Source organism: Chlorocebus sabaeus, chromosome 5 (assembly GCF_047675955.1).
Source record: "Chlorocebus sabaeus isolate Y175 chromosome 5, mChlSab1.0.hap1, whole genome shotgun sequence".
In the NCBI taxonomy this organism is placed as follows: domain Eukaryota; kingdom Metazoa; phylum Chordata; class Mammalia; order Primates; family Cercopithecidae; genus Chlorocebus; species Chlorocebus sabaeus.
The window spans coordinates 55466362-55722526 of NC_132908.1; the positions used below are offsets into that span (position 1 = coordinate 55466362).

General features: G+C 45.7%; 4 protein-coding genes and 3 non-coding genes across 32 annotated transcripts; 4 read left to right on the forward strand and 3 right to left on the reverse strand.

Moving 5' to 3' along the window:
- Window positions 1-5624: 5624 nt before the first annotated feature.
- GINS3 (GINS complex subunit 3) lies at window positions 5625-16365 on the forward strand. The gene is made up of 3 exons (XM_007993518.3): window positions 5625-5973; window positions 13321-13554; window positions 14725-16365. The coding sequence occupies exons 1-3, from the start codon at window positions 5788-5790 to the stop codon at window positions 14953-14955; spliced, it is 651 nt and encodes a 216-aa protein (XP_007991709.1). The 5' UTR covers window positions 5625-5787; the 3' UTR covers window positions 14956-16365.
- Window positions 16366-75301: 58936 nt separating this feature from the next.
- NDRG4 (NDRG family member 4) lies at window positions 75302-126082 on the forward strand. Of its 14 annotated transcripts, none has more exons than XM_038008398.2 (19): window positions 75302-75448; window positions 100923-101017; window positions 107938-107982; window positions 113285-113329; window positions 114044-114133; window positions 116833-116938; window positions 117182-117302; window positions 117387-117449; window positions 117600-117660; window positions 119071-119157; window positions 119242-119298; window positions 119610-119713; window positions 120497-120553; window positions 120637-120688; window positions 121653-121700; window positions 121844-121879; window positions 121991-122042; window positions 123293-123331; window positions 124054-126082. In XM_038008398.2, exons 2-19 carry the CDS (start codon window positions 100946-100948, stop codon window positions 124206-124208), a joined length of 1290 nt encoding a protein of 429 aa, XP_037864326.1. In that variant the 5' UTR covers window positions 75302-75448; window positions 100923-100945; the 3' UTR covers window positions 124209-126082. The 14 variants fall into 14 exon arrangements, with proteins under 14 accessions (XP_037864326.1, XP_037864329.1, XP_037864330.1 ...); XM_038008396.2 differs by lacking the exon at window positions 75302-75448 and adding an exon at window positions 75922-76098; XM_007993519.3 differs by lacking the exons at window positions 75302-75448; window positions 113285-113329 and adding an exon at window positions 75912-76098.
- Window positions 109997-110103, forward strand: LOC119627814 (U6 spliceosomal RNA). The gene has a single exon (XR_005244038.1). It is a non-coding gene; the product is annotated as a U6 spliceosomal RNA (small nuclear RNA).
- A 660-nt stretch (window positions 126083-126742) lies between the features above and the next one.
- Window positions 126743-133115, forward strand: SETD6 (SET domain containing 6, protein lysine methyltransferase). 7 transcript variants are annotated; one of them, XM_007993540.3, is made up of 9 exons: window positions 128070-128208; window positions 128436-128525; window positions 128601-128745; window positions 128835-128976; window positions 129118-129312; window positions 129446-129566; window positions 130692-130872; window positions 131040-131182; window positions 131360-133115. In XM_007993540.3, exons 1-9 carry the CDS (start codon window positions 128182-128184, stop codon window positions 131684-131686), a joined length of 1371 nt encoding a protein of 456 aa, XP_007991731.1. In that variant the 5' UTR covers window positions 128070-128181; the 3' UTR covers window positions 131687-133115. The 7 variants fall into 7 exon arrangements, 6 of the variants coding, with proteins under 6 accessions (XP_072871524.1, XP_072871523.1, XP_072871525.1 ...); XM_073015423.1 differs by having other exon boundaries at window positions 126743-128525; XM_007993539.3 differs by having other exon boundaries at window positions 128436-128745.
- Window positions 133116-133278: 163 nt separating this feature from the next.
- CNOT1 (CCR4-NOT transcription complex subunit 1) lies at window positions 133279-241435 on the reverse strand. Of its 7 annotated transcripts, XM_038008391.2 has the most exons (50): window positions 241312-241419; window positions 215448-215562; window positions 214017-214292; window positions 202133-202240; window positions 200806-200904; window positions 200380-200448; window positions 200236-200290; window positions 199285-199488; window positions 198224-198392; window positions 195929-196055; window positions 195669-195779; window positions 194226-194396; window positions 193277-193404; window positions 190932-191172; window positions 188724-188843; window positions 187272-187394; window positions 186873-187024; window positions 172389-172539; window positions 170649-170850; window positions 169044-169190; window positions 167965-168089; window positions 167432-167718; window positions 165965-166043; window positions 163782-164012; window positions 163333-163473; window positions 161950-162129; window positions 159814-159930; window positions 159434-159544; window positions 158924-159001; window positions 158573-158750; window positions 157629-157759; window positions 155864-156160; window positions 154669-154809; window positions 154472-154576; window positions 153738-153857; window positions 152049-152240; window positions 151045-151187; window positions 150430-150538; window positions 150163-150332; window positions 149237-149489; window positions 146766-147014; window positions 144824-144987; window positions 144550-144667; window positions 142870-142971; window positions 141104-141277; window positions 138647-138796; window positions 137833-138013; window positions 136039-136171; window positions 133785-133919; window positions 133279-133626 (listed from the first exon to the last, which is right to left on the reverse strand). In XM_038008391.2, the coding sequence occupies exons 3-50, from the start codon at window positions 214116-214118 to the stop codon at window positions 133548-133550; spliced, it is 7152 nt and encodes a 2383-aa protein (XP_037864319.1). In that variant the 5' UTR covers window positions 214119-214292; window positions 215448-215562; window positions 241312-241419; the 3' UTR covers window positions 133279-133547. The 7 variants fall into 7 exon arrangements, with proteins under 7 accessions (XP_037864319.1, XP_007991727.1, XP_037864321.1 ...); XM_007993536.3 differs by lacking the exon at window positions 215448-215562 and having other exon boundaries at window positions 149258-149489; window positions 169044-169187; window positions 241312-241435; XM_038008393.2 differs by lacking the exon at window positions 215448-215562 and having other exon boundaries at window positions 169044-169187; window positions 241312-241435.
- LOC119627766 (small nucleolar RNA SNORA46) lies at window positions 160737-160871 on the reverse strand. The gene has a single exon (XR_005243999.1). It is a non-coding gene; the product is annotated as a small nucleolar RNA SNORA46 (small nucleolar RNA).
- LOC119627767 (small nucleolar RNA SNORA50) lies at window positions 171973-172108 on the reverse strand. The gene has a single exon (XR_005244000.1). It is a non-coding gene; the product is annotated as a small nucleolar RNA SNORA50 (small nucleolar RNA).
- Window positions 241436-256165: the final 14730 nt, after the last annotated feature.

Consider the following 256165-nt stretch of genomic DNA (forward strand, 5'->3'; position numbering starts at 1 on the left):
TATTTGGCTTACTTTATTATAAGAATACAGTATATTATACATATAATACACAAAATATCTGTTAACTGTTCAATAAGGCTTCTGTATATAATACATATAACATATAAAATATCTGTTATCAACTGTTATCAATAAGGCTTCTGGTCAACAGCAGACTAGTAGTAGCTAAGTTTTTGGGAAGTCAAAAGTTATATGTAAGCCAGTGGCTCACACCTATAATCCCAGCACTTTGGGAGGCTAAGGTAGGAGGATTGTTTGAGGCCAGGAGTTCAAGACCAGCCTGGGCAACATAGCAAGATCCCACCTCAATAAAAATTTTAAAAATAATTTTTTAAATTTAAAATGTTATATGTAGATTTTTGACTGTGTAGGGGTCAGTGCCCTGACCTTCTCATTGTTCAAGGGCCAACTGGGTATTAGCTTATTTGTCCTACCACCCCACAACTCTGTGAGCTACTATCATTACCTCCATTTTACAGATACAGAAGCTTCTGAGAGGTAACTCACCCACGGTTACAAAGTCAATTAAAGTGGTAAAAATTGGACCCTACTCAGGCCTGTTGGCTTCCTGAAGTAACACAGCAATTGACTAGAAACAGCTGCTGGAAATGCTTCATAGGTAGGGAACTAGGCCATTTAAAATTGTATTTGCTTAAGCATTCCTTTTTTACAGTTGATATAAAGGTAAAATTCAGTACAGTTCTACCAAAACTCAACAAAATCTACATTACTGGAGCCCAATCAATGAACTTTCATCATGATATTAATGACTTAAGCTCATGGATCTACAGAATTATATTGTGACTAGCATGTACCTTGACAAACAATTTTTTTTTTTTTTTTTTTTTTTTTTTGAGACAGAGTCTCCCTCTGTGCCCCCAGCTGGAGTGCAGTGGCACAATCTCAGCTCACTGCAACCTCCACCTGCCAGGTTCTAGCAATTCTCCTGCCTCAGCCTCCCAAGTAGCTGGGACTACAGGTGTGCACCACCATGCCTGGCTAAGTTTTTGTATTTTCAGTAGAGATGGGGTTTCACCAGCCTGGCCAGGCTGATCTCGAACTCCTGACCTCATGATCCTCCCGCCTCGGCCTCCCAAAGTGCTGTAATTACAGGCATGAGCCACCGCGCCCGGCCCGGCAAATTATTTTTTAACCACTTTAACTTAGTGTTTTCAGTGTTTTACTGCTACATTTTGTAACCAGTGTAATATCTACATATCATCTGTACTATTATTTACTTAAAGCTTTTACTTGATGTTTTAAAGGAAATTTAATATTACTGCTCTAAATAAAGAGACACTAAATCACTCAATAAGTATTTACAAAGTGCCCAATACACACTAGGCAGCAGTGATATAGCACTGAAAAAGAAACTAAAAAATATCCCCACCCTCATGGAGTTAATGTTCTAGTAGGGGTGACAGACAATAAACTAGATAAATGGCCGGGCAAGGTGACTCATGCCTGTAGTGCCAACACTTTGAGAGGCCTAGGCAGGCAGATCATTTGAGGTCAGGAGTTCAAGACCAGCCTGGTCAACATGTGAAACCCGTCTCTACTGAAAATACGGAAGTTAGCTGGGTGTGGTGGCAGATGCCTGTAATCCCAGCTACTCAGGAGGCTGAGGCAGGAGAATCACTTGAACCTGGGAGGTAGAGGTTGCAGTGAGCAGAGATTGTGCCGTTGCACTCCAGCCTGGGAAACAAGAGCAAAACTCCTTCTCAAAAGAAAAATAATAAAGTAAAACAAACAAGATAAGTAAAATATATCAAGTTAGAAACTGATCAGTGCTGAAGGGAAAGGGGGGTATCAGTCCATTCTGTGCTGCTGTAACAGAATAGCTGAGACTGGGTAATTTCTAAATAACAGAAATTTATTCTCTCATAATTCTGGAGGCTGGGAAGTCCAAGATCAAGGCACCAGCATCTGATGAGGGCTTTCTTGCTGTCCTCACATGGTGGAAATCAGAAGGGCCAACAGAGGGACAAATTCTGTGTTCTCACATGGCATGTGTAGAGAGAGAACCCACTCCCCCAAGCCCTTTTTATAATGGCATTAATCCATTCTTGAGAGTAGAACCCTCATGATGTAAACACTTCCAATTAGGCCTCACATCCCAACATCATTGTTTCAGGGATTACGTTTCCAATGCATGAATTTTAGGGGATACTGTCAAACCACAGCAGGAGATATCAAGTGTGTGAGTTAAAACTGTTGTTAAATCGTTAAAATTTTAGAAAGGGTGGCCAGGGAAGACCTCATCAAGACAGTGACTTTTGAGTAAAGACCTGAAAGGGACAAGCCATGTGAAAATCCAAGAGAAACACAATTCAGGTAGTGGAACAGACAATGCGAAGCACTGAGGACCAAATGTGTCTGGGATGCTTAAGGAACAACAGGGAGGTCATGGGCAGAAGCAAGGAGACTAGAGAGCTAATGCAAAAATCCAAGAAAGAGGTGATAGTGACTTAAACCGGAATGATGAGAAATGGTCAGATTCTAGAAATATGAATGTTAAGTCAACACTTGCTGATAGGCCAGTTAGCTGATGGGCCACTACAAAGTGTAAGGGTTAGGAGAGGAGATCAAGGAAAACCCCAAAATTTTGGCCTGAGCAGGCAACTGGAAGGATGGTGCCCAATACATTTCTTTTTTCTTTCTTTTTCTTTCAATGAACCATATGTACAGTTTTTCATATTTCTCCTTTTTCTCCCCACCCCCAGATTTGCATTTCTGTCACTTGCACCACAACCTCCTCACTCAAGAAAGAAATTTAGAAAGCACTGGGATTCAAAAGAACAGATGTAAAAGCTGCTTGAGGTTTTGCTCATCTAAAGCCTGTGTGTTCTTTGGAGGCTGTGACTTTTAAGGGCAAGTCATAAAAGCTAAAGTGGTCCCTGCCCTGTTCACCAAAACACTTATTCTAAGTTATAAAACACTGCAGTTCTATGATTCTGAAATCTTGAAAGGATTATAATGAAAAAAAAATACTCTATTTTCAAGGATCCAGCAGACACTTTTCAGAATACTGATATTTTGTATATTGTAAATATACCAAATATACTCTGAATATTATCAGTATCAGCTTTCTCAGAAGAGAAATACTACTGGCTCTTAGGATTTAAGCTATTAACACATATCTGTGCTTGAAAACCACATGCCACTTTTGTCAAATGAATTGATGCAGTTCAGCATCATAAGCTCAAACATTCACTAATTTCACCTTTTTCTGATTTATTCACTTGTTTATTAGTTCAACAAAAGGACAGTTTAAATAAAGTAACAATATATACACAATGATAGTTTCATGATGAGCCAAGACATTAAATAAGACAAATAAGGCAATCTGATTTTATGTTAAACATTGGCCTGTTCCTTTATTATTAAAATAATAGTGGTATTTGAGTTTGGAGCCAGTATTCTAGTCTTTGTACAAAGATAATGCCTTTCTTTGGCATCAATAAATCAGTATGCATCTGTCTTAATTATATCAGCATAAAAAATAGCTTACTGTCCTTGGCAGTAAATAACATTGCCTTCAATTAGCCAAATTATATTTCTATCTCAAACTACATCCAGTACCATATAGCCATGTCATCAGAGAAATTTTAATTATCACTGAAGATTGTGTTTATTTTTACATTGGACTGTATCACAAACCGAACATTTAAAATATGAAAAAGGAAAAAACCTTCATATAACTGCCTCTCAACGTGCCTCCTCTCTAAAACTTCTAGGCTGCTTTCTCCATTGGGCTGCAGACCTTCCTGTCTAGTAGCTCCTGGACACCATGTGTCCCAAACTGAACTCATCCTTTCCCTCCAACTGCCCCTGTTCCTGTGTTCTGTGTATCTATTCATGACATGTCCATCCACCTGGTCAACCAGGTTCAAAACTTGAATCTCTGACTACTCTCTATACTTCACTTCCTATATCCAATTGGTTGCCAAATACTGCCCACTGAACAGCTTCCAAGCATCTAATCTCTCTCTTCTTTATCTACTGCTGGAATTATCTTCCTGAAGCTCAGATTTATGTTATTATTTGCCCCCAAACCTTGCATTTTCCTCCCATTTTCTATGGAATGGCCTAACTCCTTAGAATGGTACCAAGACTTTCCACAGTTTGGCCATGCCTTTCCACCCCACTGTACCTTGTTTTCATTGTCCTCTGAATTTCATTTATAAAGGTGTCTGGGTGATGACAATCAACGAATTAGTGGCCAATGCCTTTGAAAGTTTTATTATTAAAAAAATAATAAAAAAGAAAGAAAGTTTTATTACAGTTCTCAAGAGAAGGGGCTGTGCCTATGACCACACAAGAAAGTATTAGGGTCAATGAGGAAGTAGAGGGAGCAAGGAGAAAGCCCAGAGCTTTTATTACCGTGGGAAGCAATGGGCGAGGCAGGGAAAGGAAGTCTGAGCAAGCTTAGGATTGAATAGTTTGAATAATGTTGGCGAGGTCTGGGATATAGGGGTGAATTTTAGTTGTCTGGTACTTGGCCATGGGGTGATTTATTACAGTGACTTGGGGCAGGGAAAATATTGGTGTGTGAGATGGATAAAGGTGGTGTGGGGATATAGGCTTGGGTTGGTTGGTTTGTATATGAAAGGGATGTTCACAAGCAAGTTGTTTGCTATCTCTAGGAATTAGCTAACTCTGGAGGGGCAATTCTTCCCCAGGTCCCCAAGGCCCCAAGATGTCAACGCATCATAAAATACAGAAAACAGAAACTAAAATCCACGATTAATACACACCTCCCTTCCCACACACCCTTTACTCCTGACTCCAATAGCCGCAGAAATGCTCTTCTAGACGAAGTAAGTTCTGTAGCGCATCTCTCAACAATTTGCTACCACCCATAGCCCTGGCTGAGGACAGCCATCAAACCTGATACTATGCGACCATGGTCCTTCCCCTGGTCACTGGATAGTGATCGCACCCAACACAGGCACCCCCATCTATAGGGTGGCTGGCGATCTGTGGCCATGTGGCCTGCCTGGACCAATCAATAAACTGGACCAATCGGATTTCCATTTTTAGGGATTTAAATTCAGAGCCACAAAAAGAGATTGTCAGTTGATGATGAGCTAGGACACCCTGAAGTACACTCACAACCTTTGCAAGCCATGTGCAGTCTAGTGCTCCACCCCTCTACCCACCCCGTCCAACCCCCACCAAAATACTAACCAAATACAACACACTAGTTCATCATCTAGACTATAATAACTCGCTGGGGATAGTGCTGGAAGTTTTTGTCTCACATTTCTTTCAAATATCAAGATTAACGGAGTTGCATAGTGAAAAAAAACTGTAGGAAAGAGCTGGACTTAGGCCTGGAGCGACGGGCACAAGATGCCTTTATTTTAAACCCCTAAAAGTGTTGCAAAGTGTTTTTAACTTCATATAAATATTTAAGGATCACATGAACACAATCCAGTACAAATGGGTCCAGGAGCTTCAACAACCGTTCCAGCTTCTTCCTAATGTTCCCCTACTGGGCAACAAGCGGAGGGAAGAGAACTTCCGGCGCCCCCACCTACCGCTCCCGTGCTGTGTCCCACTGCTCTAAATCTGCAGACTTGGTCGATTGCTTCTGCCTGGGCGGTACCGCCCGAATCGACTGCTCCTGTCTGACGCGTCCCCGGGCGCGGGAAACGAGTTTCAATCCACTTTCCTGACCCCAACCATCCTGCCCAGTGTCCGCCTCCCCGTCTTGTACACCCCTAACTCCCTGAGGCTCCCCCGAATCACGCGAGTGGAAGCGGAGAAGCTCAAGTGGCCGCCATGTCGGAGGCTTATTTCCGAGTGGAGTCGGGTGCCCTGGGGCCTGAGGAGAACTTTCTTTCTTTGGACGACATCCTGATGTCCCACGAGAAGCTGCCGGTGCGCACGGAGACCGCCATGCCTCGCCTTGGCGCTTTCTTCCTGGAGCGGAGCGCAGGCGCCGAGACTGACAACGCCGTCCCACAGGTGAGCCTTTGGGTGCGGGGTCCCACCCGGAAAGACTTCAGCTCCCGGCGGGCCTCGCGGCCCTGGGACGCCGCGTCGGGGCGCGCTGCCCCCTGGGATTTGTAGTTTTCATGGAGCCAGGGCCGAAGGCGCTAACGACTTCTACCTGGAAACTCGGCGGGGGTCTCGTCGCGCTCAGGGTGGTCTCCAGACTTGTTGTTCGACATCTGTGGTGAAACTACTTATCCTAGGTCGCCAAGCGCCTCCAACATTGATTTCATTTTTGAAACTGTCCAAATTCGTTAGTGTCTTCCCCTAACCCCTGCAACGTGTGTTGAATGCTTGAAGATTGACTCCAGCTGAATACTTCAGAATTAGAGTTCTGATTATGTTTGCCTTAAAACAGCTTTGGGCTCTGTAAGAGCATGTGATAAGTGGGAACCCCAAGTTCCTAGATTCATGCCTGCATAATGATGACAGGATCAGCACCCACTTACTGAGGGCTTACTTAGTGCCAGCATGGATGGGTGTGGGGAGTAAGCTTTTCCCTTTAATCCTTCAACAGCCAGAAACGTTGGGTCACTTGGCCAGGAGCTTCAGTTAGTGGTGAGCTGGGATTCGGAACCAAAGGTCGTATGGCTTCAAATATAAAACTGTCCCAGGAACAGGGCTTGTGATGATTATGTTGGATTTCCTGTTTCACCTGTTTTGTTTATAACGGTGTTTTTTGTTTGGTCTGTTTGTTTCAAGTTAATTTTTATCAAAGTAATACATAACCAACGTTTTAAAAGTCAAATAGGCCGGGCGCGGTGGCTCACTCCTGTAATCCCAGCACTTTGGGAGGCCGAGGCTGGCGGATCACGAGGTCAAGAGATCAAGACCATGCTGGCCAACGTGGTGAAACCCCATCTCTACTAAAAATACAAAACTTAGCTGACTGTGGTGGCGGGCGCCTGTAGTCCCAGCTACTCGGAGGCTGAGGCAGGAGAATTGCTTGAACCCAGGAGGCGGAGTTTTCAGTGAGCTGAAATTGTGCCACTGCACTCCAGCCTGGCTACAGAGCGAGACTCCTCCTCGAGTCAAATAGTACCAAAAGATTTATAAGAAAAAATAACAGGCCCTGCCTTGCTTTTCCCACTTCCCCCTCCAAGTTCACAGGGCTCATGTACCTTTTTTAGTGGTGTCTTAAGATTCATCTCCGTATTTCTAAATAATATTCTTAAACTTACCTTGTTGGGTTGTTGTTTGTTGTTGTTGTTGTTTGGATGTAGACATTATCTGTTGACTTTGTATCCTAGCAAATGAGGATTTCGTTCCCATACACACTGGTAAACATGGCTCTATGCTGCCCATCCTTTATTCATATTTCCTTAGTTTCTAGTTAATGTCCTTTTTCTGTTTCAGGATTCCACCTAGGATACCACATTGCATTTAGTAGACATGTTTCCTTAGCCTCCTGACAGTTCATCAGACCTCCTTGTTCTGATGACCTTGACGGTTTTGTGGAGTGGTGGTCAGGTATTTTGTAAAATGTTCCTCAATTGGAAATCTTTGGTTTTGGGGTAGTTGTGTTTTGGTTTTGGTTTTTTGTTTTTTTGACAGAGTTGCCCTGTCATCCAGGCTGGAGTGCAGTGGCATAATCTCAGCTCACTGCAGCCTCTTCCACCTCCTGGGTTCAAGCGATTCTCCTGCCTCAGCCTCCCAAGTAGCTGGGATTACAGGTGCCCACCATCACACCCAGCTAATTTTTGTATTTTTAGTAGAGCCAAGGTTTCACCAGGTTGCCCAAGCTGGTCTGGAACTCCTGACTTCAAGTGATCCACCCACCTCAGCCTCCCCAAGTGCTGGGATTACAGGTGTGCGCCACCTCGCCCAGCCTCCTTTGTTTTTGTTTTTATTCTTTTTTCTCAGGATTAGACTTGGTTATCAGCTTTAGGGAGGAAGACCACAGAGGCAGGCAAAGTGCCATTTTCATCACATATTAAGGGTGCCTACTATCAACAGGACTTTTTACTGTTCATTTGAACCTTGGCAGAGGTAATGTTCATGAGGTTGCTCCACGTTTTCATACTGTACTCTTTGGACGGAAGTCATTATCACTCACTGAAGGAGGAGGGAGTCATGTTCCACTTCTTTGAGTGCAGAGTGTCTCCATTAATACTTTAGAATCCTTCTGCTTGGGAGATTTATGTAGGAAGGTTCGTATGACATTTAATTTCATTTATAGGATTATTCAGACTTTATTTCTTCTTGTGTTCATTTTGGTATATTGGTTTTTAACTAAAAATTTGACCATTTTACTTTTTTTTTTTTTTTTTTTTTTGAGACAGGGTCTTGCTCTTGCCCAGGCTGGAGTGCAGTGGTGTGATATGACTCAGTGCAGCCTTGACCTCCCAGGCTCAAGTGATCGTCACACCTCAGCCACCTATGTGGCTGGGATTGCAGGCGCATGCCACCATGCCCAGCTAGTTTTTTTTTTTTTTTTTTTTTTGAGATGGAGTCTCACTGTGTCACCCAGGCTGAAGTGCAGTGACTGGATCTCAGCTCACTGCAAGCTCCGCCTCCCAGGTTTACGCCATTCTCCTGCCTCAGCCTCCTGAGTAGCTGGGTCGTTTTTTATATTTTTTAGTAGAGACAGGGTTTCACCGTGTTAGCCAGGATGGTCTCGATCTCCTGACCTCGTGATCCGCCCATCTCAGCCTCCCAAAGTGCTGGGATTACAGGCTTGAGCCACCACGCCCAGCCGCCCAGCTAATTTTTGTATCTTTTTTTTTTTTTTGGTCTAAATTTTCAATGGTATCAGTACAATGTTCAGAATTTCCTTTACTATCTTTTTAATGTCAGTAGGATTACAGTGGTGCCCTTATTTTTATTTTTAATATCAATAAGTTGTGTTCTCCCTTTCTTGATTACCCTTGCCAGGAGTCTTATCAATTTTTTTATTCTTTTAAAAGAACTAACTTAGGACTCTGTTAGTTTTCTCTTTTGTACCTTATTTTAGGTCATTAAGTTCTAATTAGTTCTTTCCTTCTACTTTATTTGGGTTTAATTTTCTATTATTCCCCCCCCCCACACACACACCCACATTTTGAGGTGGAAACTTAGGTCATTAATTTTTCAATCTTCTTTTATACATTCATAGCGATACATTTCTTTTAAGTACAACTTTAATTGCATTTCATAAGTTTTGATGTGTTATATTTTCATTATCAATGAACTAAAAATACTTTTTAGGCCAGGCACGGTGGCTCGCACCTATAAACCCAACACTGGGAGGTGGAGAGGGGAGGATCACTTGAGCCCAGAAGTTCCAGACCAGCCTGGGCAACATAGTGAGTCCCCAACTCTACAAAAAATAGAAATAAAAAAAGCCAGGCATGGTAGCACACACCTGTGGTCCCAGCTACTCAGGAGGCTGAGGCAAGAGGACCATTTAAGCCTTGGAGGGTCAGTACTGCAGTGAGCCATGATCACACCACTGCACTCCAGCCTAGGTGACAGAGCAAGATAATGTCTCAAAAAAATAAATAAAAATTTTAAAAAACTGTTTAATTTCTATTGTGATTTCTTTTTTGACCCATAGGTATTTAGAAGACTAGTGCTTAATTTCAAACATTTTGAGATTTGGCCATTTACCATTTTTTTTATTTCTAGCTTGATTCCACTGTGGCCAGAAAACATAGTCTGCATGATTTCAGTCTTTCGAAAGTTGCTGAGACTTGCTCTATGGCAAAGCATAAGACCAATTTAACCATTCTGTGTGGACTTGAAAAGATGTCTATGTGAAGTCATGGTGTCCAATAAATAATCTGTATGTGTGAATTAGCTCATTTGTTAATTGTTTTGTTGAGATATTCTCTATCCTTGCGATTTTTTTTTCTACTTTTTTTTAAATCCTGAAAAACATGTGGACCAGGCATAGTGGCTCCTGCCTGTAACCCTAGCACTTTGGGAGGTGGAGGTGGGAGGATCACTTGAGGCCAGGAATTTGAGATCAGCCTAGGCAACATAGCAAGACCCTCTCTCTAGGAAAAATTAAAAAATTGCAAAATTAGCTGAGTGTGGTGGCACATGCCGATAGTCCCACCTACTCAGGAGACTGAGGCAGGAGGATTACTTGAGCCTAGAAGACCATTGCATTCCAGCCTGGGTGACAGAACAAGACCCCATCTCTAAAAAAAAAAAAAAATTATTGAAAAAATGTTAAAGTCTCTCACTATGATTATGGATTTGTCTGTTTATCCTTTTACTTCTGTTAATTTAGACAAATATTAATTTTCTGGTAGATATAATGACCCTTTTATTGTTGTCACATGTCCCTCTTTATCTCTAGTAATGTTCCTGTCTTTTGATTAGTGTTTACATGACATTTTTTCATCCTATTTTTAATTTTTCTGTGTCTTCATATTTAAGGTATGTCTCTTTTTAAGCAGCATGTAGGTGGGTTTTGTTTTTTATTCAGTGTGCTGATTTTTAATTAGTATATTTAATCCATTTACATTTAATTTAATATTGACATATTTATGTTCATTTTTACCTTCCTACTTTTTTCTTATGTCCCATCTGTTTTAGCTTTCTTTTTCTATCCTTTCTTGACTTCTTTTGCATTAATCAAATTTATTTTGCTATTCATTTACCTTTTTATTAGTTTATTTAGTTATTTATTCTTCTTTTATTTTAGTGGCTACCTTAAATATATTACACAATCATTTTTGACTAAAAAGAATGTTATGTAAGTTACTACTTTCACCACTTCACAGAAATGACTAGAATCTTAGAACACTTAAACCCATTTTGTCACTTGTGTTAATCATGATGTATTCTAATTTGACTCATTGAAAACCCTATAAAACATTATTATTATATATCCACTTACATATTCTTTTCATTACTCTTTTTTTCTTTTTGCATTTCCATAGTTCTTTCTGGAATCATTTTCATTCTCTCTTCAGAATTCCCTTACTCTGGATCTTCTTTCTGGTGATAATTCTCAGTTTCTGTCAGTGTCACAGATCCCCAGAACCAACCCAGATTTCATGATTCACTAAGGAGACTCAAAGGACTCAGCATATAGTCACACTCATGGTTAAGATTTATTACATCAAAAGGATATAAAGCAAAATCAGCAGAGGGAAAGGTTGCATGGAGTAAAGTCTGGAGGAGACCAGGCACAAGCTTCCAAGAGTCCTCTCCTAGTGGAGTCACACAGGACACACTTAAATTCTCCAGTAATTTGAATTCTGATAAAATGTGTGAAATACTGTCTACCAGGGAAGCTTGTTACAGACTCAGTCCCCAGGGTTTTATTGGAGGCTGTTCATGTGGCACTTTCTGTCCAGCACAGACCAAAATTCAGACTTCCAGAGGCAAAGCAGTTGTTCAACATGAATCGCATTGTTTCCACAAACAGTTCAGGCACACTCTCATTGGTTCTGGGATGGATGAGAATCCCTCTTCTGAAATCCAAGTTCCCAGATGCCAACCAAGGGCCAACCTTACAAGCAGGCCTTGCTAAGATAGCAGTCTCAGGCCTACTGTATTAACTCTTTTCTGCATACTTTCTCTATGGAAATGCCTTTATTTCACCTTTACTTTTAAAGAATATTTTCACTGGGTATAAGATTTTACACTCGCAGTTATTTTCTTTTAGCACATTAAAAAAATCCATTTCCATTGTTTTGTGGCTTCCATAGTTTCCGTTAAGAAGTTGGCTTTTTTTCTTTTTTTTTGAGATGGAGTCTGTGTCGCCCAGACTGGAGTGGAATGGTATGATCTTGGCTCACTGCAACCTCCACCTCCCAGGTTCAAGTGAGCCTCCTGCCTCAGCCTCCCAAGTAGCTAGGATTACAGGCGCCCACCACTATGCCTGGCTAATTTTTGTATTTTTAGTAGAAACAGGGTTTCACCATGTTGGTCAGGCATGAACTCCTGAGCTCAGGTGATTTGCCTGCCTCGGCCTCCCAAAGTGTTGGGATTACAGGCATGAGCCGCCGCGCCCGGCTAAGAAGTTGGCTTTAACTCTTAATGTTCCTTCTTTAAAGGCAATGTATTCCTCACTCCCATCTACAGCTGTTTTTAAGATTTTCTCTGTCTTTGGTCTCACAATTCAGGTAATATATGCCTAGTTGTGATTTTATTAGTATTTATTCTATTAATACTTGTTATTTATAATGTTCCTTGAATCTGTGGTTTGGTATCTTTTTTTAATTTTGAATAATGTATAGCTTTTATCTCTTCAGACATTTATTTTGCCTAAGCCTATCCCTCCTCCCCATTAAAATACATGCATGTTGAAGTTTTTCTTTGTTTTACACCTTATTTCATACATCTCTTAGGCTAGGCTCTTCTCTGTTTTTTCTCTAGATGCTTTAGTCTGAATATTTTCTCTTGACCTTTTCTCCCATTTACAGTCCTCTCTTCATCCATATCCAGTCCAGTAAACATGTTAAATTTGATTTAATCTTTTGACTTCTTAGGTTCAATTATTATATTTTTCAGTTCTGGAATTTCCATTTGATTTTTAAATTTATCTTAAAGTTGGCGCCTAATTTCTCTGCTATTCGGTGTCAAATAGAGGGCTTACATCTGTCCCTTCTTTCTCAGATCTTAGGCCCTTATGTCCTGGTGGTGCTGGCAGCCTTGAACTCAATGTTGATCTGTCTAGTCCTGTGCAGTTTGCCAAAAGCTCTGCTTCCACTCCTACAAAGCTATTCCCATCTTTTTGCAACAGTTCTCCCTTGTGAGAGTGTTTGGCTTTTACTGCTTCACTCAATCCAGTTGTTTGCCTTTGATTTTTTGGAGATTTATGACTCTTAATTTCTGGTCTGTCATGACCACCTCATCTTGTTTTCTAATTCTGTTGAGGCTTTAAAAACTAGAGACATGTGTTCTGTCATCTCTGAAGCTGTGATGTGGGATGGGAAGGGGCTGCCACCCCAGCTCAGGTTGTTCCTATTTTTCTTTCTGACCCCTAGCACCCAATAGGGTGCTTAGCACATAGCAGGCACTCAGCAAGTGGATATTTAGAATAAATATTCAGTATTCAAAGAAAAAGGAAATGTTTACTGTAGTTCTGAAGTGTCTACAATTGGACAGTTTTTATTTGTGTTAGTTAGAAGACTCTCTCTTATCCTACATTTTTGTTCTCCACCATGTTTTTGTTGTATAAGTCCATTTTCTCTCTCCATTCCATCATCATATAACCACGCACTTCATTGCTTCAAGTCACAACCAGGTCTTCTGTGCTTGACGGCCACTCCCCCAGAGAGAAAAGGCAGTATTGCTCAGGTGATGTATATTTCCTTTTCGTCACACACATTTCCTATGTTATTTGTCTGTTTTTAAAATCTACATTCATGCATGCTGCAGGGTTCCAAGCTCGAACTCCCCTTGTGGCTGGCAAAAGGACTTTTTGACAACAAGCGACGGATCCTTTCTGTGGAACTCCCCAAGATCTACCAGGAGGGCTGGAGAACGGTGTTCAGTGCGGATGCCAATGTGGTGGACCTCCACAAAATGGGGCCCCATTTCTACGGGTTTGGCTCCCAACTCCTGCATTTTGACAGTCCCGAGAATGCAGACATTTCCCAGTCTCTGCTGCAGGCAAGTAATGGGTGTGAAAACCTGTGGTGCCGCACCTATCTCAGGAGCCAGCCCCAGATACTACTTTTACCCAGGACAGTGTATGACTTGTAAATTTAGTTTGTTATTATTCCAGGTCAGCCTACAGTTACACTGTCTTCCCATTATATATTATAGATATACACATACACACACACTTTGTTTTAATATGACTTGTCTGCTACTACTCATATTTGCTTGCTACAAGTTGAGGCCAGCAGGAACTCTAGGAAATGAGAAAAGGGTGATGATGGCCAGGTGTGGTGGCTCACACCTGTAATCCCAGCACTTTGGGAGGCCAAGGCAGGAGGATCACTGAGCCCAGGAGTTCAAGACCAACCTGGGCAATATAGTGAGATCCCATCTCTATTAAAAAGAAAAAAGACAAAAAAAGGGTGATGGTGCATTACAGATGACAGGCACTTAGATACACAGTTTCAGGCCTGGCCTGAGGGTTCCTGTTGGAAATACAAGAGTTATTGGGTTATTTGTTTCCTTCTTTTGTTCTGGGGTTATGGCTTGGCCCTGCCATGAACTAGTAATATGACTTGGTCAAGCTACTTGACCTCTCTAGACATCCATTCACCTGTAAGAATTGATGGAGATGATAATAGTGCCAAAATTATAGAGTTGTGGTAAAACTATGTAACACCGTGTAATAAACAATAACTCATATTGTTATTACTTTTCCAGGACAAAACAATGTTATACATCTGTTCCCATCCTTTATGGTATAACCTTATTTTAATTTTTCATAATTATTTTTTATTCTGTTACTGTTAGAAGAAACCATCATTTCTGTCTCTTGGGACAGAAGCATTTGCTACTAATGACTAATGACAATGCTAATAATGGCAAAAGTTTCTCAGGAAGCTGGCTGTGTGCTAGCCATTTGCTAGGTGCATTACATGTATTCATTGATTTTCTTAACAACTTACTGGATTTTCATAACAATCCACTTCACAGATGAGGAAATCGAGGCTTGGCAATGTGCAGTAACTTACTTGGGTGCTAGAGGGAATTCAGACCTCCTTCTGAGTCCTACACATCATTCTTTCTTTTCATGCCATTTAAATGTTCTGAGATAAAAATGGATATGACTTTGTGGAGTGTGAGGTCAACCCTGACTTCTCATACTCCCTTGTTTTCCAGACGTTTATTGGACGTTTTCGCCGCATCATGGACTCCTCACAGAATGCTTACAACGAAGACACTTCAGCCCTGGTAGCCAGGCTAGACGAGATGGAGAGGGGCTTATTTCAAACAGGGCAGAAAGGACTGAATGACTTTCAGTGTTGGGAGAAGGGGCAGGCTTCTCAGATCACAGCTTCCAACCTCGTTCAGAATTACAAGAAGAGAAAATTCACTGATATGGAAGACTGAAGGCCGGAAGAACACAGAATGGCTCCTTGTAGACTTATCCCTCCATGTGTCCTTGATAGGAGCTGGCTGACCTTGTACAGAACCAGAATCTTGTCCCATTTCATGGCTTATTTCCTGTGACCATAGGGAATTATAGGAAACTGGACATGCTGGAGGATGTGGGTGTCCCTGGCTCTGTGCGTCTTCTGGGACTGTCCTACCCTGCTGACCCACAGCCCAGGCCCTTTAACCCAAAAGCCCACGGCCAAGGAGAAATCAAAGTCCTTCCTAAATAAGAATCACTGCCATATAATATATCACAGTAGAGTTGAGATTGGGATTCCTTGTGTCTGGGAGTTTGGACAGCTCCAGATGTACAGTTTCGCTAGCCACAAAGCACAGGTACAAACTGGGTCATCTTCGCCTGGTCACAAAATGTTCTCTCGATCTTATTTGCCTCATCTTCCTCATGGTTGTACAGAGGAGAGCACCCCACCATGCTGGCCTGACTATCTCCTGCTGCCTGCCTGCAGGGAGTTACCCCAGTTTCCAAAAACAGTCGCCCAGATAAAGGAGGAAAAGAGAAAGGCAGACAAATAGCATGGCTTTTACTAAAGAAAAGATATTGGCCTCATACTCTATACTCAGGGCTTAATGAACTGGAATCTGCATAACTCAGCAGTCAGCCCAGAAGGGAAATGGTTAAACAGCTCATTTTTTGCCTCAGAGAGCCTAAGAGCACCCGCACACTTCTTCCACTCCCTGTCTAGAAAAGCTGTCAGGGAGTCGTTTGGAATTGCAAAGTGGTTATTAAGGGGTGTTAACCAGCCTGCATTACATCCAGAAGTCAGGACTTGGTTGCTGACTGCGAAGGGCCCTGTTTTCGAAACCTAATAAGAGAGCAAGAAGGCTCCATTGTGCTTTTTTTTCCTCTTCAGTAAATTTTGCAACCTTATTGCATAGAAGATTCCTGACCATTTACTGGAACCTGTTTAAGCAAGCACAAATCTCTTTTCCTGAAGATCAAGGATGCAACCTCAGGTTGAGAAAGAAACAGCATTACCTGGACCCATTAGACCGTTCGCAGGGCTTCACTGCTTCCCCTCTGACACTCCACAACTAGCAAAAATTGTCTTTGTCATTGGAAATTATAGAGGGATTTGGGTATCCAGATTGTGCAGGTACAAACTTAGATTGTCTTGAGGCAAACTTAGAACCACAGAAATGCTTTTAAAATGCCTATTTTAAGATGGAATTGATGTTTTTATAATTTGATTTTAGTGCTAAATAAATGATGGACTTTGTACATGAATATGTTCTGTACAAGTACTCTTTCTGTCACTAGTACTACAGATAATCATCAAAGCTATCAGAATTTTGTCTTTGATCATATTTGACAGTAATGCACAAATAAATCCATGTTTTAGCAGATGCTCTTTTGCTTGTGTGGTACACATAAATAGGAGGTACATTCTCTGTAGGAGGGTGCTGTGTCCTAGGAAGATGAGATTTCCATTACTACCGCAGCATTTATATATAGCCAGGGCCCCAGAAACCATTCATAGAGCGAGAAAAGCATATTATTTAACTTTTGGCATCATTCTTTTCACACATAGTTTTATATTTAAAGTCAACCCTAAGTCTGCTACCATTTTTTCCTACTTCCTAAAAAAAAGAAATTCCTCGGGGGCCTTGTGTCAGGAATATGTAGGTATTCGTTTCCAAAATTTAGCCCCTGTTTTACTTTTCGAACAGATTATATTACACATAGCTTTTGAACCCATTTTCAATTACAGATCTGCCTTCAGGCCTGTTGGACTACCCCTCTTCCCAGCAGCCCTCCAGTCAGTCATTTGGATTTTTATTTGTTCTCTTCAAGAGGTTAATTTAAAAACAACAACAACAACAACAAATTGACTCAAATACCAAATTGCTCTCAAACTCCAGGGAGTAAATGTGTGCCCTTTCCCCTGAAGCACTCTGTTCCCACATAACTGTGGCCTTATAGATAGAAGACCTCAGTGTATGCAGGTTTTTCCCAGGGACAATGTGGGCTGCCAGGAGGAGTGGGGCAAGGCTCTGTCTCCTGCTGTTTGTGACTTCTGGATTTGGGTGGCTCTGGGCTATCCATGGCTCTCCATCTCCACACTGATGGCTCCCAAATTCCTATCTCCATCTCGGATCGCTCCCTCCAGCTCCAGACTTGGATCCAATCCCCTGCTTGATGTTCCTACTTCCCTGCGGCCTGCTCCTCCTCTGATCTTTCCCATCTCCATTTTTTACAACTCCATCCTTCCCTATTGCTCAGAACAAAAACGCTATGTCCGCCCTGACCTTCCTTCTCTCACTCTCCATATCTTTTGGGTCTATCATCAAATCATTTGCAGCATCCGGCCACCTCCCCATCACCTCGGGTGCTGTCATTTGGGCCAGGCCCCTACCATTTCTTTCCTGGAGTTTTGGGGTCACCCCCTAACTGCGTCCCTGCATTCACCCTCCACTCCACCTTCAGACTCTTCTTACCATAGCAGTCAGAGTGCTCTTGTTAAAAAGTAAATCCAATCTTGTCGATTCTCTGCTCAAGACCCTCCCATCTTAGAGATAAAGGCTACCCAGTTATCCCAGCACACTTTGTTAAAAACTCATCTTTGAGCCGGGTGCGGTGGCTCATGCCTGTAATCCCAGCACTTTGGGAGGCCGAGGCAGGTGGATAACTTGAGGTCAGGAGTTTGAGACCAGCCTGGCCAACACAGTGAAACCTGTCTCTCAAAAAAAAAAAAAAAAAAAAAAAAAAGTCATCTTTACTCTGCTAATCTGATGTTGAATTTCTTTATTGCTTGCATGGCAGAAATAATTTGTTTCTTATTTTAAATAAAAAGTCCACCTTCTCCCTAAGAATTCTGAGCATCTTACAGAGCTTCTCACTAATCTCTCAGCACCTCTGAACCCGAGGTTTCTGGAATACTGTGTCTAAACTAGTGAAACTGGCATGCAGAAGCACTGAGTGACTCAAGTTCAAACAGCAGTCAGTTCCACGCTGCGTCTGTCTGTTCTGTCCTCCAATCCTTCAAGAAACCCCAAGGGAGCTTTTGATCTTTGTGCTTGAAACTATTGTGTCTATGTGAAAATGTAATATTTTAAACTGACCTTGGCAAAAGAAAATAACCGCAGAGGCCGTGTATATATTTCTCAAAGCAGATATTTTTGTGTTCAGGAGAAAAATCTATAAAATGTAAGGTAGATGCTTAACTATAAGAATTTTTTTTTTTTTTTTGAGACAGAGTCTTGCTCTGTCACCAAGGCTGGAGTGCAGTGGCGCGATCTCAGCTCACTGCAACCTCTGCCTCCCGGGTTCAAGCGATTCTCCTGCCTCAGCCTCCTGAAAAGCTGTGCCACCATGCTCAGCTAATTTTTGTATTTTTAGTAGAGACGAGGTTTCACCATGTTAGCCAGGATGGTCTCGATCTCCTGACCTAGTGTTCCATCCACCTCGGCCTCCCAAAGTGCTGGGATTACAGGCATGAGCCACCGCACCAGGCCAACTATAAGAACTAGTCTAAGAAATATAATTTCAACATTCCTTATCTAGTAAAAGCAACTTTTTAGGTCATTTTATTTTATTTTTGAGACAAGGTCTCCCTTTGCTACCCAAGCTGGAGTGCTTGGCCCAATCACAGCTCACTGCAACTGTGATTTACGCCTTGACCTCCCAGGCTTAAACAACCCTCCCACCTCAGCCCCCCAAGTAGCTGAGGTTACAGGCACGCGCCACCACGCCAGGCTAATTTTTGTATTTTTTGTAGAGACGAGGTCTCAGTATGTGGTACAGGCTGGTCTCAAACTCCTGAGCTCAATCAGTCCACCTGCCTTGTCGTCCCAGAATGCTTGGATTACAGGTGTGAGCCACCGTGCCAGGCCGATAAATTTCTAATATTGAATACACATAGAAACATTTGTTTAAAAGATAATTAAGTAAATGTTCTAAACCTAAGGAAAGGTATCTGAAAGCTGGAATTCCGTTGCTATATCTGTTTCTGTGTATGTGTGTGCGTGTGTGTGTGCGTGTTTCTGTTTTCCTAACTCTTGATATTATCCTTTTGAATGATAATATCCTTTTGAATTATCTGAAAGCTGGAATTCTGTTGCTAATTCTGTGTGTGTGTGTGTGTGTGTGTGTGTGTGTGTGTGTGTGTGTGTGTTGCTCTTGATATTATCCTTTTGAATGAGCAGGAGTAAATCTCTCATCCTTAATGGTAACAAATAAAATGTACAGTGAATCAAGGACAAGTCTGGAAAAATGTAGAGTCACTCTTTTCCGGAGAGCAAATGACTAATATAGGTGACAGGCCCAGCCTGCTTTTGTCTGAGCTCGTTCTGTTTTTTTAGGCTTCTGCTTTTCTGCCTAGTTAATCAAAGGAGACATAGTGCAGCCAGAAACAACTTGCTTGCCAAGCCACCTTACTTTAGCATAGCAGCGTTCTCCTCCCGGGCTACGCTGTCCCGTTGCCAGCCTTGTGGTCTAGGGAAAGCTGCAAATGAGGACACACCCAGAAACGGAGATCTCCTTTCTGTATCTGCTTTTTCAAGATCAAGTCAAATCAACAAAGTAGGCATCATTTCATTCAACTTTTTTTTTTTTTTTCTCAAGGCAGGGTCTCGCTCTGTCACCCAGGCTGGAGTGCAGTGGTGCGATTTCAGCTCACTTTGACCTCTAACTCCCAGACTCAAGCGATTCTCCCACCTCAGCCTCTGGAGTAGCTGGAATTACAGGCATGCACCACCATACCGGCTTTTTTTTTTTTTTTTTTTTTTTTTTAGTAGAGACAGGGTCTCGCTATGTTGCCCAGGCTGGTCTCAGACTCCTGAGCTCAAGCGATCCATCCACCTCGGTCTCCCAAAGTGCTAGAATTATGGGTATGAGCCACTGCCCGCAGCCAAACTTTTTATTTTAAAAATAATTTTAGATTTATAGAGCAGTTGTAAAGGTAAGACAGAGAGTTCCCATATATCCTTCACCCAACTTTCCCTAATGTGTTACATAATCATGGTACACTTATCACCACTAAGAAGTTAACACTGCTACACTTTTAACTAAACCATGGGCTTTAAGCAGATTTCACCAAATTTCCCATAAATGTCTTTTTCCTGTTTCAGAATCCAATCCAAAGTCCCACATTGCACTTAGAGGGCAATCATTTTTCAAAGCAAAACTGTATTAGACTCTTTGCTACATTAATTCAGTAGTTCAGCTTATTGGAAAGGTTTCATTGCATTGAGGCAGGTGCACTGGGGCCAGTTGGAGCTTACATAGGATTAAACTACCGGTAAGCACATCAAGAAGAGAGAGAGTATTTGCTTTTCTTTCTTTTTAATTTAATTTTATTTATTTTTATTTATTTTTTTGAGATGGAGTCTTGCTCTGTTGCCCAGGCTGGAGTTGCAATGGCACAATCTCAGCTCACTGCAACCTCCGCCTCCCAGGTTCAAGTGATTCTCCTGCCTCAGACTCCTGAGTAGCTGGGATTACAGGTGCCCGCCACCACACCTGGCTAATTTTAGCGTTTTTAGTAGAGATGGGGTTTTGCCATCTTGGCCAGGCTGGTCTTGAACTCCTGGACTCAGGTGATCCACCTACCTCAGCCTCCCAAAATGCTGGGATTACAGGCATGAGCCACTGTGCCTGGTCGAATATTTGCCTTTCATTGAAATTTTTACTTTTCGTCTAGTACTTGCAACTGACAGAAAAAGGCCTCTGATTTTACTTAGAACTTTTAGCATTCTTTCTCTTTGATAGCAATAACTTGATTTCCTCCCCCTTTCTCTTCTGGCACTCTCTAGCTAATTTTCTCTGTGTCTAAATGAGTTTAAAACAAGCATGGCTTTCTATACCAACATGATTAAGTGTCAGCATAGCTCTGAAGATAGTGCCTGGGAACTGCCAGTGTTCAGAATTCATAATGGAGCACATGGAATCAGTTCATCCTGCAAACATCTCCCACCCGTGGCCCAGGACAAAGAAAAAATCAGGCCGAGCAAGGTGGCTCTCGCCTATAATCCCAGCACCTTGGGAAGCTGCAGCAGGAGGATAGCTTGAACCTGGGTGTTTGAGACCAGCCTGGCCAACATGGTAAGACCTTGCCTCTATAAAAACTAAAAAATTAGCTGAGTATGGTGGCTCATGCCTGTGGTTCCAGCTACTCAGAAGGCTAAGGTGGGAGGACTGCTTGAGCCTGGGGAAGTTGAGACTACAGTGAGCAGTGTTAGTGCCACTAAACTCCAGCCTGAGTGAAGAGAGTAAGATCCTGTCTCAAAAAAAAAAAATAGAAAGAAAAGGAAAGAAGAAAGAAAGAAGAAAAGAAAGAAAAGAGAAAGAAAGAGAGAAAGAAGAAAAAGAAAGGAAAGAAAAAGAGAAGGGAGGGAGGGAGGGAAAAGAGAAAGAAAGAGAAAAAGAAAGAAAGAAAGAGAGAAAGAAAGAGGGAGGGAGGGAGGAAGGAAGGAAGGAAGGAAGGAAGGAAGGAAGGAAGGAAGGAAGGAAGGAAGGAAGGGGAAGGGAGGAAGGAAGGAAGAGAGAAAGAAAGAAAGAAGAAAGACCCCAGAGTTTCAAGCCTTTACAACGCTTTCTGCTCCTGTATCACCCTTGAGAGAGAAGTTTATTTCCAGGTTTAAAAAAAAAAAAGTGTATTTGATTCTCACATGACTTGTATGTCTCCTTTTGTACAACAAAAATTCTTCCTTGAGGACATTTTCTTTTCTTTGGATACAGGAAAGCAAACAGGTAGCTAAGGAGAATAGATTCAAGTGCAGCAAATGAGGCACATACAAGAAAGTGTCATTCATTGAAGGGAAAGTAGCCGGGTGCAGTGACTCACACCTGTAATCTCAGCACTTTGGGAGGCTGAAGTGGGCAGATCACTTGATGTCAGGAGTTTGAGACCAACCTGGCCAACATGGTGAAACCCTGTGTCCACTAAAAATACAAAAATTAGCCAGGTGTGGTGGCGTGTGCCTGTAGTTCCAGCTACTTGGGAGTCTGGGTCACGAGAATTGCTTGAACCCGAAAGGCGGAGGTTGCAGTGAACAGAGATCACACCACTGCACTCCAGCCTGGGCCGCAGAGTGAGGAAGAGTTCGTCTCAAAATAAAAAAATTTAAAAAAAAAAAGGAGAAGAAGAAGAAAGGAAAGTCTGCTTGAGATTTGTTTTGAGGCTGGTTAGACTGGAGGCGGACACTGGTATTAAAAGCCAGCATTGCCAGTCATGGAGGAGAGAGATGACAGTGGTTGTTCCCAGAGAGCGGCCTTATCTTAATGGGACGGAGAGGACTCGGCACTCAGCTATCTCTCTGGTTTAGGAGCAGAACATTTTAAAAACTGTTTCAAAGGACACTTGTTTTCTAATTTAGCATTTCATGTTCACTCTGATTTCTTTATCTGAGATGCTAGGTAAACATGAAGTAATGTGCTTCTTTTTATGTATTTATTTATTTATTTTGATTTATTTACTTTTTTTTTTTTTTTTTTTTTTGAGATGGAGTCTCACTCTGTTTCCCAGGCTGGAGTGCAGTGGCACGATCTCGGTGCACTGTAACCTCCGCCTCCCAGGTTCAAGCGATTCTCCCGCCTCAGCCTCCTGAGTAGCTGAGACCACAGGCATGAACCACCATGCCAGCATGCTTCTTTTTAAATAGTTCAGCAGTCCAAGAAGTATTTTCCCAGGTTTTCAGCCAGCTCAGACCTTGATCAACATTTCAGAGGATCCTACAGCCTGAATTCCTAGATCATTTCAAAGATTTTTAGGGAAGGGGGGAGCCATATAACACATCACGTTTGTGTATGGCCAGGATTGAAACTCCAGAAGGCATTTTTTCAAAAGAAATCGATAAAAACTAAAACCTCATTCCATTTTCAAAGACTCTAATTTTCATAGACAAAGCAATCCTCCCACCTCAGCCTCCCAGCTAGCTGGGACTACAGGTGCATGCCGCCACGCCTGGCTTATTTTATTTTTTTAGAAACAGGGTCTTACTATATTACCCAGGCTGGTCTTGAACTCCTGACCTCAAGAGATCTTCCTGCCTCAACCTCCAGGAGTCACTGGGATTACAGGCATGTGTCACTGTGCCTGGCTAATTGGAAAAAAAAAAAAAAATTAAAGAGCCTTTGTGATTTTGAAGAGCTCCTCTGTCACTTCAAATTAAAAAAAAAAAAAAGAACAATATGTCACAGGTTATTGTATTCATATCTGTAGAAAGAACAAAGTGTTCAGCTGAGTTAAATGGAGATGAAACTATTGCTTTGCTTAATTACAGCTCATGCACACCCACCTCCTCATGGCATCCATATGATGTGGCACAGTCCCTCAGGGACTCACGTCTCAGAGCAAACCTCACAGGAAAGAGGTTACGTCTTCAAGCCCCTGACAGTCATTCACTGCAAAATCAAATAAACGAATACAAGGGTAGCCACATGGTGGAGGCTGTGGCGATGTTATCAAATCTCCCTAAACTGGGAGCTGCTATGCAGCGGCTCAGAAATCATAGCCTAGAGTCGAAGGGGCCCAGAAGGATGAACTATTCCAGGGCTGTTAAAAATATGTATACTTTTTGGCCAGGCACGGTGCCTCATGCCTGTAATCCCAACACTTTGGGAGGCCAAGGCAGATGGATCACCTGAGGTCAGGAGTTCGAGACTAGCCTGGCCAACCCTGTCTCTACTAAAAATACAAAAATTAGCTGGGTGTGGTGGCGTGCACCTGTAGTCCCAGCTACTTGGGGGGCTTAGGCATGAGAATTGCTTGAACCTGGCTGGCAGAGGTTGCAGTGAGCCAAGACCGCACCACTGCACGCCAGCCTGGGTGACAGAGTGAGACTCGGTCTTAAAAAATATATATATAAATATATATATATACACACACACACACATATATATACAGACACACACACACACATATATACACATGCATATATACACTTTTTATTATTTTATATTTGATACATGCCAAAGAATATACGTAATATATCTGTGTGTTATGAAGTGGTGTAATACAATGAACACCCACCAACTTCCACTAATTTAAGTTGAGAACATGATCATTGCTTCCTGCACAGTTTCTCTGCCACCCTCTATCCCCAGAGTAATCACTATCCTGGATTTTATGTTTATTACTTCCTTAGTTTTTATATCTAGTGAATATATTATTTTGGTGTTTTTGTTTTGTTTTGTTTTGAAATGGAGTCTTGCTCCATCACACAGACTGGTATACAGTGGCATGACTGCAAGTTCTGCCTCCCGGGTTCAAGTGATTCTCCTGCCTCAGCCTCCCAAGTAGCTGGGATTACAGGCATATGCCACAATGCCCAGCTAATTTTTGTATTTTTCGCAGAGACGGGATTTCACCATGTTGGCCAGGCTGGTCTCAAACTCCTGATCTCGGATGATCCACCTGCCTCGGCCTCCCAAAGTGCTGTGATTACAGGCATGTGCCACTGTGCCCGGCCTGATTTTTGGTTTTTGGTTGGTTGGTTTGTTTTTGAGACAGATTTTTACTCTTGTTGCCCAGGCTGTAGTGCAATGATGCAGTCTCGGCTCACTGCAATCTCTGCCTCCTGAGTTCAAGCGATTCTCCTGTCTCAGCCTCCCAAGTAGCTGGGATTATAGGTGTGTGTCACCATGCCTGGCTCATTTTTGTATTCTTTTAGTAGAGACGGGGTTTCACCATGTTAGCCAGGATGGTCTCAATCTCCTGACCTCGTGATCCACCCACCTTGACCTCCCAAAGTGCTGGATTACAGGCATGAGCCACCACGCCACACCTGGTTTGTTTTCGAACTTTGTAAAACTAAATTCCTGTTGCATGCAGTCAGCTGCATCTTGCTTCTTTCACTCAATTTTAATTTTCAATCACGTCATCGCAGCTCATTTTTACTGCTGAATATTATTCTATTGTGGGAACATGTCACAACTTCTGAAAGTGTTCTCTTATCAGCAGACATTTGGTCCATTTCCAGGCTTTTTTTCTATTACAAACATTGTCACTGTGCAGATTCTTACATAGCACACATTTCTCTGGGATGAACACCCAAGTGAAAGTGCTGGCTTATAGGGTCTGCCAGTGCTCTACTTCACACGCTACTGCCAAATCACATGACTTTATCCACCCATCAACAGTGTACAAGAGTTTCCGGCCGGGCACGGTGGCTTACGCCTGTAATTCCAACACTTTGGGAGGCCGAGGCGGGTGGATCACGAGGTCAGGAGATGGAGACCATCCTGGCTAACACGGTGAAACCGTCTCTACTAAAAAAATACAAAAAATTAGCCAGGTGTGGTGGCAGGTGCCTGTAGTCCCAGCTACTCAGAGGCTGAGGCAGGAGAATGGCGTGAACCGGGGAGGCAGAGCTTGCAATGAGCCGAGATCGCGCCACTGCACTCCAGCCTGGGCGACAGAGTGAGACTCTGTCTCAAAAAAAAAAAAAAAAAAAAAAAAAAAAAAAAATCCATTATTAGAATTTTTTTTTTTTTTTTTTTTTTTTTGCCAATTTAATGGGTATAAAAAATATCTCATTGCGGCCAAGCACAGTGGCTCACACCTATAAATTCTCACTACTTTGAGAAGCCAAATTGGGAGGATTTCTTGAGACCAGCCTAGGAAATATAGCAAGACCCCCATCTTTACTTAAAAAAAAAAATTAGCTGGGCATAGTGGATGCGCCTGTGGTCCCAGCTACATGGGAAGCTGAGGCAGGCGGACTGCTTGAGCGTAGGTCAAGGCTAAAGTGAGTCTTAATCATACTACTGCACTGCAGCCTGGGTGACAGAATGAGACTTTATCTCAAAAAAAATTATATATATATAAATTTGTATATATAAATGTGATTCTGATTTTCATTTTTCTAAGTACTAATGAGTTGCACATTTTAAAATACATTCATTGGCCATTTATGCTTCCTCTTTTGTGAAATGCCTGTTTACATGTTGTGTCCATTGTTCTACTGGTTTACAGGTGTTCTTTTTTTTTTTTTTTTGGAGACAGAGTCTCGCTCTGTCACCCAGGCTGGAGTGCAGTGGCCCCATCTCAGCTCACTGCAACCTACACCTTCCAGGTTCTAGCGATTTTCCTGCCTCAACCTCCTGAGTAGCTGGGATGACAGGTGCCTGCCACAACACCCGGCTAATTTTATACATATTATCTCATTTAATTTCCACAAAAACCCTAAGAGATAAATTATTGTTATCCCTATTTTACAGAGAAAGAACTAGACACAGTGAGGTTAAGTGTGTGCCCAAGGTCACACAGTAACCAGTGCTGGGCCCAGGGCTGGAACCCAGGTCGGGCTGATCCTGAGATCCAGCTCTTCCCTGCTCTGCTCCACTGTGCACTGAGCAACAGAGCAGGCCAGGGCAGCCCTCTTCCCACTGCACTATCAGGCGTCTCTCTCTTCAGTCCTGGTCCTCCCAACACCGTTTCTGTAGGTCTCGCCATCCCCTCTTCCCACTGCACTATCAGGCGTCTCTCTCTCTTCAGTCCTGGTCCTCCCAACACCATTTCTGTAGGTCTCGCCATTCCCTCTTCCCACCACACTATCAGGCGTCTCTCTCTTCAGTCCTGGTCCTCCCAACACTGTTTCTATAGGTCTCACCATCCCTTCTAAGTGTCTCCTTTGGAAAAATTGACCCAACTATGCCTATGTCATATAACCATTATCTGCAGTAAAAACAGGACTCCTCTTTCTGTTTCAAAACACCGTTCATGTCATTGACAACCCGTGCTCATTCCCGAGATTGCAAGCTGCTATTTTTGAAAAGTTATTTTGCATGGCATTTTGCCTCAGGGGCCCTTGGTCTGTTTAATCTGGGTATCTCAGTTGGCAGAACACCGCGTGGCTCTGCGGATTGATTACATGTGTCTAATCACACAGCAGCTCTGGCTGTTGCAAAAACTCCCTTGCCTCCTTCTCTCTGCCTCACCCCCAACTGCCTTGCTCAAAACAGGTGATGGGTGGCTCATGGTTGGTCCGGAGGAAGGGAGATTAAGAGACAGCAGAGGCTACACAGTTCAACCAGTCCCTGTAAGGCAGGCTTGGCTGTTTTCTGGCTTCTTCTGCTGTGAATTTCACTGACAGCAGAAATTAATCCCACTCATTCACTCATTCATTCGCCCCTCCAGTGAGGGTCTGAAGTCAGGAGCGGAATGGTCAACCCTCCCTGCCCTGTGGAGTTTACACTGTAAAGGGCAAGGCAGACTATAAACAGGATTGCAATAAGATCTGTGAGGTGAATTAAAGGGCATGTGTAAATAAAGACAGAGTCTCGCTCTGTCACTCAGGCTTGAGTGCAGTGGCACAACCCTAGCTCACTGTAGCTTTGAACCCCTGGGCTCAAGTGATCTCCACGCCCCAGCCTCCTAAGCAGCTAGTACTACAGGTGTGTGCCACCATATCTGGCTAATTTTTCTTATTCTTAATTTTTATAGAGACGAAGTCTCACTACATTGCCCAGGCTGGTCTGGAAATCCTGGCTTCAAGCAATCATCCCACATCAGCCTCCCAAAGTGTTGGGATTACAGGTGTGAGCCACTTTGCCCAGTTTTCGGGGCAACGTACTTATGTAAATAGTAAGTCCAAAGAGGGGCTGTCTGAGGAAAGATGCAGAGCTGGCTGGGTGAAGAGCCCAGAGGAGGTCATCATTCCAGTCAGTGAGAGGAGGTCCTAGGTCAGGAAAAGATGAGAGGTGTGTGACTTGGGTGGCCTGTCTTAAAGAACAAAAGCAGGCCTGGGTGGCAGAGGTGTGGATGAGAGTGACAGGAGATGAGGGAGTGGGGAGGAGGCAGAGAGCAGATCCTTTGAGGAGCGAATATGATAGAGCTGGCCCTAGGAGTAGAATTGACGGTCAGGGAGTGGGAGGACATTATTAGATCATCACAAGCATGAGCCCAGGACAGGCCATACAGATTGCCTTGAGAGCTGTTGGCAGGGCCACCTTCCAAGTCAGGTTGTGTGTGACTGGAGGGCCTCCGGGGAAAGTAACATTTAAGCAAAAGTCCCTAATAGGAACTGGCCACAGTGACTCATGCCTGTAATCCCAGCACTTTGGGAGGCCAAGATGGGTGTATCACTTGAGGTCAGGAGTTCGAGACCAGCCTGGCCAACATGGCGAAAACCCATCTACACTGAAAATACAAAAAAATAGGCATGGTCTGTAGTCCCAGCTACTGGGGAGGCTGAAGCAGGAGACTCGCTTGAACCCAGGAGGTGGAAGTTGCAGTAAGCCCAGATCATGCCACTGCACTCCAGCCTGGATGACAGAGCAAGACTCCATCTCAAAAATAAATAAATAAATAAACCCCATAACAGTGGTTCTCAAAGGTGTGGTCCCCAGACCAGCTGCATCAGCACCATCTGTGAATTTGCTAGAACTACAGATTCCAGCGCCCACCCCAGACCTACTGAGTCCTCCAGAGCACAGAGCATGGAGCCTAACACGCACTCCATTCGTGGCCTCCGAAGTGCAAGCTGTCAAGTTCCAGAGTGTGCTGGCGTGTTAAGATGCACAGAGTCGTGTCGTGGGGACACACCCTAGCCAGCGGGTTGTACCCACCCTGGCGTGGAACGAGGACAGGGCCCTGCTCCAGTGGGTTTAGCTGATTTCAGGGTGCCAGGGTAGAAACAGAAACGTGTCTGCACAGCTGTGCTGGGTGAAATTTCACACTTGGCAAGGTGTGAACAGAATTAACATTTGCTGGAGCAGGTTAGAAGCCTTTAGACTGACTGTGAGTTACAAAATCAGGCAAAGAAAGAAAAAAAAAGGAAGGGGGAAAATTAGGTGACCTTCAACCTCATTAACTCAAGCCCAGCTGCAGAGGATGTTACCAAATTATCCGCTAAGAAAACCTACCCGGGGCTGAGAATAAGCCTAGACTTCAGCCCCCAGGGGTCCTTTTGAAAAAAGAAAGTTCTCCGCCTGAGAACAGCTGCTCACAAGAAAGTACCTCCTCCACAGTGCCTGCAGAGCATCAGGCCTCGACACCTTAATTGCTCCGATAGAAACAAGCTAATGGAGTTTTAATAAAAATAGAACCCAAATAGGCGTTGATCCCCTATTTTTTGCAACCAGAGGCACTGCCACTGTTTCAATGCCATCGGTGCTAGCTACAGGGGGGTCTCCTTCATGCCACCGAACCCTGGTGAGAATTAAATAAAGAAAACAAGCTTATGGATTCGATATTTTGAGAGCTTCAACAAAAAGCAGAGCTCTGTCAACAACAGCCTGGTTTATCCTAGGTCCAGAGAAAAACAGGTCAAGACACATGCTCCAAATTACTAAAGGCAATAAAAGCTTGGTGCGGGTGGGGGTGCCGGGGGTCCTGCTCCCCAGCACGGGAGTGAACAGGACATTGGCTGCTCCTCAAGACAACTTGAATCTTCAAAAAGTAAGATGCCTGTTTTCTTGTCCAGGCATGGTGGTTCACGCCTGTAATCCCAGCACTTTGGAAGGAGGGTGGATCACCTGATGTCACGAGTTCAAGACCAGCCTGGCCGACATGGCATAATCCTGTCTCTACTAAAAATACAAAAATCAGGCGGGCATGGTGGCTCACACCTGTAATCCCAACTACTCAGGAGGCTGAGGCACAAGGATGGCTTAAACCCAGGAGGCAGAGTGAGCCAAGGTTATGCCACTGCACCCCTGTCTGGGCGACAGAGCAAGACGCTGTCTCAAAAAAAAAGTCAGTTTTTAGCAAACCAGTAGTTTCAGGTAGGATCATTTAGTAATTAGGGGTTCAGGCTCTGCGCTGGGAGCCCCTGGGTTCAAACCCCGGCTTTGCCATTTTGGAGCCACGTGACATGGGAGTACAGTGGTTAGCTCGGTACCCCATTTTCCTCATCTGTAAACTGGAAACTGTGATTATACTCACCTGGTAGGATTTTGAGGCGCACTAAATGGGTTCTATGTAAAGTACTTACAGCAGTGTCCTGCACGTGGTAATCCCTTGAGTAATGCTGGCTAGTGGGGGAGATCGGGAATCAACAAGTAACAGTGAGGATTTCAGACAGGGATAGAACCATGAGGAAGACAAGCAGGCTGAGGTGGTAAATAATGGGGGCAAGAGGGGTGGCCACACTGTAAGAAGGGCCCTCTGGGTAGTCTGTGGAGCCACCGGACATACAGAGACCTGGAGCGTTCCGGCAGGGGAGCTGGGAAGTCAAATCTTTAAGTGAGGAACAGTGTAGGCGTTCTAGAATGGAGAAGGATGGTAATACGGTTTGACTGTGTCTCCACCCAAATCTCATCTTGAATTGTAGTTCCCATAATCCCCACGTGTCGTGGGAGGGGCCCCGTGGGAGGTAATTTAATCATGGGGGCGATTTTCCCCATGCTGTTCTCGTGATAGTGAGTGAGTTCTCACAGATCTGACGGGTTTATAAGGGGCTTTCCCCCTTTTGCTTGGCACTTCTCTTTCCTGCTGCCATGTGAAGAAGGATGTGTTTGCTTCTCCTTCTGCCATGATTATAAGCTTCCTGAGGCCTCCCCAGCCCTGTTGAAATGTGAGTCAATTAAACCGCTTTCCTTTGTAAATTACCTAGTCTCGGTTATGTCCTTATAGCAGTGTGAGAACGGCCTAATACAGATGGCCTTGGGAAACCGGGACACCCCTTGGGAGGCTTCTGTGATAAAGGAGGTGAGAGATGAAGGTGCCCGGGGCCAGAGGGAGAGCTGTGGGGATGTCAAGAAGTGAAGGGAGCCAAGAGAATGTGGTGACGATAGGAATCCAGATGACTTGCAGGCTTGTGGCTTCAGAGCTGGGATGAGAAAGCCCCGGGAGAAACAGCTTTGGACTAAGATGCCATAACCCCACCTGGCTGTGTGCTGCAGCCCTCCTACCTCTATCCGGGGCACACGTCATCCCGCCTGGCTGTAAGCCCAGCAGCTCTTGCACAATTTCCCATTTGACTTTTGTCCCTTACTTTCCACATTGCTCCAAGATATTCACAACTAGTGTTCTTGCTTAGGACATAAGAGTGTGCCCCAGGCCAGGCACAGCAGCTCATGCCAGTAATCCCAGCACTTTGGGAGGCTGAGGCGGGAGGCTCACTTGAGGCCAGGAATTTGAGACAAGCCCGGGCAACATAGTGAGACCACATCTCTACAAATAATTTAAAACGTTAGCCAGGTGTGGTGGCAGCACCTGTGGTCCCAACCATTCAGAAAGGCTGAGGTAGGAGAATTGCTTGATCCCGGGCAGTCAAGGCCGCAGTGAGCTGTGATGGTGCCACTGCACTCCAACCTGGGCAACAGAGCAAGACCTTATCTCAAAAAAAAAAAAAAAAAAAAGGTGCCCCTTATGGCTGCATCACTGTTTACATAACCATTTGTTCTTTGCTGGAGACACAACCTGTTTGTTTTTTACAGTTGTTGTTGTTTTGAAACGGACTCTTTGTCACCCAGGCTGGAATGCAGTGGTGCCATCTCAGCTCACTGCAACCTCTGCCTCCCAGGTTCAAGCGAGTCTCCTGCCTCAGCCCCCTGAGTACCTGGGGTTACAGGCTGTACCAGCACGCCTGGCTGATTTTTGTATTTTTAGTAGAGATGGGGTTTCACCATGTTGGCCAGGCTGCTCTCAAACTCCTGACCTCAAGTGATCTGCCTGCCTTGGCCTCCCAAAGTGCTGGGATTGCAGGCGTCAGCCACCAATCCCAGCCTGTTTGTTTTTTAAATAGAGACAGTGTCTTGCTATGTTGCCCAGGCTGGTCTCAAACTCCTGGCCTCAAATGATCCTCCTACCTTGGCCTGCCAAAGTGCTGGAATTACAGATGTGAGCCACTGTGCCCGGCCCAGTGATGGAGCCCGTTTCTATCTAGACGGTAACCAAAACCCACGGCCATTTCCTAAGACTTTCTATCAGTTTGCAAATGGAGTCCTTGAGCAGTTCAGTGAGGGGAGAACGTTTTAGAGTTTGGGGGATTTTATTTTAAAACTTTCATATTTTTACCGTGTTAAATTGATGACATATATAGTACATGGTCATGCATGTACAGACTTCTGAAAGATTCAAGTAACCAGAACAAAATATCAAGTCCCCTCCACCATCACCCTGCCACACCCACACCCAGCTCCAGGTGCCTCCCTTGGAGGTAACAACATCAACAAACTGATGGCTTCCCTCCAGACCCTTTCAACGCCTTCATGCTCACATGTAGTCCTTTATGTAGGTTGGATCTTATTATACATTCTGTTCTGTGCCCTCCCTTTTTTACCTAACAATATCTCAGATCTATCTACCTTATTCTTGTTTAACAACCACAGAGGTTTTCGGAGTAGGGAAATACCATATTCTATTTAACCACTCACCTTCTCTGAAGGATTTGGGCTGTTTATAAATTTTCACAACGTTACAGTGAATGTCCCAGGACTTACATGCAGCCACATGTGCAAGGATTTCTGTAGTACAGACTTCTGGGAAGATGGAATTGATGGAGCACAGAGTAAGTACATTTAAAATTCTGATGGGGGCCAGGCGCGGTGGCTCATGCCTATAATGCTAGCACTTTGGGAGGCCGAGATGGAGGAACTGCTAGAGTTCGAGACCAGTCTGGGCAACACAGCAAGACCCCAATCTCTTAAAATTCTGACAGGGACTACCAAATTGTCTGCCCAAAGTCTGCCTTTTTCTAAAAACAAAAAGTTTCTTTAATGACAAAAGTAGCATTCCTGTAAACATGTAATGAATACAAACAAGACCAGAAAATAAGTTTTAGAACTCCTAGGATTTCATCACCTAGAAGTGGCAATATTAACATACATGGTCAATTTGAGTCCTTTTACCATGAATATAGGTGGAGATACATTTTTAATGAAAATGTGGTCAGAATGTAGACTCTCTTTAGTAACCTGCCTTTTGCAGTTAACTGTGTATAACAAAGCTCTTTCCAAGTCATTAAAGATGCTTGGATTTTGTTTTTATTTTTGTTTTGTTTCGTAAAGATGGGCTATCACTAGGCTGACCAGGTTGGTCTTGAACTCCTGGCCTCAAGCAATCTTCCCACCTCAGCCTCCAAAAAAGCTGGGTTACAGGCATGAGCCACTGCACCTGGCCTAAAGATACATCTGTGGTGACATTCCAGATTCTTAACATGGTTTAGGGGCAAGAAAAGGGAAGCTTACGTGGAAGGAATGAAGGTTAAAAAAAATTTTTTTTAAGACTATGCTAAAAGCAGCATTGACAATTCATAACTTTGTTTATGTAGGAAAATTATTCTACAACCCTGGTTCCCGGAGGTCTTTGAGAATCTGATAAAGCTGAGGCGGGTGGATCACGTGAGGCCAGGAGTTTGAGACCAGTCTGGCCAATATGGTGAAACATCGTCTGTACTAAAAATACAAAAATTAGCCTGGCGTGGTGGCAGGCGCCTGTAATCCCAGCTACTCAGGAGGCTGAGGCAGGAAAATTGCTTGAACCCGGGAGGTAGAAGTTGCAGTGAGCTGAGATTACGCCCGTGCACTCCAGCCTGGGCAGCAGAGCAAGACTCTCTCTCAAAAAAAAAAATATGGGCTCTTGAGTTAGACACAAGATGCACAACTTTGAATCCTGGCTTTCCTACATACTCTTCAAACCCTCTGCCTGTTTCTTCACTTGTAAAATACATACAATAATCAGCAGGTTCTAGGGTTGTTGTGAAGTTTAAATAAGTTCATACACATAAAATGTTTGCAACAGCGCCTACACACAGTAAGTGGTAATTAAATGCCAGCTCTCATTATTTCCAGTGTTTTGCTCTTGTGACATTTCTAACCATATCTTTGTGCACATCTGTGATTACTTCCAAGGGATAAATTCCTAGATATAGAATAGCTGGGTGGAATCATGAGCATGTTTATAAGATTTGGTTTTGTTTTTGTTTGTTTGAGATAGAGTCTCACTCTGTTGCCCAGGCTAGAGGGCAGTGGCACGATCTCAGCTCACTGCAACCTCTGCCTCCTGCGTTCAAGTGATTCTCCTGCCTCAGCCTTCCGAGTAGCTGGGATTACAGGCATGCGCCACCATGCCCCACTATCTTTTTTTTTTTTTTTTTAGTAGAGATGGGGTTTCACCATGTTAGCCAGGCTGGTCTCAAACTCCTGAACTCAGATGACCCACCTGCCTCAGCCTCCCAGAGTTCTGGGATTATAGGCGTGAGCCACTGCACCTGGCCATGTTTATAAGATTTTGGACACATGATGCAAAACTCTTCTCTAAACACTCAGATTCAATGATGGTTCTAGGACTGGTTAACAATGGTAAAGAAAATGGACAAAAATCCTTGCCCTGAATAAGTGATCTATTGGGAGGTGACAAGTGCTATAGAGGAAAATAAAGCAGGGCTGGGCTTAGGAGGGCTGAGACAGGGTGGGGGCTGCAGTTCTACAGAGGGTGGTCGGGGGGCTTCCCTGAGGAGGTGACATTGGAGCACAAAGACTTGAAGGAGGGAGGGAAACATGCAGACGCCTGAGGGGAGAGTGTTCCAGGCAGAGGGAATAGCATGTGCAAAGGTCCCGGGGCAGGAACTTGCCTGAGTGGAGTGGGGAGGACGGGAGGAGAAGAGGATAGAGCAGTGAAGGGGTGGTGACATGTCACAGAGGGCCTGGCAGGTTGAATCAAGCTACACTTTTTTTGTTTGTTTGAGACAGAGTGTTGCTGTGTTGCCCAGGCTGGAGTGTACTGGCACAATCTTGGCTCACTGTAACCTCCACCTTCCAGGTTCAAGCATTTCTCGTGCCTCAGCCTCCCAAGTAGCTGGGACTTAAAGGCATGCACCACTATACACGGCTAATTTTTGTATTTTGGGTAAAGACAGGGTTTCACCATGTTGGCCAGGCTGGTCTCGAACTCCTGACCTCAAATGATCCACCCGCCTTGGCCTCCCAAAGTGCTGGGAGGGAGCAGTGTTAATTTCATACCACTGTAGCTCTAGGAAGGGTGAAGTAGGCATTCAAAGAGACAATGAGAACTAATCGAAATTGTGTTGTCCTTGTTTCAACTTGTGCTTAAGAGCACTAAAAGGAAATGACAACTCTCATTGTTTCCCAAGAAAATCAGAGGTTCCTTGTTTTCTCAGTAAAACATGTGAATATTTCAGATACTCAAGTCCAGACACATTTTTTCCTAAAACGCTAAGAACCAAGAGTAAAATGAAAAGACAGATGCCTGCTTTGTTTGTTACTGGGTGGCGTTCTCAGAAAAACCATCTGCCAGGCATGCAACCTGAGGCAGTGTCTGTCAGGGGAACGTAGGGCTGAGATCACAGTGCCCAGGATAGAGAGCCCCCATGCCTAAGGCCTCATCCCTCCTCTTCCTCCCACACGTCTCACCACAAAGCCTCAGTCTCAGAGACACACGCAGCGGGCAGAAAGGCCAGCTCAGAGATGACAGTTCAGGGTGAGGAAGCAGCAAACCACAGATTCATCTTGGGGACCACTGTGGCCGAAATAAGTGAGCTAGAATTTCCACCCACGTCCCCAAACAGCAGAATCTGTGCCTTGAAGAAAGTAGGAAGTTCCAGGGGCTTGGGAAGGACCAGAGTTTGACCTGAAATGGTTATAAATGAGGGGAGGGCCAGGCAAGGTGGCTCACGCCTGTAATTCCAGCACTTTGGGAGGCTGAGGCGGGTAGATCACTTGAGGTCAGGAGTTGGAGACCAGCTTGGCCAACATGGCAAAACCCCGTTTCTACTAAAAACATAAAATTTAGCCAGGTGTGGTGGCAGGTGCCTGTAATCCCAGCTACTTGGGAGGCTGAAGCAGGAGAATTGCTTGAACCTGAGAGCTGGAGGTTTCAGTGAGCCAAGACCACACCACTGCACTCCAGCCTGGGCAACAGAGCGAGACTCTCAAAAAAAAAAAAAAGGAAGCGAATCTTGGTATAGTATTAAGGCTGGTGCTGTGGTCCCAGCTACTCCAGATGCTGAGGTGGGAGGATCGCTTGAGCCTGGGAGGATGAGGCTACAGTGAGCTATGATGGCACCACTGCTGTCCAGCCTGGATAACAGAACGAGACCCTTTCTCAAAAAAAAGAAAAAAAAATTGAGGCTGGTGAATGTGCCTGATGGCTCAGGGGGTCAAAGATGCGCCCTGGCTTGATGAAGTGGCTTCTCCACCTTTACCAGCGCTTCCATTTGTTGCTTTGCTTGTCGACAATATGTCACTGATCACCCACTGTGCACAGGCAGAGGGCCAGGTGCCCAAAGAGAGGATAGAAGGAAATATATCTGGAGAAGCTGCCAGTTCCTGCAGGAGAGAGAGGGACACTTTGAACCACAAAAGCCTTGGCAAAGGGCCCCTCAAGCCTTCCCTTCTCCAAGTGAACACTTATCAGCTTGTTCTTTTTCTCTTCCTTTCCTTTCCCCTTTTGTTTCCATTCTCTCTCCTTCCTTCCCTCTCTTCTTCTTTCCTTCGTTCTTTCTCTTTTGCAGATGGTACAGCTTTGTCGTCAAGAAGTTAGAGTTCACATAATAATTTGTCTTGATGACTCTACCTTAGTTCATTTTCATTTTTAGCAGAAATTACAAGTGCTTGTTGAAAAGATAAAACCATATGAAAACATCAAAATAAACCCGGCAAATCCTCACCATCTCCATGCCCCACTCTTCCTCTCCTGAGAATCACTATTAACAACTTAGCATGTACTTTCCAGGTAAGACTTTTTTTTCCCCCATACATACACATATTTCTGTATATACAGTTTTTAGAAAATGAATATGAATTCTGCCTGTTTAACTTACTGCTGTGTTCTCAGCTCCTGGCACATAGTAAGCGTTGAAAGTATTTCTTAAATAAATTATGAATTTCTGAAAATTATCTCTTATTCAAAAATACATCATGGGCTGGACACAGTGGCTCATGCCTGTAATCCCAGCACTTTGGGAGGCTGAGGCAGGTGAATCACTTGAGGTTAGGAGTTCGAGATCAGCCTGGCCAACATGGTGAAACCCCGTCTCTTTCAAAAAATACAAAAATTAGCCAGGTGTGGTGGCATGAGTCTGTAATCCCAGCTGCCCGGGAGGCTGAGGTGGGAGAATCACTTGAACCTGGGAGGCGGAGGTTGCAGTGAGCCGAGATCGCGCCACTGCAGTCCAGCCTGGGCAACAGAGTAAGACCCTGTCTCAAAAATAATAATAATAATAATAATAATACATCGTGGACATCCTTCCATGTCATCTACCTCCATCTTTTTATGGCTGTGTGATATTCCATAGAATGGCTGCATCATTGTCCAACCAGAACCCTGTTGTTAGATGTTAGGCTGTCTCTGTGTTTTTATTATTTGAGAACATTGTTCCTACACCCTTGCACACCTGTGTATTCTGTAGGCAAGTGTAGAGGACAGAGTAATGGCCTCTCAAAGATGCCCACATGCTAATGCTCAGAACCTGTGAATTTGTTACCTTGCATGACAAGAGACTTGCAGATGTGATTAAATTAAGGCTCTTGCAGTAGGTGGGGGGAGGTGATCCTGGATTGTGGGGTAAGCCCCTTATAATCATAAGGGTCCTTGTAAGAGAGAGGCAAGAGAGTCACAGAGCAGGCCATGTGGCGCAGAAGCAGAGGGGAAGAAGGAGACGCAATGACAGAAGCAGAGGCCAGAGTGACGTCATTGTTGAAGGGACCACAAACCAAAGGAGGCCTCTAGAAGCTGGAAAAGGTGAGGAAATGAAGTCTCACCTGTAGCCTCCAGGAGGATTGTGGCCTTGCCAACCCATTGGACTTCTGTCCTCCCTAGCTGTGAGGTTATGAATTTGTGCTCCTCAGGCTGCCCAGTTCGTTATTGTGATTTGTTATAGCCACAATAAGATGCAAACTCAGCCAGAGACTTAGAAATGAAATCGCTGGCATCTTAGTCCATTCAGGCTGCTCTAAAAAACACCATACCCTGGGTGGCTTATAAAGAACAGAAATTTATATTTGACAGTTCTGGAGGCTGGGAAGTCCAAGATCAAGACTCCAGTAATTCCTTGTCTGGTGAGGGCCCATTTCCTAGTTCACAGATGGCACCTTCTTGCTGTGTCTTCCCATGGTGGAAGTGGTTAGTTAGCTCTCTGTGACCTCCTTCGTGAGGGCTCTGCCTCATCACCTCCCAAAGCACCCCGCTTCCTAATACCATTGCTTTGGTGATACGAATTTGTCACAGGAGCTGGGGGAGACATAAACCTGCAGACTAAAGCACTGGCTCAAAGACGAAATTCATTGTCTAAATTCATGCACCATCACTCATACACACATGGTTTCCATCCCGATCACTGCCCTCCAGTTGCTGTCTAATATTTCTATGACCTTCTCAAAATGTCAATCCCAGAATGACCTGCCTGTCCACACCCTGCTGACCCGTGCATAGTAAGCATTCTGCTGTGTTTCATCAGCATCCTTGGAACCCTACATTAAGCTGTGCTCATTCAGCTAGAAATGACCTGAGTGCTTCAGTCTTCAGTCACACCTCTGCTGTCCTGTTCTCGTGCCATTGGTTTGTTTTTGACATTGGGGCAGGACTTTACTTTTATCCCTCCTAAATTTCACATTGTCTAAGATGAGGAGAGGTAAGAATCTCCAGCATCAAATTACTGACGAGTTTAATGTTGCCATTTCATTTCCATGAGTTTTTTGGAGAATGGAAAAAGCAGGTGGATTTGGCCCTTAAATCTCATAGAGAGAAAGAAAGTGGATAGAAATAACATCATAAATAAATAATAGGGTAAAAGCCTCCATATCAGAAATTGCTCAACCTCAGGGATTTTAACGCCTAAGAAGTGATATTTATTTTTTATTTTTTTAATTTTTTTTGAAATGGGGTATCACTCTGTCGCCCAGGCTGGAATGCAGTGGCGCAATCTTGGCTCACCGTATTTTCGGCCTCCTGGAATCAAGTGATCCTCCCACCTTAGCCTCAAGTAGCTGGGATTACAGGCACACACCACCACACACAGCTAATTTTTGTTGTCGTCATTGTTGTTGTTGTTGAGACCGTTTCACCATGTTGCCCAGGCTGGTCTCAAACTCCTGACCTAAAACAATCCGCCTGCCTCGGCCTCCCAAAGTGCTGGGATTACAGGTGTGAGCCACTGCACCTTGATCAGAAGTGGTATTTATACAGGAAAGCTTCACAGGACAGTCCAGCTCAGAGCAGGGACTGGTTTGATGTTGGGAATTTTATTTTGTCATTAGTTCCAGAGCAGCCAAGTCACCAAAATATCACTTGGATGCTGCCAGCTTCCTCTAGTGCAGGCAGAGGAGGTGTCCTGAGAGCCCATAGGCTGCATCCCCATGGGACAGACGCCTCCATCAGTCCCCTAGGACCCTGCCCAGTATAGGGCAAGCAAGCTCTCAATGGTTGACAGTCCCTTGGGTCTTTATGTTCTGACTAGGAATAGGAGGGCTTACAAAACTGAAACAAGTTAGAATTTGGAGAGGGCTAATTCCATTCCGGTCCCTCCTTTTACAGACAGGAACCAAGGCTAGGTCATAGGCTCCAGAGTTCGCCAAGCTGTGCATTGTAGAACCTCCTCACAGATGGGCTCTGTGCTCAGGTTTTACTCTGGCCGATGGAAGGTGTGTTACCAGACGAACGCTTCTGGACAAGGCTCCCCCACTCTTGTGTCAGAAGCACTGGATTCCTTTCCTGTGGCTGTAGTGAAAAAACACCACAAACTAGATGGCTTAAAACAACAGAGATTTATTCTCTCACAGTTCTGGGGGCTAGATATCCAAAATCAAAGTGTCAGCAGGGCCGTGCTCCCTCTGAAGGCTCTAGGGGAGAATCCTTCCTTACCTCTTCCTAATTTCTGGTGATTTCCTTGGCCACAGCTGCGTCAGTCTGATCTCTGCTTCCATCATCACACAGTCTTCTGCTGTGTCACTGTGTTCTCTTCATTCTGTGCCTGTCTGTCTCTGTGGCCAAATTTTCCCTTTTATAAACACCCGTCATAGTGGATTACAGCCCACCCTAATGATCTCTTCTTAAATTGATGACATCTGCAAAATTCCTATTCCCAAAATAAAGCACATTCACTTGTATGGGGGTGAGGACATCAACATTTATTTATTTATGTATGTATTTATTTATTTATTTATTGAGATGGATTCTCATTCTGTCACCCAGGCTGGAGTGCAGTGGTGTGATCTCAGCTCACCACAACCTCCACCTCCCGGGTTCAAGTGATTCTCCAGCCTCAGCCTCCCAAGTAGCTGGGGCTATAGGCGTATGCTGTTGTGCCTGGCTAATTTTTGTATTTTTAGTAGAGAGACGGGGTTTCACCATGTTGGCCAGGCTGGTCTCGAACTCCTGACCTCAGGTGATCTGCCCACCTCAGCCTCCCGAAGTGCTGGGATTACAGGCAGGAGCCACCACACCAGGACGTCAACATATATTTTAGGGATGCAGTTCAACCCATAACAAGCACCTTCTACCAGGAGACAGAATGAAGCTGGTAATAAAAGGCCCAGAGACACTGGTTCCTTTAGCCAGAGCCTGGTGATAATCCGGGGCACCTTGACAGGCAACCCCAAAACTAGTATCCCTGGGCCAGATGTTCGATGTGCGTGTAAGAGGAGAGGCTGTCCCTGAGTCGGAGCTTTCAGAAGGAGGGGCTGGTACAAGGTCTAGCCTCTCCTCAACTGTCCTGAACCCCTAACTCGGCAAAACAGAAGCCCTGGAGTTCTTCAGCCACCTGCACTAGGGTCCAGCAAGCAATTGTCATGATTACTTACTCACACTCCTTGCCATCTTTCCTCCCTCACTCTAGGAGGCTCACCAAAGCTCCCCTACCTGCCCCACGCACAGCTTTCCCTGAGAAGAGCTCTGATTAAGTCATATGGTCGCCTCCTTCTCATGGCATTTCCAGTATGTCATGGTGCCCCTTACTGACTGGCCTCCCAGGCAGCTCCTGGGCCCCCCACGCCGCCACCTTCCTTGCAGCTCTCAGCCTTGGAGAAGGAGGCTGCACCACGTCCAAGGCCTTGCTGCCTGGTTGCTTTCTGGTTTCAAAACATTGCCACTAGGCTGCTTGTCCTGATCCTTCCTCTGACTTAGTTCAGTCAAGGTTTGCAGATGTACCCTAATCTGTCACCTGGAAAACATCAAGACACAGCCTGTCCTATTTGTGTGTAACCACTCAGGCTAATCAATTTCACAGGGGCAGGGAAGGCAGCCCAGACTGCTTCCTTCCAAGTTCTTTCATCTTTGACTGGATGCATTTCCCAAGCCCACTCTTAGCCTAGACAGAAAATTACAGCAGAGCTTTTACGTTAGGCAGTTCTAAAAATGCCGCCTAAGAGCTTGCACCTGTGCTGAGTGCATCCCCTGTGTAACAGAAGCACAGGTATGAAGGTGGGAATGTTCCTAGCTGTCCCAGGCCCGACAGAGAGGGCTCTGGCATTGCCTACTGTTTGCTTCCATGCCTTCCCTAAAGCATGTTGCCACTGCCAGACAAGTTCTGAGAGACAGAAAGGGAAAGAACTGTCCCGAGGGAAGCAAGGTCAAAGGCAGTACACCTCATAGCAGGTGGCAACAGCACTACTGTGCAGACTCGCCCGTTGAACATGCTGTGAGTGCCGCCTTCTGGAATTGGGCCCCTGGCTGCAGGGCCGAGGCCTGGCAGGGTGGCAAGTGTGGAGCAGGCATACATGAAAGAAGGGGAGATTTTCTGTAGAGGAGGATGAGCATCCTATGGGAGTTGCATGGTGTTACAGAGGACGGTGATGAGGCCAGAGTGGGCTGTGGCATATATGCCTAGACCCACATCATGTTCTTCAGGAGACATGAGCACTCACTGGAATTCCAATGGGCTGTGGTTCTTTTAGACTCTACCCGAGGACGGGACCACATGGGTCTCAAAACCTCCATACAGTCCCACTTGCATTGTCCTATGTCATCCTCACAACCACCTGGAGACATTGGTCTTATTATTATCCCCATTTTACAGATGAGAAAATCAAGGGCTAGGCAGGCCAAGTGACTGGCTAAAGATCTCCCACAGCCGATATGTGCAGAGCTGGTGTTCCGTGAAAGAGCCTATATTAGTTAACGTTCTCTAGACGGACAGAACTAATAGTTCATAATAATATAATTATATATATTATGTATATATATTATATATATATACGAGTTTATTAAGAATTAACTCACATGATCACAAGGTCCCACAATAGGCTGTCTGCAAGCTGAGGTGCAAGAGCAAGGAGGGTCAGTCCAAGTCCCAAAACTGAAGAACTTGGAGTCTGATACTTGAGGGCAGGAAGCATCCAGCATGAGAGAAAGATGTAGGCTGGGAGGCTAGGACAGTCTAGTCTTTTCACATTTTTTTTTTTTTTCTGCCTACTTTATATTCTAGCCTCACTGGCAGCTGATTAGATGGTGCCCACCCAGATTGAGGGTGGGTCTGCCTTTCCCAGCCCAGTGACTCAAATGTTAATCTCCTTTGGCAACACCCTCACAGGCACACCCAGGATCAATACTTTGCATCCTTCAATCAAGTTGACACTCAGTATTAACTATCACAGAGCCATATGTGCAAAGCAATCCCCAAATGCCAAAGGAGCTGAGAAACCAAAGGAGGCAGACAAATCGTTTGTCAGTATTGGGTGATTTATTAGGGGAACTCACAGACAGAAGTGTGGTCTTAGGTGGCCGTAATGCAGGTAGTTCTCCGCTGTTACTCCTAAGACCTCAGAATTGTATACCATAGAGAAAGGGTACGTGTATTCCAGCAAGAAAATTACAGGCAGCCCTCTAGAACAGGCAAGAATGCTGCGTGCGTCACAGCCCACAGTTTGTGCGATAACATCAAGGTTGACATGTTCTTACGCTAGGGACAGGAAATAAAGTGAAAACAAGGAGGCATTCACGGGACTAAGCTAATCAGAAGTCAAAACCGCGGATGCATCCAAGATGGAGTTGCTTTTGTCTCTACAGCTAGGATTTAGAACCTGGACCTGGATGCCTCACTGCTTCCTGCTTCCTGCTTCCTTAGTGCTTTGTGGCCTGGAGTCAGAATAATCTAGCTCAAATTTGGGAGTCAAATGCTCCAGGGTCTTGAACTGGCCAGAGCTCTCAATGCCATAAGTACCTAAAACCCCCTTGGGATGTGCTGTCGGGGGACCATCAGGTGTCTCTGCAGCCCAGGAAAGGCATTCACAATGCCCTCGGGGAGAGTCTGCGAGGGCTGGCCAGAGGCGCTGCCCACGAGGAAAGCCGGCCTAATGTGCTCTGGTTTCCTGTCTTTCTCCATTTGGCCTGAGAACAGAGAACACCCTCATCCCCCACCCCCACCCCCACCACACTCCCAGGACTCCCCGGGCTGCAAGGGTCACATGGCCGGGAGGAGGTGAGTCTGAGTGGGTTCCCTCCCAGCAGGCTGTCAGTGTGAGATTACAAATAAGTGGCAGTTCCCATAATTATTGTGCTGTCCAGAAGCCCGGGCCATCTATTCTGAAGTAAGGGTGACTAAAGGTCAGGGCTCCACAATCAGCCCTGGCTCAGGTCCTGGTTCTTCCATGGTATTGGTCTCATGACCTCAGGCAAGTGAGCCAGGTAGGCAAGACTGGGGCTGGCACACAGCTCACCCTCACTGCTGCTTTCAGTCCATTCCAGCACCCATCCACCAATCAGCACCCATTCCCCTGGCCAGCACCCAACCCCCTGATCAGCACCCATTCCTCCTGACCAGGACCCATCCCCCTGACCAGCACCCACCCCCCTGACCAGCACCCCATTCTCCCTGACCAGCACCCACCCCCCTGACCAGTACAGAGTGGTACCAAGAGAGCAGGTGTGTGGACTGGACTTCACACCTTTCTTAGGGAGACATGCCCAGGGTCTGGGGCTCAAGCAGCCCAACTTGGGAGGGAGGGAGAAAGGGCATCCAGAGCCTGGGCTCCTGGCACTTTATGAGGGTGGCCAAGAAAGGGCTACACCAACCCACAGGGCTCCCCTACTCCATCCCAGTGATTCCCTGCTGTGCTGAGGGCAGACCCTTCATGCTCACTCACCCAGAGCATGGCAATTGGGAGGCAGATTGTGTGGACCAGGCCCTGCTCTGGGGTATGGTGTGGAGAGCACAGGTGCTCCTTACCCTCTTGTGGTTTTCCATGCCCTCAGCTTTGCAGCCTGCCTGGCCAGAACGAGCAAACAAGTCCCTAATCCTCAGGCTCCATCTCTCATCTGTCAGGGTCACAACAGTCCCCGTCTCCCATGTGGTCATGAGGGTCCCTAGGAGGTGATAGAGGCTGGGGCTTCGCTCAGCACTTGGAATCAGATAAGCATCTGGTAAATGGTAGTTATTGTATCAGTATCCTTGTTATTGTATAATAATTACCTTGTCCTAGCATATAAACTTCTTCAGGACAGGGCAGAAGACTCTAGAATCTTCTATTCATTTTCTTCCAGAATGTAAGAAGGTGAAAGAGCACTGAATTAGGAGTCAGAAGACCTGAGTTCAAGTTCTGACTTTGCCATTTATTTGCTCAGTCATCCAATTACTACGGATGGAGCTCCTCCTATGAGGTCAGCATTTGGTGCAGGAGATTCAGGACTGAACATAACAGACAAGGCCCCTGACCTCATGGAGCACACAGGCCAGTGGAGAGACAGGCACGGAAAAAGTAAGCACACAAGTTCATTTCCAACAGTGATCACTGCCACGAAGAAAATAAGATAACAGCACAGGCAACCACAAGGATGGGTACTTAGCACGGAGTGTTAGGTACACCCAGAGATGGCCCACTCAGAGGTGTGATTGGAGGGGATTTCTGTATGAAAGGCTGTATATGGAGGTGTGGGCACAGTTCAGGGAGCCATCAAGGTATGGCCAGAGCCATCAGCGCCCCAGCTCTGGCACCATCAGGAAGCCGTTAGCTGTCGCAGCTCTGGAAGGGCAAAGAGAAGGAGGCACCGCCAGAATCTAGCAAGGCCTTCAGGAGACGGCCACCGCATAGGAGCTGTGACCTTCTGCTATGGGCTGAATGTTTTTTCATCCAACCCTGACAAAATTCAAATGTTGAAACCTAGGCCGGGTGAGGTGGCTCACACCTGTAATCCCAGCACTTTGGGAGGCCGAGGCAGGCGGATCACCTGAGGTCAGGAGTTCAAGACCAGCCTGGCCAACATGGTGAAACCCCATCTCCACTAAAAATACAAAAATAAGCCGGGCATGGTGATGGACGCCTGTAATCCCAGCTACTTGGGGGAAGCTGAGGCAGGAGAATCACTTGAACCCAGGAGGTGGAGGTTGCAGTGAGCCAAGATCACATCACTGCACTCCAGCCTCGGTGACAGAGTGAGACTCCGTCTCAAAAATAAATAAGTAAATAACAAATGTTGCAGCCTGTCTTAGTGGATTTGTGCTGCTATCACAAAATACCTGAGTTGGAGTGATTTATAAAGAATAGAATCTTTTCTCCAGTTCTGGAGGCTAGAAAATCCAAAATCAAGGTGCCGTGGGTTTGATTGTCTCGTGAGGGCTGCGTTGTCCGGAGGGGAGGAACGCTATGTCCTCAAGTGGCTAGAAGGTGGAAGCATGAGCCAACTGAATGCTGTGCTGTGTGAAGCTTCCTTTATGAAGGCCTTAGTCCCATTAGGGAGGGAGGAGCCCTCATAGCCTCATCACCTCTTTTTTTTTTTTTTTTCTGAGATGGAGTTTCACTCTTGTTGCCCAAGCTGGAGTGCAATGGCGTAATCCCAGCTCACCACAACCTCTGCCTCCTGGGTTCAAGCAATTCTCCTGCCTTAGCCTCCGGAGTAGCTGGGATTACAGGCACGCTTCACCATGCCTGGCTAATTTTGTATTTTTAGTAGAGACGGGGTTTTTCCGTGTTGGTCAAGCTGGTTTCAAACTTCCAACCTCAGGTGATCCACCCACCTCAGCCTCCCAAAGTGCTGGGATTACAGACATGAGCCACTGTGCCCCGCTGCCTCATCACCTCTTAAAGGCCCCACCTCTTAATACCATCATATGGCCATTAAGTTTCAACACCTGGGCCAGACATGGTGGCTCAGGCCTGTAATCCCAGCACTTTAGGAGGGTGAGGCAGGAGGATCACTTGAGGCCAGAAGTTCAAGACCAGCCTAGGTAACATAGCAAGATCCCATCTCTACAAAATAAAAATTTAAAAAATTAGGTGTGGTGTCATGCCTGTTGTCTCGGCTACTCCAGAGACTGTGTCAGGAGGATTGCTTGAGCCCAGGAGGTTGAGGCTATAGTGAGCCATGTTCATGCCACTGCACTCCAGCCTGGGCAACAGACTGAGACCTTGTCTCTAAAATAAAGAGTTTCAACACCTGGATTCTGGAGAGTTTCAACACCTGGATTTTGGAGAGGAAACTTTCAAATCATAGCAAAACCTAGTCTCCAATAGGATGGTAACTAGGAAGTGGGCCTTTGAGGGGTGAGACGTAAGGGTGGGGCCTCAGGAATGGGATTAGTGCTCATTGTAAATGAGGCCCACGGGAGTTCATAGGACACAGCTAGGAGGCACCATCCATGAATCGGAAAGTAGGCCCTCACTAGACACTGAATCTGCTGATGCTTTGATCTTGGACTTCCCTGTCTCCAGACTGTGAGCAACACATTTCTGTTGTGTATAAGCCACTCAGTCTATGCTGTTTCATTATTGCACCCCCAACAGGCAAAGACACTTTCAGAAGAGGAATGAAGGCCTGGAAGGAAAAGCATCAAGGGAACGACCTTTGCATCTCTCCTCCTCCCTCCAGTCTCCCACCAGTGTTTCCATTGGCTGAAGCCAACCAGAAGCCACAGGGTAAGGGAGCCCAGGTCATAGGGCACCCCCAGGTCAGCCATCCAGGGTTCGGAGCAAGCTGAAGGGAAGATGGTGGGTGGAGAGGGGCAAATGGAGAACAGTCAAGTCTGGGCAGATGGCACTGTGCATGTAAAACCCAGCTAGAAGAGCCACCAGGGGCCTGGTGAGCAGCCAGAACCCGGCTCTTCAAATCTCCAGGCCACAGTGTCTTCACCTGTAAAACGAGGATTTGAACCCAAAGAATGCCAAGATCCCCTCTCATACTAGAATTCCAGCTGATCACCCCGGCCTGGGCCTGGGCTCTGCTCTTTGTCCCTGCTGCCCCCAGCAGAGAGGTGGTCCAGCAAGTGTTTCTGAAGGTGATGAAATGCTGCCTTGGCAGTTTGCAAGGTGTACTAACGAAAGGCAAGATGCTCTTGGCAGCTATTGTATCTTCAAACATGGAGCATATATGTGTCTACCTATGTTAAAATTATAGACAAAAATAATGAATTGAGGCATTTAAAAAAGACTGGAAGGAAAAACAACCACAGATTTTGACAGCTATGGTCTGTGGGTGTTTTTTGCTTTTTATAGTTTTCTGTGTTTGCAGTTTTTCTAAGTTGAGCACGGCGGGGTGGGGGAAGTAAGGAAAAATAGTGTGAAACAAAACTCCTTGGACCTCAAGCATGAATTGGAGTTTAAGAAAATTAGGCTACGGGCCAGGCATGATGGCTCACATTTGGAATCTCAGCATTTTGGGATGCCAAGGCAGGAGGATTGCTTGAGGCCAGGAGTTCCAGACCAGCCTGAGCAACATAGTGAGACCTCACCTCTACAAAAAATTAAAAACTTAGCCAGTGTGGTGGCACATGTCTGTAGTTCCAGCTACTCAGGAGACTGAGGCAGGGGGATAGCTTGAGCCCAGGAGTTGGAGGCTGCAGTGAGCTATGGTCACATCACTCTATTCCAGCCTAGACAACAGAGCAAGTCTCTATCTCAGAAAAAAGGGGAGAAAAGAAAATTTGGCTCTGGCCCAGGAGCACATGGTACAAGATCCTCCTGATTCCCTCCCTCTTCCGTCCATCCCTCCTTTTCTCCATATTGACCAAGCACTAAGTACATCCTGCACCAGTGAGAGGCGTCAGAAATGCAATGATAGCAAGGTAGGACCTGCCCCATCAGTACCAAAGGAGAGCATATAAGCATTTTGCTTCATGGCTTTATTTTTCTTTGAAATAACTGCCCCATGGTTTTCTGTCTCAAACAAATCAGCTTACCTAATTAGTAATATCCTATGAGTGGCGATTGTCTGTAATCTATTGCATCCTCGTTGTTTGGCTTTCAGAAGCCCACTGTCTGTCCAGATTTTTGGCCCTTGGAAAACTGCAGAGCTCAATGATTAAATGAATGGACTTTGGAGCCAGGTGACCCTGGATTCTAATCCTGCCTCTGCCACTCCCAGGCTCTGAGACCTGGGTCAGTCACTCTGCCCTTCAGGCTTTAGCTTCTCCATCTGTAAAACAGCACAGAGTGCCAGGCAGGTCAGATCGAATGACAGATGGAAGGGACTTAGCATCTTCTATGCACTGGATTATGTCCCCCTAAAATTCATATATGGAAGCTGTAACCCCCAATGTGATGGGATTTGGAGATGGGGCCTTTGGAAGGTGATTATAGCTATGTGAGGGCATGAGGGTGGGGCCCTCATAATGGGATTAGTGCCCTTAGAAGAAGAGACACCAAAGAGCTTGCACGCATGTGCGCTCTCTCTCTCTCTGTCACACACACATAATCTCTCTCTCTCTCCCCCATGCACAAAGAAGAGGTCATGTTGGCCAGGTACAGTGGCTCATGCCTGCAATCCCAGCACTTTAGGAGGCTGAGGCAGGAGGATCGCTTGAGCCCAGGAGTTCAAGACCAGCCTGGGCAACATAATGAGACCTTGTCTCTAAAAAAATTTTTTACAAAATTAGCTGGGCATTGTGGTGCATACCTGTAGTACCAGCTATTTGCAAAGCTGGGGTGGGAGGATCACTTGAACTCAGGAGGTCAAGGCTGCAGCAAGCTGTGACCATGCCATTGCACTCCAGCCTGAGTGGCAGAGTGTGACTCTGTCTCAAAAAGATAAAAAATAAAAACAAAAAAAGAAGAAGTGATGTGAGCACACAACAAGATGGCAACCACATGTAAGCCAAAAGAAGAGGTTTCAGAATGAAACCTACCTTGCCAGCACCTTAAATCTTGGACACCCCATCCTCCATAATTGTGAGAAATTCTTCCTGGGTTAAGCCACCCAGTCTATGGTGTTTCATTATGGCAGCCTGAGCTAGGGCAGCGTAGCTGCAGGAGCAGTGATGGCATGCACTTCTGAAGCCTCTGGTTCATATCCATCATTAGGTTCAGTCAGGCACCAACCAGCCAGGGAGCTGCAACCACACCTGTCTGCACTTCTCCAAGGAGTGACTGACCCTCCAGGGCCCATCTGCTCCCAGCTCCTCCACCTCATCTGCCAATTGTTACCAGACTCCTTGTGCACAGCCCTGAGCTGACGAGGGATCTTGAACCCAGGTTTGTTCCCATGTACCCTGATCTAGGGGAAGCATCCAATGAAAGCTGCTGCTTGGCCTCCAGGCCCCAAAGATATGACACAGACGCCTGCAGCCTCGCCCACAACTACCACTCATCTAAGGAATGTGTCCAGAACCTACAGGCTCTGTGTATGTGTCTATGAAACAAAAGGCTGAATTATTTCCTGATGTTTCACTTCAGACTGAGGTTTGCTGCAAAAGACGAAGGGAGACAGGGAAAGATTCACCCACAGGGATGAGACCTCATTTCTGGAGGCCACAGGCCATGGGAGCTTAGTGGTCCACAACCCCAGGTGCTACCCCAGCCCCTCCACTTAGCATCTGTTCGAGGCCAAGAACACCTGCTGTTATTTCTGCCCGCAGCCATTTTCTCCCCCTCTGGGAACTATACCCCTGTTGTCCTCTGGGGATCCATCCCATTGTTTCACATGTTCCCAGAGAAGCTGATCGGTTCCAGGGGAGGAGTCCATGATGCCTCTCACCCCAAACCAATCAATAATTCCAACGCCCCCAGCCATGGTGGGTGCAGGCATGTGACCAATTCAGAACACTGGTCACATTCCTGACACGTGCAAATTCGCTGGACCTGAAACCAGACAGGAGGTAGGAACTAGAATACGTATCTCCATCTGGCCACAAAATAGAGCCTGAAACTGAAGTGAACACAACAGAAGCAAGAGCCAGAGATGAGAAACCAAGGCTTCCCTGGGTCAGCGGTGCCTGAAACAGATGCATCCCCAGACCTCTCAATTCACCTCATAAATGACCTTTTTTTTTTGAGACAGAGTCTTGCTCTGTCGCCCAGGCTGGAGCGCAGTGGCAGCAATCTTGGCTCACTGCAAGCTCCGCCTCCCGGGTTCACGCCATTTTCCTGCCTCAGCCTCCCGCGTAGCTGGGACTACAGGCACCCACCACCACGCCTGCCTAATTATTTTGTGTTTTTTTTAGTAGAGACGGGGTTTCACCATGTTAGCCAGGATGGTCTCGATCTCCTGACCTTGTGATCCACCCACCTCGGCTTCCCAAAGTGCTGGGATTACAGGCATGAGCCACCGTGCCTGGCTGTAAATGACCTTTGTTTAAAAAAAAAAAAAAAGAAAAACTATTTTCTGTATAAGCAGTTTAAATTTTTATCACATATAACAGTTGTAATATATGTTCATACACAAACCAAGTGCAGATTTCTAAAAAAATAGGGTGTGAACAAAAGACAATGGCATTTCTAGGTTGCACTTGGTTACTTGTGATAGGTGAGGGACTTGTTGATCAGGAGTAGATTTGTGATTACTGTTGGAGCTTCTCCAATGCAGACAGAAGAGCTTCTCATCTAAGTAGTTTTCTGGATACCAGATAGAGCGTGACCTTTTCCCCTTCCTTTTTGAGGGTGCTGCACAAACTGGCAGATTGGTCCTTGGGAACCCCAAGAGGACCCCATGCACCTCCCAAGGGACCTTTGAAGTTAGAGACTTTCAATTGCCCCCCATCCCCCCCTAGACAGCTGCAGCTGTCTAGGATGGCCATAGGTCCAGGCAGGCACACTTGCCCAGCATTAACACACCAAACCCACCCGGGAATGGGATTCTTAGATCAAGAGAGGGGCAAAAAAAGAAGAGAAGGTTGGCACAGCGACAGAAAGAATTTCGTGTCCAGATGGGGAGTGGCAGGAAGCAGCTAGATCTGTTCTTAGTCAAGTAACAGAACTTGGCACCCATAGGTGCTCAAGAGACTGGTGCTCTCATACATACAAAAGAATGAACGAAGGAACGAGTAGACCTCTCAGAAGAGCAGCATCGAGATGGCTATGATCCAGGAGTTTCTCAAGACCTTGGGATGCCATTTGGCAGAGTGTACCCCAAGTTTGTCATTCAGATTTTTGCCACATTTCCATGCCACTTCACTGTCACTAACAATATATGTAAATATATAAATATAAATATTATATATGTAGAGAGAGAGAGAGACTTGCTCCGTTGCCCAGGCCAGAGTGCAGTGGTGCAATCTTGACTCACTGCAACCTCCACCTCCTGGACTCAAGCCATTCTCCTGCCTCAGCCTCCTGAGTAGCTGGGACTACAGGCCCACACCGCCACACAGGCTAATTTTTGTATTTTTAGTAGTGACGGGGTTTCACCATGTTGGCCAGGATGATCTCGAACTCCTGACCTCAAATGATCTGCCCATGTTGGCCTCCCAAAGTGCTGGGATTACAGGCATGAGCCACCGTGCCCGGCCCAATTTTGTTTTTAATGGATGAATGGTCAAATGCATGAATTTTGTGCCTATTTCCTCTAGGAAACTTGATATGTTTGGAGGACATGGTGTCTGCCTTCTTCCTGGCTGTAATCTCTGCTCTTCCTTTACATCTACGGACTTCCTTCTTCCTTCTTTCTTCCTTCTCCTCCTTCCTTCTTCTTCTTCTTCTCCTTCTCCTTCTTCTCCTTCTTCCTCTTCCTCTTTTTTTTTTTTTTTTTTTGGACAGAGTCTTGCTCTTTTGCCCAGGCTGGAGCACAGTGGTATGATCTCAGCTCACTGCAACTTCTGCCTCCTGTCTCAGCCTCCCAAGTAGCTGGGACTACAGGCACGCACTACCATACCTGGCTAATTTTTGTATTTTTAGTAGAGATGGGGTTTGGCCATGTTGGCCAAGCTGGTCTTGAACTCCTCACCTCAGGTGATTCGCCTGCCTCGGCCTCCCAAAGTGCTGGATTACAGGCGTGAGCCACCACACCCAGCCTATTTTATGTTTATTTATTTGTTTATTCATTTTAATTTTGAGACAGGGTCTTGCTCTGTCACTCAGGCTGGAGTGCAGTGGCACAAACATGGCTTACTGCAACTTTGACCTGCTGGGCTCAAATGATCCTCCCACTTCAGCCTCCCTAAGTAGCTGGGATTAGAGGCATGCACCACCACACCCAGCTAATTTTTTATTTTTTGTAAAGATGGGGTACCCCTATGTTTCCCAGGCTGGTCTTGAACTCCTGGGCTCAAGCAATCCTCCCATCTCAGCCTCCCAAATTGCTGGAATTACAGACATGAGCCACCACACCAGGCTGATTTATGGTTTCTAATGAAGCAAAGACACTAATGACAGAACAGGAGCACTGTTATCTCGGACAAACACTGCCACTTTAAGCTCCAGCTCCCTTTTTAGCCTTATGCATTTTAAGGAAATCACTTCCCTTCTAACTACAAGCAGCCAGAAAGAGCAAACAGTAAAACACAGATAAAACAACTCAGGCACAGAGGGAGGTGGGAGGAAAGTCTCTTCGGTAAGTGCTAAACTTCACCCTCATACAATGGGCCCCAGTAAAACAGTGGGCCTTAATAAGTACATTTCCTTCCCTTCAGCACTAAAATAGGGAAGCTAAAAGCAGACTCGGGATGTGCCTGCAGCTGCAGAAAGATGTATGCGAACAGACACACAACTCTGTCTCCTGAATAAGCACAACCAAAAAACACAAAAGCAGTCCAAGCTCTAATAAACTCTCCCACCCTGAATCCTTAAAAATTCTTAGATTGTAAAACAGTGTGCCTCTAACCTAACTTGGCCACACGCCCCTCTCAGGTTTGTTTTCTCTAAAATAAACTTGTGTTAACTGCCAAGTCACCTTTCATGTTTATTTCCTCTGTCTTTAATTCTTATAACTGACACTGTTAATACTACTGTGGTTTGTTGCTACAGTGATAACTGAAGGAAACACCCAGTTGCAGTTAGAGTTAGTGAAAAGAAAGATGGACATTTTTCTGTCCATTGCTTTAAACATAGGTTTTATTATCATTTAGCTATGGTGACACCAACAGATCAGGAACTTACTGCTGTTGAAGTGATAGCTTGCTACTCACAGATTATTGGGGGAACCAGCCCCCAATATTTCAATGTAGGTTCTTTCTATTTTCCCTAAGTGTCAGCCGGTCTGAGAAATAAAGAGAAAGAGTACAAAGAGAGAAGTTTTACAGCTGGGCCTCTGGGGGTGTCATCACATATTGGTAGAACATGATGGTGACCTCAAGCCACAAAACCAGCAAGTTTTTATTAGGGATTTCGAAAGGGGAGGGGTGTATGAATAGGGAGTAGGTCACAGAGATCACATGCTTCAAAGGCAATAAAAGATCACAAGGCAAAGGGTAGAGTTAGAATTACTGATGAGGGTCCGTGTCCCGCTGTGCATGCATTGTCTTGATAAACATCTTAATAGGAAACAGGGTTCAAGAGCAGACAACCAGTCTGACTAGAATTTACCAGGCTGGAATTTCCCAATCCTAGTAAGCCTGAGAGCACTGCAGGAGACCAGAGTGTATTTCATCCCTTATCTCAACCACATAAGACAGACACTCCCAGAACAGCTGTTCATAGACCTCCCCCCAGGAATGCATTCCTTCCCCAGGGTTATTCCTTGCTGGGAAAAGAAGTCAGTAATATTTCTCCTACTCGCTTCCTGCAAGAAGAAAAATATGGCTGTATTCTGCCTGACCCCGCAGGCTGTCAGACCTTATGGTTATCTTTCCTTGTTCCCTGAAAATTGCTGTTATTCTTTTCTTTTTCAGGGTGCACTGATTTCATATTGTTCAAACACACATGTTTTACAGTTTGTACAGTTAACACAATCATCACATGGTCCTGAGGTGACATACGTCCTCAGCTTACAAAGATAACAGGATTAAGAGATTAAAGACAGGCATAAGAAATTATAAGAGTATTAATTGGGGAAGTGATAAATGTCTATGAAATCTTCACAATTTATGTTCAGAGACTACAGTAAAGACAGGCATAAGAAATTATAAAAGTATTAATTTTGGGAATTGATAAATGTCCATGAAATCTTCACAATTTATGTTCTTCTGCCACGGCTTCAGCCAGTCCCTCCATTTGGGGTCCCTGACTTCCCGCAACAACAGGTCCCAGAGGAGGAGGCACACCATGCCATGCAGGACAACATGGGGTTGGTCAGGAAGCAAAGCAAGGAGGAAAACTGGGCCAGGGCCTTTATTGTGGTTTTTGCAGGAAGGAATGGGTGAGACAGGGTACACAGGCTTAGAATTTGCCAGTTTGAATAATTTCAGGAGTTATTAGGGCATAGGGGCCATCTCTAGTTGTCTGGAGGTGATTAGGGCAGGAGAAGAGTGGCCCACTGTGTAAAAACCCGATGCAGGAGGTGGCTGTGGTGTTCAGGCTTTGGAGGTTAAGAAAGTCATTTACTATCACTAGGAATTGGCTGGCCCTGCAAGGAGGAGTCTCCCTAGGGCCAGCAAACTCTCAGATATCAAAACATCAGAAACACATGATTAGTACACCCATCCAAATTCACACCCTCCTTCACTTTTTGTCTGTGGCCACCAGGGTAAGAACCCTATCTGAGAAAGCCCCCAGCTGAGAATAGCAGCACTGAAACCTGAGAGTCAGAGGTCCAAACCCAGTGCCTTCCAGGGCCAGGTGGATGACATCAGTGAGTCAGGTGTAAAGGACAGCAAGGGGTGGGGACTGTGGGGACCCAGGTGTTCATGCCTCATAAAGCCAGCTGCAGCCAGTGGCTACCCAGTGTTGCCAAATCTTCTGAGCTTTCAGGAGAAGCCAGATATCTAGATTTTGTGTGTGCGTGTGCATGTGATGTACATGAGAGACAAAAATCCTGATTGTTTAATGTTTGCGATTCTTAAAAAAAAAATAAAAAAAACTTTGAGTAAAGCAGATTAATATATTAATAGTAAAAAATAAATTTTAAGTTGTATAAATAAGTAAATGCATCCCTGGATTACAGCAGACTTGGGGCCACCAGCTGGCAGCCTCTGCCTTGGTTTGTCCCCACCCAGACTGTCTGGCTCCCCCATGGTGCTTCTCATCCCCAGAGCATCCCTCATCCTGCTGTGGGAGAGAGTAGCTCCTCTGATTCTGGGTTTGTTTCTTTTGCCTGTGAAATTAAACCTTAAATATTCTTCTAGGCTTAATTTTCAGTTGGCTATGGTATTCTAAGGAGTGAGGGGAGGATGTGAGCTAATACAGCACAGCTTTCTTCAATGATTTCTTTTCCCCAAGAGCTTCGCAACCTTTGAAGTTCAATGCCAGCTTTGCCACTTTTAAGACTTAGGACTTTGGATAAGTCCCTAATGTTCTCAACCTTGGATTTTCTCACTTGTACAATGAGGCCAATGAGAGTTCTGACCACCCAGGGCTGTTGTGTTCATTCTAGGGACATGCTGCAGGCAAGAGAACCAGCTAGAAACTGTTGAGTGCTGTGAGCCAGAGCTATATGAGTCTTATTTCTGAAGTTGGCCCTGTCGTTAACCCCACTTTGCTGATGGGGAAACCAAAGCACAAAGATGGGTTCATTTGCACTGGGTGCAGAGACAGAGCAGGATTTGAACCAGGCAGGAAGTCTGAACCCACAGCCTCACGATTAATCGATTCATCACTTCATGTTCGACATGCCTCATGCCGAAGATCTCTCCTTTTACAGATCAGGGAGCTCAGATAAGGGCTGAGACTTTCTCAAGGTCTAATAAGGACCAGGACAAAAGCTAGTTTTTTACCAGACCTGGAAGCCAGAAACTGGGTTTGATGGTCAATGGTGAGCAGACTGATTCTCTGTCCCTTCAGAGTGGACATGTAACTGCAGCTTGATGACTCAGGTGAATGCTCGTGTCTCTCCAGCATGAGGACATCCTGACACAGCCACCTGTGTAGCTCTGAGGCTCAGCGGGGGTGAGGGGAGGATGGATGCCTCCTGCTGTGGTTTGGATGTATCCCCCGAAAGTTCATGTGTTGGAAACTTAATTGCCAATGTAATAATATTAAGAGGTGGGGCCTTTGGAAGGGGATTGGGTCATGAGGGTGGAGCCCACATGAATCATGAATAGATTAATGCCTTTATTGCAGGAGTGAGTTAATTCTCCCAAGAGTGGATTGTTGTAAAATGAGCCTGGCTAGCTCTTGTGAGTTCTTTCACACATGCTTTCTTGCCCTTCGCTTTTCTGCCATGTTATGATGCAGTACCAAAGCCCTCACCAGAAGCTGCCATCATGCCCTTGGATTTCCCAACCTCCAGAACCATGAGCTAAATTAAACTCTATTCTTTATCAGTTACCCAGTCTGTGGTATTTAGTTATAGCAACAGAAAATTGGCTAAGACACCACCTAAATGCCTGACCCAGAAGCCCCTATGCTCTTGGATCTGGCTCAAACCAAGAGGGACATAGAAAGTGGAATATATGGGCCAGGCACTGTGTCTCACGTGTCATCCCAACACTTTGGGAGGCTGAAGTGGGAGAATCATTTAAGCCCAGGAGTTTAAGACCAGCCTGGGCAATATAGTGAGCCCATATCTCTACGAAAAAATTTAAAAATTAGTTGGTATGTGGCACATACCTGTAGTCCCAGCTACTCAGGAAGCTGAGATGGGAGGATTGCTTGAGCTTAGGAGGTTGAGGTTGCACTGAGCCATGATTGCACCATTGCACTCCAGCCTGGGCAATAAAGAGAGACCCTGTTTAGGAAAAAAAAAAAAAAGTGGAATGTATGGATCAAAGGCTTAATCATAAAATGTAAAAGGCTTTAAAAACTTAAAAGGCTCTTTATTCAGCACAGTGGCTCACGCCTGTAATCCTAGCACTTTGGAAGGCCAAGGCAGGCAGATCACTTGAGACCAGGAGTTCAAGACCAGCCTGGCCAACATAGTGAAACCCTGTTTCTGCCAAAAAATACAAAAATTGGCGAGGCGTGGTGGTGTGTGCCTGTAGTCCCAGCTACGAAGGAGGCTGAGGTGGGAGAATCGCTTGATCCCAGGAGACAGGCTGCAGTGAGCTGAGTTCATACCACTGCACTCCAGCCTAGATGACAGAGTGAGACCCTGTCTCAAGAAATCCAGTAAAAAATAAGGAAAAGATTTGAACAAAGGACTCACAAAGGAAGATCTATGAATGGCAAATAGAGAAAAGAGTTCAACATCATTACTCATCAGGGAAAGGCACATTTAAACCACAATAAAAAACTATGTTACTTTCACCAGAAAAGCTAAATTAAAAAGACTGACAGGCCGGGCGCGGTGGCTCACGCCTGTAATCCCAGCACTTTGGGAGGCTGAGGCGGGTGGATCACAAGGTCAGGAGACTGAAAACATCCTGGCTAACACGGTGAAACCCTGTCTCTACTAAAAACTACAAAAAAAAAAATTAGCTGGGCGTGGTGGTGGGCACCTGTAGTCACAGCTACTCAGGAGGCTGAGGCAGGAGAATGGCATGAACCCAGCAGGTGGAACTTGCAGTGAGCCGAGTTCGCGCCACTGCACTCCAGCCTGGGCGACAGAGCCAGACTCCATCTCAAAAAAAAAAGAAAGGAACAACCAGCGATACACAAAACAACATGGAAGAATCTCATCAACATTACGTTAAGTGAAAAAAGCCAAACAAAAAAGTTTGGCTTCCATTTGTATGAAGTTCTAGGAAGGCTAAATAACATACAGGACAATGCCCAACAACCAATAATTATTTGGGCCACAATGTCAGCAGTGCTGAGGCTGAGAAACCTCAACTAAACCACTTTATGGTGGAAAAAACTAGAATCGTGGTTGTGGTCTCTGTGAAAGCAGGGATTGCCTGTGAATGGGCATGAAGGATCTTTTTCAGGTGATGGTAATGTCTCATATTTCAATAAAAAGTTCAGACAGGTGTATGCATCTGTCAAAACTTAGCAAATGTATATTTAAGATTTTTGCATTCATTTGTAAAGTTCATATTAAACAAAAAAATGGGTACAATAACTGGTACATTATTCGAGTGATGAATACACTAAAAGCCAAGACGTCACCACTGTACAAACTATATATGTAAGAAAATTGCAATTGTACCCTTAAATTTATAAAAGTGAAAAAAGAACTGAAAAAATAGTGAGCTTTAATGAATGACATGTGATAGATGGGGGAATGGATGGATAGATAGATTGACCTAGTTCATAATTCTTTACATTAAATTCCCTCTGTCCAAATAAATGATGTGATTTCTGTCTCCCAGGTGGACCTTCATTGATGTATCCATTGAGCAGCCATTCTAGAAGGCAAATCTGATCATGCCATTCCCCTGCTTAAAACCTTTTAATAGCTCCCTATCTTCAAGTTAACCTCTTAGTCCATCATTCAAGGTTCCTAAACATCCAACCAACATCTACAAATGCATAGCTATATACTCTAAATTGTAGTCACAACCAGCAACTTGCTATTTCATGGACACAGCTTTTCCTATCACCATCATCCCCAGGTAATTTTACATAGCTTCTTCCCTTTGCCCAGAATGTCTTCCCCACCTTCTCTGCCTGGAAAACTCCTATTCTAAGTGTGAGTCACCTCCTCTGTGAAGCCTTCCTTGAGTTCTTCAGGCAGAGCAAAGATCGCCTCTTTTGGGCTTCCCCATTGCACTCCTAGAGCACTTGTCAAATTGTGTAACTGTTTGCATAACTGTCTCCCGCTAGACTAGGAGGTGCTCAATCCTGAGGCTCCGTCCTCATTCCTTCTCGAATCCTTTAAGCCTAGAATACTGACTTGTATAGGGCGAAGCTCAATCCATGTTTGTCGAATGAAAAACACACAAACAGATCCACCCTACAGTCTACTTGCAAAGTTATGTAAGTCATGCCTGAGGGTAAACAAAAGTAACATCTAAGATTTAACAAACGATAAAGTCTACATTTTAAAAACTCAAGTTTCATTCTGTTTTTAGAAATATGTGAACATAATTAATAGCCTTGGTCTTGTTTTCTCTTTTTGCATTGAGTTCTGCTCATTTCAGAGGGGTCTGCTTCTGGGAGCAGCTTTAACAAGTTCATAAAAGCCAGACTCAGCTGAGGCTTTGCCTAGAGGATCACATTTATCTTTTTGAATTAACTTTATTTTTAATCACAATAAATGTTTTTTTGGTGTGTGTGGTGGTGGTGGTGTTTGAGACGAAGTCTCTCTCTCTCACCCAGGCTGAAGTGCAGTGGCGCGATCTAGGCTCACTATAACCTCCGCCTCCCGGGTTCAAGTGATTCTCCTGCCTCAGCCTCCTGAGTAGCTTGAATTACAGGTGCTCACCACAATACCAGGCTAATTTTTTTTTTGTATTTTTAGTTGAGACAGGGTTTCACCATTTTGGCCAGGCTGGTGTCAAACTCCTGACCTCAAGTAATCTGCCTGCCTTGACCTCCCAAAGTGCTGGGATTACAGGCATGAGCTACTACGCCCGCCTTAATCACAATAAATGTATTCTTATTTTGTCATTAAAATTATACACACTTTGTAAACTAAAAACAGTGGAAAATAAAACAGATTAAGTATAAAGAAGAAACTAAAAATTCCCTTAAAATCCACCACCCGGATATAATCACTCTTAGCATTTGGTGAACCAAATGCACCAGTAGGAGCTCAAGCTGCTTCTTTCTGCCATGATTTGGTAGGTTATATTTTTCAGGGTTTCAGGCTGGCCCTTTTATGTCCTGGCTGATTGCTGAGCCTCAGCATACAGAGAGCCAAGGCCTTGCCCTTGGTGAATAGACACCCCGGTCATAAATCACAGGTCTCCACTCTGAAATCCATCGGGCTTGTATGAGCATGAGTTCAAAGAAGAAAACAACGATCAGATAATATCTGCTGAGTAATCAGTCCAATGACAAGTTTAAAAAACACACTCATATTTGAAAAACAGGATTATTGAATTAGCAAAAGGGAACACATTAGACTCAGCAGGGCTGAGTTTCCAAATGTCTTTTTGAGATAATTAACTCCAGGCAGTAGGGATGGAGTACATTCACTGCAAGTGGGAATGGCTGCAGGACTGCTAGATAGAAGGCGGCCCTGGGGAAGGGGTGTACAGAAGAGGGCTTGGGTGAGGGGCTATCCTATGAAACCAGGCGTTTCTACCAATATGAAAAGGCTCTTTGGCAGAGTAGTTAAAGGTGTGGGCTTGGAGATCCAGGCTCAAGTCTTTGCTCCACCACTGACCAGCTGTAAGACTGTCAGCAAGTTAAATCTTAACTTCCTTAAGCCTTGGTTTTCTCATCTGTAAAATGGGGATAATCTAAATTCCTACTTGATGGGATTGTAGTTGCAACTATATAGAACCTTTCAGATGGATTTGCAGTCCATGGTGAGCCTTTGAGGCTTGCTGATGATTGTGCTTGTTCCTATGAAGAATGAGATGGAGGAAGGGCAGGTGTGTGTTCACAAGGGGCACAGTTGATTCTGGATTAAGAGGGCATTGAATGTGGTAAAGGTCACTGAAATCACTTAAGACCTTAGACTCTTGCTGATTCACATAGGAAAGAAATCATACAACAAGATTTTTTTTTTTTTAAGGCGGAGTCTCGCTCAGTCACCCAGGCTGGAGTTCAGTGGTGCCATCTCGGCTCACTGCAAGCTCCACCTCCTGGGTTCAGGCCATTCTGCTGCCTCAGCCTCCCGAGTAGCTGGGACTACAGGCACCCGCCACCACACCCGGCTCATTTTTTGTATTTTTAGTAGAGACGGGGTTTTACCGTGTTAGCCAGGATGGTCTCTATCTCCTGACCTCGTGATCCGCCTGCCTCGGCCTCCCAAAGTGCTGAGATTATAGGCATGAGCCACCGTGCCCGGCCATACAATGAGATTTAAAGCAGACAAAGCCGTCCTCCAGAATCTATTAAGAAAAAATAAAAGGTGGGGGGTTGCTCCTGGTAAACCAGTTAGCTGTTGCTGCAGTACTATTTCCCTCCTCTGCCTCCTATTTACCAGGCACCCACTAGCCCAACCAGGCACAGGATGCAATGAGGAAATACTGGCACTTGGGGCTTGTGGCTTCCTGGACACTGATCACACTGTTATCTCAGTTGTCTCATCGCCCGAACAGCAGACTTTTCAAGTTGTTCTCACTAGTCTGGGGAAGACTTTGATGTAGATCCAGCTTCACTTACCTGTGCCTCCAGGGTGAGGCATCTGCAGAACCAACGTCAATTGACATGGATCCAAGAACAGTTATGGTGATTGGAAATTGATCAAAATACAGAGATCAACAATGCTCAATAGGAGGAAGTGAGAGATGGTGAGGTCTGGGAAAACTCGTTCCTTTAATTCTCAGGGTCTTAGGATGGGGGAGAAGGAGCCTGGAGACAGGACTCTGGAAGTCCAGGACTCTTCCTAGGGGCCCCTGGACAATCCCCAACAGAGCACTTGTTCTCTAGTTTCTCACAGTGGCCACCTGCTTTGGACTCACTCGGGAAACTTATTAAGGACACAGATGCTTTGGTGCCCTCGTCCCCAACCAATCAGGGTCCCAGGGTCAGGACTCAGGGGCTTTGTGAGTCACAAGGTCTCCAGATGATTCTGAGACCTTCAACCAGGGGCTTTAAAGTAGGGAGGAGAAACCAAGATGCCTGTCCTTCGGCTTTATGTGCTAACACTTGCCAAATGCCTTCAAATCTGAGGAAAAGGGAGGAAAGTATTCAATTCAAGAAGGGGAAACTTTGGCGATGACCTGGGGTTTTCACTTTTATTTTCTAGAATTCCATAATGTTAGCCATGGTTTTAAGCAACTGCTCAACTCAACTATTGCCCATTTTATAGACATGGAAACTGAGGTGAAGATGACCCAACTCCTGCCTAAAACCCAATGAGTTCTGCCTGTGGAACCCTGGGCTTCTCCTCTCCTCCTCGTGCTCTTTCTTCCAGGAGTTTGTGATCCAAACGCATGCACCATCAAAAGCTCATTTTCGGCCGGGTGCGGTGGCTCACGCCTGTAATCCCAGCACTTTGGGAGGCCGAGACGGGTGGATCATGAGGTCAGGAGATCGAGACCATCCTGGCTAACACGGTGAAACCCCGTCTCTACTAAAAATACATTTAAAAAAATGAGCCGGGGCGTGGTGGCGGGCGCCTGTAGTCCCAGCTACACGGGAGGCTGAGGCAGGAGAACGGTGTGAACCCGGGAAGCGGAGCTTGCAGTGAGTGGAGATCGCGCCACTGCACTCCAGCCTGGGTGACAAAGCAAGACTCCGTCCCAGGAAAAAAAAAAAAAAAAAAGCTCATTTTCAGTGTTTGCTCTCCCTCAGACTCTGTGCTCACTGTTTTCTGTGCACTCTTATTTAATCTTCATCATGATTCAATGATGTAGTTAAAGAGAAGGAAAATAATGCTCAGAGAGATTCAGCAATTTGCACAACGTCACACAGCTCCAAAGCTATGGGATCCCAGGGTCCTCAGGGGCCCTGCTCCCAACCTTAACTCTAGATCTAAGCACCTCTTCCCACCCCCCTGGGTGACAGGGAAGAAGAAAATGACCCTTGCTGGTTACACTTTCAGTTACAAGACCCAGAAGAGGCAACGCAAATAGGTTCAACCATGAGTGCTTAAACTTCCTCCCACATACAACACACACACACACACACACCCTCCTCTCAAGACACACACCCACATGCACACACACACCATCCACACCCCCTATGCCACCCCTGCAGGTGTCAGGGTGAGGGCCTGGCAAGCTTGGAATTCGCCACTACCCTTGCTTTGCTCAGCAAGTCGGGAGCCTGCTGAATACGTCAGCTGGCTTGGCAAAGAGGAAGCTGTGCTCACAAGGTGGTTCTGGCAGGTGGGACAGGGGACAGGCTGTGCCACACACCAGGAGCCTGCAGAGACCCAAAGAGGCAGCGGCCGGAGGGAAGAGCAGAGAGTAGGGCTGGCAGGGGGTTGGGGGGCGGCCATTGATCTTCTCCAGGGGACACTGAGGTCACAGCTCTGGCAGGCAGCATCTGGACGCCTGCAGGAGGTGGGTAATGGCCCATAAATAATGCACCAGGAGAAGACAGGGGCAGCCAGTGGGAGTGGGCGACTCTGGACTTGGAGGCAGGAGACCCCAGAAGGAATCCCACCCTCATCTCGGACAGTAGATGGGTGGGTGTCTCCCTTTCTGGACTCTGTTTCCCAAAATGTGAGCCAAGGGCACTCATGATCATAACCAGCCACTGTGAGGATGACAAGAGAAAACAGGAGAATGTGTCATCAACAGAAAGGCTTGATCCAAATGGGAGGTGGTATTGTAGGGGAGGGAAAAAAGATTCTTTCTCCTTCCATCCTCCTAGATTTTCTGGCTGGAGTCCTGTAAACAAGGCTGACAAAAGACAGATTAACAAGAAAAAAAAAACAAGCAGAAGTTGATTAACATGTGTGCATCATGGACACACATGGAAATACTCAGGGACGAGTAACTCAAAGGAGTGGCTAGAACTTGGGCTTATGCAGCATCTTGACAAAAGAACAATAAATTATTAGAGAAGTGACAAGACAAAGTGAAAGGACTTAGAGCTCCTAGGGAGGCAAGTTGTGGGAGGGTAAATATATGGAGAAACTAAGGGAAGATAGGGTGGGCGAGTCAGGTTTGTTTTGTAGATTCGTCTGTTGCCCTCTCTGGGCTAAGGGTCCAAAGTTGTCTATGTTGGTTAACTTCTGTTCTTCCTGGCAGAGAGTGAAGAAGAGCTACCTTTACACATTTATATCCTGCTTTTAGGCAAATAGGGGGTGGCCAGAGAGTTTTTCTTGTATCTGCTTCTTCTCAGTTGACTTCGGTTCAAAATAACCAATGTGCTAAAATGCCATATTTTGGTACTATAATTATTAAATTGTTATACCATTATACTTTTGTATTAATAGATACATAATTATGATATAATTATTATTCCATCTAGAGAGGCAGTAAAGCATAGTAGTTAAGAAAAGAGACCCACAGCTGAGCGTGGTGGCTCAGGCTGGTAATCTCAGCACTCTCGGAGGCTGAGGTGGGAGGATCGCTTAAGCCCAGAGGTTAAGGCTGCAGTATGATTGCGCCATTGCACTCCGACCTGGGTGAAAGTAGGACAGCCTGTGTCAAAAAAGAAAAAGAAAAAGAACAGAGACCCTGGGCCCACACTGCCTTAGTTCAGACCCAATTCTGGCTATGTGAGTGGGAAAGTAACTTCCTTTCTAAGCCTCAGTTTCCTAATCTGTAAACTGGGGACAATGATGGAAGTCATCACATGGGGCTGTTATGAGGACTGAATGGGTTAAGGCTGTGCCACTCTTGGAACAGTGTCCGGCACAGTGGAGGAGTACACGCGGGCTGGCTGTTCTTTCCTCTGGCAGGCAGGCAGCATCATGTTGCCTATACAATGGGCTGTTGGGCTGATGTTATGGGGGGCTTAGGATCCTGTCTGGCAGAGGGTCTAGACTCAATGCATGGTGGCTCTAATGATTATGCAGGGACCCCAGACCTGAGGCCATAGGTGGTCCCAGGATGCTGACATCTACTCGTCCAGCATCACTGCTCACTCACCGGCCTATGACTCCCTTCCCTAGAAGGCCCCTGGTGTCACTCTCTGTGATCCATCCAGCCCAACCTGCTGAGCTAATGGTTCTGTCTCAGGACCAAATTCTGACCCACCTTGAGACCTCCCAGTTAGACCCCAATATATAAACTTTTTTAAAATCACTTTTTTAATGTATCTTTCCTGATAGTAAGTGCAATACTCCAATGCAATTCAACCATCATGTCATAAGTGACCACTAAGGGTCAGATGTGATTCTTGGCATCAGGGATAGGGCATTATATTCATTTTTTTATGGTAACTGTCAAAAATCACATTTGTGGGCCGGGTGTGGTGGCTCATGCCTGTAGTCCCAGCACATTGGGAGGTGAAGGCAGGTGGATTACAAGGTCATGAGATGGAGACCAGCCTGACTAACATGGTGAAACCCCGTCTCTACTAAATACAAAAAAAAAAATTAGGGCCGGGTGCGGTGGCTCAAGCCTGTAATCCCAGCACTTTGGGAGGCCGAGACGGGCGGATCACGAGGTCAGGAGATCGAGGCCATCCTGGCTAACACGGTGAAATGCCGTCTCTACTAAAAATACAAAAAACTAGTCGGGCGAGGTGGCGGGCGCCTGTAGTCCCAGCTACGTGGGAGGCTGAGGCAGGAGAATGGCGTGAACCTGGGAGGCAGAGCTTGCAGTGATCTGAGATCCGGCCACTGCACTCTAGTCTGGGTGACAAAGCGAGACTCCGTCTCAAAAAAAAAAAAAAAAAATTAGCAGAGCATGGTGGTGCATGCCTGAAATCCCAGCTACTTGTGAGGCCGAGGCAGGAGAATCGCTTGATCCTAGGAGGAGGAGGTTGCAGTGAACCAAGATTGCCCCATTGCACTCTAGCCTGGGCAACAGAGCAAAACTCTGTTAAAAAAAAAAAAAAAAATCACATCTATGGCTTACAACAACACAAATATATTTGCCTACAGTTCTGGAGGTCCTCAGTCTGAAATGGGTCTCTCTGTGGGCTGAAATCAAGATGTCAGCAGGGCTGTCCTTTTTTGGCAGCTGTAGGGAAGAATCCCCTTTTGTCCCTTTTCCAGTTTCTAGAGGCTACATGCTTTCCTTGGCTTTGTGGCCCTTTCTCTATCTTCAAATCCAGCAACATTGTCAAGCCACATCCTTTTCACACTGCCATTTCTTTTGTTCCCTCCTGCCTCCCTCTTCCACTTTTGATGACCCCCGTGATTACTTTGGACCCACCTAGATAATCCGGGATCATGTCCCTATTTAAAGTCAGCTGATTAGCAACTTTCATTCCATCTGCAACCTTCCTTTCCCTCTGCCAAGTAACATAACATATTTATAGGTTCCAGGGATTAATATTTGGGGTGGTGGGGATTATTCTGCCCATCACAGGTACGAATATTTGTTTATTGTCCATGGTCCATGGTATCCCAAGCTTGCATTGCCACTTTACAAACATTCATCTACTTATTCATTCATTCAGCAAGGACTGGTGGAGGCCTCCCATCTACTGAGCCCGTACTAAGTATCCGGTGAACAAGCTTCCTTGCTCTCAGGAAGTTCATCGTTCAGGGCACAGATGAAATTGCACACAGACAACCACTGTACAGAGTGAGGGAGGGTGGTTGAGCCACTTGCTTCACTTCTGTGTGTCTGTTTCTTCTTCTGTAAAATCAGAAAAATAAAGCCACAGCTAACTCTCTAAATATTGAGAGAGTCAAAGGAGATAACATATGTAGGTAATGCCTTCTGCATTATCCCTGGTGCAATAAATGGCAGATTATTATTACAACTAAGCATGGGGCTCAAAGGGGGCTCAGAGGCGGGGAGTCAGGGAATGAAGGGGTTAGTTGAGGTCTAAATGGACAATCCAGAGATAAATGGGATTAGCCAGGGGAGGTGTAGAAAATGGAAGGAAGAGGTCTCCGGACAGAGAGAATGTACATGCAAAGACCCCATGGTGAACAAGCCCCTCAGTCCTCACGACCCCAAAGCCCCACCAGCTCTCTTCTTGTCATGTGCATGAGTTGTGCCCCCTCCCCAGAAGTCTTGAAGCCCCAGAACCCCCCTGACTTCTCAGCACCCAGTTCCAAGGCAGCTGGATGTGTCACAGCACCTACTGCACTCATCACAAGGATTCTGTTTGCCCCCACGCTTTGCACCTGAAATTACATGATTCATCATCCTCACAGCCTCTAATCAATGGAATCAAACAGGGCACCAGGCCCTGGGCTGTTACCCACTCACTAATTCCCCAAAGCTTTATCATTAGACCCACTTGAGAAACAGGGAAATCTGCAAGGTTAGGTTATTTGCTCAAGGTCACCCAGGTAGTGGATGGTGGAACCCAGGGCTGTCTGTCTCCAAGCCTTGAAGCCTGCATAGGCCAGCAACCTAGGCCTTTAATGCTCAGCTCCATGCATGGAGGATATATGGTGAGGAAAGCAGGATGAGTTGGGACCTTAGAAGGATAGCTGTTCTGGCCAGGCGCAGAGGTTCATGCCTGTAATCCCAGCACTTTGGGAGGCTGAGGTAGGAGAATCGCTTGAGTCCAAGAGTTTGAGACCAGCCTGAGCAACATGGGGAAACCCTAGCTCCACAAAAAATACAAAAACTAGCCAGGCATGGTGACATGCATCTGTAGTCCCAGCAACTCAGGAGGCTGAGGTGGGAAGATCGATTGAACCTAGGAGGTTGAGACTACAGTGAGCTATGATCACACAACTGCACTCCGGCCTGAGCAACAGAACCAGACCCTGTCTCAAAAAGAAAAAAAAAAAAAAAAAAGAATAGCTCTTCTATCCTAGAGTCATAGAGTCAGCCTAGTAGGGACCAGAGCCTGGGGCACTGGGCAGGGCAGAGGCCAGAGTACTTGCTAAAAAAGAACAGACTCCCTTCTTTGACAGAATAAGTTGTAACAGTAACAAGTTCCAAAAAAAGAAAGGACAAATGGCTTAGATGCTTAAGGGAGGAGGGTGCCACACCATGCCCCCCATTCCCAGCAGGGCCTGGTCCTGCCCAAGAGTAGGGACATCTGACTCAGAGCCAGCACAGGAGCAGAGGCAGGGCTGAGCCTCTCAGCTCATCCCTTCCTTGACTGGAGACAAAGCTGTGCAGACGAACAAGAAAAAAAGCCCATGTCGGGTTCACGGTGTACACTTGTGGCTTCTGGTCCCTTCATTTTCATAGTCAGCAACATCAAGCCAACTGTTTTCTCTTGGAGAGCACAGACCTCCACCCACACTGTCGTGACGTCCAACCCACCTTCTTGGCATTAAATCTTTCTTTTATGAAATCATGGTGATAACAGATGATTTGTGTGTGTATTAGATAAAATAAATGATTGACATCTGACCAGTAAAGAGTTAGCTCAGAAGGCTAGTATTGCTCAAACCCTGCACATTCCAAAAAGGAGCTGGTCCTTGACTCCTTCTGGGAGATAAACCTTAGCCCTTGTAGCATCCTGTTTGATAACAATGTTTTTGTATGTCTGAGGCCTTGGGCCACACTGTATCAGTTTGGCCAGAGTTTATACTAACAATGTAACTTGTGATGAATGCCTGTTTTTATTTGTCTGAGGCCACTGTATCAGTTTGATCTCTGGGGGCCTGGAGACTGGTGGCTAAGGTTGGTCATATGGGTGATGCATACTTACATGACTGACCTCAATAAAAACCCTGGATACTAAGGCTCAGGTGAGCTTCCCTGGTTGTTAACACCTTGCATGTGTTGTCATACATTGTTGCTGGAAGAATTAGTGTGTTCCCATGTGAATCCACTAGGAAGGGACACTTGTAAGCATGCACCTGATATCCCTGGGACTTTGCTTTTGTACCTTTTCTTTTTACTGATTTTGATGTGTATCCTTACACCACAATACATGATAAACACGAATACAATGGGTTTTCTGAGTTCTGTGAGTCCTAGCAAGTCATGAAGCCTGAGGATGATCTTGGAGACTCTCAAGCCAGCATTCTAAGTTGGCTCCCCAGTTTCTGTTATGTGGAAACTTGCTTGAAACCTCTGATTCAACCCAACCCTGTCGTCATGGTGCTCAGGACACTGGGGAAACTGCAGCCCTTGAGAACGGAGAGTGCCCCTGGGTGGTGAGTCATAGAACTGAGTCCGCCCAGGTCTGGGGAGTGGCCCATGCCCAGCTCTGTAGATGGCTTTAGCTCAGGCCCAAGATGAGGCTGGGCCAATGACACCCCAAGAAGGCTGAGCCTGCCAAAAGGGGACCCCTATCCAGCACTTCAGGACAGAGGTTTCTCTGGACATATGGGTTTTCCTAAGGAAAGAGAAGGTTTTGCTCAGCTCCAAAGAGCAAATCTCATCTTTTTGTCTGCTTTCTACCAGATTCCTACCTGTCCTAGAAACTCCCTGGAGCCCACAAGGGAAACCGTGCCTCCCCCTTTTCCCGTCCAGGTTCTCCCCTCCGGCAGAGAGCAGGGTAGGTCAGCCCCTCAAGCACACACTTGGGCTGCAGGAGCACTATGATGGAGGAGAGCCTGGATGGTCACCCGCCACTCCCCATGAGGGGTGCTTTTCCCTAGACCAAGTCCCACCCTTCAAGGGAAACTGAGACGAGGAAACCTTAGCTCTGGTGACAAAGTGTAGAGTTTAAAACAGAAGCTTCTGAAACTGAGGTCAAATAGTTCATTCCCAGGCCTACCTCAATTTTTGTTGTTGTTATTTTAAAATGATTGGTAGATTTACAGGAAGTTGCAAAAAAAATAGTACAGAGAGGTCCAGTGTATGCTTCACTCAGTTTCTTCCAATGATAGCATCTTACATAACCATAACAAAGATCAGGCTGGGCATGGTGGCTCACGCCTGTAATCCCAGCACTTTGGGAGGCCAAGGTGGGTGGATTGCTTGAGGTCAGGAGTTTCATGACCAGCCTGGCCAACATGGTGAAACCCTGTATCAACTAAAAATACAAAAATTAGCTGGATGTGGTGGCGTACAACTGTAGTCCTGGCTACTCCGGAGGCTGAGGCAGGAGAATCACTTGAACCTGGGAGGCAGAGGTTGTAGTGAGCCAAAATCAAGCCACTTGTACTCCAGGGTAGGCAACAGAAGGAGACTCCATCTCAAAAAAAAAAAAACCACCACCACCAAAAAAGCAAAAAGAACAAACAATAAAACCACACACACACATACACACACACACACACACCCCATAATACAAGATCAAAACAAAACCTCAGCCTTTGAAATGAGGCGGAGGTTGTAGTGAGCCGAGATCACGCCACTGCACTCCAGCCTGGGCAACAAGAGTGAAACTCATCTGAAAAGAAAAAACTAATACAATGTAAATGCTGTGTAAATAGTTGTTATGCTGTATTGTTTTTATTTGCATTATTTCATAGTTATATTATTTTATTGGTTTTTTAAATATTTTTGATTTGTGGTTGGTTGAATTCATGGATGTGGAACCCATGGACACAGAGGGCCACTGTATGTATGTATGTGTGTGTGTGTGTGCGCGCATATATAAAGTGTTGAAGGTCAAACCCCCAAAATGTTAGCACTGGCTATTGTTAGGCAGTGGAATTATTAGTGATTTTTATTTTCCCCCTGCATAAGGTTTATGCATTGAATATATTTAACTATTACAATTTGTAAAAAAATATTATCAGTTCCACTTCTTGCCTTGACTCAGCACCAACCGGGTTTCCATGAGTCTGCTAAAGTTTCCAGGGCAGGTGGAGGGATATTTGCAAAGGGCACTGGAGGGGGTTCTACTGTCCTCAGGAACAGAGGAGATAGTGGGGTGTCCAGAGTCACCACATAGCAAAGGGCTGGCCCTGCAGGGACGAGGGCCCTTACATATCATGGGAGAAAGGGGATTGCAATATAACTAGTGAGTCGTCCACGGTGGACCAGGAGCAGGGAGCAGATAATCTGGTAACTGGTGAAATTCCAGAGCCAGGCTGAGGCCGGGCACTCTCCCCCACCACTTCCTTATTCCAGCTTCTGCACCATCTGCTCATGCATACCTAGGCTTCTGCACCTCAATTCAGGGGCTCCTGTTGAGGGGCAGGACTGCACTGTGCTTAGCTCTGTGCCTCCCTGAACTCAGCACAGAGCCTGGCTGACCCATTGTAGGATGGATGGATGGATGGATGGATGGATGGATGGATGGATGGATGGATGGATGAACAGATGGATGAATGGATGTTCTCTCCCTTTCACCCGCCTCCCATCTCCATCTGCTGATATTCCACCTCTAGGGGGCTCAGGTGCCTCTTCCTCCAGGAAGCCCTTGCTGAGTCCTCCAGGCCTCCACTGCACTCCATGGTAACATCAATTACTCATCTTAGCAGAGTCTGCCTGGTACTGAGGTTACGGGACTCTGAGCTGGTTTCCATCAGTGCATGAACCTTGAAGGCAAGGTCAATGTCCTGATCAGCTCTGTTCTCCATTGAACCCCACAGCACCAAAGAGACACTCAATCAATAGTATGAAAGGAAAGAAAGGAGCCTCTCTTCTCTCCCTGAGGCCATGTGGCTCAAGATTCCAGAGTAGGGAGTGTTAGTGGGGAGGGGGAGACAGTTTCTGCTTCCCTCACCCCTGCTGAGGGATGAAGATTCAATAACCCCAGGTTCATCGTCTGCACCTCTGACTCCATCAGCTGGTTCTTTTTACTTGCTCCCAGTCATGGTCACGAGGGGATGATGACTCAGCCCAATTCATCACCACAATGGAAAAACCCAGTCACCTGTCCTCCTGGCAGCAGGACCGGAGCTGCCTCTATCTGTGGAAGGGCAGCAAGCCATACTGTTTTCAAGGTCCTTTTGTCTTTCATCTGCTGAAAAATCAAAAATTTAAAGAATGGAGGAGTATCCCTGGTTTACATTTGCAGTGTGGTATGAATCTCAACGACAGGGATTCCACGCCAGGCTCCAAGTCAAATGTTCATGTGCATCATCTCACAACAGTTTCACAAGACCATTGTTATCTGAAGTGGTCACTGGTCACTCTTGGCCCCCAGCAGCTGACACACCCTTTCTACAAGGCAGAGCCCACCTCCCACTAGAGAAACTGAAAACATCTTTCCCCAACTTTGCTTACTGCTTTGCCAAAGTATATGACCTGGGCTCCTCCAGTCAGACATTCCATTCTTTTTATTGATTGATTGATTAATTGAGACAGAGTCTCGCTCTGTTGCACAGGCTGAAGTGTAGTGGTGCAATCTTGTCTCACTGCAAACTCCGTCTCCCAGGTTCATGCAAGTCTCCTGCCTCAACTTCCCAAGTAGGTAGGACCACAGGCATGTACCACCATGATTCACTACTTTTTGTATTTTTTGTAGAGATGGGGTTTCGCCATGTTGCCCAGGTTGGTCTTGAACTCCTGGGCTCAAGCAATCCTCTTGCCTCAGCCTCCCAAAGGTCTGGGATTACAGGTGTGAGCCGCTGCACCTGGGCATGTTCTGTTCTTGGTTAATTAGAAACTAGTGGCTCGAGGAAGCCAAGACCACGCAGAATCCACTGTGGTGAGGATTGGGGAAGCAGCAGCGGAGATCCTGATGTCAGTGCCCAGTGACCATGTGCAGGGGTGGCACTGGCTGCAGTTTATGTGCCGGGGGATGGCAGTGGTGGTTTTAACATCAGGGCAACACTGCAGTGTCAGGCCTGGCACCCGATATTCCAAGAGCTGCCCACCCTCCTTTTTTTTTCTTTTTCTTTTTTGAGATGGAATCTTACTCTTTTGCCCAGGCTGGAGTGCAGTGGCAGGATCTCAGTTCACTGCAACCTCTGCCTCCTTGGTTCAGTCAATTCTCCTGCCTCAGCCTCCCGAGCAGCTGGGATTACGTGTGTGGTGGCGCTTGTCACCACAACCGGCTAATTTTTGTATTTTCAGTGAAGATGGAGCTTCACCATGTTGGCCAGACTGGTCTCGAACTCCTGACCTCAAGAAAGCTGCCCGCCTCAGCCCCCCAGAGTGCTGGGATTACAGGCGTAAGCCACCATGCCCAGCCTATCCTTCTTTTAACAAAGTCTTTTTCTGCTTCAATTAGCCAGAGTAGGTCTCTATTTCTTGCAATTAAACACCCTGACTGATATATCAGCCCGAGTTTACAGATGAGAAACTGAAGGCTCATTTGAGATCTTCAGAAAGGTTATCTCAACTCCAACCTGGGTGCAGGCCAGTGATCTTCTGCCCATTTTACAAGGCAGTGTAAAAGGAAGCATGTTTCAAGTAATTAGGAGCAAGGCTGGGGGGACACTTTGTTAGAGGCCTCCTGTCCCAGGCAACAGCTCGGCCTTCTGCACTGTTCTACTTTCCACTGTTAATCCAACCTGCTCCCAAACATCACGCCTCCTCCCCAGGGTGCTGAAGATGAAGAGAGCCCAGCGGCACAGGGGACCCAGAGCTTGCCCTTCTGCTGACTCGGCAGTGACTCCTCTGCCTGGCATGACTGACGTTTCCAGAAGGGTCAGGGCCTCCTCCACCTGCCTATTCCCTAAGCATCTTTGCTTGACGCAATAGCCCTGGGAACCCTCACAATTACATTTCTTCATCATCTATTGTCTCCACTTTTTTTTTTTTTAAACTCTGTCACCCAGGCCAGAGTGCAGTGGCGCAATCTTGGCTCACTGCAACCTCCGCCTCCTGGGTTCAAGTGATTCTCCTGCCTCAGCCTCCCGAGGAGCTGGGATTACAGGTATGTGCCACCACGCCCAGCTAATTTTTGTATTTTTAGTAGAGATGGGGTTTCACCATGTTGGCCAGGCTGGTCTTGAACTCCTGACCTCAGGTGATCCACCTGCCTTGGCCTCCCAAAGTGCTGGGATTACAGGCATGAGCCACCATGCCCGGCCCTATTATCTCCACTTTTAGGAGTTCAAATCCACAATCTGACTCACTGGAATGCTCACAGGAGTTCATGAACTATCTGAGCTACATGGATAGTCTGCATGAGTTCAAGGTCACTGCAGACACCGTGTCTCATACAGACATGTGTGTCATAGTGTCAAAGCTCCTGCTAGGAAGTCTGCAGAACAGCCTAGGCCCCGCGAACTACGTCATTAGAACATCAACAATTTTGTCCAATGACAAAGTCTTTAATGACTGAAAAGGGTAGGACTCAGGTAAGCCTGAAAGAATCTCTTGTGCGATAATAACAATTTCATCACGGATAATAATAATGACCATTTATTGAACACTTAAACTTAAGTCATGTATCTGGCACTATATTAAGCATTTTCTTTATATTCTGTTATTTAATCTTTACAGGAATCCTGAGGTCAGCATCATCCCAATTTCACAGAGTATGACATGAAGGCTCAGAGAGGGTAAGCAGCTTGCCAGACATCCCACAGCCAGGAAGCAATAGGACCAGCCTGTGCTCCTAAGGACTGGCTCCTGGCTGCTATATATAGAACTAAGCCTGGTGGAGGTGTCAGAAATAGAGGTTCACTTCTGTCATCACCGACCTCCCTCCACCCCTTTGCAAAGGAGGAAACTGAGAGGCAGGAATTTCCGCAAAGCAAGGAACCCAAATTGCTGCCTCCTGTGATTTATACACTGCACCCCAAGCTGTAGGGGTAACCCAAGGACAAAGCTGTAACCCAAGTGGGAACATGTGCCCCATCTGGGGCCACCAAAATCTTACCAGCTTTCTCAGTTGGTGGATGGGTTAATTCACGGCCACAGCCCCCTGGAGATGGAGGAAAGGAAAGCCAGGGCCTCTCCGCAAACCAGCCCAGAGAGAGGTCCGCGGAAGGGCCTGGAAGCCTGAAGGCCCCTCTGCACCCTCAACCCCACCGCCATTCAGGACCTCCAAGATGACCTGCATGGAAAAGGCTGGAACCCAGGGAGGAGCAGAGCCCCGCCCAAGGTCACAGGCCGAACCTGAACAGAACCCGGGTCTCCAGGAGTCCTGTCTTGAGCTGTCTTGCCCAAATAAAATTTTTCAGGCCATCAGATTTCCATACTCCCCAGAGTGGGACTTCATCTGGGACCAAAGGCGGGGTGGTGAGGGGTGTGGCAGGAGGGAGGAGTGCCCCGGGGTCCCGAGCAGGATGAGCCTGAGGAAGACACGGGTCCCCATGTTCCCTTTCCCGCTCAGGTAATGGAGGTGAATTGAGGGGAGCAGGGACCTCCCCATCTTCAGGGTGGGACCCTGAGGGCCCAGGACACCTTTGCTAGGGGATGTCCCTCCCCACTCCTGCACAAATTCCCCAAGGGCACCCTCGGGTTCCGAAAACGGGGGGAGGGGGACGACGCCCCAAGGGCCCCTGAGCCCCTTGTTCTTCCCGACCCCTACGGCTTTTCTCCCTCGGTTCCCAGGCGGCGACGGCCGGTGGCGCGGGGCAGCAGGCGCAGGGGCGGTGGGGTAGGGATGTCTCTGCAGGGCTGAGGTTCCCCTCGGGAGTCTAAACAAAGACTAAGGCAGCGCCGTCCCCTCTCCCGGGAACCCGACGCCGCGCGGCCACAGGGAGCCTGGAGGGGCGGGCAGGGCCTCGCAGCGCACCCAGCACAGTCCGCGCGGCGGAGCGGGTGAGAAGTGGGCAGGGGCGCGGATCCATCAGGGTGTGCCCCCAGGCTCCGCGTCGCGGTCCCCGCTCGCCCTCCCGCCCGCCCACCGGGCGCACCAGCCGCGCAGGAGGCGGAAACCACGCGCGAGGTACCGTGGTCCGTCCGGGACCAGCCCCAGGTCGGGCGCCGCCCAGCTGGCCGAGCTCCCACACCCGCCAAACCCACGCGGGCACGCCCCCCACGGCGCACCGCCCCCAGCCCGGCCTCCGCCCCGGCAGCCGCGGGCACGCGGAGGGGCTCCCGGCTGCCCGCACCTGCACCCGCGCGTCGGCGGCGCCGAGGCCCCGCTACCCGCCTGCGCGTCTGTCTCGCCCGCATCTCCGCGGTGAGTTGGCGGCGCCCTAGACCCTGCGCCCAGGTCCCGCTCCTCTCGCCGCCGCGGCTGCTGCGCGCGTCCCCGCCCAACCCAGCACAGTCCCGCGCACGACCCCAGCCCCGCAAGCCCCGCACCCACTGGCTCCCGCCACATTTCGCCTCCGCGGGGACGGCGCCCCCTCCTCCCCGCGGCCCCCGCTCTCCCTCTTCGCCTTCCCAGCTGCGCTGGGGACACCCAGCCGCCGTCTGCGCGCCCCCAACCGCGACGCCCGGAGGCGGCGGGTCTCTTTGTTCGGGCGGCGGGCTCGGGGGACCCCTCCCGCGGTGTCACCGCACGCACCCCGCGCCCTCCCTCCGCCTCCTGGAGTTCACCCGGACCAGGTGGCGGCGGGTGCCTTTTGGGGGTGCGCGGCCATGCAATTGGTGGATTTTTTTAAACCGTTTTGGAGGGGGGAGCGCGGCGTTGGGGGCGGGAGAGCGCTCCTTGCTGTGAGCTGCTCCTCCCGCTTTGCTCCGCGTTTTCCAGCCGCTCCGTTCCGGGTCTCCGGCGCTCCTCTCCCCGGCTCGGCGGAGCGCGCTGCCCCGACGCCGCCACCCAGAGCCGGGCCGCGCCAGGCGCCGAGATGAAGGTGCTGGGACACCGGCTGGAGCTGCTCACAGGTACCGCCCGCCTGCCCCGCAGCCGCCCGCCACTTTCCGAGTCGGAGCGGGCTCCGGGCGCGGCGGCCGGGGACTGGGGCGGCTCGGGTCCGAGCAGGAAGGGGTGCGGACCCCCACTAATTCCTAGTTTTGTGCTACCTGTTTCTGTGCGGAGCCCGGCCCCAGGAGAGGACTTGAGGCTGTGGCGAGTCCCTGGCGCCGGCGTCCGGGCTGCAGGGGCACCGGTGAGGGGGTGGCCCCTTGGGGTCTCTGACCAGCAGAGCTCGGGTCAGGACCCTGAAAGCTAGCTCAGGGCTCCTGCCCTCCAATCAGTGTCGCTTGTCCTCTAAGAGGACCCGTGGGCTCCTGGCAGGACCCGCGCCATGGACCTCTTATTTCTGCCCCCTGTAACAATCTGGGCCGTCTTTCTCTGGGGGGAGAAGTTTCTTGCTGGGAGCGGAGGCCAAGTGGCCTGGGAAGTGGGAAGCCAGATTGGACCCTACTAACTGGGGAGCCTCAGCCTTGGAGTCCTTCTGGAGAAGTGATCAGTTGCCCTGCTGGAAACTCACATCCAAGGGGCAGTGGCTGGAGAGCAAGAGAGAACGGTCAGGAAAAGGAGGTGGAAAAGGTATCAGGGACAGGGGAGGATTCGAGGAGTGTTCTCCCCGGAGTGGAGAGACCCAGACAGGAGGAAAGGAAAGCAGCCCAGCTTCCTCCAGGCCTGGGACTTGTGGGTGCTCCATCCATGTGTGTCAGATGAGCACAGATTCCAGTAAGTGTCCTCCGATACCTGCGGGAGGGGGCTGATCACTGTCTTTGAGGACCTTAATGTCCGATGAGGGAGCAGAGCCCAGGAGCCCTGTTACAAGGCTGTGGGTGCACTCAAGAAACAGGGCGGAATCTGAGTCGGGGGCAGCTTTCGAAGACCTCGAAAAACAATTTCTGTTAATGAAGAGGGAGGTGGCATTATGGGTTCAGGATCAAGGGACTGGCCCATGCTCTGGGCTGTGAAAGAGGCTTGATCCGGGAGAGGTATGGAGGCTGAATGGCCTGGAATGTGCGTGTGTGTTGGGGGGAGGGGGCTAAAAGGTGGGGGTGGGGATGAGGTTTTATTAAATCACCAGGCGCAGTGCTCATGCCTGTAATCCCAACACTTTGGGAGGCCGAGGCCAGAGGATCGCTTAAGGCCAGGAGTTCAAGACCAGCCTGGGTAATAGGGAGACCCCCATCTTTACAAAAAAATAAATAAAGCAGCAATAGCTCGTGACAGACTTGTAGAGAAGGGAAGGTGCAGGCTGTTCCTGGGACACTGGAAACTGGCTGGGTGCTCAGAAGTGCCAGCGCTGTGCCCAGTTAGCCACGGGGCTGGCACCCCCTCGCCAACTTTTTCTTTGTGGAGCCCACTTAAGGCAGGCCCAGCTCACCCAACTTGGAAGGGAACAGCACAGGCCGCTGAACTTGTTAACCCCCTTGGAAGGCTTACAGTTCCATGGGTTGTTTGTTTGTTTTGTTTTGTTTTGAGATGGCGTCCCACTCTGTCGCCCAGGCTGGAGTGCAGTGGCACAGTCTCGGCTCCCTGCAACCTCCATCTCCCAGGATCAAGGGATTCTCCTGCCTCAGCTTCCCGAGTAGCTGGGATTACAGGCACTCGACCATGCATGGCTAATTTTTGTGTTCTTGGTAGAGATGAGTTTCACCGTGTTGGCCAGGCTGGTCTTGAACTTCTGATCTCAAGTGATCCCTGCTCCCAAAGTGCTGGGATTACAGGCATGAGCCACCGCACCTGGCCCCCACCATGGGTTTTTAGAGCCCTGCATGGTGAACGGATCTCCTGGTTCCTCTCTCCTCCCCTCTTCCTGCCCCCAAAAGGCCTGGATGAGAAATGCTCACGGGAGACATGTGTAGGGGGCTCAAAGAGGGGTCTAGGCTTTGGAGACCCCATGCACTGCTCCCTCATCTCCTGGTAGAGGAGTCAGGACCCTTCTTCCCTCACCAGATGGGCTCACCGGATTCTGGTGGACTTTCTAAGTCCCTGGCCAGGGTGGATGAGGCCCCTCTCAGTCACTGTCACCAGTCACAGGCTCCCATTGCACCTGCAACCCGGCCCTGGGAGACAGCCCATCCTCTCTGTTGCTGTTTTGTGGTCTTCACAGCCTTTCCTCTCTGTCCTCTTCCTTTTCTCACAGATCGGGATTCTAAATCCAACCCCATCAGTAGCCAGCTGTGTGATTTCAGACATTTTCCTTAACCTCTCTGACTTCAGCCCTCTCATCTTAAAGATGGAACTGTTGGCCCCTGTCTCTAAGAGGTGGTGTGAGGCTTGCTCAGATAGTGTAGGCGACACACGTGGTTGGGAGCTAGACCCTGGTGGGCACCTCTTGGGCCCCAGCTGTTCTGGCAGGTTGGCCCCTAGAGCATTTGGATCTGTCCCCACCCTCCTTTATCCCTGCTCTCCTGCGTCTATGAGATTTGACCCATCACCCCCCCCCCCCCATTGGATGACAAGCAGGTCACAGTCCGGGAGGTGGCCACTTTATTGTGGTGGCACACAGCAAATGCTCAAGGGTTGCTGACTGAGGCTAGGCTCACACAGCCCGCTCAGCATCTATGTCTCTAGGATAATTCTGTAGAGGCCTCTAACTCCCTGCCCCAACATCAGCCTTCAGAAATTGTTTCACTGAATTTTAAAAACTCATATTGAAGACTGGGCGCAGTGGCTCACACCTGTAATCCCAGCACTTTGGGAGGCCGAGGCGGGCAGATCACCTGAGGTCAGGAATTCAAGACCAGCCTGGCCAACATGATGAAACCCCATCTCTACTAAAAATACAAAATCAGCTGGGCGTAGTGGCGCATGCCTGTAGTCCCAGCTACTTGGGAGGCTGAGGCAGGAGAATCACTTGAACCCAGGAGAGGGAGGTTGCAGTGAGCCGAGATTGCACCACTGCACTCCAGCCTGGACAACAGAGCAAGACTCCGTCTCAAAAACAACAACAACAACAACAACAACAACAAAAACTCATACTGATTTAGTTCTGTATACTTTTCACATTTTCCTATTTTGTTATCTTGCCTGTCTTGCCAGTGAAGTCAGTGACTTCCTCACGTTCCTATTTCTCAGAAGAGGCAGCGCTGGATTCAGAACCGAGCCCTGAGCCGGGAGTTGTCCCATGGCATTCTAACTGCCTGGCTTTAGGATAGTCTAATAGCTGTTCCACACTTCACTTTCCTCATCTGTAAAATGGGATCGTCGTGGTGCCCAGCTGGCTGGGGCCTTTGGAGATTAGGTGTGAGTGTGTGCAAGATGCCAAGTGCAGCTTCTGGCAGGTGGCCAGTAGATGAGAGTCGCAGAGCTGGCGTCTTCAGGCTGCCTCCCCAGTGCACTCCATCACTGTGCTGGGGGCCCCTTCTCCTCCCACTGTGCTCCAGTTTCCAGATTCCCTCCCCCCAGGGTGTTCCAGTTCCTTCACTGGGTTCTCGCAACAGTCCAGGCCTCTCTGAGATGTGTCTCTGGGGGACCCTACTTAGGTGTCAGGTTCCTGTGAGAGGGGCATGGCCTCGGGGTGGGGCCCTTCCAGCCAGACACCTACAGCTCTGACATCGTGGGGAAGGCCAGGTACCCCCTCACATATGGGACTAGAAGGAGACCCGTGGGTTGTCGTGCCCAGACCCAGCATGTCTCTTTGTTCTGGGGAGAAGAGGAGGCTGTTGGGGTCCATCTGGAGGCTTCATAAATCACGAATGCTTATCGAGGCCATTTCCAGGCCCCTCAGGGGGGTCTTGCTGCAACAAGGACAAGGCAGGCAGGGGTTTTGGAGTCGGAGGATGTGAATTTCAGGGTCTCCTCTCTGCTTCTCAGCTCCCGGGCAATTCTTACCTTCTTTCAGCCTCAGTCTTATCAGTAAAATGGGAATAATAGCCCTCATTAACAGTGTGAGGCCAAAGCAGTTGGCTCATGCCTGTAATCCCAGCACTTTGGGGGGCCCAGATGGGTGGATCACCTGAGGTCAGGAGTTCTAGACCAGCCTGGTCAAGATGGCAAAACCCTTTCTCTACCAAAAATACAAAAATGAACCAGGTTTGGTCGTGTGTGCCTGTAGTCCCAGCTACTGGGGAGGCTGAGGCAGGAGAATTGCTTGAACCTGAGAGGTAGAGGTTGCAGTGAGCTAAGATTGCATCACTGCCCTCCAGCCTGGGCAACAGAGTGAGTCTCAAAAATATATATATTGTGGGGAGCCAAGATGATACTTGTAAGGGAGCCCAGGACACGGTCACACCTGCACACGAGCTCATTACAATTCTCAGAGGGCAGATTCCTGGTGCCTTCGGTAGCCGGGTGATTTTTTTGTTTTTTAGTGTGATATGTGAAAGTGGGACACTGGTCTTTTCGCAAGTAGGAAGGCAATTGTTTCTGCACGTCGGCACTCGAGCAGTATGTTTCCAAAATGGTTCAGAGTCAGAGCTCTAAAATGGCAGATCTGGGCTCTGAAATGGTCCCTGGGGAGCCTCAGTAGTGGATCTTGGAAATTTTTAAAAATATACTTGATGTGTGATTAAGAAACAAAAGTTTTACCTGTTGTTTAGAATTTTGGTTTCATTTGAATCCATGGAATATCTAGCCCCAGTCAATTTGATAGACAATTTTAGTGTTTGTTGGCAGATGTGTTGACTCACATTTTACATATGTGGAAACTGAGGCATAGGTTTACCCTAGGAGGCTGAAAGCAGGACCCTGAATCCTCATTTCCAGTTCGTCTGCTTCTCTGCTTCACTGAGGTGCTGTGATGTTGATGTGGGGGCACATATATGGTTGAGTAAGGAAATGTGGTCCCTTGGAGGAGAGGGGAGACATGAGGGTCATTGGGTGTGCCCAGGGAGGGTGGGTGTGGGGAGAGGGGCATGCTGTTCCACTGGGTAGAGGATTATAAAGGTCAAGTTGGCAATGATGTATCAATAGCTTTAAAATATGTGTGATCTCTGACTCAGCAGTTGAGTTTTTAGGAACAAATAAAGATGTGTGCAAAGGTGTTTGTTCAAGGATGGTTATCCCTTCATTGTTTATAGAAGCAAAAAAGAAAAAAATAAACTGGAAACAACCTAAATGCCTAACAGTAGAGCAGCAGTGCATTCATACCAGAGAACCCCAGGTAGCTACGAATTATACTGCCAAAGGTTATTTATCCATCTGAACAGATGTCCCCTTAAATAGTGTAATACTAATGGTGATGACAGCTCACACGTATATGGCATTTGCTGTGTGCCAGGCACAGTCTTAACCACATGCTGTATGTTAACTCATCATCATAACAACCCTAGGAGGTATGTGCTATCATTTCTTCTTTTTTACAGATAGGTAAAGTGAGGCACAGATAGGTTAAGTAACTTGCCAAAGAGCACACAGATGGTGAGTGGCTGGCTGGAATTTGAACCAGAATATCTTGACTCCAGAGTCCAACAGATGTTTCGAAACATATTTTCTGTTGGTTTGTATTAGAGGCATTCTCTTTCAGTGTCTAGATGAGCATTGGAAAATGAATAAAAGGGTATACACAACACATTAATAGTGGCTTCTTCTATTAACAGGATTGCATGCGGTTTTTACTTTCTTCTTTTTGGTCTTCTGTTTTTCTCATTTTTCTCAGTGAATGTGTGTTACAAGAAACTCAAATTCTGTTTTTAAAAACGAAAAAATTCTCATCTGGAGGCTAATATTTAAAAAAACTAAAAATTAATGCAAAGCACTAGATGCTGATAAGAACCATTCCCGTGGGAATTCTGAAGACGAGCTGGAGTCCAGTGGACAGAGAGGAAAAGGACAGGAGGAGGAATGGTTCAAGGCGGATGCGAAGTTGGCTTTCCTTAAAGTCTAAGGAGGAGGAACCAGCAAAGTGAAAAACAGGCAAAGGTGGAACCATGGGAACTTTGGAGGGAGGGTGTGCTGGGCTGAATAATAGCCCCCAAAGATATCCTAATCGCTAGAACTTGTAAATCTTACCTGATGTGGCAAAAGAGGCTTTGCAGGCATGATTGAGGATCTTGAGTTGGAGCTGTTTTGCAGAATTATTCAGGCGGGCTCTAAGTGAAACCACATGTGTCTTTATAAGATCGAAGCAGGGCCAGGTGTGGTGGCTAACGCCTGTAATCCCAGCACTTTGGGAGGCCGAGGTGGGTGGATCACCTGAGGTCAGGAGTTCAAGATTGGCCTCGCCAATCATGGCAAAACCCTATCTCTGCTAAAAATACAAAAACTAGCCAGGCATGGTGGCATGTGCCTGTAATCCCAGCTATTAAGGGGGCTGAGGCAGGAGGATCGCTTGAACCTGGGAGGCAGAGGTTGCAGTGAGCCAAGATCGTGCCACTGCACTCCAGCCTGGGCAACAGAGCAAGACTCCATCTCAAAACAAAAAAAAAAAAAAGAGGGAAGCAAAGGATATTCAAAAACAGAAAAAGAGGAGATATGATTGCTTCAGCAAGAAGCTCTGCTGTTGAACTTGAAGGTGAAGGAAGGGGCTGCCAGCCAAGGAATGCAGCTCTGGAAGCTGGAAAAGGCAGGGGAACAGATTCTTCCCAGAACCTCCGGAGGGAGACAGCTTGCCAACATGTTAATTTCAACCCAGAGAAATTGATTTTGGACTTCTGACCTCCAGAACTATAAGAGAATGAATGTGTGTTGCTTTTTTTTTTTCTTTGGATACAGGGTCTTACTCTGTTGCCCAGGCTGGAGGGCAGTGTGGCACGATCTCGGCTTGAATGTGTGCTGCTTTAAGCCACCAATTTTGTGGTGATTTATTATAGCAGTCACAGGAAAGCAGCAGGGGTGTGTGCAGATCAGACTTATGCCTCGGCCTGCACTGAGGGCAGCACCGTGGGTTGGAGTCTGCAAGCCTCGTTCTGATCTCTCTGACTGTGTTACCTTGACCTGAGCCTGGCTTTGCCCCCAGGGTAGTCAAGGGATCAGCTGGGAGAGCACCATGACACTGTTATGTAAACTGAAGAGCATCACACAAACCTAAGTGGGATGAGCACTTCCACCCAGCCTAGCATAAACCTGGTCTCCTCACAGAGCCAGGAAAGCTCTCATCATACACCACCCCCTCCCCGCCTCTTAATCCTCAGTGCTTTAGATTCCAAACCACAGGTGGAATGTATCTGCCAGCCAGAGTGATTGGGTGTCTTAATCCCCATAACAAATACCCCTGGGGCCCTAGATGCTGCTTCAGTTCACCTGTTGGCAGGGGTGGCAGGGCAGGTGCTGTGTGTCTGCTGATAGGACCCATCCTAGGCAGTGAGATGGGGAAGGTGGGGACCCAGCCTCTTTGGAGGGGACAGAGGGAATATTTCTGGGGTGTCTTCTCCCGAGAGAGAGAGAGAGAGTGTGTGTGTGAGTGTGTGAGAGAGAGCAGGGAGTGGAAGAGTCCCATAATCAAGTCCAGTGTTTGCAATCCCTAGGATCATACTCTGTGCACCCCAAATTGTTTCCTGACAGCTCTAGGGATGCCAGAAGTGACTTTTAACAATGTTGGCCACTTGGTGTTCTGGAGGATAAATGTGCTGTTGGGGCCTGGGCTCTAGGGTAGGGAGAGGGAAGCCAGCAGGCTCCCCTTCAGGTTTTTGGAAGAGCTCTCGCACCAGCCTTTGCCTCTTCCATAAAGGAAGTGCGCTCAGCCCACTGCTCCCAAAGTCCTTACCAGCTGCAGAGTATTCACACTGTGCTTGGCCCATGCGGACAGAGCAGAGGAGCAGTTGTCAGGGATGACCCAGAGGTCCCCGGCAACCCACAACCCAAGGTGAGCACCCAGGAGGATGACCAGGATGGCCTGGGGGTGCTTTTCCCCATCACAGCTTAGTGAAAGTGCCTGGGTTGGGAAAGGCCTGAACTACCCTGGAGTGGAGCATGGTGTTGCCATTCGAGCGTGGTGGGAAAGGCCTGCCATCAAGCACGTAGGGCCCTCTGACCCTGCACTGGGGCCCAGCTGCCTGTGTGTGATTGCCAAAGGGAGAGGCGGGATGCTGGCTTCACCCGGCCCCCCAGGACCACGCAGGAGAAAATAACTTAGAAGTTACGTGAGGTGTCTTGGGCGCAAGTGACAGAAACCGAACTTAGAGTGATACAAAGAGAGGAACATGGGCTGTCCCCGGCCAGCACAGTGGACACGGCCATCGGGCTCTGTCTCTCTCTCCCTTATTCCTATTAGTTTGGTTCTCTGGATTTGTTGAGCTCTAAGTCAGGCCCTTCCTCGCAAGGGCAGTGTGGTTGCTGGCTCACAGACTATCCTCCTGAAAACCCCATTGCTGGGGAAGAGCTTCCCCTCTCCAAGGATTCCAGCAAAGGCCTTTGGGATGGGGCCCAGGGCTCAGTCCACTTGGTTTCCAGGCCACTCCACCCCTCGGTGGTGTCTGCTGCCTCAGTGGCTTCTCACTGGCTTTGCTGCTTTCTCCTCATTGCCTTCTGGGGCTCAGTGCTGGGACACCTTCTTCCCTGTCCTCGTTCACTCCCTAGATGACCTCCTCTATTCTCTCTATGGTATCTTTGAAGTGGTTCCTCCCAAGGTTCTGAAGTACAAATTGTTTTTTTAAAACTGTATTATGTATTCTCCTTCCCTCCTCTCCCCTCCATTCCTCCTCCTCCTCCTCCTTCCTCCCTTTCTCTTCCCTTCATTTCTTTCTTTAGGAAGACAGGGTCTTACTTTGTTGCCCAGGCTGGTGTGCAGTGGCATGATCACAGCTCACTGCAGCCTCGATCTCCTGGGCTCAAGTGATCCTCACACCTCAGCCCCCACCCCAAGTAGCCGAGACTACAGACATGCATCACCACGTCCAGCTAATTTTTAAATTTTTGTAGAGACAGGGTCCCACTGTGTTGCCCAGGCTGGTCTTGAACTCCTGGGCTCAAGTAATCCTCCCACCTTGGCCTCCCAAAGTGCTGGGATTACAGTCCTGAGCCACTGTGCCAACCTGAAGCACAAACTCTTACGTCCACCTGCCCATGGGCAGCTCCACCTGCCTCAGGTCTAAAACCACACCGCTCATCTTTCCCCCAAACCTCTTCTTCACAAGTTCTTCCCTAAATCATAAATGGTAGCTCTACCTCTCCGTGGCTCCACCAAGTCACCCTAACTCCTCTTCCTCTCCCACCCACGTCCGATGGATCCATGAGTCCCTCTAGCTTTACCTTCAGAACATACCAGAAGCTGAGGACTTCAGCCACCTCCTGCACTACCGCTGTGTGGCAAGCCAGCAGCGCCTCAATAACTGGTCTCCCCATTTCCGCCCTAACCCCCCAGGTCTATTCTGCACATTGCAGGAGGGGGAGTCCTGCATGATGAAAATTGTATCACATCACCCGTGTGCTCAAAACCCTCCAGCGCATGTTTATACTCTGAGTGAAAGCCAAAGTCTCCCTAACAACCTTCAGGGCTGAACGGGACGAGCACCCCAACCCTTACCACCCCTGTCCTCATCTCCTCGCCTCCTGGCTCACTCTGCTCCAGCCACCCTGGCTTTGTTACTTTTCTTTTCTTTCTATTTTTTGAGAGAGACAGAGAGTCTTTCTCTGTTACCCAGGCAGGAGTCCAGTGGTGCAATCTCGGCTCACTGCAACCTCTGCCTCCCAGGTTCAAGTGATTCTCCTGCCTCAGCCTCCCAAGTAGCTGGGATTACAGGTGTGCACCACACACCACACGCCCGGCTAACTTTTGTATTTTTAGTAGACACGGGGTTTCACCATGTTGGCCAGGCTGGTCTTGAACTCCTGGCCTCAAGCCATCTGCCTGCCTCAGCCTCCCAAAGTGCTGGGATTACAGGCATGAGCCACTGCACCTGGCCGGCTTCCTTTCATTTGCTCAAACATGCAGGTGCCTGCCTCCTGGCGTTTGTGCTTGCTGTTCCCCCTGCCCTGAGTGCCCTTCCCGGACATCCCAAGGCTCACTCCCGGATCTTCTTCAAGTCTTGCTCGCATCCCCTTCTCAGCAGGTGGCTTCTCACCCTGTTCCACATCCCTCCCTCTCCCCTCCTGTGAAGCTGCTTCCTGCTTTGCTCTTAGGTCATCTGACATGCCTTGAATTTACCTAGGTTTGGTGATTGTTTGCCTCCCCACCAGCACCCAGAAAGCTCCTGAAGGTAGATATGTTTGTCTATAATGGTCAGTATTTTATCTCCAGTCCTAGAATGCAGTAGGTGCCAAATCAGTATCTGGTGAATGAATGAACGCCTTAGGCCTGGGCCACTCCTGGGGTATGGTCATTCAGGCCCGAAACACATGTACTGAGAATGGGGAAGGGAGGTTTCCCAAAAGGAAACCCAGGTGCTGTTAGAAGAAAGGACCTCGGTGTCAGGTGGGGACCAGTGCAGGGAGCCCCCTCTGCAGACACTGCATTTGAGGCAGGAAAGCTCTGGGAGTTGCTTGGAAGAGTCCCTCTCTGCCAGATGAATGTCATTCCTCAAATGCTAATAAATTAGGCATTTCAGAGAAGTATGGGGCTTTCCGTGACAAAAATGCCCAGTAAGAAAGATGCCCCTCAGGCTGTCTCTTTACTGGAGACTGTATTGCAGACTCCTGTGCCAAAGAAGATTCATTGCCTCAGTTTACGTGTTTGAATCTTGCACAAAAATCCAGGATACGTGTATCTGGGAAATTTGCCAGATTAGGCGAAGATACACAGCTGAATTGCGTGAGGCACCCGTGTAAAAGAAATGTGAGAATTTGTGACAAAAAGCGCCAATTGCTTTTAACCTTTTAATGTAGGTCATGGTTACCCATGTCAGTACAATTATTGTGAGCTTGTGAGGTGTGGGTTATGAGGGGCTGCTCGCTGGTTTAAACTGCCGGGAGAGAATGGCATCATGGATTATGCTGCCTGCTGGAGAGAAGTTGTAGGTTCACTCTAGCATTTCCCTGTTTTTCTTTGGGAAAGCCCCACCCTTTCCTTTTTCCTTGACTTCCTTTAGGACGATAGGGTGGGTCTCCAAGAAAAATATCCCAAGTTCAGATTAGCTTCAATTGTGTGTAACAGAAAACCCATGATAATAATAAGCAAGATAAAAGTATATTTTTCTCTTTCATAACCAGGATCTCAAAATAGAGGATTCATGATTCTCAGGTACCTTGACTCTTTATTCTATATCGCTACTTTGCCACCTTTAGAATCCTGCCTTTGAGCCTAAAATGGCAGTTCAAGCTCCTGCCATCACATCTGTATTCCAGCCAGGAGGCAGGAGGAGGAGTCCAAGAATGGCATGTCTCCCCCCCTTTTTTTTTTTAGATTTTGTCTCACTCTGTTGCCTAGGCTGGAGTGCAGTGGCACAATCTTGGCACACTGCAACTTCTGCCTCCCAGGTTCAAGTGATTCTCCTGCCTCAGCCTCCCGAATAGCTGAGATTACAAGTGCCGGCCACCATACCCAGCTCATTTTTGTATTTTTAACAGAGATAGGGTTTTGCCATGTTGGCCAGGCTGGTCGTCTTGAACTCCTGACCTCAAGTGATCCACCTGCCTTGGCCTCCCAAAGTGCTGGGATTACAGGCATGAGCCAGCGCGCCCGGCCGTGTCTCCCCCACTTTTTTTTTTTGAGACAGAGTCTTCTGCCACCCAGGCTGGAGTGCAGTGGCATGATCTCAGTTCACTGCACCTCCATCCCCCAGGTTCAAGCAATTCTCCTGCCTCAGCCTCCCGAGTAGCTGGGATTACAGGCACGTGCCACCATGCTTGGCTACTTTTTGTATTTTCAGTAGAGATGGGGTTTCGCCATGTTGCCCAGGCTGGTCTCAAACTCCTGACCTCAGGTGATCCGCCCACCTCAGCCTCCCAAAGTGCTGGGATTATAAGCATAAGCCACCACGCCCTTTTAAGAACACTGCCTGAAAGTCACATGCTTCCATTTACCTCTCATTGGCAGCACATCACGGCATCATAAACACACTTTATTCCCATCGTCCACCTACTCATCTAAAATATGGGGATTGTTATTCAGGAAGAAGGGGAGAACAGATATGGGGGGACAATTAGCAGTCTCTGCTGTAGGAGGACTCTTTCACTAGTTCCTTATAGCAGCTGCCCAAATGGAATGTGTTACTGGAATTCTAATTCCATCTCCCTTGCCCTTGGTCTTAGAATTAGAGGCCTGTTGTGTCTGTTGTAATGTCTGTGCGTAACACCTGGAGTCATGTTGTGTAGAGAAACAGAGTTTACACGTTGGTGCTGTATATCACCTTCTTACTTTATGAAAGAGCTATGTTATGTCCTTTCTAAGATGCACCTTTTTTTTTTTGTACTTTAACATCTATAAGATTGGGATGCATCATACAGTCTCTGTTGGCAAGGGGGGCATCATGCTGTTATTGCCATCACACGAACATCAGAATTTGTGAGTGGATGTCGGCAGCTCAGAATGAAATCCCAGAGATAGTAGTAGAGCATTCTTGATGCTGGAGAAGCCCAGGCTGTGTGGAATAGCACAGCATCAAAAACTCCAAGATAGAGAGATTAAGAGACATTGGACTCGAAATGTGAAAAGGAATCCCTTAAACAATTTATTTCAATTATATTTGCCTTTTTAAAAATTTACAAGAGTGATAGATGCTTTTTAAAAATCTGGATCTAACATATTCTAAAAGAGTTCTTTCAGTAAGTACAAAAAACCCTGAATGACAGGGAACTCATCATAGAAGGAGCAGTTCTGACACTATTTTGAATGTATCCCAGGAATGAACAAATAAGCAGAAATATTATAGGTGAGAGCCAGGTTTCTCACCACTGGAGAAAAAAAAAATTGCAATCAAAGTGGGGAAGCTAGAATGCACTCTGTGGTGTTGAAGTAGAGTTAAAGGTATCAGTACAAATTCCAGATTCCAGATATATATATATCTGATATATATGGAGAGAGAGATATATATATTTAGAAGTAAATTGTGTGTGTTAGTATCTTGCATACATTTCATAGCTCTGCCTGCTGAGAGGGCCTAGACCAATGACACCACAGTTGCAATGAGCACACCTGGTGTCCAGATCTTGGTTTCTAAACATCATTCTCCAATAAAGGGAACTAGGGCTCCTTGGAGAAATGGTTGATTTCATGGTTGAGGCAGAGAAAGTACAAGATGAGTTTAGAACATGTAATGCAGCTAGAATATTTGAAACTCAAAAAATAATGGGTACATGTTGAAAGCATTCAAGAGCCACCTTAAGGGAACTCCCAGTGGCCAAACCTGGCCCAGTTTGAACAATGAAATAATGATAGCAATGGCTTTTAACCCACAGGGTAAAATAAATATCCATGAATCCATATTGATGTAAATAAGTAATTGAATAAAGGAGGAGAAAGGACAACTCTTTTTTTTTTTTCCTTTTGAGACAGAGTCTCGCTCTGTCACCCAGGCTGGAATGCACTGGCACTATCTTGGCTCACTGCAAGCTCCGCCTCCTGGGTTCAGGCTATTCTCCTGCCTCAGCCTCCCGAGTAGCTGGGACTACAGGCACCCGCCACAATGCCTGGCTAATTTTTTGTATTTTTTAGGAGAGACAAGGTTTCACCGTGTTAGCCAGAATGGTCTCAATCTCCTGACCTCATGATCTGTCGGGGGAAACCCCACCCCCGATATTTATTGTGGGTTCTTTTCTGTTTCCTAGGCATCTCAGCTGGTTTGAGAAATAAAGGGAAAGAGCACAAGAGAGAGAAATTTAAAGCTGGATGTCCAGGGGAGACATCACATGTCAGCAGGTTTTGTGATGCTCCCTGAGCTGTAAAACCAGCAAGTTTTTTTGTTTTGGTTTGTTTGTTTTTTTTTGAGATGGAGTCTCGCTCTGTCACCCAGGCTGGAGTGCGTTTTTTTTGAGATGGAGTCTCGCTCTGTCACCCAGGCTGGAGTGCAGTGGCGCGATCTCAGCTCACTGCAAGCTCCACCTCCCAGGTTCACACCATTCTCCTGCCTCAGCCTCCTACGCACCTGGGACCACAGGTGCCCGCCACCACGCCTGGCTAATTTTTTGTATTTTTAGTACAGATGGGGTTTCACCATGCTAGCCAGGATGGTCTCAAACTCCTGACCTCGTGATCCGCCTGCCTCGGCCTGCCAAAGTGCTGGGATTACAGACGTGAGCCACCGCGCCTGGCCAACCAACAAGTTTTTATTAGCGATTTTCAAAAGGGGAGGGAGTGCACGAATAGGGTATGGGTCACAGAGATCACATACTTCACAAGGTAATACAATATCAGAAAGCAAATGGAGGCAGGGCGAGATCACAGGACCACAGGATGGGGCGAAATTAAAATTGCTAATGAAGTTTCAGGCACACATTGTCATTGATAACGATAATATCTTATCAGGAGATAGGGTTTGAGAGCAGACAACCTGTCTGACCAAAATTTATTAGGCAGGAATTTCCTTGTCCTAATAAGCCTGGGAGCACTACAGGAGACCAGGGCTTATTTCATTCCTTTGGCTTCGACTGTAAAAGGCGGCCACCTCAAGAGGGCCGTCTATAGACCTACCTTCAGTGTGCATTCTCTTTCTCAGGGATGTTCCTTGCTGAGAAAAAGAATTCAGCGATATTTCTCCTATTTGCTTTTGAAAGAAGAGAAATATGGCTCTGTTCCACCTGGCTCACCGGCAGTCAGAGTCCAAGGCCATCTCCCTTGTTCCCTGAACATTGCTGTTATCCTGTAACAGATTTTTTTTTCAAGGCACCCAGATTTCATATTGTTCAAGCACACATGCTCTACAAACAATTTGTGCAGTTAACACAGTCATCACAGGGTCCTTAGGCGACATACATCCTCCTCATCTTACGAAGATGACGGGATTAAGAGATTAAAGACAGGCATAGAAAATCACAAGGGTATTGACTGGGGAAGTGATAAGTGTCCATGAAATCTTCACAATTTATGTTCAGAGATTGCAGTAAAGACAGGTGTAAGAAATTATAAAAGTATTAATTTGGGGAACTAATAAATGTTCATGAAATCTTCACAATTTATGTTCTTCTGCCGCGGCTTCAGCCGGTCCCTCCGTTCGGGGTCCCTGACTTCCTGCAACAGTGATCCACCCACCTTGGCCTCCCAAAGTGCTGGGATTACCGGCATGAGCCACCGCGCCTGGTCAGGATGACTCTTTCTTACAGGATAATTCTAATAAGCGTAGAAGAGATTATGGAAATAGAAAATTATGTTCTTCCTTTTCCTCAGCAGGAAAAAAAAGAAAATTATCATTAGGCAACCATCAAAGTAATAATTGCTGTAGGCAAGAATCAATAGTTGTTAAAATTAGCAGGGGTAAGGGGGTGGAGGGGGTGAGGAAGTATGATGAGACATAGGATGTTTACGTAGTGTCAAAGTATCTTCCCACACTGCTTACAAAGGGAAAAATAGTAACATTTCAGTGGAGAAACTTGGCAGAGAGCTCCTTATCAAGGAATCAAGGTTAACATCCTCTGTAACAATACAGATTGACATCATGTGCCTGCTGATATAAACTGAGAAGAGCACCTCATTCTCTCGTATTCTTGGCAAAAATTTATAACCTCAGTCTAATCATGAGAAAACAACAGACAAACCCAAAGTGAGGACATTCTACTGATTAACTGGCCAGTACTTTTCAAAAGTGTCAAGGTCGGCCGGGCTGGTGGCTCACGCCTGTAATCCCAGCACTTTGGGAGGCCAAGGTGGCTGGATCACGAGGTCAGGAGTTTGAGACCAGCCTGGCCAATACGGTGAAACCCTGTTTCTACTAAAAATTCAAAAATTAGCTGGGCGTGGTGGTGGGCACCTGTAATCCCAGCTACTCAGGAGATTGAGGCAGGAGAATCACTTGAATGCAGGAGGGAGAGGTTGCATTGAGCCGAGATCATGCCATTGCACTCCAGCCCAGGCGACAGTACAAGACTCCATCTTAAAAAAAAAAAAATAATAAGTGTCAAGGTTATAAAAGATGGACTGATAAACTATCCAGGGAGACATACCAACTAAATATGATGTGGCATCCTGGGTTGGGTCCGAGACCCAAAAAAGGCATTATTGGGAAAACTGGTAAAATATATGTAAGTTCTGTATATTACTTAACAGTATGTATCAGTGTTTAATTTCCTGGTTTCTCAATTGTATTATGGTTCTGTATCATGATAACATTGGAGGAAGCTGAGTGAAGGCTATGTGGGAAATTTCTGTGTTTCTGTGCTTTTTTGGTTTTGTTTTTTGTTTTGTTGTGATTTTTTTGCAAGCCTAATGTTTTTCAAAATAACTTAAAAGGGGGAAGGGCATTATGTCTTAATTTAACTGGTGGTGGGTTTTTTTTTTTCTTATTATTGATTCATAAAAATTAGTGTCACTTGTAATCGGTGATATCTTAGATTTGATAAAATCTGGTGGATAGGATTAAAAAAAGAATCTCCCTTTTATACCCTTCCCCATATCCTTCCCCAGAGATAAGCATTGTTACAGTTTACCCTGAGTCTTTTGAGGATTTTTTTTGGAAGTTGCCAATATATATACCTGTTCAATGCATATAATTTTTATATAAATGAGATTATTTTGAGACAGAATCTCACTCTGTTGCCCAGGCTGGAGTACAATGGCATGATCTCGGCTCACTGCAACCTTCGCCTCCCAGGTTCAAGCAACTCTCCTGCCTTGGCCTCCCAAAGTGCTGGGATTACAGGTGTGAGCCTGCACCCAGCCATAAATGGGATTATTTTTACACATTATTTGGTGACATGCCTTTTTTTCTTAATTGCATATTTTAGAATGCTTTCCCGCTCTGTTTGAGGGGAGCTGCCTTGTTTATTTAATGGCTGCATGGTCCTCCAGCATGTAGATGTTCCATAATTTATTTCACCATCCTCCTGGTGCTCACTGAGGTGATTTCCAGATTGCACTGCTCCACTCAGCTATGCAGTGAGCACCCTTGTGTGCTGCCTGTTAGTGTACACGTGGGTGTTTTTCTTTAGGATAAATACCTAGACACAGAATTGCAGAGTTGACAGATACTTGCATTTAACAGACTACCAAGTTGTTCTCCAAATAAAGCTGAACCCACTGCCATCCAGCCAGCAGCATGAGTGTGTGCCCATCTTCCCAGAACCTCACCAACCTTGCATATTATCACTCTTTTAGTAATTTGTCGTCTGTATGAAGAATGGTTCATTCGTTCATTTACTTATTTCATTGAACAGAAATGTTGAGTGTCTGCCCTGTGCCCAGCACTGTCATAGACACGGGACATCCCAGTGAACAAAACAGATATAGTGCTTGTCCTCTAGGAGTGTCTGAGAAGCTGCGGTCTGAGCAGGTCATATTGCTCATTGTTTCACATGCATTTCTCTGACGGCCAGTGAGGCAGGGCAGATGCTTTGCCCTTGTTGTTTCTCCTCTGAATTCCCATCCCAGACCTTTGCCCACTTTTCCATTGAGTGCATAGTATTTTCTTTCTCCTTATTGAGCCCTAGAATGGGAGTGCTACTAAGTCTGTCCGCTTTAAGGGATTTTGGCAAATGCCGTGGGGAGACTGGAGACACGGTAGGATTTGAGAGGAAGGAGAAAGCCCAGACCAACCTGCAGGAGGTGGGGAATGTGCTGAGGCTGCATCTGCCCCTCCAAGTTTTCTTTTGTTTATTTGTTTGTTTTTGAGATGGAGTCTTGCTCTGTCACCCAGGCTGGAGTACAGTGGCAGGATCTCGGCTCACTGCAACCTCCGCCTCCCGGGTTCGAGTGATTCTCCTGCTTCAGCCTCCTGAGTAGCTGGGATTACAGGTGCCTGCCACCACACCCGGCTAATTCTTGAATTTTTAGTAGAAACAGGGTGTCACTGTGTTGGCCAGGCTGGTCTCGAACTCCTGACCTCAAGTGATCTGCCTGCCTTTGTCTCCCAAAGTGCTGGGATTACAGGCATGAGCTACCGCGCCCAGCCCTGCCCGCTCCAAGTTTTGTGGCCAAACTTACTGCCCTGGAAGCCTCTTGACAGCTAGCCCCATCAAACAGCCTCGTATCAGAGTGGCCTCACCCTTGGTGGTGTGCATTTGAATACTGTTTTATGCCTATAACTGACATTGGAACAGTGACAATTGAGCAACAAAAATGTTTATCCTGTGCTTTCCTATAGCTTCTGTGGGCGGGTCAGCCATGGAGATTTCTGGCCTGTCCTACATCTACTTTACCAGTTATTAAGCCTGTGTGTGTTTGGTCTCTGATGGGGTTGGACAGATGAACAAGATCAGGTCGCTGTCCTCTGGGAGGTGACAGTAGGGAAATTAAACCACTCATCCATGCATCAGTGGGTTAGCAAGACGATAGAGTCCCAGCCTGGCCAACATGGCGAAACCCCATCACTACTAAAAGTACAAAAGTTAGCTGGACCTGGTGGCAGAATTCTGTAATCCCAGCTATGTTGGGAGGCTGAGGGATGAGAATTAACTTGAACTCAGAAGGCGGAGGTTGCAATGAGCTGAGATCGCACCACTGCACTCCATCCTGGGCAACAGAGTGAGACTCTGTCTTAAAAAAGAAGAAAAAAAAAGATGATAGAGTCCACACATGAGCATATGAGCTCCAGACCCAGACATCATGGGTTCAAATTCAGGTTCCATCACTTACCGGTCATAATACCTTGGGCTGGTTGTCACCTCTGTATGCCTCACTTCCTCAGCTACAAAATGAGGACAGTAATAGTACCTACCTCTATGAGGAGTCAGGAGGAGTAAACGAGCTTGTACATGTAAAATGCCTGGAACACGGCATTCAGTAATATTAAGGACTGTTTTCCATATTGCTCCCCTTGTGGGGATATGGTGGGGAAAGGCACTCCAGCCAGAGGGAACAGCATGAACAAAGGCATGTGCTTCCCGTGGGGAGGATGCGCCTACTGAGTCAGCCCGGGGCTTTAGCCAGGAGTGCCAGAATCCAAATACGGCTGCCTAAGGCGGTGGAATGTGCTGGGTGTGTGTGTGTGTGTGCGCGCACGCGCGTGTATGCAGGGTGGTGATGTGGTTGGTGGGGGCATAGGGATTCATAGGCTCAACCCAAGGAAAAAGCAGAACTGGCCAAGTTCAAGTTTGGCATAAATTAAGGAGCCGTACCTAGAGACGGAAACAGAGCCTGGGCTGGAGAAAGCAATGTCGCCCGCATCCTCCCATCCTGCCACCCAGCCAGCGAGGCAGAATGCACGTAGGCGGGTGGGAGCATGCACTCTGGATCCCCAGCCTGGGTTGGCCACAGGAGAACTTGCATCGGTCAGTCGCCCCTTCCTGTACCTCTTATTTCTCACCTGTGAACTGGGAATCCTGAGGAAAGACCAAGTCCCCATCCCTGTCCCACCCTCAGTGCTGTCCCAGGCCTAGGAGATCAGGATAAGGACAGGGAGAGTAATAAGAGGGTCCAGCTCCCTGGACAGTTCCAGATCCCCTATATAGTGCAGTTGGAAAGTGATTCCCCAATTTCCGGGGTCCCAGATTTCTGGGGCTGCTTTTCCAACCAGGCACTGGTGTAGCATCGGGTAGGGATGGTGGCCCGTGTATCACTGAGCACCAACTCTGATCCAAGCAGTAGGGATATACCAGGTCCGCGGTGCCTGGGTGCACAGGCCTGGACATGAGTCACACGCTCCCACTCGGCCACATCCGGGGGAGGTACGGACCCCTCCCCCAGGGTGGAGCTGGCCAGACCTGGGTGTGGCTCATTTCATTTGCCTGTGGCATTTCTCATAATAATGGGACCTTTTAACTCAGGAGTGTGGCATACTCAAGGCAGCGTGGACTGGACCTTGCCCCTGACCTGTGGGTCCCCTTCACCCCTGTGGTTGAAAGAACACCAGCCATTCCACAGTCCTCTCTTCTTATTTGGTCTCTTCCTGTCCCACAGGCCTGGTTCCTCTGTCTGGCTTCTCCTGTATCCTCTAACTTCACTCCATTTATGTCTTACTCTCTTCTCTTTCAGTTCTAGCGTTTCTCACTGTGAAGCTATGGGGCTGGGGTGGGGAGTGATCCTTCATGTGTAGCACTGTCCCCACATTGCATGACCCTTCTCACCCGTGGTCCCTGGGCACTGAATGTAGGACCCTCAGTCACTGAGACCACCCAAATTCTTCAATGTATTTTCATTTTTTTCTCTTCTCTCTTTCCTTCCTCCCTCCCTCCCTCCCTTCCTTCCTTCCCTCATCTTTCTTTCCTTCTTTTCTTTTTTTTTCCTTCCTTTCTTTTCTTTTCTTTCTTTTCTTTTCTTCTTTCTTCCTCAGAGTCTTGCTTTGTCACCCAGGCTAGAGTACAGTGATGCAATCTCAGCTCACTGCAACCTCCACCTCCCGGCTCAAGTAATTCTCCTGCCTCAGCCTCCCAAGTAGCTGGGATTACAGGCACCCACCATCACGCCCAGCTAATTTTTGAATTTTTAGTAGAGACAGGGTTTTGCCATGTTGGCCGGGCTGGTCTCGAACTCCTGGCTTCAAGTGATCTGCCTGCCTTGGCCCCCCAAAGTGCCAGGATTACAGGTGTGAGCCACCATGCCCGGCCCCCCAGTGTATTTTCAAACACCCCCACCATCTCCTAGGACTACTGCACTTGTTCTCCCGATTCAGCAATTGCTTTTTTCTGTAGGATGTGTAACTACTGCTGATCAATTTAAGCATTTATGGGATAGTTCCAGGAATGACCACAGTCATTGCTTCTATTTTTAACCCTAATAAATCAGAGGATTCACCTGGCTGGGGTCTTAGCATGGAATCACAGTTACAGAAGCATAGCGGGAGGGGCCTGCTGGCTGCCTGGTAGGAGCCGAGTGCTCCTGTTTGCCTTGAAAAAAGAAGAAAAGGAGAAAAAACACAAATCAGCAACCAGAAGTGATTAAACCGAAATGCAATTCCTCTTAAGGAATCCACCCACACTTACACAGCGCAGGAGCCCATTTCCACAGTCCCCGGTGCTCTTTTGCCCTTGAGGGGCCTCTGACATGTCACTGTCCCCTAGCCAAAGGGGCTGTTTCCTCTCCCTCATCCCTTGTACCATCCCTCCCCTATGTACATCAGCTTCACCCCTCTGCGTGCAGCTGTGAATCTAACAGAAACAAGAGGGAAAAAACAAAAAATGAAACTCCAGAGTTACCTTAAATTGGCAGGGAAAGGCAAGGAACACCCTGATCACCTATGTGATTTTTTGTTCCATTCAAATATGTACAAAAATCTTTCATTTAAAAGGCATTTTAGGCTGGGCATGGTGGCTCACACCAGTAATCCCAGTGCTTTGGGAGGCTGAGGTAGGAGGATTGCTTGAGCCCAGGAATTTGAGACCAGTCTGGCCAACATAGTGAGACCCCATCTCTACAAAAAATGAAAAAAAAAAATAGTGGGGCTCTGGTGGCACACACGTGTGGTCCCAGCTACTTGGGAGGCTGAGGTGGGAGGATCACTTAAGCCTAGGAGTTTGAGGCTGCTGTGAGCGATGATTGTATCACTGCACTCCAGCCTGGAGTTTCCTTAGAGCAGAGCCAGGGTTTGTTTTGACCAAGACCCTCTGAGCAAACAAAAAAGGTCATTTTTACACTTTAGGAGGCTGAGGCAGATGGATCACCTGAGGTCAAGAGTTCAAGACCAACCTGGCCAACATGGCAAAAACTCATTTTACTAAAAATACAAAAAAAAACAAAAACAAAAATTGCTGGGCGTGGTGGCAGGTGCCTGTAATCCCAACTACTTGGGAGGATGGAGCAGGAGAATCACTTGAACTCAGGAGGCAGAGGCTGCAGTGAGCCGAGATCATGCCACTGCACGCCAGCCTGGATGACAGAGTAAGAATCCGTCTAAAAAAAAGTTATTTATATATTTATTGTTTCTATTGCACCTCAGACTTTTCTGAGGTGGGCAACATGCTCTCATATTGCAAATAAGTGAGGCTTTGAGTGATTTGCCCAAAATAAAGCTAGCCATTGAATGATAGGGTAGAAATGATGGCCTGGTTTCAGTGGCTCCAGATCTTACCCCTAAGAAGTAGAAGCGTTGGGACTTATCCCAGGCCCATTCCGTGTTTACAGCTTCTGTCTGCCCAGCAGGTCCCTGCACACACGCCTCCTGGGAGAGCTCTTGTCTTTGCACTGGGGGCTGGACAGGGCAGCTCCCGTCCCTTTAAGGAATAAGAGATCAAGAAGGGAAAAAGCATGGCGGAGTGGAAAGAGCCATTGTTGGCCGCTTCATAGACCCTGGCGTCTTCCCACTTCTGTGCTACTTAACTCCTTGGGGACCTTAGCCAGGCTTCATTAGTAGGACTCTCATTTTCTTATAACTTATCACATAGCTTCTTAAAAAAAAAAAAAAAATCCTAACTTTCTTTAGAAGAAAATTCTCTGCCACCCTGCTGTGGAAATGTCTACTCTGGCCTCTTTGTCCTGGAGCCCCGCAACTCCAGCCAGACCCTGGACTGTCTGTTTTTCATGGGCTGAGCCATTCCCAGTTCTCTGGATGATGAGGTCTCTCTCTGCCCCCTTCCCCGCCACCACCTCCGTCACAGGCCATCTGTCCCTGCACTGCCCACTCTCAGCCCTTTTAATAGCATGGTCCTTGGGGAGGATGGTGTCCAGGGTGGTTTCATAACAGGCTGGGGGTGGGGGGCCACAGGGACACCCCAGGGCTACCAAGGACTTTAATTGAGATGGGTGTTCAGGAAAGCAGGTGGCTAAGATGTCCTGATGCAGAAGAGTTTTCCAAGGAGGGGACCTTTCTTTCAGCTCTCCCAGCCCCCATGCCCTGGATGGATGGGTGAGCGTGCACACATCAGAAAGGATGGAAATGGGAGCGGGAGAGCCTCAAGGATGCCTTTCTAAAAATACAGCCCATCTGCATTGTGTTAGCTGTTTCCTCGGAAACCACTGGGAGCTGGGACTCCGGCATGGCACGTGCGCAGGGACCCAGGCCTGCTTTTCTATTTATTGTAACAGGAATTTTCTTATTATATTAAATCATCTTTTATTATTGACACACAGTTTATCTTGTACCCTATTGATGGACTTTTTTTTTTTTTAATTTTTTTCTCTATTGCAAATGGCACTGTGCTGAGAATTCTTATAGATAAATTATTTGTTGCCATCTCTGGTTTCTTTAGGCGATTTCTCCACGGGAGAGGATTGCTGAGTCTGAGAGTATGAACCTTTTAAATGATTTTAATTCATTTGCAAAACTGCCCTCCAAAAAGATATGTCCATTTATATACTTACAAGCCATATAAGAAGTGTCTGTTTTAGTACACCTTTGCTAGCCATGTAAACTTTGCCAATGCCATTGGCAAAAAAAGAAAGAGCTATCCATTCATTCATTCGAGACAGGGTCTTGCTCTGTCACTCAGGCTGGAGTGGAGTGGTGTAATCATAGCTCCCTGTAACCTTGAACTCCTGGTCTCAAGTGATCCTCCCACCTCAGCCTCCTGAGTAGCTGGGACCATAGGCTGTCACCACCACACCCAGCTACTTTAGTTTTTTCGTAGAGATGGGGTCTTGCTATGTTGTCCAGGTTGGTCCTGCACCTCTGGGCTCAAGTGCTCCTTCAGCCTTAGCTGCCCAAAATGCTGGGATTATAGGCATGAGCCACGGTGCCTGGCCAAAATAAAAAAAGTATCTTAATTTAAATTTCTTTGACTTCTAGTGAGCTTGAATATTTTTCCATGTAGGTACTGGCCATTTTTAATTCTTTTATGAATTTCTAGATCATGTTCTTGGCTAGTTTTTCTCTTGGTGCATTCTGACCTCTGCCATCCTGAAATTAAGGGATGATGGTGCCGTTCCTAGAGGAATTATGGGGTCCTGGGACCCTCTGTCTTCCTTCCTCTACCACTGGCTGCTGCATACACACACACAGGCACAGAGACACACACACACACATGCCTGCGTGTATGACCCATTCTTCTTCTGAGGTTCAGAAACCCCTGGGATTTCCCAGGCCCACCCTCTGGCAGCTGAGCAGCCCCTGTGTGTCACCCCCTCCCTGCTGGTGGCCTGAATTGAGGCCTGCATCCCCGCTTTCAACATCACTCAACCTGTGACACCACCAGAGCCTCTACTCCCACCCCTCCCTGGCCCATCTTCACACAGGCTCATCTTGGGAGCCCTCCGGGGAGCTCTCAGCTCTGTTCCTCTCCAGTCTCTCTGTCCTCCAGAGCCCCACTGTCCGCTTCAGACACCAGAGGCCCTCGGCAGGGGACTCTGTCTGCGTCTGACCCTGGGTTTGGCCTCCCTGCACGTGCCCTTCTGCTTCTCAATAAAGGCAGAATTTTGCTTGTAATTGTTCTAGGAATCATGACGTTGCTTTTCTCTTTTATTTGGAAACATGTTTTAATTTTTAAGAGCAAATAATAGGCTGGGTGTGGTATCTCACACCTGAAATCTTAACACTTTGGGAGACCGAGGCGGGTGGATCACTTGAGGTCAGGAGTTCGAGACCAGGGTGACCAACATGGTGAAACCCCGACTCTACTAAAAACACAAAAGTTAGCAAGGTGGTGGTGCACACCCGTAATCTCAGCTCCTTGGGAGGCTGAGGCGGGAGAATCGCTTGAACCCAGGAGGCGAAGGTTGCAGTGAGCCGAGATTGCGCCACTGCACTCCAGCCTGGGCCACAGAGCGAGACTCAGTGTTTAAAAAAAAAACAAAAAACAAAAAAAACGAGAAAACAAATACTATAATGGTATCCCCCCATTATCCCCCAAGCCAGACAGGCCGAGCTTGCAGACGGAGGCCTGGGGGCCCTGAGTGCCTGGGTGGGCTGCGCTTGGGGGCCAGGGGGACAATGCGTCTGGTCCCCGCGCTTCTGCCCCAGCCCTGGCTTGCGCTGTCCTTCTCCGCCCGGGCGTCCCCGCTGCAGCAGACCTCAACCCTGCCCTCCCTCCCTAGGCCTCCTGCTCCACGACGTGACCATGGCCGGGCTGCAGGAGCTGCGATTCCCTGAGGAGAAGCCGCTGCTCCGGGGCCAGGACGCCACCGAGCTGGTGAGTTGGAGTCGCGCCTTTGAGGTATTAGGGCCGAGTGCGCCACCTCGTGGCCAAGAGGGAGACCGCGCGCCTTCCCTGCAGCTGACCCTCCCCAGGGCCGGCCACCCCAAGAAGCCCTGTCCTTGCCTCGGCGAGGAGTTCCGGGAGGCCTGAGTGCCACCCAGACCCACCCAGCCTCAAGGTGGCTTCAGCCGTCTTTGAGGCTAAAGGTGCTACAGGAGAGTTATTCCCGCTTTAATGGCAAGAAAACGGATGCACAGAGAGGTGAACCCAGTTGGCCAAGGTCACACAGCTAGTGGGGGAATGAGGCCGTATCAACCCGTTTGTGGACAGCCCAGGAGCCCCAAGAGGTAACTACCGGGCAGTGCTGGCTCCAGCAGGGCACGCTGCTCCCCCATCTGTGCGCTCTTCCTTATCAGCCTCCCAAGCCTCTGTGGTGCCTGGGCAGGTCTAACAGTGCCGCCCAGGGCAGTGGGACAGAGGCACCACAGGTTATGATTTTGTCCCCAAGACCCCCCTGTCATGGGACAAGGCGTTAGAGGCCAGAGTGACTTTCATGCCACCCTTTTTTGTTGCGACAACACCCTGTCCACCTTCCCTTTCCCTCCCTCCCAGTGCCATCATACTGGTGACTGTGACACAAACCACTTTGCAAAAAGTGTGGGTTCCCTGCTTGTTGGATTCTGAGGCATCAGGGCTGGAGTTCCTGCAAGTTATGCTGCCTGGACCCCCTCCTTTTACAGATGGGGAGGCCAGGAGCCCAGCCCCTCAAATCTACAGGGTGCTGTCCTCTGCCCTGCCCTGCCTCCCCAGCCTTCCATCACAAGGAGAGGAGCCCAGGAGCTGCTGAGCAGCCAGGATCCAGGGATCCAACCACATGAGGTGGCAGCCCTGCCCCCAAGAAGAGTACAGTGTTACCTTACAGACAGAACCTCGAGTTAACTGACAAGACGTGGCTTATCCGAGAGCAGCCACAGATAAGCTGCCCTGGTGGGGTGGTGACTGCACATTTTTCAAGTCCTTTATTCTAACTTTACTTGCTCCCTGGTCTAAGCCTCCATCGGCTGTTGCCCCAGGATGCTTGCAGGATCCTCCTTGCTAGTCTTTTTGCCTCTGTCTTTGCTCTTTACCCTTTAAAAATAAGCCATGAGCTGGGCATGGTGGCTCACACCTATAATCCCAGCACTTTGGGAGGCCAAGGTGGGCAGATCACATGAGGTCAGGAGTTTGAGACCAGCCTGGCCAACATGGTGAAACCCTGTCTCCATTAAAAATACAAAAATTAGCCGGGCGTGGTGGTGGACACCTGTAGTCCCAGCTACTCAGGAGGCTGAATCACTTGAACCCAGGAGGTTCAACCCCAAGACTGCACTGCTGCACTCCAGCCTGGGCAACAGAGTAAGACTCTGTCTCAGAACATAAATAAATAAAAAACAAGCCATGTCACTTCTCTGCTTAACAAGCCATCTCAGTCAGAGCTGGAACCCAGGATGCAATCTGCACCAGCTCCCCAGCCTGTCTCCCAAGCCTGTCCCCAGCTTCTCTCTAGCCTCCTTGAACATGCCCATCACATTCCCGGTGTATCTGCCTGGGATACACTAGCCCAGAAATTTGCAGGGCTGGCTCCACTTCTTGTTTTATTCAGGCCTCTGCTCAAATGCTCCCTCCTCAGAGAGTCCCTCTCTAACCCCTGGGTCTAATATTGAAACCCCAACACGCTCTGGCCCTGGCCGTGTCACTCAGCCTGGTTTGTGTGTGCCCCACCCCACAGGTTCCCAGGACAGAGATCTATTCTGTTTTGCACCCCCAGGTCTCCCCAGTGCCCCACACAGCACACAGTGGGTTCTCAGTAAAAACATGGGCTGGGTGGAAGCCACAGATGGTAATACAGCTCAGAAGGAAGAAGGTTCTCAGAACTTTCTAAAAAGTCCCTCCTCGCCACTCCTGCCTGTGTCTTTCTTTCTGACTTTTCTTTTCCTTTCTTTCTTTCTTTTTTTTTTTTTTTTCTTCTGAAACAGGGTCTCACTCTGTCACCCAGGCTGGCGTGCAGTGGTGCCATCATAGCCCACTGCAGCCTCAGCTTTCTGGGCTCAAGTGATCCTCCTGCCTCAGCCTCCCGAGTAGCCAGGATCATAGGCATGTGCCACCACACCTGGCTAATTTTTCCATTTTGTAGAGATGAGTCTTGCTCTGTTGCCCAGACTGGTCTTGAACTTCTGGGTGCAAGTGATCCTCCCACCTCAGCCTTCCTACGTGCTAGGATGACAGGCCTGAGCCTCTGTGCCTGCCTACCAGCCTGTCTTTTGAGGCATGAAAGCAGAGTTCTCCTGTGAGGGGCCCTCGGGGACCCCTGCATCCCATCACAAGTGCTGAAGTGTGCAGGTTGCGGGACAGCTGCACGGAGGTGCTGCCTGCCGGTATGGGGTGTGCCTCTGTGGCCCAGCGGGGCCCCCTAGCACAATGGGGAGAGCTGAGGGCATCTTGGCCTGATAACTTCCATGCCTGTCTCTTCCACTGCCCACCTCAGCTGGGCACCCTTCTCTGCCTTATTCTGGCCCAGCCCTCACCGCCCCTCCCTCCCTGACTCAGCAGGCATACTCCTGCCTGTTCATGCCCACTGAGCAGCCTGGCACCACTGCAGGTAGTGTCTCTCTATCCACCCATCACCAGGACCAGAGTTTGCCACCATGACATCCTCACCCCTGCATGAGGGTCTCCGTTTCAGATCCTGTGGAGGCTTCTTCCCTCCTTCATGAGTCAGCACAGGCCCCAAGCTGTGGGCCTGGGCACATCTGCTTTTTCCAAAGGCACCTTAAAAGCCCCATTCCTGCCAGACATGTTGGCTCATGCCTGTAATCCCAGCACTTTGGGAGCCCAAGGTGGGTGGGTCACCTGAGATCCGGAGTTCAAGACCAGCCTGGCCAACATGATGAAACCCCATCTCTACTAAAATTACAAAAATTAGCTGGGCGTAGTGCTGTAATCCCTGCTATTCAGGAGGCTGAGGCAGGAGAATCACTTGACCCTGGGAGGTGGAGGTTGCAGTGAGCCGAGATTGCACCACTACACTCTAGCCTGGGCGACAGAGCGAGACTGTGTCTTAAAAACAAAACAAAACAAAAGCCGACCGGGCATGGTGGCTCATACCTATAATCCCAGCACTTTGGGAGGCTGAGGTGGGTGTCAGGAGTTCGAGACCAGCCTGACCAACATGGTGAAACCCTGTCTCTACTAAAAATACAAAATTAGCCAGATGTGGTGATGAGCTCCTATAATCCCAGCTACTCGGGAGGCTGAGGCAGGACAATCACTTGAACCCGGGAGGCGGAGGTTGCAGTGAGCCCAGATATCGCCACTGCACTCCAATCTGGGCGACAGATAAGACTCTGTCTAAAACAAAGCCCCACCACACCCGACACGGCCTCCTGGATGCTGCAGCATGGCACGCCGTGCAGTCCTACCCCCTCTCTCTGTCTTCAAGAGCTAGTCTGGCGCTCTCAGGCTGTGGCTCTCACAGACAGATTCTCCTTTTTCAGCTGTAGTGCTGAAAGCATCCAGCCTTTTCGCTTTTTTTTTTTTTTTTTTTTTTTTTTTGAGATGGAGTTTTGCTCTTGTTGCCTAGGCTGGAGTGCCATGGCGCGATCTTGGCTCACCGCAACCTCCACCTCCCGGATTCAAGCGATTCTCCTGCCTCAGCCTCCTGAGTAGCTGGGATTACAGGCGTGTGCCACCACCCCAGCTAATTTTGTAGTTTTAGTAGAGATGGAGTTTCTCCATGTTGATCAGGCTGGCCTCAAACTCCCAACCTCAGGTGATTCACTCACCTCGGCCTCCCAAAGTGCTGGGATTACAGGCGTGATCCACTGTGCCCAGCCCCATCCTTTTCACTTTCTATTTATTTTTTATTTTTGTGTGGAGATAAGTCTGGCTCTGGCACCCAGGCTAGAGTGCAGTGGTGTCACCATAACAGCCTCCTCCTTCTTCAAGGACGCTAGAGAGGGCTTAAGCGATCCTCCTACTTCAGCCTCCTGAGTAGCTGGAACTACAGGCATGCACCACCATGCCTGGCTCATTTTTCTACTTTGTAGAGACAAGTGATCTTGCTATGTTGCCCAGGCTGGTCTCGAACTCCTGGCCCACCTCAGCCTCCCAAGCAGCTGGGATTACAATCATGAGCCACTTCATCTGGCACCCTGTTCACTTTTTAAACGTTCTGCCATTTGCCAGGTATAAATTCTCTCAGTCCAGTGGGAGGTGAGGATTCCCACACATTTACTCACAGCCTGCCTGCCCGCCACTGGAGCCTGGCTTTTGCCTTTGGAGACTCCAGTGCCTGGCCTGTCTGTGGATCCCTCTGCGCCTGTGTCCCCATCCCGCCTCCCACACACCACTCCTCCACCTCCCTCAGCACACCCTGCATTTTCTTGGCCTTTGGATCCTTCCCTTCCCACACCCTTCATCTCCTGGGGCCCCCAGACCCAGAGAGCATACAGCACACCCTGCCGTTATCTGCTCAACCGTGTGTGTGTGTGAGAGAGAGAGAGAGAGACAGACAGACAGACAGACAGACAGTCAGGGTCTCACCCTGTCACCCAGTCTGGAGTATAGTGCCACAATCCTAGCTCACTGCAGCCTGGACCTCCTGGGCTCAAGTGATCCTCCTGCCTAGGCCTCCCAGAGTGCTGGGATTACAGATATGAGTGACCACACCTGGCCTTCTTTTTTGTTAGCTTTTGCTTGTAACAAAACTGCCTCCTCTGTCCTTCTCTGAGATAATCGCCCTCTTAAGGTCCCGAGTATAGACATCTCCCCTGTCTTCTCTTCAGCCCCCTTGTGCAAGGTCTTTGAGTGAGAGGATCCATTCATCATCAGCCCCAGGCCCTTGTCCTCCCCCTCCAGCCCCATCCCTTCCCTCCTCTCCTCCCCTCCTCCCTGCAGAGTCCCCACGGGCCTGGAAGGAATCTGCAGAAGCCTGAGTGGGTGCGGCCATTCTCTATGTGACAGTCACAGGCAGCCCAAAGCCTGGCTTTCCTCTTTGGGTATGGGAACCCCCAGTTCCTTCTGATTTTCTCCACCACCTGGCCTGCTGGAAAGCAGGTGGCTGAACTCTTCCTTGTTTGGGGAAAAATGGCAGAAATACTGGTTTCATTCTTCTCCCTCCCACTCCTGTGATTTGGGGTCATTTTCCTCCTTGTACTTTCCTAGCTGACTGCTTCCCTCTTCCTCCTGTGGCACCCTGTTTCTCATGTGACTATCTCGGTCATCCATGGTTTTTTTGTTTGTTTGTTTTTGATTCAGAGTCTCACTCTATCACCCAGGCTGGAGTGCAGTGGCACAATCTCAGCTCACTGCAACCTCTGCCTCCCAGGTTCAAGTGATTCTCCTGCCTCAGCCTCCCTAGCAGCTGGGATTACAGGCACGTACCACCACACCCGGCTAATTTTTGTATTTTTAGTAGAGACAGGGTTTTGACATGTTGGCCAGGCTGATCTCGAACTCCTGACCTCAGGTGATCTGCCTGCCTCAGCTTCCTAAAGTGCTGGGATTATAGGCATGTGCCACCATGCCTGGTCAATCCATGTATTTATTCCTTAAAAGAATCTGTAGCAGGCACAGTCCAGCGCTGGGATACAAAGGGCAGAATGATGGGCAACACCAAGCTTCTCCTGTAATCCTCACAACACTGAGGCTTGGAGGCGGAGTGACCTGCCCGTGAGTTCACAGCCTCGCAGAGCAGGGCACAGAGGTTTCTAGGCAGACGCAGGGGAAGGCAAGGCAGGACCTGTGAGTTTTCCTTTACCCGGACGTGTGCCGGTCCCTGATTAGTTTCCCTCCCCAGGCCCGAAAGTGGCCCAAGTTTGAGCTGGCCAGCTGCCTTGTCATACAGATAGGGAGACGGACCCAGAGCGGGTGAGTCGCACAGCCACCCTCCCCTTGGCTTCAGGGAGAGCCTGGCAACTCAGACGTGGGGTTCCAGCCCCCACTCCTCCCCTGGCCATCTGTGCAGCCTCGTAACCTGTGGGCGCATTTTGAGCCTCTCTCCCCTCATTGGTGAAGCCTGATTGTTCATCCAGATCTGTTTGTGTCTGATGAGCCCCTTCCATGCCAGCTTCATACTGAGAGCACAGCCAGACGTGGTCCCGCCCTTGTGACACCAGCGGTCCAGTGGGCAGAACAGGTACTAGCCAGACTCAAACGGTTCACTGTGAAGTAAGCTCCAGTGATCTGAGGCGCAAAGCGACCAGGTCTGGAGAGGTGGGAGCAGCTGCCACTGTACCTTTGTGTGGATTGGAAAAGTCCCCTCACTGTGTGGGCCTCAGCTTCCCCATCCCTACACATGGGCATGTTAGTCACGCCCACCTCTCCCCTTCCCTCCCTTTCTTCCACCCTTGTGCCCTGATGGTCAGAAAAACATCTACGGTAGCAGGAGGGCAGAGTGACCAACAGCAAGGATTTGCAGTGGGAGATTCCAGCACTTTCTAGCCTGTGACTCAGCCTCTCTAAGCCTCACCCTCGTGGCCTATAAGATGGAATACTCATATCCTTAATGAGGACGCTCACAGGCTCCTCCACCAAGTACTTGGTGGCCAATACCTGGCACCTTGGTGAGCCGTTGGTCAGTTTTGTTAACACTGAGACAGACTGGTGGGCTGGGCACGATGTTTCATGTCTGTAATCCCAGCGCTTCAGGAGGCCAAGGCAGGAGGATCATTTGAACCTAGGAGTTTGAGGATGCAGTGAGCTGTGATTGTGCCACTACACTCCAGCCTGGGTGATAGAGTGAGACCCTGTCTCTAAAAAAAAAAAGAAAGAAAGAAAATACAGACTGGGACAGAAATTGAGTCTGCTAAGGCCCCATGGTCTCCCCAGACCAGCTAGGGCCTAACTTGCCACCCCCTCTGTTTGCCTTCCCCTAGGAGAGCTCTGATGCCTTCCTCTTGGCTGCAGACACAGACTGGAAGGTAGGTCAAGGCTCAGACCCCCGAGATGTGGGACTGACAGCTGGCCAGCCCCTTGCCTCACTTGGCCAGGTCCCAAAGGAGGGTCACAGCCCTTCTGTGTGCCCCCAGCCTGTAGCAGTTGCCAGGACCACCCCCAGAGCTCATAGCGGCCCTGCCTGCCCCCTGCCTAACAGAGAGATGCTGGGGTGGGGGATGAACTGGCCCTGCTTCTGTGAATAGCAGGGAAGAGACGGGGTCTCCAGGGGGACTGAGGATGGAAAAGAGAGTGAGGGATGTTGTCATCTGAATCAGCATTTTCTTCCAATGAAAGGCAGGTTGACTCTAAAATAGCTCCTGTTTCCATGACAGCTGTTGCCAGGACAACCCTGTCCTCTTTAGTTGATGCCAGGTTCTCTGTGAAAACTGAAAACGCCCTTTGTTTTTATTCCTCCGGGTGATGATGTTGCTCACTCGGCCAGTCATGTCTCTCCTCTGAGTCCCACAGTGACCGTTGATTTCCGAGTTTGGGAAAATGCCTGACAGCAGACACAAGGGAACCCTGCTGGGTTCTGGGGCCCCGCTGGCCACCCCAACATGCTGAACCAATTCCACAAGGGAGCCTGTTGGGTTCTGGGACCCCACCGGCAATCCCAACATGCCAAACCAATTCAGACCCTTCCTCCTGTAAGGTGGAGCCAGCCCCCGGGTCACTGTCCTTGTCTGGGCCTGACCTGGTTTGGGTCAGCCTCCAAGCCTCGTGACAGCACCAGCCACATGGTCTGGACGCAGGGGTGACACGGAGGCGGGGCTGCCTGTTGGCTCCTCCCCCAGTGGGAGCAACGTGAGGATCAGTGTGAGAATCTGGGCCTGTGTGCTGGTCCCTCGGTCACGTGCCACTTCAAGGACGAGAGGGGAGACTTCAGGGCAGCCAGTGTACATGTGCTCAGATCCCCTGGGAATGCCATCTCCAAGCACAAAGGGCTCTGGAGCTGGAAGGAGAGGCTGGGGTTCCAGCAGTGGGGAGTGAACGGGAGCCCAGGAGGAGGGATGGGAGGGAAGTGGTCGGGAGCCGGCCCAGGCTGGTGGCAAGGGACAACTGGAGATCAGGGCAGGCTCACCAGGGGATTTTCTTTGTCCTCCATGCTGCACATGAGGATGGGCTGTGCAGGCAAATGGGCCCTGGAGGAAGGAGTTGGCCAAGTAAAATCCTAGAGCACCCAGCCAGTGCCTCAACACACTGATCCCACAGCGTGGGAGGCTGACAGCAACAGTGCTGATGCCAGCCCCAGCACACAGGCCTACAGTGTGGGGGACAGGCAGAGGGCATTCCTGGAGTTGTGGAGGAGACGCCGCCACACCTCTGGGTGCCCAACTGCTGCTGTGAAGCTGACTCTGCCCACCGAGCCCTCTGAGCTGCAGCCCTGGAGTTGCGGGGCCCGGGGTATGTGGGACCCCGGTTCTCAGGACTTTTGCTTGGTAAAAGACAGGTTGCGTTAAAAGGCACCTTCCTGTCCCCTCCTGTCACACCACATGGAGGCGGCATTGTTTTCATTTTTTGTTTCAGAAAAGCAGCCACAAGAATGGATGGTTGTTATCTGGGCCAAAGCCTGGCAGGGATTTTATCTCCTGCTCACCATGGCAGGCGTTGTCACTGTCCCCTGCCTCTGTGGGGGCAGCCAGTGGGGGAGGTAGTATAGCAGAGGGACTAACATGAGCCAGACAGACCTAGGTTCTGGCCCCGCCACTTCCAAGCATGTGACCTCCTGCCCAAGTCACTTCACTCATCCACCGCATTTTCACGGAGACAGACGGCACGGACTTCCCGAGTGTTTCTAAGGCGGTGGTGTCCACGGGCCCCTCATATGGACACTCAGCTGACCGTGACGAATGACCACTAGAGTGTAGAGTTAGCACCAAACTGCCTGGGTGTGGTTCCTGGCTCTGTGCCCACTAGCTGTGTGACGTTAGGCAGATTCCCAAACCTCTCTGTCCTTATCTGCCTCATTTGTAAAGAGGGTATTAGGAGATAAAATGAGTGCTTGCCCCAGCAGCACATATACCAGAATTGGAGTGATACAGAGAAGACGAGCATGACCCCTGTACAAGAATGACCCACATATTTGTGAAGCCTTCCATACTTAAAATAAAATATATTTTCCAAAAAGAGGATACAGGCTGGGTGCGGTGACTCATACCCGTAATCTCAGCACTTTGGGAGCTGAGGCAGGTAGATCACTTGAGGTCAGGAGTTTGAGGCCAGCCTGGCCAATATGATGAAACCCCGTCTCTACTAAAAATACAATAATTAGCCAGGTGTGGTGGCAGGCCCTGGTAGTCCCAGCTACTTGGGAGGCTGAAGCAGGAGAATGGTTTGAACCCGGGAGGCGGAGGTTGCAGTGAGCAGAGATTGCACCATTGCACTCCAGCCTGGGCAACAGAGCAAGACCGTGTCTCAAAAAAAAAAAAAAAAAAGAGGGATAAAGATGGGTAAAGTGCTCAAAGAAAGCCTGTCACCTATAGGACATTTGAACATAGTGTTTACCACTCTTGATTCTGAGACCTCAGGCCCACCCAGAGTGCTGAGGTACTAGTAGCTGCCGCTGCTTACTAGCCAAGTGACAAAATTACCTAACGTCTCCATCTCTGTTTCCTCATCCTTTCTCTAGGTCCATGAGGATTATATGAATCATCCTTGCAACTGCCTGTGCAGTAGGCACTGCTGTTTCTCCCATTTACATATGGAGACTCAGAGAGGTTGACTGACTTCCCCAAGGTCACACAGCAAAAAAGTGGCAGAGCTATGAGTGGCATCAGGGTTTGGCTGGCAAGACCTGAGGCTACCTTGTCTGGCCACTATAACTGCACAACCGCCAGAAAAAAGGGCCAACAATTTGGAGAGGCACACAAACTGCCCCATTTCTCCCTTACCAGGGCCTGGGCAGGGGTGGGGTCAGATCTGGAGTGATTTGTGCAGTTTTTTCTGATTCTCACAGCAGGCTGGTGAGAAAGGCACACAGTCCCTGCTTTACAGTTAGAAGCCTGAGGCACAGAGAGGTTAAAAAAAAAGTCTTGCCCAAGGTCACCCAGCTAATAGGGGGCCAGGAGGGACTTAAATCCAGGTCTGTGGGTTTGCAGGCAGTGAGCTGAGCAGTCATGGAGGCTGTGGCTTGGAGTGGGCAGTGTCGCAGTTCAGCTTGTCACCTGGGTCCAAAGGTGGGGAGAGGCCACTCAGGGATTGGAGGTTGGAGTGGGCATAGGATTGGGTGGGGCTTTGGGGGACATGGGAGGGCTTTGTGGGCAGAGCAGAGGGCAGGGCTGTGCCTGTTTTGCAAGCCTCTTCCTGTGCCACAGTGGCTGCAGGAATGGGGAGCATAGCCAGGAGGTGATGGGCCAGGGGGACTCCCCATTGTACTTCCCTGCTGCCCTGGGGAACACAGGGCCTATCAGTCTGCCCTAGGTCTCCAGAGTGAGGGGTGAGAGATGGACTAGGTGCCCCCAGGCAGAGGACATGGCCAGCAATAGTGTACATAACAGGTATCGACCGGGTCACCAGGTACCCAGAGATGAGGAGATGACCACCTTCTCTGAGGGCAGTCGGCTAGCATGCAGGGCTGTCAGCATGGGCTGGGGTGAGTGGTGTGTTCCTTCTTCAGCAAGACAGGGAGAGGAAGCCGGATAGGAGGCAGCTACTGACGTTGATACGCCCACCTCCTGTAGACCCACCTGGCCCTCGTTCCTGGAGGCAACCAGTTTGGGGCTTGACTCTCGGGTCTCTGGGGAGCAGGACACTAGGGCCATCTTAGGCTCTGTGCCCTAATCCCACCCCTGCCCAGGCCCTGGCAGGAGAGAAATGGGGCAGTCTGTGTGCCTCTCCAAACCGTTGGCCCTTTTCTGGCGGTTGTGCAGTTATAGTGGCCAGACAAGGCAGGGTCAGGTCTTGCCAGCCAAACCCTGATGCCACTCATAGCTCTGCCACTTCTTTGCTGTGTGACCTTGGGGAAGTCAGTCAACCTCTCTGAACCTCCATATGTAAATGGAAGAAACAGCAGTGCCTACTGCACAGGGAGTTGCAACGATAATACATATAATCCTCATGGAGTATATTTGGGAGCACAGGCACGCAGCATCTCCCTTCTCTCTGTGGCTCCTGCTCTCCCAGCCTTGGGCCCCCTCCTCTGCTCCTCTCCCTGGCCTATTTCCTCTCCTCCCATGCACTTCTTGGCCTTTATTCTCCTCTGCTCACTCCACCTGCAGACCTCGGGTGAGCTCCCCACCCAGATCCTTGCTTCCCAGGAGGATAGGGCACGGAACCTGAGATAGCCCTAGTGTTCTGCTCCCCAGAGACCCGAGAGCCAAGCCCCAAACTGGTTGCCTCTGGGAACGAGGGCCTGGTGGGTCTACAGGAGGTGGGCATGTCAATGTCAAGAAGCTGCCTCCTAGGCCCGCTTCATCTCCCTGGTGGCCTGGAGCCCCTGTCAGCAGGGTGAGGGTGGGGAGGACAGAGCTGGTGTGTGCCTGACCATACCCTTGGCCCTGCTATCTGCCCAGGGCCCCTGGCCCCCAAACTCCACTTTCAGTGTGTGGGGAAGCCCCCTGCATCTGCGTGGGCAAGGTGGGAGAAAACCCTGGTGGGTGGAGGAGCAGCTCTCTGAAGCAGGGTGATAACCCAAGTTGCCCCAGAAAGCAGCAGCTCCCTAGGCCTCCTCAAGGTTAAGCAATGCAACCTTCCTGATGGGGAGGCTGGGCCTGGGGATCTGGTCCCCAAGATCCTGGGCTTGGGGCCCTCTCGGGCCCTCTATACTCCCCAAGGTGTGGGTCAAGGGCTGTAGCTGTCTGGGCAGTGCCCATGCACCCTGCCCTGCCCCGCGTTGGTGAGCTGTGCATGTCCGTGAGGACCCTGTGTGTACCTGACATGGGTGAGTCTGTACGTGTGACCTCGGCTCCTGTATTTGGAGGATCCTATATGAGCTGCAGCTGTTGGCATGTGCCTGTGTGCTGGGGACGGATGCAGGGGCTGGGGACCATCAAGGATGATATGTGGCTGGGGTGGGAGGAGCAGTGACAGGGCTGGGGCAAGGAGGACTTCAGAAGCCAATTGGAGCCAGGCTTGTCTCCCAGCAGCCAATCTGGGAGCCGGGGCTCCGGGCAAGCGAGTGGCTGCTCGGAAACCCTTCGGGGAGGAGGGGCCAGCTAGGCTGGGCCAGGATCCCTGTATAAATGGCCCAGGAGCTGTGCCCCATCACAGAGCCGACCATCTCCCACTCAAGCTGTCCCCGCCCTCTGGACCCGAGTGACTCAGGCCTTTGTTTGTCCTTCCTGGTAGAGGCGGGTTCCCTCCCTCGGCAAGATGCCGGAGTGCTGGGATGGGGTGAGTGAGAGCGCTACGGGCAGCGAGGTGGGCCGGGAGGATGGTGCATCCTTATGACCCACTGTAGGGAGGAAGTGCCCCCCTCAGCCCACATCTGGTGGCAGCCCTGCCTTCAATAGCCTCACCCTGGGGTCCCTGAGACACAGCCAGAGGGCTCCAGGCTCCCTGGTGATCCTGTTTGCAGGAGTGGCTGGGGGCAGCTGCTAGTCAGAGCCCATAGCAGGGGCTAGGGGGAGTGGGTGGGTGGGGGGTGGGTGACATATCTGCAGGAAATGGAACACAGAAGGCACAGTCTGATTTAGCTGCATTGCCGTGTGGACCCGGGCGCCAGTGCCTGCACGTCCCACTGACCGTGTGCCCTCTGGTGTGCGCTTGGATGGTGTCTGCCTTGGTGGTGCCTGGGGCCATCAGGCCAGGGGGCGGGGGGGTCCTTGGTCAGCCCCCGAGGCTGTGTACCCAGTGTGCGTGCAGGGTCTGTGCGTGCAGGGGCTGCCGTCCGAGTGGGCGGCCATCTAGCTTGTTTGGATGGGTGTGCCAGTGTGATGGGAAGGACGGGCAGCCTTTTCCTTAGGAGTTGCCTCACAGTTCCCAGGGCTCTGCTGTGCCAGCCGGGCAGAGGCAAGGAGGTCTGGGCCACACAGGAATGATAGCCTCAGGCAGGGGTCCCTGCTGGGGAGGAACGAGGAGGGGTTGCCTGCGTGCCTTATTTTGTAGGTGGGGGAAGGCAACGCTGGAGCCGTGAAGCTGGCAGGGCTAGGGGACCCCAGGTGGAACCCAGGGCACCTCCTCTCGCCGGGGCATCAGGTACCCCGGCTCCTTTCTTCCTCAGGAGGGAGAGGCAGGGGCAGACTCACCCCCACCCCCGGGCCCCACACGCCTGCCCTGCCGGTTCCGCAGACCATAGGTCACCCCGCACGCCCCGAGGCGACGACGTCAGCACCTGCCTGCCCATGCAGACCCTGTCCCCTGAATTATTGATGCGGCTGACAGGCCGAACCACAGCAGCACCACCACCAACTCCCACACCGGCGCAAAGCCCAGCTCAAAGCACCCCCCGTCCCCTGCAGTGTTCAAGGTCACAGGCGAGGGGAGACGAACAGGCCGAGAGGAGCCGCCACAGCCCCCTTCCCTGCTGCCGCAGTGCTTCCCGCCTGCGCCCACCTGGAGGCGGGGCCGGCTCTGACGTCACCCAGAGCCAATGGGAGTGCTGGGCCCTGAGGGTTGGGGGCCTCAGAGTGCACCGCACTGTGGCCCTCGGGGCGCTGCCCTTGCGCAGTGCTCCAAGGGACGGGGATGCTTGGCTTCGATTGGGCTGAACTGAGTCCTGGGCTCCCCGCAGAGGGTCAGAGAAGGCGTTAGGGAGGTGGGCAGCAGGGTTCAGCGAAGGTCACTGGGCTTTGTAGGACAGGCAGCCCGGCGACGCCCAGGCCCAGCCCCAGCCCTTCCCATCCTGGAAGATGAGCCCTAGTAGGGTCTGACCATGTCACCTCAGAGGGATGGGGACGGGGCGGCCACACCAGGGGTGGGAGGAGACAGTCGGGACCTGCTCAGCAGCGGAGGGCAGACACCCCTCGCAGCCCTCACGTTGACCCGCAGGCTGCGGATCTGGGTTTGGAAGACACCGCCCTGGGCTCTTGACGTCTGAACCCGGGAGGATAACTGTCCTTTATGCAGCCGGAGGCGCATTGCAGCTGTTCTGCAGTCCCACCCTCCAGAGCTGAGAGAACTCACAGGTTGCTGTGAAGGGGCTGCCTGGTCAGGAGCTGCCTCGAGTGGAACCTGATCTCCTGTGAACATGCAGCCTTCAGTGCACCACCCTGGCCCCTGAGACTGGCACCTGGCAGGGCCACCCTCCCTACTCTGGGATTGACCTTGGGCAAGTCGTTCCTCTTTCCCAGCCTCAATTTCCTTCTCTATGGCTTGGATGTATGTGGGAAGTAAATGAGAAAAGTGTGGGTCAGTGGTCAGTGACTGGGAAGTGTTCCTGGATTTGATGGCCCGGAGAAAGGACAGGCCTGGGATGGGAGGGACTGTGTGGCCTGTCCCCTCTCAGCCCTGGTGTGGCCTCCTCATCCCCTGAGCCACATGGCTCACCCTAAGGCTCATTACCAGGGCCCTCCTGGAGGACAACAGGGAAATAAACAGGACCTGCAAGCCAAAACGTGGCCCCCAGGGTAGAGCCTTTGGCCACCAGGTTGGTGCCAGCTTGTCACTCCATACTGGAGACATAGGCCTGGACAGTTGTCCTCTGAGACCAGACCCACTAATGCCGGCCCCTAAGCAGCTGTCTCCCGCTGTCTAAATCTCCTTTCCCATTCGGAGGCAGCAACTCAGGTTCTTTCTAAACCAAAGTATCCTCATCTGCAAAACAGGGACTAGGGTTCCTGTCTCTTGGGTAACGTGCAGGAAGCCTGGCACACAGTAGGTGCTCAGTCACTTGATGTTTCTTTCATGTCCTTGTCCCCAGCCTTATCTCCAACTCACTGAGCCACTCACATGGTTCCCAGGGCTCACGATGATGCAGAGAGGATCTGTTTATTCAGTTCAGACGGCCCCTCTTGAAGGTTGCCCATCCAAGTGTCTAAGAATGCCCAGTTTGCAAAGGGACCAATGAGGAGGGCATCTCCCCAAGGCCCAGGGATGCCCTAGCATAATAGCCCCCTTTCCGGGGCTTTCTCCAAGTGCTAAATGCTCCACAGACGTTGGCTTGTCTAGTTCTTGCAAAGTGCCTGTGAGGTGGTTCTGGATGGAGAGGCTGAGGCACAGCAGAGAAGTAACGTGACATGCTCAAGTAAGGGGTCGAGCCAGGTCTTCCTGAGGAAGTAATGACCTTGAGCAGCAAAACCAAAGGTGTGAACTCAAGAGGATCCCAGAGCAGGCTCTGCAGAAGGCCTCTAGAGGAGATGGGGACGGGGGTCTGACTGGGCCTGCCTGAAGGGAGCCCTTGGGGATGCTGGGCTCACAGAGAAGGGCGTTCAAGGTGGAAGCAACCGCATGCGCAAGAGCCTTCGAGTGGGAGCCAGGGGCAGTGTGGGGGTCTGGGCTAGGCTTGGCTGGCATGGGGTGTTTACTGAGGATTCCAGGCAGGACCACTGAGGCCGTTCCCCTGCAGCAGCAGGAAGCGCCTGAGATCTCTGAGTGTGAGAGGGGCTTGGGCTGGGGAGGCAGAGCTGTCCAGGAGGGGCTGCTGCAAGATGGAGAAAAACAGCCTCCTTGGACCCTCAAGGGCTGAGGACAGTGGCGGCACAAACTGCTGGTTGGTTGCAGAGAGGACCAGAACTTCCCCACGCAGACCAGTTCATGTCATCTCTGTGCTGAACAGCCCTGAGAAGGGGTGTTCCATCCATTCAGTCCTCTCTGGGGGCTTCTTGGGGTGATGAGAACAGGATGCCCCAAGTAGGGGTTCTACCACATGCCTGACAGGCACCAGGCTGCACCACCTCATTCCCCAGAGGAGCCAGGAGCGGGGCTGCCCGGTGTCCAGCGCGGTCTCTCCCCTCCAGGAACATGACATCGAGACGCCCTACGGCCTTCTGCACGTGGTGATCCGGGGCTCCCCCAAGGGGAACCGCCCAGCCATCCTCACCTACCACGATGTGGGCCTCAACCGTAAGTGCAGCCCAGCCTCAGTCAGCCCTCCTCTGCCTCCCATCAGCAGTGAGGCCACCGCCCTCCCCACAGGGCCCTGTCAGTCCCACTCGCACTTAGCTCTGTTGCCTTCGCCCTCCGGGCCTCCATTTCCCCGATGGACCTGAGGCTGACACTTCTGCCTTGTGAGCCCTCTGGGGGCCTGGCCTCCCTTCCAGTCCCCCAGCCCCTCTGCTCAGCCATAGTGGAGGTGTGTCTTTACAGACAAACTATGCTTCAACACCTTCTTCAACTTCGAGGACATGCAGGAGATCACCAAGCACTTTGTAGTGTGTCATGTGGATGCCCCTGGACAACAGGTGGGGGCGTCGCAGTTTCCTCAGGGGTAGGTACCCAGAGCCCCCTCCGCCTGTCTCCAGCTCTGCACCCCAGGCCACACCTGGGCCCTGACCTCCTGCTCTGCCTGCAGGTACCAGTTCCCTTCCATGGAGCAGCTGGCTGCCATGCTTCCTAGCGTGGTGCAGCATTTCGGGTGAGTGCTAGGGCCCAGGGGTGCCTACCCCGACTGCAGAGCCACCCGGCTTCAGCTGAGGGCTTCAGGCTGTGGGCAGGGCCTGCTCTGGGTGACATGTATGGGAAATGGCACCCCTAGCCCTAGAGTGACCAGCCTGTTCTGCACCAGGTTCAAGTACGTGATTGGCATTGGAGTGGGTGCCGGAGCCTATGTGCTGGCCAAGTTTGCAGTGAGTGTCCCCATGCCCCCATTACCCCAAACACCCGGGCAAGCCAGGGATCTTCCTGTGGTGGGGACTAGGGAACCCTTCAGCCTTGAGGAACTGTCTCTGCTCTTGCTTCTCCTCCTCCCACCTCTTCTTTATGTAGAAAACCTCTTTTTTCTTTTTTCCTCCAGGGAAATTAACTTTTTTTTAAAAAGAGGTTCCTTTCTCCATATGGTTTTCTCAAGAGACTACAAACTATAACTTGCTTAAACTATTATCCAAAGCCAGAATTTCTAGTAGCAACAAACTATACAACTAACTGCTGCTCTAGCCACTAAATAAGGATCGTCCTTCACTAATTGCCATGGTATTTCAACATGAATAATTTTTTCAGCAAAAAATTTTATTGTGGTTGGGAGGTTTAAAGAAGCACGTTTCAAAAACATCATTATTGGATAGAAATTCACAAACTTTTCATCTCTAAAAACAAGCAAAAAAAAAAAAAAAAAAAAAAAAACCTAATTTTTCAGGATCTAAGACATTTCCTACTTCAAAAGAAATGACCAAGAATTTTCAATCCAGTTTCAATGTCAGCACTTAATCATTTTGTTAACTGGAGGCCATTCCCTGCCACCCTAGACAAGCTTGATGTGGCTATGCTATTTTTCTTTAAACATGGTGTAACAGTTGAAGAGAAAATACCTCTTTTGCAATGCCTAAGGCAAAATAGGCTTTGAAAAGATTGATTTTTTTCTTAATTTATATCATGAGGGCTTCATTTTTTTTTTTTTTTTTTTTGAGATGGAGTCTCACTCTGTTGCCCAGGCTGGAGTGCAGTGGCACAATCTCGGCTCACTGCAACCTCCACCACCCTGGTTCAAGTAATTCTGCCTCAGCCTCCTGAGTAGCTGGGACTACAGGCGCATGCCACCACGCCTGGCTAATTTTTGTATTTTAGTGGAGATGGGGTTTCACCATATTGGCCAGGTTCGTCTTGAATGCCTGACCTCAGGTGATCAACCCACCTTCGCCTCCCAAAGTGCTGGGATTACAGGCATGAGCCATGGCACCTGGCCAGGGCTTCATTTTCTATAAAAGCAATAAAACAACATGCTTAAGATTTTAAGATGTTTAATACTCAATTTTGCAATAGCACCATCTTCAAAAATATATTAAGAGCTGATTCTGTTGAAAGAGCATGTGTGTGTGTGTATGTGGAGGGACGGAAACAATGATAGAGATTCTAAATAAATCCAAGAACTGTGAAGGGTTGGGTGAGAGGAGGACAGGCAGGGCATCTGGAAATGGGTATGCGCGCACGGACCCAGCTGCAGCCGGGCGGCTGATTAGCCGCACCTTGAAGACTTCACAGAGCATTTCCACCGTCTGCACCCATCCTGGCCTTGCCCAGTCCTGTTTCCCCTCTTACTGCAGCTCATCTTCCCCGACCTGGTGGAGGGGCTGGTGCTGGTGAACATCGACCCCAACGGCAAAGGCTGGATAGACTGGGCTGCCACCAAGGTGTGTGTGGTGACCAGGGATGGGGTGGGTGTACCTAGGGTGGGGTGAGGGGTGGCACTCACGCTGGCGCCCTGCTCCCTGCAGCTCTCCGGCCTAACTAGCACTTTACCCGACACGGTGCTCTCCCACCTCTTCAGCCAGGTAAGGGGGCGGGGGCTTCTGCAGATCTGGGGCACGCTGGGATTTGCCCCTCCCAGCTTGGCAGGAGGCAGGCGGGTGTACTTGGCATCTGACGTGGCTCACTCCAGATCGCATCTCCATGATGCTGAGGCATCTGAAAGACAGACATCCCCTCCCAAGGCCCCACCTCCTACTTGCCCACACTCTCTCTCCCCTGCCTGCCGAGTGGGGCAAGGGCCACTCTGGCAGTGACATCTGCCGGCCCCCTCTGAGCCTGCGTCCCTCTGTCTGTCTGCTCCTCTGCATGCCCCCATCCATCCCTCTGGGCCTAGGAGGAGCTAGTGAACAACACAGAGTTGGTGCAGAGCTACCGGCAGCAGATTGGGAACGTGGTGAACCAGGCCAACCTGCAGCTCTTCTGGAACATGTACAACAGGTGCGGGTGGGGTCAGCAGCCCTGGGACCCAGCATACCCCAGTGGGGGCCCTTGCACACTGCCCCCTGAGGGAGGCAGGCAGGCAACACCCTTGCCCTGGTTTGTAGATGGGCACCATATTGGGCTTCAGAGGAGGTCATTTCCTGCACAAGGTCACACCCTGTGAGGGGCAGAGGGGAACAGGTCTTCAGACTCCGGGCCTTGGGTTCTTCCACTTTTCCTCCTCCCCTGGGGGCTTCCTGCGTGGGAGTGTTGGGGGTGTTGGTGACATCCCTGACTGCAGTAACCCAGCCTTGATATTGACGTCTGCAAAATGGGGACGAGGTCGGATGAGCCTGTAGTTTGCAAGCTATGCTCCTTGGAGCCCCCTTTAGGGGCTGCCCTGCCCTGCAGGGAGGTGGCCAGGCCCCCTCACTCACCTGCCCTCCTTCTCATTCTTCTACAAATACTAAGCACCTGCTGTGTGCATGGTGCTAGGAAAACAATAGAGAATAAAGAGACCCAGGGCCTGCCATCCCATATGGTCCAGGAGACAGACCAGTAGCAGAAACTCCCACAGCACAGGTGGCGGTACCCCTGGCTCTGAGGGGGATAGCAAAATTTGAGACCCCACCTGGTATGTGCTGGGGAGTCCAAAAAGCCATGCATAGGGGGCCTCCAGTTCATTTATGCAGAGCAGGTCCATGCCTCCCTGCTTTACCAGTTGGCAGTGTTGGGCTTGGGATGCCCCTCATCCTGTTCTGGGGTGCCCACCTCTGCCCCTCCCCTCCCCCTCCCCCACAGCCGCAGAGACCTGGACATTAACCGGCCTGGAACAGTGCTGAATGCCAAGACGCTCCGGTGAGTGCCTCCTGGCCCTCTGGCCTGCCCCAGCCTTTGCCCCCGTGACCCAGCCAGACAGCCCTTTTCCTCTGTATCTGCAGCTGCCCCGTGATGCTGGTGGTCGGGGATAATGCACCTGCTGAGGACGGGGTGGTGAGTGAGGGGCTGTGGGCTCACTGGGGGTGTGAGGTAGGGGTGAGGGGCTCATGGCCTCTGTCCAGCAGGGGCAATTCTTGACCCAGCCCGGGGAGCCTCCAGGGCCGGCAGTGGATGGTGGGCTTCTCGTCCACTTTCCCACAGTCTTGCCAAGCCTCACATCTGGCATAGCCCCCTTCCTTCTGGCGGGGGAGGCCTGGAAATGGGGAGGGCTGGGGCCAGGGCCGGGCCATCAGAAGGTCCCCTCTTCCCTGCCCAGCAGCACAGCCCCAACTTGGTCCCTACCCACCTCAGGCCCAGGGCCTACGATCTCTCTTTTTTCTGAAATGTGATTGAGTCATTATAAATCATTAATGCATACAGCGGCACAGTCTCCCTTTCCCCATCACCTGCACCTGTTATGTTTGGGGACCACGTGTCACCCCTCCTGCTGGAACTCTGGAAGCAGGTGGCCTGGGGCTGTGAGGCCCCATCAGTACAGAGCTGCTGGGAAGCTGCAGGGTCCAGAAGTGCCCGAGCAGCCCCGTGCGCCCTGGAAATACCAGGCTTTCCTATGCCCACCGGGAGGTCCTGGAAGAGTGCGGTGGTGGGCTGTGCCAGCCCCCTCCACCCAGTCTCTCTCAGACCCTCGGCACCCGTCACCTCACTGCTGAGGGCCCCAGGACTTTTTCCCAGGCCAGTCCCACCACGGCAGCCCAGTCTTTGCCTGACTCCCACTCCTAGCAGTTGTGAGTGGGCTCCAAGGGTCCCAGGACCTTCAGGGGGGCTGCTAAACTGGTCTCCAAGAACGTGGGGAGCCCTAGGAGGAGAAAGCCTGGGAGAAGCAGCCTGTTACAGGTGCTGGGTCTCCCTCCGCCTCCCTGCACCTCCTTTCCTCCCCAGCTTGGGGCATCAAACCTGCCTTAGCAACAGGGGTGGGGAGGGGCAGGGGCTGCTGCTGAAGCTGGCTCCTTGTCCCCAGGTGGAGTGCAACTCCAAACTGGACCCGACCACCACGACCTTCCTGAAGGTGAGGCTTTCTTCCCCAGCCCTAGGCCAGCTTCCCTAGCATGGGCCCAACCTCAGGGAGGGGCTTGCCTGGGGTCCCAGCCAGGTGGGAGCTTGTCCTGGAGTGAGGGCCCTGCTCAAGTCACCCCACTCTCTCCCTTGCAGATGGCAGACTCCGGAGGGCTGCCCCAGGTCACACAGGTGAGACTTTTGGCCCTCCTGCCCTTCCATCTATGGGGTGGGGGAAGCCTCTGCCCTCCCCGCTAATCCTAGGCAGCCAATGAAAGCATGTGCTTGTCCTGCCCTCTGCAGCCAGGGAAGCTGACTGAAGCCTTCAAATACTTCCTGCAAGGCATGGGCTACAGTGAGTACATTTCCACCCCACCACACCTACAGACCAGCGGGCAGGCAGTGCTGGGGTGGGGGGTCCTGTTTGCAGGGCTGGCACGTGGTGTCAGGTGGTACTGGGGAGCCCACAGGCATAGTTTTGTGTGACCTGGGCCCCGGATGCTGGGCCCCACAGATGCCAACTGAGTTGCAAGTTGGGCATCCCAGGCTGTGCCCAGCTCCCGTTTGCCCTTAGGGAGGACTTGGCGCACTGTTCTGATGGCAGTGATGGGCATACTGGGGGAAGGGACCCTTCTCTCTGTGCTGAGGATCCAGGTCCAGGGGCCACGTCCTGCCAGGGAAGCCTGTCTGGGGGTGAGGCACATTCCCCTCATCTGCCCCAGGGCTTGGGGTCAGAGCTGGGCCTACGGCACCTGAGAAGGCCTTTTGAAACAACTGGTGGCTGCACCCAGGGCGTCATAGGAGTGGGCTTGGAGCCTGGGGCCAGGGAAGGCAATTGGGGCCGCCTGGGCATTCAGAGAGCTGAAAGCAGCTGAACCTGAGTTGGCAGATCTGAAAATCTGGGTCTGGGGTAGAACCAGGTACACACACACAGACACACACACCCCTTGGGTGTCTCCTCGACTTCCGCTTCCCTCTAAGACTTACCTGTTTCCAGCTCCCCACTGCCAGGAGGCAAACTTCCTCTCCTCAGTTTGTTTTTTATTGCCCTCCAGACTTTAGCCTCTGGAGCTGGTATCTCCAGGGCAAACGGAGTGGCCTGTGGGAAGGCTGGGGAGGACACCCAGGAATAGAGTGCTCTCTGGAGCAGGGCAGAGCCCTGGGGCCCACAGGGGGGCTCTGCAGGAGCGCAGAGACTGGGATTGGGGCACAGCAAGCATTTGTGAGGTGAATGGAGGAACCTTGTCAGGCGCTGAGATGCGTTCTCAGGGTCCTGGGAAGAAACTCCACCAGGCAGCCCCGAGCTGGGAGAGGCACAGAGGGGGCAGGCCTCCCCAATTCTGTACGCAGGAGACTGAGGCCCAGCAGAATGGTGAGGGGATAAGCACCCCACCGGCTCTCAGGGCTTCCTTGGGCCAGAGATCCTTCTGGGGACCACTGCTGGGTGGGCTTCCAGAGCCTCTGACCCTGCCCCCAGCCTCTCTGTGCCTGTCCTTTGTCCCATCTCTCCGGCTCGTCTCAATGCCCTGGCCTCAGTGGACCACGCTGTTCACTGTGTTGTGTCTCCCCCACCCCGCCCCTCTCTGGCTCTGTCTTCTCTCTTAGTTGCGTACTTGAAGGACCGAAGGCTGAGTGGAGGAGCAGGTAGCCCCACAGCCCTCCCCCTGATGCATGGACACCCAGCCTCCCCCTCCCCCGCTCCTGCTGCAGCCAGGCCGCATCTTGCTGTGGTTTGGAACCTTCTTGTGTCCTGTTCCACTCAGAAACCCCACAGATTCTTGTGTTTCTGCAGACTTGGCCTCTAGGTTGGCTGGGCTGCAGAGCAGTCTTGCTTCTAGGTTGTCATGAGCTACGTGGCTTCCAGAGCTCTGGGGATTGGAAACAGACCCTCCTTAGAGGTAGAGCCCAGGTCTGGCCCTGCCTGAGCCAGAGGTGGCCAGGAGCGTTCAGGAGGGTAGAGTTTGCTGCCCGCAAGTCTTGCTTGTGAAACTCCGAACAAGGGCAGAGTCTGAATTGAGGGTGACCACCGCTCCGTGTCCTCCTTTACAGAAGCAGTCCTACTTCTCCACCGGCATCCTCGAGGGAGGCACAGCTGGAAACCCAGCACCTCCCTGCACCAGCTGCTCAGGGCTGCCTGGTCAGCTACTTGACAGGGCCCTGCTGGCCACAGCCCCCTAGGCCCACTCACTGTCGCTGGCCCTGCATGCCCCCGGCCCGACAGCTGTCGCCAGCCTCCTGGCTCGGGAGGGGCCCTTTGTGCCTTCGAGGAACGGTTCGCTAGCCGCTTTGCTTGCAGCCTACTTTTCCCACCAGAGGCGCCTGGCCCTGCCCGCCAGTCCTCAGGCCCACCCTGTCTCTGTCCACAGTGCCCTCGGCCAGCATGACCCGCCTGGCACGCTCCCGCACTGCATCCCTCACCAGTGCCAGCTCGGTGGATGGCAGCCGCCCACAGGCCTGCACCCACTCGGAGAGCAGCGAGGGGCTGGGCCAGGTCAACCACACCATGGAGGTGTCCTGTTGAAGCCCTCGATCCCGCTGACGACACCCACCTGTCCGCCCACGTCGAGGCCCCACCGCCATCCTTGCGCCGGCTCATGTTCCCTTTAGTTTATTTTTGTGAGGGCAAAGGGGAGGAAATGGGGTTCTGCTTGAAAAAAATGAGGGGATCTATCTTAGATCCTTCAGCGGAACAGTCTCCAGGTGTCTCGAGGGGCTCACTCCTCCCCACCCCATCTCACTCTCTGTGGTAACTTGGCTGACTTGACCCCTCTCATCTCACTCCCTGCGGCCCAGGCACAGGAGGGCAGGGCCATAGGGAGGGAGGTTCTCTAAGGATCCAGGCCATTCCTGGGTGAGCCCTTGGGCAGGCATGTTTGCAGATGGGAGAGGCTTCGAGAGGGTGGTTACTGGGCCCACAGGGGTACAGGGTCAGCTCAGGCACTGGAGTGGGAGCCCTGGGAGACCCCTTCCCCCACTCTCCACCAAGCACACCCGTTTCTGTCTCATAGCACATGTGACAATCATCTGGACAATAGCCACAAGGGGGCGCTCGGACCAGGCAGCCACTTTCCTGGTGCTCTCTGGGCCCAGCTGGTGCTGTAGGGCCAGGCAGGCAGGGGCGTCAGGGGGTTTCTCTGCCGAAGGAAGACAGAACATGGAGAACCGTGAGGGCAGGAACCCCACAGACTGTCCCTTCCAGCCCACACTCTGCCACCTCCTGGCCCTCTCCCATTTCTGAGCCAAGGCCTCCCCGAGGCAGAAGTTGCCTGGTCATCTGTCCCCACAGTGACCTGACTGGGGGTGAGGGAGAAGGAAGAGAGAGCCCATGTATGGCATGTGTGCCCTGGGAACATTGTGGTGACTGCCTTTGGGAGCCCGCAGGTGGCCAGAAGCAGGGGTAGCTGAGTTCCTGGAGACCCCTTTTTTGCCCCCAGGTTCCCCAGAGGGCAACGCCATCAGTAGCAGTGTGGTGGTTCAGGCAGAGCTCTGGCCAGGCTGTGCCAGCGTGCCCCGGAAGCATCACTAAGGAAGAGAGAGTTTATCCAGTCAACTGGCCCAAGGCAGCGAGACTTCTACAGTCCCATACCCCATAGCCCCCTGGGCTGGGGCTTACTGGGGGCTGATGATTCTGGACACGAACAAGAGCCAGGTAGAGGAGAAAGGCTTCCCCCACACCCCAGCCCCCTGCTGTCCCCTGAAGCCCAGGACTGTGTTGTATGCTTTCCATCCACCCACCTTACCCTATAGCATCTTGCGGCCCAGAAACCAGAGCCATTTGTCTCAGACCCTAAATCAATGGTCACAAACCTCAAAACAGAGAGGGGAGAGAGCAATGAAAACATGAAGGGCTGTGGAGGGGGGAGGGTCGTGGCGGGTGTTCTGAGGCTGAGAGGACACCTGTATGCGTATTTCCTCTATACACATCACCCCCCTTCTGTAATCTTAAGCCATGACTAGCCTGGTGATGTGTTAGTTTGTGCCGAGTTCTACCCCCTCATGTGCTTCTTCTGAATACTGAATGTGACTGGTTGAAAGCTGGTAGAATTCATCCCTCTTACTATAGATAGCACTGCAAATCTTGGAATTTTTTTTGTTTTTTGCTGTGTTTCCAGATGAAATATCTATAAATATCTATACATTATATATATAGATGTGTGTGTGTGTGTGTGTGTGTGTGTGTACATTGGGTCCTCCCATGTGTGGTGGTCCTCCGGAGGCTGTCTCTTTGGTCAAGGTGAACTTTTAATGTTTATTATTTTCTTCTCCGCACAAAGAGCCTAATTCTGTGTATTCTGGTGGCTGCTGTCATGAGATGACAAAATGTAAAACAAAACTCTAGTCAACGTAGAAAGAGTTAACTGTGCTGAAAAACTAATAAAGAACCTAAGAATTCCAGTGTGGTGATGCCATGCCCATCGTGGGAAGCTTTTGGAGTGACAGAATGTTTGGGCAGGGGCTGCTAGTGCTGCTTGGTTTGGGGTGAGGGTGCTAGGAGGGGATGGTCTCCACCCATCTTTCTATTTGCAGTACATGTCACATTATTTTACCAGTGAGAGGAGAGTGTGACAAACATTAAAAGCCTTATGTGCTAATTTCTGCTTAAACCCCTGACTCTGTGACAAAATACAGCTCTCCTCAGCCAGGCGCGGTTGCTCAAGCCTGTAATCCCAGCACTTTGGGAGGCTGAGGCAGGCAGATCACTTGAGGCCAGCAGTTAAAGACCAGCCTGGGCAACACAGTGAAACCCTCTCTACTAAAAATACAAAAATTAGCTGGGCGTGGTGGCACGTGCCTGTAATCCCAGCGACTCGGGAGGCTGAAGCAGAAGAATCTCTTGAACACGGGAGGCAGAGGTGGTAGTGAGCGGAGATCATGCCACTGCACTCCAGCCTGGGTGACAGAGTGAGACTCTGTCTCAAAATAAAAAACAAAATACAGCTCTCCAGAAAAAAAATGCCTTAAAAACAAAACAAAACACCCCTGCTCTCCAAATCTCTTGCCTGAGTCACTACATTCCTTCAAAGATAAATGACCTGTTCTTTGCCTTCTCCTAAACATACGATCATGTCTGACAGGGTTAATGATTATACTTCTGCAATCTATAACCAGATCTACTTATCCCTAAACGTTGATATGATTTTACACATACTAAATCTTCAACTACATATAATCTAAACTAAAATACCCTGTTACAGCAGCCTCACAAGATTACTCCTGGGCTACAGGCCTTAGTCTATAGTCCTCAGTAAGGCTTCTAAATAAAACTAATTTTAATTATTTAAAAGCTTAATATTTTTTCTTTAGTCAACATACCAATTCTTACATTAATCCTACAGGGTAGGTATTATCTTAGTTTCGCAGGTGAGGAGATTAAGCTTCAGGAAAAAGGATCTGCCTTAATAATAGACCAGGCTGGGCGCGATGCCTCACGCCTGTAATCCTAGCATTTTGGGAAGCCAAGGCGGGCGGATTGCCTGAGCTCAGGAGTTCGAGACCAGCCTGGGCAACGCGGTGAAACCCCGACCCTACTAAAAATAAATACAAAAAATGAGCTGGGCGTGGCAGCGTACGCCTGTAGTCCCAGCTACTCGGGAGGCTGAGGCAGAATTGCTTGAACCCGGGAGGTGGAGGTTGTAGTGAGCCGAGATTGCACCACGCACTCCAGCCTGGGCAACAGAGCGAGACTCCGTCTCCCCACCTCCCCAAAAAAGAGAAAAAAACAAAAACAAAAACTGAGTGTTGAGCTCCGGCGTTGCTTGGTTTCAAAACCCATTCCTGTAACCTCATTCATTTATTCACAGTCTCGTTTTCTTAAATTTAACAGCATGCTGCTTCCCCAGGTTTAACCACCATTTGTTTTATTCATTTATTTACCCAATAGGTAGATATTGAGTCCTTACTATGTCAGGTAATAAAACCCACCACGTGCTATGCAGTAGATTAAAAAACGAGGATGTACTGGCAAATAAGGGCAGAAAGGATCTATTCTAGATCCAGGAGCCCTCTAGGCCACGCTGTTCCGAAACACACACGAAAACTGCTCTGAACGCATACCACCAGTAAAACGATTCCATGGCCATCGGTAACAAGGAGTCGAGATCAGGAGGTCGCTGGCCACCCAGATGCGTCGCTCACCACCGGCCGGCCGCCAGACCCTCGGCTTCCGATCCAGAAACCGTATTTTGTTCCTACACCCAGACCGCAAGAAGCCTCAGCCCTCGGGGACAGACCAAAGGCCAGGGTTGTACCTGGCTCAGAACCAGGCTCCAAGCGGCACGGGACGCTCCTTCTGCACTCGGACCGCGCGAGTGCAATTGGAGATCCTAGACTCAAGATGTTATCAGTAGGAACGATTCCAGCCAGCGCTAACACCGGCCGGTCTGCAGCGTGGACGCCAAAACAGGCACCACGTGGTTCCGGCGCCGGGGCGGGGCCAGAGACGCCGGAAGTGGCCGCGCGCTCCACGGGCCCACCGGGCGGCGCGCTTTCAGACCATGGCGACCCAGACGAAGCGCCCACGGGTGAGTGGCGGTTGCGGGGTCCAGCCTTCTCCTTCGCGCCTCACCCCTCCTCCGCCCGCAGGGCCATGAGCCTGCGCCCCCTCCGCTCCCTCCCGCGGGTCCCGCGCCCCTCTCCGCTCGTCCCCACCTCCACCCAAAGCCCGTTCTGCGCGCACGCGTCGCGGTCTCCTGCCGTTCCCAGCGGGCTCTCTGGGGCCGGGCCTGGTCACTGCGCGCACTTATCTCAGGTGGCGGGGCCTGTGGACGGCGGCGACCCGGATCCTGTGGCCGGCTTCCTGAACTGGTGCCGGCGGGTGGGGCTGGAGCTGAGTCCCAAGGTGAGCGAGCGAGCCGGCGGGCGGAGGACCCGCGGCGGGGCGCGGGCTGCCCTGACCAGCCCTCCTCCTGCTCAGGTGGCGGTCAGCCGGCAGGGCACGGTGGCCGGCTACGGCATGGTGGCCCGGGAGAGCGTGCAGGCCGGAGAGCTGCTGTTCGTGGTACCGCGGGCCGCCCTCCTGTCGCAGCACACCTGCTCCATTGGCGGCCTGCTGGAGCGAGGTGGGCACGGCGGCGGGCTAGGGCTCTGGGGCTGGGCGGGACGGGCCCGCGAGGCCGCGCCGGGGCGCTCACACCTGTGTCTCCCTCAGAGCAAGGCGCGCTGCAGAGCCAGTCGGGCTGGGTGCCACTGCTGCTGGCGCTCCTCCACGAGCTGCAGGCCCCGGCCTCACGCTGGAGGCCGTACTTTGCGCTCTGGCCCGAGCTGGGCCGCTTGGAGCACCCGATGTTCTGGTGAGAACTTTGGGAGGGGTTGGGGAACGCCTGCACCGTAGCCTGCTGCAGGAAGTTTCCCCGCCACCCGCCCCTGCACCAGTCCTGCCCAGTAAAGTGTGTGAACGGATGAAGGGAACCTGGGTGTGGGTGTCCCTGCAGGCCAGAGGAGGAGCGCCGGTGCCTGCTGCAGGGCACAGGCGTACCTGAGGCCGTGGAGAAGGATTTGGCCAACATCCGCAGCGAGTACCACTCCATCGTGCTGCCCTTCATGGAAGCCCACCCCAATCTCTTCAGCCTCAGGGTTCGCTCCCTAGAACTCTACCATCAGCTCGTGGCCCTTGTGATGGCCTATAGGTCAGTGGGTGGGGCCTCTGAGGACGGAACCCTTTTCTTTAGAACTGTAGAGGGACAAAAGGGGAAAAACAATGAAATCCACCCCCAATCCCTCACCCAAGACAGGACCTTAGCCAGGTTCTGTCAATGGCAGCTTTCAGGAACCACTGGAAGAAGAGGAGGATGAAAAGGAGCCCAACTCCCCAGTGATGGTGCCTGCTGCAGACATACTAAACCACTTAGCCAATCACAATGCCAATTTAGAATATTCTGCGGTGAGTGGAGTTCTTATTGGTGCACTGAGCATGATTCAAGCCATTGTGTCTTAGGCTCCATTCTCTTACTAATGCTACAAAATGAGTAGGTGAAATCAACTCCTCCTGTATGTACTTTTAGTGTGCTTATTACTGTAGAATCATTTGAATGCAAAACATTTTAAAGTCCTCAAAGTTGGGGTTAACCCTCTGATAAACTATACTACCATCATTTATTTAGTGCTAGAGATTGGGTGGTCTGCATAGCCATGTTTCATTCCCTGCTGGCTGATCACATCAGTGAGCCCAGACTGTGTGTGGCTCTGTGGATAGCAGCCTGAAACAGTGATAATCTCCGTGTTTTGTAGGGATGAGGACATTCACAGGCCAGAGGTCTAAGATGATCCTAGAACTGGTATAAAGCTGTGTTTTTACCAGCTCTGTTCTATACGGAAAAGTTGCCTGAAAAGATGACACATTTATAGGATTGAAAATTAGTTAAGTATGGTTATTTCTTAATCCTTGCCTCCATTTTCCTTTCCCACTTTGATCTGCGAAAGTTTCATTCCCCCGCCCCACCCCGCGCCGAGAAGGAGTCTTGCTGTGTCACCCAGGCTGGAGTGCAGTGGCGTGATCTCAGCTCACTACAACTTCCGCCTCCCGGGTTCAAGCAATTCTCCCTGCCTCAACCTCCCAAGTAGCTGGGATTACAGGCTCCCGCCACCATACCCGGCTAATTTTTGTATTTTTTAGTAGTGACAGGGTTTCGCCATGTTGGCCAGGCTGGTCTTGGAACTCCTGACCTCAGGTGATCCACCCACCTTGGCCTCCCAAAGCGCTGGGATTACAGGTGTGAGCCACCGCGCCCAGCCAAAAATTTCATTTTTAAAGCTAGCAACTTTTTAAGTGCTGAAGAGGACTGTGCAGAAATCCACCCACTTAAACATGAAGCTGGCCTTTGAAAGTTAGCCTAACCCTTTTTTGTTTCACAGTTCAGGGTCTAACAGGAACTAAAGGTAGAACTTTGGTAGCTAACAGCATCAGTCCCATGGCTGAACTACACCTGCTAAAGGCTCTTAAGTGGAAGTAATCTTCATGGGGCTGGCCCGTGAAAGGCATGGCCCCAGCTTCTCCCTTTCACCTCAGAATTGTCTTCGGATGGTAGCCACTCAGCCCATTCCTAAAGGCCATGAGATTTTCAACACTTATGGGCAAATGGCTAACTGGCAACTGATTCATATGTACGGTTTTGTTGAACCATATCCTGACAACACAGATGACACAGCTGACATTCAGATGGTGACAGTTCGTGAAGCAGCTTTACAGGGTGAGTGTATCGTTAACTCAATATTTGACACTTATGGTGTGTCTATACCCACCTCAGGTTAAACAGCTTTGCTAAATAGCAGTTGGCTTTGTAGACTGGGTGGCAGACTAAAGAAAAAATGAGCCATTGGGTGTACTGAGCCTTTCACATTGCTATTTCATCTATAGGAACAAAAACTGAAGCTGAAAGGCTCCTAGTGTATGAGCGCTGGGATTTTCTATGCAAACTGGAGATGGTAGGGGAAGAAGGAGCCTTTGTGATAGGGAGGGAGGAGGTGCTAACTGAAGAGGAGCTGATCACCACACTAAAGGTAAAGGGCTGAAAATGGCCATTTAATCCTGATAATCTAAGTATTTAAAGCAAAACAGCTAGAAGATGAGGAAATGTGGGGTTTTTAATACATGCTAAGATGGGTTTAATCTCCTGAATCATTTTGGAAGTACAAAAGTAGTACATCCTAATTAAAGGGCTCTGTGGTTGTTTCTAGGTACTGTGCATGCCTGCTGAGGAGTTCAGAGAGCTTAAAGACCAGGATGGAGGGGGAGATAATAAAAGGGAAGAGGGCAGCCTGACGATCACAAATATTCCCAAGCTCAAAGCATCGTGGAGACAGCTGCTTCGAAACAGTGTTCTATTGACCTTACAGACTTATGCCACAGACTTAAAAACTGACCAAGATTTACTCAGTAATAAGGAAGTCTATGCCCAACTCAGCTGGAGGGAACAGCAAGCCTTACAGGTTCGCTATGGTCAGAAGATGATCTTACATCAGTTGTTGGAACTGACACAAGTTGGCAGTTTCCCTGTTCCCTGAAGGAACAGCAGTAAGAACTTTTATTCTAAGCTAGTACTCATTGATGTTTGAAAAAGAGGAAAATTTGGATCTTTTTCTTATTAAACACCAAGAGGAAAAGTAGCAAAGGTGGTGTGCTAGGATAAACTGAGGTAAGGGTGATGTGTTTTAGGATTGAGAACAGCAGACTTGGGAATCACTGCTAATTGTTAAAGCATGTTACAGCTATTTTGTTCTCAGTTTTAACCAAAGCCAGTGGAAATATGGTAGTAATAGGTCTTCTTGTTGTGTTTCAGCATTTAATAATAGACTTTGGACGTAGACCCTGGTTTAAATCTAAGTCTAGTTTGAGGAAATCACTTAACCTTTATTTAAAAGACTGGATTTAATAAGCTGTGTAACTGGCACTCAATGATCAGTTACCCGAAGTTCACTCTAGATGGCACAAACCACCCCTCAGGGAATAAACCCTAAGACATCACTCATGGAGGACTTCAATTATTTAATGTTGAACTATTTTGTCCTCTCTGGCTGTAAAACTTGACAGTCATGAAAGGTAAGGCAAATTTTAAGTGGGTTAAGTTTTAAAATACACATCTACTCATTTTCTTTAAAAAGAAAAAATACCAAAATACCTGGGGGGTATTAAAACTGGGCATTTTAAATTCTGTTTAACCAGAGAAACCTGCTCCAGCAATTTTCCAGTGTTGAAATAGGAAGAAAAATAGTTTCCTTAAACATGCCAGTTTAGTGGGAATGACCTATCATTCAGCAAGTAGTTGATGGTCCCCGATGGCCCCAAGGTCTGCAAGGCTGGACTGTCCACTTTTCCTCCTCACTACCAGCACTGGCTGCTGCTACTGAGAAAGGCACAGTGGACTCATGTGTGTCATGACTTTAATGGTTAGCTACAGTATGCATACACATACAAGAAGTAGGGGAGCTGAAGCCCGGGAAAAGGCTACAAAATACAACACAGGGACCAATACATTTGCAAAACATTCAAAACCCTTTTATAAAAGGGCTGTATTGGTCCTTTCAACTTTGTCATTATTCAGCTTAGCCTGTATGGCCATTCAGTGGGGTAATGGGGAGAACAATTAATGAGATTTAGTTCCCTTTCCTATATTCCCACTGTTTTTAAGTTTCAGAAGAGGGATGTAGGGGTGAGGGTAGGGGGTGGGCTTTAGGCCTGGTCTGGTTTCCCTTTATATAAAGAGCTGACCCCCATCTCATGCGGCTGAGGTGTGTAATCCCCAAAATAAGTAAGATGGTACAAATGCAGTCAGCTTTGGAATGGGTTTGGGTAGAGAAAAACAGAAACTCATGGGATTCCAATTGTGAGCCCTTCCCATGTTCCCAGACATCAAATTCTAGCACATCCACATTTTTAATAACTTAGTGATTTTTAAGGTCCCCTGTCCACATTAAAAAAATAAGTTACATAATATTCAAACTGGCTTTTTGCTATTCTTTGGGACACCAGGAATGTCAGAGGACATGGAGCTGTGCCCTCAGACAAGTGCATGGCATCAGCTGCCTCTTTATTACAAGGTACCAGTTTATGTACTTGCCTTGGACACAGCTTGCACAAAGCCAAGAAGTTCCAGACAAAGGTTTTCTCTTTCATGTATTTACACAAGTTCAAAATGATATTCACAGCATCTTCTAAATTTTGGCCAAGAGTCAAAAAAATGCATTTAAACTTTGGAACGTGCCCACATAAGACAGGAGGCTGATCCCAACAGTAGTTGGGGCAGATACCCGCAAACCAAAGGGCTGGGAAAGTCAGGAAGAGCTGAAAGGATTCTTCAGTCAGTTTGTGAACTCGGTGCAGTGAGACCTCTAGGCTGACACACGTACAACGGAGATGCAGTTTCATCTAACTGGCACCTGTCCCTTCCATTACTTGCTGGGCCTGCTTCTGTCCCATGCAGCACTGTGCAACCGACTGGAATAACCTGAAGGATGAAGACAGTTACAAATCTGTGATTAAAGAGTAGGCCTAACAATACCCTGCATCTCATTCAACTACTAATCACTGACCCAACCTAGAGACAAATAAGGTTTTCAGTCTCCAGTCTCATTCCTAGACAATTAAAAATTACTTTGAACTCACTTTTCGATTTCTGGGGCACAGTGTACAAATTCATGGTTCCAGAACTTAAACGCTGGGTTTTTAATCAGCTCAATGAAGGTAATAAGAAGACCCCAAGGATGTGGCCTATTTACAATCAACCGTTCCAAGAGAACTCTGGGAAAGGGGAGAAAAGAGCTAGTTAATGCACCGAAGCATACAAATTCATGATGATTCTTCCATTACCCTTTTTTCTAACTTCTCCCTGATTATTAAACCACAGGCAAAAGTTTTCACCTTTAGTAGTAAAGACAAGTGGATTAATCAATATACTCCAAATGGCATGGGATGGAATACCTGGGTTTGAACCTTGCTCTTAGCCCTAGAAGACTAAGTATTAATGTAAAGTACAGATAATGGTATCTACCTCAGAACTGTTCAGAATAAGGGGTCATGGGGGAGAGGAAGCCACATAAAGCCCAGAGTACATGGCACACAAAGTTAGTACAAAAAGTAGTAATTTCCAGAATAAGCTCCCAGGCCAGGCATAGTGGCTCATGCCTGTAATCCCAGCACTTTGGGAGGCTGAGGCAGGTGGATCACCTGAGGTCAGGAGTTCAAGACCAACCTGGCCAACATAGTGAAACCACGTCTCTGCTACAAATACAAAAATTAGGCATGGTGGCACATGCCTGTAATCCCAGCAGTCGGAGGCTGAGGCAGGAAAATCACTTGAACCTGGTAGGTGGGAGGCTGTGGTGGGCCGAGATCATGCCACTATACTCCAGCCTGGGCGACAGAGACTGTCTCAAATAAATAAATAAGCAAGCAAGCTCACTCTCAATGAAAAGTAAGGAAATAGAAAATAAGAATTCTAACACTGCAGGCTGGACTCGGTGGCTCACACCTGTAATCCCAGTACTCTGGGAGGCTGAGACGGGTGGATCACAAGGTCAGGAGTTCAAGACGAGTCTGGCCAAGATGGTGAAACCCCATCTCTACTAAAAATGCAACAAATTAACCAGGTGTGGTGGCAGGTGCCTATAATCCCAGCTACTCAGGAGGCTGAGGCAGAGAATTGCTTGAACCCAGGAGGAAGAGGTTGTACAGAGCCAACATTGAGGCATTGCACTCCAGCCTGGGCGACAAAGCGAGACTCTGTCTCAAAAGAATTCTAACATTGCTAGTGCACGTGTAAATTGGTAAAATTTTTCTGAATGCCAGTATTGGCTTTTATATCCTTTCATGTACCAACTGTACATGAAGCATAACAAAGATTACAAGCCCAAGGAGACTTACTGCAGCTTTATATAAACAAAATGGATCATCATCATCTAAGCATCCAATAAGATATTAAATTTTAGTACACAAATCAAAGGAATACCATATTTAGCATCATAGGTATTATTAGGCAAATGAGCAAGTTTTAAGAGTCTAGCCCAATTTTTAAAGTGTTTGTGTGTGTGTATATATATATATCACAATCTCTCTAATGCTATATATAGTCTAGGCAATCCGGCAACAGATTCCTAACTATTGTTATTTCCTGTTATTGCTACTGCTTTCAACCCAGAGGTAATGAGGAAAAGTCCAGGGTCCTTAACACAGTCTTCCATAGGCATGCATGATTTACGACTGGTTATCACCACCAACTCAGAGAAACTCCTGACCTTTAATCAAAATGTGCCTTGTGGTGTAAACTACTTTTCATTTAAGCCATGATTACGATTTATAATTCTCTACTTGTGATTCATGTTCATCAGAATGAGTATTAGGAGGGCAGCAACCATCCCCATTTTGCTCACAATTGTATCCCACATTTAACACATTATTGGACATGTAAAAGATTTTCACTGAAGGCCAGGTGCACTGGCTCACACCTGTAATGCCAGCATTTTGGGAGGCTGAGGTGGGCGGATCACTTGAGGTCAGAAGTTCAAGACCAGCCTGGCCAACATGGTGAAACCCCGTCTCTACTAAAATACAAAAATTAGCTGGGCATGGTGGCAGATGCCTGGAATCCCAGCTACTTGAGAGGCTAAGACACGAGAAAGGTTGAACCTGGGAGGTGGAGGTTGCAGTGAGCCAAGATCGCACCACTGCATTCCAGACTCAGTGATAGAGCAACACTCCATCTCCCAAAAAAAAAAACACCCAAACCAACCAAACAATAGATTTTCACTGAACACTGAAAGCATAGAGAATTTAAAAAAAAAAAAAAAAAAAAAAAAAAGAATTTAAGATGAAAGGAAGGAAACCCTTTTGAAGCATTTAAAAAAATAAGCTGCTTTCTTACCTTGTGATCTGTTCTTGGATGGCTTCCGTATTGGCCTCTGCAAAAAGGTACAGCATGGTGCAACTGAAGTAGTGTGTGTGGCTATTTGGGTACCGGAGCTGATTTGCAATTGCATTCAAAAAGAGATAGCGACCTAGAAATTAAGAAACCTTGACTTAGGACTTAGTCTGAAAGGCCAACATGGGAAAACAGTTCTAACTGGCTAGGGTTTGGGTTTCTGACAGAGGCTTTCAAATTAATCTTTGGTTTAAAGCAGTGGTTCTCGGGACCCCGAAGAGTTCTCATTTCTGTGAGTTTAATTTCAGTATTTTCCACATTAGAAATTAGGTTTTTTTAAATATTCATTTTTAAAAACAGACCCACTATATGCTAATATAAGTAACATGAACTATTTTCTGGTGACACTCATCACTATGTTTTTCTACATTTTGCAGATCTCTAAGTCTTGCTTAATAAAAGACAACTGGATTTTCATTTCTGCTTCTGTGTTCAACTTGTTACAGTATATTTCATGTAACCTCTGAGAAATTCAACTGTACACATGACAAAATAGACCCAAAAATGTAAATGTTGTTTTATGATGAAAACAGTTTTGGGCCGGGCGGGGTGGCTCACGCCTGTAATCCCAGCACTTTGGGAGGCTGAGCCAAGTGGATCACTTGAGGTGAGGGGCTCAAGAACAGCCTGGTCAAGATGGTGAAACCCCCTCTCTACTAAAAATACAGAAAAATAAGCTGGGCGTGGTGGCATGTGCCTGTACTCCCAGCTCCTCGGGGCTGAGGCGGAAGTTGTGGTGAGCTGATATTTAGCCACTGCCTTCCAGCCTGGGTAAGAGAGCAAGACTCTATTGCTTTTAAAAAAAAAAAAAAACGGTTTTGACACCCTTTTTTTTTTTTTGTCACAGCCCTCCTAAAAAGGTCTTGACACCCTAAGGGTACCCAGCCCACATTTTGAGAACCATTAATCTAAACTACATTGGAGTAAGTATTATCTTAATTTGGTTTGGTTGTCTGCCTCTGCTTGACATTACTCGTGTTTGTGAGTCTATCACAGTGACATGTTTCTCTAAAGGCTTCCGTCCTTTTATTGCCGAGCTCTGGACGTGATGGTATTCAATTTTGTTTTATCTTGAATTTAAGCTGTGTTAAATCCATCCCACATACAGGCATGCAGCATATATGCAACAATAATGTATCTCTCAAGTTAAAGAGTAGTGTCCCCCTAAAATATATGTATGCAAAAACTGGACAGGACTGCACAACTAGTTAGCACCTAACTGGGGTCTCTATTATATAAGATACACATAGAGGACCAAAATAAATGTAGCTCAAGTGGAAAAGCTGCAACCTGCAACAGGAGTTATACTGTGAGCTTTTTGCAGAACAGGAGAGTCCTATTCATTAATCTTCATATATGAACATTTAACAAGATACCTGCCAAACGGGCACCAATAAAAATGCTATTATATAAGGCAGCCTAACAAAACAACGTAACAAGAGCCTATGTTTAAAGGAACTTTAAGTTTATTTTCACACTGAAAAACTTCAGTCACATACACCAAAATTGATAACTGCATGATTCTGGATAATTCTTTCCTTTATGCTTTTTTGTATTTTCTGCACTGAGCAGATAATGTCCAATTAAAGATAAAATAATCAGCCAGACCTGTGAATAAATATACTGACAGAACATGACTTCAACTATTGTGGCTTGAAGCATTTTTACATTTTTGTGATCAGACTGTAGCAAAAAGCACAGAGAACTCTACTCTGAAAACTGGCAGGCTTCACTCACCCTCAGTGTCCAAGTCCACAGCCAAATTCTGGAAGATATCCATGTGTGCTGAGTGAGTGATGGTGCTCATTGAAGGCGTGCTGCCCTTGTTGTGGATGTGTGCAATGGCCTGAGTCCCGACATAGAGCACCAGTGCATTGATGAGCTGGAGGTTGTAGCGATTCCCAGGTTCATTGGATACCTTAACATGAGCAAAAGAGAACTCTTTATGCTTACTCCTGCAGAGGACCAATTCTAGCACCAGTATTTCTAAACCCTTCTTACACCTTCATGGAAAGGCTAAACATTTATGGTGATTCACTTGCTTCAATTTTTGAGATTATTTAACAAATACACAGATGCTCCAAAGGTGGTTGTATCAGTAAGAGAAATGTGATTTCCCTCAGAAAGCCAAAGCTTCTATCACTGTACTCAAGGCACAACTCTAAAGTTTATAAAATCAAAATATGCACTGTGTCAATTAAAGATTTGGAGAGAAAGTTGTAGTTGCATGGCATATACAGATTGTAAATATATAACTTTCAAAATACCCTACAGAGAAATGTAAATCAGCATCCACATATTCAGAAAAACCCTGGAAGTACCAACAGCTAATGACTGTTTGTGGTCTACTCTTATAGGGCTGTCTTGTCCAAAGCTGTAGCAAAATATCACTGATGAAATGAACTAGTAAAATACATAAATCCAGTGAACCTCACCCAACTGATGGAAATGACAATAAAAGACTAACTCCCAAATGGACCACACACAGAACCATACATAGAAAGTGCTTTCTATGGAAGACATAGCTGAGTTTTAAGCCAAACCAATTAACCTGTAGGTTGCTGCGCAGATCAGACAGAAAAGTGACTGGTGATCGAGTTTTAAGATAGGAATCCAAATCCTTTTTGAACTGAGGTGGCATTACTCCGGTGAAATTGGTGAGAATCCGGGGAGCAATGTTAATTTCACTCAACATGTCCACCTGCCACAGATAAAATGCAAGAATCACAAGCAGAGTCATTTTTATTAGTAAATTACATCTATGCTAAAAAGTGATGGGACTGGTTTTCTAAAACTATATACACTATAAACGCCTTGAAGGGCACAGCTGCCACATTTTACTACTTTAATCAGTCTTTCTTTCTTTAGAAGAATCTTGGTACAAAATGATAAGAATTTCTCACTCCATAATGTTTTTCCTTTCCAGAAGCAAGATACCTTTTGGGCAAAGGTCTAATTTGCACAACTGACTGACTTTTCCTGGACTTAGATTTCAAAATAATAATCCAGAATAACATTCCTCACCAAGAGTCTTTGAAAAGAAGCCCCAGCAAGACAAGACATCACACTTACTCCTTTTAAAAAAAAAAAAAAAAAATGAAGCCGGGCGTGGTGGCTTACGCCTGTAATCCCAGCACTTTGGGAGGCTGAGGCGGATGGATCACCTGAGGTTCAGAGTTCGAGACCACCCTGACCAACATGGAGAAACCCCGTCTCTACTAAAAATACAAAATTAGCTGGGTGTGGTGCCTGTAATCCCAGCTGCTTGGGAGGCTGAGGCAGGAGAATCGCTTGAACCCAGGAGGCAGAGGTTGCAGTGAGCCGGAGATCGTGCCATTGCACTCCAGCCTGGGCAACGAGCAAAACTCTGTCTCAAAACAAAAACAAAAAAATGCATGTGACAGAGACTACATTTAAACTATAGCTGGGCTCTTCTAGTGGCGTGCACCTCTAGTCCCAGCTACTCTGGAGGCTGAGGCAGGAGGACAGCTTGAGGACAGGAGCCTGAGGCTGAAGTGCACTATGTTCGCACCTGTGAATAGTCACTGCCCTTCAGTCTGGGCAACACAGCGAGAACCCCCTCTCTTAAACAAACAAACTATAGTAGCCATGTCAGACTGTTGAGATTTTAAGTGGTCCTCTCTCTCCTTTATTCCAATGACTTAAAAAAATACAGTGGGTTCTCCATACCCTTAGGTTCCATATCCAATTAACCTCAAATAGAAAATATGGAGGATGAAGGTAGAGGCAGATGATGGGGTCAATAAAAAATAATGCAACAATAAAGGCCAGGTATGGTGGCTCATGCCTGTAATCCCAGCACTCTGGGAGGTCAGGGCAGGCAGATCATGAGGGCAGGAGTTTGAGACCAGCCTAGACAACTAGTGAAACCCCGTCACTACTAAAAATACAAAAAAAAATTAGCCAGGCATGGTGGTGGGCACCTATAGTACCAGCTGCTTGGGAAGCTGAGGCAGGAAAATCACTGGACCCCAGGAGGCAGAGGTTGCAGTGAGCCGAGATTGCGCCACTGCACTTCAGCCTGGGCAAAAGGGCAAGACTCCATCTCAAAACAAACAAATAAATAATAAAATAATACAATTAAAAACCACAAATTTTAGTAAGTTACTAATATAGTTTAAAATAGTTACTTCCATAATAGCATTACACTACATTAGGTATCATAAGCAATACAGATGTCATTTAAGGGGATACGCAAAGGTTATATGCCACTTTACATAAGAGACTTAAGCTTACTTAAAATTCGGTGTCCCAGTGGGTCGTAGAACCAATCCTCCAAGAATAGCAAGGGACCAAGGAACAACTCGCACAAGCACACAGATACACAAAACTGTGAAATATGGAGACTATGGCAGGGAGTGGTGGCTCATGCCTGTAATCCCAGCACTTTAGGAGGCCAAGGCAGGCAGATCACTTGAGGTCAGGAGCTTGAAACCAACCTGGCTAACAAGGCGAAACCCCATATCTACTAAACACATACAAAAATTAGCCAGGTGTGGTGGCGCGTGCCTGTAATCCCAGCTACTTGGGAGGCTGAGGCGGGAGAATAGCTTGAACCAGCGAAGGGGAGGTTGCAGTGAGCCAAGATTGTACCACTGCACTCCAGCCTGGGTCACAGAGTAAGACTGCCTCAAAAAAAAGAAAAAGATTACAAAGGTCTGTTTGTTCTGCAATTCTTTGCCATGGGGGGCACACCCAGCAAATGACTGCCCCAACACCTAAGCTGGGGTTCTGTAAATAGAGCTAAATTTAATATCAAAATTAATATGAAAACTAGCAATTAGAAAAAGGCTGTGAATCAATATTCACCAGCAACAGCAACAATATCATACCCTGTATCAGGCTTAATAACATGATTATTTCCTTTAAAGGGTACCCTTAACAGTATGCATGTTATATGGGTAGGGAAGTACGGAACAGTCTACTTATCAGAGAAAGGACTGAAATACTAAGACACAAGTTTTCCTTTAACTAGTTAGAACCTTACCTTTAGATTAGGAGTGAATGGGTCGGGGAGCCTCATGTTTCTTGGAAAGGCACTCAGGATCAAATTTCTTAACTGGATACAATTAGGTGGGATCACATCACAGAACCCATAATGGTAATCACAAAGGAACTCTGGGAAATCATGCAAAAGAACCAGCAGCACTCTTAAAGTGCCCTATTTTTAAAAAACAAGAAAAATATTTCCACACTAAGTAAGGAAAATGGAGTAACATTTTCCTATTATAACGTTAAGCCCCCCCCCACACACAAAAAGAATAAAGTATACTTTAGTAACATTTCTTAAAAAGTTTTAGGCTTTAATTAACATTATCACAGACGATTTATCAAATATTTCCATTTACGTATGACGAAAAACTAGGCATCAGTAGTTTACAGGCTGAAATGAATATGCTAGAAGAGGAGGCTGGACGAAAAACAAAGATACAATGATGTAATAAGCATCTATCTTCAGAAGCTTTCAAAAAAAAAAAAAAAAAAAAAAAAACTAACGAAAATCAAAGCAGAGTAAAAGCGTATAATAAATTTTTTAAAGTACCAAAAGGGGGAAAATCAAAGCCCAAGATAGTTATTAGAAAAAATAAATTGATAAACCCTAACCAAGACAGAGAAAACACAAAAATCATTAATGTGAGGACACATTACAGATCCTACAGTCATAAAAAATAGTTTCAGAACATTAAATGATTTTATGCTCATAAATCTGACAATTCAGATAGGTGGAAAATAGAACATCTTAGCATGTTGAGACACGCAAAGATTTCCTACACGTCACAAAAAGCAACTTTTAATAAAAGTTTAAAAATCTGCAATTTTGACTACAATAAATTTTAAAGCTTCCGATCCTCAAAAGACACCTCCCCTTTAAGGGAGTAAAAGGGCAAGCTGTGAGAATGGGAGATGTCTGAATATACAGTAACAAAGGGCTTGCATTTAAAACATATAAAGAATTATTTAATAAATAAAAATACAAACAAGAGCCAAGACTGGAAGAGGAGCACCACAAAAAGGTGATATCCATGGCTGATCTACACATGAAAACCTCATTAAGGAATCATCAAGGAGGCTGGGTGCAGTGGCTCAGGTCTGTAATCCCAGCGCTTCAGGAGGCTGAGGCGGACCGATCACTTAAGGTCAGGAGTTTGAGACGAGCGTAGCCAACATGATGAGACCCCATGTCTACTAAAAATACAAAAAGTTAGCCAGGCGTGGTGGCACATGCCTGTAGTCTCCGCTACTAGGGAGGCTGAGGAACAAGAATCACTTGAACCTGGGAGGCGGAGGTTGCAGTAAGCCGAGATCACGCCACTGCACTCCAGCCTGGGTTTCGGAGTAAGACTGTCTCCCCCCCGCAAAAAAAAAAAAAAAAAAAAAAAAAAAAAAGGAGATAAATCACCAAGGAAATTAAATCCACAATGCGATCTCACAATACAACTGCCAAAATGGCTAAAATGAAAAACAGACAATACCAGGTATGGCAAGATGTGGGGAAAAAGAGTAACTCCTCTGTGCTGTGTAAAAGTGTAAACTGATACAAACACTTTGTAAAACTGTAGTATCTTCTAAAGTTGAACATACAAACACTGTACAATCTGGGTGCTGATTATGCAAGTACACTTGGTTTTTACACTTTTCTGAATGTATGTCTTGCCTTAAAGGCTTAATAAAAAGAAAATAAGGCCTCAGATTCCTGAAGTGTATTTTTAAGATCTCAGTTATTTTAATTTGTAATAAATACAAGTTAATTACCTTGTAGAGGATTTGCATAGGTTTGGTGAGTTCCACATTTCTAAGGAAAGGCGCTAAATATTTGAATAAATCAATCAGTAGCTGTGCATACATAGGCCACCCCTGAAAGAAAGAAATGTATGAGTCATAATTATACTCAGCTGTTTTTCAGCCACTACAAGTTGCCCAAGCAGCTACACTGACTTAACTTCTTAACAGAGGAAGTATCTCTACTAAAGATCAGCATTTAAGGCCAGGCACAATGGCTCACGCCTGTAATCCCAGCATTCTGGGAGGCTGAGTGCCGCTGGATCACCTGAAGTAAGGAGTTTGCGACCAGCCTGGCCAACATGTTGAAACCCCGTTTCTACTGAAATACAAAAAATTAGCCAGGCGTGGTGGTGGTCACCTGTAATCCCAGCTACTCCAGAGGCTAAGGCATGAGAATTACTTCAACCTGGGAGGCAGAGGTTGCAGTGAGCCGAGGTCGCGGCACTGCACTCCAGCCTGGACAACAAGAGCAAAACTCCGTCTCAAAAAAAAAGAAAAGAAAAGAAAAAAGATTGGCATTAAAAAGATTAAAAAGGACCAAGTTATTACAGAGATAGTGGGAAATAATATTTGAAACAAACTGGCTCCAGAGATTTCAAGACATAATGGTCCCTGTGTACCTGCAGCAAAATTTAAAAATTTAGAGAGGAAACTTCTGATAGAACACAAAACAGTCAACTGCAGAAACTGACAACTAGAAATGTGTTTTCTTAATTCCTTATTAAGTCTCGGCCATTTCTTTTCCCTCTTTCAACTCCTCAACTCTTCGCGAATAACCTTGTTGAGTCCACATGAATTCTCTATTTTCAGCCAAAGTCGGCCTGCTCACCCTCCCCCAACTATACCAATTATGTTCAATTAATTCTTCGATAACTGTATTTCATATGTTGTGTTTCTTCCTCCTAGAATACCCTTCTCCACCAAACAAAACCAATTTCATTTAAGAGCTATTTCACCTTCTGTCAAGTTCACTCCATTACATAGCAGTCACATTTCTTCTGATCTGAGGGGCCAAAAAATGGTACTTTCTGCAGTACTCATTTGCCAATTTAATTTCAAGATGGGAGGAAAAGAACTTCTCATGTTAACTGTGTTGTATTACCAATTAGATAAAGAACTTTTAAATAGAACTGGATCATAATCCTTCAAAATAACATAGCCCAGTAGTCCTCAACCTTAGTTTGAGCCTTCCGCATTTAAAGTGAGAGTCTGTAAAATCAACAAGTTCCAGAGCCCTATTACCCAGAGATTTATTCAGATATTTATGAGGGCACACATGGATTTCAACTTTAAAAACAACACCCCTACCACCCCAAAAAACCCCTTAACTGACAAATATGTAAAATAAATCATTCCTGTGTATAAAGAAGCAAAACATTTTAAAAGAAAGGAAAAAACAATTTTAAAAAACCTGAGAGACTGACACAGGGGGCCCACAACCTTGAAGCAGCAACACCTAATCACTGAAGAATGGCTTTCAGGCAGAGGCAGTCAAGTACTTGACTTGAGTGAACACTAAATAGAATTCCCAACTAAGTTTGGAAGAAGTACAATTACTACTAAATGACTAACAGAAATCTATAGGCAATGCTAATAAATAAGCCCAGGTAGTCATAGTCTTCATCTACAGGAGATAAACTGCAGCCACACCTTCTGCTGTGGCGTATGTGCCAGCATTCTTGCAATAAATATCCGATGAGAAATCAGTTCAAGCCAGGCATATACAAAGCCAGGAGCTTTGGTAGGCCTCAAGATGTGGAATGTATTGCTGAAAGAAGAAAAACCTTAGTCAGAAGCACAGTCCAACTTAAATACAGTGAACAGCACATGAATGTAGGCTCAAAATGCTCAAGGGTTCTACTCCCCAAATTTTACTACATTAATCCAGCAAACCTTAACACAAAATTTCAAATGCAATTCTCACCAGAAAGCTGTAAGTGTCTGGAAATTAATGGTTTCCAACACATGCTCAGGTGCATTGAGTTCCAAGAGAAGCATGATAAAAATTCGATGGTAGGGAAGCTGCTGAAATTCACTCTGACGAACATCATGATCCTGAAGGAGAACTCCCACTACTATACCAAGGACCTATGTAAAACACAAATTAGAGCTTGTAAATCATTCAGATAATTCACTCACCACTTTGATGTCATGCTTTTTAAAGTCTGCATTCTTAAACCCAACATTAAAAGAAAGCATATATACAATTTGAATACAAAATTACATGCTGGCAGCCGATGGGGCCATAAATTGGTCTGACTCCGCCTTCAGTGTTTTGTATGTTTCTTTGAGTTTCAACATCCTTGGACCATACCTGAATACTCTCTACAAACGCCCAATGGTTTTTCTTCAGCTCTAGAAATCAGCAAGGCCCCCTTACATTTCACCATGTTAACACAATATAACAATCTAATTTGTCTGGTCTGACATGAAGTTGGCATGTGGCAATGATTTACACTTATCTTGGCATTTAGTAGGCAGGGGCCAGGAAAGCTGTTAGGCTGCAGAGATCTCATTCCACTTGACTTGCCCACTGAACAGTGAGGGGCTTGAAGAACACATCTCTAATTTCCCAAATCCAAAATCAAAGTCCATTTTTACATGTATTTTTGCACTGCTTTAATATTCAGGTTTCCAAGAACTCCACTGTGTAAATAAGCCAATGACTAATGTCACTCACGTACTTGAGTTGCCAATCTATCAGCAGGGGGCACTTCTAGCCACCCACTCACAGTGATTCTGTGTATGGGGCAAATTCATACTGTAGTCACTACCAAGCATTAACATACTGAAATACATTATGATCTCTTTTTGTGTTTCTATTAAGGCACTATATTCTGTTTCTAAGACAGAGCGGATATGTTTACATATCTACAAATTTAATTTCAGGACAGAAAAGAGGCGTTAACAAAATGTTTTGGGGAAGGGTTGGCCTCAATAGGGTTAAGAACCACTGATGTGGCCAGGCATGGTGGCTCATGCCTGTAATCCCAGCACTTTGGGAAGCTGAGGCAGGCAGATCACTTGAGGGACTCAAATAGGGTTAAGAACCACTGATGTGACTCGGCTTGGTGGTTCATGCCTGTAATCCCAGCACTTTGGGAGGCCGAGGCTGGCGGATCACGAGGTCGGGAGATCAAGATCATCCTGGCTAATACGGTGAAACCCCGTCTCTACTAAAAATACAGAAAATTAGCAGGGCGCAGTGGTGGACGCCTGTAATCCCAGCTGCTCAGGAGGCTGAGGCAGGAGAATGGTGTGAACCTGGGAGGAAGAGTTTGCAGTGAGCCGAGATTGCACCACTGCACTGCAACCTGGGTGACAGAATGAGACTCCGTCTCAAAAAACATAAAACAAACAAAACAAAAAATTAGCCGGGCGTGGTGGTGAGTGCCTGTAGTCCCAGCTACTCACGAGGCTGAGGCAGGAGAATGGTGTAGAGAGGAGGTAGATACAAATCTAGGAGGCAGAGTTTGCAGTGAGCCGAGATCGCACCACTGCACTCCAGCCTGGGCGACAGAGTGAGACTCCATCTCAAAAAAAAAGAAAAAAAGAAACCACTGACGTGGCCGGGCATGGTGGTTCATGCCCATAATCCTAGCACTCTGGGAAGCCAAGGCAGGTGGCTCACTCGAGGCCAAGAGTTTGAGACCCGCTTGGGCAACATGGTGAGACCCTGTCTCTACTAAAAATAGAAAAGCTCCAGGCATCGTGGCTCATGCCTGTATTCCCAGCTACTTGGGAGGTACTCCAGCCTGGGTGACAGAGTGAGACTCTCTTAAAAAATAAAAAAATAAAAAAATAAAAAAATAAAAAAAATACCCCACTGATATAGACCAAGACTAAGGCAAGAAAGGATTTCAGACCTTGTTCAGCAGATTAATCTTTGTGACAGTGTTGGTGGCCTCCCCTGAGTGTTTCACGAGCAGTGCAATGAGTCGAACAAAGGCATCCAGGTTGTGATAGCACTTGGCTCGGATCATGGTGGGATTAGCAGCAGGATTGTGCTGCTGCTCAGCCTGAGCACGGTAACTGATTTCAACACACATTTCAGTACACAGACGAAAGAACCTTGTTATGAGATCATCAGTCTTCAGTATTCCTTGCTGGTGCATCTACCACAGGAACAAAAAATAAAGACACAATGAGGTAACACACACAAATAAACTTGATATACCTTTAATTTTCATGCTTAAGAGATATTCTCATTTGTTCCTACTGTCATATTTCTAATTCTTACATTGTAATAAACGTATTATCAGAATTATTTTCCCATTAAGGTGCCATGACACAATTCCTCCAGTTTTAAGTTTAATGTAGAACAGGGAAGATGGAAACTGACAGACAGATTATCATGGCAATTTTGAACAGTAGGTCCCCACTAAATAATGTGGGAAATTAACCATGCAAATAAAACCAACTGTTCGTAACTTTAAGTCATATTAAGACATTGTGGACTCCAAAGAGGAGACTAAATTGCATGTATTTTACTTTCTCACAGAATTTAAGGTAATTTACTTCTCAAGGATTTGAAGATAATTTCCTCAAACTGACTTAATAACAAAGCTTTTAAAACTCCAACAAGCTACCCCCAGAAAAATCAATAATTTGTACAATAGGTAAGTACCAAATGGAAATATACGCAAATCTGATCTAGGTATTTTAATGTAATAAAATGTTATACTAAGTTAAAATAATGTGGGAAACACAAGTTTATTTAAAAGAAAGGAAAAATTAGAAACTATATGACATATGAACTAGAAGTGAAGCACAGCAGGAATGTTATTTGGCTAGTTCCCCTCACTCCTTTAAAACAAACAAACAAAAAAGACAACAGTGAAATACGCATTAAGAGGAAGAACAGGTCAGTACTTACTAAACAGAGAAACCAAGTTCAGAAAAAAAACTTCAAGGTTACCTTGAAATTTCTGAAACAACTTAACTGTCCCTGATAAGCAATAAAGACAACTGAATTGGTTAGACTATGATAATACTGTACCCTACTAGGACAGAATGCCAGCATGGCAAAGGGATTTTGTCTACACTGGTATCTGTAAAACTAAAAGTGACTGAGGAATAAGGACAGAGTACTATGGTCAAGTAGGAGCACAAGAAGGAAAGAATTTTCAGAAGGATACAAAACAGCACAGAAAAGTATAATACACTATCGTTTTCAAGAGACAGATGAAATGAGAGCAAATAAGCCAGCAGGAAGGGCTGAGACAGGTGCCACATCCATACCCATGAAATAGTAATGATCGGAAAGACCAATGGATTCCAAATTTTTCCATTCAAATTACAAATCAGACTATAAACATGCAGTAATAACTTTTCAGTAGGGTATGCTTTGTAATTCCCTGGATTCTTTTAGGGGAGAAGTATACTCAGTATGATTTACTGAGTAACATTCATTTTGAAAAATAAACCTAATTTCAAATAACTTCTAGAACTGAAGTCAGCTCTTCCACATTCAATTGTCATTAATTTGAAAAGAGACCTAATTTGTAATCTTTCTTTAGCAATATACCTAAAAGTTTTGGGTTCAGTCTGAAGAAATATAATGGTCAATCTGCAGAAATAAGCAGACAACTCACCCTGAAAAAGAATTACAACAGTTCTAATAAAGGAAATTCCAAGGTCAATTCAGGAAAAGTACCACTCTTGCCAAGTTATATTATAATTAGGACACATGAACTTATTGTGTGATTCCCTCACAGTCACTGAAAGCAACCAGTGACGATCAAAAACAGAATGCTAAATGGTACTATGGCTCGGTTCTGACATTTTTCCTGTTCATCCTATTTACAAACATTCCTGCCAAATCTGATTTTCAGCTAGGAGCTTTGTTCCTAACACTTTTAAGTCAAAGTCCAATTTGTATCAAATCTAATGAAAATACTGGAAATTATTTTCCAAAGAAACATGTCACTATGTTTAGGTAGATATTTAAATTAGAAAATACAATAAAACATTCTACCATTTAAATAAGCATTGTTTTGTCATTTTTTTTAATGTGGGCTATTGTGAGAATTTCACATATTTATTAGCCCACAGTCCTATCAGTGCTAGTAAAAATATACTTTGTAGTTTCATTATTCATTATCAGACCCATTGTACTTTGTAGCTGTGACAACTGAAATGGAATATAGAATCAACGGTGAGAGGGAATGTTGCCTTTATTGCTTAGTGATCAACCATGAGAAAACAGGCTGTAATTTAACCATACAATGATGACTGGGTTTGCATGAGTATGGAGGTAACTGTCTGACCACAGGTACGTAATACTGAGCTTTAATATTGGAGGCATCACACCCTACTTATGTTGAATAAAAAGCACCTTTCTTTCCAAAAGCTCTACCTGTCCAACAAACGCAGAGAAAGCTTTGGTACTGTCGCGGCCAGCTGCTGCTGAATGGTAGAGATTCACCCATTCCCTCAGAAGATACTCTGCCTTCTCCCTCAGGCCTGGAGGGTCATCATACTCTGAGGCTTGAGAGATCCCAGAATGCATCATAAAGTTTGGGCCTCCGTGAGCACGATCAATCATTGCTTCATAGTTGGATCGCACTACTTCCATCAGCTGGGGCAATCTAGTACAATAAATCCAGGGTGAAAATCAGTCTACCCATAGCTGTGATTTTACAGACATACAGATGTATAGTTTACTTATTTAACAGCAACCACAAGAGTGGTGGTTTACCACTTTGCTTTACCACTTCCACGCTGAAACAAAACTATCCTTAGTCTCTCATCCGCTTGCTCATGAGCACATAACATGCAAATGACTGCCCTCAGTTAAGCTACTTCTTGCCCAAAAAACGTGTTCATTTAAATGAAGCTGATGTTCAGAGTCAACAAATATTCACTGCTTGCCTAGTATGTACCATGCTTTCTTTACGTTACTTCTCTTGATTTCCAATAGTTCTTTGAGAAATTATTCCTGTTTTCTATAAAGAATAGTTTTAAGGAGGGTGAGTCAATTTGCCTAAAATCAGAAATCTTTTAAGTGGCATGACCAGGGTTTAAACACAGGACTCTGACACTAAGTCTGGTACCGTATGTACTGCTCTGTGCCAAGAAGACTTGGCAGTCAATTAAGCGTTCATACTTCAAGTGACAATATTAGCCCTTACCAAAGCTATCCACCCATATGTGGTTGGTAAAACAGTTGTAACAAGTAATGTTAGTAAGTCTGCACATTCATTGCTAAAGATATTAGGAGACTACTACATGCACAGGGATCTCAAAGTGTTTAATCCTCACCCTTCTGGAGCATTGCCTCTGGAATGAGCGTTAATCCTCATGAGGGTTTCAATGGTGTGGAACAGATCTGCCTCAGTAACATGAGCAACACTCCTTTCATCCACCAGCAGGATTTTTACCAATTGCATAGCGAATGCCACAGCCATGTAGTTTAAGCCATTCTCCATTGACTGGCAACACAGAAAACACAACGTAAGAGGGAAAACACTTAAGAGCAAACATACTTCCCTGAGTCCTTTTGTCCTTGCAAGTAAATTCCTTCCATACCTGCGCTAGGTGAAGATCATACTGCTGCATATTAACCAAATGATTGCGAATTAGCAGCTCCACAGCCTCCACATTATATTTATATTCATCCCGACATTCAATTAGGCACCTAGAAAAAATTCAGTATCTTTACTCATATAGGCTTAACCAAACTGTATAAAGTGCCCATTGTACTCAATGGAAATGTGCTCCAAATTAAGAATGCCTTGAGATTCAACTGTGAATCAGTGTCCAAATTGAAAAACAGCCAGTAATGAAATAGAACAGATAGCCCAGGCTTTGCTTTCAAAACCTAGGATACAGAGGATTCCATTTAAGACATTAAAATACTTATACATGAATACCACTTCTGAGAAATCACTGAAACCTTTTAAAACAATGACCTACAATTTATTGCCCAAAATAAGGTACTGGTTTTCTATATCCAACATGGGGAGAAGGTAGAGACCAGATGGAAAACAACTACTTAACAATTCTCACCTCTCAGAAGTAGGAAGTCCAAGTGTCCCACCTACCTACTAGAAAAAAGGGAAACCCCTGGACATAAACAGTACTATCTATGTCAAAAGGCAGTCGCAATCCAATACTCACTACTTTTCGAAGATGGCTACTGACCTTGTGATCTGTTTGTTGCACCATGGAGACCCATATGCCCGGCCATCCTGCAGAGCTTTTAGTACCAAGAGGTGGCATTCCCTGTAGCGCAGCAGCAGGTCAGCATCAGCACCACTGGTGGCATCTAGTAAGCCTTCTACAGCCTATGGGAGAAAGAAAGTGTTCAGACCCATGGAAAATATGGTGCTTGGCCCAACTATCATAGCCAGAAACCAAATCTCAATGCCAAGTACCAAATACCTTCCAAAGCCTCCCTGTCCTTTCCACTCTCCAAACATCCCCTTCAGTTACCTATCACACACACTCTAAATTCTATCTGGTTTAAGTTCATTCTGTGCTCTTCATTGTCATAAAAGGCTCTGCTGTGTTAAAATCCAGGGCTCCCTACTGACCCTGATCCAAATTCTTGGATCAACTTGTCCCTCAAAATCTAAAGGGCAGCTGGGCTCAGTGGCTCCTGCCTATAATGCCAATGCTTTGGGAGGCTCAGGAGGGAAGGCCACTTGAGCCCAGGAGATTGAGAACAACCTGGGCAATAAAGCAAGACCTGTCTCTACAAAAAAAATTAAAAATTAGCTTGGCTTGGCAGTGCGCACCTGTAATCCCAGCTACTCGAGAGGGTAAAGTGGGAGGCTCACTTGAGTCCATGATCACGTCACTGCACTCAAGCCTGGGTGACAGAGACAGACCCTGTCTCTTACACACACACACACACACACACACACACACACACACACACACACACACACACACAATTGAAGGGCTTTTAAAGTTTCTTCAAATCACATCTCAGGAATATCTTTAAGAAAAAAATAAAGATTTCCAATTTTACCATTCAAAACTTCTATGACTACATTCTACATTGGAAAACAAAAATCACCTACTTATAGAACTTGATTTATATTATGAAATCTTAAGCTTAACTGTATAAATATGACGGTGGCACAGGTCAATAAATGTTTACACACCTAGCATTTTCTAAAAGTAATAGCTTAAGAACCAACCTTTTGGAGCAATCCAAGAGCAGCTATGGCATCCCGAGAGTTTCGAGATAAAACTACAACCTCCAAGAGACTTCGAAGAGCCTGAGCTTGAGGGTTCATGGCCAAAGTTGGTGGGATGGCATGTAGATGCTGTTCCAGTTCTGTAATACACTTATCATAAATCTGAGCTACATCATCTGTTGCCCAAGCTTGCTGTTTTAGAGAAGGAAACAACCAACAAGAGACAAAAGAATGTTAAGGTTTTTTTATTGACACATGTATCAAATAGAGGTCTATTAGTATGTTTACTCCCTTTTTCTTCTTTTTACATTCAAACATGGAGGGTCTCTTCTTTTCCTTCTTCCTGAGCTATTCAGAATTAATACTATCAAGTGGGGTGGTACAAGGTGGCACAAAGGAAGAGGTGTTTCATTTGAGAGAGGAAAACCTGGCAGACAGCAGCATAATCAAGTGATAAAAGAGAGCATTAGTAATAACGGGACAGACTGAGGGCAGCATCACTTGCACCATCTACTAAGCCCTCTACATCCTAAGAAAGTGTTTCAAACCATGAAAAGTAGAGTACTCAGTCCAACTGTCAAAGCCTGATAGGACAGAATAAGAATACAGCATTACTTCTGAGCTATTTCTATTTTTTAAAATGCATTATCTGAATCTAGCCATGAGAATACACTGGACAAATAAATCAAGCCATTTAGAAAATAGCCTATAATCTTCAGAAGTGTTATGGTCATGAAAGATGAGGAAAAACTGAGTTACCTATACCAGCTAGAACTGAGGGAGACTTTAAAAATATGACAACTGAAGAAATGTATGATTCTAAAACAGGTCTTTTACTATACATTATTGGGATACTTGGTGAAACTTGAATGAGGTCTATGAATTACATGGAGTAAGGTATTAGTATTCATTTCTGACCTTAATGGTTGTGCCGTGGTCACACAGGAAAAAGGTTTTATAAGAAATACAAACCAAAGGATTCAGGAGTGATAGGGCTATCAGGTCAGCAACTTACTCTCAACTGGTTCAGCAGGAAAATGTTTTTCCCTATATTTCCAAGTTTTCTGTAAACACCTTTGAAAATTTTAGAAAATTCTTTTATTTAAAAAATGGGAAGTCTGGGCATAAATGGCTCAGGCCTGTAATCTTAGCACTTTAGGAGGCCAAGATGGGCGATCACTTGAGGTCAGGAATTTGAGTCTAGCCTGTGTAACATGGCAAAACCCCATCTTTATAAAAAATACAAAAATTAGCTGAGCAAGGTGGTGCACGTCTGTAGTCTTAGCTCCTCAAGAAGCTGAGGTGGGAGGATCGCTTGAGCCTGGGAGGTGGAGGTTGCAATGAGCTGAGATCGCGCCACTGCACTCCAGCCTGGGTGACAGAGAAAGACCCTGTCTCAAAAAAATAAGTAACAAAATTTAAAAATAAAAACCCAAAAGTTATTATGTTACCATGCAAATTCCTCTAATTAGGCCAAACATTAAAGATAAATCACCCACACCCACGTCAATTTTTTCTTTAATCCCCTGTATGTCATACTTAATTGGACACAAAGAATACCTACAACTCAAAAACTATAGGTTCCCCTGTAAATTATTCTCCCAGGAAGCAAGTCAAAAACATATATTAAATGTCAAAAACATTTAAATTAATTGGCAAAACACTTGATTTAATCTAAAACACATTTACCTTCATGGGCTGGGCTAAAAATCCTGTGGGCTGACTTAAGTCATTTGTAGGCAAGAAGCCAGGAACATTGCGTGCAAACTCTTCATAAACAGCCAACTGCTTTGGATCCACACCACCAACCTTGAAAGAAGAAAATCTATTTTGACAGAATTCACTCAATAATCAAAATAAACTGTTTTGAAAGTGGAAAGTCTGCATGTGAGTAAGCTCAGGGACACAAGAGTCATTACAACATATAACAGTATGATTAAGCATACATGCACACTAACAAATGCAGTTCAGAAGAGGGCTTCTCATTTCCCTGAATCCTGCTAAGAGTCACCTCATTTATAAATTAACTGAGAGTTTCTCTTGGAAAGTGCCTCACATGGGACGATGCCAGTGCAATTCTCCCTTGGAGTTGGTAAGTATTATCAGATTTACCACTGTCTCATTGGGAACAATAAGCAACCATTAATGTGAGAAGCCCAAGGTGGGAAACATGAAAACTAGTTAAGGCGCATGAACTCCTTACAGTAGTAGCATTTCAACAACTTTGGAGGAGCAAGGGAATTTAGAGCTATTTCCATAGCTGCTCCACAGGCAGCCATTAAGTGAAATGCTATCAAGTTAAGATGTTTTCTCATAAACAACATTTAACCCTGCTGTCCTAGTCCCAGTAAGGAGTTCAATCAACAAGGACATTAAAAATAAAACAAAGACAGGATGGGGAGAGACACAGCCCCAATTCTCACTTTCAGCCTGATTTGCTCTGGCATCCGTTCGGCTTGATATGTTAAAACAACAGGATCACAGTATCTGCGTCCTTCTTGCCTAGCATGTTTTCTCAGCTCAAATTCCTGCAAACAAAAAAAGTCACTGAGGTTCTTGTTATAAGGCACTTCCCTAAATTAAGAAATAAAATCTTAAAAGGCAAATTCTAAACACTTACAGTTGCTAATCTCTTGTCCATCTCAGGGCCTGCTTTTTCTACTGCAGTCTTCTGAATAAAACAGCAAGCCAACTCACAATTGTCCTGAGCTAACTGAGCAGCTGCCTGATCCATCATTTCCCTTTGTTGTGGGGAAGCAGTCTATTAATGGAGGTGGCGGGGTGGGGGGAATAGAAAAAAAAAAAGACTTGAAAGTTGATGTGGACAGACAGGATAGTAGAAAATGCAGTGCATTTGGAAATGCATTTTAAGTTCTGACTCTACTTATGAATCAATCAGCTGTGATCTTGAAATAGTCTTAACAGCTTTCTCACTTTTAAGACAAAAATATCCTAGACATCTTATCAGTTTATGGTGAACATGTCTTAAAATCAGTAAAGCAGGCTAGACGTGGTGGCTCACACCTGTAATCCCAGTACTTTGGGAGGCCGAGGCAGGTAGACCACTTGAGGCCAGGAGTTTGAGACCAGCCTAGCCAACATGGTGAAAGCACTTCTCTACTAAAAAAAATACATAAATTAGCTGGGCGTGGTAGCACATGTCTGTAATCCCAGTTGCTTGGGAGGCTGAAGCATGAGAATCAGTTGAACCTCAGAGGTGGAGGATGCAGTGAGCCAAGACTGCACCACTGCACTCTAGCCTAACCTACAGAGTGAGACCCTGTCTCATGAAACAAACATTAAAAAAAAAAAGGCAAAAACCCAAAAAAAAATCAGTAAAGCAGTAAACAAATTACTAATCATGATACCTGAATTATTAACCATGATATCTGAGACTCAAAACTAGTAAGTGAACTATTTGAAAAGTGTGTGCACATGCAACATCACTTTAAGTCATTTTGTATCGGCCTTCTCAAACAGCTTTCATCCTTCCTGATTAACAGAAATGAGGATTGTTAGATTTCACATTTCCTTTTTAAATCTTAATTTATTTAAACCAATAAATATATGGGTATCTACTATCTGTCAAACATTGTGTTGAGGATACAACAGCAAAAAAAGAAGAAAAAAAAAAGCACAGCCATGATGCTTTGCCTCACAGAATTACAATCTAACATGATGGAAGATATCAAACAAATATAGTGATTATTAACAATAAGTGGTAATGCCCAGTGCCATATACAGGAAAAGAAAAAAATTATTACAGACAAGTAGTAATATGTTTTGTACCTATATCAACGAAATAGCCAACTTACACGAAGGGCTGAGGCAAAACTGTTTTTTAGGTTGGTAGATATGCTCATGAGCAAAGGTTCCCTGCATGTAATCATTGCCATTCCAGCTGTCAAGTTACGCATCATGTGATGAGCTGCTATTCGCATTCGAGATTCCTCCGAATCCAGAGCAAAATCCTTCCTGACTATTTGCTCACAAGTAGTCATGGCAATCTTAATTGATCGATCAACCACAGGATGGACCAGCTCCTGGACAGCCCGTTCAATTGCCTGACGCACACACTGCTTCAACTGCGGATGGGCCTGAAACAAGGGAATCTGGGGGGTTGGGGAGGGCAAAGTCAACACCTTGTTTAAATAAGACAATCCAATTCCTACTGGCAATCACATTCATGATTTTGTAAATCAAGATTAACCAAAAACTACCAGTTTCTACTTAAAAGTTAACCAATGGAAAATTTGGGTAACAGAAACTGGGCTCCACACAGGGAAAAGTATTTAGTATACCCTATGATACACAATAATATATATATGTCTTTTTTTAAAATCCAAGTTTAATGGACAAGCTGTTCATTATAATAATGCATTAACTACTTAAAGACACACTGCTGGCTTATTTAAAATTTGTGGCTCAAGTGCTCTTAAAAGAAAGCAACTTCTCTATTAGCTTGAAAAATGTATAAAGAATCAAATTTACAGAAAAAAGACTTCCCACAAAAACTATTAATATTAAAATTAATTTATCAGAATAGTGAGCATTTTACAGTACCCACTGAAATGTTTGGCTTCACTTGAAAGGCTGTTTCTAATCTTTTATTGTAGGCATAAATTATGCCCCAAAACTTACTTGGTCCCTTTAACTTGTTGAATTAAAACAATAAAATAAACTAGCATATAATAGTGTTCAGAACACTGAGAGTATTCTAAAGATGAATCATAATTTTGGATCTAGGTGTCTCACTGCCTCTCACTCCACCCCTCTAAAACTAAGTAGCATGTCTATTGGCCGGGGGGGGGGGGGGGGGGTGGACAAAAGGTTAAAATGATTTCTCTGATACCCTTTCAATTCCTTTTAATAAAAAGCTCAATGCATTAATATTACTCCTGTATTTGTGAACATTTTCAGTTTCTAAAAAGGACAACGAAAACTCCACTCACCTGATTCTGGATTATATATTCTGTTAAGTAGAATAAAAGACTAAAGATAACAATACAATTTCCCCTTGAATGTACAAAGCAAATACTAAGTATAGGAAAAAGGATTGATGAGAGGTCATCTTACATGACCATATTATATCAGACCTCCTTCCGGAACCCAGGCCACAACAATATGACTCAAAGTACTAAGTCCTACTTCAAGATCTTAGCCTAGAAATTTTATACACATGCACGATCAGCTCATTTCCAGCCTTCAGCTGGAAGAAATGGCTTACTGCAGAAGGCTAAAGTGACAAGATAAAGAAAATAAAAAGCTATGGTATACATTAACCATCTTTTACTCTGTGTAAGGAATTCCTGGAGACTGTGATTTTATTGCCAGCTAAATTTTAGTATCATGGGTTTGGATATGAGGAACCAATATAACCAACATCTAATCACTCTATTTCTTAAGGGAAGAAGAAAAATCCCAACTGAACTACACAGCAGTTCTAGATCTCCATTCTCTCTGACAACTCTACAACCTAGGAATCCAGAGGGAAGGGCAAAGAGCTGAAGAAAAGGTGACCAAACAAAGTTTACTTTATCACAAACTAGAAGCTGGGAGAATGAAGCAGTGTTTACTTACTGTTGGATTTAGAGTAATGTGTGGTGCCAGGCCCGCAAGGGAATAGACATTGATGTCATGGTAGCTGTACTGTGGCTGTGGTGGAACTGTGGCTGTACAAGTGGTGTTGGTAGCTGGTGTAGTAGAAGTTGCTAAATGTAAAGTAATAAAAAGAGATTTAAAAAGTACATTTGTTGACTTTACTATAAAATTAGCTTAATATTATTAAGTGGTCATTATCTAATTAAACTAATTGGGGGAGGAGGGAAGGATGTAGCAGGTCTTATTTTTCCCACCCTGAAAGGGAAATTCTGTTATAACAGAGATATACACCAAGCACGTTAAAAGTATGTCAGCGGCAGTGCCCCACAGCACAGAAATCAACTGAGCAGCCATGCCACATTCTCAGGCCCAAGTCCTACAAACTCAGTCTATATTAAGATGTCTGTTTTCAACCTAGCCTGTTTCTTGGTTTATCTGGGGATTCTCAGCTGCTGAGGACTGAGAAAGAAAAGTTCAATTTATTCTAACCACAACTCCCAATCATCCAACACTCCTGCACCCTTCTCTCATCTTCTTCATGTAGATAAAACAGTCCAATTCCCTTGGCAGATTGAGCAGGTCTAGCCATACCCAGATTTGAGGGGTTAACAGGCCATCATAGTATGCAGTTATTTCCGGAACTTCACACAACAGAGATAACCCGGCCTAGCTAGGATATGAGAGGCAACTGATTAAATCACATTTAGTTAATAATATGCATGACTGCCAGGATGGAATCTAAGATGGTAACACAAGGCGTAGTCATTACTTTTGCTTAATAATTAGAAGGCTCACCAAAATGCATACAAAGTTTCACCACTACATTATGTGGGAAATTATAGTTTGCTATATACGTGGACATGTACCATTTAAGAGAATATCCTGGCTAACAGAAGCCTTCCTTGACTACTTAGCACACTTACTTGTGGTTGTGATGGGAGGGAGTTCTTCTGGCTGCTTGACATCTTTCTTTGGAGCAGAGAGTTGCTCATCTAAATTCTTCAGGCGATCTTTATCCTTTAGGAGGTTTCCAGGTTTTAGCTCATTGATGTCTAATGCAAGGTTCTTGCAGAGAACCTCAATTTCAAACTTCAAGTTTAACTGCATAGTTCCAGAGTTAGATTAGAATTTTTAAAAGAAAACTTCAGTTTTATTCATAATATACTCTACTTTCAGTTACTATAGTACTTCCCCCAAATTACCCTGTCTTCACTGTAAGTTTTAATAATGTGAAGGCAAAGAATGTTCCAGAGGACAAGGAAGCAGTAAATTACCTTTAAATCATGTTCCTGATGTAGCTCAGCTAATACATTCATAATTGCCATTGTCCAAGGGTTTGGTGGCCTAAAAACCTAAAGAAAAGCTATTATGTTAAGCTGGCCCAAAAGGTGCCCTTTAATTTGGATTATTTAAAACAATTCAACACAACATAAGTGGGTGGGGGGGGAGTAAAACAAATAAAAAACAAAAAACAAGGATTAAAAAAAAAAAAAACAAAAATAAACACTTATACCTGTGTAGCCATAACAAAACCCCTAGCCTTCTCACCTATATCACATTTCAAAAACAAAACAAAACAAAACAAAACACCAAAAATCAAAGCCAACCTTCACAATCTTTCCTATTTTACCCAGCCTCTCAAATTGGAAATCCAAGTGCCATAAAGGAAAACAGATTTAACTAGCTTTACCTCACAAGAATTAAGAATATAATCTCTTGATCTCATGCTAAAACAAAGCAATGCTTAGGAATTAGCCATAAATAAAATATTAAAATCTACTCACCACACTACGAATGCTAGATTCTAAGACTTTGGCAACAAAGGGCACTACGTAGAGCAATTCTTGTTGTCCTTTAACATAAGCCTCTAGCAGCAATGATTTCACATCCAAGTCCTAGAATAAGAAAAATACTTTCAAAAGCTAGGAATATACCCCCCCAAAATGGTATAACATAACCAAAGAAAAGTATTTTGCCAAACTTATCCCAAAACAGGAATCAACATAATGTCTAGTTCTTGTCTTACAAAAAGGGGTTAACAACTCAAAACATGGGCCAAAGTCTTATAAAACCCCAATAATCATCAAATAGCTCCAAACAGCCAATACTTGTAATCATAATGTGCTGAAGATTCTCAATTTTTACACATTTAGCTGAAACTCACAGTGTGTAAGATGGGTTTGTTTTTAGCTAATGTGATCATTCCTAGCCAGTGTCCCAAGTTCTTCAGCAAAGAACGATCTGAGAAATTGGCCGCAGCTTTATCTGAGGTCAGGAGCACCTGAAATAGTGTAAGATTAAGAAAGATATGAGAATGAGCTTATGAAAGAAAACTCAACTAAGTATTTGAGAATTCCATTATCCTAAAGACAAGTCATCATTTCTAAGAACAGGCCCCAAGGTAGAATTACTCCGTATATCATTATCAATATCATTTTGCTGTGTTCATGATTCAACAGTGCCATTTTTACCTTTAAGAAGTCTTTACATTTTTTTTCAAAATAGGTACAAACACATTGTACAAAATTCAAAAGGAACACAAACTTATGTGTCAGCTATCCTCCCCTAGAAAAGTATTTTCAACTCTGAAAACCTTGGCTAGGTTTAAAGCAGAGACCTAAGTACAAAGCTATTTTGAAGTGCTAACTTAATTTAAATGAGGATGATAGCCATGCTTAAGTCCTTAAAGGAAGCAAGCATACAAAGGAATATAATCAAATTACCCTCCTATTGCAATCCTCAGTATATCCAGGCATTAACAAATCTCTGCAGTCAACTAAGATAACTTTCTGAGATAGAGTATAATACTGTTTATATACTTCTTTTCAAATTTCTAAAAAACCCAAACCATTTAATTGATTCTCCAGTTACTGTTTTTCTAAGGGGGACAGAATTAACATAGGAGAGTATTTTGGCTGCAGGTATGCACACATGTATATACCCATCTACTCTGTGGTACCTCTTGATTTAGGGTTATATTTAAACTTCTGTTTAAAAACCAAGATCTTGAAACTCTGCTGTGGAGTATGTGAAAACTTTTATGTATCCCAACCGCCCTTGCTATCAGATAATAAAAATGAAACAGAGCCATGTTCCTTAACTCCATACAGCAACAGCAGAATGGCACAAGTCAGCTGTGCAACAAAGAGCCAGGAATTCTTTTGCACTACAGCGTAACCAAGAATGGGGAATATTCCCATCCACAGGTTTAAATATAGTGCTGGTTCCTAAACCAATGACCCAAGTTATTGAGCAAAGAATGACCATAGCTGTATGCTGGTTCTAGAAGTTTTTCCTCCTAAGAAATAAATGATGGTTTAGAAATTAAAATACTTGAATTTTGTTGAATAAGCCTCGGCTCCATAGAGTTTGATCTTAAACTGCACAGAATCCTAGATAACAGCTATTCCATAAACAGATTTGAGTATAAAGATATCTTGCACTTGAATACCACAAGATATAAATGAAAACATTCAGGACAGTATTGTTTATAATAGCTGAAGTGATTAACAACACAAATGCCCAGCAGCAATACAAATCCATACAATGGTTTTCCACAAGACTACATTTTCTGTTTTTTAAAAAAGAGGACTGGCCAGATACAGTGGCTCATGCCTGTAATCCCAGCGCTTTGGGAGGCTGAGGAGGGTGGATCACCTGAGGTCAGGAGTTAGGGACCAGCCTGGCCAATATGGTGAAACCCCGTCTCTACTAAAAATACAAACATTAACTGGACGTGGTGGTACACCTGTAATCCCAGCTACTCCGGAGGCTGAGGTAAGAGAATAGCTTGAACCTGGGAGGTGGAGGCTGCAGTGAGCCGAGATCGTGCCACTGCACTCCAGCCTAGGCAACAGAGTGAGACCACACCTCAAAAAAATTAAAAAGAAAAAAACAAAGGACTACAGCAAAGAGCATTATCACGAATAATATCCAAGGGAGGAAAAAAAAGCAAGCGAAAAAAAAGTGAAAAGGATGTACAGAGGGTGACACCATATAGAATATGCTAACCAATACTATGCTGTTTATGCATAACAATGGTAAAGTTCTAAAATCATGCATGACACGACAAAAACAATTTATAATAGTGGTTACTTTCAAAGAAAATGCACAGGGTATGCCTATAAGTTTAAGTTCTTCATAAAATTTAGTTCCATGTAAGAAACAAAATCTACAGGAATTTCCAGAGGTACATAATATTGACAATATATATCAAAAAATATCAAAAATCCTACCTATATAATCAAATATTTCTAAATTCAAAGCAATAATTAAAGAAAATACAAGAACCAACTCTTACTTTAATGTTTCTGTAGGTCTCATTCAGAACCATCTTGTTAAATTCAGGATTCTTCAACGTGTCAAGGAAGTTTGAATACAGGCTATGAAAGTTTGGCTCAATACTGACTCTCTTCATAACCAGATACTGTGAAACCCAAGGCATAAATTCTTCTTTCACGGTTTCCTTCAGCTCTTCAACCTAGTCAGTCAATACGACATGGGAAGCACAGAATTACACTATGATAAAATAACATTTGGTTTCTATGAACCATACTATACAGCACTCTCTACAGCACTATAATGGCTCCTTGCAAAACTAACTAGATACTAAAGCATGACTTTCCTTCACACCAGATAGATGCTATGAAGAAGAGTATGCTCAATTCCATAGTCAATCACAACTCAACCCATAGGTGATTCGGACTGAAACATTTATGGTCATTTTCAGCTTTAAAATCATAAAACATGTAGTCCCCTATCTCCACATGAATTACTAATCTACAAGCTGCCATTAACAGACCCACAGTGTAACCAAGAATGGGGAAAATTCCAGAACCATGCTTTCCTAAATTTCCATCTACAGGAATCTTTAGCTAACTCTGGTGTTTCCAAGTACAGATGACCCTTGAACAAGGATATGAATGACACAGAGTAAAATTAAATGTAGATTTTCTTCTATTAATACCTCCACTACCTCGGAGACACCAAGACTTCCTCTTCTCCTCCTCAGCCTATTCAACATGAAGATAAAGACCTGTATGATGATCATTTCCACTTAACAGATAGTAAATATATCTTTTCTTCCTTATAATTTTTCTTCATAGTATTTTTTCCAGTTTATTTTATTCTAAGAATACAGTATTATATGCATATAAGATATGTGTTAATCAACTATTTGTGTTATCACAGTAAGGCTTCTGGTCAACAGTAGGCTGTTAATAGTTAAGTTCTGGGGGAATAAAAAGTTATACCAGGATTTGGCTACATAGAGGATTGGCAACCCTAACCCCCATGTTGCTCAAGGGTCAACTATACTGTCTTACCATGTAATCTGAGGAGGCAAGTGGCATTCTTTATGCTTTTCACAAAGTCGGCCTCAGTTATTAGGTTGTAATAAATACTCTGAATAGTCTCTGGGAGAAAATGAGTTTTGACTAATGACTAGTACAAATGAAACTTTCTATCACCACAAGAACATTAAGCTTATTTCAAAAAGCTGCAAAACAAAACCTTAAAAATTGGTACTATTTTATGTTTACCAAAACCACTAGATTAAATACACATATTCCCTTTGAGTTTATTACCTCTACCTTTAAAGTGAGTATGTAAAAGGGTCAACAATATATCCTTTAGTCCATTAAGGAAAAGAGAAGGAATTTATAAACTATGACAGCATGCTCACCTTTTGTGTCATATTTGACTGTGAGAGATTATTGAAAATAAAAGCAATTTTCTCCTGGATATTTTCCGGGGGCTCCACAATTCTCTCAGTTTGATCTGTGGCTACAAGCAACGTATCTATATTTGTAGTATTAATAGAAGGCTAAAAAAATAAATAAATAAAGTACATAAAGCAAGTAAGTTGAAGTGCTTCTCTGAAAAAAGTCCAATAATGTATACAGACTTAGTGTTAAAAAATACACATGGTATGATTGTATATTAGAAACGTGGGCAAGAATAGTGAACTATTAATATGTTTGCCTCTGGGAAATATAAGGATGGGAGATACAAAGGAAGAAATGTTGGTCTTTTTTATCTTTTTTGGTAGGCATGTTATGGTAAAATTCTAATACATGTTCACTAGTGATATAATCATAAATCCTAGAAGAGAAAAAAGACAGATCTACTTACTGGCACATCTTTCTTAAAGCTGACTCCAGTTGGCCTGGTGACTGTAACCGTTTTAGCAACAGTGGTGGTTGTTGAGGTGGTAACCATAGTGCTAACTTGACCAGCAAGAGGAGCTTTTGCTGGAACCTGGGCCTGAGCCTGGGCCTGAGCCAGTGCAATACTTCCAGGGGTTGTGATAGAGCCTTGCATTTTCACAGGAGGATCTCTAGACTGCTGTCCATACTCAATATACTAAAAGGGTAGGGAGAGGAAAAAGAGTTAACCTTAATTGCTAAGTCTGCATTATATGTTCTTCTTTTCTGAGAGAGTAAAAAACATGCATAAATGCTTTTTTGGTTCATCTAGCTCCCATACTCTTTGCCCCATACCCTGGCACTAGTACATAAGTAGATTCCATGAACTCCTTCAGCGATAAAATCTTAATATTTATGAGAGAACTACAGCAAAACAACTTCTAAAGCAGCAGCCCCAGATACTGCATATAAATGCCTTTAATCTCCTTAAAAAATGCAAACTTTAAAAGTCTTAATAATTCATACAGTAACTCATCTCTTTTCTAATTAGGCAGCAATGAGAAACCAAAGGTCTTAAAAAACAAAAACCGTGGTAGTATGAATTATTATCTCAATAAAGCTATTACAAAAAAATACTCTACATAGCCTGTCCCCACACAATTTAGACTGCTGACATAAGGATCCCGAAGCTATTTCAACAGTCCTTACCTAGCAGAACTAAACCTACCAATTATGTATACAACAGTTTTATTTTTAGAGGGACATTTCTAAAGTAGGAAAGAGAGTCTCAGAAGAAAGTATAGCCCTTTATGCTGACAAAGTACAGAAAGTGATGCTCTCTCTCTCTCCTCTCTCTCTCTGGCTATCTTGCTACATACAGTGGGTGCTAGGGACTAATTTTGAGTGATCGCTCTCCTGCTAACTCACTCTTTCTCCAAGTCTTTCAAGCTCCATATTCCTGTCTCTTAATTTGTCTCAGTCCACTTGAATGAATATACTCCACATTCCCAGAGATTAAGTCATTACAATAACCCCGCCCTCCTAATAAACCTAGAAGGATGAGGTAGAGAGCACTGAACTAAATTAAAATACAGAATATCAAGTAGGTTCAAATTCTGATCATCCTGATTTCTTAAAATAAGATCTTATAAAGTTGTCTACTGTATGTTAAAAATAAAGTCAATTAACCAACTTCCCTGTTCTATATAAACTGATGTTGACCAAAACCAAGACAAAGGTATAGATAATGCTTATCAATTAACCTAAAATCAGTCACTGCAACAATGCTTCTCAAATTTCAGTAATAACAATGATCATATAAAATGGTTTTTAAAATGTATATTCCCTAGGTCTATTTTCCCAGGGACTGACTCCTTTTAAATAAGCATCTCAGGCGGGTGCGGTGGTTTACACCTATAATCCCAGCACTCTGCAGGGCAGAGGTGGGCAGATCACCTGAGGTCAGGAGTTCAAGACCAGCCTGGTCAACAAGGTGAAACTTCGTCTATACAAAAAGACAAAAATTAGCCGGGCATGATGGCAGGTGCCTGTAATCGCAGCTACTCAGGAAGCTGAGATGGGAGAATCACTTGAACCCGGGAGGAAGATGTTGCAGTGAGCCAAGATTGTCTCACTCCAGCCTGGGCAACAGAGCAAGATTCCATCTCAAAACAAAAACAAAAACAAAACAAAAACCACACCTCAAAGGAATCTAAGGAAGTGTTAAGAAGCCTTTATTTTTAATAAACATGATCTAAGTCTTATGCGTAACAGCTTTGGCTCATATTAACTCATAAAAATTTCACATTTTTACACACAAGATTCCCACTCCAAATCCCTTTTAGAATGAGGCAGGGTGTCTGTACTTTACCTAAGATAAAGATTCTCTTAGTAGAACTGTTTATTCTTCAACTCCATTATCAGGTTAAAAGAATGAGTAAAAAGTTTTTGAAGCCTGCTACTTAGAAAAGATAATCCAAGAATGATTATTTTTTCATGTTCTCTTGTAAGGCCACAAAATGAACAACCTCAACTAATATGTATACCTATATCATGCCAATTATTATGAAATCTTAATGCCACTACCATCAAGTCTACAAAAAAAGCCAAAATATTAAACCCTCCAAATACTACACAGCTATTTGGGTTCTAGGTACAGAGGGCACTTACCTCCTGTAAATGATGTGGAAATTGCATAAAGTGACTGATAGAAGCCAAATGCTGACAATACTGGGGATAGTCCTTCAATCTGCCAACAAAATCATTCTGCCATCATTTCATGTCAGAACAGAAGCAGCACTAACAAAATGTTTTTGTCCAAATGCTAATCTAGGTCATTTTCTCCATCTTACCTATGAATAACTTATTTGAAGAAAATGTCAAAGGGAAGAAAACAAAAGTAGAAGGAGAAAATACTGATGATTTTCACTGGATTTACATCAGAAAAGACACTACCTTTGATTTTTAAAGGCTATATTTTACTTAAAAATAGATTAAAATGAGCCACTTATCTGGAAACAATGCAAATTTTCACCTACATACAAATGGAAAAATAATTTGTAGTCAACTCATATAGTAGAATACTACACAAGACTACTGAAACATGTAGTAACATAAATCTCAAAAAACTACATATTTCTATGACTCCGTGTAAATGACATTCTAGAAAAACTTTAGAGATTATCAGAGATTGCGAGTCAGGGAAGGGGACTAACTACAAAGGGGAACAAGGAAACCTCTTGGGAGATGATGAAAATATTCTGCATCAGCTGGGCGTGCTGATTTATGCCTATAATCTCATCACTTTGGGAGGCCGCAGCAGGACAATCACTTGAGTTCAGGAGTTCCAAAATATTCTGTATCTTGATTGTGGTGGCAGTTACAGAACTACATAAATTTGCCAAAATTCAAAGAACTATACACCTAAAAGGGAAGACTTCTACTGTACAAAGTATACCTCATAAATATCCAACCAAAAAACCTCTGCTCTCATTTTAGTTTTCCTACCACTTATTTTTAAAAAGAGAAGCTTTAGCCAGGCCCAGTGGCTCACACCTATAATCCCAGCACTCTGGGAGGCCGAGGCAGATGGATCACCTGAGGTCAGGAGTTCAAGCCTGGCCAACATGATGGAACCCTGTCTCTACTAAAAATACAAAAATTAGCTGGGTGCAGTGGCACGCGTCTGTTGGATGCTACTCGGGAGGTTGAGGCAGGAGAATCGCTTGAACTCCGGAGGTGGAGGTTGCAGTGAGCCCAGATCGCACCACTGCACTCCAGCCTGGACAACAGAGCAAGACCCCATCTCAAAAAAAAAAAAAAAAAAAAAGCTTCAGGCCAGGCACAGTGGCTCACACCATAATCCCAGTACTTTCAGAGACCGAGGCAGGAGTTTAAGACCAGATTGAGTAACATGGTGAAACTCTGTCTGTACAAAAAATACAAAAGGCTGGGCATAGTGGTATGCACCTGTGGCCCCAGCTACTCAGGAGGTTGAAGTGAGAGAATCACTTGAGCCCGCAAGGTCAAGGCTGCAGTGAGCCAAGATCGTGCCACTGCACTCCAGCCTGGGTAAGAGTTAAGACCCTGTCTGTGGGGTCAGGGAAGAGACACCTCATAGGAAACCTATCCACTTACCTGTTTTTAAATCTATCTAGTGCAGCAATCCCGAAATAATACATTTTGGATCCAAAAGGCTTGCGTAAGGCTTCAAGAACATATCGTAGAGCCAGACCTAGTGCCATGTAAGTGACCAGTCCTTTCTCAATTATACCACCAAACAGGCAGGCTGTTATATGTAACTCTTTATCAGGATACTGGGGAAAAAAACGATACTCTTCAAACAAGTTCCTTAGCATACAGTTAAACACTTCTCGTTCCCTCTTTATAGTAGAGTCTTTAAATCTCTGCAACATTTCTAATACCTGGAAAAGCAAGACAAAAACAACGCACACATAAAAGAAACAATTACTAAGTGCCTTTCTCAAATATCCTTGACAAAAGACTGTTAAGTAGAATATTTACCAAAAGAGCTTGAGACAAATATTAAGGTTTCAAAACACACATCGCTATATCAGAGCACTTTGAGCTAGATTTCTAAAAACACTGAAAAGGACATTTATTTAAGACTGGCTTAAACAATAAATAATCGGATCATCCTAGACACTCACCTCATCAACAGACATGGTTGGATGTGGTGGATGATTATATATTCGCTGAAAATAGCTGTTTGCTTCATCATCTATCTCTTTACTAAAGTGCTGGTTTGCCTCTGGCCACACCTGAGACAAGTCCGCTGTTGGAAACAAAAAAGGGATCAGTGGGTATTTAAGCCCTTCTTCCACTTCCCCATAAAACACAGTCAGAGACTATCGCAGTTCTAACTTTAACGGAAATATAAAAAAACTGAAAAAGGTATTAAGCGGTCAAGTTTCAGTATTAACGTGTTCTAGGGTAGACATAAAAGATCCTTAACAAAGTGCCTTCCATAATTCTACATTAGTATTATCTTCATCAGGACTCATTACAACACAAAAGTTAACTTGGTTCAAACTCATAATGCACTTACCCTTAATACAACCTCATTAGGTTAACAAATCTTTTATCACTTTATAATAAAAATCACATTTAACATATAATTATCATGCATGTGCATGAAAGACTGATGTAAACACAAAGCATGCTACAAAACATAACATTCAGACAAGACTTCCACACTAACGTTATCAAGTCAGCTGGAATACTTTCAAATCTCGTGTCATGACTACACAGTCCCAATGACAAGGACTTCAGTCAATTATACCTATGGATTTATAAAGATGACTTCTATGAATTTAGTTAGGATAAAAAATCACTAAGGAGGTGAAACAAAAATTGGAAACAGAAACCTGAAATTTTCCTTGTCACTCCTGACTTGCTTTAAAAAAAACTCAACACATGTTTAGGTTAAGTACAAGAGTTACATTCGTTTATCTACCACATATTAATTTCTCTTTATCATATCTATTTCTTACTTTTAGGACAAACACCCTCAGGATGCAGCCTCTTACTAAACATGACTTTGTTCTGGGAATCCACGGCAAAAGTGGATTGATATCTCTAACTTTTATTTTAATAATTCAAATTTGTGAATTCATTCCCATTGGTCTAGAAGGCACATCAACATATGGCCCTACTAACACAAATGAGACATACAACTAAACATTTTTATCAGTCACACTTCACAATCACAGACAACACTACCACTTACAAGGTTTCATCTTACTCTGCTGGAATGTAGGCTGATTCAGTCCAGAGGTGCCCAATTTCCTCTGTACAAAAGGGTCGTTATTCACTGCAGGGAGTCCAAGAGCACCAGTTCCTATACCAGTCAGGCTGCCTGTGCCAAGACCACCTACTAGAGAGAACGAAGGCAGCCACAAATCCTATCATTATTCATATTCTTGATTTTATTAACATCTCAGATATATTAATAAGACTGACTTTTAAAATAGTCATAATAACTCTTACTTTAAAAGTCAGAGCCTTTGTTAATTCCCTTATTACATCTATTCAATTTTACAGAGCCTACAAACTAGGCAGTAACAACAGATAATCCAAATTTCTTCAGCATCTGGAATTATTTATATTCTTGATAATGTGCAAAAAATTAAGTATACATTCTCGAAGCACATACTCCCATACCCAAGGTAGTTAAAATAAGGAGGTGGCTAGCTTTTCTCAATTATTCGAATCAGATAATTTCATGGTACCATCTTTTAAAGTTACCATGAGTCTCAAAACTTCTTTATTCCTCTCAACTCTGACAAACGGAATCTTACAGTAATTAGAGCTTTGCTAGGAAGGCCTTAGTAAGTTCAGTAACGTTTATTTAAATGAATTAATCATAAAAGCTAGAAGCACAGAGCAGCAATGTTAACTAGATCAGAGTCAATGATAACACTGAAGTCCTTAGGTTTTAGTGCCCGAACTTACAGTGTCAACATAACAGGTACAGGGGGCTAAGAAGATGTAGGTACAAACAACCACAACAACCAAACAAATGTAGCTTTTATTTCAATGTGAAGTTACATGCCACGGTATCTGGGAAAAAAACTGAAAACGTGGCCAGGCGCGGTGGCTCATGTCTGTAATCCCAGCACTTTGGGGGGCCAAGGTGGGTGGATCACCTGAGGTCAGGAATTTGAGACGAGCCTGGCCAACATGGTGAAACCCTGTCTCTACTAAAAATACAAAAACTAGCAAGGCATGGTGGCCAGTGCCTGTAATCCCAGCTACTCAGGAGGCTGAGGCAGGAGAATTGCTTAAACCTGGGAGGCTGAGGTTGCAGTGAGCCGAAATAGCACCACTGCACTCCAGCCTGGGCAACAAGGGCGAAACCCCGTCCCCAGCAAAAAAAAAAAAAAAAAAAAACCTTAAAATGTTTTTAGGATGTCCTATCATCTTCAAGGTTGGTGAAATGCAATAAGGCAGGCAGAACATATGCCTGAACCTGATATGTACAATAGTTTCTAACTTTATTATACCAACCTGAATTCATAAAGCTGTAAGTTCTTGATCTAAGCCCTTTAGAAAGTGATTAACATACATGTTACCACTTATATTATCATGTTAACACAAAATCCTTACTAAATAATTCAATTAACTTTACAACTACAAATATCCTAATTATTTCCTCCAATTAGACTGAATGGAATATAATCTGTTTTTCTTTTTCCAACTTTGGATACTGAAGGAGCTTTCACAATTTCATTTAAGCAGCTTTCCTTGTCATAGTGACTCCAAACCCCTTACCAAATTGTAAGGCATAACGAAACTTATGAATAATCCACGCTCTCATTTGCCTCCCCCTTACCTGGAAGCTGTGATGAAAGTCCTCCAATACCACTGAATGCAGTGGTTTGATTGGGGGTTGAAAGGGGTGGAAATGCTTTTGCTGGTGACTGAGGGGTACTGAATGCAGAACCCAAATTTGGAGGAAAACCCTGCATACTCTGGGTGTGAGGGGCAGCTGAACCACCTATACTAAGAGATGTCATTCCAGCAAGAGGGTCAATCTAAAGAAAAACATTATAAAAATGTATTAAACATACTTCGAGGAAAGGCAGACACACATAAAGCAGTCTTTAACAACAGCTCTTCATACTCTTAAAAAGCAAACTATTACACCCACTCAATCACAATGATACTTAAATCCCAGTTATCAAGTCAAGCGTGTCAGTCACTTTTCTTACTCTGTCACATATGGAATAGGTTTAAAGAGTTTGCCTTTAACAAAGTTCAGGTTGAGAATCCCTTATCGAAAATACCTGGGACCACAAAAGTTTTCAATTTTGGATTTTGGAATATTTGCGCACACATAACCAGATATCATAACAATCCCATCATGGGGAGGGGACCCATGTTAAAGCATGAAATTCACTTGTTTCACATATACCTATATACACATAACCAGAATGTAATCTTATACAATATTTTTTTAAGAATTTTGTGCGTGAAACAAAAACTATGACTATGTTCTGACTCAACACATAACATCAGATTAGGTATGGAATTTTCTACTTGTGGTGTGTCATATCAGTGCTCCAAAAGTTTGATTTTGGAGCATTCTAGATTTACAGATTAAGGATGCTCAACCTATAACAGAGCCATAAAAAGGGCTATAAAATCTAATGAACAACACTTAAGATGAACTGCCCTAAACTTTTAGTGGTGACATGGGACAGTTATATTAATAAATCCTCACAAATTCCAATAAGTCACTTTAAAACAATCTCTCAAGCTAAATTTAAGTTTCAACATAAATAGAAATATTAGAAATTAGAAACAAATCTCCCAGTCAAAATAAATTTAGTCAAAATTTGGGGATTTTGGAGGTGGGGGAAGATCAGCTCCAATTTTGAAAACAAAAACAAGGTATGTTATTTGCCAAAATATGTATTTTTAAAATATCTAATAACTGCACTTCCAGGCTTCTTAAGTTTGTGGCACTACTTCATACCTTCATGGCTATAGAATATGACAAGCAAATGCCTTTTATAGGGAAGTAGCCACTGAATCACTAAGTTTTAGCCTCTTTCTTTCCTTAAAACCCAATATGCCATTCAATGCATCTGAAAATAGAAGCGCAATATGTTGCTCCCAGAGAGAAGGGGGTGGTTGATGTCAGGGAGTAACTTAAATGTACCTTGTTTTTAAAAGAGCAGTTCAGTTGAGAGCTGAAGAGCCCCAGTTATAACAAGTCGTTATGCTCTAGCACTGTTGCTTGGCCCGTGAAGCTACAAACAAGACACATCAGGTTCAAAGGCAGTGCTTAGGTCTCAAGAGTCTATGTAATTCATATTTTAAAAAGAAACCCTCTTCATTTACCTAAATAAGTTGTTTGTATATTTCCTCTTAGAGTCACGTTCTATTTGATGATAAAATCTATTCTTAACTACAATGCCTATTTACATATCTCCTTTAAAATAAGTGGATGCTAGACATGCAGTTATCTAAAATGTAACAAATTCAGACAATTTATTAAAGACATAGAAGCTTATTCTATTCCAAATCTATGGCAAATGAAGATGTATCGAATGTAGCACTCATTTACCTGAACAGGAGAAATGGCATCTAAGCTGCTAGCACTAGGAGGACGGCCTTTTGGCATAACTCCAGGTGGTGGTTGTCTGGCCTTATTCATAACATTACTGCAATTGGCTACCATGGTGAGGATAGTTTCCGATAGCTCCTGAGAAACACTCCTAAAATAGAGGGGAAAAAGCAAAAAAAATCAGTTCCTATTCCCCAGAACATGTAAGTAAACCAATCTGATTTTTATTTTTTTTGTTTCTTTTTGAGATGGAGTCTCACTCTGTCACCCAGACTGGAGTGCAGTGGCACAGTATCAGTTCACTGCAACCTCTGCCCCGCAGGGTTCAGGCGATTCTTCTGCCTCAGCCTCCTGAGTACCAATCTGATTTTCTAGTAAATAAACTTTGTTGAGGCCGGGCACAGTGGCTCATACCTGTAGTCCCATTGCTTTGAAAGACTGAGGCGGAAGGATTGCTTGAGTCCGGAGTTTGAGGCCAACCTTGGGCAAGATAGCAAGATCCCATGTCTACAAATATTAAATAAGTATTAAAAAGTCGAGGCTGGGCGTAGTGGCTCACGCCTGTAATCCCAGCACTTTGGGAGGCCAAGGTGGGCGGTTTGCCTGAGGTCAGGAGTTCAAGACCCAGTCTGGCTAACACGGTGAAATCCCATCTCTACTAAAAACACAAAAATTAGCCAGGCGTGGTGGCGCACGCCTGTAGTTCCAGCTACTCAGGAGGCTGAGGCAGAAGAATCACTTGAACCTGGGAGGCAGAGACTGCAGTGAACCGAGATCACGCCACTGCACTCCAGCCTGCGTGACAGAGCAAGATTCCGTCTCCAAAACAAAACAAAACAAAAGTGAGCCTGGTCTCGTGGCATGCGCCTGTACTCCCAGCTACTTGGGAGGCTGAGTGGGGAGGATTGATAGTGTGCAGGAGTTCGAGGCTGCAGTGAGCTATAATCACACCACAGCATTTCAGCCTGGGTAAGAGACGAGAAGTAAAGGGAAAGGGGAAAGAAAACTCGCTGAAACATGTAGCCAAATTTCTGCCACATCCTATCCCTCTGCACTTGTCACTCATCACTAGAATTTTCTGAGTGCTGGCTTTCTCTTGAAACTAATTTGCACTTCTGAAACGAACTAGTACACAGTACAACCAAAATATTTTAAAACTCTCCAAGAAACATTCCATAGCTTCAACCACTTTGTCAAAAATTATGCCCAAACCCAAACATATCAAAGCAAACAGGCATGCAATTTTTATACTAGTATATCACAGTCTAAGATAATATATGTACTTAACAGACAAAAACACCATGCATAGTAATTACCTTTAACAAGCACATGAAGAAGCAACTGACCTCTAAAACAAATGTCAAGTAGGGTAAATGTTTACTTGACAGTTAAACCAATTTTCCTATCTTAGGTTGCTATCACAGGTTGAGCATCCCAAATCCGAAAATCTGAATCCCAAACACTACAAAATCTAAAACTTTTTGAACGCCAATGTTTAAAGGAAATGCTCATTGGAGCATTTTGGAGTTTGGATTTTTGAATTGGAGGTGTATATTAAGCAAGTATAATGCAAATGGTTAAAAAAAATTTTTTTAACCCAAAACCCAAAACACTTCTGATCCCAAGCATTTCCAAGAAGGGATACTCAGTCTGTATTGCCTCATACAACTATGGGGTCCTTTGTATTTAGAAGCTCTACTTGGACCATGAGCGGTGGCTCATGCCTATAATCCTAGCACTTTGGGAGGCTAAGGCAGGCAGATCACCTGAGGTCAGAAGCTCGAGACCAGCCTGGCCAACATGGTGAAACTCCATCTCTACTAAAAATACAAAAATCAGCCGGGCAAGTGGCAGGCACCTCTAATCCCAGCTACTCAAGAGACTGAGGCAGGAGAATTGCTTGAACCTGGGAGCCGAGATTGCACTACTGTACTCCAGCCTGGGCAAGAGTGTGAGACTCCATATCAAAAAAAAAAAAAGAAGCTCTGCATGATAGCTGGGAGGTGGAGGTGGCTTACACCTATAATCCCAGCACTTTGGGAGGGAGGCGGTAGTGGGAGGATCGCTTGAGGAAGGAGTGTCAAGACCAGCCTGTGAACACAGCAAGAATTCATCTCTACAAAAAATTTTCAAAATTAGCCAGGTGTGTTGGTACATGACAGTAGTCCTAACCACTTGGGAGGCTGAGACGGGAGGAGTGCTTGAGCCCAGGATTTCAAGGCTGTAGTGAGCTATGATCACATCAATGCACTCCAGTCTTAGAGAAAGAACAAGACCCTGTCTCTTAAAAACTTAATTAAAAAAAAAAAAGGGCAAGGCACGGTGGCTCATGCCTGTAATCCCAGCACTTTGGGAGACAGAGATGGGTAGATCACAAGGTCAGGAGTTTGAGACCAGCCCGGCCAACACAGTGAAATCCCTTCTTTACTAAAAATACAAAAAATTGGCCAGGTGTGGTGGCAGGTGCCTGTAATCCCAGCTACTCGGGAGGCTGAAGCAGGAGAACTGCTTGAACCTGGGAGGTGGAGGTTGCAGTGACCCGAGATCACACCACTGCACTCAAGCCTGGGTGACAGTGAGAGACACTGTCTTAAACAACAAAAAAAAGCAGTAGCAGCTGTACATGAACTTAGTCTTAAATCTTCCCACCTAAATTCAGAATGTTACTAGTGGCATTAAGAAGTAAAAGTGATCACTCAGAAAAGAAAGTGGTTTCACATTTGGAGGAAAAAAAAAAAAACAAAAAGACTAGGGTGCTAACAGTACTGAATAAGCCTGTATTACATTAAATCGATAGAGAAAAATCTATGAAAATTTTTACTTGTGCCAGCAAAATAACAATAGTTTGAACATAGAAACAAATGAAATAAACAAGTTGTTTTATGTCCATTGAAGCCAGGAAGAAAAATACAGTCCCGTACCATATAATGACATTTCAGTCAACAAAATGGTATATGGGACCACATATATAATGGTTGTCCCACAAATTATAATATCATATTTTTCTGTACCTTTTCTGTTTAAATATACAAATACCACTGTGTTATAATTGCCTTCAGTATATTCAGTATGGTAACATCACTGTACAGGTTGATAGCTTAGGAGGAATAGGCCATACCACATAGGCAAACTGTATACAGTACATTATACCATCTAGGTTTGTTACCAGTATACTGTATAATGCTCACACAAAGACAGAATTGCCTAATGACACATATCTCAGAAATGCATTCCTATTGTTACGCTATGCAGACCACAAAAAAGAAAAGGGAGCCTCACACTCCTAAAGGTATTGGTCTACTTATTTACTTGAGAAACAAGTAGAACATTAGTTTCTACAAAAATGCTCAAAATAATTAAAGGTATTTCAAATTTAAGGAAACAAGAGACCCTCTGAAGCTTCACTTACAAATGTATCTGCATTCCAAATACTCCACAACAATTAAAACTTCATAGAGATACCGTATCTCCATGTTGTCCCGTATCTCACCATAACAACGGGGACATACTGTATTAGCAAGGCTGTGGGGAAATAGATGCTGTAACACTGCTGGTTTTACAAAATAGAAAAATCCCTATGGAGGAAAATTTTGCAGTACCTAACACAATCGCACATGAATTTACCTATTATTCTGACACATCCACTTCTAGTAGTCCAATTACACATTGGTAAAAATGATGGATGCAAAACACCGCTCACTACAACACTATATGTGATACAAAGAGAGAAAACAAAGTGAATTTTCATCAGTAGGAGACTGGTTGACTAAAGTACACAATACTCATTCAATGGAGTATTATGCAGCAATTAAAAGAAACAAGGAAGCTCTCTAATTGTATGGAGTGAACTCTAGGATATAAGATCAAGAAGCAAGTTGTATATTATCTCTTCTACAGTGAAGGATAAATATACAAATGAGTATGTATTTGTTTTTAATATAAGATAATGCAAAATAATTAATGACAGTGGCTAACTACAGGAGAAAAGGAGAACAAGGTAGAGGTATCAGATTTCAAAGTAAGATTTCTCCAAATGTATCTTGCTTTAGAGTTTTGACTTTAAAACCACATCTATGTTTTACCCATCACGAAAACAAATGCAAGCAAACAAACCATTAAATTAAAAAGAAACTGTTCCAAAAAGACCAATGCCACGGGTCAGAAAAACAGGCTACCAAGCAGTAGATGGTAATTATATTATACTACATTGAATCCAAATGCCTTCAACTGTGTAAGCCACACTAATATTTTATGTCTTATGGAAAAACAAAAAAAGTAATTCCACCAATTATAATATAAGGCACATCACCAATGAGACACATCATTTCAGAAATTAGTTAAAGTAGGAAGAAAAATAAAATAGGCACTTTAGAACAAACTATAGTAAATTAAAATATTCACCTTTATTTTTTAGGGATAAATTCTTATTTCTGACACAGTTTCAAACTTAGAAGTGGCAAGAATTGGCCAGGCGCAGTGGATCACCTGTGGTCAGGAGTTCAAGACCAGCCTGACCAACATGCTGAAACCCCCTCTCTACTAAAAATGCAAAAAAATTAATTAGCTGGGCATGGTGGCATGCACCTGTAATCCCAACTACTCAGAGGGCTAAGGCAGGAGAATAGCTTGAACCTGGGAGGCGGATGTAGTAGTGAGCCAAGATGGCGCCATTGCACCCCAGCTTGGGCAACAAGAGAAAAACTCCATCTCAAAAAAATAAATAAATAATAATAAAAGAAGTGGCAAGAATATTACAATTAACTCCCACAAATGCTTTTCATGCCAAGGGTATACATTTGCCCTATTAATCTAACCATCCTTTCTATACTTTTTGTCCTGCAGCATTGGTTTGGATATATCATGAATTTATCCCTAAATGCTTCACTACATGTTTTCTTCTTTTTTTGAGACAGGGTCTCACTGTCGCACAGGCAGCAATGCAGTGGTGCAATTACGGTTCACTGTAGCCTCTGCCTCCTGAGTTCAGATGATCCTCCAACCTCAGCCTCCCCAGTTGCTGGGATTCCACACATACAGACCACGCCCAGCTAATTTTTAAATGTTTTTTTTCAGAGACGGGGTTTTGCGACGTTGCCCAGGCTGGTCTCAAACTCCTAAGCTCAAGCAATTTGCCCACCTCAGTCTCCTGAAGTGCTGGGGTTTACAGGTGTGAGCCACCATTCTCAGCCTTCACTATATATTTTCTATAAGAAAAACATTTTCCTACATAGCCATGTAAAATCAAACATCAGAAGCTTAACAATGATAAAATAAATAGGCCATGTTCACATTATACCAACTATTCCCACAATGCTCTTTGAAGCTATTTTTCCCTTGGAACAGGATCCATTCCATTGCATTAAGTTGTCACCTCTCTTCAGGTCATTTAATCTGAAAGATTTTCTTAGCCTTTACGTGTCCTTCTTTATTCTTTTAAGTACAAGTCAGGGTCAAGTGTAATGGTTCACACCCGTCATCCCAGCACTTTCAGAGGCAGAGGCAGGTGGATCACTTCAGGTCAGGAGTTCAAGAGCAGCCTGGCCAACATGGCAAAACCCCATCTCTACCAAAACTACAAAAAATTAGCCAGGTGTGGTGGTGTGCGCCTGTAGTCCCAGCTGCTCAGGAGGTTGAGGGAATCGCTTGAACCCAGGAAGCAGGGGTTGCAGTGAGCCAAGTTCGCAACTGCATTCCAGCCTGGGCAAGAGAGCAAGACCCTGCCTCAAAAAAAAAAGGGGGAAAAGTACAAGTCAGTTGTTTTGTAGAATGTCCCTTGATTTGTCTGATATTCTAAATTCAAATTAGGTATCACAACCTTACGGCATAAATTACCTTGAATTCTTCTCAGTGCATTCTATGAAACACATGATGTAGTTTTCAGATGGTGATCACTTTGATCAACAGATTAACATGGTATCTGACAGGTTTCTCCACTGAAGTTGTTTTCCCCCTTTGTAATTACAATGTAATTCGTGGAGAGATATTTTCAAACTACATAATTATCCTGCTCTTCAAACATATACCCATTACTATTAGCACACATTAACAATTACAACTCCATCATAATTAACTTCTGTATTTATTAGTTGAAATAACTTTCCTTCTCTGGCATTTATTATCATCAGTATGGACTCAGAATACTTTGGATACATTATCTTATTAAATTTTTCAACAAGTACTGCTAATAGATCAATTAAAGAAATTAATTGAAACCCAAAAGTTAGGTAAACTGCCTTACAATAAAAACATTCTGTGCAATTTTAACAAGCAATTAACTTTGCAGAATATTCCACTGCAGATGGATTAAAATGTATAAAAGTAAAAGGCTACATTTTAGAACTTGAAACTGCAGAACATTTAGAGTTTATAGAGCAGAGTGCTTTGGAATGAATAATTATGTCTTGTACAAGGCAGTCTTGTGCACTGTGGAATGTTTGTAGACAGTATCATTGGTTTCTTTTATTATTTTATTTTTGAGACAGAGTTTCACTCTTGTTGCCCAGGCAGGAGTGCAATGGCAAGATCTTGGCTCACCCCAACCTCTGCCTCTGCCGGTTGAAGCGATTCTCTTGCCTCAGCCTCCCGAGTAGCTGGGATTTCAGGCATGCGCCACCACGCCCGGCTAATTTTTAGTAAAGACGGGGTTTCTCCATGTTTATTAGGCTGGTCTTGAGCTCCCAACCTCAGGTGATCCACCCTCGGCCTCCCAAAGTGCTGGGATTACAGGTGTGAGCCACTGCGCCCAGCCTAGTATCATTGGTTTCTACGCTACTAAGTGTTAGAGGCACGTTTCTCTCTAATTATGACAAAAAGACCATCAGGCCAGGCATGGTGGCATGCATCTATAGGACCACCTATTCACAAGGCTCAGGCAGGAAGACTAAGCCAGGAGTTCAAGGTTGCACTGAGCTATGATTGTGCCTGTTGAACTTCAGGCTGTTCAACAACACAGTTCAAAAGACCTCAAGGGGGGGAAAAAAAAAAAAAAAAAAGACTGAGCATAGGTGGCTTATGCCAATAATCCCAGGACTTTAGGATGCAGAGAGGATTGTTTGAGCCCGTGAGTGCGCCATGATCACATCACTACACTCTAGTCTGGGTAACGGAGGGAGACTATTCAAACAACAACAAAAAGAAATAATGCTGGCCGGGTGTGGTGGCTCATACCTGTAATCCCAGCACAGGAGGAGTGCCTCAGCTCAGGAGGCTGAGACCATCCTGAGCAACATGGTGAAGCTCCATTTAAAAAAAAAAAAAAAAAAAGGCAAGGATGGTGGTATTTGCCTGTAATCCCAGCTAATCGGAGGCAACAGAGCAAGACATCGTCTCAAAAAGAAGAAAAAAAAAATACATTCTCACAAGGCAAAACGATAGGGTATGGGCTGACTTCCTCTCCTTCATAAAAGCAACTACAAAAGTATCTGAATCAACTTTTTCAGAACTTTGGAAATTAATCAAAGGCTTATAAACAAGTAGGAAACGTTTATTCAAGAGACTATCAAGCTTTCTAGCATATTAATTTACCCTATTATTCCCATCTCCAGCTACACAGCAAGCTTAGAAGCTGACAGCTCTCAATCACAATGAAAACCAGAAGCCTGAGAAGTGAGTCAAAACAGGGTTAAAACATCAAAGCCTCCTTCTCAGTGAACTGTCATGATTTCACCTGTATAGGGAGTCTGTGTGAGAACACTATGACAAGGTTGGATTTATTTGATCTAAAAACTGACCCAAACAAAAACCTTTTCTGCATGAGGTGTTTGCAAAAAACATTTGAAAGTAATTGTCTGAAACTGACTGCCTGTCCAAGATGGAAGACTATCACAGTTGGAGCAAACCACAGGCTAACTAAAAATCTGTAAAGAAGGCCAGGCACGGTGGTTCACACCTGTAATCCCACCACTTTGGGAGGCGGGCGAACCATCTGAGGTTGGGAGTTCGAGACCAGCCTAATCAACATAAGAAACCGCCTCTACTAAAAGAAATACAAAATTAGCTGGGCGTAATGGTGCGTGCTTGCAATCCTAGCTACTTGGGAGGCTGAGGCAGGAGAACAGCTTGAACCCAGGAGGCGGAGGTTGCGTGAGCCCAGATTGCACCACTGCACTCCAGTCTGGGCAACAAGAGCGAAATTTCATCTCGGGAAAAAAAAAAAAATCTGTAAAAAACTTTGGGCCGGGTGCGGTGACTCAAGCCTGTAATCCCAGCACTCTGGGAGGCCGAGGCAGGCAGATCACGAGGTCAAGAGATCGAGACCATCCTGGCCAACATGGTGAAACTCCGTCTCTACTAAAAATACAAAAATTAGCCAGGCGTGGTGGTGTGCACCTGTAATCCCAGCTACTCGGGAGGCTGAGGCAGGAGAATCGCTTGAACCCGGGAGGTGGAGGTTGTAGTGAGCCGAGATCGTGCCACTGCTCTCCATCCTGGTCAACAGAGTGAGACTCTGTCTCAATTAAAAAAAAAAAAGAAAAAAGAGAGAGGAAAAAAAAAACTTTGGAACTAAAGACTAAGGTGGCTGTGAACTGCCTGGCTTAGTGCTGAAAGTCAGCCCCAAAGAACATCTAAGACTCTCCCAGAGCAAAAACTAATTATTGATTCCCAAGATTAGGTTTAAGAAAATCTCTGTCAATCTTAGCTGACAACAAGGCTAACCAAGCAGGAACTTCAGTAGCCAACTATTATAAAGAAGAGAATTAGTTTAGCAAAGTCACTAAACAGGAAAAGGGCAATAACGAACAATACACTCTGCTGAAGAGGGAAGATCTGATTTCAGGAAATGCCATATTATTTAAAGTTGTCTGTTTTCAACAAAAAAAATTACAAGACCTGTAAAGAAATAAAAGGGTGTCCCACACGAAGGGCTGGAAAGCTATCAGCAGAAATGATCCTTGAGGAAGCACAGCTGTTGGCCTTACTAGACAAGGAATTCAAATCGGTTACCTTAAATAGGTTCAGAGAACACATTTATTTGCATTTTATTTATTTTATTTTTATTTTATTTTATTTTATTTATTTTTGAGACAGAGTCTTACTCTGTTGCCCAGGCTGCAGTGCAGTGGCACAAACTTGGCTCACTGCAACCTCTGCCTCCTGGGTTCAACCAATTCTCCTGCCTCAGCCTCCCAAATAGCTGGGACTACAGTCGCCTGTCACTACACCTGGCTAATTTTTGCATTTTTAGTGAATATGGGGTTTTGCCATGTTGGTCAGGCTGGTCTTAAACTCCTGATCTCAGGTGATCCAGCCCTTCCAAAGGGCTGCTGGGATTACAGGCTGAAGCCACAACACCCAGCCACTACTGAACACATTTAAAGGAAAGTATATGAAAAGAACTGAAGGAAAGCATAAGAATATTATCTCAAAAAGCATGTCCATAGAAATTAGCAAAAAAAAAAAAAAAAAAAAAAAAGGCCAAGAACCACACAGAAATTCGTTTTTTCCCGTCAGACACTACACTCTACAACGTACCAAACAGAAAAAATACAGTAACTGTAATAAAGTTTCACTAACCACGTGTCCCACCATACATTCAAGCAGACAAAAGAGTTCATTTGAAGATGGATCAATTAAAATTATCTAGACTGAGAAAATGGGGAAAAAAAAAAAAAAAAAACGGTGTGGGAGGGGCTGAGAACGCAAGAGACATGTGGAGCACCACTGAGTGTACCACCACAAACATAAAGGGAGTACAAAGAGAGAAGAAAAAGGTACAGAAAGATTTGTAGAAATAATGACTGAAAACCCCATAAGTTTTATAAAAAACATTAATCTAGACATCCAAGAAATTCAATAAATTCTAAGTAGAATAAACTCAAAGAGATTCACACCTACAACAACATAATCAAGCTGATGAAAGAAAAAAGACAAGGAGAGTATCTTACCAGCAGCAAGACAGAAGCAACTCATCACATACAATACTCAATAAATTAACAGCTGATGTCTCATCAGAAACCATGGAGGACAGAAAGCAGTGAGGGAGCATATTCAAAATGTTCAAAGAAAAGGAATGCCAACCAGGAATCCTTCATCTGGCAAAGCTATCCCCAAAGATACAGGAGGAATTAGGATATTCCCTAGATAACAAAAAGAGGTAATTCATTGCTAGTAGTCCTGCTGAAACAAGAAAAATTCAAGAATCCTGGCTGAAATGAAAAGACAATGAACACTGACCTGAATCTGTATGAAAAAATACTGGCAAAGATACACAGGTAAATATGAAGGACAGTATGAATCTTCTAATTAAAGAACAACCGGGCTGGGTGCAGTGGCTCATTGCTGTAATCCAAACACTTTGGGAAGCTAAAACGGGAGATCAGTTTGAGCCCAGAGGTTCGAGACCAGACTGGGCAACATACTGAGACCTCAACCTTACAAAAAATAAAAAAATTTATCAGGTGTGGTGGCACATGTTTGTGGTCCCAGCTACCTGGGAGGATTGCTTTGAGTCTGGAGGGCTGAGGCTGCACTGAGCTGTGATCGTGTCCTGCGTGGGCAACAGAATGAAACCCTGCCTCAAAAAAATAAATGCATGAATTATAAACCTTTTGGTGACCATATAATGTATAAAGGTATAATTTGTATGACAATAATGGCAAAAATCAAGGCGAAGGGGACGAAGCCATACTAAAGGAAAATTTTGGATCCTACTGAAACTAAAAGATTAGAATAAGTTAAAATGTTAGTTTTAATACCCAAGGCAGCCACTAAGAAACAAAACAAAAAATAAAGTCAAAGAAACAAAGGAGTTAAGATGGTACGCTACAAAATATTTATTTAACAGTAAGACAGGCAATAATAGAAGAACAGAGGGACAAAGGTGACAAGAGATAGAAAGATTAACAGCAAAAGAGTCCTACATTGTCAATAAATATATTAAATGCAAGACAGGCAGAATGTAGTAAACACACACACAAATTCACAAACACACTCCAACCATACCTTCTCTAAAAGAGACCTGCTTCAGATTAAGACACATATAGCTTGAGGAAACAAAAACAAAAACAAAACAAAGATATACCAAGCAAACCACTATAGATAACTATAATGGTTATACTAGTATCACACAAAACAAACGTTTAAGAAAAAAACTGTTAATAGAGACAAAGACATTTTACAATAAGGGTCAATCCATCAGAAATATGTAACCATTAAGGCTGGGCATGGTGGCTCATGACTGTAATCCCACCACTTTGGGAGGCCAAGGCGGGTAGATCACCTGAGGTCAGGAGTTCAAGGGCACCCTAGGAAACATGGTGAAACTCCATCTCTACTAAAAGTACAAAAAAAAAAATTAGCTGGGCATGGTGGCTCATGCCTGTAGTCCCAGCTACTCAGGAGGCTGAGGCAGGAGAATCAACGAAACGTAGGAGGAGGAGGTTGCAGTGAGACAAGACAGTGCTACCACACTGCAGCCAGGGCGACAGAGCGAGACACAAGACTCCATCTCAAAAATAATAATAAAATAAAGAAGTATGTAACAATTACAAAAACATATACTTAAAAACAAAGCCCCAAACACATGAAGGAAAAACGGACAAAACTGAAGGGAGAAAAAGACGGTCAAAAAAATAACAGGAGGCCGGGCACAGTGGCTCACACCTGTAATCCCAGCACTTTGGGAAGCTGAGGCGAGTGGATCACTTGAAGTCAGGAGTTTGAGACCAGTCAGGCCAATATGGTGAAATCCCATCTCTACTAAAAATTTAAAAATCATCTGCGTGTGGTGGTGAGCACCCGTAATCCCAGCTACTCAGGAGGCTGAGGCACAAGAATCACTTGAACCTAGGAGGCGGAGGTTGCTGTGAACCAAGATCACACCACTGCACTCCAGCCTGGGGGACAGAGCCAGACTCTGTCTCAAAAAAGTAAAAAAAATTTAAAAAAAAAAAAAAAATTGAGCCGGGCATGGTGGCTCACACCTGTAATTCCAGCACTTTGGGACTCCAAGGTGGGCGGATCACCTGAGGTCAGGAGTTTGAGACCTGCCTGACCAATATGGAAAAACCCCGTCCCTACTAAATATACAAAATTAGCTGGGCTTGGTGGCGCATGCCTGTAATCCCAGCTACTCAGGAGGCTGAGGCAGGAGAATTGCTTGAACCCAGGAGGTGGAGGTTGCAGTGAGCCGAGATCAACGCCACTGCACTCCAGCCTGGGCAACAAGAGCAAAACTCCATCTCAAAAAAAAAGAAAAAAATTGAATACTTCTATACTCCACTTTCAGTAACAGATGGATCTACAAAGATAGGCCAGGTGCAGAAGGTCATGCCTATAATCAATTGAAGCACTTTTGGAGGCCAAAGTGGTAGGACGCCTTGAGCCCAGGAGTTCAACACTAGCCTGGGCAAGACAGTGAAATCCTGTCTCTACAAAAAATAAAAAATCAGCTGGGCATGGTGGTGCGTACCTGTAATGCCAGCTACTCTGAAGTTTGAGCGGGGGAGGTGGAGGTTGCAGTGAGCCATGATCATGCCACTGTACTCCAGCCTGGGGGACATAGAGACACACAAAAATTAAGTTAACGCTAGGCATGGTGGCTCACGCCTGTAATCCCAGCACTTTGAGAGGTCAAGGCGGGCAGATCACTAGAGGTCAGGAGTTTGAGACCAGCCTGGCCAACATGGTGAAACCTGATCTCTACTAAAAATACAAAAATTAATTGGGAGGGGTGGTGTATCCCTATAGTCCAAGCTATTTGGGAGGCTGAGGCAGGAGAATCACTTAATCCTGCGAGGCAGAAGTTGTAGTGAGCCAGGATCGCACCACTGCACTCCAGCCTGGGCGAGAGAGCAACTCTGTCTCCAAAAAAAAAAATTAAGTTAAATAAATACTTAATAAATTTAACAAAATCAATGCAAGATGTACACTGAAATGAAAAAATATCATTGAAAAAAATTAAAGAGGCCGGGCGTGGTGGCTCACACATGTAATCCCAGCACTTTGGGAGGCTGAGGCAGATCACTTGACCTCAGGAGTTTGAAACCAGCCTGGCCAACATGGCAAAACCCTGTCTCTACTAAAAATACAAGAACTAGATGCGTGTGGTGGTGCACACTTGTAATCCCAGCTACTCGGCAGGCTGACGCAGGAGAATCACTTGAACCCGGGAGGCGGAGGTTGCAGTGAGCCGAAATCGCACCAATGCACTCCAGCCCGGGTGACAAGAGTGAAACAACATCTCAAAAAAAAAAAAAAAAAAAAAAAATTAAAGACCTAAATAAGTAGAAAAACATCCCAGATTCATGGATTAAAAAGACATTATTATTAAGATGGCAGTACTTACGAAAATGAGCTAAATATTCAACATAATACTCTCAACATTCCCAGTAGGCTGTTTTGCAAATTTTTTGCAAAAATTGACTAGCTGATCTTTTTTTTTTTTTTGATACGGAGTCTCACTCTGTCGCCCAGGCTGGAGTGCAGCGGTGGGATCTCGGCTCACTGTAAGCTCTGCCTCCCGGGTTCACGCCATTCTCCTGCCTCAGTCTCCCCAGAAGTTGGGACAACAGGTGCCTGCCGCCACGCGTGGCTAATTTTTTTGTATTTTTAGTAGAGACGGGGTTTCACTGTGTTAGCCAGGATGGTCTTGATCTCCTGATCTTGTGATTCACCCACCTCGGCCTCCCAAAGTGTTGGGATTACAAGCGTGAGCCACCATGCCCAGGCTTGAGTAGCTGATTTTAAAATTTCTAGGAAAATTCAAGGAACCCAGAAGAGCTGCAACAATCTTAAAAAAGAACAAAGCTGGGAAATTCATAATCCCCAATTTCAAAACTTACTGAAAATCTATTGTGATCAAGACTGTGGAACTGGCCTAAGAGACACAGATCAACAGAATTAAGAAACCAAAAACAGCCCAGGTGTGGTGACTCGCACCTGTAATCCCAGCACTTTGGGAGGCTGAGGCAGGAGGATCACTTGAGCCCAGGAGTTTGAGATCAGCTCGGGCAACATACTGAGACCTCATCTCTTAAAAAAAAAAACAGAAGAAGAAGAAGATGATTTAAACAGCTGAGGGGTGGCATGTGCCTGTGGTCCCAGGTACTTGGGAGGCTGAGGTAGGAGGATCGCTTAATACAGGAGTTTGAGGTTGCAGTGAGCTATGATTGCACCACTGTACTCCAGCCTAGTTGACAGCAAGACCTTGCCACTTAAAAGAGAGAGACCACAAACAAACCCATGCACTACGGGCAATTGCTCTGAGATAATTCAAAAGGGAAAGTAGTGGTCTCAACAAATGCTGCTGAAACAACTGGATATTCACATGCAAAAGATGAATTTGGACCTCTATCTCACACCAGATATAAAACCTTAACTCAAACGGATCTAGTATGTATCATAAATAGTATAGGACTTTGGACTTAAAAAACATTGGACCATCTTAAACTGCTGTAACTTTCACTGAACCTCTTCTTCCAAAAATCTACAATTATTCATATAATCCAATTCGAAGAGAGTCATATTCATCCATGTACTTCTTACCCCGCACAAGCTTGCAGACAGGCCAACATTGTCGCCAGAGTTTCTGGAGGAAGTTGAGCACTTTTGGGTTGGTCTTTTTCTGGGGCAAGTCCACCCAAAATAGAAGGACATCGTCTCTTTAAAAAAGTCATACACGCCTGGATAAAAGGCTCCTGAGGAAGAGAAAAGTCTCTCAGTGTATTTAAAATTGATATTAAATGTTTTTGGATTAAAGATAACTACCAAGCACTATAACTAAAATCCAAAATATATAACATCTGCATTGCCACTTCAAAAAGTTGCTTCTTTTAAATTTTTCTACTTTTAGTTTATTACTGCTGCACAAATTTTGAAACTTGTACTTTAGTCATTTTACCACCAAAATTTAAGAGGAAAAATAAATGAACAAATCCTGCTTACCCCATGCTCTCGAATTTTATCTGTGAGCCACTTATCAAGTTTGAGGTATTCACGACGTGAAGCAAGTGCAGCAAGGTCAATAACAAAGGCAAATGGAGTACCATTTAGCAGCATTGACAAGGCCTAAAGGACAAAGCATATTAGAAAATGCAAGTGGAGCAATTAAGAAACTATCTCTGTCTCACATTCTGTTTCTTGCTTTCCACAAAGTTTCAAATAAAACACACTGCTAATACTTCCTTGGTCACAATTTAAACAGCTTAGCACAATTCGGTGGTAACATTAGTCATTATTTTCTAAAATAATGATCACATTTTAAAGGTGAATACATGACACTACCTTCCAAACAAACTTTACCGTACTTTTTAAAATAACTAAACCTAGAGCAGAATAAGACTCAAAGCATGAATAATTATCCCTACCCATTTTTCAAAATCTAAACACAGGTTTAAGCACAACTACATCACCAGTACATTAATGCACCTAGTGATTAATAATATAGAGTCTAGGCTGTGCATGGTGGCTCACAACTATAATCCTAGAACTTTGGGAGGCCAAGGCGGGTGGATCACCTGAGGTCAGGGGTTCAAGACCAGCCTGGCCAACATAGTGAAACCCTGTCTCTACTAAAAATACAAAAATTAGCCAGGCATGGTGGCAGACACCTGTAGTCCCAGCTACTTGGGAGGCTGAGGCAGGAGAATCACTTGAACCCGGGAGGCAGAGGTTGCAGTGAGCCAAGAGGCGCCACGACACTCCAGCCTGGGTGACAGAGTAAGTTTCCATCTCGAAAAAAAAAAAGACACAGAGTAATTCATCAAAAGATCCTGTTGATTCTCAGAGAGTTGCTTAAGGGAAAAAACATGCCTAGTTTCTCCAAAAACTGCATCTAATATAACTTATGAGAAAAGCTCATTTTTCACTATAGAACAGCTTTACAATATATGGAAGACCAATCAAAAACACTTTTATCTACCTAAAGTCACTCTCCTTCCTATCCTTTTCAAGAAACTTCTAAATCTCAACTCATTCTAGGAGCTAGTTACATGTGAATTATTCCTAGAGCATATTTGTTACATAAGCATTTACTTTTTTTCCTTTTTTTCTTCTTTTTTTTGAGATGGAGACTTGCGCTCTATCGCCCAAGCTGGAGTGCAGTGGCGCGATCTTGGCTCACCACAACCTACGCCTCCCAGGTTCAAGCGATTCTCCTGCCTCAGCCTCCCGAGTAGCTGGGATTACAGGCGTGCACCACCACGCCCGGCTAATTTTTCTGTTTTTAGTTGAGATGGTGTTTCACCAAGTTTTGGTAAGGCTGGTCTCGAACTCCTGACCTCGTGGATCCGCCCACCTCGGCCTCCCAAAGTGCTGGGATTATAGGATTGAGCCGCCGCGCCGCCTTTATTTCTCATTAGTAAATAAATTGGTGTCACTCTGTCCTGCTGAACTCACCTTCAAGTCCTGGGCCACATCAAGTATTCGAGACAATTTGGCCTGATCATACTGCTCCCCTCTCATGTACCATTCTGCCATTGCATGCATGATAAGTTGGCGAATTGAGGGAGACTGTCCCTAAGAAGGGGAAGAAAGATTAAACAGATATACCGCTAAACACTGTGATAGATATTATTACAAATGTCCAGTTAATTTTACTAGAACTTGTATAAAAATCAGGTGTACCTGTGCTGACATTACATTCAGGCCTCAAACTATGCAATTACCATGATATTCTTTATGGGAAAGCCAAGTTACCTCTACATATTCCAAATAAAGCCTGTTCCTAAACTTGGGTCATGCAGTCATTCATCAAACTTATCTGTCCTATATTAAGTCTGGCTATCATTTTCAAAAATAAAATGTGAACTAGATTATGTGAACATGAGGTTACATAAAGTTTATATAATTACTTAAAATGCAAATTACTGGTATATGAATAAAAACAAAACAGTTTGAGGTAACTATTTCTCATGTTGCACAGTATAGTGTTGGATGTATCACTACTTCTGGGAATGGCACCTGTACACGCATTCTAAATCTTATTTCCACAAACAAGAATCTGATTTTTTTTTATTCTATTTCTTTTTTTTTACTGGCAGGTAGACTGGTTTTCAGAAATAACCATGAATGATGCAAATAGCTGGAACTCAGTGAGTATTTATCATAGAAGCAACAGCAAGATCATTACTATTGCTATGTCCAAGTAATATCCCAGTTAATTGTCCTAGAGTGGCAGATGGTCTGCTAGAACAAGTATTCAATCACAAGTGAGGAGATGCAGCTTGTTTACCAGCCCTTTCTACCTCACAGCTTTGGTGAGAAAGGAATGAAGACCATCTGGACTGCAAATGCTTGGTTAAATGTTTATCATGCATTTTGTAAACTGTTAAGTTTACAATGTTAATTGAGTCTCTAGGAAAGGAGGAGAAACTAACTTGAATGACCTAGAACTAAGGCTATCATTTTTCACTTACAATAAAGAGCCTTATTTCATTACTTTGTAAAAAGCACTTGTATATAATATAAACTATTACAAGAATGGGTAAAGGATAAAAAGTAACTAAAAAGGACACCTGAGGTAAAGGCAAAGAAAAATTTTTTTTTCTACATGTATCATATAATGTAGGATATTAGCTTGGGAAACTTGGCAAGACTCTGTCTCTACAAAAATCCAAAAAATTAACTGGGTATGGTGGCATGTGCCTGTGGTCCCATCTACTCAGGATGGCTGAGGCAGGATGACTGACTGAGCCCAGGAGGTTGAGGCTGCAGTGAGACATGGTTGCACCACTGTACTCCAGCCTAAGTGACAGGGCAAGATCCTCTCTCCAAAAAAAAAAAAAAAGTAGGGGAGGGAAAAAAATCAGTGGACAAAAGAATACTTACTTGCCAAACACATTCTACAAAATTAGAGGTGAAAAGCACAGGGGCTTGAAAGGCATTTCAGCACAAACTGAAATAAAATGTAAATGTTGGATTTAGATAAATTAGAAAAGAATGCTAATTAAATTGATCTGTGATCTTCTTTCATTTCCCGTGAAAATATGACATCAGTACCTTCTGCCTCCATTATAGATGTTTAAGTTCCTTAGTATAAAAAGAAAAGGGATGCCCCAGCAATACAGACCTTTCTTACTACTGAAATTATTAAATATTGGCCGGGTGTGGTGGCTCACGCCTGTAATCCCAGCACTTTGGGAGGCCGAGGTGGATGGATCATTTGAGGTCAGGAGTTCGAGACTATCCTGGCCAACATGGTGAAATCTCGCTTCTACCAAAAATACAAAAATTAGCCAGGCAAGGTGGTGCATGCCTGTAATCCCAGCTCCCCAGGAGGCTGAGGCAGGAGAATCACTTGAACCCAAGAGATGGAGGTTGCAGTGAGCCAGACTGCACTCCCGCCTGGGCGACAGAGCAAGACACCATCTCAAAAAAAAAAAAAAAAAGGAAAGAAAATATTATTTTGCCTCCTTGCTTTTCAGATCTTATATTTTATTCCTCACATGATTCTAACAGATAAAACAAGTTTTATGACAGTATGACTTCTAAAGTCATAATAATTCAGAGATGTTAAAAAAAAAAATTTCTCTGGTTGAGCTTCCTCAACACTCTGAAAGTCAATTATTCAGATGAAAAAATGGTAAGCACAAGGTCACATCTTACCTGCCCATGCCATGCATAGTGCAAAATAATAGCTGAGTTAGGATGGTTTCCAAGGAAAATTGGCATCAGAGTGGAGATAAGTTCATGGCGCAAGGTATGCCAAGAGGTGTTAATTTGTAGTAAGGCCAATACCAGCATGTCTGGACAGTGTTTGATAGGGAAGCTGAAGAGCTGTTTGACTTGCTCATACTGCCCAACCTCTGCAAGCCTCAGCAGAGATTCAATCAAATCCAAGCTCTTCCTAACGAGAAAGGAAGAAACATGCTTTATCAATGAACATCCAAGTATACAGATTAATTTTCAAAATAAGTGATAACAGCTTGTAAGCACAAAACCAAGTTGGTGTCATGTTTTAATATTAGAAGTCTGAAGTCCACAGCACTCTCTTAAGAATTATTTTTGCCCCAAGAGGTTGAATGTGGTTGACTTTAACTGAGCCTAAAGATCTAACTCTATCCTCAGCCCATGAAAAACATGGGGATAGAGAATGAAGTAAATACCACAAGAAAACAAGAAAGAAAATAACATGGGGTAGACTAGAGAACAAATGCTGTATTTCTCTATCAAATCAATGGCAAAAAATAAATTTAAAAGAGAGAACAAAGATAGATTTACAGAATAAAAGAAACTATGGACTGTGTCTGGATTCTCAATCACAGAAAGATTAAAAGACATTTTTGAGCCAACTGGAGAACTTAAATGTAAATAACTAAGTATATTAAGGAACTGTTATTTGTTAAAGTGATAATGGTATTTAAGTTTTATAAAAATGGAAAGAGGCCTTTATCTGTTCAAATAAAATGAAGAAGAACTACTACTATATACATCAAAACTCATAAGGAAAAAAATAAGCAAGCTTACAAATCTAATGTTGGCTACCACCTAAGAAAAGGACACACCACCACCAAAAAAAGTAAAGACAATTATTTGATCAATAACAGAAACGTGTTCTGGGAGGGTATAGATAGAAAAAAATTGAAGATACATTATGAACTAGATCCTGTTGGGGAACAATTCAGGCCACGCTCTCTCCCTGTAGCCCTGTGTACTTCAACAATGATGAAAGTACTTGTACTATTCTTTCTTCACACATTCGCAGAGAGGAATGATGGGACAGAGTTCCAAGAGAAACCTGATCTAGACACTGGACCGGACTAAGATTTCACCTCGAAAATTTGAAACTGGAACTCAGAGAAACTAGATACTTTAGCTGAAAAGTATTAGATTCGGCCAGGTGCAGTAGCTCAAGCCTGCAATCCCAGCACTTGGAGAGACCGAGGTGGATGGATCACTTGACGTCAGGAGTTTAAGACCAGCCTGGCCAACATGGTAAAACCCCATCTCTAATAAAAATATAAAACTAGGCCAGGCAGGGTGGCTCACGCCTATAATCCCAGCACTTTGGGAGGCTGAGGTGGGCGGTTCACAAGATCAGATCGTGAGCATCCTGGCTAACACGGTGAAACCCCGTCTCTACTAAAAATACAAAAAAATTAGCCAGGTATGGTGGCGGATGCCTGTAGTCCCAGCTACTCGGAAGGGTGAGACAGGAGAATGGTGTGAACCTGGGAGACGGAGCTTGCAATGAGCCGAGATTGCACCACCACACTCCAGCCTGGGCAACGGAGCGAGACACCATCTCAATAAAAATATATATATATGCCGGGTGTGGTGGCTCACGCCTGTAATCTCAGCACTTTGGAAGGCTGAGGCGGGCAGATCATGAGGTCAGGAGATCGAGACCATCCTGGCTAACACTGTGAAACCCTGTCTCTATTAAAAATACAAAAAATTATCCGGGCGTGGTGGCCGGTGTCTGTAGTCCCAGCTACTCGGGAGGCTGAGGCAGGAGAATGGTGTGAACCTGGGAGGCAGGGCTTGCAGTGAGCCGAGATGGTGCCACTGCACTCCAGCCTGGGCGACAGAGCGAGACTCCATCCCAAAAATATAAAATAAATAAGAAAAGAAAAGAAAACTATTATATTTGACAGGTTGGGCACCTTGAGCAACTTACAAATCAAAAAAAAGGCATAAGCTCTACAGAGAAGAAATCGCAACATTAAGGGAGAAAGGAGGAAGTACAAACCTCTTTCCAACATTTGATACTTTCAGATTTGATGCTTTTAAAAGAACACCTAAGGACAGACCCTACAAGATATAACTAACGATAGGGACTGAAAAATAAGTTATCCAACAATCCCCTCTATAAATACTTAAGATAAGTAGGGTCACTAAAACTACTGCTTCATTTAAACCTGTTAACTATGTATTTGGCTTACTATTAACTTTATATTTCACAAAAGAAGAAGTAATCCTTTAAATGAAAGCTGAATCAAAGTGTTTACCATGTGGCAATTTCTCGATTGTCATCCTCTGGTGGTGCTTTCAGAATATCAGTGGCAACAGTATGACAGGGATAGTCAGCAAAACAGAAGATCTCTGGATTTATAAGGGAATGTTGAATGAAGGAGAGCTGCAATGAAAGAAAATGCTTACCACCATAAATGACTGTGAATGCTATAAAATCTGAAATGTTTTCATTAGGCTATTGTCAATCTTAAGGTTATTAGCATGGCAATTTCCCTTTTAAAATCTTAATTATGGCCAAGCGTGGTGGCTCACGTCTGTAATCCCAGCACTTTGGGAGGCTGAGGCGGGCGGATCACGAGGTCAGGAGATCGAGACCATCCTGGCTAACACGGTAAAACCCTGTCTCTACTAAAATTACAAAAAAAAAAATTAGTCAGGCGTGGTGGCGGGCGCCTGTAGTCCCAGCTACTCGGGAGGCTGAGGCAGGAGAATGGCATGAACCCGGGAGGCGGAGCTTGCAGTAAGCTTGTAGTGAGATTGCACCATTGCACTCCAGCCTGGGCGACAGAGCGAGACTCCCTCTCAAAAAAAAAAAAAAAAAAAAAAAAATTCTTAATTACTTGCCCTTTGAAAACCACACATAATTCAGACACATGAAAGGTGCACAATGAAACCCTGTGTGGATTCTCAATCATAACTGTTAGAAGACTTTTTTGAGCCAATTAGGGAAACTTAATGTTGCCTTGGAAACGAACACATCATTAAACTATTGGGAAAACACCTTGACAGTTACACCTTAAAGGAGTCTGACTAGTACTAAAACTATGATAATATTCCTTCAATACTTATGACAGTCCTTGCTTTTCTGTGCTATGTATAACAAATTCTATTTTACAAGAATATTTCAATCAACGGGTAGATGGCACTACATATAGAATAAGTCAAGTTGTATCCCCCTTCTATAGCTAAATACCACTCACTCACCTGGCCTTCAGCATGTTTCCAAGGTCTATATATGAGGTCTACTGGGAACACTTCCATACCCAAACCCCTCTGAATGCCATAAACCACATTATGAAGTCCTTTACTGTCACGAATTTGAAATCCAGGATGGTCCAGTTCATAAGTTACTTCCTTGAAATTCAAACTCGGATTCTAAAAAAGACCAAAGCAGTTTAAAATGTAATAAATGTGTGTATATTTTGATACATTGTCCAAAAGGTCATATTAAATCTGAAATTCAATTTAAATGTTCTACTTACAAAATTTTAAATGTGAATTTTAAGAAACCCATTCTTTTTTTTCTTTTTTGAAACAGAGTCTCACTCTGTCACTCAGGTTGGACTGCAGTGGCACGATTTCAGCTCATTGCAACCTCTGCCTCCTGGGTTCGAGAGATTCTCGTGCCTCAGCCTCCGAAGTAGCTGGGATTACAGAAGTACACCAACATGCCCAGGTAATTTTTTTTAATTTTAGTAGAGGCAAGTTTTTCGCCATGCTGGCCAGGATGGTATCAAACTCTTGGCCTCATGTGATCCACCTGCCTCGGCCTCCAAAGTGCTGGGATTACAGGAGTGAGCCACCACACCTGGCTTATTACACACACTACCTCTTAATATCTAAGTTCCATTCTAGGGTCACGTGCAGTGGCTTATGTCTATAATCACAGCACTTTGGAAGGAGGGCGGATTGCCTGAGGTCAGGAGTTTGAGACCAGCCTGGCCAACATAATGAAACCCTGTCTCTACTAAAAATACAAAAAAAAAAAAAAAAAAAAAAAGCCAAGCATGGTGTCACATGCCTGTAGACCCAGCTACTTGGGAGGCTGAGGCAAGAGAAATGCTTGAACCCAGGAGGCAGAGGATGCAGTGAGCCATGATCATGCCACTGCACTTCAGCCTGGCCAACAGAGTGAGACTTCATCTAAAAAGAAAACAAAAACAAAAGTTCCATTCTAGGCCAGGCACAATGGCTCACGCTTGTAATCCCAACCCTTTGCTCCCAAAGGTGGGAGGATCACTAACTAGAGCCCAGGAGTTAAAGTCCAATATGGGCAACATAGCAAAAGCAAAAATAAATACAGTTCAATTCCTTTATGTCTTATTTAAGCTCTTCAATATTTCAATAGAGGTACTTTTTTTATTTTTCATTCAGTTTACAACCAAAGTAGAAGCGGCAAGATAAATGATTTTCGTTATTCTTATTCACCATAGACAAGAGTAACTTAGCAGTAGCACCCCAAGTTACAAGGTAACAACCCTAATGAAAAAATTTAAATTTGATTATCTACTGTCTCCAGTACACAATTAACTTGGACACTTTATTACTTTTTGAGTTAACAAAGGTGGAAAATTCTTAAAAATTTGCTTTCTTTGGACTATATCATCCAAATACCACAAATCAAAAACCATCATCACATATACTCACCAGTTCTTTAAGAACATCAATCAAGACTTCTACATTCCACGTGTGTGCCTGTGCTCCATCACTTTTATCTTTCCCATCACTCCAGATCCCACTGCCTGGAGCAGAAATACTCTGTAGAAGTAAAACTTGAATTAAACAAACCCAACTACTCCATATGTTCACTTCTGGTCGACAGAGCAATCAATCATATTGTAATTTAATAAAAAAATAAAGAGGACAGGACATTAACTCACTTGGTAAAATAGCTGAATTCAACACACCTGTAATGGAATGCCATCTGTTAATCCTGAATGAGTTCGAGCCATCATTCCCAAAACCCTTGCAACCTGGGCAGCTGTGACCTCCCGAACACCAAACTGCATGATTATATTGCGACATTCTTCAATACTGAAACAGAAATGTAACTTCAGAAAAATGCTACCAGGCTCAACATCAAGATTGAGAAATTCTGGCATTAAATGAACCTTGTTTGAAATCCTTAGTTTTACTAAATAAAACAGGCAGAGCAGTAAGTGTCATTTCTTGTTATATTTATATAGCTAGGAATGTAAAAACCATCTACTTCGGTAAGAAAATGGCAAAAGTCATTATTCTAAGTAACTAGGGAATGGAAAACCAAATATTGTATGTTCTCACTTGTTAGATGGGAGATAAGCTATGAGGATGCAAAGGCGTAAGAATGATATAATGCAGCGCGCTTCTGAATCCCCAGCCATGGACCATTATCAGTCTGTGGCCTATTAGGAACCATCCACACAGCAGGAAGTGAGCAAGTATTTCCACTTGGGCTCCACCTCTTGTGGAGTACAAGAGTACTGGAGTACAGTGGCACGATCTTGGCTCACTGCAACCTTCACTTCCCAAGTTTAAATCATCCTCCTGCCTCAGCCTCCCAAGTAGCTGGGATTACAAGCACGCACCACCACGCCTGGCTAATTTTTGTATTTTTAGTGGACACGGGGTTTCACCACGTTGGCCAGACTGATCTCAAACGCCTGGCCTCAAGTGATCCACCCGCCTCGGCCTCCCAAAGTGCCGGGATTACAGGCGTGAGCCACAATGCCCAGCCTGAAAATTTTTTTAAAGGCAAATAATTTTTAAAACTCAGTGTAAGAGCCGGATGTGGTGGCTCACGCCTGCAAACCCAGCACTTTGGGAGGCTGAAGCGGGCAGATCACGAGGTCAGACCAAGACCATCCTGGCTAACACAGTGAAACTCCATCGCTACTAAAAATACAAAAAATTATCTGGGCATGGTGGCACGCACCTGAAGTCCCAGCTGCTAGGGAGGCTGAGGCAGGAAAATCACTTGACCCCACGAGACGGAGGTTGCAGTGAGCTGAGATTGTGCCACTGCACTCCAGCCTGGGCAACAGAACAAGACTCCATCTCAAAAAAAAAAAAAAAAATCAGTGGAAGAAAATAAAGACTCATGAGTGATGCTCTCTTTCACAATGACAAAATTATCCTCAATCTTCTTTAAGATTTTAACATCCAAAGTGAGTTTGATTATTCTGATATGTAACAAAACCTTGAACATCCATCCTAACTTTTTTTTTTTTGAGATGAAGTCTCACCCTGTTGCCCAGGCTGGAGTGCAGTGGCACGATCTTGGCTCACTGCAATCTCCGCCTCCTGGGTTCAAGCGATTCTCCTGCCTCAGGCTCCTGAGTAGCTCGGATTATAGGCGCGTGCCACCATGCCCAGCTAATTTTCGTATTTTTAGTATAGACAGGATTTTTACCATGTTGGTCAGGCTGGTCTTGAACCCCGACCTCATGTGATCTGCCCACCTCGGCCTCCCTAAGTGCTGGGACTACAGGCATGAGCCACCGTGCCTGGTCTGCATCCTAACGTTTCACTATTCATCTTATTCAGTTTGATTAACAAAAGTTATATGCCAGTCACAAGTACAACACTCACCAATGCACTATTTCAAACTTAAGTGAGAATGTGGTTTGTCTGAGAGTTTTTAAAACATAAGGATTTTTAAGTCAAAGCAAAGCACATTAACGTCCTTAATAATTTGCTTTTAGAAAAATATTAATAATCCAGTATATCACAGTCTTAAGTGCTACTAACAATGCGAAATATCCTTTGATGCCCTAAGCAAGTGAGAAAAATACGCAAGAGACAGGGTATAAAAGAGGCAGAAAAGGAAGGAAGCCACAGATGAAGGCAGAATGAAGAAATTAGAGGGGTGGGGGTGAGAGAGGAGAAAATTAGTCACATTAAGTGTAAAGCGATACAAGTTCCATAAACACTAACTTGCTTCAATGCTCTTTTCCTTCCAAAAGCTAAAATATCCCTATCGTGGCAACTAGCCTAGAAACCACTGACTCCTAATTTTGAGAAACTGGAGAGGGGAAGGAGATAAACATTTAACACCCAGCATGTTTACAGCTGTCACACATACTAGTTTGTGGAAGATTAAAATTTAGAAGCATGCCTCTTGAGAGGAAAAGATGATTAAAGAATTTTAGAGACATTTTTTAAACAATTACATCATGTTTCGCACAAGAATAATCAGAAACTTAACATGTTTTACTACCAACCTTGCACAAAAGCCATAGCCTACTTCTTGCATGAAATCAGCCAAAGAGCTCTCCATCATGGTTTTAGCTACCCCTCCGGAATCAGGCAGGATCCTGTCCATTAGAATGTCCCGTTTTTCAGGGTATAAAAGTGGTGCGAGCACCACGGGACAGCGTTCTTGGGGAAAATCTGAGGGAAGAAAAAGGTTACAACTGCTATATTAATTAAAAACAAGCAATCCTCTTTTGCTCTATCCAAAATCCCCTCAAACCCAATTCTCTCACAAGTTCATATCAAAGGCAAGCTTATTTCATTTTTTCCAGCCTACTAGCCCAAGTTATGACTTTAACATCAATTTCAAAATTTGAATACTTTTATATCACAAAAAATGCTCATCAGTGTACCTTTAACATTTGATATTGGGATTCCATCTATTGACCAACTCATACCCTAAATATTACTTTAAATTTTCACAACAGGGCTATCACTTCCCATGCAGAGAAAGCAAACAATTAGAATATCAGTCTATTTATTTCACTGGCAAGTGGAAAGTTTCCCACTAGTGAGAATGTTAATGTACATTAAACTATATAAACATTAGGAAGTAAATAAAAATAACCATGAGAATAGATGTTAATCCACTACCAGATTTGTTTTAAAAATCTTAATTAATCTTAATTAAGATTAATTTAATCTTTCTCAAACATGAAAGCTCAGAGGCAACAAAATAACTAGAATTTATCTTAACTTTACAATGCCAATATCCAAGGAGGTGAAGTGAGCATATCAAAAGTGACCAATTTTTTAAGCTAAAAACAGCATGTAAGGCTAGGCATGGTGTCATGCTCTCCTGAGCTTCCCAAAGTGCTGGGATTACTGGCCTGAGCCACTGTGCCCAGTTGATGTTGTCTCTTTTTTAAAAAGAGAAAGAAAGAGGGGGAGGGGGAGAAGGGAGGGGAAGGGGAGACGGAGAGGGGAGAAGAGAAGAGAGAGAGGAGAGAAAAGAGAAAAAAATGCTTTTGTGATGTGTCTGTGGTCATCCAAGAAAACCATCCACTGTAGGCTACAAAGACTCCCTTACCTCTGCGCAGCGTCTTAAGAAAAGCGTCTATCTGTTCTTGTCCAACTCCAAAGGCTCCCTTCTGCCCAAAGAGGAGATGGGAGAGGAGGAGGTGTAGGACCTCTATTGCTATATCTTGGAAGCCACCTTCTTGATTTCCACTGACGTCTGCGTCAATGTAAGAACGCAGAAGATCTGGAAGCTTCTGTTTGATAAACTGGGCAGCTAGAAGTCAGATAAACCAAAAAACACAAGTTATTTTTGCACCACAATGGGTTAAAAAGTCACATACCATCAAAATGCAGATAATCACCCTTCTCATTCACCAGCTCACCCATCTCTCTAATGCTTTCTCTAGCTGACAAGTATAAAGAAAGTAATGGCCAGGGACCAGCTCTGGTGAGGGGAAAATGGGAGAGTTGTTGATAGGCATAGTTTTGTTTGGCAAGATAACGTTCTAGAGATGTTATACAACCTAAATACAATTATCATTATGAAACTTTACACTTAATTATGAGGGGGCCGGGTGCGGTGGCTCACACCTGTAATCCCAGCACTTTGGAAGGCCGAGGTGGGCAGATCACAAGGTCAGGAGATCGAGACCACCCTGGCTAACATAGTGAAACCCCGTCTCCACTAAAAAATACCAAAAAATTAGCTGGGCATAGTGGCAGGAGCCTGTAGTCCTAGCTACTCAGGAGACTGAGGCAGAAGAATGGCGTGAACCTAGGAGGCGGAACTTCCAGTGAGCCGAGATCACGCCACTACACTGCAGCCTGGGTGACAGAGAGAACGAGACTCCGTCTCAAAAAAAAAATTCTGTTATGAGGTAACATTTATATTACATGTTTTTTACCATAGAGAGAAATTAATTTCAGATTATCTTAGTAAGTCTAAACCACAGAGCCTCATGATTAAAAACCCATGTATTTTAAAGTCTCACTTCATGATATTTTTGGAAAAGTAACTCACCGAAACCTCTAAGATCTGAGCTAGAAGAATTCAACAGGGCAAGGCCAAAAATTACCTGAAACAAGAAGGGTTAGATTAACCAAAGAGTCAAATGGCTGTTTTTAATTCTAATTCTGTCTACGTCTCTTTTCTTAAATCACTCACCTCTTGTACTTTGCTTAATTTGAGCACTTTACTCAGCTGGGCAAATAAGTGGGGTGCAGGTTTTAAACTCTGAAACAAACCAAATTTTAGTTTAAAATAAGAACTTGTTTTTTCAAAAAAATTTTAACAATCTATCTGTTTGCTCAAGGATGGCACTACATAGGAGTTGCTTAATTCTGTAGTGTTGCTAGAAACATCACACTATGTCCTAAAACTATGACAAACTTAAGCCTTCACATGATCCGGTTTTAGTAAGATTCTATTTATTATTAAATGAACTGTCTTAATTTTGTTACAAAGCTATGAAAGACATCCCAAAATAACAACCTGAAATTTTTATATTAAGACATCACATTATCAGATCAAGGCTTAGGGCCTTTTTAGAAAGCCTGAGATCACATTCTTAAAGATAATAGTAATACCAACCTTCTGATAGTGCAATGGATTATCAATGGCATAGGACAGCGTCGAGATAAAATTTGGCTTTGTAATCAGCAACGCACACTCCTGAATCAGAAACTGAGTCTTTAAAAATAAAAAATGACTTTCATTAGCACTAAACGTCATCTAAGAACAAACAGAAGCTGAGGTACTCAGAACACTAAACTGTGATCTAACACTATATACTGTTATATCTTATCAAAATCAGCTCTTTAAAAATCTTGCCAGGCGCAGTGGTTGATGCCCATAATCCCAGCGCTTTGAGAAGCTAAAGCAGGTGGATCACCTGAGGCCAGGAATTCAAGACCTGCCTGGCCAACATGGTAAAACTCTGTCTCTACTAAAAATACAAAAATTAGCCAGGCGTGGTGCCAGGCACCTATAATCTCAGTTACTTGGGAGGCTGAGGCAGGAGAATTGCTTGAATCCAAGAGGCAGAGGTTGCAGTGAGCCATGATTGTGCCACCACACTCCAGCCTGGGTGACGAGAGACTCTGTCTCAACAACACCCAAGGTAAAAGGAACCAGGAAATAATAAAAAAATAAAAATAAGGCCAGGCACGGTGGCTCAAGCCTGTAATCCCAGCACTTTGGGAGGCCGAGACGGGTGGATCACGAGGTCAGGAGATCAAGACCATCCTGGCTAACACGGTGATACCCCATCTCTACTAAAAAAAATACAAAAAAACTAGCCGGGCAAGGTGACGGCGCCTGTAGTCCCAGCAACTCGGGAGTCTGAGGCAGGAGAATGGCGTGAACCCGGGAGGCGGAGCTTGCAATGAGCTGAGATCCGGCCACTGCACTCCAACCCGGGCGACAGAGCGAGACTCCGTCTCAAAAAAAAAAAAAAAAAGTTATAAAAATAGAGGTTTTTTAAAAAACTCATTACACTACTCAAAGTCTATTATCAGCAAAACTTCCAGAAAAGAAGAGCTCATTGATAAGATTACTGTAAGAAACAGTATAATGACAAACTCTTGCTAGATGGGAAATAAAGCTACAGATTCAATCCAGGACATGAGATCCCCTCTGCCTTACTACCTTTTCAGGCAGGGAACCCCCACATTCCTGCTTCCTTCAGGCAAGTCTGATCCGTACCTCTCGAAATCTGAACTAGGTAGCTGCTATAGTCTACAGGCAGGCAGAAGAAGGGACGCACAGAAAAAAAAGGAAAAATCTAACACCTTTTCACCCTCCAGCTACAATTACTTCTGGATGCTATTTTGTATGTGTCATATGCTACATACACTATGCCCAAAATTCATTTAACAATTACAGCTAAGTGGACATGAACTTTGTAAGCCCCAAATACCTGATGGAAATCTTTGCCACTGCTTTTACCATCGCCACTGAAATCCACATGCGAAAATAGGCAGCGTAATAAATGCCTGTCTGCCTCAGGACCGTGCCGATTCACAATCTAAAATGACCAAAAATAGTATGTTTAAGAGAGGATTTAAAAGTTTCAAAAAAGAAAATCAACCTCCAAGGCAAAATTCCAATTTACATTAATTACTCATTTTTGAAGTTAAAGGAATTATTGATGGAAGTGCCCATAAGTTATAATTAATTTTTTTTTTAGAGAGGGTCCATATTGCCCAGACTGATATCGAATTCCTGGACTCACAGCATCTCCTTGCCTCACCCTTCTGAGTAGCTAGGATCACAGGCATACACCACTGCTTCCACCTGTAATTCAATATTTTTAAAATGTTTCCTGTGCCGGGCGCAGTGGCTCATGCCTGTAATCCCAGCACTTTGGGAGGCCAAGGCAGGTGGGTTACCTGAGGTCAGGCATTCAAGACCAGCCTGGTCAACATGGGGAAACCCCGCCTCTAGTAAATACACAAAAATTAGCCAAGCATGGTGGTGGGTGCCTGTAATCCCAGTTACTTGCAAGGCTGAGGCAGGAGAATCACTTGAACCCGGGAGGCAGAGGTTGCAGCGAGCCGAGATCATGCCATTGTAGTCTAGCCTGGCCAACAAGAGTGAAACTTCATCTCAAGAAAAAAGTTTCCTATAGTCAGTCACTGGCAGGAAGAAGAGTAGAAAAACTACGGTAATTTTACCATGCAACTCTGTACTTTGCTCAACATCTACACCAAAAACACCAAGTAGCATTGATCAAATGTGTTAACAAAGATTTTTTTTTAAGGCAACAATTTTACATAACTCAAATTCTCTCTGCTAACACAACTATAACGCTACACAGCACAGCCTTAAATGAAGCTGCCACCAGATCAGACTTCAGTGATTTAGATGCTGCCCTAGAGCTCAATTAGTTTTCTGCTCTTCCTCAAATTTATCCATGTTTGTTGGTATTTGTTATTCTCTCTAAATGAAAAACTCCAGATAGCTATCATGGTTTGTTCTTTCACTTCATTTAGGTTTCTACTCTAAAGCCACCTTATCAGTGAGGTCTTATTACCATTCCTAAAATAGCAATATGACCTGCCCCAGCATCACTCCTTATTCTGCTTTATTTCTCCATAGCAATTACTACTACCTGCTAATTTATTGAAATTTTCTGTAGCTGTGTTCACTTCTGCACATCTAGTCTAGAAAAGACTTGAGCACAGTATATGTGCAGAGTAATCATGTTTACTAAGAGCCACATACTACCTACACGCTGGGCTACATATTGCACTGAGCTTTCCTGGCTTAATCTTCAACAACTGCTAACATTTACCACCTCTATCCCCACGGATAAGGGGTTGACACAGTTAAAACAGACTCTTTGAGCCGAAAATCCAAGACTATGAGCTGAAGAATCTGGATTTATAGTCCAACTTCAAAGGCTATGATCTTCCCATTATATCACGATAACAACATGAAAGCTGGCTAACTAAGTTCTTAGCTTATTTCAGTTTCCCGTCTCCTCATTCAGAAAATATGGAAGTTAAGAAAGACCATCTCTACCAAAAAAAATAGCTAGGCATGGTGATGTACACCTATAATTTCCAGCTACTTGAGAGGCTGAGGTACAAGAATCGCTTGAACCCGGGAGGCAGAGGTTGCAGTAAGCAGAGACTGCGCCACTGCATTCCAGCCTGGATGAGGGAGTGAAACTCTGTCTCCAAAAAAAAAAAAAGAGAATAGAGGCCGGGCGCAGTGGCTTACACCCATAATCCAAACACCTTGGGAGGCTGAGGCTGGAGGATCACATGAATCCAGGAATTCAAGGTTACAGTGAGCTATGACGGTGCCACTGTGCTCCCACCTTGGGGGACAAAGCAGTACCCTGTCTCAATAAAAAATAAAACAAAAGGACAGGCAAAGTGGCTCATACCCATAATCCCAGCACTTTGGGAGGCCGAGGCGGGCAGATCACAAGGTCAAGAGACCGAGATCATCCTGGGTAACACAGTGAAACCCCGTCTCTACTAAAAAATACAAAAAAATTAGCCAGGTGTGATGGCAGGCACCTGTAGTCCTAGCTACCAGGGAGGTTGAGGTGGGAGAATGGCTTGAACCCAGGAGGCAGAGCTTGCAGTGAGCCCAGATCGTGCCACTGCACACTCCAGGCTGGGCAACACAGCGAGACTCCATCTCAAAACAAACGAAAGAAAGAAAGAAAGAAAGAAAGAAAGAAAGAAAGAAAGAAAGAAAGAAAGAAAGAAAGAAAGAAAGAGAGAGAGAGAGAAAGAGAGAGAGAGAAAGAGAGAAAGAGAGAAAGAAAGAAAGAAAGAAAGAGAGAGAAAGAGAGAGAGAGAGAGAGAAAGAGAGAAAGAGAGAGAGAAAGAAAGAAAGAAAGAAAGAAAGAAAGAAAGAAAGAAAGAAAGAAAGAAAGAAAGAAAGAAAGAAAGAGAATTAACTACGATCCAATTAACCAGATCTCTCACCCTTGAAAAAATACGATAATCTGGTTCAACCTACATTTGTTGAGTATATGCTACACACTATTCTAGCTGTAAACATAGCAGCAGAGGAGACTAATAGGTTCCAAATTCTCACTAAGCCAATTTTTGTGGGAGAAGTACAGACAAAAAATTTCTGACATTATCTGTTACAAAAAGAAAATAAAACAGAGCTTGCTAATATTGATGCAGGGGGTTATCTCAGAGACCTTCTAAGGTGAGACCTGTGAGCTGAAACAACCACAGATACGGGTGAAGAAAAAACAATCCAGGGAGAAGCAAAAACCTAGAGTGCAAAAGCACAGAAACAGAAAAGAACTCTGAAGATCAGAAAAAAGTTCAGAGGGAATCAGGGGGCCAGATCATTGTTAATGAATACACTGACTTGTCTGAGACTGTGTTATCAACCTAAAAAATAGAAGGCACATTTCATCACACTGTCAATGGCCAAAGAATAAAAAAGTTTCAAGTTTTTGCTTCACTAGGATCAGCAAAGATTTACTAAAATCCCATTATCCTTACATTTGTTTCTTGCTTAATTTTTTTCCCATGCGGATTATACAATAAAAACCTGGAGGCCGGGCACGGTGGCTCAAGCCTGTAATCCCAGCACTTTGGGAGGCCGAGACGGGTGGATCAAGAGGTTAGGAGATCGAGACCATCCTGGCTAATATGGTGAAACCCCATCTCTACTAAAAAATACAAAAAACTAGCCGGGCGAGGTGGCGGGCGCCTGTAGTCCCAGCTACTCGGGAGGCTGAGGCAGGAGAATGGCGTAAACCCGGGAGTCAGAGCTTGCAGTGAGCTGAGATCCGGCCACTGCACTCCAGCCTGGGCAACAGAGCGAGACTCCACCTCAAAAAAAAAAAAAAAAAAAAAAACCTGGAATGAATATTTTTAAGAGGCAGAATATGTTTTCAAAGTTAACTACACACCGGGCACAGTGGCTCACGCCTGTAATCCCAGCACTTTGTGGGGCCAAGGTGGGTGGATCACCTGAGGTCGAGTTCGAGACCAGCCTGACCAACATGGTGAAACCCCATCTCTACTAAAAATACAAAAATTAGCCGGACGTGGTGGCGTGCTCTCCTAATCCCAGCTACTCAGGAGGCTGCGGTTGGAGAATCGCTTGAACCGAGGAGCTGGAGTTTGCAGTAAGCCGAGATCGCGCCATTGCACTCCAGCTTGGGCAACAAGAGCGAAACCCGTCTCAAAAAAAAAGTTAACTATGGAGATACTCCATTATTTGTGTGGCACATATGTTTGATACACTCTAAGTCTTAATCCTCCCTCATGTGTCTTCTTTAGGTCAAATAGTGTCTACCATTCAATATGTTTTTTTCAACCATTCCATATAATTTTCTAAATCTCTGACATCATAGACTTATTTGCTAATATCCCTCTTAATATGTGGCTCCTAGATCACAATGTTTTACTACAGTCATAAATCGAAACATTATAGAAATACTGCAAAAAGCCTTTGATATACTTAATTTTTCATACAGCCTAAGATTTTGCTACCAGATTGTAAGGTGTTTAATACAGTTTTTTAATTATTTTACTAGTCTCCCCTTACCAACTGGTAGAATGGTTTCTATTTTAAGCAAAAATGTGTAGGGCTTAATTTCAGAGGATAAATATAATCTTACTTTAACATCTTTGTAACATAAGATTTTGTTTGTAAAATACCACTTTAGTTTTAGAAGAAACAGTTGCTCCTGGTGAGGAGCAGACAGCATGGCAGCGTAGAAAAAAACATTCCATTCACAGCCATAAAATGTCTGTCTTTAATTACTGCAACACAGACTTTAAAAAAAAAAAAATCTTCCCTATTAACATGGTATTAAAAAGACTGAGTGGCTGTAAAAGCAAGTATTAAATTTAAAAGTATTATATAAACAAGCTGGGTGTGGTGGAGCACACCTATAGTCCTAACTACTGGGGGAGGGTGAGGCAGGATGATCACTTGAGGCCAGGAGCTGGAGGTTGCAGTGTGCCATGAATGCGCCCGTAAACAGCCACTGCATTCCAGGCTGGTAAAGACACCAAGACTCCATCTCCCTAAAACAAACAAACAAAGTAGTCCAGAGAGGTCCTTCTTACCACCTCTAATAAAGGGCCAAATTCAGATTTCTCTTTGAAACTGATAAATTCAGAAATTAAAATGTTTAGGACCGATAAATGCCCCAAAACATACAATTATCCTCTGTTCAAGTGATGAATCTGTAGCACCAATAAACCATGAAAGAAAAAAGTTCTCCATTTAGAGACCCACATCAACCCACAAAAATTGCAGAATGGTCAAAAGCATAGAGCTGAGGGAAGAATCAAGATATCATTTTAATATCTGTGATTAACCACCTAGTCAAAGGAGTGTGCTGGAAAAGCAGAATGCAGAAGAGGAAGCAGCAACCATTACCAAACCTGAAAACAGAAAGGGGAGACACTACCCCCAACATACTCCTCACCCTCAAGCATGCCCAAGATTGTTGATGTGAATAAATAATTGGGACAATTCAAAAATAAAAACACGAAGAATCAGCATGGAACCTATTTTAAGAAACTGTAAAACAAACAGCTAAAACAAAACACAGGTTAAGAATATACATTTTGGGCCGGGCACGGTGGCTCACGCCTGTAATCCCAGCACTTTGGGAGGCCGAGGCGGGCAGATCACGAGGTTGGGAAATCGAGACCATCCTGGCTAACACAGTGAAACCCCATCTCTACTAAAAATATAAAAAATTAGCCAGGCATGGTGGCGGCCACCTGTAGTCCCAGCTGCTCGGGAGGCTGAGGCAGGAGAATGGAGTGAACTTGGGAAGTGGAGGTTGCAGTAAGCCATGATCGCGCCACTGCACTCCAGTCTGGGCAACAGAGCGAGACTCCGTATAAAAAAAAAAAAAAAAAACAGTACATTTCGGCCAGTCACGGTGGCTGACGCCTGTAATCCCAACACTTTGAGAGGCTGAGGAGGGTACATTAATGCACCTAGTGATTAATAATATAGAGTCTAGGCTGTGCATGGTGGCTCACGACTGTAATCCCAGCACTTTGCCCAAGGTGGGTGGATCACCTGAGGTCAGGAGTTCAAAACTAGCCTGGCCAACATGATGAAACCTAGTCTCTACTCAAAATACAAAAACTGGCTGGGTGCAGTGGCTCACACCTGTAATCCCAGCACTTTGGGAGGCCACGGCAGGCAGATCACCTGAGGTCAGGAGTTCAAGACCAGCCTGACCAACATGGAGAAACCTCGTCTCTACTAAAAATACAATATTAGCTGGGCATAGTGGCACATGCCTGTAATCACAGCTACTTGGGAGGCTGAGGCAGGAGAATCGCTTGAACCTGGGAGGTAGAAGTTGCGGTGAGCAGAGATCGTGCCATTGTACTTACTCCAGCCTGGGCAACAAGAGCAAAACTCCATCTCAAGGAAAAAAAAAAAAAAAGTTAGCCAGGCATGGTAGCACACGCCTGTAGTCCTAGCTACTCAGAAGGCTGAAGCAGAAGAACTGCTTTAGCCCAGGAGTTTCAGGAGATTATGATCTTGCCACTGCATTCCAACCTAGGCAACAGAGTGAGACTCTGTCTCAAAACATAAATGAGGAAAAGTTAAATTAAACAAATGTTGATAGCAGCCATATTCACAGTAGCCAAAGAAAGTAGAAACAAAACTAAATATCCATCAACTGATGATATGGATATACAAAATATGAAATACCTATATAGTGGAATATTATTTAGCCATAAAAAGGAATGAAGTACTGATACATGCTACAATACAGATGAATATTACTTGAAAACATTAAATGAAAAAAGGCAAGGAGGGGCATGGTGGCTCACGCCTGTAACCCCAGCACTTTGGGAGGCCAAAGCGGGCGGATCACCTGAGGTTGGGAGTTCAAGACCAGTCTGATCGACATGGAAAAACCCCATCTCTACTAAAAATACAAAATTAGCTGGGCGTGGTGGCGCATGCCTGTAATCTCAGCAACTCTGGAGGCTGAGGCAGGAGAATCGCTTGAACCCAGGAGGCGGAGGTTGCAGTGAGTGGAGATCACGCCATTGCATTCCAGCCTGGGCAACAAGAGTGAAACTCTCATCTCAAACCAAAATCAAAAAAACAAAAAAAAAAAAGCAGACACAGAAGGCCACATATAGTAAGATTCCATTTACATGAAATGTTCAGAACATGCAAATCCATCAAGGCAGAAATAGAATAGTGGTCACTAAGGACTAAACGGAGGAGGAAAATAATAATGAGTGCAAATTAACCCAGGTATTTCTTTCTGAGGTAATGAAAATGTTCTGAAATTAGATAGTGGTTATGGTTGCACAACTTTGTGAATCTAAAAAACTACCAAATTATGTATTTTAAAAGGGTGAATCTGGCCAGGCGTGGTGGCTCATGTCTTTAATCCCAGCGCTTTGGGAGGCCGAGGCGGGTGGATCACATGAGGCCAGAAGTTTGAGACCAACCTGGTCTACACAGTGAAACCCCATCTCTACTACAAACAAAAATAAGCCGATGTGGTGGTGCACGCCTGTAATCCCAGCTACTGCGGAGGGAGAGACTTGGAAATCACTTGAACCCGGGGGCGGAGATTGCAGTCAGTGGAGATTATACCACTGCACTCCAGCCTGGGAAACAGATCAATACTGTCTCATTTAAAAAAAAAAAAAAAAAAAAAGAGGCCGGGCATGGTGGTTCACGCCTGTAATCCCAGCACTCTGGGAGGCCAAGGTGGGTGGATCACCTCAGGTCAGGAGTTTGAAACCAGCCTGGCCAACATGGTGAAACCCCATCTCTACTAAAAACACACAAAAAATTAGCCAGGCATTGTGGTGGATGCCTGTAATTCCAGCTACTCGGGAAGTTGAGGCAGGAAAATGTCTTGAACCCAGGAGGTGAAGGTTGCAGTGAGCCAAGATCGCACCATTGCACTCCAGCCTGGGAAGCAATAGTGAAACTCCATCTCAAAAAAAAAGAAAAGAAAAAGAAAAAGAAAAAAAAAAGCTGGGCACAGTGGCTCACGTCTATAATCCCAGCACTTTGGGAGGCTGAGGCAGGTGGATCACAAGGTAAGGAGTTCAAGACCAGCCTGGCCAAGATGGTGAAAACCCCATCTGTACTAAAAATACAAAAAAATTACTTGGGCATGGTGGTGGGTGCCTGTAATCTCACTACTCGGGAGGCTGAGGCGGAGAATTGCTTTAACCCGGGAGGCGGAGGTTGCAGTGAGCGGAGATCGCACCACTGCACTCTAGCCTGGGAGACAGAGCAAGACTCCGTCAAAAACAAAAAAAAAAAAAGGATTTTTACAACCTGTGGATATTTCAATTTTTTAAAATGTGAAAAATAAAGGAACCAATAAAGAAAAAAAAGAGGAACCAGACCAAAACAAGTCCGATCACATTTTATAATCTGTTTTAGAGATGCAAGTCACAGCATTTTATTCAAGTTCATCTGTTTCATTCAATAATCTACCATATTGTTCCCTGCACCACTATTACTGTCATTATTTCTCTTCGGAAATGACCAGGTTTTTAAAAATCTGGCTTGAATTTCCATAATGCCTAACTCTATGATCAAAAATATTTTTCCACCTCAAAAAAAAAAAAAAAAAAAAAAGAAAACTTCATCTCAAAAAAAAAAAAAAAAAAAAAATCCTTACCAAAAAGCAACCCCTTAATCACAAGACAGATAGAGGGAAAGATTAAAATATATTTGCAGAAATTTATCTTCCCTAGAAATAATTCATAGTCCACAACCTCTCAGAGTTGTGCTTTACTTGGGGACTTTATTTTGGGGAGGGGGTTCTCATAAATGTTTGCTTAATAAAAATAACCTGCCCCACTGTATCATGGAAGGGAAATGAGGACTAGTCCCCAGAGAACAAGCAGGCCGTCCTCCAGGGAAGGGGTCCTAATGGCTCCTAGGGGTGACAGAGTCAGTGATCCTGCCTCTCCAACCACTCACCAGTAATAAAGTATAACCAGGTGAACGGGAGAGGCCGTAACTAGCCAGATAACCCACGGGCCAGAATCTCTAAAACAGGAATGCTTTTGTGTTTGAGTAAGAAAGAGGTGGAAAGAGATACTTTTGAAGAAAGTTACGGAGAATAGAAAAGGATGAAAAGCATAAAGGTTTTTCACCACGGAATTCATAGAAAGGTATCAAAGGCAGTCTTGTGCTTTTCTTTTGAGATGAAGGTACCCCAAATGGGTTGTGCAATTTTCACATAAAAACTGGAATGATACTGAACAAGTGAAATTGAAATCAGTTTCCCTCCTTTGTTCAATGAACACTGATAGAGCACCTGTGTGCAAGGCAGTGGGACAAGTGCTGAAGGGAAAAGTAAAGCTGTCTAAGATGTGGCCCTTAGCTGAAGGAGCAATCTAGCAGTGCCATCAGACCCCTGCACACTACAGAGCATGGTGTCAGGGGCCAAGTGGAGGGAAGGACCACTTCCGGCTGAGGCATCCGGGATGGCACTCTGCAGTCCTTCCCTCTAGGTTCTCAGCATGTGCTCCATGCCTGTGTGACCGCTCAGCTTGCCATGTTCTGGGAACTTGCTCATCTTCTTTATCTCTCTCTATAGCATGAGAAATGTAAGTTTGAAAGGATAAAAATCCTACCTCACAGGTACCTAATAAAAGTGTGTGGAATTGATGTACGGTGGAAGTGTCACTTTATCTTGTTCCAGCAAGGTAGAAAAATAATTGGGAAAAGAGAGGTAAATAGTGGTGGTGAGGGCAAAGTGTTCTCATCAGAAGGTGGAGGCAAAGGTATACATACTAAAAAGTCCATTTACGGCTGGGCGCGGTGGCTCACACCTGTAATCCAGCACTTTGGAAGGCCGAGGCAGGTGGATCACGAGGTCAGATTGAGATCATCCTGGCTAACACGGTGAAACCCCGTCTCTACTAAAAATACAAAAAAATTAGCCGGGCATGGTGGCAGGCACCTGTAGTCCCAGCTACTTGGGAGGCTGAGGCAGGAGAATGGCGTGAACCCAGGAGGCGGAGCTTGAAGTGAGCCGAGATCACACCACTGCACTCCAGCCTGGTTGACAAAGCGAGACTCCGTCTCAAAAAAAAAAAGAAAGTCAATTTAACATGTGACTTACCCCAGAGGACACAAGGGTCCTGATAGTCAAGAACCACAAGAAGGTAACTGGAAGTCCTCTTGCCAAATAGGACTGAACAGCTAAAATCTTTTTCTATTTCTTTTTTAACAACTGGTCTATTCAAGCTCAACCAGGGCATTTAAAAAGAAAAAGATAAAAAAAAGGACTAACTAGTTTAAATAGCTTTGAAGGACAATTTCTAGAAAGTACAAAGATTGGCCGGGCACGATGGCTCATGCCTGTAATCACAGCACTTTGGGAGGACGAGGCGGGCAAATGGCCTGAGGTCAGGAGTTCGAGACCAGTGTGGCCAACATGGTGAAACTCCCTCTCTACTAAAAATACAAAAAATTAGCTGAGTGTGGTGGTGGAAGCCTGTAATCCCAGCTACTCGGCAGGGTGAAATAGGAAGATTGCTCAAACCCAGGAGAACGAGGCTGCAGTGAGCACCACTGTACTCCAGCCTGAGCGACAGAGTAAAACTCTGTCTCAAAAAAAAAAAAAAATAGAAAGATCACTGGATAAACACTTCACCACCCTCCCCAACACACAAAAAATGTTGAGAATAAATGTAAAAGCGTAAAGAAAACTTTCAGCTATCTTGAGGTTCGTTTTTGGCACTTTGATCTGTAAGCAATCAAACATGGAGAAACGCTATCTCAAAGAGGAAAGTCTGTAGGAACCATACAAGGACTCTCCCACATGACTCAGCAGGCAAACCAATACCTACTGTACGGGAGGGTGTGATGGTGGCCCACCAAGTACTGAGTAAAGGAGCCCAGGGGCCCAAGGTTCTGATAAAGGATACTCCAAGGCCAAAAGACAACCTATGTGAAGCAGTCCAGCCCCAGGACTGTGATCAGCAAGGGGAAGGGTCTGGCTGGACAGAAGTAGGTGGCAGCTGCATTGCTGGCTTCCAACTTCACTATCATGAAAAACCCAGACATGAAGTTGGTTGGGGACCATCCCCAACCCTGTTTAAGAAAAGCCTGGGAGCCAGGCGCAAGAGCTCATGCCTATAATCCCAGCACCTTGGGAGGCCAAGGCGGGCAGATCACCTGAGGTCAGGAGTTTCAGATCAGCCTGGCCAACATGGTGACACCCTGTCTCTACTAAAAATATAAAAATCTGCCGGGCATGGTGGCTCACACCTGTAATCCTAGCACTTTGGGAGGCCAAGGCAGGCAGATCACCTGAGGTCAGGACCAGCCTAGCCAACATGGTGAAAACTCATCTCTACTAAAATACAAAAATTAGCCAGGCATGATGGTGCATGCCCATAATCCCAGCTACTCGGAAGGTTAAGACAGAAGAATCGCTTGAACTTGGGAGATGGTGGCTGCAGTGAGCTAAGATTGCACCACTGCACTCCTGGGAAGCTGAGCAAGACTCCGTCTCAAAAAAAAAAAAAAAAAAAATTAGCTGGGTGTGGTGGCGGGTGCCTGTAGTCCCAGCTACTCAGGAGGCTGAGGCATGAGAATCGCTTGAACCCAGGAGAAGGAGGTTGCAGTAAGCCGAGATCACTTCGCTGCACTCCAGCCTGAGCAACAGAGCTCAGGCTCCTCTGGGAGGCGGAGGTCGCGGTAAGCCGAAATTGCGCCACTGCACACTAGCCTGGGCGACTCTATCTCAAAAAAAAAAGTAAAGAAAGGAAAACCCTAGCTAGCAGGTTTCTCTGGGCCCTGAGCACCAGCCCAAAGACAGGTCAGACCTATTTTATAATTTCCATGGAAAATAAAAAGCTGTGAAAAATCTTTTTTAAAAAAAAGATTGGGCTGGGCGTGGTGGCTCACGCCTGTAATCCCAGAATGAGGCCGAGGCGGATCACTTGAGGTTGGGAGTTCGAGACCAGACTGACCAACATGGTGAAACCCCGTCTCTACTAAAAATACAGCCAGGCGTGGTGGCACATGCCTGTAATCCCAGCTACTCGGGAGGCTGAGGCAGGAGAACTGCTTGAAGCCGGGAGGCAGAGGATGCAGTAAGCCAAGATCATGCCACTGCACTCCAGCTTGGGTGACAGAGTAAGACTGTCTCCAACAAAAAAAAAAAAGACTGGGCTAAGAGCTGTTTTACAGATGATGACAGAAAATAAGGGGCAAAAGTTTGTTACCTTTCATGCAACATGACCACATAAATGTGTGGTTTTCTTTCCACTGTCTATTCATTCCTTCAATGGCATTTGTTTTCTGGCTAGTTTACTTACATGCTGTATTTCCTGCTGGCTGGCTCGGTAATTTTTCTTGGTTAAATTGTCCACCAGGTAGCTGATTTGAGACAAGGCCAGCGAGAGCGAGTCAAGATTCATTGCTGGTTGGGGCGGAAGCAGGCGGCCGAGCCCGGCGCAAAATCACCATTATTCCCCTTTAGTCACCTCAGAGGCAGGTTAATGCTTTCTTTGTAATTAGGCTATATCTGGTATCTGTATAATATCTTCAGTTCTTCTTTACCAAGAGTCTTACTCTGTTCTGAAACATGGCACCTGTTTAAAAAAAAACACACACACACAAATCCAGATTTTTAAATTAAAGGAAAAAGGCTGGTCCAAGTGCAGTGATGTTTACAACTAACTGATCACAACTAGTTGCAGATTTCTTTGTTCCTTGCCACTCCCACTGCTTCACTCGACTAGCCATAAAAAAAATAATAATTAGAAGAGAATAGGGTTAAACTACCATCATCTCTGTGTTAGTACCTAAAATGTTACTAAGGACTTTAAAAAGACAATAAAGTAGCTCAACCACTGTTGATAAGAGATGCCAAGTTTCTCAATTAGGCAGGGCAGGTATAAAAATAAAATACGTGGCTGGGTGTGGTGGCTCATGTCTGTAATCCCAGCACTTTGCGAGGCCAAAGCAGACAGATCACAAGGGCAGGAGTTCGAGACTAGCCCGGCCAACATGGTGAAACCCGTCTCTCCTAAAAATACAAAAATTAGCCAGGTATGGTGGCGCATGCCTGTAATCCCAGCTACCCAGGAGGCTGAGGCAGGATTGCTTGAACCTGGGAGGCGGAGGGTGCAGTCAGCTGAGATTGTGCCATTGCACTTCAGCTTTGGGCGAGAGCAAGACTCCATTTGGGGGGAAAAAAATATGCCTGTAATCCCAGCACTTTGGCAGGCCAAGGTGTGTGGATTGCCTGAGATCAGGAGTTCGTGACCAGTCTGGCCAACATGGTGAAACCCCGTCTCTACTAAGAATACAAAAAAATTTGGCCAGGCATGGTGGTGTGTGCCTGTAATCCCAGCTACTCAAGAGGCTGAGGCAGGGGAATTGCTTGAACCAGGGAGGTGGAGATTGCGGTGAGCCAAGATTATGCCACTGCACTCCAGCCTGGGTGAGAGAGCAGGACTCCGTCTCAAAAAAAGAAAATACTCAACCAAAGAGTTTCACTTTAGTAAGACAACTTGTAACACTTAAAATTTCTATTTTACCTATTTCAAAATAATTTCTACTATACCCTTTGGAAGCAGCAAGTGGAAACTTACTTGAAACTAAGGTTTGTGGAAAGAACATTCACCTCTCATTTTCAGACTCTCTTTCCATGGTATCTGCGACCTATTTATAAGACACTATGTATTCACTTTATTCTTTACGTTACTGCTTCAGAATCAGGTAGTTTGGTCTTATACTTATACCTTAGGTATTTGAATGGCTGTACAAGTAATGACTCCAGAAGCCAAACTGCGTCCTGCATTGTTGAAACTGTTCACTGGGAGAATTCAGAAAGGGAAGCCCAAAGTAGCAGTACAGCTAAAATGACAGGATGATTATCAGTTTAACTCCAGCCATCTACTGAATGAGAACTATTCTCTATAAAAAGACAAATGTGGCTGTGCAGTGGCTCACGCCAAAGTGTTTTAATCCCAACACTCTGGGAGGTTGAGGTGGGAGGTGGAAGGATTGCTTGAAGCCAGGAGTTTGAGAAAAGCCTGAAGAACATAGTGAGAGCACATCTCTATTTGTTGTTGTTTGAGACAGAGTTTCGCTCTTGTTGCCGAGGGTGGAGTTCAATGGCGCGGTCTCAGCTCATTGCAACCTCGGCCTCCTGGGTTCAACTGATCCTCCTGTCTCAGCCTCCCGAGTAGCTGGAATCACAGGCAACAGCCACCATGCCCAGCTAATTTTGTGTATTTTTAGTAAAGAAGGGGTTTCACCATGTTGGCCAGGCTGGTCTTGAACTCCTGACCTCAGGCGATCCATCTGCTTCGGCCTTCCAAAACGCTGGGACTACAGGCATGAGCCATGGAGCCCGCATCCCAGCTAGTTTTTGTATTTTTAGTAGAGACAGGGTTTCGCCATGATGTCCAGGCTGGTCTTTAACTCCTGACCTCGTGATCCGCCCTCCTTGGCCTCCCAAAGTGCTGGGATTACAGGTGTGAGCCACCGTGCCCAGCTACAACACCCATTTTCTAAGGAATTCACCAAGAACCACTGAAACACAAAAATCTCTGAAGGAAAGGAGCTGAGCTTATCCACAGCTTTGTGTTCTGAAGTCCACTTGCAGTTTCATTACGATCAAAACTCACCATGTAAGATGCAGTAAACTCAGGAAGATTAAAGCCCCTTTAAGAGGCCATTTAAAACCTTTATCTCTAACAGTTTCTTAATGTATAAAGGTTACATAGTTTTATCAAGACAAAGCAAAGGTAACAGTTTAATGTATAAAGGCTACATAGTTTTATCTAGAAAAATCAAGGGTTCTACATATGCTACTGCTCCATACCCACCTAAAACAAACAAACAAACAAAAAGGCCTGTGCACTGTGGCTAACACCTGTAATCCCAGCACTTTGGGAGGCTGAGGCAAGAGGATCACTTGAGCCCAGGAGTTTGAGACCAGCCTGCGCAACATGGCGAGACCCTGTCTATTTAAAAAAAAAAAAAAAAAAAGTGAAATACTTTTAACAATAAAAAGATGATGGATACACTTATTTTGTTCCTAATACGGCATTTCACTAGTCTCTCTAGTCTATTCTGATGATTTTGGCCTCACAATATTGGAGTCCTTGAACTTTTCCTCTCTAGATTAACTTTCTTAGTAATCTACTTCAGTCGTTTTTTTTTTTTTTTTTTTTTTTTTTTTTAAAGACCATTTCGCTCCTGTTGCCCTGGCTGGAGTGAAACGGCACAATCTCAGCTTTCGCTCTTGCCCAGGCTGGAGTGCAATGGCGCAATCTCAGCTCACTGCAACCTCCACCTCCCGGGTAGCTGGGATTACTGGCATGCGCCACCACGACTGGCTAATTGTGGTGTTTTTTTTTTTTTTTTTTTTTTTTTTTTGGTAGAGACGGGGTTTCTCCATGATGGTCAGGCTGGTCTCGAACTCCCAACCTCAGGTGATCCGCCCGTCTCGGCCTCCCAAAGTGTTAGGATTATAGGCGTGAGCCACCTCATCTGGCCTGCTGCAGTCTTATGGCTTAAAAAATCATCTATAGGCCTGGTGTGGTGGCGCAAGCCTATAATCCCAGCTACTCGGGAGGCTGAGACAGGAGAACTGTCTGAACCTGGGAGGCGGAGGTTGCAGTGAGCCGAGATCATGCCACCGCACTCCAGCCTGGTCAACAGAGCAAGACTCTGTCTAAAAAAAAAAAAAAAAAAAAAAAAATCTATAAATTAGCCAGATGTCATGGTGCACATCTATAATCCCCGCTACCCAGGAGGTTGAGGCAGGAGAATCACTTAAACCTAGGAGGTGGAGGCTGTAGTGAGCCGAGATTGTGCCACTGCACTCCAGCCTGGGCAACACAGCGAGACTCTGTCTCAAAAAATAAAAGAATACATTAAAAAAAATTTTTTAAGAAAAAATCATCTATATCTATAACTCAAAAGTTCTATCTTCAGCCCAGACCTCTCTGATAGTGTCCAAATTTGTATAATATAATCTCTACTTCACATCTCAAACATATCGTGTTCAAAAAAAAGCTCCTTGTCTTTCCCCCCCTTAATGATGTCACTCCCTGCAAAGCACTCTCCATCTCAGTTGGTGCTAATTTCACCCTTAAACTTACTCAGGTCAAAATCTTAAGAGTCCTCCTACTCCCTTATAGCCAATCTGACAGGAAATTCTTTTGGCTCTGCCTATTAAATATAACCAGAATCCAACCATTGCTCACAATATCCAAGCTATGATAAAGACCATCAATCTCTCACCTGGATTACTATGATAGCCCTCTAACTTGGTCTCCCTGCTACACTTGCTTCCTATGGTCTATTCTCAACACAGTGTCCTGAGAAAAATAATTTTCAAACAAAAAACTCAAAATCGGCCAGGCGCGGTGGCTCACGCTTGTGATCCCAGCACTTTGGAAGGCTGAGGCAGGCAGATCACGAGGTCAGGAGATCAAGACCATCCTAGCTAACACGTTGAAACTCCCGTCTCTATTAAAAATACAAAAAATTAGCCGGGCATGGTGGCGGGTGCCTGTAGTCCCAGCTACTTGGGAGGTTGAGGCAGAATGGTGTGAACCTGGGAAGTGGAGTTTGCAGTGAGCCAAGAGAGCGCCACTGCACTCCAGCCTGGGCGACAGAGTGAAACTCTGTCTCAAAAAAAAAAAAAAAAAACTCAAAACCCAAGCATGGTGGCTCACACTTGCAGTCCTAGCTACTTGTGATGCTGAGGCAGGACTGCTTGAACGCAGGAGTTCAACACTGCAGTTAGCTATGATCACACCACGTGCATTCCAGCCTGGGATAACATACCTAGACCCTACCTCTACAATTTAAAAGTGTATGTGTGTGTGTCTAGAACTCAGATGTGTCACCCTGTCCTCAAAACCCTCCAATGACTCAAAGAATGGAAAGAAGCCGAAGTCTTTAAAATGTCCAATGAATAAAACAGTGGTTAGGTTAAGGGACCTAACCACTGGTACTCCTCTGGCTTCCTCTTATACTCTTCTTCCCCTACTCAGTTCTGTCTGGCCACAGTGGCCTCCTTGTTGCTTCTCAGGTACACTCTCAACTTAATGCCTCTGTACCAAACTGATACGTCAGTCTGGAATGCCCTTCTCATGGATGGCAATATGGCTAACTACCTCTCTTTAAGTCTTTACTCAAACATCACCTTCTCAGTGAAGACCACTCTGACTATCCTATGCAAAATTGTAATCCCCACACCCCTGCCCCATGCATTTTTCCACATATCAACTAACATGTATCATATTTATATTTTTCTTGTGTCCTCATATTAGGATATAAATTACATAACAACGATAGTAATTATTTACTCTGCACCAATTTATTATACATACTTCATGTCCCATAGTAAGAACTCACTAAATATTTGTTCAATGAATAAGATATAAATTGAAGCTTAGGATTTTGTAACCTGTATTTTAACTCTACCAAAAAAACACGAAAATCCACTGAAATACTGCTAGTCATATACAACAATTACATGAGAATAGACAATAAGTGATTTAGCCTTAGTAGCATATACTACTACAAAGGTGTAAACAGCCTTCCAATAAACCTCTAGCATTATGTGTATACAGAGTTAGGTCACATGTCATTATTTATAGGCCATTTTTAAATACTGTAACAAAAAGCTATAGTCACTTTCCAACAAGTTCATCACAAAAATATTTATTTAGAGAGTTAATTATTTTAAGATCATTAAAATTGAGATTCCAAGATATTCATTCACTATAAGGGATTTGTAGTGCAGGATCATTCTATTTGTGCACTATTGGCTCTTTACATGCCAGGGACTCAGATAGTTTTAATGATTAAGTTCATATCCAGGCCAAAGCCTTAAAAAAAACACTCCAAAAGGCCGGGCGTGGTGGCTCATGCCTGTAATCCCAGCACTTTGGAAGTCCAAGGAGGGCGGATGACCTGAGGTCAGGAGTTGGAGACCAGCCTGACTAACATGGAGAAACCGCATCTCTGCTTAAAAAAAAAAACACAAAATTAGCCACGCGTGGTGGCGTATGCCTGTAATCCCAGCATCCCAGCTACTTGGGAGGCTGCGGCAGAAGAATCGCTTGAACTCGGGAGGTGGAGGTTGCGGTGGGCCGAGATCGCGCCATTGCACACCAGCCTGGGCAACAAGAGCGAAACTCCATCTCAAAAAAACACCACCGGCCGGGCGCGGTGGCTCAAGCCTGTAATCCCAGCACTTTGGGAGGCCGAGATGGGTGGATCACGAGGTCAGGAGATCGAGACCATCCTGGCTAACACGGTGAAACCCCGTCTCTAGTGAAAAATACAAAAAATTAGCCGGGCGAAGTGGCGGGTGCCTGTAGTCCCAGCTACTCGGGAGGCTGAGGCAGGAGAATGGCGTGAACCCGGGAGGCGGAGCTTGCAGTGAGCTGAGATCCGGCCACTGCACTCCAGCCTGGGTGACAGAGCCAGACTCCGTCTCAAAAAAAAAAAAAAACACCACCACCACCACTCCAAAAATGGCTACCATTTCAACAAATCTCCCAATCTTCATCATTAAAAACACATATTGCTGGGTGTGGTGGCTCACACCTATAATCCCAGCACTTTGGGAGGCTGAGGCGGGTGGATCACCTGAGGTCAGGAGTTCGAGACCAGCCTGGCCAACATGGTGAAACCCCATCTCCACTAAAAATACAAAAATTGGCCCAGTGTGGTGGTGCCCACCTGTAATCCCAGCTACTCAGGAGGCTGAGGCAGGAGAATAGCTTGAACGAACCCGGGAGGCGGAGGCTAAAGTGAGCCGAGATCATACCACCACTGTACTCCAGCCTAGGTAACAAAGCAAGACTCTGTCTCAAAAAAAATAAAATAAAATAAAAACACATATATACATCCTTCCAAAACTCCAGAGGACTTGTCATTATCATGCCACTGATATTTCAACATGGGAAACAACTATAATTCTAAGGAAAATAAGGTAACAGCAGCAATAGTACAATAAAAATGCTAAATCCTTTCCAAGCAATAAATTATCTATTTTTCTTTTGAGACAGGGTCTCTGTCACCCAGGCTGGAGGGCGGTGGCACAATCACGGCTTACCGCAGCCTCCCTGGCTCAGGTGATCCTCCCACCTCAGCTTCCTGAGTAGGCAGGACTACAAGCGCCTGCCACCACACGGCTAATTTTCGTATTTTTTGTAGAGATGGGGTTTTGCCATGTTTCGCAGGCTGGTCTTAAACTCTGGGGCTCAGTGATCCCTCTGCCTAGGCCTCCCAAAGTGCTAGGATTACAGGCATGAGCCACCGCACCCAGTCAAATTACCTTGTTTCCTTAAGTCTTCTCATAGCACTTCTCAATTAAACAATGTACAGTGCCAATAAAAGGTCACTGACATTTGACAATAATATACTACAAGTCAACTGCTACCTGAACAATGATATCAAAAAATTTACCAACAATATGCTTACGATAATATAAAGTAACCAAGCATGGTGGTTCACACCTGTAATCCTAGCACTTTGGGAGGCCAAGGCAGGAGGATCACTTGAGCTCAAGAGTTCAAGACATGTCTGAGCAACATAGTGAGACAGTGTCTCTATAATTAAAATATAAGAAATAAAAAGTAAAATAATAGCTGGGTGAGATGGCACACACTGGTACTCCCTGCTACTCAGAAAGCTCAAGCAAAAAGATCGCCTGAGCCCAGGAGTTTGAGCCTAGCCTGGGCAATACAGTGACACCTCATCTCTTAAAAAACAAAAAATAAGTAAAACAGCAACTCAGGGGAACAAAGATTGTACAAGGCCATTCTCAGTACTTTTCCTAATACTAAAATACTATAAATCACCCAAATATAAATGAGTGTAAAGATTATCTTCAGGCCAGGTGCACTGGCTCATGCCTGTAATCCCACCACTTTGGGAGGCTGAGACGGGAAGATCACCTGAGGTCAGGAGTTCAAGATCAGCCTGGCCAACATGGCAAAACCCTCTCTACTAAACACACAAAAATTAGCCAGGCGTGGTGACAGGCACCTGTAATCCCAGCTACCAGAGAGGCTGAGGCAGGGAGAATCACTTGAACATGGGAGGAGGAGGTTGCAGTGAGCTGAGATCACACCATTGCACTCTAGCCTGGACAACAGAGCAAGTCACAGTCTCAAAAAAAAAAAAAAAAAAAAGATTATCTTCATACATGCAATGGGACACCCACCCAATATGCTTAATGTCCAATTCAAATATAGTTTTACCATACATAAACCACTACCTACTGCAGAGCTGGGGGGAAAAAGGATTATAAAATGGCATTCACATTTTCACTAGAGAACATTATATAACATTACTAATTGTCTATTGAACATTCAAGCTAAAAAGAACCAAGAGCAGCTGTAGTACATAGTTTGCTAAATGTCAACAAAAAAGTATACTCATGACACTAAGTCGCTAAGTGAAAAGCTGTGGAACTCTTAAATAGCATGATCCCAAATAAGGTCTCAATTAACAGTAGTTACATAGAAGCTTTCACTTAAAATCCCACTAAAAAAAGGTCCAGAAATCTACACACCTCCAAAAGTATAACATATGGATGGCATTATTTACTGTAGCAGTATCTGTCAGAGCATGAAAGACTAGGTGACTGGTGAATAAACATCCTGGACAGTGTATATAGTCATGTGTCTTTGTTTAAGCACTTGTATATACACTACCTTTTGTTTGTATATATGCACACATATATATAGTTGCTTTTTTGTGAAAATAATAAACTGGCCGGGCGCGGTGGCTCAAGCCTGTAATCCCAGCACTTTGGGAGGCCGAGACGGGCGGATCACGAGGTCAGGAGATCGAGACCATCCTGGCTAACACGGTGAAACCCCGTCTCTACTAAAAAATACAAAAAACTAGCCGGGCGTGGTGGCGGCGCCTGTAGTCCCAGCTACTCGGGAGGCTGAGGCAGGAGAATAGTGTAAACCCGGGAGGCGGAGCTTGCAGTGAGCTGAGATCCGGCCACTGCACTCCAGCCTGGGCGACAGAGCCAGACTCCGTCTCCAAAAAAAAAAAAAAAAAGAAAAAGAAAATAATAAACTACAAGCCTATGAAAATGGCTATCTGAGCTGGGCAAGGTGGCTCACGGCTGCAATCCCAGCACTTCAGGAGGCCAAGGCAGGCAATCGCCTAAGGTCAGAAGTTTGAGACCAGCCTGGCCAACATGCAGAAACCCCATCACTACTAAAAATACAAAATTAGCTGGGCATGGTGGTACATGCCTGTAATCCCAGCTACTTAGGAGGCTGAGGCAGGAGAATCGCTTGAATCCAGGAGGTGGAGGTTGCAGTGAGTGAAGATCATGCCATTGTACTCCAGCCTGGGGAACAAGAGCGAAACGCCGTCTCGAAGAGGAAAGAGGAAAGAGGAAAGAAGAAAGAGGAAGGGAAGGGAAAGGAAAGGAAAGGAAAGCAAAGGGGCTATCTAAAAGGGAATGGGTGAGAAAAAAGGAGAAGAGACAGAAGTCAGAACAAAAATTCACTGATTATATCTTTTATTTTTGGTTTTGATTTATTTCTGAGCCATGTAAATATACTGCATGATTGAAAATTTTAAGAAAAGGCCAGGCGCGGTGGCTCACGCCTGTAATCCCAGTACTTTGGGAGGGTGAGGTTGGAGGATTACCTGAGGCCAGGAGTTCAAGACCAACCTGGCCAACATGGTGAAACCCTGTCTCTACTAAAAAACACAAAAAAATTAACCAGGTGTGGTAGCAGGCGCCTGTAGTCCCAGCTACTCAGGAGGCTAAGGCATGAGAATCGCTTGAACCCAGGCCATGGAGGTTGCAATGAGTCGAGATTATGCCGTTTCACTCCAGCCAGGGTGACAGAGAGACTGTCTCAATTTAAAAAAAGAAAAATTAAACTAAAACAAATAAACCTGAGTATCCAATCTGTATTACAAAACACAGTGAACCAGGCACGGTGGCTCACAATGTAATCCCAGTACTATGGGAGACCAAAGCAGGCAGATAACTTGAGGTCATGAATTCAAGACCACCCTGGCCAACATGGTGAAATCCTGCCTCTACTAAAAATACAAAAACTTAGCCGGGCATAGTGTCACGTGCCTATAATACCAGCTACTAGGGAGGCTGAAAATTGTTGAGCCTGGGAGGTTGAGGCTGCAGTGAGCCGAGATTGCATCACTGCACTCCAGCCTGGGTGATGTAGTGAGACTCTGTTTCAAAAATAAAATAAAATAAAATAAGAACTAAAAACAGAACTATCATTTGATCCAGCAATCCCACTACTGGGTATCTGTCCAGAGGAAAATAAGTTATTATACAAAAAAGATACTTGCACACACGTTTATAGCAGCACAATTCGCAACTGCAAAACATGGAACCAATCCAAATGCCCATCCATCAACGAGTGGATAAACAAACTGTGGTATATATATACACACACAACGGAGTAGTACTCAGCCATAAAAAGGAATGAATTAATGGCATTCGCAGCGACCTGGATGAGACTGGAGACTATTATTCTAAGCGAAGTAACTCAGGAATGGAAAACCAAACATCATATGTTCTCACTTGTAAGTTGGAGCTACGCTATGAGGATGCAAAAGCGTAAGAATGACACAATAGACCTTGGGGATTCAGGGGTAAAGTGTGGGAAGGGGATGAGGAATAAAAGACTACAAAGTGGGTACAGTATACACTGCTCAGGTGATGGGTTCACCAAATTCTCACAAATCACCACTAAAGAACTTACTCGCCAGGTGCAGTGGCTCACGCCTGTAATCCCAGCACTTGAGGAGGCCAAAGCGGGTGGATCACGAGGTCAGGAGTTCGAGACCAGCCTGACCAACATGGTGACAAACTCCATTTCTACTAAAAACACAAAAATTAGTCAGGTGTGGTGGCACACACCTATAATCCCAGCTACTTGGGAGGCTGAGGCAGGAGAATCGCTTGAACCTAGGAGGGGGAGGTTGCAGTGAGCCAAGATCTTGCCACTGCATTCCAGCCTGGGTGACAGAGAGAGACTCTGTCTCCAAAAAAAAAAAAAAAAAACTTATGTAACCCACACCACCTGTCCCCCAATAACCTATGGAAATAAAAATTTTGGAGGGGTGGGAGAGGGAGTTTCAAGCTTGTCACCCAGGCTGAAGTGCAATGGCGTGATCATAGCTCATGCAGCCTTGCTCTCTTAGGCTCAAGTGATCCTCCCGCCTTAGCCTCCCAAGTAGCTGGGACTACAGGTACATGCCACCATGCCTGGCTACTTATTTTATTTTTTTGCAGACACGGGGTCTCACTTTGTCGCCCAGGCTGGTCTGGAACTCCTGAGCTCAAGTAATCCTCCTACCTCAGCCACCCAAAGTGTTGGGATTATAGGCATGAACTATTTGGCCAGAAAACATTTTTAACTGGAAAACTGTACTATTCCCATTTCTTCTTTTATCATGAAGGAATATCCTTCTGGGATCACTTAGGGTGATATATATAGATATATATATAAAATATAATACATTAACATATTACTAATAAACAAACAAATACATCATTATCTACTAAAGTGAGCATTCCTAGCAACTCAAACATTTGAGCCCTAACTATACACCATATACTCACTTTAGGTATTATAGAATACATGAAAGGAAACATTGACCAAGAGGCTTAATGTAATAAATACAGACTTTACTATAATGCTATTCAACAAAGGCAGCTATGCCTAAGAACTGGAAAGGGGGAGAGAGGGCAATATTTAAAATGCTGATTCCTCGTTGGGCAAGGTGGGCAAGGAGGCTCACGCCTGTAATTCCAACACTTCAGGAGGCCGAGACAGGTGAATTACTTGAAGTCAGGAGTTCAAGACCGGCCTTGCCAACATGGCAAAACCCCATCTCTACTAAAAATACAAAAAACTAGCCAGGTATGGTGGTACACACCTGTAATCCCAGGTACCCAGGAGGTGGGGGGTTGCAGTGAGATGAGATCGCACCAATGGACTCCAGCCTGGGCGACAGAGCAAGATTCTTTTTTTTTTTTTTGAGACGGAGTCTCGCTGTATCGCCCAGGCTGGAGTGCAGTGGCCGGATCTCAGCTCACTGCAAGCTCCGCCTCCTGGGTTTTTCCGCCATTCTCCTGCCTCAGCCTCCCGAGTAGCCGGGACTACAGGCGCCCGCCACCTCGCCCGGCTAGTTTTTTGTATTTTTTAGTAGAGATGGGGTTTCACCGTGTTAGCCAGGATGGTCTCGAACTCCTGACCTCGTGATCCGCCCGTCTCGGCCTCCCAAAGTGCTGGGATTACAGGCTTCAGCCACCGCGCCCGGCTAGAGCAAGATTCTGCCTCAATAAAGAAATAAATAGGCGAGGCGTGGTGGCTCATGCCTGTAATCACACCACTTTGGGAGGGCGAGGTAGGTGGATCACTTGAGGTCAGGAGATTGAGATCATCCTTGCTAACATGGTGAAATTCTGTCTCTGCTGAAAATATGAAAAATTAGCCAGGCATGGTGGCAGGTGCCTTTAGTCCCAGCTACTTGGGAGGCTGAGGCAGGAGAATCGCTTAAACCCGGAAGGCAGAGGTTGCAGTGAGCCAAGATCGCACCACTGCACTTCAGCCTGCACAACAGAGCAAGACTCGGTCTCTAAATAAATAAATAAAATGCTGACTCCTAAGCACCACCCAAGACCAAGAGAGTCAACACTGCTGGAGAAAGGGAGTACAGGCTGTTTTAAACTCCCCAGTCAGGCTGAGCATGATGACTCACGCCTGTAATCCTACCGCTTTGGGAGGCCGAGTGAACTGCCTGAGCTCCGGAGTTCGAGATCAGCCTGGGCAATACAGTGAAACTCTGTCTCTACTAAAATACAAAAAGTTAGCCGGGCGTGACAGCGTACACCTGTAGTCCCAGCTACTAGGGAGGCTGAGGCAGGAGAACTGCTTGAACCCGGGAGGCAGAGGTTACACTGAGCCAAGATCACACCACTGTACTCCAGCCTGGGCGACAGAGCGAGACTCCATCTCCATAAATAAATAAATAAAATAAATAAACTCCCCAGTCAATTCCTGAGAACCACTGACCTAAGGAGCAGTGTCAGGTTCTTCCTTGCTAACAGGTTTTAGAAATATTTAAGAAGCCGGGTGCGGTGGCTCACACCTGTAATCCCAGCACTTTGGGAGGCCAAGGCAGGCAGATCACAAGGTCAAGAGATTGAGACCATGGTGAAACCCTGTCTCTACTAAAAATACAAAAAATTAGCTGGGCACAGTGGTAGGCACCTGTAGTCCCAGCTACTCGGGAGGCTGAGGCAGGAGAAATGCATGAACCTGGGAGGTGGAGCTTGCAGTTAGCCGAGATCACACCACCATACTCCAGCCTGGGTGACAGAGGAGCCTCCATCTCGGGGGAAAAAAAAAAAAAAAGAAACATTTAAGAAAAGGATACTGTAGTTTGATGCAACCTCTTCTTTGAGGACAAGGAATGCCCCTCACACCTCCTTTTTCTCCCCTTAACTCCCTCTAACTGAACCAAAGACATCTATTTGTTTTTTCCTTTAACAGAGGTGGTCTTGCTCTGTTATCCAGGCTGGAGTCTAGTGGTGTGACCACACCTCACTGCCAACCTCAAACTTCTAGACTCAAGTGATCCTCCCACCTGAGCCTCCCAAGTAGCCGGACCTACAAGAACGTGCCACCATGCCACACTGCAAAGACATCGATCTAAAGGCAGTTTGGTTTCCCACAGCACTGATGCCAGCAATGTTCTACTACCTACCTTGCTCTACATTTAAATATCAGGCACTTTAAAAAGACAAGTAGGCAAGACCCAAGGCTACCAACTTCCAATACTAATAAGAAATACAGAATACTCACACCAACTGATAACCAAGTTTGACCTTGAAAATTCTTTACTTCCAAAGAAGCATTCTGACCTAAAATAAGTCAATCTAAGCCTTGTCTTTTTTTCACTCTCCTTCTGCAATTATGAAAATGTTCTACATCGGACAGGTGTGGTAGCTCACGCCTGTAATCCCAGCACCTTGGGAGGCCAAGGAGGATGGATCACCTGAGGTCACGAGTTCAAGACCAGCCTGGCCAATACGGCGAAACCCCATCTCCACTAAAAGTACAAAAATTGGCCAGGCGTGGTGGTACACACCTGTAATCCCAGCTACTCAGGAGGCTAAGGCAGGAGAATAGCTTGAACCCAGGAGGTGGAGGTTGCAGTGAGCTGAGATCGTGCCACTGCACTCCAGACCAGGCAACAAGAGCAAAACTTCTATGGAAGGCTGATTATACACTTACTGATATTAACTACTTCTCCAAGAGGCAAAGATTCTAGATTTATGAGGCAGTTCCAAAAGGTTGGTTCACTTATTAAAATCTTAGTTATAACTATTGTGTACATAATAGGATAACTTATGCAAGTATAATAAATACTAAGTAGAATTGGTCTAAGCACTTTACATGTTTATTTAATTCTCACAACTCAAGGGTGATATTATTACCCAAACTTTACAGATAAAGAATAGTTTAACTTTCAGAGATAATAAGTAGTATAATTTTGAAGATATTGAGCAGTAGAGGTTAAGTTTTTTGTTTGTTTGTTTTTGTTTTTGAGACTTGCTGTGTCGCCCAGGCTGGAGTGCAGTGGCATGATCTTGGCTCACTGCAACCTCCCCCTCCCAGGTTCAAGCGATTCTCCTGCCTCAGCCTCCTAAGTAACTGGGATTACAGGCGCGCACCAACACGCCCAGCTAATTTTTTTTATTTTCAGTAGAGATGGGGTTTCACCATGTTGGCCACGCTGGTCTTGAACTCCTAACCTCATGATCTGCCCACCTCAGGCTCCCAAAGTGCTGGGACTGCAGGCTTGAGCCACCACGTCTGGCCTAGAGCTAAGTTTAAAAAAAAAAAAAAAAAAAAAACAAGCAAAAATCTTCGTATTATAGTTTCAAAATCAATTTGTACAAGTCTAAATAATTGTTTTAATGCCAATTCCTGCTATCACTAAGCATCTCCACCCTCACAGAAGAGCTTTAGGCCCCTAAACCACCTGTATTATACTTCTGCACTGAATACTTAGGAGTCACCTTTTAATTCATTACTTTTTCTCCAGGCAATGACCAACTCTTTAAAAACTATCAACTGAAAGCCTAAATATCCATCAAAAGGGCGCTGATTAAGTAAATCATAAAATGGCATACTATGTAAAAACTAAAAAGGGACCCAGCTGGGCGCGGTGGCTCACACCTGTAATCCCAGCACTTCGGGAGGCCGAGGTGGGTGGATCACGAGGTCAGGCGATCGAGACCATCTAACGCGGTGAAACCTCATCTCTACTAAAAATACAAAAACTACAAAAAATAAAAATACAAAAAATAAAAATACAAAAAAAAAAATACAAAAAAAATTAGCCGGGCCTGGTGCGCCTGTAGTCCCAGCTACTCAGGAGGCTGAGGCAGAACAATGGCCTGAACCCAGGAGGCGGAGCTTGTAGTGAGCCCAGATTGCAGCACTGCACTCCAGCCTGGGCGAAAAAGCGAGACTCTGTCTCAAAAAAAAAAAAAAAAAAAAAGAGAGACCCATAAATAATAGAAATTATCTATTGAGGGGGAAAAAAACAGTCACATAACAGTGGTCTATTTAGATTATGTTCTTATATACACAAAGTATTTAATAAGAATAACTTTTGAAAAGTTACATAAAATAGTTGAGAAAGGAATTGAATTTTTTTTTCTCAAAGTAGAAAATTAACTCTCAAAACCAAAAAATATTACACCAGAAGCTTTGCATATTCCAAGACTATGCAAAATCCCAAGCTATGGAAGCCATTCACCTCACTCACTGTAGAAAAGAGGTAACACAGATGGCCTGAGCCTGCTGTCCTTAGAAAGGCTTGCATAGTTGGCCCTTGACTGGTCTCTGATAACTTTCAGAAGAGTTCCCAGTGGCCTGGGCTGGGCTCACTGTGGCCTCTACCTGCCAGGCTCAAGTGATCTCCTGCCTCAGCTTCCAGAGTAGCTGGGACCACAGGCGTAAGTCACTACGTCTGACTAATTTTTTGTATTTTTACTAGAGACAGGGTTTCACCATGCTGGCCAGGCTGGCCTTGAACGCCTGGCCTCAAATGATCTGCCTGCCACGGTCTCCTAAAGTGCTGGTCAGCCACAGCAGCGGGCCTGTATCCTTTGCTATTTAAAAAAAAAAAATCATGGCCCTGGGCTGTCTGTCCTCCTAGTGAATTACCAAACCTGCAGGTGGACTTGGGGACTGCCCCCAACACTCTCGCCCAGCTAGTGGCAGAGATGAAATATCTTCTGGTGGTAAATGGGACCCAAATTGTGGATTTCCTGTCTAGCACATGGAGAATTCATTTAAGAATTTTGAATCTTATCACGAAAATGATCTGGGAAGCTATTTCGATTGGTTTGGGTCTGTTTTAGTGAACAGGGTGATGCAAAGATGGACTAGATGCTCACCAAACTGTTTCCTCTTCCTGGCTAAAGAATTAGAATATATTTCTCAGCTTCTCTTGCATTGGTTTGGCTGCAAGACTTAGTTCCTCACCCACAAAGTATACACCAAATACGGTATGTGGCACTTTCAGATCTAGCTCATAAAACCTCACTCATGATTCTCTCATTTTTCACTATCTGCTCGATGAATAAGTCCCAAGACCTAGGGGAGGAGGATGTCACAATATGACAGATGAAGGCAGAGTTCTTGAGTTACTGCACAGGATCTTCAATGAAATATCCTCAATGAAATTTGCACAAACTTCCTCAATGAAAATTATTTGAGGAAGAAATACATTTTTACTCTGTTAAGCCGCCGTTATCCTGGATATGTTTTAGGCCTGTTTTGCCTAATAACACTCAAAATGGTCAAATGAACATTTTTAGAAGTTACTCTTGATGATGAGAAATACCAAGAAAGGAAAGATAAGGTCACAGGAAAGCCATGAACATGGAAGGAAAAGAGAAGCTAATGTACTCAAGAAACAGCAGGCCAGACACAGTAGCTCACATCTCTAATCCCAGCACTTTGGGAGGCCAAGAAGGGAGGACGGCTTGGGGCCAGGAGTTCAAGACCAGCCTAGGCAACATAGAATAACCCCATCTCTACTTTTTTTTTTTTTTTTTAATCAGCAGGGTGCAGTGGCAAATGCCTGTAGCCCTAGCTACTAAAGAGGCTAAAGGGGGAGGACTGTTCGAGCCCAAGTGTCCGAGCTTGCAGTGAGCTATGATCAGGCCACTGTCCTCCAGCCTGGATGACAGAGCAAGACACTGACTCTACCAAAAAAATAAAAAATAAGAAATTGCAAGGACTCTTTTTTTTTTTTTGCTTTTTTTCAGAGTCTCGCTCTGCTGCCAGGCTGGAGTGCAGTGGCATGATGTCAGCTCACTGCAGCCTCGCCTCCTGTGTTCAAGCAATTCTCTGCCTCAGCCTCCCAAGTAACTGGGATTATAGGCACCTGCCACCACTCCCGGCTAATTTTTATATTTCTAGTGGAGACAGGGTTTCAACATCTTGGCCAGGTTGGTCTTGAACTCCTGACCTAGTGATCCGCCTGCCTCGGCCTCCCAAAGTACTGGGATTAGAGGCGTGAGCCACCGCGCCTAGCCGAGTTTTGCATTTTCTTTTTTTTTTTTATTTTTTTTTTTTGAGACGGAGTCTTGCTCTGTAGCCCAGGCTGGAGTGCAGTGGCCGGATCTCAGCTCACTGCAAGCTCCGCCTCCTGGGTTCACGCCATTCTCCAGCCTCAGTCTCCCAAGTAGCTGGGACTACAGGCGCCCGCCACCTCGCCCGGCTAGTTTTTTGTATTTCTTAGTAGAGACGGGGTTTCACCGTGTTAGCCAGGATAGTCTCGATCTCCTGACCTCGTGATCCACCCGTCTCGGCCTCCCAAAGTGCTGGGATTACAGGCTTGAGCCACCGCGCCCGGCCGAGTTTTGCATTTTCATAGTGAGGCAATGAAAAATTCAAATCTTGTTTCCAGTCCTCCAAAAAATTGCTGGGGAAAAAACCTTATTTGCTTTGGTCACAACTAAGAAAACTCTATCCAAATAAAAGGTTGGGGGTAAAGAAAGATCTCCCTAATCAATTCAAGGAATTGCCAAGATGTAAATAGTTAACTCTGTAGACTACTAGAGTTAGTCATGATATTCTAAAATCCAATGCACAAATGAAACTAAAATCCTGATCTACATAATGAACCACCAATGATAGATCTATCTTTTCCTCTCAAATGTTACTTGCTCATTCAAGCAGTACGAAAAAAAGAAAAACCAAAGAGTATCGATTTCCAAGAATGCTATATTCTATCAATTTACCCAACTGTAATAAATGGAGCACTATTCAATTACAGTTCAACTGTATGTATGCACTGGGGAAAGGGAGACTCCTTACTCACTATGAGACAGAAAACTTAAAAAGGTAGTGTAGGGTGCACATAAGTGAAACTGGACAAGGATGGCAAAAAATCAATTTTGCTTACGGAAATTAGGGACCTATAGACAGTACATCTGAGTTTGGACTAGAATGATAAAGTTTTGGTAGAGATGACATTCCAGATGTAAAAAGACAAAGAGGCTGGGTGCGGTGGCTCACACCTGTAATCCCAACACTTTGGGAGGCCAAGGTAGGCAGACGACCTGAGGTCAGGGGTTCAGGACCAGCCTGGCCAACATGATGAAACCAAAAATTAGCCAGGTGTGGCGTGGCAGGCGCCTGTTATCCCAGCTACTCGGCGGGGGATAAGGCAGAAGAATCACTTGAACCCGGAAGGAGGTGGTTGTATGGCAGTGAACCAAGATCGCAACACTACATTCCAGCCTGGGTGACACAGCAAAGACTTCTTCTCATTTAAAGAAAGAAAAAGGACAAAGATATATTTGGGGACCACTGCTTAACAGTCTTTTCGCTATAACACAACACAGTAGTACCATAGGGAAGGAGGAATCAACACTCATAACTTCAGATGAAGGTATTAGAATGACTTCTGAACAAAGAAAGGATATTTTCAAAGCAATGATTTAGGTGGAATCTTGGCAGAAATATAAAAAATTAACTGCATTCCTAGAATCTTTTACAATCAGACTATCCACATATTATTTTTGAAATAAACCCAAAAACCAATGATAAAGAAACTACAACGGAGATTAGTTAGAAAATTATTTCAAAAAAGACAAAAGAGCCTGAAACTAGACAAAAGGGTAACTTTTTTTTTTTTTTTTTTTTTTTGAGACAGAGTCTGTCACCCAGGCTGGAGTGCAATGATCACGGCCCACTGCAGCCTCGACCTCCCCAGGCTCAGGTGATCCTCCCACCTCAGGTTTTGTCTTTTTAGAAGAGACGGGGTTTCCCATCTCTAGGGTGGTTTGTCCAGGGTGGTGTGAAACTCCTGGGCTTAAGTGATTTGTACACCTCTGCCTCCCAAAAGTGTTAGTATTGCAGGTGTGAGCCACTGCGCTGGCCCAGCTAACTATTCTTTGTTTTTGTTTTTTTTTTTTTAAGACAGAGTTTCGCTCTTGTTGCCCTGGCTGGAGTGCAATGGCGCAATCTCAGCTCACTGCAACCTCCATCTCCCGAGTTCAAGCGATTCTCCTGCCTCAGCCTCCCAAGTAGCTGGGACAACAGGCATGCACCACCATGCCCAGCTAATTTTTTGTATTTAGTAGAGATGGGGTTTCACCATGTTGGTCAGGCTCATCTCGAACTCCTGACCTCAGGTGATCCACCCGTCTTGGCCTCCCAAAGTGCTGGGATTACAGGCGTGAGCCACTGCGCCCAGCCTGTTTTTTTTTTTTTTTTTTTTTTTTTTTTTTTTTTTTTTTTTTTTTTTTGAGACAGAGTTTTGCTGTTGTTGCCTAGGCTGGAGTGCAATGGCTCGATCTCGGCTCATCACAACCTCTACCTCCCAGGGTCAAGCGATTCTCCTGTCTCAGCCTCCTGAGTAGCTGGGATTACAGGCATGCGCCACCATGCCCAGCTAAGTTTGTATTTTTAGTAGAGACGGGATTTCTCCATGTTGGTCAGGCTGGTCTCAAACTACTGACTTCAGGTGATCTGCCCGCCTCGGCCTCCCAAAATGTTAGGATTACAGGTGTGAGCCACCATGCCTGGCAACTATTCTTGTTAGCAAAACCAGGCCCTATATTTTGTCCAAATCCAGCCTATACAACACCAAGAGTGAATTCCAATGTAAACTGGAGACTTTGGATGATAATGATGTATCAGTGTAGGTTCATCAATTATAAGAAATATACCACTCTAGTGGGGGGGTGTTGATAACAGGGAAGGCAAAGCATGTATTGGGGCAGGAGATAATATGGGAAACCTCCGTACTTTCTGATCAATTTTACTGTGATCCCAAAACTGCTCTATAAAATAAAATAATCCGATTAAGAAAAAAACCCCAAAACTTAGAAGCTATAAATCTAAGGGAGCAAATGTTTAATTATCTGACTGGGAAACTGCCGAGTTCTGAATATAAAGCTTAAGAATATTAGAGGCTGGGCGCGGTGGCTCACGCCTGTAATCCCAGCACTTTGGGAGGCCAAGGCAGGCGGATCATCTAAGGTCAGGAGTTCGGGACCAGGCTGACCAATATGGCGAAACCATGTCTCTACCAAAAATATAAAAATTAGCTGGGTGTAGTGGTGGGCACCTATAATCTCACCTACTCAGAAGGCTGAGGCAAAAGAATCGCTTGAACCTGGGAGGAGGAGGTTGCAGTGAGCCGAGACCGCGCCACTGCACTCCAGCCTGGGGAATAGAGCGAGACTCTGCCTCCAAAAAAAGAAAAGAAAAAATACTTTAATCCCACTTTTATATTTCAAATAATTAGTTCAACATTACTGTAATATTGTGAGATATACATTTGGTCTTCATCCCATTTCCTGGCATACAACTTCTAAGATCCTTAGAATGGTAAGTTTCTTTTTGTATGCTGAGTTGACTGATAGCTTGGCAATTTCTAGGTAGTTTTTGCATGGGTGCTGGTCACCTGAAAGACCAAGGCAAGATTAGAGGGTTAGGACTTTTAGCCCCACCTCCTCCAAACTCCAGGGAGGGGAAACGTGCTAAAGGTTAAGGTGACCACCAAAGGCCAATGATTTAATCAATTGTGCCTATGTAATGAAGCCTCCATAAAAGTCCATAAATGACTGGGTTCAGAGAGCTTCCAGATAGTTGAGGCATAGCGTAGCCAGTGGAGGGCATGGAAGCTCCACAGCTCTTACTTCTCCTATGCACCTCCTCATCCATATCCTTTATAATAAACCCAAACCTACGTGTTGGCCAGGTACAGTGCTGGCTCACGTCTGTAATCCTAGCACTTTGGGAGGCTGAGGTGGGTCAATCACTTGAGGTCAAGAATTCGAGACCAGTCTGGCAAACATGATGAAATCCCGTCTCTATTAAAAATATAAAAAACCAGCCAGGTATGGTGGCGCATGCCCATAATCCCAGCTACTTGGGAGGCTGAGGCAGGAGAATCGCTTGAACCAGAGTGGCAGAGGTTGCAGTGAGCCTAGATCGTGCCACTGCACTCCAGCCTGGGTGACAGAGCCAAGACTCCGGCTCAAAAAAAAAAAAAAAAAAACCTAAGTATTTCCCAGAGTTCTAAATTATATAAGCCACTCTAGCAAGTTAATTGAACAAAAGAAGGAGTACTTAGGAACTCAATTTATAGTCAGTTGGTCAGAAATACAGGTAAAACAACCTGGGGCTTGAGATTAGCACTGGAAGTGGGGGGCTGTCTATGGGACTTGAGCCTTCAACCTGTGGGATCTGATGCTATCTTCAGGCACACTATGTCAGAATCATACTGAATTAGAGGATACCCATGTGGTGTCCATTGTTGAATAGCTTGTTTGATGTGCAGGGGAAAACCCCACGCATCTGGTGTTGTGAGAATATACTGGAAGAAAAAGTTTATATCTATATTCTCAGAATCAACAAAAAATTATCCTACACGGTTGAATATCGTATTCAACATTTTAGGAATTTCCCTGTAACAACTGTAACACAATTAAGCAACAGGTATCCTGGAGGTTAATGCTGTGTTTTCCAGAATTAAAGACATAAATGCATTTCTTAAATATATGCACTACATTCCTTTAAATCACTGCCAGGTATGGTGGCTAACGCCTGTAATCCCAGCACTTTGGGAGGCCGAGGTGAGTGGATCACAATGTCAGGAGTTTGAGACCAGCCTGACCAACATGGTGAACCACATCTCTACCCAAAATACAAAAATTACCGGGCCATGGCCAGGCACGGTGGCTCAAGCCTGTAATCCCAGCACTTTGGGAGGCCGAGACAGGCGGATCACAAGGTCAGGAGATCGAGACCATCCTGGGTAACACGGTGAAACCCTGTCTCTACTAAAAAATGCAAAAAACTAGACGGGCGAGGTGGCGGGCACCTGCAGTCCCAGCTACTCAGGAGGCTGAGGCAGGAGAATGGCGCAAAGTCGGGAGGGGGAGCTTGCAGTGAGCTGAGATCCAGCCACTGCACACCAGCCTGGGCGACAGAGCAAGACTCCGTCTCAAAAAAAAAAAAATTACCTGGCCGTGATGGCACACGCCTATAATCCCAGCTACTCAGGAGGCTGAGGGAGGAGAATCACTTGAACCCGGGAGGCAGAGGTTGCAGTGAGCCAAGATCACACCACTGCAGTCCAGCCTGGGCAACAGAGCGAGACTCCATATTAACAAACAAACAAAAAACTCAACAAAGGGCTTCATATTAAGTCTACACCTCTAATTACTGCCTTCTTAAACTATGCTTTCCAGTGAACAATGCTTTATTTGGTTTGCTACATTCTTGCAAATTTGAGTGAAAAGTACACTTAAAAAAAGTATCATAGGCCAGCATGGTGGCTCACATCTGTAATCACAGCACTCTGGGAGGTCTTGGTGGACATATCGCTTGAGGCCAGGAGTTCCAGACACGCCTGGAAAACACGGTGAAACCTCATCTCTAACAAAAAAATACAAAAATTAGGCCAGGCGCAGTGGCTCACACCTGTAATCCCAGAACTTTGGGAAGCTGGGGCAGGTAGATCACTTGAGGTCAGGAGTTCAAGACCAGACCAGCCAACATGGTAAAACCCCATCTCTACTAAAACTACAGGCCAGTGCAGTGGCTCACGCCTGTAATCCCAGCACTTTGGGAGGCTGAGGCAGGTGGATCACCTGAGGTCAGGAGTTCGAGACCACCCTGACTAACGTGGTGAAACCCTGTCTCTACTAAATACAAAATTAGCCGGGCACGGTGGTGTGCGCCTGTAATCCCAGCTACTCGGGAGGCTGAGGCAGGAGAATTGCTTGAATCCAGGAGCCAGAGGTTGCATTGAGCAGAAATCACACCACTGCACTTCAGCCTGGGCAACAAGAGCAAAACCTTGTTTTAAAAAAACATATATATATAATTAGCCAGGCATGATGGCGCGCACCTGTAATCCCAGCTACTTGGGAAGCTGAGGCAGGAGAATCACTTGAACCCGGGAGGCAGAAGTTGCAGCAAGCCAAGACCGCACCACTGCACTCCAGCCTGGGGGAGAAGAGCAAAACACTATCTCAAAAAAAAAAAGAAAAAAAATTTTGACACGTGTGGTAGCATGCAACTGTAGTCCCAGCTACTCAGGGGCTGAGGTGGGAGAATCACCTGAGACCAGAATATCAAGGCTGCAGTGGGCAGTGATTGTGCCGCTGCACTCCAGCCTAGGCATTGAAGTGAAACCCTGTCTCAGGAAAAAAAAAAAACTATTGTATACACTGGGGGACAGAAGGTTTTGAGCCCCTTTTAACTTTCAAAGATTCATCTTTAAAATTGTGAGCAAACAGAAAAGGAATTGCTAGATTCTTCTATATAGAGAGTCACTCAATGGGATGCCATTTTGAAACTTCACAGCAGGAAGTTTAGTTTGGTCAGAGGGTCATTAAAGAAATGCCTCAGTTAATATATACGGCTTGAAAGTCTTTTTTTTTAATAAAAGTATATACCAAGTTCATGCTGGGCGCTATGGCTCATGCCTGTAATCCCAGCACTTTGGGGGACCAAGACAGGTGGATCCCCTGAGGTCAGGAGTTCGAGATCAGCCCGGCCAACACGTTGAAACCTCTTCTCTACTAAAAATACAAAAACTAGCTGGCCGTGGTGATGGGCGCCTGTAATCCAGCTACCCAGGAGGCCAAAACAGGAGAATCGCTTGAACCTGGGAGGTGAGGGTTGCAATGAACAAAGATCCCACATTGCACTCTAGCCTGGACAACAGAGCGAGACTGCGTCTCAAAAAAAAAAAGATATACCAAGTTCATAAAATACAGCATTTCAAAACGGTAGACTACTCTTTTTGTTAATCTGGGACAAAATGTTCATAATAAATATTCTGCAAAAACTTAATTTTTTAAAATTTAATTTTCTTTTTTGTAAAGACAGGGTCTCACTATATTGCCCAGGCTGGTCTCTAACTCCTAGTCTCAAGCATCCTCCTCCCTCATCCTCCCAAAAAGCTAGGATACGGGCTTGAGCCACTTGCCTGGGCCAAAAAAATTAGTCTCAAAATATGACAGCATTCAATCAGAATTATTGTGGACAAATTCCACTCTCTGGCATTGGGTACCGAAGACCTGTTACTTCACAGAAAGAAATAATTAAGTTCATAAATTTAAACTGGTGAAAAAGAAAGCTTCTTGGTTGGGCACGGTGGCTCGTATCTGTAATCCCAGCACTTTGGGAGGGTGAGGCGGGCGGTTCACGAGGTTAAGAGTTCAAGACCATCCTGGCCAACATGGTGAAACCCCATCTCTATTAAAATACAAAAATCAGCTGGGCATGGTGGCAGGCGCCAGTAGTCCCAGCTACTCAGGGGGCCAAGTCAGGAGAATTGCTTGAACCCTGGAGGCAGAGGTTGCAGTGAACCGAGATTGCGCGCCACTGCACTCCAGCCTGGTGACAGAGAGAGGCTCCATCTTAAAAAAAAAAGTTTATCATAACCAGATCAGAATCTATCCAAAAACATACTCACAAAAAGTAAAATGCAACATAATTTGAAATCAGACTTTAAAGCATGTTTTGAAAAGATGGCAAGCATTTCCACTTGTTTTCATAGTTTTTTTTAATGACTTGACTCCAAATAAGAAGGATGTCTTGGCCGGGCGCGGTGGCTCAAGCCTGTAATCTCAGCACTTTGGGAGGCCGAGACGGGCGGATCACGAGGTCAGGAGATCGAGACCATCCTGGCTAACACGGTGAAACCCCGTCTCTACTAAAAAATACAAAAAAACTAGCCAGGCGAGGTGGCGGCGCCTGTAGTCCCAGCTACTCGGGAGGCTGAGGCAGGAGAATGGCGTGAACCCGGGAGGCGGAGCTTGCAGTGAGCTGAGATCCGGCCACTGCACTCCAGCCTGGGTGACACAGCGAGACTCTGTCTCAAAAAAAAAAAAAAAAAGAAGGATGTCTTATTACTTAGCTTGACAACATTTATATTAAAGAGACTAGGATCTAAACCCCCAGGAGAAATTCAGAAACCAGAAAAAAAGAAAATGAACCCAGGGTGGTAAGCTGGGAACCAAAAAGAATGTATTTCAATTATTTTCCACCATAATGCCACAAAACTGTACCTTAAAACTTCTAAGATTACAATCTTAGGTAAGAAAAGGAAATATTTTCAGTTACAAATAGACATGTCTTTGTGCCTTGATTCTAGACATTTTTTTTTTTTTTTTGAGACAAAGTCTCCCTGTCCCCCAGGCTGGAGTGCAGTGGCTCTATCTCGGCTCACTGCAAACTTCACCTCCCGGGTTCAAGCGATTCTCCCGCCTCAGCCTCCCAAGTAGCTGGGATTACAGGCACCTGCCACCACACCTGACTAATTTTTGTATTTCTAGTAGAAACGAGGTTTCACCATGTTGGCCAGGCTGGTCTTGAACTCCTGACCTCTGGTGATTCACCCACCTCGGCCTCCATAAGTACTGGGACTACAGGCGTGAACCATGGCGCCCAGTAGATTCTAGACTTGTTTCCACTATGACTTGGGGGACTCACACTTGTTGAAAAGGGATCAACTCCCCAAACTAGTTTTATCAACATGCTACCATTTCACTGAAAACACAGCCAGTCACCTAAAACCATGTATTATCAATGCACGTTCTCCTTAGACAAGGTAACAACTTGCAGTGTCCTAAGACGTAATTATTTAAACTGTTACCACATGTCTTCTTAATAGCTAAAATACTCTGCTGCCAATCTCTAAAAGGGTAGGAATGCCAACCTGGACCACGGACCACTTAAGTATTAAACCCACGTACCCATACAAAAAAATTGTTCTTAATCTGTTTCATCTTCTTCCTAATATTTTACCTGCCCTCCCTCTTTGTTTTAATACATATATTCCCTATTCCTATCAAGGAGGCTGTCATAAGGAAAACTTTCGGCATTTTTCAAACAGTATAATTATATTCACTCAATTATTGACTTAAAAAAAAACCCAAGTAGTCACAGGCGATCGAATTGTAGAGAAATCGGCAGGGTAGGTTAAGCATTGTTGCTCAGTTTTCAGGAAGAAAACAGACCTTAATTGATTAGAGTCCTAAGAAATGGGACATTTGATTGAAGTAACTTCATGGGAAAAGTTTGTCATAAAGTTTATTTTAAATACAACATTTTCAAACACACAGATGTCAAGCATTCTTTTTTAATCTACAAAGCTTACTCCTCGTGGAGTTAGTATCGGTGAGTCCTCTTGGGTAAATTCTGCAGAGGAGGTGGTACTGAAAAAGTATTATTTGTGTGTGGCCTTAAGTACCTCTACAAGATCTGCAGTGGATCTCATCAGCCTTGAGGCCTACAAGTGTTCAGCTCACTAGCGGGACACTTGTCCTGGGTGAGCAGGGCCGCCACTACTGCAGACACCGGACCGAGTAGGTGGGGGCCGACTTCAAAGAAAGTGTGAGCGCCCAGGCGCGCGAGTGGAACAAAACCTGTAGCAAGTAATAAGGAAGTGCTCGCTCCCGCCCGCCCTTCCCATCCAGGGACACCCGAAACCTGGGGGGCTTTGACAACGTGCTGGGGGCGTCAGAGGGGGAGAGTGGCAGCTCCGAGTACACGGAGAAGAACTGGAAACGTGCAAAAACTCCAAACACGGTGCCCCTCGCCCGAAGCGCTAGGCCTCGGGAGCCGATGCCCACTGCAACCATCCGGGAGCAGAGACAGAGTAGTTGAGGAGCTCGTGCAGGTCTCAGGAGGGTGCAACCCGCGCGAAGCCAGGCCCAGCGACACAAACTGCCGCCACTGCCGCCCCCTGAGCCTCCAGGCCCGGGACAGAGACCACCCCGGGTCTCCCCCGAGCTCTGCCCTCCGCTCCCTGGAGCCTTCTGGCTGGCCTCTAATTTTCAGAGCGCGAAGCTCCGAGAGCCGTGCGGAGAAGAGTCCGCCCTCTCCCGCCTCGTCCCAATTCCCCGTCCCGGCTGCCTCTCACTCCCTGAAGCTCCGGGAAACGCTTCCAGTGGCCCCAGGTCCACCCCTATTCCTCTTCCCACCGGCACTCGCGTTCCCAAGCTGTCACCGCCACGCTACCGTAGCCCCTGACGCCAGCCCGCCTCACCTCAGGCGGCTCCGGCAGCGCTGGACACAGGAAACTCCTGGGTCCCCGACTCCGGCTCTCCTCGACCCCCTCTTCGGTTAACTCCGCTTGTTTCTCTACAAAATGGCGCCGGAGGTCGCGCGCTCACGTCGCGGCCTTTCCCCTCCCCGTTCCCATTTCATCATTCGCTGCCCGCCCGAGGAGGGATGGCCCCAGTGCCAGCCAATGGCCGCGCCCCGCCTGTGGCTCCTAGCCAATCACCGACAGGTGCCCGCGGATTTAAACCAATCACACTCTATCACTTGCAGAAGTCGAGGAAGAAACCAGGCTCCTGCTAGCAACTACCAATCCGGACTCTTACTTCGCGGACTTTGGCCAATTGCCGCTCACCAGGCCCAGGGGACCAGAGTCAGAGCCCTCGCGCCTGCGCTCGAGGCGAGGGCCAATAAGGAGACGCTGGTAACTTCGATTTGGGGCTTCACGTACTTCCCACCTGCCCTCGAGTGCTGCGACCAGTGGGGCTTGGCATTGCCTTTGAGGAACAATAAATTATGGAAGGGGTCCATAACTCCTCGCCACCCTGCGCGGGAACTACTTTGAGTTACAGTGCAACAGCCTTCCTCCACTTTCCTTCCTCTTTCGAAATGTCACGATCCAGCAGACTTCGGGGATTCCCAACCGAAACATTCCCCTCCCCTAGTGTCCCTTTGGCGGGGAACGCCAGCCAGAAAGCAAGCCAGGTTGCGACTAGAGTTGGGGCGCTTTGCATCCTGGGATGTGTAGTCGCGCTCCCCTACCCCGTTCCCATCTCAGAAGTAATGCGACTTCGTCCGTCACTGGCTGCGACCTAGAAGGAGCAGTGCATCCTGGGGGATGTAGTCACCCAGGTGGCCACCTTGTCCTCGCTTGCTTCGCTTTGGTCAAGGGAACTTTGTTTTACTTCTGCCTATTGAAGAAAGGACACCTTCCAGAGACGCCTTCCAGAGACGTAGGAGATGCAAGTTCTCTTACTGGCTTAAGTCCTAGAAGCCTTCTAAGAAAGGATACCCGTGTCCTTCGCTCTCAAGAGAAAAAGCATAGAGACATATTTTGCTTTAGTTTGTTTCTTATCTATGATAGTTGGTAAGATTTTATACTCACCTGTACCCCAAAGAGAAAGGATTGGGAAGAAAGTGTTGACTGGTTAGCTCTATTACCTTTTGAAATTAAGGCCGGGCACGGTGGCTCACGCTTGTAATCCCAGCACTTTGGGAGGCTGAGGCGGGTGGATCACGAGGCAGGAGATCGAGACCATCCTGGCTAACAACGGTGAAACCCCATCTCTACTAAAATGCAAAAAAAAAAATAGCCGGGCGTGGTGGCGCAGACCTGTAATCCCAGCTACTTAGCAGGTGAGGCAGAAGAATCGCTTGAACCCAGGAGGCGTGGGTTGCAATGAGTAGAGATCGCGCCACTGCACTCCAGCCTGAGCAACAGAACGAGACTCTATCTCAAAAAAAAAAAAAAAAAGGCCAAGCGCGGTGGCTCGCGCCTGTAATCCCAGCACTTTGGGAGGCCGAGACGGGCGGAACACGAGGTCAGGAGATCGATACCATCCCGGCTAACACGGTGAAACCCCGTCTCTACTAAAAATACAGAAAAATTAGCCGGGCGTAGTGGCGGGCGCCTGTAGTCCCAGCTACTCGGGAGGCTGAGGCAGGAGGATGGTGTGAACCCTGGAGGGGGAGGTTGCAGTGAGCCGAGATCGTGCCACTGCACTTCAGCCTGGGCGACTGAGCGAGACCCCGTCTCCAAAAAATAAAAAAAAGAAAAGAAAAAGAAATTCAAACCTATCCCTCTGCTCACCCCTATCCTCAGGCTAGGCTCAGTAGGTGGTCTCCTGGCCATCTGTCTCATATTACCTCTGGTGCCCAAAAAAATACTTTAAAAAATTATGGTAAGAAACACATGAAATTTACCATCTTAATCATTTTTAAGTGTAGAATACAGTAGTGTTAACTATATGCATATTGTTGTACAACAGATCTCTAGAACTTTTTCATCTTGCAAAACTGAAACTGTATCTGTTGTTTAACACCTTCCATTTCCCCTTCTCCCTAGTCCCTGGCAATCACCATTCTTCTTTATGTTTCTGAGTTTGATTACTTTAGATACCTCATATAAGTGAAATCATGCAGTATTTGTTTTTTTGTGACTGGCCTATTTAACTGAACATAATGTCCTAAAAATACATCTTTTCTTTTTTTTTTTTTTTTTTTGAGACGGAGTTTTGCTCTTGTTGCCCAGGCTGGAGTGCATGGTGCGATTTCAGCTCACTGCAACCTCCGCCTCCCCGGTTCAAGTGAGACTCTGCCTTAGCCTCCCAAGTAGCTGAGATTGCAGGCACGTGCCACCACACCCAGCTAGTTTTTGTATTTTTAGTAGAGACGGGGTTTCACCATCTTGGTCGGGCTGGTCTTGAACTCCTGACCTCAGGTAATCCACCTCAGCCTCCCAAAGTGCTGGGATTACAGGCATGAGCCACCAAATCCAGCCTAAAAATACTTTTCGACATGTACCTTTCCTTAGTTGGAGGCCAGGTCTTTCAGCATACATTTACTGAGTCCCTCGTGTTTTCAAGCAACCATGCAAGAGCCAGAACTGTGCAAGAGCCAGGGACCCCACCTATAGTAAGAAAAAGGATCGCTTCAGTCTTGTTCATAGCTGTGTTCTCAGCACCTAGCATTGTGCCTGGCACATGGTAGGCATATGTGCAAATAAGCCTTGCAGGGTACTAAAGGGAGAAATCGACTTACAACATTGTATTCTTGGAAGTAAAAGGTCCCCTAAACAGAACAAAGACAAGGAATAAGGCCCTTCCCTGCCCTGTTGCTAGTAAAAGTTGCCAAAACCCCTATGTATAGCAGCATTTTGGCTGAGTTTATCGAAAGTGAAAATGCCAACCCCACCGACCCAATAATTCCATGTCTAAGAAATTACTCCACAGATGAAGATTGCAAATGTGTGTAGAGTGCATATACATACACATGGAAGCATTGTTTATGGGGACCCAAAAGATTGGAAACAATAATAAACTGATTGTTAAAATGTATAGTACTTTGGGCCAGACCCCGTCTCTACTAAAAATACAAAAATTAGCCAGGTGTGGTGGTACGTGCCTGTAATCCCAGCTGCTAGGGAGGCTGAGGCAGGAGAATCACTTGAACCTGGGAGGCAGAAGTTGCAGCAAGCCAAGACCGCACCACTGCACTCCAGCCTGGGTGACAGAGTGAGACTGTGACTCAAAAATAAATAAATATCGTACTTTTTTATGGAATATTATGAATTTTTTTTTTTTTTTTTAACTGAGTCCCTCTCTCTGTCACTCAGGCTGGAGTACAGTGGCGCCATCTTGGCTCACTGCAAGCTCCGCCTCCCAGGTTCACGCAGTTCTCTTGCCTCAGCCTCCCGAGTACCTGGGGCTACAGGCGCCTGCCACCACGCCGCGCTAATTTTTGTATTTTTAGTAGAGACGGGGTTTCACCTTGTTAGCCAGGGTGGTATCAATCTCCTGACCTCGTGATCCACCCACCTCAGCCTCCCAAAGTGCTGGGATTACAGGCATGAGCCATCGCACCCGGCCTTTTTTTTTTTTTTTTTTTAAATGAGGTAAGTCGGCTGGGCATTGTGGCTCACACTTGTAATCCCAGCACTTTGGGAGACCAAAGCGGGTGGATCGCCTGAGGTCCGGAATTTGAGATCAGCCTGGCCAGCATGGTGAAACCACATCTCTACTAAAAATACAAAATAATCCCAGCTACTCAGGAAGCTGAGGCAGGAGAATCACTTGAACCTGGGAGGCGGAGGTTGCAGTGAGCCAAGATTGTGCCATTGCACTCCAGCCTAGGCAACAGAGCAAGACTCAAAAAAATAATAATAAAAAAATGAGGTAAGTCTATATTTGCTTATATGGAATGGTTCTAAGATTTATTGCTAAATTAGAAAGTTAGATGCAGGAAAGAAAAAATATATAATCATTATGTTATCATTTGTGTGGAAGAAAATAACTGTCTGTATTTATATATAACTAAATGCATCAAAACATTTGAAAAGATATACTCCTCCCCCCACCCCAACTAACACTAATGATTGTCTGTAGGGAGAGAAGTGGGAATGAGGAACGGTAAAAGGAAACTGTGCTTTTTATTCTATAGAGACTGTACCTTTTTTTTTTTCTTTTCTTTTTTTGCCTAGGCTGGAGTGCAATGGCATAGTCTTGACTCACTGCAACCTCTGCCTCCCAGGTACAAGCGATTCTCCTGCTTCAGCCTCCCAATCAGCTGGAATTACAGGCACCTGCCACCATGCCCAGCTAATTTTTTGTATTTTTAGTAGAGACAGGGTTTCAGCATGTTGGCCAGGCTGGTCTCGAACGCCTGACCTTAGGTGATCCACCCACCTCAGCCTCCCAAAGTGCTGGGATTACAGGCGTGAGCCACTGCACCTGGCCACTATTTGAACTTTTTGCAAAGAGTATGTATTTATGTTTTATTTGTATAATTTTAAATACTTTTTAAAATGAATTAAAAACTTTTTTTGTAGAGATGGGATCTCACTCAGTCTGGTCTCCAACTCCTGGCCTCAAGTGATTCCCCACACCTAGGCCTCCCAAAGGGCTGGGGTTGCAGGTTTGAACCACCACACCCCACTTTAAGAATTTTTTTTTTTTTTTTTTGAGAGGGAGTCTCACTCTGTCACCCAGGCTGGAGTGCAGTGGCGCAATCTCAGCTCACTGCAAGCTCTGCCTCACAGGTTCACGCCATTCTCCTGCCTCAGCCTCCTGAGTAGCTGGGACTACAGGCGCCCGCCACCACACCTGGCTAATTTTTTGTATTTTTAGTAGAGACGGGGTTTCACCATGTTAGCCAGGATGGTCTCGATCTCCTGACCTCATGATCCACCCGCCTCAGCCTCCCAAAGTGCTGGGATTACAGGCATGCGCCACTGTGCCCAGCCAAAATTTTTTTTTTTTAAGAGACAGAAGGTGATACCCATAGAGGTCAGCTATCTAAAGTCAACTCTGTAATTCTACAGCTAGTTCTGGTCTCAAACATAGATCTCCAAAAATAAAGATAAGGTAAAATACAGGTGAAATGCCTTTTTCTACTTCAGCCTGTCTTTGCCAGGAAAATGGTTTGCTGCTTTCAACTGAGACTGCACCAGCAGACCCTTGTGCTCACTGCCAACCCCTCCCCTGGAGTTACAACACCACTTCTAGGATTTGACTGGTCATGGAGCCTGAGCTAAGTACCTGCAAGATTTGCACAATGGCCTAGAGATCAAAGTCCTTCAACCGTCTGTCAGAATCCTAGGTGGCTTACATCCTTACTAAAAAGCTGAAAGACTCACAGGAAATTTACAAACTGGAAGGGGTACTGTAGATCACGTGATACACCTTTGAATTTTTATCAAAAGAGGTAACTGGAAATCAAGCCCAGACCAACTTTTTTTTTTTTTTTTTTTTGAGGCGGAGTCTGGCTCTGTAGCCCAGGTTGGAGTGCAGTGGCACGGTCTCGGCTCACTGCAAGCTCCGCCTCCCGAGTTCAGGCCATTCTCCTGCCTCAGCCTCCCGAGTAGCTGGGGCTACAGGCGCCCCGCCACCACACCCGGTTAATTTTTTTGCATTTGTAGTAGAGACGGGGTTTCACCGTGTTAGCCAGGATGGTCTCGATCTCCTGACCTTGTGATCCGCCCGCCTCAGCCTCCAAAGTGCTAGGATTACAGGCGTGAGCCACCGCTCCCGGCCCAGACCAACCATTTTACTGGACACCTTCACAAAGGATTAACTGAATCACCTAATAACTCAGCAACACACTGTATTTAGAAACAGGATATTTTAGGGCCGGGCGCAGTGGCTCACGCCTGTATTCCCAGCACTTTGGGAGGCCGAGGAGGGCGGATCACAAGGTCAGGAGATCAAGACCATTCTGGCTAACACGGTGAAACCCCGTCTCTACTAAATACAAAAAAAAAAAACTAGCCGGGCGAAGTGGCGGGCGCCTGTAGTCCCAGGTACTCGGGAGGCTGAGGCAGGAGAATGGCGTGAACCCGGGAGGCGGAGTTTGCAGTGAGCTGAGATCCGGCCACTGCACTCCAGCCTGGGCGACAGAGCGAGACTCCGTATCTGCTGAGGCAGGAGAATGGCGTGAACCCGGGAGGCGGAGTTTGCAGTGAGCTGAGATCCGGCCACTGCACTCCAGCCTGGGCGACAGAGCGAGACTCCGTATCAAAAGAAAAGAAAAGAAAAGAAAAGAAAAGAAAAGAAAAGAGAAGAGAAGAGAAGAGAAGAGAAGAGAAGAGAAGAGAAGAGAAGAGAAGAGAAGAGAAGAGAAGAGAAGAGAAGAGAAGAGAAGAGAAGAGAGAAGGAGGGAGGGAGGGAGGGAGGGAGGGAGGGAGGGAGGGAAGGAAGGAAGGAAGGAAGGAAGGAAGGAAGGAAGGAAGGAAGGAAGGAAGGAAGGAAGGAAGGAAGGAAGGAAGGAAGGAGAGAGATATTTTAGCTAGCCGTTAATTACTTTCCTGGCCTCTTTCCTTCATCTTCTTCCAGTCTTTCACTTCTCCCCAAGTAACTGCATCCCAGCCTCTGGAAGAATTTACAAAACTCTCGCCGGGTGTGGTGGTTCATGCCTATAATCCCAGCACTTTGAGAGGCCGGGTGGGCCGATCACGAGGTCAAGAGGACGAGACCATCCTGGTTAACATGGTGAAACCCCGTCTCCACTAAAATACAAAAACTTAGCCAGACATGGTGGCGCATGCCTGTGGTCCCAGCTACTCTGGAGGCTGAGGCAGGGGGGAATTGCTTGAACCCAGAAGGCAGAATTGCAGTGAGCCGAGATGACGCCACTGCACTCCAGCCTGGCTAGAGAGGAGACTATGGGCCGGGCGCGGTGGCTCAAGCCTGTAATCCCAGCACTTTGGGAGGCCGAGGCGGGTGGATCACGAGGTCAGGAGATCGAGACCATCCTGGCTAACACGGTGAAACCCCGTCTCTACTAAAAAATACAAAAAACTAGCCGGGCGAGGTGGCGGGCGCCTGTAGTCCCAGCTACTCGGGAGGCTGAGGCAGGAGAATGGCGTAAACCCGGGAGGCGGAGCTTGCAGTGAGCTGAGATCCGGCCACTGCACTCCAGCCTGGGCGACAGAGCGAGACTCGGTCTCAAAAAAAAAAAAAAAAAGAGAGAGAGGAGACTATGGTTTTAGGAAACTTTTCATTGTTTCCCAAAATAGCCCAGAGAGGGAAATGTAAATGCTGAAAACAAAAGTCTTGTTTAATTAGGTTAGGGAGGGGAACAAAAAATACTTAGAAGACAAAGAATTTTGAGGCTTTGAGATCTGTGCAAACTATATTATAGTATGTTTCAAAGTGCTTGGAAGAAAGGTGAATGGAAATACAAGGCCTTTGGGCATGGTGGCTTACGCCTATAATCCCAGCACTTTGGGAGGCCAAGGTGGGAGGACTACTTGAGCCCAGGAGTTAAAGATCAGCCTGGGAAACGCAGCAAGACCCTGATTCTACAAAAAAGAAAAAGAAAAATTCGCCAGGCATGGTGCTGCATACCTGTAGTTGCAGCTACTTAGGAGGCTGAGGTGGGAGGATCCCCTGAGGCCAGAAGGTCAAGGCTGCAGTGAGCCATGATTGTACCAGTACACTCCAGTCTCGGCAACAGACTGATACCTTGTCTCAAAAAATAAAGAAATACATAAAAAAGAATGTAAGAAATACAAGGCCTTATTATTTCATGTTCCTGTTTTTCAGTCTCATTTTTCAGGTTAGTAACTTCAATTTACAGTAGTTTTAACTACCTTAGGATTCTCTCTGTTATCCAGAGCTACCCATTGACAGCCTAACTCTAAATCCAGCCCATTACCACTGCCTTGCCCCAATCCCTCTGATTCCCTGGGCGCTCAAGCTTTAGTAGGACATTGGTAGCTCTACCCTGGGAGGATGTCCAGGGAGGCACACTGCAAAAAGCCCACTGAGAAATTCAGAAACCTGCAGCCATAAAAAGGAAATGAGACCATGTCCTTTTCAGGGACATGGGTGAAGCTGGAAGCCATCATCCTCAGCAAACTAACACAGGAACAGAAAACTGAACACCATATGTTCTCACTCATAAGCAGGAGTTGAACAATGAGAACACATGGGCACAGGGAGGGGAACATGACACACAGGGGCCAGTCAGAGGGTGAGGGGCAAGGAGGAGAGCATTAGGACAAATAGCTAATATAAGCAAGGCTTAAAACTGAGATGATGGGTTGATAGGTGCAGCAAACCACCATGGCACACATATACCTGTGTAACAAACCTACACATTTTGCACTTGTATCCCAGAACTTAAAGTACAATAAAAAATATAATATATATATTTTAAAAAGTAAAAGCCTGGCTGGGCATGGAGTAGGAGTTACAGAGGAAGAGTGGAGGGAAGGGTTACATTCTAGCAAAGAGCTAGGCCTTCCAGAGATGATACAGCATCTTTGGGCATCTAAAAGGAGCATCTGTGCATCTGTGAGGAGCTAAAAGATGCTCCTCACAGATGAGCATTTGGGCATCTGTGAGGAGCTAAAAGACCAGGAAGGTTGGAACCCAGAGAGGTAGCCAGAAGCCCATCTAGGGCTGCTGTGGTCAGCCCTTTATCCTAAGAGCTCTGGGAAGCCTTTGAAGGGTTGGGTTGAGCAGCGGACAGGCTTATATTTGCATTTTTTTTAAGGTCACACTGGCTGTGATGTGGAGGAAGGACTGGGAAACTAACCAGGAAGCTGATCTTAGAGTCCAGGGGAGATAGTGCGGTGGGAATGGGGAGAACTGGGACCACGACAGATATGGGAAGTGAAATTGTCGGACTTTAGTAATTGATAGAGTGTGAAAGGTAAGAGAAAATAAATGAAGGGGCTGGGCGCGGTGGCTCATGCCTGTAATCCCAGCATTTTGGGAGGCTGAGGTGGGCAGATCAGCTGAGGTCAGGAGTTTGAGACTAGCCTGGCCAACATGATGAAACCCCAACTCTACAAAAATACAAAAATTAAGCAGGCGTGGTGGCACGTGCCTATAGTCCCGAGATCGGTCACTGCAACCTACACCGAGATGGGCCACTGCACACTACACTCCAGCATGGGCGACAGAGCAAGACTGTCTCAAAAAAAAAAAAAGAATTGTCTGCTATTGGGTGCATTTCTCCCTATGAGACAAGGAGACTGGGGAAGTTTGGGAGAAGAGTTGGTGAGTTTAGTGCAGGTGTTGAAGGTAGCTATGATTCAACCCAAGTGGAGGTGTCCTGTGACCTCCAAGGAGCTAACACTCGGGAAGACTCTGGAAACAGAGCATGCAGTTACTGACAGGCCAGGCTGGTAGAGCTGCTGCCCAGTGGGAGCTTGCAGAGAGCAGAAGCCAGGACCTGAAAAGAATCCTGCTGGAGCTCAAGGTTAAGTGTGGAAGAGCCTCCCACAAAGAAGGCGTGAAAGAGCAGCCCAGCCCAAAAGGCCTGAGGGCTACTGGGGCCAAGAGAACTGAGAGGCTCAGTGTTTTTGAGCAGTCAAGCAAGGAGGGGATTGACAAGGTCCTTGGGCTGTGTGACAGCTCAGCTTGGCCATGGTGACCTTAGAGAGAGTCCTTTCCGTGGAATGAGGGGAGACCAAAGCCAGATGGAAGTGGCCTGTGAGTCTGGGAAAGGGGAGGAGAGCTATAGCTGGAGGAGAGGGTTCTATTTTTGTTTTTTAGATGAAGAGATTGGCACACATTTAAATGCTAATGAAGCTCTTTTGGAAAGTTATCTCTTGTCTGTGATCTGGGTGGAGCCCAGCTTTAGGTAGTTGAAAGGACAAGATCTCCTTTTGGATACCAATGAAAAGAAAGAAATGCTTGAACTTTGATCATCTTCCCAGCCCTCCTCCACTTGATTCTTCCCTGAGGCAGAATGCTTCCAGGATGGCAGCCTTTTGGAGCAGCACTAGGACTCTTCCCCAAGCTGCCGACTTCTGGAAGAATGAAGGACTACAGTACTCCACCTCCACCCCCAATCCCCATCAACAACCCCCAACTAGAATCCACTCTTCCCCTCCCCTGGGGCACAGGGTCTCCACAAACCTCTTCCCAGTCAGATGACTTTGCGTTTGTCACATGGGACACAGACGTGCTGCAGCAGCTTCCGGTAGAAAGGGGACATGTCCGCATAGTACTGCAGGGAGAAGCAGCTGAGGATGGCTGTGTCTACTCTGGGTCTCAGGGAAACTGAGAACTGGGATTCCCGGGGGCCCTTGTCAACCCCGAATCCCAAGCAGCACAAAGTTGCTACTAGACATGGGCACACTCACACTCCTCCCAGGATCACAACTCTTTCCCACACCCTCTTCCTGGACCCTAGGACTCCCCCGACCTTCACCCCTGAATCCTCTCCAACTGCCACATATCACTCTCCCTTCTTAACCCAAAACTATCTGAGACAGGTCTCAATCAGTTTAGAAAGTTTATTTTGCCAAAGTTAAGGACGCACCCATGACACAGCCTCAGGAGATCCTGACAACACGTGCCCAAGGTGGCTGGGGTGCAGCCTGGTTTCATGCATTTTAGGGAGACATAAGGCATCAATCAGTATGTGTAAGATGTACTTTGGTTCCATCTGGAAAGGTTGTGACAGCTGAAAGTGGGGGCTTCTGCGTCAGAGTCATCCATAGATAAGAGACAAAAGGTTGCATTTCTTTGAGTCTCAGATTAGCATTTTACTAAACATACAATTTACATGTGAGAGGGAGGTAGAGGAATGGTCCCTTATGCCTTAGTCCAGCTCAGTGAATCTACATTTTTACATAAACAATAGGGGAGAGAAGGCAATCAGATATGGATTTGTCTCAGGTGAGCAGAGGGATGACTTTGAATTCTGTCCTTTGTCCCTCACCTGTGAAGATAAGCTATCAATTTACATTGCCAGGGTGAAATTCAACAGGGTAATGACCTTGAGGCCCACAAGGAATTTTTGTGTTGGTGCACCTCTGTAGTCCCAGCTACTCAGGAGGCTGAGGTGGGAGGATGACTTGAGCCTAGGCAGTTGAGGCTGCAGTGGACATATCTTTGTAGCTATCTTATTGAGGAATAGAATGGAAGGCAGGTTTGCCTGACACAGTTCCCAGCTTGACTTTTCCCTTTGGCTTAGTGATTTGAGGATTTTGAGATTTTATTTTCCTTTCACACCCTCACTTATTTCTTCTTTCAACAAATAACTGAGTGCTTACGTGCCCTAACTCTCCCTCAAGAAAGTCCCTCAATCCTTTGAGGCCACAGCCCAACTGTCATGCCTCTGCCATTGGCTGACCAGATCTTAGACTCAGCTGCATGGTTTCCAGGCAGGGAGGGAGTCAGGAAAACAGAGAGCATTTCAGCCACGTCCCTGACATCCCTATGGCAGTGGTATTCATGCATTCGGGTACCCCAGGGATGGGACCATTAGGAGACTGGAGGAAGAGAGTGCAGTAGGGGTTTATAGAATTCAAAGTCAGAGACACATTATCCCTCCATCCCATTGTTCCATGACCAGGCCCCCCAGACTTGGTGAATCCCATGAAGATGCTCTTTTGGAATCCTGCAAACGTTTTCCAAGTTCTATACCCATGCTCTGTTTCTGTACTTTTGAAATTGCCTTTGCAAAGATTGTGAGAGTGAGAAAAGTCTCACATGGCTGACTCCATCTTGCTTCTAGCCTCACAGGCTGGCTCTCTTCCATTCATTCCTGGGCATAGGCCAAGCTAATCATGGGAGGAATTTAGTTGATAGTTTAATTTTTTTAAAAAATAGAGATGGGGTCTCAGCTGGGTGTGGTGGTTCACGCCTATAATCCCAGCACTTTGGGAGGCTGAGGTCAGGAGTTTGAGACCAGCCTATCCAACATGGTGAAACCCTGGCTCTACTAAAAATACAAAAATTAGCTGGGTATAGTGGCACATGTCTGTAATCCCGGATACTCGGGAGACTGAGGCAGGAGGATCACTTGAACCAGGAAGGCAGAGGTTGCAGTGAGCCAAGATTGCGCCACTGCACTCCAGCCTGGGCAATGGAGCAAGACTCTGACTCTAAATAAATAAATAAATAAATAAATAAATAAATAAAATAAAAATAAAGAGATGAGGTCTCACTATGTTGACTAGGCTGGTCTCAAACTCCTGGCCTCAAGCGATCCTCCCATCTTGGCCTCTCAAAATGTTAGGATTACAGGCGTGAGCCACCATGCCCTGATATTAATAGTTTAATTTGAAAGCAAGGATGATAACAGTCCTTCTTTAAAACTAACCCCCTCTAGGCTGGGCATGGTGGCTCACACCTGTAATCCCAGCACTTTGGGAGGCTGAGGCAGGTGGATCACCTGAGGTCAGGAGTTCAAGACCAGTTTGGCCAACGTGGTGAAACCCCGTCTCTACTAAAAATACAAAAATGAGCTGGGCATGATGGTAGATGCCTGTAATCTAAGCTACTTGGGAGCCAGGGGTTGCAGTGAGTAGAGATCACGCAACTGCACTCCAACCTGGGTGACAGAGTGAAACTCCATCTCAAAAAAAAATGAAAGGAAAGAAAGAAACTTTTTAAATAAAAAATTAGCAATATGTGGTGGTGCACACCTCTAGTCCCAGCTACTTGGGAGGCTGAGGTAGGAAGAGGGTTTGAGGCAGTGAGCTGTGATTATGCCATTGCACTTCAGCCTAGACGACAGAGCAGAACTTTGTCTCAAAAAAAACAAAAAACAAAAAACACACAAAAAAACACAAAAAGCAAAAAAGGACTAACGAAAGTCCACAAGATTAGGAGTATGGGACGGGCCCAAACTCTGCTAATTGTAGGCATAGTTTCTGTAATCCCTTATGCTCAGCAGTCATGTGGCCAGAGGCCACAGGATTTGTGACTTCCTCTTGCTCCTATAGATAACATTACTTGTGAAATTTAAGATTTGTCTTTTGAGAGTTCTTTTTTTCTTGAGATGAAGTCTCCCTCTGTCGCCCAGGCTAGAGTGCAGTGGTGCGATCTCGGCTCACTGCAACCTCCACCTCTCGGGTTCAAGAGATTCTCCTGCCTCAGCCTCCTGAGTAGCTGGGATTACAAGAGTGTGCCACCATGACCGGCTAGTTTTTGTATTTTTAGTAGAGACAGGGTTTCACCATGTTGGTCAGGCTGGTGTCAAACTCCTGGCCTCGTGATCCGACTGTCTCAGCCTCCCAAAGTGCTGGAATTACAGGTGTGAGATACCGTTCTTGGCCCCGATTTTTTTTTTTTTTTTTTTTTTTTTTTTTTTTTTTTTTTTTGAGACGGAGTCTCGCTCTGTCGTCCAGGCTGGAGTGCAGTGGCCGGATCTCAGCTCACTGCAAGCTCCGCCTCCCGAGTTCACGCCATTCTCCTGCCTCAGCCTCCCGAGTAGCTGGGACTACAGGCGCCCGCCACCTCGCCCGGCTAGTTTTTTGTATTTTAGTAGAGACGGGGTTTCACCGTGTCAGCCAGGATGGTCTCGATCTCCTGACCTCGTGATCCGCCCGTCTCGGCCTCCCAAAGTGCTGGGATTACAGGCTTGAGCCACCGCGCCCGGCCGGCCCCAATTTTTTTTTTTTCCCAGATTTTTTGGCAACTGGCTGATCCTGCCCCAACCTGTGACTCATGCCTCAACCAGTCCTGTGGCCCCACCTGGAGGCAGACTCAGTACAGGAGGCCCATTTTCTACACTTCTGTGCTATCTCCAGCTGATTCCCTGCCCCCTGCCCACCAACTTGTTCATAAAAAGCCCAGCCCCTGACTTCTCAGAGACACTGATTTGAGTAATAACTCCAACTACTGCACGACCAGCCTTGAGTTAATAAAACTCTCTCCTGCAATATCACAGTCTCAACGAACTGATTTTGTTTGTGCAACAGGCAGGAAGAACCCATGATGAGGCAATTACACCTTTGCTCATGTCCTTCCCATATAGACTCAGTCTTTCTTCCTCTCTAGGTCTCAGAATCTTTCTGTAAAACAGAAGAATTGGCTAGGATGATCTCTTTTTTTTTTTTTTTTTTTTTTTTTTTGAGACGGAGTCTGGCTCTGTAGCCCAGGCTGGAGTGCAGTGGCCGGATCTCAGCTCACTGCAAGCTCCGCCTCCCGGGTTTACGCCATTCTCCTGCCTCAGCCTCCCAAGTAGCTCGGACTACAGGCGCCCGCCACCTCGCCCGGCTAGTTTTTTTTTGTATTTTTTAGTAGAGACGGGGTTTCACCGTGTTAGCCAGGATGGTCTCGATCTCCTGACCTCGTGATCCGCCCGTCTCGGCCTCCCAAAGTGCTGGGATTACAGGCTTGAGCCACCGCGCCCGGCCGGGCTAGGATGATCTCTAAGTCGTTTCCACTTGGAACTGTTCTGAGTCACAGTAGCCCCTGGTCCACACAGTACTCCAAATGAGGGTTCTCAGGGAGAGTAACCCAGGAAAGGTGAGGTGGAAAGAGGAGAGGCAGTAAGGCCCTCTGCATGCCTTCCTTTCCGCCTCCATTGCCATCCAATATTCCTAAGAGGTGGGGACCAGGGTTTACCTGCCTTGGATAGGGGACCCTGGGGAAGTGCTGCCTGTCCCTCATTTCCACCACCTGAGCAACCCACCACCTTGATTCCTTTCAGGTTCAAGACTGTGCTGTCCCCAGTCCAAGACTGCCTCAGCACAGACAACTGGCCCCAAGGATGCTTCCAGGGAGGCCAGAATGAGGTACCTTGAGTACTACTGTCTGGGCTCAGGAGTCAGACTTCTAATTAGCCGAGCATAGTAGTGTATGCCTGTAGTCCCAGCTACTCGGGAGGCTGGGGCAGAAGGATCCCCTGAGCCCACGAGTTTTGAGGCTGCA

Bases quoted from the DNA above. Each gene is read 5' to 3' on its own strand.
- GINS3 (XM_007993518.3), top strand. From the start codon at position 5,788: ATGTCGGAGGCTTATTTCCGAGTGGAGTCGGGTGCCCTGGGGCCTGAG. The intron at 5,974-13,320 runs GTGAGCCTTTGG...TGCATGCTGCAG, and splicing joins CTGACAACGCCGTCCCACAG to GGTTCCAAGCTCGAACTCCC. The intron at 13,555-14,724 runs GCAAGTAATGGG...CTTGTTTTCCAG, and splicing joins TTTCCCAGTCTCTGCTGCAG to ACGTTTATTGGACGTTTTCG.
- NDRG4 (XM_038008396.2), top strand. From the start codon at position 76,062: ATGAAGGTGCTGGGACACCGGCTGGAGCTGCTCACAG. The intron at 117,450-117,599 runs GTGAGTGCTAGG...GTTCTGCACCAG, and splicing joins AGCGTGGTGCAGCATTTCGG to GTTCAAGTACGTGATTGGCA. The intron at 121,880-121,990 runs GTGAGACTTTTG...TGCCCTCTGCAG, and splicing joins GGCTGCCCCAGGTCACACAG to CCAGGGAAGCTGACTGAAGC.
- SETD6 (XM_073015422.1), top strand. From the start codon at position 128,022: ATGTTATCAGTAGGAACGATTCCAGCCAGCGCTAACACCGGCCGGTCT. The intron at 128,746-128,834 runs GTGGGCACGGCG...TGTCTCCCTCAG, and splicing joins TGGCGGCCTGCTGGAGCGAG to AGCAAGGCGCGCTGCAGAGC. The intron at 128,977-129,117 runs GTGAGAACTTTG...GTGTCCCTGCAG, and splicing joins TTGGAGCACCCGATGTTCTG to GCCAGAGGAGGAGCGCCGGT.
- CNOT1 (XM_007993533.3), bottom strand. From the start codon at position 214,118: ATGAATCTTGACTCGCTCTCGCTGGCCTTGTCTCAAATCAGCTACCTG. The intron at 202,241-214,016 runs GTAAGTAAACTA...TGGTCATTTTAG, and splicing joins GCCAGCAGGAAATACAGCAT to ATTGTGAATCGGCACGGTCC. The intron at 170,851-172,388 runs GTAAATGAGTGC...GTTTTTCTTTAG, and splicing joins ATGCCATTTCTCCTGTTCAG to ATTGACCCTCTTGCTGGAAT.